This window comes from Mytilus californianus, unplaced genomic scaffold, assembly GCF_021869535.1.
Source record: "Mytilus californianus isolate M0D057914Y unplaced genomic scaffold, xbMytCali1.0.p SCAF_7, whole genome shotgun sequence".
Classification (NCBI taxonomy): Eukaryota; Metazoa; Mollusca; class Bivalvia; order Mytilida; family Mytilidae; genus Mytilus; species Mytilus californianus.
Window position 1 is genome coordinate 41,774,275 of NW_026262723.1, and position 262,768 is coordinate 42,037,042.

The 262,768-nt window shown below is 32.4% G+C and overlaps 8 protein-coding genes and 2 long non-coding RNA genes across 15 annotated transcripts; 5 read left to right on the forward strand and 5 right to left on the reverse strand.

Moving 5' to 3' along the window:
* Positions 1 to 720: 720 nt before the first annotated feature.
* On the forward strand, positions 721 to 35,829 carry LOC127709479 (E3 ubiquitin-protein ligase MARCHF8-like). Of its 3 annotated transcripts, none has more exons than XM_052215071.1 (4): positions 721 to 1,005; positions 11,272 to 11,446; positions 23,917 to 24,198; positions 33,157 to 35,829. In XM_052215071.1, exons 2-4 carry the CDS (start codon positions 11,330 to 11,332, stop codon positions 33,550 to 33,552), a joined length of 795 nt encoding a protein of 264 aa, XP_052071031.1. In that variant the 5' UTR covers positions 721 to 1,005; positions 11,272 to 11,329; the 3' UTR covers positions 33,553 to 35,829. The 3 variants fall into 3 exon arrangements, with proteins under 3 accessions (XP_052071031.1, XP_052071032.1, XP_052071030.1); XM_052215072.1 differs by having other exon boundaries at positions 734 to 752; XM_052215070.1 differs by lacking the exon at positions 721 to 1,005 and adding an exon at positions 3,483 to 3,534.
* A 13,670-nt stretch (positions 35,830 to 49,499) lies between these two features.
* On the reverse strand, positions 49,500 to 82,737 carry LOC127709464 (VPS35 endosomal protein-sorting factor-like). The gene is made up of 26 exons (XM_052215047.1): positions 82,705 to 82,737; positions 80,301 to 80,391; positions 79,744 to 79,947; positions 77,999 to 78,137; positions 77,280 to 77,359; positions 76,268 to 76,396; positions 75,396 to 75,480; positions 73,923 to 74,000; positions 73,458 to 73,602; positions 72,938 to 73,031; positions 71,662 to 71,739; positions 69,896 to 70,065; positions 68,524 to 68,635; positions 68,181 to 68,297; positions 67,457 to 67,510; positions 66,700 to 66,843; positions 66,339 to 66,424; positions 65,491 to 65,571; positions 64,238 to 64,400; positions 63,953 to 64,030; positions 61,028 to 61,142; positions 57,646 to 57,785; positions 55,794 to 55,953; positions 54,635 to 54,753; positions 51,516 to 51,662; positions 49,500 to 49,795 (listed from the first exon to the last, which is right to left on the reverse strand). The coding sequence occupies exons 1-26, from the start codon at positions 82,719 to 82,721 to the stop codon at positions 49,697 to 49,699; spliced, it is 2,925 nt and encodes a 974-aa protein (XP_052071007.1). The 5' UTR covers positions 82,722 to 82,737; the 3' UTR covers positions 49,500 to 49,696.
* Positions 82,738 to 89,353: 6,616 nt separating this feature from the next.
* Positions 89,354 to 90,150, forward strand: LOC127709484 (gem-associated protein 6-like). The gene has a single exon (XM_052215081.1). It carries the CDS (start codon positions 89,530 to 89,532, stop codon positions 90,061 to 90,063), a length of 534 nt encoding a protein of 177 aa, XP_052071041.1. The 5' UTR covers positions 89,354 to 89,529; the 3' UTR covers positions 90,064 to 90,150.
* A 4,101-nt stretch (positions 90,151 to 94,251) lies between these two features.
* Positions 94,252 to 140,898, reverse strand: LOC127709466 (DNA repair and recombination protein RAD54B-like). Its single transcript, XM_052215050.1, has 26 exons — positions 140,678 to 140,898; positions 139,564 to 139,760; positions 138,858 to 138,898; positions 138,286 to 138,446; positions 137,199 to 137,263; positions 132,238 to 132,259; positions 130,983 to 131,037; positions 128,695 to 128,782; positions 128,371 to 128,452; positions 127,327 to 127,409; positions 125,007 to 125,090; positions 123,878 to 124,032; positions 122,949 to 122,996; positions 121,925 to 122,006; positions 120,705 to 120,785; positions 119,246 to 119,395; positions 118,702 to 118,813; positions 116,994 to 117,173; positions 114,390 to 114,604; positions 111,566 to 111,730; positions 109,915 to 110,041; positions 109,373 to 109,545; positions 108,056 to 108,169; positions 106,796 to 106,936; positions 105,044 to 105,118; positions 94,252 to 94,441 (listed from the first exon to the last, which is right to left on the reverse strand). The coding sequence occupies exons 2-26, from the start codon at positions 139,675 to 139,677 to the stop codon at positions 94,376 to 94,378; spliced, it is 2,679 nt and encodes an 892-aa protein (XP_052071010.1). The 5' UTR covers positions 139,678 to 139,760; positions 140,678 to 140,898; the 3' UTR covers positions 94,252 to 94,375.
* A 5,054-nt stretch (positions 140,899 to 145,952) lies between these two features.
* Positions 145,953 to 155,418, forward strand: LOC127709485 (troponin C-like). 2 transcript variants are annotated; one of them, XM_052215083.1, is made up of 5 exons: positions 145,953 to 146,092; positions 146,442 to 146,475; positions 150,127 to 150,270; positions 151,445 to 151,687; positions 154,280 to 155,418. In XM_052215083.1, exons 1-5 carry the CDS (start codon positions 146,090 to 146,092, stop codon positions 154,303 to 154,305), a joined length of 450 nt encoding a protein of 149 aa, XP_052071043.1. In that variant the 5' UTR covers positions 145,953 to 146,089; the 3' UTR covers positions 154,306 to 155,418. The 2 variants fall into 2 exon arrangements, with proteins under 2 accessions (XP_052071043.1, XP_052071042.1); XM_052215082.1 differs by having other exon boundaries at positions 145,957 to 146,092; positions 153,673 to 155,418.
* Positions 155,419 to 163,949: 8,531 nt separating this feature from the next.
* LOC127709492 (uncharacterized) lies at positions 163,950 to 167,020 on the reverse strand. The gene is made up of 2 exons (XR_007985687.1): positions 166,988 to 167,020; positions 163,950 to 164,147 (listed from the first exon to the last, which is right to left on the reverse strand). It is a non-coding gene; the product is annotated as an uncharacterized LOC127709492 (long non-coding RNA).
* LOC127709483 (calmodulin-A-like) lies at positions 166,472 to 216,650 on the forward strand. Of its 3 annotated transcripts, none has more exons than XM_052215078.1 (5): positions 166,472 to 166,906; positions 197,714 to 197,756; positions 203,687 to 203,830; positions 210,683 to 210,925; positions 212,258 to 212,720. In XM_052215078.1, the coding sequence occupies exons 1-5, from the start codon at positions 166,904 to 166,906 to the stop codon at positions 212,305 to 212,307; spliced, it is 483 nt and encodes a 160-aa protein (XP_052071038.1). In that variant the 5' UTR covers positions 166,472 to 166,903; the 3' UTR covers positions 212,308 to 212,720. The 3 variants fall into 3 exon arrangements, with proteins under 3 accessions (XP_052071038.1, XP_052071036.1, XP_052071037.1); XM_052215076.1 differs by lacking the exon at positions 166,472 to 166,906 and adding an exon at positions 190,482 to 190,688; XM_052215077.1 differs by lacking the exons at positions 166,472 to 166,906; positions 212,258 to 212,720 and adding exons at positions 190,486 to 190,688; positions 216,442 to 216,650.
* LOC127709490 (uncharacterized) lies at positions 192,360 to 193,309 on the forward strand. The gene is made up of 2 exons (XR_007985685.1): positions 192,360 to 192,911; positions 193,059 to 193,309. It is a non-coding gene; the product is annotated as an uncharacterized LOC127709490 (long non-coding RNA).
* Positions 216,651 to 238,654: 22,004 nt separating the features above from the next.
* LOC127708425 (uncharacterized) lies at positions 238,655 to 240,388 on the reverse strand. The gene is made up of 2 exons (XM_052213295.1): positions 240,084 to 240,388; positions 238,655 to 238,953 (listed from the first exon to the last, which is right to left on the reverse strand). The coding sequence occupies exons 1-2, from the start codon at positions 240,334 to 240,336 to the stop codon at positions 238,655 to 238,657; spliced, it is 552 nt and encodes a 183-aa protein (XP_052069255.1). The 5' UTR covers positions 240,337 to 240,388.
* A 12,010-nt stretch (positions 240,389 to 252,398) lies between these two features.
* On the reverse strand, positions 252,399 to 259,732 carry LOC127708428 (QRFP-like peptide receptor). The gene is made up of 5 exons (XM_052213296.1): positions 259,519 to 259,732; positions 258,975 to 259,219; positions 257,634 to 257,741; positions 254,892 to 255,060; positions 252,399 to 253,008 (listed from the first exon to the last, which is right to left on the reverse strand). The coding sequence occupies exons 1-5, from the start codon at positions 259,730 to 259,732 to the stop codon at positions 252,815 to 252,817; spliced, it is 930 nt and encodes a 309-aa protein (XP_052069256.1). The 3' UTR covers positions 252,399 to 252,814.
* Between the last annotated feature and the right edge of the window lie 3,036 nt (positions 259,733 to 262,768).

Below are 262,768 nucleotides of genomic sequence, written 5' to 3' on the forward strand. Positions count from 1 at the left end.
AATAACAGAAGTCATAACAATAAGTATACGACATGTCCGTATTTTCTATATATTAAATTTCTATGAATAATGATGATAATATTTGTCATGAATAAAGTAATGTCCAGTTTCAAAGGAGGCATGGGAATGTCGATGTTCGTTTGATGAATCGCTTGAAAGCATCAGAAAATCTTTAGGTAAATAGAATTCTCACTGGTATTTAGTAACTTAGTATAATTCGACTATATATCAGTATAGTGAGTTTTATGTTAATTTTTAACATACATTTATAAACTAGTATTTTTTAACCTTATAACTCTGTTTAGACGTTTAGACATATTGTTTTGTGATGCCTACATATGAGGACATTCTGTGTCTGAAATAAATTAAGGTTTTCTTGAATATCACGAAGAATATTTTATTCAAATTAAGGGCTCCGGTATACAAGCTGACTTAATACAGACATTGGAATATTTATTTCACAAATGTTGATTTACACAATGTAAATTTTATTGATATCAGATTGGTTTAAATTTGTCATTATTTGAGAAAAATGGGTAGACTATCTTAATTATTGCTGATTATGCTATCCCCTGTAAATATCACTACTAGGGGGTTAAAGACCTTGACTATCCATGAGGATCATTGTTGCACATCAGGGTGCTCCATATAAAGGAAAATTGTCCATATACTGTCACACATCAGATGGCGCTGCAGACTTTCATGACCTTCACCTTTTGACAAACCACTTACCTGATTTCCAAAACAGACAGGTGCGAATTTCAAGAATTACATCACTACGTGAACTATAAGGGAACATATTATTCAAGAAAGTTTTCATATTATTATTCAGTATATTTGAAACGACTGACATATCGACTTTGTCCTATTCGCTTGCTAAGTGTGATGCATTGCTGTAAATTTTTACGTGCTGTAGTGTAGATCTATGAACAGATGAATATCATTATATTTCCCTGTCAAAACTGACCACAACACTAACACAGTGGATATTGAAACTCAAAACAGGTATAAATAAACTATCATTGAATGTATCCATTTTTCTTTGCTGTCTGAACATTATCCATACATATTTTTTATATAATTAATTGAGTTAATGAATCGTGGTAATTTGTCTCACAGTTCTGACATAATATTGTACAAAGAAGATCCTTTATGATACTAACAATTTTCAATTATGTTATATTAGGTTCCCATGAAAACTGGAAATGTACTGGAATTTATTGCAGGCCAAGAAAAATGTGGATCAACTGAACTTGGTGACCACAATACTTGTATACTAGTATTGTCAACAATACTCATATATAATTACTGTACAAGTATTGTACAAAAAATTTTAAAAACCAATAGGGTTTGTTATTATTCATTGATGTGTTTTATCAACAACTTGTTGGTGTTTTTTTGTTCTAATGCATTTAGGCAGATATAAAAATTGAGACTATGCAAAAAAAAGTATGTTGCTTTATGAATGTCTGACAATCAAAATATACGTGAATAACCTGTACAATAAAGACGGCTAAGGTCAGCAAAAAATCTGGGATTTGTTGACAATTGAAATTTTGTGAAATTCCTAGTTTTAAACAAAATTTTGACTAGCCCGTCAGACTACTGTGATGAAATCTTTACTAGCCCTCCCTAATTTTTACTAGCCTCTGGCTAGCGGACTAGCGTTAGTGTCTAACCCTGCCTCCCATTTCGTACCCTGGCAAAAACCATTCCTACCCTGACCATTTCGTTACAAAAAAATGAATAAATGTTTCTAATTTTCCATCCTGAAATACATATTTTTCAAATCATTACATTACTTTTGAATATTTTTGGGTAAAGGCAGTAATAATTACTCTACTTCAATGTATTTATATTTTATATAAACAATACTATGACAATACTTGTACATTAATTATATACGAGTATTGTTGACAATACTAGTATACAAGTATTGTGGTCGCCAAGTTCAGTTGATCCAAAAATGCCCTTGAAATTGAATAGAAAATGATGAAAATGACAGGAAAACCCTTTAATTTTTAACACACAATATTTTGTTTTGAAATAGAAGTTATTTCCCTTCAAGCAATTATGAAAATGATTCAGACTTTCTTGTCTTTGAAATACTTTTAGACAGGATTTTTTTAGCCAAAGCTGTACATGTACATTTGTATGACTAAGGTCCTTGGCTACTGACAATGACCAAAGTCCTTAGAGCATGTAGAGTGTTTATGAGTAGGGATCTAATTGATGGATCTTGTAAAAGTGCTTTTGTGTCACACATTGTACAAATGTACCTACAGACTTAATCCACAATTATATCTGAACCTAAACAAGACATTTTCCATCAAATATATAGGTAAACAAGTAAAAAAAGGTGGAATATTCACTCCAAGGCCAATTTCATACATATAGGTGAGAAATGCCTTTTATCTAAAATTCTGTTATTTTTCATAAACCATCCTTTCCTGTTAAAATCAACAAACTTGATCATACAATGTATTGACTCGAATTCCAAGTTCAGTCTGAGTAAGAATAAGACAGCAATTATTGATTTGGATATGACTACTGTGTCATTTGACAGCTTGCCTTTGGAAATTGGTGTCAAAACAGACTTCACATCTCTTTTCAAACTGATAATTATCGTCTGTAACGTTATACCATGGTATGATATGTTAATTAAACAGCAATAACCAATTCTTGTAGAGTTACAAATGTACTACCCTTATTGTAGGTGTCAGACCACCAATTCACCACTGCAATTAAGAACATATAAATATGTAAAAGTAGCCCTTCCTTGACAAAAAATAGTGCTTTTGATGTCATTGTTGACTAAAACTAACCAACAAAGTTGCAGAAATGAAACTTTTGGTGAAAGAGAAATATATTTAGACCATTTTGAACTAAAATTTACTTGTTCATGAGTTTGCATTATAAACTGAGGATTTAAATGCGCTCCATAGTATACTTAAATATTATTTAAGAATTAAGATTTCCAGAAAACCAGTGGTTATTTTTAGTAGTAGTTGCCTTCCAAACAGTCACGTTTCAGTACAAGACTTTAAACATTGGTTGAAAATTGGCATGAAGAAAGGTGATACATGTACAATTTAGGATATACCTGGTTTCTATGAAGTTAAAATTAAGGTAAAATATTTATAAAGATGTGGAAATTGAAAATATTAGTTGAATAGATAGGGATTTTGAATTGATGGTCTGGCACCTTTTAAGTATATTTTCAAGTTCTAGTCTAGAAAACTATGTCTTTTGATAAGCATATTATAATATATTCATAGAAAATTCTTCAAAACATATTATTTTTTTACACATATACATTTTAAGAATGATATTTATTAAAAATTAAATGAATTATTTTGACTGTTTGAAATGACAGGACTTTAAAACACTGAGTAGGATATTTTTTGAAACAGAAAATAAAAAATTTTATCAATGAGAACTGACAACTCTTGCATGTTTTCATAACAGTATCTTCAGTAAATATGATGGATCAAAAGGAAACAAAGTAATCAAAAGAAACTTTGAAATGGAGTGGTGAGAAAAAAATTATGTTCTAAATATCACTTTTCATATGATGCACCACTTTCCAGAGTACTAACACACAGTTATGCCCAGTGAACAATATAGTCACCTGAATTGTTTGTATGTATGTATGTATGTTTGTTTGTTTGTTTTTTTTAATTTTTTCTTTATATACCTGGTACATGTGATGTATATATTTTTAAATGGTGTAAGGAAACATGTTGTGATTATGCAAATGATTATCTAATTGTGTGGTACACATTGTTGACAATGAAATGAATGGGCACTTACAAATGTATTCTTTTGTAAATAAGTTAAACATTGATAAAAAATAGCTAAATAATTCCAAACCTGGTAAAAAGACCAATTGTTAGGTATACACTAATATCAGATGATCATGCCAAATGATTAATACATAATACTGCCATATTTATGTATTGTAAATATATTTGATTTCTCAAATTATCTCAATAGTAAGTAATTGATACCAGTAATTGTATCAACAATTTATTGTTATGTAATCTTAGGCCAACAAAAAATTTGTGTTGTAAGGGTTTCCTCTTTTAGTGTATTAGGTATGGTTGTTCGGTAAATTTGAAAAATCTTGTTCTTTTTTTTTACTTCTAGTATATCATACATATACAGGAACCACCTGCAATTTTGTTATAAATCGGTACTAAAAGTGCTGTTAAAAACTTTAGAGTAGCAAGTTTTTAGACAAAACATTTGGAGAACAAGTTACAGTAAGTACGGGAAATGTATTCTTATCACCAGTAGCTCCAGCAAAAGTTGACAAGTTTGGCAAAACTGCTCCAATTGCAGTGTCCAATGTCTTGCAGAAAAAAATATCTATCTGTGTCTCGATTTTTGTTTGTAACCAACTTTAGTTTACCATCTTAAATTCAAGAATTGACAAATAAAAGATCTTGGGTAAACCATGTAAACCATGTGACTATTGTGGTTAAATTTGAAGACATCACATACTAATAAATTCTGAACTTATATTTGTCACAAAATATCACAATGCATACTGAACAATTTCTGGAGTATATCTTTAAGTTCCTTTAAAAGGTTCAGCAACTATCTCTCAAGTGATGGAAATGTTCCAAGTATCAAAATTGTATTTTTTTAGCCTTTTAAATAAAAGTGGCCCACATTCACACATGTAGAATTGTAATGATTTTTACTAAGGAAAAAAATATTTCTTCAGGTAAAAAGATTACAATTTTCATTGTCAAGAGACACATGTACCAAAGGGACATTCAGACTCATAAGTAAAGCACAAACTGACAATGCCATGGCAAAAAACTAATTACTATCAGAAGAAAAAACAAATGTATACAAAACACAACAAATACTGAGCAAAACTAACCTCACCAAAAACTGTGGGTGATCTCAGGTGCTCCAGAAGGGTTAGCAGATCCTTCTCCACATGTGACACCTGTCTTGTTACTCCTATAAAATACATTGGTATGTGAAATCAAGTGGTAAGGCATCACAAAACAGCGGATTGGAAATCGGCTCTCATCTAACCCTAAGACATCACCAAATTCGTAAACCATGTAAATAGCAGTATACACTGTACATGTACCTCCTAACAGTTGTAAACCTTGCCCACATTTTCATTATTTTGTCACTTTGAAATATTTGATGCTATTTGAAGGAATACTAACAATTCTCTTTAACACAATTCAAGAAACTGCACTAATTTTCCTCATGGTTCTGATTTCTGTATGGAGAATGCAGCTTACGAGATTAAGGATATTTAATATGCTTTAAGATTCAAAAGACATTGCTATCAGTTTTTTTTTTAGAAGACTGTCTTATGACTTATACCACAGGCCTTAGTTTCTGTGTTCCAAGACTCGCACAGCAGAAAATCTGTGCTTATATTATTAAAAAGGGGATTCTTCAGATTAAATTGATATGAAAAGAATGTCCAATTGGCTTAAAACAATCTCAAGACACTTACATTTTCATGGTTCAATGTTCAGTGTTGTGCTTTTGTGGTTTGGTCTGTTTCTTTGATTCTATAAGCAATAGGTTAACTATATTTGGTGCATGAATGATTGTAAGGTATACAGGTCTCTCTGACATGTATCATCTGACCTTGAATTCATTTTCATGCTTCATTTGTTAATGTTTAGTTTCCTTGTTTGGTCCTCTTCTGAGGTACCAAAAGCAATACATGTAGGTCAACTATATTTGGGGCATGGAATGATAGTAAGGTGTACATGCATGTCTGTGAATGTCATGTATCATCTGACCTTGATTTCATTTTCATGGGTCAATGGTCAATGTTAGGTTTTTTTTTTTATACTACATCTATAAGCAATAGGTACATGATATTTGGTGTATGGAATGATTGTAATATGTACATGTCTGTCTGGAACAGTTCCTCTGACCTTGACCTCATTGTCATGATTCATTGATAATGTAAAGTTTATGTGATACTTGTAGTGAAACCTTTATCAAAGTAAAATCAATCAAGGTCAGTAAATCAGGTGAGACATCTCAGCATTGGCACTGTTTTTGTATTGTTGGATTGCTGTCACATTAATTCATATTTTTGGCTTGTTTGTATTCAACTTATTACAAATGTACCATAATGTTTCAATTTGCTGAATTATTGAATTTGTTGTCAAGTTAAATTGTCATGCCCTTAACAAGCTTTAATAAGTTGAAAATTCTCTTGATTTAAATCTTTTTAACAAGCAAACCTCATGAGGGTCAAATTTGAAGTATGATGAATCCTCTTTAAATACTCAAGGGAGTAAGCTTCATACAGATTTCATTAGAATGATTAGATGACATAACATTTTGGATATGGCCAACTACATGTAATGGAACAACCTGAAAAGTTTTGTGGAGCCACTTTTGACATTATGTCTTCTTTTGCCATTTCAGGCTGTACTAAAATGAGTTATAGTATTGGTTTTGCTTCTTACATGTCTTTAAAAGCAAAAGAATAAATATAAAAATCAATAATGCCTTGTATAGTAATTTAGTAAATGTTAACATGTAAAACTTTTCATTTTGATGTATCATACACAATGTACCAATATTTGTTTTCTTAACTTGTTATCGATATATTATTTATTTATTATCAATGAATCCACATTAGCTAGCTTAGCCAATGCAACTCTAAATAAAATGAAATATCAGGGAATTGTCGCTTAGTTTAATAGAACTCAGGGAATTGTCGCTTAGTTTTATAGAACTGATAAAATCATCTTAAATCCAATTATTTTAGAAATCTGTTTTACATTGTGTTGATAGAGATAAACATTCTTGCCAACTAATTGCAACAATCTTTGAGGAAAACATGCAATTTTATGTTTGTAACAGTTTGTAAATAAATGTGAAGTATAGTATCATCAAGGAAACAGATACCATTGGTAGTTCAGCCATTGAGTACAAATGTACTCTTTAAGTCTGGTACATGTTTGAGATAAGGGGGTGGGAACTTGGTGGCAGAGTAGTCTTATGAACATATAGTTCATCTACTGTATCACTAGCCTGTCAACACTGATGTAATGAGTGGCAGGTGTTTTCAACTTCATTCCTATATAATTAATTGAATAGAATTGGCAGTTTTCCTGATGAAGGTAATTGTTCTCTCCGGTCACTCAGGCTTCCTCCACCATTAAGAATTGGACGTCACAATATAGCCAATAGTTCTAAAAGTGTTCTCTCCGGTCACTCAGGCTTCCTCCACCAATAAGAATTGGACGTCACGATATAGCCAATAGTTCTAAAAGTGTTCTCTCCAGGCACTCAGGCTTCCTCCACCAATAAGAATTGGAAGTCACGATATAGCCAATAGTTCTAAAAGTGTTCTCTCCAGGCACTCAGGCTTCCTCCACTAATAAAAATTGGACGTCACGATATAGCCAATAGTTCTAAAAGTGTTCTCTCCCAGCACTCAGGCTTCCTCCACCAATAAGAATTGGAAGTCACAATATAGCCAATAGTTCTAAAAGTGTTCTCTCCAGGCACTCAGGCTTCCTCCACCAATAAAAATTGGACGTCACGATATAGCCAATAGTTCTAAAAGTGTTCTCTCTAGGCACTCAGGCTTCCTCCACCAATAAGAATTGGACGTCACGATATAGCCAATAGTTCTAAAAGTGTTCTCTCCAGGCACTCAGGCTTCCTCCACCAATAAGAATTGGACGTCACAATATAGCCAATAGTTCTAAAAGTGTTCTCTCCAGGCACTCAGGCTTCCTCCACCAATAAGAATTGGACGTCACAATATAGCCAATAGTTCTAAAAGTGTTCTCTCCAGGCACTCAGGCTTCCTCCACCAATAAGAATTGGACGTCACGATATAGCCAATAGTGCTAAAAGTGTTCTCTCTGGGCACTCAGGCTTCCTCCACCAATAAGAATTGGACGTCACAATATAGCCAATAGTTCTAAAAGTGTTCTCTCCGGGCACTCAGGCTTCCTCCACCAATAAGAATTGGACGTCACGATATAGCCAATAGTTCTAAAAGTGTTCTCTCCAGGCACTCAGGCTTCCTCCACCAATAAGAATTGGACGTCACAATATAGCCAATAGTTCTAAAAGTGTTCTCTCCCAGCACTCAGGCTTCCTCCACCAATAAGAATTGGACGTCACAATATAGCCAATAGTTCTAAAAGTGTTCTCTCCAGGCACTCAGGCTTCCTCCACCAATAAGAATTGGATGTCACAATATAGCCAATAGTTCTAAAAGTGTTCTCTCCCGGCACTCAGGCTTCCTCCACCAATAAGAATTGGACGTCACAATATAGCCAATAGTTCTAAAAGTGTTCTCTCCAGGCACTCAGGCTTCCTCCACCAATAAGAATTGGAAGTCACAATATAGCCAATAGTTCTAAAAGTGTTCTCTGCAGGCACTCAGGCTTCCTCCACCAATAAAAATTGGACGTCACGATATAGCCAATAGTTCTAAAAGTGTTCTCTCCAGGCACTCAGGCTTCCTCCACCAATAAGAATTGGACGTCACGATATAGCCAATAGTTCTAAAAGTGGTGTCAAACACTAAAAATCAATCAATTATGTTGGAGAGTACAGTTTAATTATGTTTATCTTTTAAAATTAAATAATGAATTTGCTATTTAAACACAATGAATGTTGTAACAAACTGTATATGTATCAGGGTTTTTTAGCAAATTAGCAGGGGCCCCTCAAATTTGGTGTGGGCTACTTAAATTTCTGCTTTTCTTATATAGGACTATATATGTGGGCTACAAAATTTAAGCTGTGGGCTACCATGCCAAAATTTTAACTTCAATCCCTGTGTATTTTACTTCTATATGTACTTTAACTTTATCTGCTGATCTGTATGACCACTGTACATATTTACATGTACATGGTGAAAAATAAAACATATGACCAATTACTTCTTTTGATTGTCAGTAGCCTTTTGAAGGACTAAGGTTACTACGTTGGTAAGGCATTCCAATTCCTGATGGTTCTTTAGTAGAACTATTCCTGATCTTGCACATCATCGTTAAGCTTGCAAATGTTCCATCTTTCCTGTAACAATGTTTAATTTAGTTGTTAAATCATATCACTTGGAACGGGGACCCAGTTATTTGCCCCATTGAAACGCATTGAAAATCATAGTAAATAGATGGGGTGCTATTCGATTAATAATTTTGATAGCCACCTTGGGACTTCTGGTTCATGTTAGGCATTTGTTTTGGAGTTTCTAAGTACAATCTCAGTGCCTCATGACCGGCATTCCGTTGGAAAATATTGTTTTGATTGACAACAGGGTCAGTCGGTCTACTTCCGGGGAAGAATAAAGGCTAGAATTTAGGCAATTTACTCTATGTACTGACGCCAGATTACAATTAAATCAATCAAATTTTTTTCAGAAATTCAAACTAGAAAGCCTACCCCTTCAAATAAATCTACATTCAGTTACCGAACTTGTGTAATAATAACACTACACCATTTTAAGTAAAAGTTATATTTTTTTTAAGAACTACATTCGTGGGTACCGGACTGGTTGCCGTAACTGGGATCCTATTCCACTTGCAGAGATTCTATTGGGGTACTTATCTTGCTGATCTTCATTGTACCATTTATAGTTTGTGTTTATCTTCTGAAGGTAGAGATCCTGATCTGAGTCTGCATACATAGCTGGTTGTATACAAAGGAAATATAGGCTTTTTCCTTAATATTGCTGTGTATCTAATTTTCCCACTTCAGGTCTGATGTTATTGTTATGACAAATTATTTGGTGGATGTCGCATGCTACAGAGTGTGTCCGTATAGAATGTTAAATTCTTTTTATGCCTCTGCCGTAGCCGAGGGGGCATTAAGTTTTACCCTTGTCCGTCTGTATGTAGGTACGTCCCAAAATTGGTTTCCATTCTCTAACTTGAGTTTGCCTCAACCAAATGTTATGAAACTTATACACAATGCTTATTACCACAAAACACAGATCAAGTTTGAATTTTGGTGGTGTATCTTTAACCGTTCTAAAGGTATGCCCCTTTATAAATGGAAAAATTGCAAAATTTTTAGTTTCCGTTCTCTAACTTAAGTTTGCCTCAACCAAATGTTATGAAACTTATACACAATGCTTATTACCACAAAATACAGATCATGTTTGAATTTTGGTGGGGTCTCTTTCACCATTCTCGAGTTATGCCCTTTTATAAATGGAAAACAATGCAAAATTTTTAGTTTCCGTTCTGTAACTTAAGTTTTTCCCAACCAAACATTATGATTCATATACACAATACTTATTACCACAAAACTCAGATCAAGTACAAATTTGGGTAGCGTCACTTTTATCGTTCTTGAGTTATGTCCCTTTATAATGTTGTATGCAAGCTGGGGTATCATCTGTGTCCAGGGGGACATATTCTCCATTTATTTTGGTATTTTTTTCTTAGCGGTGCAGAGTTCTTGGGCATTTTGTATGCAAATGGACACAAGAAAATGACAAAAAGTGTATACAAAAATGTTTATATGTGCACATATGCAGACCTGCAAACTCTATCAGTTGATTAGAGATTTCCCCCATGGGAGGTGTTGACCTGTCTGTGTATCAAAACAGGCATCCAAAGGAGATAAATTGGCATTTTAAATAAAAAAATAAGGAGATGTGGTATGATTGCCAATGAGACAACTATCCACCAAAGTTCAAATAAAGTGGATTTAAGCAATTATAGGCAACTCTACGACCTTCAACAATGAGAAAACCCCATACCGTATAGTCAGCTATAAAAGCCCGGACATGAAAAATATGAAACAATTCAATTGAGAAAAACTAATGACCTATTATTTACAACAAAACAATTTACGAAAAACAAATATGACAGACATGAAATATAATATTTGACCAATTATTCCTTTTGATTGTCAGTAGCCTCTTGAAGAACTAAGATTACAAAGTATGCATATATGTTAAAAACATTTAAAGAACACTGTGTGAGGTACACTACTGAATGAAAAGTTGTGTAAACAAGTCCATCAAAGTGTTAATTACCTCAGCTTTCTTGAAAAAGTTAAAACAATAACAAGTCTCGAAGGAAAATGTTTTATAACAAGCTAAGGAATGTGACATCAGTAAGAAGAAAAATATAGTGTTATTGTGAAAAAGGTGTGAATTTATAATAAGAACTGGCAAAAACTGGTAGTCTTTCTGTCATATAATAGCAAATTGTGTGGACCCATGCCTCATTCCGGCGATTTATATGTCGTATAGAATATGCGGTCATTTTCTACTTTTATTAATAGGTGTGGTGATGTAGTGATCGCAGTTTCAGATAATGTAACTGTGGAATCTAAAACAGCCATGCCATTCCAACAAATTGCTGTTCATCCCATTGGGGATGATGCTACATGTACGAAAGATTCTAAAAAGAAGGAAAAATCACAGTCATCGCCTGTCAAGAAAAAGGAATCTTCAAAGGTAAATTTACAGAGTTACATGAAATTCACTTTTAAGTAATAGAACTGGGACATCCATCTTTTTCGCCAGACGTCTAGTGTTAAAAATACTGTTGATTCATTTAATTTCGTGGATGAAGGAAAAAATGTACTTTGGTAGATATTTGATTTGGTGGTTTTACCAAGGTCTGCATACAAACCGATAGAAAAATTTGTTCTTCGTTGATCATTTGAATTTGTGGTTTACCTTTACCTACGAAATCAACGAAAATTGGTATTCCACCAATATTAACAATCCACAGTACGGAAGTTAAAAATATTTCAGTATCACTTCAGATTAATTATTATTGCAGATTTTGTCTGAAAAGAGTCATAGATTTTCATCGTAAAAGAAATAGCCCAAAAGCGGTGCTAAAATTGGTGTTAAAACACCAAAAATCAAAAATCATTGTGAACTTTGTTCAGTGTGATAACAACTATTGATCATTTTATGTTATGAAAATTTATAATATAACATTTTGAAATAAGGGAAATGATATAACAGACCAGATAGGGAAAAAAATGTCATGAAACTTATAATGTACACCACTGGAACTACTAGACCAAATGTACCTAAACTTTACCTGAATGTTCCTTATATAATTAGGGAATCTAGTTTAAAAAGTATATCAGGGGATCTTATCCATTATCAATCATGACTTCTGTTGCTGCAGTTAGAATTAAACTGGAAATGGTAAAAATTATCAGAGGGATCAAAGACAATTTACCTTGTAATTTTGAGAAAAATTGCATAACCCATTTGTGAGATGTTGCCCCTGAAATGTCCATTTTGATGTTGAATGTGTGTTAATGAAGTTATTCATAAACTGGTTAAATCAAGTTGATTTAAAGCTTGACACCTTATACCTTATTTTGTGTTTGGTTGCTGTTTCATTATCATTTATCAATGGTATGTGATTCCTTAGTAGACTGAACACTATTTTAATAGTCTTTCATGAACAAGAAAACTTTGTTTTTCCTATTTATAATGGAAAACATTCTGCATGTGCCTTTCACAAGTCAGGAGCCTGTTTTTCAGTGATTGTCGTTTGTTTCTGTTTTGCATATTTTGTTTTTCATTCATTGTTTTGTACATAAATCAGGCTATTAGTTTTCTCATTTGAATTGTTTTACATGTGTCATTTTCGTGGCCTTTTAAAGCTTACATGTGTCATTTTCGTGGTCTTTTAAAGCTTACTATGCAGTTTAGGTTTTGTTCATATTTGAAGGCCATATTGTGACCTATAGTTGTTAACTTCTACGTCATTAACTTCTACGTCATTTGGTCTCTTGTGGAGAGTTGTCTCATTGACAATCATATCACATCTTATTTTTATATGGGTTCTTATTTCAGTTTAAACTACCAAAGGTTGATGGTTCTCTCTGGGCACTCTGGGTTCCTCCACCAATAAAAACTGACCGCCATGGAATAGCAACATAGTGTTGAAAGTGGCATTAAACACCAATCAATCAATCAATCAATATTTCAGTTTAATATAGTTCATATTAAGAACGAAGAGTGATTTCAACAGAAACATTGAAAATGACCATCTTCAATTCCCATAGATAGCTATATAGATTATTAAGTGCATATATAATTACTTGCCTCCTGAAGGCATATTTTCTTATAAAATGAAGATAAACGGAATTGTATTGATTCAATATGACTGAACTATGATATCTGTCATTTCTTAATTTTGAGAAATAAGGACAATATGGAGAATTTCTGTGAATATATCATATATCACTATGAAACAATTAATAGATAATTTATGGTCACAGTTTGAGTGATTCTTCTTATCTGTAAATGATAGTTTATTCTGACAAACACCTGCCTTTGAAACTTTTACAAGGTGTTATGATTTATTGAAAGTTAAAAAAAGGGACAACATATAAATCATGAAAGGCAAAAAATGTGATTCTGAATTTAAGACCTTTGAAATATCTTTCATGAAAAAACCCACTTACAGATTCTATGGTCTTTGCAATTATGATATATCAGGGATTAAGACAGTTTTAAAAGACCTTTGAAATATCTTTCATGAAAAAACCCACTTACAGATTCTATGGTCTTTGCAATTATGATATATCAGGGATTAAGACAGGATTTTTCATTTATGATTAATTGTAATCGGCTACAGTGTATGGATTTTTACTAAATTTCATACAGTGTAAATGGATTTTTGTCACTTCTAGAAGCATGTTAAAGGGCTCGATCTTCCCATTTTCACAACTTTATTAGACTTGGAACAATTTACAAATGTTGTACATGTATTAAACATATGGTTTAGACAATTGTCAACAGTTCAAGACCTTTTTATACGACCGCAAAAATAATTTTTGTGGTCGTATATTGGTTTGACGTTGGCGTCGTCGTCAACCTGTGTCGTCGTCATCGTCCGAGGACACATTAGTTTTCGCACTCTAACTTTAGTTTAAGTGAATGGATCTCTATTAAATTTTACCATAAGGTTCAATACCACTAAAGGAAGGTGGGGATTGATTTTGGGGGTTATGGTACCAACAGTTAAGCAATTAGGGGCCAAAAATAAGCATTTTTGTAACTTCCAGACATAACTTGTGTGTAAGTGTATGGATCTCTCTGACATTGTACCACAAGGTTCCAAATCACAAAGGGAATGCTGGGATTGATTTTGGGGGTAATTGCCTCCAAATTTTAGGAATTGGGGGCAAAAAAGGGGCAAAAAACAAGCATTTTTCTAGTTTCATGACAATAACTTGTGTGTAAGTGTATGGATCTCTCTGACATTGTATCACAAGGTTCCATATCACAAAGGGAATGCTGGGATTGATTTTGGGGGTAATTGCCTCCAAATTTTAGGAATTAGGGGCCAAAAAGGGACAAAAAACAAGCATTTTTCTAGTTTCATGACAATAACTTGTGTGTAAGTGTATGGATCTTTATGAAATTGTACTACAAGGTTCCATATATATCACAAAGGGAAAGCTGGAATTGAGTTTAGGGGTAATTGCCTAAAAAGTTTAGGAATAAGGGGCCAAAAATAAGCATTTTTCTAGTTTCCAGACAATAACTTGTGTTCAAGTGTATGGATCTCTCTGAAATTGTACTGCAAGGTACCATACCACCAATGGAAGGCTGGGATTGATTTTGGGGGTAATTCCTCAAAATTTTAGGAATTAGGGGCCATAAAAGGGCAAAAAAACAAGCATTTTTCTTGTTTCAGGACAATAACTTGTGTTAGTGTATGGATCTTTATGAAATTGTACTGCAAGGTTCCATATCACAAAGGGAAAGCTGGGTTTGAGTTTGGGGTAATTGCCCTAAACGTTTAGGAATTTGGGAACAAAAAGGGGCCAAAAATCAAGCATTTTTCTAGTTACCAGACAATAACTTGTGTTCAAGTGTATGGATCTCTCTGAAATTGTACTGCAAGGTACCATACCACAAAGGGAAGCCTGGATTGAGTTTTGGGGTGATAAATCATAAGGAGGTTCAAAAAATTTGGGGGGGGGATTTTTTTTTCCTTTTTTAATTGGTTATTTCTGATTTATATATATAAGCAAATAATAATGATATGGTTTGAATAGGTAAATTAAAAAATTTTAAGTTCTTAGACCACTTTCATTCTGTGTCAGAAACCTATGCTGGGTCAAATATTTAATTACAATCCAAATTCATTGCTGTATCAAGCTTGAATGTTGTGTCCATACTTGCCCCAACTATTCAGGGTTTGACCTCTGCGGTCGTATCAAGCTGTGCCCCAGCGAAGCATTTTATTCTCCCTATGATGTCTTTTGTGGTTTTTATCTCCCCTCAAAGAATGCACATAAAGAGACATACTTAAAGAGTGCTGTTTCTACGACAGCAGCATCAATGGTTTTTATACGACCGCAAAAAAATTTATCTTTTGCGGTCGTTTATTGGTATGACGTAGGCGTCGTCGTCGTGACATCGTCCTAAGACACATTGGTTTTCACACAATAACTTAAGTTTAAGTGAATGGAATTTTACCATAAGGTTCAATACCACAAATGGAAGGTTGGGATTGATTTTTTTGGGTTATGGTACCAACAGTTACTGAATTAGGGGCCAAAAAGGGGCCAAAAAGTTAGCATTTTTGTAACTTCTAGACAACTTGTGTGTTAGTGTATGGATCTCTCTTGCATTGTACCACAAGGTTCCATACCGGTATCACAAAGGGAATGCTGGGATTGATTTTGGGGGTAATTGCCTCAAAATTTTAGGAATTAGGGGCCAAAAAAAGGGGCAAAAACAAGCATTTTTCTAGTTTCATGACAATAACTTGTGAGTAAGTGTATGGATCTTTATGAAAGTGTACTACAAGGTTCCATATCTCAAAGGGAAAGCTGCAATTGAGCTTGGGGGTAATTGCCCAAAACTTTTAGGAATAAGGGGCCAAAAATGGGCCAAAAATAAGCATTTTTCTAGTTTCCAGACAATAACTTGTTTTCAAGTGTATGGATCTCTCTGAAATTGTACTGCAAGGTACCATACCACAAAAGGAAGGCTGGGATTGAGTTTGGGGGTGATGAATCATAAGGGGGTTAAAAAAATTGGGGGAGGGATTTTTTTCCCCCTTTTTTTTACTTCCTTTTTTTCCTTTTTTTTTTTTCTTTAATTTTCCATTTTAAGTTGGTTATTTTTGATTTATATATAAAAGCAAATAGTAATGATATGGTTTGATTTAATAAAAAAATTGAAATATTGGGGTTCTTTGATATGCTGAATCTAACCGTGTATGTATTTAGATTTTGGATATTGGACCATAATAGGTAAATTAAAATTTTTTAAGTTCTTAGACCACATTCATTCTGTGTCAGAAACCTATGCTGTGTCAAATATTTAATCACAATCCAAATTCAGAGCTGTATCAAGCTTGAATGTTGTGTCCATACTTGCCCCACTTGTTCAGGGTTCGACCTCTGCGGTCGTATCAAGCTGCGCCCAGCGGAGCATTTTATTGAAAGTTTGGATTGAGTTTGGTTTTGGGGAACCACTAATGATAAGTCACTGATACTTTTTGGTAGGCACTTGAGCATTGGAAAATTAAACTTGCTTAAGGATGTACTTAATTGAAATTAAAAAAATCTAGAATTTAAAATTGATACTATAAGTCGGAAAAGCATTAGATAAGGAACAAAATAAGCTAAAAATATTGATAGGTTATCAAGCTCCTGTTTAAAATATTTAATTTTTAAAAAATGACTGGAAAAGACTGACTCTGACTTTTACCTTATATTTACATTGGTATTATTTGGGTCTCAAATCGAAAGAAAAGAAATCTAGAATCTGCCTAAATTTTGATCAATGACCTTTTATGAGCTATTGAAGTCTTATATGAAAAGAAAAATGGGTGTTATGGGGCAAAATATGTTACCCTGTATCAAAGTAAAAAAAACCAAGGAGTCCGAACATGAGGGATGACTTAATTCAAACTTTACCAAATTATTAGGAAAGTTAGAATTATGGTCTGAATAAGTTTTAACAATGTTCATTTTCTTTGTCTTTTCATAGTTATGGCATTTTAATTTGTAAAAACCTAGATTAATTGATTGATTGTTGGTTGCTTAATGTCCAGTGTTTAAAAACTAGACAATATTTCATACAAGTATGTCTTAAATTAATGTCAGAATCACAATGTTGTATTGAACATATGGTTTAGACTATATAGTTCAAGACCTTTTTTTTACTCCAAGATGTCTTTTGTGGTTTTTGTCTCGTCTAAACGAATAAACAGAGACATACTTACAAGTTCTGTTTCCTGCAGCAGCATCAATAATTTGTGAAACTTTGAGTTATGTTTAGTTTATGGGGAACCACTAATAATGAAATGATATTTGGTAGGCAGTTTTATTAACACATACATACCTCATGTATTAACAATGATTGATGTGCTTAACTCCAACTTTACAAAATTATTTGGAATGGTCATCTTAGAGTCTGAATTCAATTTAACTATGTTACTTTTATTTGTTATTGCAGTTATGGAATCTTAATTGTTAAAAACTAGGCATTATTTAATACAAAACAACTGAAGAATGTTTTCACGGTCATTTTGCAGAGTAGTTAGGTTGGTGTGTGGTCAGTTTTCTTATCAAATATTTATGGTTAGCCTATTATCCTTTGTAAGTATCTTCTTTTCCTCTCATAGCCATCAAACCCTTTGATTGGAATTTTGTATTTGTATGAGATTACTGGTATTAACAATGTATTGATAGAGAAATAAGGTAAGAACAAAGACTGTGGGCAGATCAATCACTATAAATATTTTTGTGTGATCAATTTAAGTACAACCTAATCATTATATAGAAATAGTTGTAGATGTCTGTGTAATTCTAAACATTCACAATCATTGACAGCCATAATGTCAAAGTTATCAGAAAAAGATTAGTAGCCAGATATACCTGAAAAGTTATTGATTACAATATCTGAATTAATCCTGGACACATAAAAAATGTTTCCCCCTTGTCAATTATATTTTTGCCTAAAATAATCAGTTGAATGCATACAGTTTTTAGTGCAAAATTAAAACAAAAAAGCCTTATAGTTTAAAAATAAGATCAGATGTGGTATGATTGCCAATCAAACAACTCTCTATCAGAGACCAAATGACGTAGAAGTAAACGACAATAAGGCCATCAACAATGATAAAAACCCATTGGTTTATCTGTACTTGAATTACTAGTCTTATGTAACTTTAAAAAAAGCAGGACTGTGAAAAATATGTAAAACCAAAATTACTCTTACTAAAAGTATTAGTAGATCATACAGAAATGACAGATGAATTAAAGGACAAAAAATGCTAAGGATTTCACTGTTACCTGTAGAATGGATTGCAATCCGTTTTTAACCGGATTTCCGAAGGAAAATATAGGTTAATAGTTTGGTGATGTATTGTGGTCGGGCCTGCGGCTGCCAAACAGTGTCTGTTCAATGACTTGAAAACGCTTTGATGAAATCTTTTCAAATTTAATTATGTTGTTTCCTGTGACTAAATGATGGTCAAGTTTGATTTTCACGATTTTAGCTTTTATCGTTGTTGAGTTGTAGACCTTTAAGTAGCGAAAAGTGATACTTTGAGTGTTGTCCGTGCAATAACTTGAAAATGCTTTGACGAAATCTTTTCAAATTTAAATATGTTGTTTCCTGTGACTAAATGCAGGTCAAGTTGAATTTTCACCATTTTGAATTTTATCTTTATTGAGTTGTAGACCTTTCAGTGTTATATATAGTCTGGCTATTTTTAATATATACCACCTTTGATAAGTGTTTAGTTCCCTATTGTTCTCGTACTAGGAACAAATAAATTATTTATTTTGTAAAAACTATTTCCGTACTCCATGTATACCTTACAACAAAATTATTTTTATTTACCTGTGTACATAATTTTATTTGGCAGCATTTTGTCCAAGGTTATGGTTGTCTTTCTGATATTGTTTTACAGCTAATCCCCTTGTCTTATTAATTTTGTATTTACATTGTGTCATAGATCAAATTTATTCGTTCAGTTTATGTTCACTTGTTTTGTTAATATGTCTTTTTGATTGAGTTCAGCCATTTCAATTGATATTTTATAATGTGTCTTTCTATGTTGTGATGTTACACTATTGTTTCAGATAGGGTGAAGGTTGGCACCTATTAAAACGTTTAAACCTGCTGCATTTGTTTGCACCTGTCCTAAGTCAGGAACCTGATGTTCAGTGGTTGTTGTTTGTTGATGTGGTTCATAAGTGTTTCTCGTTTCTCGTTTTTTATATAGATTAGGCCGTTGGTTTTTCTGTTTGAATGTTTTTACACTAGTCATTTTTGGGGCCATTTATAGCTTGCTGTTTGATGTGAGCCAAGGCTCCGTGTTGAAGGCTGTAATTTGACCTATAATGGTTTACTTTTACAAATTGTGACTTGGATGGAGAGTTGTCTCATTGGCTCTAGTTGTATGAACATCTTCTTATATCTACTTTAAGTAGAGAAAGTGATACTTAGATTGATTTTAGCCTTTCCATTTCTGAACCCTACAAAAGTTCATTTATTTTTTTTACTTGATCCTGTTTGGGGGTCCAGAATTGCAAACATCATTTTCATGCAGAAAATCCGGTTTGCTGTGAATCTGACAGCCTCTTGTTTAATTTTTTCCAAATGTTTTCCTTTTCATTTTATTATGTGTTCATCTTATGAAAAGCCTGCTGTTTTTCGATTAAAAAAAAATTGGGATGGGTAATACAATCCATAAGCTCCTGCAGTTGATCTCAATTTCGCTAAATGGAAAGGTGCTAGTTTGTCAAAAAATGATTATTTATTTTTAAAAAAAAGTTTTAACATGAAAGTACACCTTTCAGTACAATTTTGTTCACCAGCACAAATTTTGAAGACATACAATATGGTCACAAACCTCTCATTGAAGACCATATTGTGATCTCTTAATTTTTGTTTTTGTTATAACTTGTGTTTGTGGGTTGCTGTCTATGAATTTACAACTGCCAAACTTCTCTCTTAGAAAAGGGACAAAGTCATAATGATTACTGGTAAACATGTACTTACAAAACTTGAAGTAAACATTTTATAACAGAAAGCATTTCTAAAAGTCAATGTTTTTCTCCATATACATGTCTATGTCTGATGTGAAAAGCTTATACCTTGGTATTGAAAGTGCCATTTAACAAACAAAAGTCCACAGAATCAAATAAAGTGTAAATTTTATTGAAAAATTCTTTACCTGAATGATCAATTTTAACTTTAGTTTTTTTTTCCCAAAATGATATAAAACAGATATACTGTCATGTTAACTAATTCCACTTGACAAGATGCATTGATTTATTATATTAATGAAAATTCAAGTTGATTTTGTCTGAGGTTTATATATTTCCTAATTCAAATGTAAAAAAATTTTAATATGGACACTTGTAAAATTGTGTAAATAAAAATGTTTTTCAGTGAAATTAAAAAAAAAAAATTAAGTGAGGTTTTATGAAACAATTTTTCTTTTGAAATGTTAAGCTTGTTTTTATGTAGTGGTTTTACAATATGGAACAATTGATAAATTTGTTGTTTTTTTTCAAATGTTACAAAATAAATAAATCTATGTATTTGCATTTTTTTTTTAACATCTTTAATAAAAAGTACTTTGTTAATTTCTGTTTCATTTGGTCTCTTGTGGAGAGTTGTCTCATTGGCAATCATACCACATCTTCGTTTTTATATTTCCATAAAAGAACAGACTGATAGAATTATAATTTATAGTTGTATTTTTTGGCATTTAACTTTGTTTTTTTGTGTACTATTAAAGTAGACAAAGGTGCATTCTTTTCCAAATTCTATGGAATTAAATGTTAGAATGAAATAAACAAACAGATGTGTTAATTGTATTGGTCGTTTGCTTTATTGTGATTTTAATATAAGTGGGTGTGAAGTTGTGAACGAGTTTGCTCATGTAACTGAGATTTGTATTGAAATATGATACCAGAAATTATTTTCATGACAATAATCATATTCATTTTTGTCTGCTTTTAAAAGGAATTCCCAACATCCATAAACAGTCGTAATATACAGATTTTATTTGTATAATGATCTTTTTTGGGGTGATATAATAATTTTGGACTTATGAATTATAAGTAACTTATGGATTCTTCAGATAATATTCTTCAATCAAAGGTAAGCCGCTGTAACAGTGGTAAATATTAATTTGGATATACTTCAAATTGTAAGGGTCTGGATGGGGGTTTCTTCATTTCTGTATTCTTTAATATTTTAGTCCATTTTTATACGCCTGTTTACGGGACGTATTATGGTATACCGTTGTCGGTCCATCTGTCTGTCGTCAACATGTCGGACATTAACTCAAAAATGCTTTAACCAATTTGCATAAAACTTTGGTGAATTGTTTATATCTATTGACGTTAGCTCCCTTTCGTTTTTTATAAAATTTAGATTTTACGTTTCCGAGTTGTGGGGTTTTATTCATTAAAAAAAGGGGGATTTTCCAGTTTTTGGACAATAAGTCAAGAATGCTTTCACCAACTTAAAAGAAATTGTGGTGAATTGTTTATATCTATTGACATGAGCTCCCTTTCGATTTTTATAAATTTTAGAATTTACGTTTCCAAGTTACAGGGTTTTATTCATAAAAAAAGGGGGGATTTTCCAGTTTTCGGACAAAAACTCAAAAATGCTTTCAGCAATTCTTATGAAACTTTGGTGAATTGTTTGTATGTATTGATGTAAGCTCCCTTTAGAATTTTATAAATTTTACGTCCTACATTTTTGAGTTATGGGGTTTTATTCATTAAAAAAAGGGGTGATTTTCCAGTTTTCGGACAATAACTCAAAAATCCTTTCAGCAGTTCTTATAAAACTTTGGTGAATTGTTTATATCTATTGATGTAAGCTCCCTTTACATTTTCATAAATTTTTCATTTATCATTTCTGAGTTATTGGGTTTTATTCATTAAAAAAGGGGTGATTTTCCAGTTTTCGGACAAAAACTCAAAAATGCTTTCAGCAATTCTTATGAAACTTTGGTGAATTGTTTGTATGTATTGATGTAAGCTCCCTTTAGAATTTTATAAATTTTACATCCTACATTTTTGAGTTATGGGGTTTTATTCATTAAAAAAAGGGGTGATTTTCCAGTTTTCGGACAATAACTCAAAAATGCTGTCACCAGTTCTCATGAAACTTTGGTGAATTGTTTATATCTATTGATGTAAGCTCCCTTTTTATTTTCATAAATTTCTAATATGACATTGAGAATTAATTGAACTTTATTTGTTTATAGTCTGACAACAGATTTACTAAGTATTGCACAACAGCAAGAAATCTTTAATTGAATATAAATTCAATTCATATAACCAATTTCAAATTCTTTGACTACATTTATTCAGAAACCTATAATATGTCAAAAATTTAATTACAATCCAAATTCAGACCTGAATCAAGCTTGAATATTGTGTCCATTTTTGCCCCAACTGTTCAGGGTTGGACCTCTGCGTGCGTATCTAGCTGCGCTTAGCGAAGCAGTTTATTCTCTACTATTGTGTCCATTATTTTCTATTCTATATATTTTTGAACCCCATTATTCTCTATTCTTTATTTCTTTGGGCTAATTTTTTCTATTCTTTTTTTTCCCTTTTTTTCTGGACTTTTTGCCCATAAATTCTCTATTTTGTAAACCCTATCCAGAATCTCAATATGGTAAAAAGTATTCACCCAAATTAAATACCAGTCCTTTTTATACTGAGCCAATGCTCCGTGTTGAAGACACTTTGACTATAATGGTTTACTTTTATAAATTTTGACTTGGATGGAGAGTTGTCTCATTGGCACTCATACCACATCTTCTTATATCTATCTAGAATAATTTTGAGTTATTATTGCTTACAAGCAAAAATTCCTTTTTTCTGATGAGCAGTACAGATGGCTCGGTTATCTCGAAAGTTAATTGAAAGCATTTGGTTTAATTCATGGTCTGGTCAGATGTAATGCTGTTTATATTATTGTTTGCTGCTTCTGTGCAGCGTTCAGGAGTAAGACCATCTGAGTATTGCAGATTCATTATTTTTTTGGGGGAAAATATTCATGGAAATTGTGAACATGGCTTAAACATGAATTCAAGTGTTCAAAGAAGTTCAAATTTCCTATAGGCCTGAATGCAGAATTTGTTAAAACCACTAAATCAATTATCAAGGAAAATATAGTTATTTCTCAAACATCAAAAAAGGTATCCATGAAAATAAACACATTTTTTAAATAATTTTTTTTTTTTTTTTTTTTATGTCCAACAAAAATGATCAGCAAGACAAATATTTAGGGCTATACAATCTATTCAACCCAGATACTCTTGTTACATTCATATTTATTGTATCAATTTAAGGCGATTATGTCAGGTGACCATTTCCGGCTAATTGAAACCTCTTGTGTAAAGAAAAGTTCAGACATTTGTTTGAATTTTGTATTTTTATATATTGGACATTTTTATTACAGCAGAAAAGTGATCTTTATTTAATTTCTTTATACACTTTTTTTAACTATCAAAGAAACGGATTTTACCGTTAACATTATCCACTCCAGTTTTTATTATATTAGATGTTTATATTTCAAGAATTTAAATGCTTCTGTTATACAAATAAGATGTGGTATGATTGCCAATCAGACAACTCTCAGCCAGAGACTTAATGATATAAACGTTAGCAGCTATACTCACAATATGGGCTTCACTAATGAGCAAAACCCATACCACATAGCAAGCTTAAAAAGGCACCAAAACCACACTAATGTAAAACAAGAAAACTAAAAACCTACTAGTTTAACTACATTATCCTGTGTAAAACTTAATTATTCTTATTTTGTGTATATCAATTTTAATGACTTTTAATAGTAAGAAAGTTGTGGTTTGAGGATATTTGTTTTGTCAATCTCTGATCAAAGCTGAAACTGACATTATCTTTCTCTTTCAGGAGACACATCATGTAAATTCACCAACTCCAAAAGCTACAGAACGATGTGATACTAAACTATCTATGACATCCTCAACAGGAGATACATGTAGAATTTGTCATTGTGATGTGTCGGAATATGATATAACCTCACCAATGATATCACCATGCCTTTGTGCTGGGAGCATGAAATTTGTTCACCAAGCTTGTCTCCAGAAATGGTTGAAAAATTCAGACAAGAGATCTTGTGAACTATGTCATTTTCACTATAAAATGACAACAAAGCTAAAACCTTTTCCTAAAGTAAGTTTACATGTTTAAATAGAACAGTACCCATACAATTTAGAAAAAAAATCTACATAAAACTCTTTTATGATCCTCCTGTCGAGGACAGTTAATTTTTATGACGTATTTAGATGGTTAAATAAGGTACAAAATCTGATGCGATTTGTTAAAATTAAATTCAGTCCATTTAAACTTGCATTTAAAATTTGATTGGGTTATTGTTATATAAAGTAATTCTTGAAATGGTATTTATTGATGTAGCATTGTCCCTTTGTTGAACAATCACAGTCATAAATGCACACATTCCAATTGGCATCTAAAGAAATGATGCAAAATGATTGAACGGCTTACAATAGTTGCAAGCATTCAATGATTTTTATTATAAAGTATTGTTTTATCTAGTGGTGTTTTTGTAATTGGAATACCAATAAAACTGATTATTAAAATTGCTTTTCCAGGTTTGAATTAATTGTGAATTTTTAATATGTTCATCAACTGAGATGATATGGAACTTAAGGATTAAATCATTCAATAGTTTCAACACCACCACACTTTTATGTGTCTGTCTTAACTTACGAATCTCACCATTGGTTGTCACTGTCTCTTAAGGGAGTTCAAGAATAGTGGCCATTTCAATGTGGAGGTTGAAAAAATTTGCATCACATGGCATTTTTCAATTCATCTGCCTGACCTTTCTTATAGACGAATTAAGGAAATTTCATGATTTTAACAGTTTTCTCAACCACACTTTTCTATTTTTACTCTCTTAGCATGCTTTACCGATGCTAAGAAGACATTACCTATTAGTTGATATTTCATGGAGTGTTGATTCCATTAGTTAATTCCATTAGTTGATATTTCATGCAGTTGATGTATTGAAGTGATGATTCCATTAGTTGATATTTCATGCAGTGTTGATTCCATTAGTTAATTCCATTAGTTAATTCCATTAGTTAATTCCATTAGTTAATTCCATTACTTAGCTATAGTTGATATTTCATGGAGTGTTGATTCCATTAGTTGATATTTCATGCAGTTGATGTATTGAAGTGTTGATTCCATTTGCTGATCCAAAAATGCCTAACTTTTTGATGTTATCACATGACTGACATGTGTAAAACGAGATCTGAGACTTAAAATAAAAAGACTGGCCTTGAAACTTCTGTATTGCTTTTGTCTTCTAAGAATTTGTTATTGTCTGGTATTTAAATGTCACTGTTTGTAGTTATTCACATGTTTTCTTGGAGACTTCTTAACATGTACTTTCTTTTTTGTTGAACACTGGCTTATTGAAATTCTAATGGTCCTTGTTTAATTTTGATTGTTTGTTTCTGCATTAATACTCAGGGGCAGATCCAAGGGGCAGATCCAGCCATTTTTAAAAGGGAGGGGTTCTAACTATATGTCCCCATTCAAAAGCATTGATCACCCAAAAAAGGGGGGTTCCAACCCCTGGAATGGACCCCCCCCCCCCATTGATCTGCCACTGATAATGATAACTGATCAAACCTTGTCCTACTTTGGCATTTTTGCTATAATGCCACAACAGTTCAATGGTCAGTTCTTTGGAATAAACAGACATTCAGCTTGGTCAGTTCTTTGGAATAAACAGACATTCAGCTTGGTCGGTTCTTGGCAATAAACAGACATTCAGCTTGGTCAGGTCTTTGGAATAAACAGACATTCAGCTTGGTCAGGTCTTTGGAATAAACAGACATTCAGCTTGGTCGGTTCTTGGCAATAAACAGACATTCAGCTTGGTCGGTTCTTGGCAATAAACAGACATTCAGCTTGGTCAGGTCTTTGGAATAAACAGACATTCAGCTTGGTCAGGTCTTTGGAATAAACAGACATTCAGCTTGGTCGGTTCTTGGCGATAAACAGACATTCAGCTTGGTCGGTTCTTGGCAATAAACAGACATTCAGCTTGGTCGGTTCTTGGCAATAAACAGACATTCAGCTTGGTCAGGTCTTTGGAATAAACAGACATTCAGCTTGTGCAAAATGTTTTACTTTTTCCTCAAAATAATTGTGAAGAGATTTTAAAAAGTTAAAACATGATGCTGGATTTACAGTTTTAAATAAAAACTTTCTGTTCTTGAATCTAACAATAACAGGAGCTGGAAACTTAGTATTAACCTTTAAATTTACAGTTTTTTTCTCCTCAAGATTTCAGAAATCAAGAAGAAAATCCTTCAAATTTTTTTTTTTGTTTTGAAAAAGGGGGGAGGTCAATTTGCAACAGCATAGTGTATTGCACAAAAGCAAAAAATTAATTATAAATTCAAATCATATAACATATTCTAAGTTCTTTGACTACAGTTATTCTGTGTCAGAAACCTATTATGTGTCAAATATTTAATTACAATCCAAATTCAGACCTGTATCAAGTGCGAATATTGTGGCCATTTTTGCCCCAACTGTTCATGGTTGGACCTCTGAGGTCGTATCCAGCTGCGCTAGGCGAAGCAATTTATTACATATACACCCAATTTACAGATTTTTATTATTTTATTTTTTTTATATTTTAGTGAACACTATTTCACAATTTAACAGACATAATATTATACACAATGTAAAGCTACAATTACTTAAAAAGATCTAAATATGGCATTATTGTCTTAATGACAGTACATTTGTACAATTACGAGTATACCCACACAGTCATATTTATAGTATGAACGTCAATGGGTTTTAATGGGTATGATCTGACTATGATTATCCTTTAACTTGTTTTCCTTTTTTTTTCCTGAACACAAACTAATCTTGTCAAATTATAAATATTGCTTTACAGAAGAAATTAGTACATGGAAATATTAATTATGAACTCTCTGTAACCCTATAAAAAAACGAAGAATTATTTCTTGAAGTATCATGAATTTCCTCGAATGACATTTTAAGAATTTATTTCAATCTCTTGGTTTTAGTATCAGAGGTTATATAAATTTTTCATGGCCAGACTATTGATTTCAATTCAAAGGTTATATATTATATATTCTATTCGATTTGTTTACAGGTAGTTTCTTCTGTTTGAGGTATTGATTTCGGTTTTTATCATTAAAACGTATTGCAATATATGTTTAATATGGATATTCCTCAGAAGTTTCATTCAAACAATGATAGCTTCTGCATAGAAGGGATATTCTCAAAACATTGCTAGCCTACTGCACAGGAGGGATATTCTCAAAAGTTTCTATTAAACAAAGGCTTCCATTTGATAAGGCTTTGTAGGGATCAGTTAAGATGACACATTTATACAATAATAAAATGCTCTTATGAGCATTTTACATCAAAACCCTTGGAAATGTTCACCAATTACTTGTATATGACAACTGGTCACTTTAGAATTTAAAATTAAATATAGCTATTTTAACAAATGAAATAGAAAAGACTATTTGCTTGTCCCTTTCTTTTCTTTCATTTTTAACTGGATTTTTGAAGGAAAAAAATGGTTATTGATTTGGAGATGTACGGCTAGCGGGCGGGCGAGAGTTTTGGTCCTGACCACCCCAAATCAGGTCGATCCGCTAATTTTGAGTGTAGTGGCAGTCTTGATGTCCAGTTTGAGGTGGTTTTATAGGGCCCAGCCGAATGGCGGACACCCTATAGTGATCAGTCTGTCCGCCGTCCGTCCTTCAGTCCGTAACAAATTGTGTCCCCTCTATCTAGAGGACTGTTATGATTTCAAAGTTTATACTTGACATGTATATTAACCAACACCAGAGGGTGTGTCATAATGTATGTACAACTTCCTAGGTCAAAGGTCAAGGTCAAAAACTTTGGTTTTAGTTGACAACCTCATGTCCTATGGTAAAGATTGTGTCCGCTCTATATCTTGAGAACCGTTATGATTTCAAAGTTTATACTTGACATGTATATAAACCAACACCAGAGGGTGTGTCATAATTTTTGTACAACTTCCTAGGTCAAAGGTCAAGGTCATAAACTTGGGTTTCAGTTGACAACCCCATGTCCAATGATAAAGATACAAATTTTTTTACCACACATAATCCACAGCGGGGCCCACAGAGATGGCTCCCATCTCAATGATATCTAGTTCTATTAAGACTGCTGATTATACAATGCATTATTTAATATGAAATTGTATAATAATTGTACAAATTGTCCTAATCTTATTTATACCTACATGTATGAATTGATAGCAAAGATTTATTTTCTGCAAAAACAAGACCACAAGATTTGTAGCCGTGGTGGTCTTGATGGCCACGTCCAAGGCTAAAAATATTTGGAGAACTCTGTTTTATGTAAATGAGTGTACTTAAATGAGGGTTTATGTTTATCCCAAAAGCTGACCACATTTCTTTTTATACAACTGCAAAAAATTTGCGTTCGTATAATGCTATCACGTCGTTGTCGTCGTCCGAAGACATTTGGTTGCCAGACAATAACTTTAGTTTTAGTGTATGGATCTCAATGAAATTTAACCTAAAGGTTCAATACCACAAAAGGAAAGTTGGGATTGTTTTTGGGGGTGGTGGTCTCAATCGTTTAGGAATTAGGGGCCCAAAACAGCATTTTTCTAGTTTCAGGACAATAACTTGAGTATAAGTATTTTGATTGCTCTGAAATTGTACCACAAGGTTCATTACCACAAGTAGAAGATTGGGATTCATTTTGGGGGTAATTGCCCAAACTTTTCAGGGAATTTGGGGCCAAAAAGGGGCCAAAACAAGCAATTTTCTAGTTTTCAGGCAATAACTTGTGTTTAAGTGTATGGATGTCTCTTAAATTGTACCAGATTTTACAAAAAAGAAAATTTCTTCAAATATTATTTTATATGAAAAAGGGGGGGGGGGGGGGGGGGGGGGGGGGGTCAAATTTAAAGAAATTAACAATTTTTCAAAACAAACAATTGGGGGTCACAATTTATTTTGCTAATTCTTTGTATATAGTCTGAAAACAGATTTACTAAGTATTGTGCAACAGCACAGTATATTGAACAACAGCAAGAAATCTTCAATTGAATATAAATTCAAATCATATAACCAATTTCAAGTTCTCTGACTGTGTCAGAAACCTATAATGTGTCAAATATTTAATTACAATCCAAATTCAGACCTGTATCAAGCTTGAATATTTTGTCCATTTTTGCCCCAACTGTTCAGGGTTGGACCTCTGCGGTCGTATCCAGCTGCACTCAGTGAAGCAGTTTATTTTATATGTAATTATTATATAATATTGATTAGTAAACTGCAATTAATTATCTAGATTTATAAGTACATGTATATAGCTATAGTTCGTTTTTCAAGAAAGACCTACATTCTATATATGGAACTTTTAAAGTTTAATTGTACATATCTATGAATATGTATGTCTTTGGTTTTCAAGACAGACTTCTTTAACCCTTTTTTTAACCTTTCATGAATTTTTCTTTGCGATAATATATATATATATATACATGTATATGTTTACAGGAACTTTTAAATTACATTTGTTTAGATAAAAGGTAAACAATTGAAGATTCAATATAATTCTTTAGTCTATTCAGAAAAAAAATTATCGAACATTTTACAATTTGTAATCTTAATATTGTTTACTCATGTTTTTCATAACATTAAAGTCTTTTTACAGTCTAGTTGTTCTGACCTTATCTTCCATTGATTAATTCATATTATATAAAATTAAAGTGTAAAAAGTTATTATAGAGAGTGTGTGAGATTGTGATTTTGGCAATTTGAAAATTTTAAATGTTAAACATTGTCAATGATAACCTGTAAGTTTCTCCATGTTAAATTTTTGAGAGGTTTTTGTTTTCTGATGGTCTTTGGATTCAAATGTTGGATCACTTATACCTTTTAATATAGGAAAAACAGATGTTTCCTTCAACTTCTACTTGAAATACTATATAAAAGAAATGTACTGCTTAGGATATGCATGAAACAAAATAACAATAAAAAAACTTGTTAGTAAACAACAAACAAAATGACAGTACTTGTTAGTAAACTTGTTAATTAGTAAACAACAAACAAAATGACTACTTGTTAGTAAACTTGTTAATTAGTAAACTACAAACAAAATGACTAAGTATACTTGTCAGTAAACGTGTTTTAATTAGTAAACAACAAATAAAATGACTGCTTGTTAGTAAATTTGTTAATTAGTAAACTCCAAACAAGATGACAGTACTTGTTAGTAAACTTGTTAATTAGTAAACTACAAACAAGATGACAGTACTTGTTAGTAAACTTGTTAATTAGTAAACTACAAACAAGATGACAGTACTTGTTAGTAAACTTGTTAATTAGTAAACTACAAACAAGATGACAGTACTTGTTAGTAAACTTGTTAATTAGTAAACTACAAACAAGATGACTACTTGTTAGTAAACTTGTTAATTAGTAAACTACAAACAAGATGACTACTTGTTAGTAAACTTGTTAATTAGTAAACTACAAACAAAATGACTACTTGTTAGTAAACTATCAATTATTAAATATTATACTCAATTTCTTTTGTTTGATGTCACTTGACAAAGTTGTATGTGCACCCTGATTTTGCAAGGAATCTTGGAAATCAATCTTGCCCAAAGAATACTCTTATTATAAAGGCTCTTGTAATAACCTTAATGTATGATGCAATGATAAGAACTTTTACAAACAGCACCCATGAAACTTTTTTTTTGCGGTCGTATATTGGTATGACGTTGGCGTCGTCATCGTTGTCATCATCGTCTGGCGTCGTCCGAAGACACATTGGTTTTTGCACTCTAACTTTAGTTTAAGTGAATGGATCTCTATGAAATTTTACCATAAGGTTCAATACCACAAATGGAAGGTTGGGATTGATTTTGGGGGTTATGGTACCAACAGTTAAGGAATTAGGGGCCAAAAAGGGGCCAAAAATAAGCATTTTTGTAACTTCCAGACATAACTTGTGTGTTAGTGTATGGATCTCTCTGACATTGTACCTCAAGGTTCCATATCACACAGGGAATGCTGGGATTGATTTTGTGGGTAATTGCCTCAAAATATTAGGAATTAGGGGCCAAAAAGGGGCAAAAAACAAGCATTTTTCTAGTTTCATGACAATAACTTGTGTGTAAATGTATGGATTTTTCTGAAATTGTACTACAAGGTTCCATATCACAAAGGGAAAGCTGGAATTGAGTTTGGGGGTAATTGCCCAGAACGTTTAGGAATAAGGGGCCAAAAAGGGACCAAAAATAAGCATTTTTCTAGTTTCCAGACAATAACTTGTGTTCAAGTGTATGGATCTCTCTGAAATTGTACCACAAGGTTCCATATCACACAGGGAATGCTGGGATTGATTTTGGGGGTAATATGCCTCAAAATATTAGGAATTAGGGGCCAAAAAAGGGCAAAAAACAAGCATTTTTCTAGTTTCGTGATAATAACTTGTGTGTAAGTGTATGGATCTTTCTGAAATTGTACTACAAGGTTCCATATCACAAAGGGAAAGCTGGAATTGAGTTTAGGGGTAATTGCCCAAAACGTTTAGGAATAGGGGCCAAAAAGAGGCCAAAAATAAGCATTTTTCTAGTTTCCAGACAATAACTTGTGTTCAAGTGTATGGATCTCTGCGCAATAGCAAGAAATATTCAATTGTACAGTATTGTGCAAAAGAAGATACTTCGTATAAATTGCTTATTTCTTGACCAATTTCAATGGGGTTTTATTCTTGAATTCTTAGGGTTCTTTAATATGCTGATTCTAACCGTGTATTAAGTTTTTGGATTTTGGGCCCCGTTTTTAAATTGGTCCACATTGAGGTCCAAAGGGTCCAAAAATAAACTTTGTTTAATTTCATCAAAAATTGAATTATTGGGGTTCTTTGATATGCCGAATCTAACCGTGTATTTAGATTCTTAATTTTTGGTTCTGTTTTCAAATTGGTCTACATTAAGGTCCAAAGGGTCCAAAATTAAACTTAGTTTGATTTTAACAAAAATTGAATTCTTAGGGTTCTTTGATTTGCTGAATCTAAACATATATTTAGATTTTTGATTATGGGCCCAGTTTTCAAGTTGGTCCAAATCGGGGTCCAAAATTAAACTTTGTTTGATTTCAACAAAAATTGAATATATGGGGTTCTTTGATATGCTGAATCTAACCATGTATTTAGATTTTTGATTTTTGGGCCCCATTATCAACTTTGTCCACATTGAGGTCAAAAGGGTCCAAAATTAAACTTTGTTTGATTTCATCAAAAATTGAATTCTTGGGGTTCTTTGATATGCTGAATCTAACCATGTATTTATATTTTGGATATTGGACCATAATAGGTGAATGTCCAATTTAAAATTTTTAAGTTCTTAGACCACATTCATTCTGTGTCAGAAACCTATGCTGTGTCAAATATTTAATCACAATCCAAATTCAGAGCTGTATCAAGCTTGAATGTTGTGTCCATACTTGCCCCAACTGTCAGGGTTCAACCTCTGCGGTCGTATCAAGCTGCGCCCTGTGGAGCATTTTATTATATTTTTGAATAAGGTATAATATAAACTACATTTTGACAAATTATTAGAAAATTCTATGGATTTTAATTTAGACCCCCCATCTACCTTAAGGAAGAATTTCATTTTCATGGATATTTGATTTTATGGTTTTCCCAAAGTCTGTATAAAATCCTATAGAAAATTGACCAACTTGAACATTTATATTCATGGTTAACCTATTTTTACCCATGCAACCACGAATAATAAGGAATCCACAGTATCAAATACTGTAAATTCAGAAACTATTGCAAGGTTTTTATTAATGCGAATAATGCGATTAGGTGAGTATCGCAATAATATAAACTCCCATTTTGAAACATACATCTGCATGTAGATTTTTCTGAAATCGCAATAATTAAAATCGCATTCTTGTCATTTTAGAAAAATCCCAATACTAAATGCACGCAATAATTTCTAAATTTACAGTATATGATCTGTTAATATTGAATCGGGGACATTTCATCTTTACTAATTTGTACTCTTGTTGTTATTTTCAGTGGGAGAGATTACAGATGTCCCGTGTGGAGAAAAGGAAGATTACATGTTCTGTAACATTCCATGTAATAGCTATTACCTGTGTTATTTGGTCTCTTTATGTATTAATAGACAGAACAACGGAAGAAGTAGAAATGGGTGCATTAAACTGGCCATTCTGGACCAAGTTAATTGTTGTTGCAATTGGATTTTTTGGTGGCCTTGTGTTTATGTACGTTCAGTGTAAAATGTATTTACGGTACTGTCAAAAGTGGCGATCGTATAATAGAATTATTCATATTGAAAATTTGACAGATGAAGAGAGAATCAAATTCATCGAATTGGCTGTGATCAAGAGGAAAATCCCAGATGAAGATCATGGGGTCAGCAATTTGGGATTTGAAATAGATTCTTTGTGATAAATTTGAAAAAATCCATGTATTATTTATATTGCATACTTTAGTAGTTCAGGTATGAACCAAAAATGCCTTGAAAATTTGTTAATGCAATGCAGTAGCGCATCTCTAGTGTGACAGATTTATCTGTTAGGAATAATTTAAACTTGATAATGATGTAAAAATGTTATATTATTGTGAAACATTACTATGCGACACATAGGCATACCTTATGAGAAATTGCCTTTACTTATAGGTGATACCATTTTGTACAAGGATCCAGAATTTTTTTCACACAATTTCGTCATTTTGAGATGACTTGAAAGTTAGGGTCCTTTTTTCTAGCTATATTTGTATAACTATCAAAGGAGGGACTACTGTATTCTTTATATGGTCCGAATAACTACTCATTTATAGTGCTATTTGTACTAGTTATCATTTAAAACTAATTCACATGTATAAATATACATATACAGCTACTTGGCCTGAAGGTCCTTGTGATATGCTCATCAATATTAGCTTCATACATTTACAGCTATTTTAGAACCATTGGATCAAATTGAGTCAAACTAAACAATAGGGATTCTTTGTTTGTCCTCCGCTCACTTTCTGATTTTCTGTACAAACCAAAATTCAAGATGGCTAAAAATCATTTCTGAATGGCTGAAAGTGAGAAATATTATTGTCAGGAATCACTAAGTTAATTGAATATGTGTGATACTAATATACTCCTAACAAAGTTTATTTGGTGCCAAACTGAAATCCAAGATTGTGGCTGCCGTGGTATATAAATGGAAAGATATACATGTAAACAACTTAATCTTGGTAACTGTTTTACATATTGAAGTAATATGCATGGGTTACAGTTTTATGGTCAGTCTAAAAGTTTGTATATACACTTGTAATTTGATGTCAATCTGAAATCAAACTATATGCCCCCCAACTTAGAACTTGCAATTTGAAGTCAATCTGAAATCAAACTTTATGCCCCCAACTTAGAACTTAACCATTTTAGAAATACATGTAAATAGCTTGGGTATGTTGTACCACAGACCATATTCATATTATGTGATATTCTTTCCTTATATACTTGTGAATAATATTTACAAAATAACATTATCATGTGCTATCATGGATGAAAAATTTACACATTGCATTTTGAAAAATCATCTTATTCTAGTCTAAAAGTGCCTGTGATAGAATTTGTAGCTGTAATCCTTAATTGATGACATAACCTATACACAGATTTCTTTTTCTTTCAATATGTACAATATATGGTATAATTTATAGATATCAATTGTGTCAAAACTTGGTCCAAACAGTTATGAAATGACTCTGTTTTTTAGTTGGAAAAAGAAAGTTCCTCCTTTTTGATTGGTGGGTACTTTCATCTCTGTAATCAATAAATGATGCTTTCATATTAATTGTTTAATTCCTTATGATTTTTAATTTTCAACATCCTTCAAATATGAATTGCATACCTTTGTTGATGTGAAATTTCAAATGTTGAACAAAATCCAAAATTCATAAATGGGACAGGAAAAGATCTATTATTGAAATATGTGTTATTCTGTTGTTGAAAAAAATGTGAGCTTTAAATAATGTGACCAGAGTTTTGTCTCATTTTTGTCATAGATGAAAACATTGCATTAATTTTTGAATTTACAGTAACTGTATTGTTAAACTTATGACATTAAAAAATGAACTCATTATTAGTCTGTCTGATGTTTTAGGAATATGTTATTCTGAAGATCCATATACTTTATTGATATACTTTCAAACAAAAGATATTTACAATACTACAAAACCAGTCTAGAAACATTGAAATGGTCCCCATTATTGCCAACAATTTTGAAACAGCAAGAAAATGGTTGTATATAGAATTCTGTATGTATTTTATTGAACCATGAACAAATAATATGTGTTTGTAAAAAAAAATCTTCAAAGATGAGATAGATTGGCTTGGTTTTATAAAATAGGTGTATGTACATTAAACTCTAATATGGCACTTTTAGAACTTACTTACAAATGGATCTCATATATTATTCATATCAAATAAATTTAAAGTCATTAGACATTTACATTGATATATTATTTATAGGTGCTCTTCTATATAATTCATTTCAGATGACAGTTAATTTCCCTCACATTGAAAGTTGTGGATAATTGATTCTTGTATTTGATACAATTCAGAATTTATTTACTTTATTTGATGTTCCCAATCTTCAAAGTACTTTTTATACGACCGCAAAAAAATTTTTGCGATCGTATATTGGTATGACGTTGTCGTCGTCGTCTTCAAATATTGAAAAATTTCAAGAAGTAATCTTTAATTGCACAGTATGGCGCATTAGATTTGTAAAATCTTTGACCACATTTATTTATTTGTGATGCCAAATCTGACCGTGTATTTAGATTTTTAATTTTGTGTCCAGTTTTCAAATTGGTCTACATTAAGGTCCAAAGGGTCCAAAATTAAACTTAGTTTGATTTTAACAAAAATTGAATATATGGGGTTCTTTGATATGCTGAATCTAAATATGTTTTTAGATTTTTGATTTCGGGCCCAGTTTTCAAGTTGGTCCAAATTGGGGTCCAAAATTAAACTTTGTTTGATTGCAACAAAAATTGAATATATGGGGTTCTTTGATATGCTGAATCTAACCATGTATTTAGATTTTTTATTTGTGGGCTCTATCAAATTGGTTCATATTGAGGTCAAAAGGGTCCAAAATTAAACTTTGTTTTATTTCATCAAAAATTGAATTATTGGGGTTCTTTGATATGCTGAATCTAAACATGTGTTTAGATTTTTGATTATGGGTCCAGTTTTCAAGTTGGTCCAAGTTGGGGTCCAAAATTAAACTTTGTTTGATTTCAACAAAAATTGAATATATGGGGTTCTTTGATATGCTGAATCTAACCATGTATTTTGATTTTTGGGCCCCGTTATCAAATTGGTCCACATTGAGGTCAAAAGGGTCCAAAATTAAACTTTGTTTGATTTCATCAAAAATTGAATTCTTTGGATTCTTTGATATGCTGAATCTAACCATGTATTTAGATTTTGGATATTGGACCATAATAGGTAAATTAAAAAAATTTAAGTTCTTAGACCACATTCAGTCTGTGTCAGAAACCTTTGCTGTGTCAAATATTTAATCACAATCCAAATTCAGAACTGTATCAAGCTTGAATGTTGTGTCCATACTTGCCCCAACTGTTCAGGGTTGGACCTCTGCGGTCGTATCAAGCTGCGCCCAGCGGAGCATTTTATTTGGGGTTGGGATTATGTGGCTTATGGAAATGTCTGGATAAAAAAGCCTGACCTAAATAGTATCTTAGTCATAAATAAAGATTACTTTGGATAATTACTAGATGAGCCATTTTGGTTCTCTTGAGCCAGTAGTGTTGTTTACATAAGGCCAAATGGTCCAAACTTCTCTTAAAGGCATGCTTTAAAACATTTTTTTTGTGTGACAATCTTGAACAGTTTCATTTATGAATCTCATTAATGTCATTTTGATTTGAAAACATTCCAATATTTTTTAAACATATCAGTTATTTTTGTATTTATTTATGCTTATAGTTATTTTAAGATAGTACATATTAGAGCAACTTTTTTTTTGATTTATATTGACCAATGATATAAATATAATGTATAATCTTAATTTATTTATTGTTATAACAGTAGATATAGGTTGATGAACAAAGCCAGTTGTTATCAGTCCCATCCATGTACAGATATAACTTATTTTTATTGCAAACAAAAAGACGTTAAATTTGCTTCTCTGTTAGGTGAACTTTGACCTTTGTAAATACAGTAACTAATTAGTTAGGATGGTTTACTTTTACAAATTGTGACTTGGATGGAGAGTTGTCTCATTGGCACTCATACCACATCTTCTTATATCTATTGAAGTAGTTCTGACTGCCTTTATTTTTTTATGCCTCGCTTATGGTAGTAGAGGATGTTATGGTGTCAGTCTGTTTGTTTCTGATAGTTTCCTGTATCCAGTTAAATTTTTTTGGTTAAGGTATTTTACCATGAAGTTATGGTCACATCAGTTTGAATCTTAGTACACATGTTCATTGTGAGAAGAAGTTTTCAAGTTTTATGTCGGAGGCAAATCACATCTTCAGGGTGTTCAATAAAATGCAGATTACCTATAGGTTTTTATGCGAAATTTGCCAAAAAATCAAAAAATCAAAAAATCAATTTTTCCTAAATTAATTGGTACAGACAAAAACTAAACATTCACAGTATGCCATAATGAAGTTGCAAATCACCTAACAGTTAAACAAGTTTTTCTCTTTTATTTATTACAAACTGAAGTAATTTTCTGTAAATTGTCGTAAATATGTAATTGTCTAAATATTACTTAGTGCAAACTATAGTATTTATTTAGATAGAATATATAGCATACATATGCTTCCACGTTGTGAGAAAATATTTATTTTGGTGAATCAATGAGGGGAAATAACTGTTTTATTCTTTTATTTAATTGTTTTGTTAACATAAAATTCTATATGCATACTTCATGTGCTTTGTATATTTTATTTAAATTCAATGAATTAATTAGATTTTAAAGATGTTTAACTAAAAATCTATTTAAGTTTAGAACAAATGTTATACTTTTATTTGTATTTGTGCTTGGTCATCATATTTTAAAAAGATTTTCAACCATTTTAAAGTGTTATTGTATTTTTTATAATACCCAATGCAGTCACAGCAACCACATCTTATCAAAATGGACTTATCCAGGAAATATTGACATGGTTTTTATGTAGACTTACTACAAGTCCCATTCTTTTTTTTTTATATACCCCCGCTATAAAGGAGAAATATTATGCTGCCATTTGAGCTGAAAATTAACATTGGAATTTTATTTCATTCATATTTTTATATGTTTTCTTAATAGAAGGCTAGAAGTATGACTTGAACTTGTAGTCTTTAATGTAATGATAAAATATAATAGGGCAAATTTAGTCTAATCAAAACTTGAACTGAATTCAATCATTTTTAGATGAAGAATGATTTTTTTCAACAAGTAACAGTAACCCCAATATATGAGCGGACAACACAACTTTCATTTCCTTAAATATTTGTAATTGTGTGTTACAATTTTTGTTAAATTATGAAAGCTTTTGTGAGTGCAGTATCAATTATATTCATTGTATAAGCTTGCTGGCCAAGCTGTGCAGGTAGTTTTTCTCCACTATTACTCATGTGTAATATATTACATATGACATTCTATATAGATATGGAATATTATTTCAGATTATAAAAATAAACAGTGCTTTGCAATATAAAAATTAGCCCATCCTTTACATGATTACTAGTAAGTTTTGCTGAACTTGATTTGGGTCAGCAAGGAAACCTCCAACATGATTGCTAGTAAGCTTTGGTGGAACGTTATTTGGGTAGGCATGGAAACTTAAATTCCAAAACGTCTTTATTTCTTTTCTAATTGTAGGTGTAAAATAATTGTCATATTAATTGTCAATAAAAGAAATTTCATCTGTATATAGATATATATTGTAGTCAGATCAGTGCTAATTGAAAGAAAAAGTCTTCAAATTGAAAAAAAAAAAATAACAGTATGGGTAGATGATAAAAATGTATAACAGTATGGGTAGATGATACTTTTTAGCTGCCATGGAAAATGTATAAAGAGACTTCAACCGTGCACAATGTTTGTTAAAAAAAAAATCATTCTATAATATTAAGGATGTACTTAGGTGATCGAAGGTAAAATTGAATAAATCAAGAATTCAAAATTGATACTTTAAGCTGGAAGAGTATTAGTTAAGGATCAAAATAAGCTAAAAATAATGATAGGTCATGGAGCTCCTTTTCGAGATATTTGATTTATAAAATATGGCCCTTATATTTGTATTGGTACTATTTTGGTCTCAAATCAAAAAAAAGAAAATCAAGAATCTGCTTAAATTTTGTCAAATGACCATTTATGAGCTATTAAATCTTATGTTAAAAGATAAATAGGTGTTATGGGGCAAAATATTTTACCTTGTATCGTATGGAAAACCACTGAGGAGTCTGAACATTTGACACTTATTCCAAAACCTCACCTAAGTACATCCTTAAGCTTCTGCATTACTGCATTGATTAGTTTATTTTGTATTCCTGATTTCAAAACTGACACAAACGTTTATTCTTCAATGCTGTTGACATAATTAATACATGATAATATTGTTAGTTATAATTGCATTATTATTACTTATAGGTTTTTCTTTGTTCTTATGCATTAATCTATTTCTGTTTTGGAATTAAAAAGTTATAAATTGGCCTTATTATTTTGGACCAAATGTTGGAATATGATATTGTAATTTGTTTGTAAAAATAAAATTATTGATCACACAGTTATATTTTACTTAGTGTTAACCTGAAATCAGGTGATGTCTGTATCATCTACATAGTTAGTTGCCAGTGGCGGATCCAGAAATTTTCATAAGTGGGGGCCCACTGACTGCCTAAGAGGGGATCCGCTCCAGTCATGCTTCAGTGATTCCCTATATAATCAACCAAATTTTTCCCAAAAATGGGGGGGGGGGGGCACAGGTCCCCTGAAGACTCCATGCTTGCTGGTGAAACATGTCGACCTATTAAACCAGTACTAATTATATAAGCGATAAAAATTTGACTGTTGTTGTCTTTTGTGTCAACATATAACAAATTTAAATGTTCGATGAATTACAAATTTATTATAAGGTTGTATGCAGACTTTGGCAAACCCACGTAACCAAATATCCATGAAAATGCAAGTTTTTCTCAATCGATGAAAATTGGTACCACATCAATAAATGAATCCACAGTAGTAAAAAAAAAGACGAATGTTGATTGTTTTCTTATCATACAGTGGCAAATAAGTGCAAGAAAAAAATTTACAATAAATCCAATAGTTATAGGTGGTTTGACTGGGATGAGGTTGGAAAGTTAAAATTACCAAGTTGGAAATGATGGTTGGTATGTTGGACATTGACAGAAATTCTGCCATGCAACAGCCCACCTGTGTAATCCCGAGATTTGTTTCAAAGTTTCTTTAAAATGTTGAGAGCATGGTACAGTCCTTACACAAGGCATCAGATTAAACATCCCTATTCCAATTGGATATGGCTGCATATTGTACATATTAAATATAAAAAAGAAGATGTGGTATGATTGCCAATGAGACAACTCTCCACAAGAGACCAAATGACACAGAAATTAACAACTATAGGTCACTGTACGGCCTTCAACAATGAGCTAAGCCCATACCGCACAGTCAGCTATAAAAGGCCCCGAAATGACAATGTAAAACAATTCAAACAAGAAAACTAACGGCCTAATTTATGTACAGAAAATGAACGAAAAAACAAATATGTAACACATAAACAAACGACAACCACTGAATTACAGACTCCTGACTTGGGACAGGCACATACATACAGAATGTGGCGGGGTTAAACATGTTAGCGGGATCCCAACCCTCCCCTTAACCTGGGACAGTGGTGTAACAGTACAACATAAGAACGAACTATAAAAATCAGTTGAAAGAGGCTTTACTCATCAGATGGATAAAAATACAAATACTCTAAATACAAGTGGACGTGGCCGGGTACTTATCCATCCAAACAACAAAAAGACACTAAGTACAGATTTGAGAGTACATTGCACATTCAAACCAACACCCCTCTTTGGCATAGGTTTACTGATGATTGGGAGAAGTCTAGGTGACCATATTTCTATTTCTGTCAGGTGCTAAGGGTATCAAGTTTCCAGAATTGATTTGATTTAGTTTTAATAATCTATGCTATATCCACAATTGAGTGATTACCTGTATTTAAATATTACCTTTAACTTCAGGTCAAACGTGATGTTGAACAGGTCTTTTTAATTATTCATTAAAATATATTTTTCTTTTTTTTTCCTATATGTATTTAATAAATGATTAAAGCTAGATATGTATACTCAAGTGCCCCAGAGTGGTAAGCAGTTCGTGCTTCACTAGTAACATAGTAACACATGGGTTACTCTTTTAAAATCTGTTGATAAAAGACATTTGTTTATAATACATCACAGAATTTGGGATAAGTAGATGTTTTTGTCTAACCAACTAGGACATATCCAAATTCATAAACCAATGGTCTGTACATGTAAATACTTAAAGCTTAAAACTTGTTAGCATGTGATAGTTTGAAATGAAAACAGATTTTCAGGACAAAGGATAGATAAGACTGTTACTGTTAGAAATAACACAGATTTAAAAACTAAAAAAATATACAACACTGAAAAACTATTAAAAGCAAAAGCAACATAAACCCCTTTCAATTAATAATAAGGGTGAACACAGGTACTCCGGAAGAGTAAGGCACTTCCTGTTCCACTGAATGTTTCTGGATCTCATGGCAAGTGAAAAATTGGATAAGTGGTATTCAGATACACAGAGTTCGTCCATGTTCATACATTTGTGTAAATAGCTGTTTTTGTCATTTCATGATTGTGTGTTTATATCTCATAAATGACCTTGCATATGTCCGACCTGTATCATTCAGCAGAAGTCCGTAGCAATTTGGACTTCTACCTAAAACAACTCATTAGAGATGTTAAGAATATTTAAGAATTAACAGTATCGCCTGGCAGTCTTAATATAACAGATCGGTTTGGCTATTAGAACTTTAACCTCCTTAGACTAATAAACACTTTTTTTCTTAAACTATTTTATGTTATATTTTCCTCAGTGCCTAATTCATGACCATCAGAAATGGTGGTGCTAATTTAGATCTGCTTCCCCAGCCTGTTCCTTTTAAGGTTGCACTGTGTGTCATATTCCTAACAATGATGTAACTTAAATCCAAATAAAAGTATCCAAAAATGAAAACAAAACTAATAATACTTAGGTGGCAGGCCACACCAAAAAAAAATAAATAAAATATCTTGTCTTTTGTGCCTTACAATCACACAAACACACAAACTATAAAACAACAGTTGCTAAAATTTATGATACTGTAAAACACTTAATATACCTTTTTAGTCTTAATAAGAGCTAAACTAATGAATAATTTAGTTAAAAAAAAGAACTGGATTCCATCCTTAAAGACTTAGCAAATCTGACCATTATCACTTTAAATTGTCATAATTGGTATTGATGTCTTTTCAAAGCTACCACACCTATTTGCTAACCTGTTGTATAAGTTCTTGTGCAAATACCAAGAGTAGCATTGCTAGACAAAGAAAAAACAACACTAATGAAACAAAAAGAGGGGCTCCTATGAGCACGAATTGGTAGCCTGGCACCTATGCCTATTATTCTTAATATTTTGCAATCAGAAACAAATTACTTATATACAAATATCTGTTATCATTGCATTCAAAGTTAGGTAATTAATAAATCAAATGCTGTTTTTTTTCTCTCACAAAATCTTCCAAGTCCCCCCCCCTTCCACCACCACCACCACAACTTTGTTCCTTATTTACTTTACAGTAAATTCAATTCAACCAAAAACTACTAAAAATCTTCTTGATTGTAGATATTGAAAAATATACAGACATGTAAAGATGCCCCTTTTTTAACAAAAGTTCTTCAAGGCAATCGATAAATTGTATCAGATAAAGGTTATTCCAGATACATGGGTGTAAGTGTGGACATTATATCACATATTTTGTATTGTATAAACACCACACGCTGGTATCTGACGAAAGAGAAAACAAAACAAATAAATGTCAAAATGAAACTAATGTCATGATGAAAAACTTAATTGTCTAGACTTTTAATTTATTGTATAAGACAAAGTGCTGGTAACTGCTGGTAACACCCACCTGCTGCAAGAGAGAGAAAGAAAACAGATATGTTCTTATTATAATTATAAAAAGTCAAAGATGCAACTTATATCATGAATTAACTACCATTAAATATTTTGAAAAGGCGTAAGAGTAGTCAGTGACATCAGGTGCTAATTAGAAGTGCATCTTGTCAACATGTGTGACCTCAACATTGTTCATCAGTTAACACCAGTATGAGTCAAATCTGTTTATTAAAAAGTGAAAGTATTTAGGAAAAGTATTGAGTACAAATAACTGTGACGTCTTGGAAGGCTATTTTATTTTTTTGCTTTGAATCCTTCAATGAGGGATAAAAAAAAAATCAAATAAAAAAATACCCACAGCAGACAGATTACAATGATTACAAAAAAATATTTCATGCGTCTGAAGCACTTTTCTGGATTTACCTTCATCAGGAATGCTGCAGGGGAAATATTTGAAAGCCAAGGATGTATAAGAACTGAAACAGTTGAAGAGCTATATGACTAAAAAGATCCTTAAAAAATAGCCAAATCCATCTAAGGTCAACTTTGCCTATCAGTGGACTGGAAATGTATATAAATATCTCAATTTACTAAGGAGACCTTACAGACTGATCAGCTTATAACAGTGACCATTGAATTTCAAATAAGACGCAGATAAGGGTTCTCTTTATTTTATTTTCATAGACATAAATAACATAATTATAGTAAATCATATTTTAGCTTCGAAGTAATTCTGATTAAAAGGAGATGTGAGGTATATGTAACAGTAAATGAAACAGCATTTTAAAACACAAAAAAAATAAATTGCTTCACTGGGTGCAGCTGGATACGACCGCAGAGGTCAAACCCTGAACAGTTGGGGCAAAAATGGACACAATATTCGTGCTTGATACAGGTCTGAATTTGGATTGTAATTGAATATTTGACACATAATAGGTTTCTGACACAGAATAACTGTAGTCAAAGAACTTACAATTGGTTATATGATTTGAATTTATATTCAATTTTTTGCTTTTGTGCAATACACTGTGCCTGTGTGAATTAACCCCCCCCCAAAAAAAATAAAATAAAAATTATTCCATTTTAGTTTTTGCTTTTGTGCAATACACTATGCTGTTGCGTATTGAATCAACCACCCCCCCCCCCCCACCCTTTTTTGCAAAAAAAAAAAATATGTGAAGAAATTTAGAAATTTTGTTTAAATTTCTTTTTTACCCCCTCCCCTTTTTCCAAAAAAAATATTCTTTCCCTCAACATATGGTCATAATCTCAATTCAAATTACCAATGGAGTTTGCAACCATAATTACCCATTTAAATACATCAAAAAAGTCTTAAATAGATAATTTAAAAGCAGTGTAAGGGAGGTAATCCAACATTGTACAATTTTGTTTTTGGATTACCTCCCTTACACTGCTTTTAAATTGTCCATTAACCAGGAAACTCTTGTTTTCCCCCTTTGTTGCCCCTAATTCCTAAATGGTTTAAACCATAACCCTTTAGAGCCAATCCTTACCATCCCTTTGTGGTATGGAAACTTGTGGTATAATTTCAGAGAGATCCATACACTTAAACACAAGTTGTTGTCTGGAAACTAGAAAAATGCCTTTTTGGGCTTCTTTTTGGCCCCTTTCCTAAACTGTTAGGACCATAACCCCCAAAATCAATCCCAACCTTCCTTTTGTGGTATTGAACCTTATGGTAAAATTTCATAGAGATCCATTCACTTAAACTAAAGTTATTGTGCGAAAACCAATGTGTCTTCGGATACAAATATACGACCGCAAAATTTTTTTGTGGTCGCATAAAAATCAATCAATATTCTGAAATATACAATAGTTTAATATCGCCAAGTGTTCATGTGCCTGTCCCATACCAGGAGCCTTATTAGTTGTTGTCTTTTCATATATCTTATGTTTTTTTGTCATTTTGGGAAATTTTGCTTTTTTGGCATATTTTTTATAATCTTTGGTACATTTATTCCCTATTTTTCTAGACTCAAATCGACTAAGGAGGCTACCATTTGATTTTTATGGAGGGTTAAGATGAAAAAAATTGTCCTGCATGTTTTTTAGTTGTAATCTCTGTCCTGCCTTTTTATTTTTCACTCTATTAGGTCCTGCTTTTTTTTATTAGTTTATCCTGACTTTTTTTACATAAAGTGACATCCTGCCTTTTTTTTTTTGCCAAGTTGCTCATCACGCCTTTTTTTTTTACTCAAAACTCCTGTCCTGCCTTTTTTTCAAATTTCATCCTAGCCCCCCCCCCCCCCCCCCCCCCCCCCCCCCCTTAGAAGAAGGTCTGTGATTCTCTCTGGGCACTCTGGCTTCCTCCACCAATAAAATTGGACTGCCACGAAATAGCACAATAGTGCTGAAAGTGGCATTAAATCACCAATCAATCAATCAATTACTGTAAATTCAGAAATTATTGCGTGCATATATTATTGCGATTTTGTCATTTTAGCCTAAAATGCGATTTTAATTTTTGCGATATTGAGAAAAATCCTGTTTAATTCATTCAACAAGTTTCAAAATGCGAGTTTAAATTATTGCGATTATAACCCTGTCGCATTTTTCGCAATAATAAAAACATCGCAATAATTTCTGAATTTACAGTAATCTGTTTTTGGAATACCAATTGGCATCAACCAATTCTAAGTTCTAACCTTTCATCAGCAGTACTCTTAGATATTCACCACAAACTACAGCTTGATGGTACATATGGAAGAATAAACGTATTACTTCATGGTACATATGGAAGAATAAACATACTTCTTCATGGAACATATGGAAGAATAAACATACTTCTTCATGGAACATATGGAAGAATAAACATACTACTTCATGGTACATATGGAAGAATAAACATACTACTTCATGGTACATATGGAAGAATAAACATACTTCTTCATGATACATATGGAAGAATAAACATACTACTTCATGGTACATATGGATGAATATCAGTAAACATATGGAAGAATAAATATACCACTTTATGGTACATATACAAGAATAAAGGTGCCAATGTTAAATGAATGAAAAATCTTGAGAAAATCATTTCCCGCCAAATTTTCAATTATGGAAAAATAAACATACTACTTCATGGTACATATGTTTTAATTAACAGCCATGTAAAGAGTCCTCTTAAAAAATAAAAGTCAGTGACAATTAATAATGTGTACTTGTTGAAGAAAAACATGTTGTGCAGGTGTAATTTATATCATAGGTTTCATACTGTTTAAACACCACATGCTGGTATCATCTATTGAAAGAGAAAAAAAATGACTTTTTGTTTTCTTTAATGATCTAATGTAAGAAATAAAACAAATGACAATGTTTTTTCTTCTTCTCTTAAGTCATCTGATGTGATTCAAATAACTTTTTTTTTCAGAAAAGCTAATGCTAAAATCTTATTTTAGAAAAAAATATGCATAAAATTACCATTCTGCATAAAACCTGCATCAAACATATCTATGAGACAACTGTGACATCATAATTAACATTTTTTAATATTAAAGGTACCTTTACATCTTTCAAAACCTACATGTAACCATTTTTCAAAATTTCAAAATTTTCAAGTATTTTCTTTGTTTTTTTTTTTAATTAACTAACAGTATTCAGATAATTTTCATCCTGTTTGTGGCTGTAATGTGGACATTAAACCAACTTAATTTTTACTCCATCAAATGTGTCTATTCTATTAATATAAAATAAGGAGATATGGTAGAATTTCCAATGAGACAACTATCCAACTGAAACAAAATAGCAGAGATGTTAGCAACTATAGGTCACTGTACAGCCTTTAACAACAACAAAAACCCAAATATAATTAAATGCTCTGCGGGGTGCAGCTTGATACGACCACAGAGGTTGAACCCTGAACAGTTGGGGCAAGTATGGACACTACATTCAAGCTTGATACAGCTCTGAATTTGGATTGTGATTAAATATTTGACACATCATAGTTTCCTGACACAGAATGAATGTGGTCAAAGAACTGAAAATTTGAAATTGGACTTTTACCTATTATGGTCCAATATCCCAAACCTCAATACACAGTTAGATTCATTATATCAAAGAACCCCAACAATTTAATTTTTGATGAAATTAAACAGGGTTTAATTTTTAACCCTTCGGACCTCAATGTGGGACCAATTTGATAACAAGGGCCCAAAATCCAAAATCTTTTGATTCACTTGGTTTGCTTAACGTCCAGTGGCAAATATGTCATGCATGTTCAGGAGGAAAATCTAAATACAAGGTTAGATATCAAAGAACCCCATATATACAATTTTTGATGAAATCAAACAAAGTTTGATTTTGGACCCCAATTTGCACCAACTTGAAAACTGAGCCCAAAATCAAAAATCTAATTATAGGCTTAGATTCAGCATATCAAAGAACCCCAAGAATTCAATTTTTGTTAAAATCAAACTAAGTTTAATTTTGGATACTTTGGACCTTACTGTGGACCAGTTTGAAAACCAGGCCCAAAATCAAAAATCTAAATACACTGTTAGATGGGCATATCAAAGAACACCAATAATTCAATTCTTGATGAAATCAAACAAAGTTTAATTTTGACCCGAATTTGGACCAACTTGAATACTGTGCCCAAAATCAAAAATCTAAAAACACGCTTAGATTCAGCATATCAAAGAACCCCAAGAATTTTTAATACCAAACAAAGTTCAATTTTGGACCCTTTGGATCTTAATGTGGAAAAAATTTGATGACAGGCCCAAAAATTAAAAATCTAAATACATGGTTAGATTCAGCATTTCAAAGAACACCAATAATTCAATTTTTGATGAAATCAAACAGAGTTTATTATGGACCCTTTAGACCTTAATATGGACCATTCAAAAATAGGGCCCAAATCCAGATTCTAAATACACGGTTTGATTCAGAATATTAAAGAACCCAGAGAATAAAATACTTTGAATTAAACCCCATTGAAATTGGTCAAGAAATAACCAATTTAAGCAAAGTATTACATAAGTATTGTTTTTGGCTCTTTTTTCCTAAATCATTAGGGTCATAACCCCCAAAATCAATCCCAACCTTCCTTTTATGGTATGGATCCTTGTGGTACAATTTCATAGTGATCAATAAACTTATACTCAAGTTATTGTCTGGAAACATAAATGTCTTCGGATGACGACGACACAGAAATCGCCATAATAATACTAACGCATACAGGGCCTTGGTGGCAGAGTGGTCTAAGTAGTTCAACTACTGCATCACTAGCCTGTCAACACTGAGGTTGTGAGTTCGAATCCTGCACGTGGCAGGTGCATTTGACTCCAATCTTAAATGACTAAGATTGTTAGTTTTCCTACTGAAGGTCGGTTGTTGTTTACAGGCACTCCAGCATCCTTCACCAATACAAACTCACCGCTACAAAATAGCCCATTGTGTAGAGAACACGGATGCCCCACTCGCACTATCATTTTCTATGTTCAGTGGACTGTGAAATTGGGGTCAAAACTCTTAATTTTGCATTAAAATTAGAAAGATCATATCACAGGGAACATGTGTACTAAGTTTCAAGTTGATTGGACTTCAACTTCATCAAAAAACTACCTTGACCAAAAATTTAACCTGAAAAACTTTAACCTGAAGCGGGACAGACAGACGAACGATCAGACAGACAAACGAACGAACGAACGAACGAAAGGTCAAACAAACAGACAGACAAACGAACGAACAAACAAAAGGACAAAAGAACTGACGCACAGACCGAAAAACATAATGTCCATAAATGGAACATAAAAATAGAGAAAAATAGGCTAAAAAAAATAAAGAATAGTGAATAATTAGGTGAAGAAATATAAAGAATAGAGAATAATGAGGTGAAGAAATATAAAGAATAGAGAATAATTAGGTGAAGAAATATAAAGAATAGTGAATAATTAGGTGAAGAAAAATAAAGAATAGTGAATAATTAGGTGAAGAAATATAAAGAATAGAGAATAATTAGGTGAAGAAATATAAAGAATAGTGAATAATTAGGTGAAGAAATATAAAGAATAGTGAATAAGGGTCAGTATAGATAAAGATCAGAGAAAAGGGGTCTAAAAGGTTAAATAGTAAAAAATTGAAGGACCCTCTTAAATTCTGTAACAGAAAATTCCAAAAATATAGAGACTACTGCTAAGTAACATTATTGCACATCATTTATTAGTTTCATATTATAACTCCATATAAAAGTTTGACATTTCTTCTTTAAAAGTTTTCTATCAAGAATTTTTAGCACTTTGTTGAATCAATATCTTTATGAATAATAAACAATTTGAGTAAGGTATAGATATCACATGTTTTAAAATAAAATTCGCACAGTTGACAGTTTGACTATTTATGTCCTCGACTCTAAAGCCATTTTATTAACTAAGTCTGTATATTCTTTGATATTCAACACAGCTGCTTTTTTCTTGACTGCATCTAATGATCTTACCTGCAAAGAAAGTCATTAGAAAGACATTATTTAATGTGGTACATACCACTACAGGGAGATAACTCTGTAAGTATCAGCTGAACGTTTTAATCACGTTCTATTGTTAAGGAAATATTAAGCTTCTCAATGATCAAAATTAGTGTTTGTCAAAATGCTATATATCTAATGAAATTTTTCCGATAAAGTATGTGGTTCAAGTTTTCTGAAATTTTTATATTTTTGTGAAAGGGTCAAAGTAAATATTTTGTTAAAATTTTATGAAAATTAAACGAGCCAAATTAATTTTAGTCAAGGTGTTTGGTACCACCTTAAAGCAATATTTATAGTACATTTAATAATTAAAGTCAACACTAACAATTTCAATTAAGGGTTCCAACTTAGCACAATATGAAAGCACTATGGACATTTTCAGCTAAAATCTAGGGGTTCAGCCCAAAATTTAGTAGCCTGGGCTACTGGGCCTCTGTTAATCTTTTTCCTAACTTCATTGGAAGAAAAGAGGTGGAAAATGCTTTCGCTCTAACAAGCTAAGGCATTTTGACCACCCTTTTCTTTGAATGCAGTACTTAAACTATTACTGAAGTAGCTTTTCAAAAAACAACGATATCAAATATTCACAAAAATACAGTTTTTCCTCAATCCACGAAAATTGATAACCAGGAAAATAAATGAATCCACAGTATATGATAGTTTTAGGTTCAAAGTCTAATGATATAAAAATAGATATATTTGTATAATTTCCCATAAAGGAAAGACTGATAGGAAAAAATCAAAACAAAGACACATTATCTGAACTATAATGGACAAAAAAATCCAAGTAAATGTTGTTCACAATAGTTTTCCATTATTTCTATATCATTATAGTAAAGATATTAATTTTTACTGCATCCATGATTTGATGAGTCAATTCATGTTTGGAATTATTTTTCACAGTTTTGAATTTTTACAACATACTTGCTTTTATTTATGTAACTAAGATTCAATTTGCATGTGAACCATGTTACATTTTGTGTTCATGATATTAAGTACCTACAAATCCACTTACGCAGTAACGATTGTTATACATGTATAATATTTTCTATACAGTTTTTCCTCAATCCACTTGGATTGAGGAAAAACTGTATAATATATATATATTTGTGGTACCATACATCTATACTTTAACATGACTTTTGAACAACTGTGTTAACAATAACATTAATGGTACCAATTTTTCGGCACCAGATGTGCATTTTGACAATAAATTTCTCTTCAGTGATGCTCAAGGCCAAAATATTTGAAAATCCAAAACTTTATCAAAAAAATCAGAGATTTGCATGAGGGAGACATTATGTGACTATTTTGAGACTGGCTCCAGATGACAGTTTATTTTTTGTTTTCAACACAGCAATTTTCCTTCAAACCCAGTCAATGATGTTAAATTACCCCCACTATATTTCATCCCACCTAAACACAAAAGACTGATAACTCTTTACATCAAAATAAAATTTCATCTCAACCAAGATATAAAATAGGAAGTGCTCAAAACTATATAGAGCACTGAAAAATTCTTCATTACAATCCATTGAAGTATTTGAATAAAAGTTTTACATTGATACAAATCACTAAACCAGGTTTTAACAAGAATTGCTACATGTACATAAAAAAGTGCACATAAATAAGCATATTACATAAATATTTCTAAATGACATTGGAAAAGATTCTGTTTACATAAACTTACTGTTTGTTTAGTATCACACTCCCCATGTTTCTGAGCCAAGTTCCATAAGTTGAGAGCCAATGCAAACATTGATGGCTTTGTCACATCACCATGATGTACAATTGTATTAAACAGTTCTAAAGCAAGCTGACTTTGTCTTCTTAATGTCTGAAAAAAAATCATTCATATCATTTTTTTGGTACCATGCCACCAATTATAGGCTTTCATGTAAAGATAATACAAATTGAAAACTTAAGAAGTATTTTCCATATGTTTTCTTTACTAGCAATAATCAGACTTTTTCATGACCTTAATTTTGTCCTATTTGATTACAACAGTTTAACAGTAAACATTTCCAAATGTCTTTTTTTTTAAACAAGAGTGCACACCCTGATATGTCTTGCCTGTAATACCGGCCATTGATTTTATGTTGAAAGTCTTAAAGATAAAGGTTTTACTACAAGTATCACATAAATCCTGTCAGACAGACATGTTCAACTTACAATTATTCCATACACCAAATATAGTTGACCTATTGCTTATGGTAATTGAAAAAAAAATAAATGTGGATAGTGTCCACATGTGGACACAGATGATGCCCCCGCTTGCATATCATATAGTTATAAAGGGACATAACTGAAGAACAGTAAAAGTGACGCTACCCAAATTTGAACTTGATCTGAGTTTTGTGGTAATAAGCATTGTCTGTAAGTCTCATAACATTTGGTTGAGGCTAACTTAAGTAGAGAACAGAAACTAAAAATTCAGCAATTTTTCTATTTGCAAACACGCATAACTCTAGAACGATTGTGTATAAGTTTTATAACATTTGGTTGAGACAAACTAAAAAATTCAGCAATTTTTATGTTTATAAAGGGACATAACTGAAGAATGGTAAAAGTGTCGCCTACAAATTTCGTACTTAATCTGTATTATGTAGTAATAAGCATTGTGTATACGTTTCATTACATTTGGTTGAGGCAAACTAAAGTTAGAAAACGGAAACAAAAAATTTGTACTTGATCTTATTTTTGTGGTAATGAATATTGTGTATAGGTTTCATAATGTTTGGTTGGGGCAAACTTAAGTTACAGAATGGAAACTAAAAATTTTGCAATCTTTCGATTTATAAAGGGGCATACCTCAATAATGGTTAAAGTGACACTACCCAAATTCAACTAGATCTGTGTTTTATCAGTGGAAGTCAAAATTAAACATTGCATTGTATAAAGCATTGATTGTAGTTGATTCAACTACAATGTATAATCATGGACAAAGGAAGATAACTCCGATTCTAAAAATTACTAGATATTTAGAAGAAAATAAAAATTTTGTAATTTTTCCATTTATAAAGGGGCATTACTCTAAAACGGTTAAAATGACGCCACCAAAAATTCAAACTTGATCTGTGTTTTGTGGTAATAAGCATTGTGTTTAAGTTTCATAACATCTGGTTGAGGCAAACTTAAGTTAGAGAACAGAAACTAAACATTTTGCAATTTTTCCATTTATAAAGGGACATAACTCTAGAACGGTTAAAGTGATGCCACCAAAATTCAAACTTGATCTGTGTTTTGTGATAATTAGCATTGTGTATAAGTTTCATAACATTTGGTTGAGGCAAACTTAAGTTAGAGAACAGAAACTAAAAATTTAGCAATTTTTCCATTTATAAAGGGGCATAACTCTAGAACGGTTAAAGTGATGCCACCAAAATTCAATCTTGATCTGTGTTTTGTGGTAATTAGCATTGTGTATAAGTTTCATATCATTTGGTTGAAGCAAACTAAAATTAGAGAACGGAAACTAAAAATTTTGCAATTTTTCCATTTATAAAGGGGCATAACTCTAGAACGGTTAAAGTGACGCCACCAAAATTCAAACTTGATCTGTGTTTTGTGGTATTTATGGCGGGGGCATAAAAATAAACACAAAAACTTATCATTGACCAAAGAACCATAAAAATGAGGTCAAGGTTGGTTTATACCTGCCAGATAGACATGTTCACTTTACAATCATTCCATACACCAAATATAGTTGACCAACTGCTTATAGCATTTGAAAAACAGAGCAAAACACAAAAACTTAACATTGACTAATGAACCATGAAAATTAGGTCAAGGTCAGATGATACCTACCAGACAGACATGTTCACCTTACAATCATTCTATACACCAAATATAGTTGACCTACTGCTTATAGTATTCGAAAATCTGACCATAAACACAAAAACTTAACATTGACCAATGAACCATGAGGTCAAGGTCAGATGAAACCTGCCAGACTGACATGTACCCTTACAATCAATGAATCCATACATTACATGTAGTTGAGCTACTGCTTATAGTATCTGAAAAAAATGGACTCAATCACATATAACTTTAACCTTGATCACTGATCCAAGGTCAAGGTCAGGTGAACTCTGTCTGACGGACATGTATACATTGCAAGGAACCCATATACCAAGTATAGTTATCCTTTTACTCATAATAAGTGAGAAATTCAGATGACCAAAAAACTATAATTTATTTTCAAGCAGTGGCTGAACCATGAAAATGAGGTCAAGGACAATGGACATATAACAGACAAAAACTTCATAACATAAGGTATCTGCATACAAGGTATGAAGCATCTAGGTCTACTACCTTCTGAAATATAAATCTTTATACAAATAGTTTACATCGCCGCCGGATAGTAATCCCTATGTCTCGCATACTGCGACTTTCGTTGAAGGCGAGACAAAAAAAAAACCCCATAAAAATAAGCAAGAGAAACTGTCATTATTCATTAATTTTGTAACTGTTTCTATTATCTGTCACAAAGCAATTTTTTTGTAAAATTTTCAATCCTTTATACCACAAACTTTACAACTTTTTTTAAAAATCAAGGGCCATGACTTTGGAAGAGTAAAAGTGAAAGAGATAAAAATTAAGCATTGAACAAAATACACAAAATACATACATTTCTTGTTGGCTGGTATGCAGTATTTGTCTAAACTATAAAATTATGTATCCTTGAGATTACAATTTTTCCTAAATCCACAAAATTGGTACATGTACCATGAAAATAAATAAAGCAACCCCCTCCCCCCCCCCCCACCACCAAACAAAACCCCAAAAATTTCATTAATAACTCGTTACCTCTGCTGTGTGCAATGATTTCAGATGATTGAGTACTTCCTCCAGCAGTGTACTACAGATTCCCCGAACATCAGCTGTAAACTTAGGATCTGATCCATACATTGAGTCATTAGAATCCACTAAATAAATTAAAATCATAAGCATTACTAAGGGTCATAGATAGAGGTAAATTTTGATAAATATCCTACAATCAATCAATGAAAAGTTTTACTACATAATGACAGATTGAATGCATGGCATCACTTTTAATAATGGCTTGAACAAGACTGAAACACCTTCCATTAAAGTGTGGGGCTTCGGTGGCCGAGTGGTCTCAGTAGTCGAACTACTGTATCACTAGCCTGTCAACACTGAGGTTATGAGTTCGAATCCCGCACAAAGTAGGTGCACTCGACTCCAATCTTAATTGACTAGGATTGTCAGTTTTCCTACCGAAGGTCGTGGTTCCCTCAGGGGCACTCCGGCTTCCTCCACCAATAAAAACTGACTGCTTTGAAATAACACAATAGTGTTGAAAGTGGCGTTAAACACAAATCAATCAATCAATCCATTAAAGTGAAAGGCTAAACTGATCTTTACACAGTTAATTAGGTCAATTTTGGCAAAAGGTCCACATTATGAGGAAATCTTTTACATCCTTGTTACTACTGAATAGTCATACCTAAACAAAGATTTGAATTGTAATGTTTATGTTCTCGAGGCTTGATAATAGAACATAAAGTAGTTCACTTTGTACTCAACCACAAACTCAAATAAATGTGGAATGTGGATGATGCCCCCTCTTGCATATCATATAAAGTTATAAAAGGACATAACTGAAGAACGGTAAAAGTGACGCTACCCAAATTTGTTATTGATCTGAGTTTTGTAGTAATAAGTATTGTGTATAAGTTTCATAACATTTGGTTGAGGCAAACTTAAGTTAGAGAATGGAAACCAACTTTGGGGCGTACGGACAAGATATGTACAGACAGACAAGGGTAAAACTTAATGCCCCCTTCGCTACGGCAAGGGGCATAAAAATACTTTCAAAAGCCCACAAATTAAACTTCAAAAATGTTCATTGACTTAACATATACCCCACATCTCCTTTTACTCATACTCATTGGCCAATTCAGTATTATTTACATTCAATTTTTAACTACTTTAATCTAGTTACCTTTATCTACATGATAGGGATAACTCTCCTGACACACTGCTGACAACACCGCCAATACACGGACATAAATATTGGATTTAAAATCACTGTCACTGGTGTAGTTCTGTAGAATGTTTAATAAACCTCTCAACAAATATAGTACTCCAGAATCTGGGTTGTCCTGTAATGAGATGAAGAATAATATCTTTAACATTAATTTCAGACGCAGATCCAGGATTTTGAAAAAGAAGGGCCAGTTGGCCCCAAATTAAGACAAAGTTTGGAGTGGAACAGGCAAAAAGTCTGGATTAACCATAAATATAGCTCCATAAAGGGGGGGCACCGTGAAGGAATATAGGTTAGAGTGACTTAATTTTGGCAAGATGCTGTTATATTTTCAAGGATGCATTCTTTCATATATATAATTGTAGATCCCTCAGTATCAGAGAACTGAACTAAACCACAAAGTCATTGAAGCAAAAAAATTTTGTTCACATGCATCCTTACACTTATCTATATGACAATTGACAGCTTTTTCTTAAATGAGATTTATGTCTTAAAACTTTAAAAATTCAGTGAACCATGAAAAATGGGTCCTGTGAAATGTCAAATGCAGTCTCTCAAAGTTGCACCTGTACACAAACTTATAGGCTGAATACCAATCAATGATAAATGGCCATTTATTGACTCATGGACATTAATGTAAAGAGTAAAAGACTAGTCCTAAGTTTCGTTAAGAAAAACTAAAATGTTTCCAAAACAATTTCTTATCAATTCCATTAAAAATGAATGATCTTTTTGTTTAAAAACAATATACTCTTTTAATACTTCAGTGGCTATATCTGAAAAAGAATAACTTAACTATTTTTTAGAATGATTTACATTTTTTGGGCTGCAATATTTTTTAAATCTTCACACAAACATAGAACCTTTTGAATATCAGCAACATCATGCATACAGATAAAACAAACTAATAATTGTTGCAGTTTATCAATATTTTACATGCTAAGAGCTAATTTCCTAAAACTTATAGATGAAGATTTTTGTTGGCTTGCTTGCTTTGTTTGTGTAAATGTTTGCTCAATCATTGTAATTAAGATTGACATTTGCAAACAATATAAATAGGCGGGAGTTAAACCTGCATACATTATGCTTAAATTTGATCATTTGATAAACAGGTTTAACTCTGCCTATTTATATTGCTTGAGCAAACATTTATACAAACAAAGCAAGCAAGCCAACCAAAGTCTTAATCTACAAGCATAAGGAAATTAGCTCTAATGGTTGGGTTTGAATGTTCCTGATTTAAACAATCCTGAAATGTGCTTTGGACAATGTTCCTGATTTAAACAATCCTGAAATGTGCTTTGGACAATGTTCCTGATTTAAACAATCCTGAAATGTGCTTTGGACAATGTTCCTGATTTAAACAATCCTGAAATGTGCTTTGGACAATGTTCCTGATTAACAATCCTGAAATGTGCTTTGGACAATGTTCCTGATTTGAACAATCCTGAAATGTGCTTTGGACAATGTTCCTGATTTAAACAATCCTGAAATGTGCTTTGGACAATGTTCCTGATTTAAACAATCCTGAAATGTGCTTTGGAATGTTCCTGATTTAAACAATCCTGAAATGTGCTTTGGACAATGTTCCTGATTTAAACAATCCTGAAATGTGCTTTGGACAATGTTCCTGATTAAACAATCCTGAAATGTGCTTTGGACAATGTTCCTGATTAAATAATCCTGAAATGTGCTTTAGACAATGTTCCTGATTAAACAATCCTAGAATGTGCTTCGGATGCACACAATTTATAATGTGTTATTTTCATTTACACCTTTATTCTATATGTATGAACTGAATACTTACAGGTACAGTAAGTAAAGTGGATAGGAAATTACATATATACTCCTGTAAAACAGGCTCTGATTGTCTTTTCTTTCCATCTTGGGTTAAATCTTTAGGTACATCTGGTATTAATGATATGGCTGCTTTAAAGAAAGAATCAGCTACAAAACAAACATATATATATTTATAATATCAGTTTTATGCTTTGACTAAACTAGAGGCTCTAAAGAGCCTGTGTCGCTCACCTTGGTCTATGTGAATATTAAATAAAGGACGCAGATGGATTCATGACAAAATTGTGTTTTGGTGATGGTGATGTGTTTGTACATCTTAATTTACTAAACATTTTTCCTGCTTACAATTATCTCTATCTATAATTAACTTGGCCCAGTAGTTTCAGAGGAGAAGATTTTTGTAAAAGATTACTAAGATTTACAAAAATGGTTAAAAATTGACTATAAAGGGCAATAACTCCTAAAGGGGTCAACTGACAATTTCGGTCATGTTGACTTATTTGTAGATCTTACTTTGCCGACATTTATTGTTTTTTACAGTTTATCTCTATCTATAATAATATTCAAGATAATAACCAAAAACAGCAAAATTACCTTAAAATTACCAATTCAGGGGCAGCAACCCAACAACGGGTTGTCCGATTCATCTGAAAATTTCAGGGCAGATAGATCTTGACCTGATAAACAATTTTACTTCATGTCAGATTTGCTTTAAATGCTTTGGTTTTTGAGTTAAAAGCCAAAAACTGAATATTTTCCCTATGTTCTATTTTTAGCCGTGGCGGCCATCTTGGTTGGTTGACCAGGTCACGCCACACATTTTTAAAACTAGATAACCAAATGATGATTGTGGCCAAGTTTGGTTTAATTTGGCCACGTAGTTTCAGAGGAGAAGATTTGTGTAAAAGATTACTAAGATTTACGAAAAATTGTTAAAAATTGACTATAAAGGGCAATAACTCCTAAAGGGGTCAACTGACCATTTCAGTCATGTTGACTTATTTGTTAATCTTACTTTGCTGAACATTATTGCTGTTAACAGTTTATCTCTATCTATAATAATATTCAAGATAATAACCAAAAACAGCAAAATTTCCTTAAAATTACCAATTCAGGGGCAGCAACCCAACAACAGGTTGTTCGATTCATCTGAAAATTTCAGGGCAGATAGATCTTGACCTGATAAACAATTTTACTTCATGTCAGATTTGCTCTAAATGCTTTGGTTTTTGAGTTATAAGCCAAAAACTGCATTTTACCCCTATGTTTTATTTTTAGCTGTGGCCGCCATCTTGGTTGGTTGGCTGGGTCACGCCACACATTTTTTAAACTAGATACCCCAATGATGATTGTGGCCAAGTTTGGTTTAGTTTGGCCCAGTTGTTTCAGAGGAGAAGACTTTTGTAAAAGATAACTAAGATTTACGAAAAATGGTTAAAAATTGACTATAAAGGGCAATTACTCCTAAAGGGGTCAACTGACCATTTCGGTTATATTGACTTATTTGTAAATCTTACTTTGCTGAACATTATTGCTGTTTACAGTTTATCTCTATCTATAATAATATTCAAGATAATAACCAAAAACAGCAAAATTTCCTTAAAATTACCAATTCAGGGGCAGCAACCCAATAACGGGTTGTCCGATTCATCTGAAAATTTCAGGGCAGATAGATCTTGACCTGATGAACAATTTTACCCCATGTCAGATTTGCTCTTTATGCTTTGGTTTTTGAGTTATAAGCTAAAAACTGCATTTTACCCCTATGTTCTATTTTTAGCCGTGGCGGCCATCTTGGTTGGTTGACCAGGTCACGCCACACATTTTTAAAACTAGATAACCAAATGATGATTGTGGCCAAGTTTGGTTTAATTTGGCCACGTAGTTTCAGAGGAGAAGATTTTTGTAAAAGATTACTAAGATTTACGAAAAATTGTTAAAAATTGACTATAAAGGGCAATAACTCCTAAAGGGGTCAACTGACCATTTCAGTCATGTTGACTTATTTGTTAATCTTACTTTGCTGAACATTATTGCTGTTAACAGTTTATCTCTATCTACAATAATATTCAAGATAATAACCAAAAACAGCAAAATTTCCTTAAAATTACCAATTCAGGGGCAGCAACCCAACAACAGGTTGTTCAATTCATCTGAAAATTTCAGGGCAGATAGATCTTGACCTGATAAACAATTTTACTTCTTGTCAGATTTGCTCTAAATGCTTTGGTTTTTTGAGTTATAAGCCAAAAACTGCATTTTACCCCTATGTTTTATTTTTAGCTGTGGCCGCCATCTTGGTTGGTTGGCTGGGTCACGCCACACATTTTTTAAACTAAATACCCCAATGATGATTGTGGCCAAGTTTGGTTTAGTTTGGCCCAGTTGTTTCAGAGGAGAAGATTTTTGTAAAAGATAACTAAGATTTACGAAAAATGGTTAAAAATTGACTATAAAGGGCAATTACTCCTAAAGGGGTCAACTGACCATTTCGGTTATATTGACTTATTTGTAAATCTTACTTTGCTGAACATTATTGCTGTTTACAGTTTATCTCTATCTATAATAATATTCAAGATAATAACCAAAAACAGCAAAATTTCCTTAAAATTACCAATTCAGGGGCAGCAACCCAATAACGGGTTGTCCGATTCATCTGAAAATTTCAGGGCAGATAGATCTTGACCTGATGAACAATTTTACCCCCATGTCAGATTTGCTCTTTATGCTTTGGTTTTTGAGTTATAAGCTAAAAACTGCATTTTACCCCTATGTTCTATTTTTAGCCGTGGCGGCCATCTTGGTTGGTTGACCAGGTCACGCCACACATTTTTAAAACTACATACCCCAATGATGATTGTGGCCAAGTTTGGTTAAATTTGGCCCAGTAGTTTCAGAGGAGAAGATTTTTGTAAAAGTTTACGGACGACGGACGACGGACGACGGACGACGGACGCAGGACGACGGACGACGGACGCAAAGTGATGAGAAAAGCTCACTTGACCTTTCAGGTCAGATGAGCTAAAAATGACTTGTTACTTTGAAGATCAACACAACATCAACTAGAAAACTGAAAGTCACTTGCAAATTGTATATGAGGCAAAGAGACTGATGCATAAGAAGCACTTCATGTTGACGGGGTTCAATTTTCATACATTTTGACACCAGGATTTAATTCACCATGTGTTCTCAACAAAATAGACATGCTGACAGATGGACAGACAGATTGACAACCGAACAGACAGAGTAATTACTAGGGCACCCACTGACTTGTTGACATGTGTCTAATGAAAAACATCATTTAACTGATAGTACCATAACTGCAATAGAGTAAAGCACTGATTATTTTGACTATATCCATGATAAACATTACTTTAACAACTAATTACCTTGACTAAAACATTGATTAAGCAACGCCACCTGTCCTGACAGGAGATACAACTGTAATTGTGATGTCTGTGACTGTAACGATGGAACTGTAATAAAGCAATAAGCTGCACATGCCTGAAAATAAACCAATCAGAGACTCAGAAAGTTTCAAAAGCATGGCAGGAATTTAATAAAGAACTTGGTAAGCTGCACTTGAAATAAACAAAACAGAAGTTTTAAAGTGGCTATGAATAATCATGAGGTGCTCTTAATTATGTGTTTTGGCATAACCTACTATTTCTTTGTCAGAAATTCTTAAGAGCTTTATCAATCTTTTTTTTTATAAAAACAATTGTTTAAATTTCCTACCTGAAAAACTTACATTACCGTCTATAGGTGTGTATAGTACGCAGGTTTTTACCCTAGGAACTGTTTTCTGAAAAGGGGGGTGCATATTATGTTTTGCTACACTGTTTTTTTTCAGGCCGAATTCTGACCAAGAAACCTGGTGGTCTCAAGGAAAATATTTTCATAGCATAAACATGATTGTAATGTTTTACATAGATATAAGAAGATGTGGTATGAGTGCCAATGAGACAACTCTCCATCCAAGTCAAAATTTATAAAAGTAAACCATTATAGGTCAAAGTACGGTCTTCAACACTGAGCCTTGGCTCACACCGAACAGCAAGCTATAAAGGGCCCCAAAAATTACTAGTGTAAAACCATTCAAACAGGAAAACCAACGGTCTAATCTATATAAAAAATGAGAAACGAGAAACACTTATGAACCACATCAACAAACGACAACTACTGAACAGCAGATTCCTGACTTAGGACAGGTACAAACAATTGCAGCAGGTTTAAACGTTTTAATGGTACCAAACCTTCACCCTTATCTGAAACAATAGTGTAACATCACAACATAGAAAGACACACTATAAAATATCAATTGAAATGGCTTAACTCAATCAAAAGACATATTAACACCAGTGAACATACACTGAACAAATAAATTTGATCTATGATACAATGTAAATACAAAATAAATAAACTAAGGGAAGAATAATTAAAGTAACATGTTATACCGCTGTGAAATGTTAAACAATTTAAGAAAAACAATATGCTTGAACAAAAATATCAGCCATTTGCAATTACTTTAAACACAGGGAAATGAATGTCTATTTGTACCTTCTTGTATCTGATTTGCAATGTTATATGTAAATAAAAATCATTTAAATACGTCAGTAGTTGTTTTTTGCGTTTTCTGGTGGTCTCTGTTGACGCCCGGAAGCTGCATTTGATCATGTCCAAAGTAGAGATGATGGATTCTGTCAATGGCCATATTAGTGTAGGTGTTTCCCGAGTTTATTACGTTGTATATGTGTTCTAACAAGGAATACAGAAGGTTAATGTATGAAAATTGAATGAAACACGCTCATTTGATGATAGCGAACGCCATTGTTTTTTTACTTTCGTAGTATCAAGTGATGACATGTCATGAGACTTTTAACGGTTGTAAAGTTGAATAAAGTGATGATTTCAAACACGTTTTTCCTTTGTATCATTTTTTTAAAAACCTTCATACAAATCATAATTGCAGACATGTCAATGCCATCTTGTAAACTGTACGAATTTGACTAAGGAATAAAATTAATCTGTCAATTGATTTGTTTTGACAATGATTAGACTTCCTAATAGATATTCAATAAGAGTGTGATAATCCGGATTTAACAATTCAGTGAGTACCAACAAACAATAAATAAAATTAGCAGAGATTAATATTTATTTCAGCACTAATTTATCAACATAAATATTACAATTTATTTATTTATTGCGTAATTAAGAATATTCCGTTTTCCGTACAAGATTCACTAACTGCGATATTCATTTAAACAACTTCCTGTTGTTCTCAATCAAACACATCCGTTGAAACAATAAAGAATCAAACATTGTTTGCTAAATTATTTATTCTGCAACAATATTTTCATTATCCTGTAATCAACCAGGACTGAAGTTCAATTTGTTTTTGAAAAAGAAACAACTTTTCAATGGACGCATTTTACCAAGTTTCAAGTTGGGATTTTTCCAGTAAGTCCCTGTGAGTTAAGCATAAGAAGAACCTTTTTTCTCAAGTTTGAAGGGCGAAAAAAGGGGTGCATAATATGCATGAGTGCGTTTTATACACACCAAAAGACGGTAATCATTCTCATGGGAAAACATGTTAAATCATTATCAAATTATATTTGTATATTGACCTCTAGAAGGCTTTTGCTTGTGTCTGTCATTAGGTTGTCGTCTCATTGATGTATACCCAATATATCCTTTTATTCATATGCTTGTATACCACCATTTAGTTCAACCAGACGCTTGTTAAAAGTTAGCATGCACTTTATCCTCATTGGTCAATTAAAATATTTGTGGCCAATGATAATTAGTATTGACCCTGATCATGCCATGACCATGCTGACCTTGACTGCCTGTAATCAAAAACTTGCATAATTCCTAGACAAAGACCATGGAAATTTTTGGTTTCTTATTACAACATTGATAACAAATAAACCCTATACAAGTTGAAACAGTAGCCTATATAGCTAAAAATTAGTGTATAAAAATTTACTGCCAAAAATGTTTTTATTACAATAAAACTGATTTTGAATATTGACCTCTAGAAGGCTTTTGCTTGTGTCTGTCATTAGGTTGTCGTCTCATTGATGTATACCCAATATATCCTTTTATTCATATGCTTGTATACCACCATTTAGTTTCAACATTGAGAAGATATTACATTTCATATTATTTGCAATGGAAGCTTCTGAAAATGAAAATTCAGAATGATGGTTTCTGAAAATAAAAAATTCAGAATATGAAAATTCAGAATTAAATAATACCTATAACACAGCTTGTATGTATTGTTGAACTAGTATAAGTTTTGATGTACTTACCCGAACAAAATTGCCTGTTTTTCTGGAATGGTTGCCTTTCACAACTTTTCGTGTATCTATTGACAAATTATTTACATTCTGAAAATAAAACCATTAAAATGTAAAAGTATATAGTTAACTTTTAACATAGATTACTTGCAATATGTGAAACTGTTTAATAGAAAATACTATCCAGAACTATTTTCTAATTGCTTTTAAGAGATTGCTACCCTCACATTACTTAAGGTTTTTCTTTAATCTTAACCTGTTATTAGTATATTTCCACTTTAACATTAATACACATACCTGCACCAGCTCTATCAGAACCATATCTAGATTAGTGAAATTAGCTCTAGCTTCTACATAGAAACTCAATTGTTGTTCAAAGTCACGACCAAAAGATATTTTCCTAACGAAGCCAGAAATTAAGTTACTGATCATTTTCCTTTCATCCTCTAGAGTTAAAGCACTGAAATAGACAGATAAGTGCATGTTGAGTGTAAAGTTTATATAATCATCTAGAGTTAAAGCACAGAAACAAACAGATAAGGGCATCTTGAGTGTAAAGTTTATATAATCATCTAGACTTAAAGCACAGAAACAAACAGATAAGGGCATGTTGAGTGTAAAGTCAATAATTCATCTTTAAAATGCATGTACATGTAGCTTTTAATTTTTAAGATAACACTAATTAAAAATTCGTTTTTTTTTTATACTGTGGATTCATTTATTTCCATGGGTACCAATTTTCATGGACTCCGGAAAACTTGCATTTTCTAGGATGTTTGATTTCGTAGTTGTTTCCAATGTCTGCATTAAAGCCTTGGAAAAATTTATAATTTGTTGAACACTTAAATTCGTGGTTCACCTGTACCCAGGAATCCTACGAAAATTGGTATCCAATGAATACAAATGAATCCACAGTATAAGAGACAAAGTGGGTGTGCGTGATTCATTTTTCTTAATATATAATAATTCTTAAAGAGTTTGATGGGGAAATATGATGTAAATTTCAAAATGTTTAATATATCATAGTGACTTCACAACTGGAATTTCTGACCTGAAGCCTCTAGTTTACATCATATTATTCATCTATCTATAGAATTAATATAATTTTGAAGGGATTGAAGAATTTTACTTTATTTTTCAATTTGAAGGGCTAAATAATGGTTCTATCATACCTCCCCTTTTTGTTCCTTCTCAAGTGTAGAAAATGTGATGCATTGAAATAATTTTTTATGATTAATTCACCTGCTAAAAATTTGTGCAAATGAATCATAAGAACTAAAGTCATTTTGGTGAGGTATACATATGGAAGCATTTTTAAAATTTTTTGGGTTAAAAAACTAGTGTCTGCTATGTATAATCATTAAAAATTATGCAAATGAATCCTATAAACTGTAATCAGCCCCATTTTAATTTGAGACATAATAAACAAATTAAACATTGATAGTTAGGCTTTATTTTTATGGAGGATTTTAATGGTAAGGTAAAATTTTTGAAAAACAAATATAAGAGGAAGATTTCCATATAAGGATACATAATATAATAAAACTTACTTAACAGAATCATGCATAGTTTTACATATAAACATCAGGGCATTAACTATCACTGGATCATTGGTAGGTTCTAGTTGTGTTCTGAAAAGAAAAAAAATATTTGTCTGCATAATAAATAGTAAACTGCTCTTTTCATAAATTAGAATAATTTTTGGTCATAAGTTCTGTTTGTATGTTTGTTATTTTCTCCTAAGGTTGTATTTATTTGGAGGATGTGTAGATCTGAATTTTACATTTTTGAGAAAAGAAAGTGTTTGAAAGTGAGATCTGTGAGGGGGTAGGACCTTTATCGGGACTCCGGGATCGGGTGTTTTTAAGCTCGGGATTTAGGGATTGATCCTTTCGGGATCCGGGAATTCTTTTTTCGAATTTCGGGATGTCGGGATTTAAATTTTTTTAAATTCGGGACCTCGGGATTCCATGTTTTTAAGCCCGGGATTTCGGGATCAGGACCCCTCCTACCCCCCCTCATCTGTACAGTAAAGATCTGTTAAGTACAAACTGCAAAATTTGAAAGTCCAAAGTTAAACAATTAATATAGCTTACTATGTATGAAGCTGGGAAACATCATTAGGTTACACATTGATACATTCAGCTGATTAATAGTAAAACAAAAACTAATGTTTATGCTATACAAAAGCTACTAAAACCACACCATTAGAAGAAAAAGCAAAAGATGTAATCAAATGTATTATACAAGTTATCAACATAAACAGTTTCCATAGTTTGCTCAAGCAATTTAGCAAATAGATTTTGGCACAATACATGCAGTGCTAGTCAATAATTTGCTTTTATACTGTTAATGAAGAATACTTTCAGATATGAGATCTTCCATAAATAATACCTACTTATTAAAAGATTCCATAATGGTTTTACAAACATCCACTCGGACTGATTCCTTCTGGAACATATCTATGAATGGTAAAAATTTGTCCTACAATAAAATGAAAATATTCAGTAATTTTTCTTAACATTTTGTTAAACTTAAGTTTCATTAAATTTCAATTTTTGAGAATAATTTCATTTGAAAATTATCAAATTTTGTATAATTTTTATATTTGTTATGTGAATGCCTTATATAAAAATAACTTCAAATTGTGTTCCTTCTCACACAACCTTTAAACTTAGAAACAAAGTAAGAACATATATTAAAGTATTGCAGATATTAAGTTAACAAAATATTACATCTTCATCCATACATGTACTTACCAAAGAAAATAACATAGAGAAATTGGTAATATGACACATTATCTTAGTAACAACAGACTGTAACTGTGGATAATAGTCTTCATATACCCTGTCTGGTGTCATGTGCTTTATAATGTCCGCCAAAATTGTATTTATCTCCCTTTTCTGAAATAATTTATACTTTTTATACAATTGTCTAATATTCACGGATGAGATTACATACACAAAATTAAATGGACCAATTTACAAATGGTGATGTAGATACTGTAAATTCAGAAATTATTAAGTGCATTTATTATTGTGCTATGGAATGGATAAAAAAGCGAGATTAGTTATTGAAATTTCAGGAAAACCTGCATACAGATATATGTATCAAAAATCGGAATGTGAGTTCTTATTATTGTTATTATCACCAAGTCGCATTATTTGCATTAATAAAAACCTCACAATAATTTTTTGAATTTACAGTACTTTTGGTTTGACAAGGCATTAAAAATTAGTAAAATAATTTTTGAGGAATCAAGTCATTTCTGAATATATCATGAACTTATTTTAGATAAAAAGCTAATAATATAAACCAAAATGTTCATATAAACCAAGCTCTTAGTAATTTTTTTCTAATATTTATAACATACTTACCTATTTAACCACTGTAAAAGAAAACTTTCAAAAAATGAAATAGATATTTATTATAAACCATGGGAAATAATTAAAAATATGATTTCCACATTTGAAGAAAGAGGACCCCATCAAACTTAAGTGTTTATAAAATACTTACACCAAAATGTTTGACGACATATTCAGTCCACACCTCTGCACAGTCTATGTAATCCTAAAATAAAGAATGATCAATTTAATTCATAGACAATAAACTCTTGCTGAATAATTTTACATAGATACATCAAAGGTATGACAAAAAGTTAAAGACTTGGTTTTGTGCAAGTACTTTTAGTGTAAAAAAAAAATCAAAGTTTTCAAGTCAATTGTGGTTAAAGTCAGATAATATTTCCACAAAATAGAAAATCTTTCAGTGGTATAAAATACTACGTAATTATAGGCAATAAATACAGGGTAAAGTAGACAAACTGTTCAATGGGTTATTTACTCATACTGTCCTGCACTGCCATCATTTAAAAATTCTCAATATCCTTAGTAGTATCTTCTTAACTGCTTGAATGTTTAATGTTGATTTGTGTTTTCTAGACTTATTTCATGAGCATTAATCATTTAACTTTCTGGAGCACCTGAAATCACCTCAATTTTTTGGTGGGGTTGGTGCTGCTTAATCTTTAGTTTTCTATGTAGTGTTTTGTTAACTTACTTTTTTTTTTAAGTCACCTTTCCTTTTTTGCCATGGCATTATCAGTTTTTCTCAACTTGTGAGTTTAGAATACCCCCTTGGTACCTTAGAACTCTATTTTATTCCACTTTTGTAAGAGATAATAAATTTTTTACATGTTTATAAACAAAAAATATGGCAAAATACCAATGACTGTACTTACACTTGGATTTTTCAGTTTGATAATACTTTTCCAGACTTCATTTAATACAGGTAATCTTTGTTCTTCTGGTGGTGATGCCATCACTAAACATAGACCCAGAGTCCTATCTAGTAAATGCTACAACACAGAAAACATAAATAATCATTTTTTCTTTTCTTCTATGAATTTTTTTCAATATTTTTTTAGTTAAACTTTGGCATGCATGTAATTAAATTTTGTTCTGTATTAATGTACAAATTCTGATTAAAATAAATAATCTTTATAAAACATAAAATAATATATCTGAATATGGGTAGAGGTGTGCTGAATAAATATTTGTAAAATTTGGGCATGGTGTACTTACCTTAGGAAATCCTGCTTCCTCAGATTCTCTGATTAATTCTATAAACTGTGTGGATCTGGAAGCTATGTATTCTGGTTTAAATGCTGATATGATAGAATTCAGAAGTAAAGCACTGAAAAAAAAATTAAAGATGTGTTCACATTGAGATCACATTAAATCAAGGTAAAATCAAGAATGTGTTTTTAAAACCTAAATGGCATTCACATAACAAAGCATAGCAATTGATTCCAATCTTCTAATTTTAACCTAACTTAAAAAATATGAATTTAAATCATTGAACCTTTCAGTAACTGTGAGTACTCTTATTTCAGTGCTTTGTTTCTATGGTTTTTATGTCAGTTGTTTTTGTGCCTCATACCTATCATTTGAAATAGGCCAATTGCTACTGATTTTTACAATTTGTTCTTATGTTGTGCTGTTGCACCACTGTCCCAGGTTAGGGGAGGATTGAGGGCTCACAAACATGTTTAACCCAGCAACATTCTTTATGTGCCTATATAGTTTATTGGTTGTCGTTGGTTCAAGTCTGTCATATTTGTTTTTCGTAAATTGTTTTGTTGTAAATTAGGCCATTAGTTTTTTATCGTTTGAATTGTTTCACATTTTTCATGTCTAGGCTTTTTATAGCCGACTATACTTTATGTTTTTTTTTGTCATTGTTGAAGGCCATTCGGTTGCATATAATTGCTTACAACCACCTCATTTGAACTCAGGTGGATACCGGTAGTTGTCTCAATGGCAATCAAACCTCATCTCCTTAATTCTATATTGGTGACATAAATTTGTATATTGTAAATCTAGAAATTAATGTGTGCATTTATTATTGTGAATCCTTGACCACTGGCAAAAATGTGAATTCTAATTAATCTGATTGCAATTATTTATATTTTCACACACAACTTGAAACTTAAGTGTTTTGCTTACTGCATTGATTAAAATCGGTTAAGAACAGAAATATATGTTTCCTGTGCTATGCCTTCCTACCTACCCTATATAGACTATGTAAAATCAATATTTTACCTACCTACCTTCCAGGAGGCAGGAAACAAGTATTGTAAATTCAGAAATAATGGCAATGATTTCATGGATGTGAAAAAATTTTATAGTATCAGTTTCGCAATAAAAAAAAAACCGCATTCATAATCTCAGATTAGGGTAGGTAGGAAGGCATAGCACAGGAAACATATATTTCTGTTCTTAACCGATTTTAATCAATGCAGTAAGCAAAACACTTAAGTTTCAAGTTGTGTGTGAAAATATTTACTAAATCTTACCACTTTTTACAATCATAATTGTAACATGTTGACCTTGCACAGTTTCATTGCTAAAATTTTCCTGAACTTATACTCTCAAATCTTTAAAAATAACTTACTTATTGCATTGTTTCCTTGATTTCTCAAGGATATCCATTAGCGTTTTTTCTGTAGATTTATTGGCTATACACTGTAACAGCCAGTCCAAGGCAGGCGAAAACAATGTTAGATATCTTGGCATTTCTATTTTCTGCATGGCTAAGGTATTTTGAACAGCATCCTTTTGCACCTACAAGTGTTAAAATATTTGCAAATGCAATGTACTCATGCTATATATTTCACCCAGGTTGTATGTTCATAAGAAAATTTTTCATTAAAAATTATAAATAATTGGAAATGCTATGAGGTATTTTTTGCATTCTTTTCATTATTTGTCTTTAAGTTTTTATGGGTTGATAATAATCTGAATTTGGCAAACTGTTTGCTGTTTATTCGCCGCTTTTATATATACTGGTTAAAGGGGCATTAGCTAAGAGATATGAAAAAATTAGAATATGATTTTTTTTGTTCAATTATTAATTAAAGTGAAATAAGGAAATAATAATTCGCTTTTAGCAGCCAATTTGGTTCAATTTTGTCAAAATAAGCTAAGAAACATCGCTGATGAATTATTCACTTGCAAGTAATTAATTCGACCTCATTGAATCCGTATTCATGTGATCTTTAATTTAACCCATAAGCTAGAGATTAGTTATGCATGTATTAGTCGTGTTCAGCCATTAAAAGGAAAAGAATGTCAACACTGAAAGTGAAACAAAGGTGAACCATTTCGTTGACCGATTTGATCCACAAAAAATCATTCTTATACAGGTAAAAACGATGATTAACTTATTTTTTTAACCTATAACATGAAATCAAACAGACCTAGAAAAGTCAAATGGCACGAGGTCGCTATCTATTTATTTTTATGTTTATATCAGGTTATGTGACTGTCGGCAGTCTTCGTAGGTCATCTCAATGGTTAATAAGATGGCGCCTAGACTAAAATACACACTATATTGTCAAATTTCGCAAAAATCTCTATTTTTGACCTATTTGGAATGTAAAAATCAACGCTTTAAAATTAAACTTTGACAAAATTAATTCTGTTCAACTTTCTCGCATGTCTTTTAATTAACTTAAAATTTTTTTTATCTTTAAACATTGAACTTTATAATCTGGACCAAGTATGTTCCCTTTTGAACTTACTCTTTTCATAGGTAGGATGACCAATCACTGTCACTTTTTAATCTTGCCATTAAATGATAGAATTTACATTTTATCAGGACATTAATGTTATATTTTGCTTTTGGGTAGCAAGAAGAGAAGAACGTATGTCAATTAAACCAAACACATCGCCACTCTGACTGTTAATTTGGAAAGTCTCCTTCCTGCTCTGAAAGTTAAGTTTATGTCATTTGAAATCAACCATTTACACCGTATTGAAAGATGTATAGACTTTAATTTTGCAATTCAAAAATTTCTGGGGAGAACACGTGTGTCCCCACACATGTAACTTCCTAAGGCATGTTCAATTTACAGAAAATTCTGCATTTCGATATTTTGATAGGATTAAACATAACGGTCATTTTCAAATAAAGTAAAAATATTGGTCTGAAGTCATCAGCAGTTTGTTGTTTAACACAACACATCCATTTTTGAATAAAATGACCGGTGACGTTAACTGGTCCTTGACCAGTACACTGTACCTATTTTTTAATTGTAGGCACCATTTATAGTATTTACCAGCCTCATATAAAGTCCATTTGTTCTAATAGATGTTTGTGGTCTGTTTTTAATTATTTATAAACAATATTTTTTTTATAAAAAATCCTGCTTATAATACCTGTGAGTATGTGCACAGGAAATCTTCATAGCATGGTAGTATATGGTCTCTAGTTTTAGGTGCTATCAATATGCCAACCTGTAAAAACATATGATAAATTGTTGAAGTTTATCAAATATCATTTATTCATTCAATAATCAAATAAAACTTTTCATGTAAAAAATACATAACATGTCACAAAATATAACATTTACTTCTTACAAAGTTCTGAAACAGGTTGAATTGCAAAGAAGTATAAATATTACTTAAAAATAACTTTATTCATGTAATCAAAATCACTCAAAAAACATACCAATGTACTGAAATGCGAGATACTCTGTTAAACTTCTCACTTTTATAGTTCTTCTATAAAGTGCATATATCTTAATCCACAACTTGATATTTGTTAACATAGGATTTAGATTTTTCTATGCCAGGAATAGATTACCTTAACTGTATTTTGCAAAACTTTTCAAAATTATGGGTCCTCAAAGATCTTCAACTTCATACTTTATTTGGCTTTCAAACTTTTTTGATTCGAATGTCACTGATGAGATCATTGTAGACAAAACGTGTGTCTGGCATACAAATGAAGAATCCTACTTATGTTGATACTAGAGACCATAATAATCTAGCTAAAAAAGCATTAGCTCATGTTGAAGACCTTAACACAACTGACAAGATGCAATACAGTAATAAAAGTACATTTCCTTCGAAATTATAGTTATTCCTGAATCTCAAAGTTTAGATGTTTTCATGAGCAATCTGCCTGTATCTGTCATCTCTACACATTTTCTATTACTCTAAATAGGTATATTGCACATTGGCTGGAGGTATAGGGAAGGGTTGAGATCTCACAAAACATGTTTAACCTGCCACATTTTTGCGCCTGTCCCAAGTCAGGAACCTCTGGCCTTTGTTAGTCTTGTATGTTTAGTTTAGAGTTTAGTGTGACGTCCATTTTCCCTGAACTTTAATACATTATTGATTCAGGGCCAGCTGAAGCCCACCTCCGGGTGTGGGATTTTCTCGCTGTGTTGAAGACCCATTGGTGGCCTTGGGCTGTTTTCTGCTCTTTGGTCGGTTGTTTTCTTTTTGACACATTCCTAGTTTCCATTCTCAATTTTATAACACTTTAAATAAATATCTATTAGTGAACAACCTAGATACATCTAATTACCCAACTGAGGAAAATAAGCTACAAGTGGACATGCTATACTTCTTTTTAATTACCCAACAGAGGTAATACTTGGCATTTAAAGCTAAAACTGAACTACTTATACTTCTTCTAACTTACCCTACAGAGGTAACACTTGGCATAAATAGCTACCAGTGGATCGCCTATACCTCTGGTCATAACACATAATCTGTTTATGGCATCTGTATATTCCCTAACAACAAAGAAATTTTTTTAATATTCATCTTACATTCATAGCAGACGTTCAATAGAAATAAAGCTTTACATCTAAACAAAATTACTGTCTGACTGGCAGCAGCTGGATGCAATTTACTGATGTGCAGCCTTCTACAACTCTTTCATTCACACCCTTAAAGGGGAAAAGTTCTTTAAAATGGATAAATTAAAACTATGTGAAATAAATCAATAGAATTAATGTATAATTACAAAGTTACAAATTTGGTGAAAGAGTCACTCCTCATTTACCTCGTGACCACAATTACCTTAAATGACACAAAAAATTGTTTGGTATTCTATTGACAGCTATAAATACTGTTCTGCACAAAATATTTTGATATATTCCATGAAAAAAGTGTATGTAGTTCTGTAATTAAATATTTATTAATCTTCTCCTACTTACTGATTATTTAGGTAACTGTAACATTTTAATATGGCTGTTTCCACATAAAATCTGGGAATTAATTCTCTAATGGAAGCTATCTTAAAGAACCAGTTTCTACAGGTCTCCTTGGCAGACTCAGGCACTTGGTCAGGAGTAAAATTATCTGGAATGCAACATGTATAAATATCATGAATATGTAATTATTTTGCATGATAAAAATGATTTTCCTTAGACTAATATTAATTTCTGTGTATCAACTGGCAAAAATCATTTATGCATATATATTTTTTATCAAAAAAAAAAAACATAAAAAAATATATATTGATTATAAAGCTTATTTTCTTAATCTTCAAAAAGATGTATGTGCCTTGCACGTTTTACCTTAAACTTATCCAAGACAGAAGTAGCAAGATGCAATATTCCCTTCAATATTTCAGTTTATTAGAAAAATAGATCAAAATATATATCTAAAGGATATATTACCTGGAAGTTTAAGAGGAACTCCACTACCAGCAGGTATGTAGACTGCTTTCTCTTTTAGTCTGTCATATACAAGTCTTCCTGCAATACAAAAAATAGAACTACAGTCAAATTTTATCTGCACAGTAAAGAAAGCTACTCATGTTGTATCTAATAATTCAATTTCATTATATGAAGGGTTCCAGTAGATTTAAACTTTATAAAATTCACACCTTTGTAAGAATTTTTATTTGTTTGTAAAGTTTTATTAACACCCATGTCATGTAATATTGAACAGACATATCATGTTATGGAGGGGTATTTGCGAAAAATACCAGTCAACGGACTGTATAATTTCCCCAGCTGCTAGGCGAGGGAAATTCGGTCCCAAGACTGGTATTTTTCGCAAATACCCCTCCATAACATGATATATCTGTTTAATTACACCGAATAGATTTGGATTGAAACTAATTCATTAACATGTTTATACATAATTTTGAGGATAAGAGGATATTATCATAGAACCGCGGGAATTATACATGTACTAGTACGCGTTAGCTGTTTTTTTTATGTAACGTCATATCTGAAAAAATTTGGCGGGAAAATGCTGGAGAGGGTAAAAAAGGAATATCCAAAATGCCAAATACCATGGTATTTGAGGCAAATTCACCGGCAGTGGTGAAAAACAGGCCAATTCGTTTAAAATGAGGAAAAAATATTAGAATATATGAAAAATACACTGGCTATCAACCAATCAAAATCTGGCTTTCTTATATAAGGTGTAATTATAACAAAAATACACAACACAAGTAACAGAGCCACATGTTAATGTGACTGTGCCAAGTCAATATAGTCATTGTTTATATTTTACATCCTAATGCTTTTTATTAATTATAATTAAATAATTTGGTGCTGATGAAAGATCATAAGTATTGTCTGATGAATTGAATTCTAGACTCATGGCAATCTAGAGCTTCATATATTGTATGGTCACTTCTTCATTTTTGAAAGCAGTTAGGGTGACCTCTAACTTTTTTTGTTTTAAGTTTACATACACAGTACATCTCCTTTTATTCATATCCAAAATCCATTTTGTGATTATCAGGAAACAGGACTGAATGCATCTGAAACGTTTCACTTGATTGATTTATTGTTAGTGTTTAACTCCACTTTCAGCACTCTTGGCTGTATTATGGTGGCCAGATTTTTATTAATCGAAGAAGCCAGAGTGCACCAAGAAAACCACAGACCTTAGGTAGGAAAACTGGCAATCCAAGTCTATTAAGATCAGAGTCGGACCTGCCATGACAGGGGTTCAAACTGACCATCTCAGTGTTGACAATCTAGTGATTATTGTAGACAAAACAACTTAGACCACTCAGACACAAAAATAAAGTAACCTTTTCAACTTGATTGAAGATTTCTATATATATATATCTAAACATGAAATAAAAAGAGCACTTACCGGGTACTTTGATCTAAATTATTTGTTCTTACCAAATGTATCAAGGATGTCTGTAATCAGGACAAACTTGCTGGGATAAAATGGTAAAACTGATATATCTGCTAACAATTTAGAGCACTGAAAAATGAAGAAAACAGTTTTAAAATATAAACCTATGATATAAGTTTCATAAAAATCTGGCACGAATTGTACAAACGAGAGGGCTAACGATGCAATTTTCCAAATAATCAATTATTCCAAGGGGCAATACTCTAACCATGATCTTTGACCTGCCTGTGTCTTTACAAATTACTTTGGTGTTTAAGTCAATGCTGCTTAAATAAAATAGCTAGAAGTTATGCTCCCTATTATAGTTATTTTATGAGTCTGTTAGTCGTATAATGTTTTAATTCTTTTTCATCATTTAAAAATATTTCTTAGTTGTATTTCAGCTTTATATATTACAAGAAAAAAATGTTTATATTATGTATATATATTGTAAATTCAGAAATTATTGAGATTTTTTTTTAATGCAACTAATGGACTGACATGCTGAGCCAGAATTTTAGCATCCTCGTTTACAAGGTCTGCATGAAGACATGCAATCCTAAATTAGCCTGCTTAATGGAGAAGCAGTAAATACCAATTTTCAACTCTTTGGTTCCTAGTTCTACAATTGCATTAGTAAATACAACAATTTCCTGATAAACAGTATTTTTGTTTTTATTTCATTGGATTTTTCTTGTTCAAGAGGAAAAAGTTGGTAGAAACTTGTTTGATTTCAATGCTTCTTCATATATTTTGTATTGTTTTTAAATTGTGTTAAAATGCCTTTTTTATAATTCCTGTCAATCAAACAGACAATTATGGTACTGAGTTTTGGGAGTTTATATGATATTTTTTATTATAAGACAACAATATATACCTGTATTGCAATCTTGAGAGCTTTAACTCTTTGGTCATGTTGCCAAGCATCAATCAATGCTTGATTCAGTTCATCTATTCTGTTGACATAATCCTGCTGACTTAAATTCAACATTTCTTGAACTGAGCCCTGAAAAAATATTTCAAAATAACTATTTAATAAAATAAAATCAATAAATATATTTGAGTCAGAGTTCTGTTATACATCTACTGTCTTCAGTTGATTCTAAGTGTTACAGGTGATAAAACTTTCTTCCAGATGTAAATGTAAAGGTCTTAATAATGATTTAGGAATGATAATTTTTTAGATTGATTGATTTTTGGTGTTAACACCTTTTTCAGCATTATTGGCTATTTTGTGGCAGCCAGTTTTTATTGGTGGAGGAAGCTGGACTGAGAGAACCACAGCCTTCAGCAGAAAAACTAGTAATCCTAGTCAATTAAGATTATAGTCAATTGCATCTAAGCTAGAAGTCAAAACCTCAGTGTTTGACAGGCTAGTGATACAGTAGATAAACAAACCACTCAGTCACTGAGGCCCCATATAATCTTATGAAAATTTAAAGTAAATTTAAAAGCTTTATAAACAAAATTTACATATATGATACTTTGACTTTTCAATCAAGAAAAAAAAACAGATTAGGTACAAATTTCATTTCAGTTACATTCAAGTTGGTGTATTTAAGTGAGACAGCAACCCTACAATACAAGCAATCAGAAAAGACATCTATAGGTCAACATAGTCTTCAACAATAGATACAACATAGATAAAAAGTACAACAGGAATTCTGGGATGCAAACTTGTGACGTTGCAAAGTAGTATCTTTACCATATGTCAATGTTCAGACAAGTAAGCATCCTTAACTGTTTTATTTAAGAAATATGCTATTTTTTAATTCTAAAACATTTCTTCACATAACATCTTTCTTTACGAGAAAATTTAAGAACTTAGAGCCTACCTCCCCAACTCCTCCAGATCAATATAGATTAAAAACCTAATCTAAATTACCAACCTCTTCAAAATCATCAAGTTGCTCCAGTCTGTTTCTAACCTTGTCGGTAACAGTTGTGGTAGTTTGTGGTCTCATTGCAACTGTAAACATTAATAAAGAAATGGAGCAGTGGAAACAAAGCTTATCCCCCCCCCCCCCACTAGTTTGCTTCTATCATTATCTGAGTCATAATTATCTTATTTGTCCAGTGATAAAATCTTATGACTTCTCTAAGACATTGTAGTTGCTTTCTTCTATGACTTGCAATACATGTATAAGTTATTTTGTGAACAATCTTAAGATAAAAAGTGATAATTTATACTGAAATGTTCTTGATCGAGTTACAAGTATTTTTTCTAGTAAAATTTTTTGTGACTTTAGAGTAAAACCTATCCAAACTCATTCTTGAGAAAAGGCTAAGACGATGACCTTATTTTTGATTTGGACGTTCATTTCTATTTATCATGTGCTCATTGGTAATAATTCCTCTATGAATTGTAGTTACTAAGATCTTGTCCCTATCACACAAAAAGACAACATTCATTCATGCATGGAATACAGATCAAGATGACCAAATACTTGTATGAATCATCACTGCTAACAAAGGTTTGTCCACTTACAAAATTCCCTCCTACATGATTTGTTTTGTTGCATTTAGTCTGCCATTTTAGATGCATGGTATCTCACAAAAAGTACAGACTATAAACATAACTTAATATTTGTATTTTTAAGCATGTTACCTTTTTCTTTATCTGAGGATGATAGGAAGCTTGTGGTTATTGATAATTTTTCAGATGTAGAATATTTTGTAAGTATCGACGATTTCTTTACACTCCATGGTTCAAATGTTTCATCTAAACCATCTGTTTCTGCTGATTCCTGAAATATGTATTGGCAATTTATTAGCATAAATTGATAAATTTATATTTTTTGAACGAAAAAACGCTTAAAACTGAATAGCAAAAGTATAGATCCACAAAAGTGTAATACATATCAATACACAAGAAAACAGTAAATAACAATGAAAGACCCATAACAAAAAGTATTACACGTAATTTTTCATGGACTTACAAGATCCATGCAAATTGATTTTTTAATAAGGAAAACAAGTAGAAAAAAGTTGCTTTGAAATGTAATGCACACCAATGATATGCCAAGCAAACAACATAATAAAATCAAATAGAAATCCAGAATATATTGTCTTCAGTGTGAAGAAAAGTGTCTGAACCATAAGTTAAGCACTACTAAACTAATTATTATTAATTCAACATAGAATTAATTGTTATTTATTCCACAGAGCATGTCTGATTTTAAAATTAGTTGAAGAACAAAAATAATTTTTTGGTGAACCTTCAATAATTTTTCTCCTCTTGGTATAATTTTCATATGAAAGAAATTTCTATTTCAAATTAAGGGGTACAGACGACCTGTTAATGAGTTAACTCTTAAAAATGAGCTGAACGTTTTAATCAAATACTATTTATAAAGAGACCACTCAGTGATCAAACTTAGTGTTTATCAAACTGCTATGTATACCATGAAATAATTCCTGTAAATTGTGTGGTTCAAATTATATTTTTGTGAGCTGGTCAAAGTTAATATTTTGTCAAAATTCTATGAAAATTGAGACAAAAGTGTTTTAGTCAAAGTGTTGGATACCCCCTTAATATATCCTGTGGTTAAAATTCATGGTGGTTTTAAGATGTTCAAACATGAATGTTTATAAGTAAATAGAACAAAACACCTCACCACTGCCTTGAAATAATCACTGATCATTTCAACCATACGAAAAAAGCCATCAACATTATGAGCATCAAAATTATTACAATTCAAATTCATTTGATTACAACCAAATCAGCTACTATAATGATAACCAGAATTTATGCTAAGTAATTATAATCACAATGATATAATAAGGAAGTAGATAAATCATACTTTTATCTAATCAGAATCTAAATCTTAAGAATTTTTGAAATCTTTAGAAATTAATAAGAAACTACAATTTCAACTTCCTCAGGCAAAGTTGACCATTGATGAATTTAGCTATTATTTTTAGGTCCTTTTTAGTCATATAGCTCTTCAACTGTTTTCGGTTCTTATATAAACATCCTTGGCTATTGAATATTCAGCTTTGAGCGTTCCTGGTGCAGGTAAATCCAGAGAAGCCCTTCGGACGCATAAAATTTATAAAGAGTTTTTTTTTTTTTTAAATACTTTTGAAAGATTACAAAAGAAACATCTTACTATGATATAGTGTTTCTAACTACTGTGAATTCATTATTATTTGTTGGATGCCAATTTTCATTGATTTCGTGGGTTAACGTGAACCACAAATTTAAATGTTCAATGAAGTATTCATTTTCTATAGGCTTGTATATACAGACTCGCAAATCCACGAAAAACCAAATATCCACAAAAATACAATTTTTCCTCAATCCACTAAAATTGGTACCCACTAAATTAAATGAATCCACAAAACAGTTACCTTAAAACTAGATTTTCTTCCTGTAGTAGGCAATGAGGATGATGATAATGACATCTGTGATAAGGGATCTGATCCTTCTAATGAGGCACTAAGAGGGTCTAACATGGAACTCAGGGGATCCTTTATTACTGAACTGGAAACTGGTTTCTTTTCAGTTTTTGATTGTGTTGTGCCTTTCTTGTCTGTCTTTTTGACATCTACAACCTATAATGATAAGTCAAAATTAAGAAAATCCTTTAAAATTTTTCTCTGGACTTATTTTCAAAACCTATTTATATGCAAATCGTACATATACAACAACATGTATTCTTCAGTGATGAAGCCTTGTTGAAGAAGAAGAAGAAAACAAGTTGCATGGTTGTACTTTAATTTGTGATAAAATCATTTTTGTGATTTGTCCATACTAATGTGTACAAAGGAGTACTTATTTTCATGAAAGATAAGTGAAAATATTTACACCCTGAATAATCATATCAATTTTAGGACAGATTACATGATTATAACAGTGACAAAATATTGTTTACCACATATATATAACCTAAATATATATTTCTTACAGTTATTGCTTTCAATGGATGAGAAGAAGGTTCTTCACCATCAAGTCGTTCTCTGTTTCTTTCAATATCATAGTTTCTAGGCCTTGGAAACCTTTAAATAAAATTTATGTACAATCATATATATTTAAGTAAAACACATTTCGTTGTATATTTGTATATAAACTTTTAATATCAAGTACGCTTCATTAAAGCATTCGGGAACTAAATCATGATAAATGACTAGGGTTTTTTCACAGAAGAAGGATGCCACTGATCTTCATCATAGATACTACTATTGCATTTGGCTATTATCTTGGGTGCAAGACATTTGGGGTAAATTAATCGAAAGGGTGCCTATGGTATCATTTGGGCTAAATATTTTCAAATTGGGGTCAAGTTTACATTTGGGCTAATTAAATTTTTGTACCTGTACAGGTTTATTACAGATAAAATTTGTCTATATCAATACTAGTGTTTGTAAATTGATATAAAATATATCACATATCACTTAAAAATAATTTTTAAAATATAATCTGTATTAAAATTCTGTCATTTGAAAAGCGTGTTAGTTTGATAAAGAAAGAACTTGGTTTTACACCATTTACTGGAAATGAGTTTACAGTTGAGATCAGGCAGTATCGCATGCACAAGTTAACAGTTTTAACAAAGCTGGTAGCTTTAATTCAGGGCCACAACCAATCTAAGAGAACAATCATTTGAAAGCACTTTTTATATCTTGACCTAGCTGTTTTATACCTGCATGCTGCACATAGTTTAAAAAATTATTTAGTGCTATTTAGACTCATCTTGCTCAAAATCCCATTTCACCTCACCGTCATGAACAGGGAGCAGACACTGTATGGCCAATACATGTTATAAGCAGAATGCCATTTATTACATATGAATAAACACTAATTAACCCTGCCACATTCTGAAATGTGCCTGTCCCATTTCAGGAGCCCATATTTCAGTGGTTATCGTTTGTTGCTGTATATATATATCACATTTGTTTTTTGTATTTTGTTTTGTACATAAATCAGGCTGTCAGTTTTCTGGTTTGAATGGTTTTACATTTGTCATTTCTGAGACTTTTATAGCTTGCTATATGGTATGGGTTTTGTTAATTGTTGAAGGCTGTACAGTGACCTATAGTAACTAACTTCTAGGTCATTTGGTTTCTGTTGTAGAGTTGTCTCATTGGCAATCATACCACCAGGCTATAATCTTGCCGGTGAAATGACGATTTAAGTTGCCAAGGAATTTTGAAAATGATATCGCTAAAACTCGCTGGCCGACTGACTTCATAGCGAAGTAAAATCGCTATCAAAATAGGTATAAGGGAGAAAAGTCGCACAGGTAAACAAAAATGGCGACTGACAAGGAAAATCAAGATTTTTGAAACGACCCAGGACTAATACTGTCGACCTTTAAATGAAATATATACAACAGCGACTTTGAACATCCTCGGATTAAATATTCAAAACTATTGAAACGAGAAACGTCTCCCTCTTCAAAATCCTAGATTAGACCTTGTACCACATCTTCTTATTTTTATAGATATTAAAATATACAAATGATATTAAAAAGATGGTATTTTTTTATCAGTTGACATTTTAAACTGTCCACCTCTGTATATGAAAATTGAACCTGACACCTGTCAACTTATGTACAAATAAACTGATTAAACCCTCTAATCTTCGATGGAACTACAATCTCATACATTTGTATATCCTACTTGACCTAAAAAAATATACCTGAAATTTGCTATAAATGGGAGGATTAGCCCAAATTTTGACTACATTAGCCCAAATGATGACTTGCCATTTATTCCTTATGTTACACCAATTAAAAGATTGATGTTTGTTTAACGTCCAGTGGTAAATATTTCATGCATGTCTGGGACAAGAACAGATTAACAACAAATACAATAGGTAGGTCCTGTAAAAGAGACCGTTCGGGATGATGGGAAATTTAGACTGCCTCTGGAAAATGAGGGTATATATCAGAAAGAAATAGAAATTCTTTATAAACGTATTTTCATTTTTGGTATTTAGCTATATTTTGCCTCGGAATGACCTTAGATCTACTCCGAATCACCCTTTGACGTCAGGCAACAATCACTTTTTAATTGTGACGTCAAATGTTTTGAATTATGATGTCAAAGTTTACGGGAACCTGTGTGATTTAACGTAATGGCGGACAAATTTGCATACAAGTGTAAATACGTCTATTCAAATCCTGATAGGGACAAAAATTTTGCCCCAAACAAAAACTGTAGAAGTGGGGTATTCTGAATGTTTATTGATTCATACAGTTTTTGGATAGAAGCAAGTATGAATTAAATATTTTTAATATGTGCCTGCATCCCCGCTAAATGATAGTTTTTATGTTTTAACCGGTTTGGAAGTTGTGGGAGGAAACAAACCATTCATAGGTCGCCATTTTGTCTATTTTGGTAAGTCACATGACACCGTCTAAGTTTTAAAGTAATAAAAATAGACTGTTTTTAATGTTAATGTAAAAATATGATTTAAATAATTATGAAAAAGTGATAAAAATTAATTAAAAATTAATAGTAATCCCTTGGCTTTTCAGACCACATCTGATTTGTACGAAAACACGACTAAGAAATTACTTCTGCCACCCCTGGAAATGGGGGATACCGGCGAACAAGAACTAAATTTTTTACCTTTAATTTCTGATTTGTTAAAGAGGTATTATTTTATTTTAAAAAAATCACAAAATGAGGGTTAACTACAGAAGCAACATTTCTATGCTAGTTCATTTCAAGACGATGAAAACGCAATTCGAAAGCGCACGTTCTACGTTTGGTAGATCTAAATACCACAAATTTTACTAAATTCTTAAGACGTTAAGTTACCAAAATAGCCAGTAAAGCATTAGGAAAAGATTTCTTAATGCTTATGTTTATCAGATGTCTCTTTGTTTGTCATATTTACTGAATATTCATACTTTGAAACTATTTGCAGCTTTGCTGTAAAGACTTTTCCAATACACCTTATCGCTATTTGTCATATTTGATAGTATTTCAGTATTTGTCTGCCATAACTAGACATCACAAAGGTTCTCGTAAAATTTTGACAACACAATAGAAAATATCTGACGCCACAATGGAAAAGTGATTGTTGTATGACGTCAATAGTTAAAGAGGCGCATATTCCTGTGTCAAGCCGCACAGATTTCCAATAGTGAAAAGGTCTATTTGTGCACTTTCCTGTACATTTCCTTCGTAACAGTGCTTATGTTATTACACCACAGTAAGAAGTACTATAAATCCATTGTTCTATGACATAATTTATGCTGATTGACCCAACTCATTCATAAAAAACAACTCAAGATTGGTGTATTATCTTGGGAGGTAACCCTATAGACTAATGAGTATAGACGTATTTACACCTGTATGCAAATTTGTCCACCATTACTTAAAATCACACAAGTTTCCATAAAATTTGACATTACAATTTAAAAATTTGATGTCTTAATTAAAAAGTGATTGTTGCTTGATGTCAGGAGGTTATTAGGAGCAGATCTAAGACAAAATTCAGCTAAATACCAAAAGTTTAAATATGTTTATTTTATGCCTCCCGCCATAGATGAAGAGGGCATTAAGTGTTATCCTTGACCCTTGCCTCTATCTGTAGTTCCATCAGTCCCATTTTCATTTCCACAGTCTTAACTTGCGTTTGCTTCATATAAATTTTATGAAATTCAAACGCAATGCTCAGAACCAAAATTCTCAGACAGACTTCGAATTTGGGCAGTGAGTAGCTTACTGTTATAGAGTTATGCCCTTTATTACTTGAAAAATTGCAAATTTTTTCACTCTGCACTCTAACTTAAGTTTGCCTCATGCAAATTTATGAAACTCATGCATAATGCTTAGAACGAAAACTTTGAATTTGGGCATTAAGTCACTAACCTTTTTAGAGTTATACCCTATATAACTTGGAAAATTGCAATTTTTTTCGTTTCTGAACTCTATCAAGCAGTGATATCGGTCATATATTGGTATCACGTCGTCGTCCGAAGACACTTGGTTTCCGGACAGTAACTTTAGTATTAGTTAAATAGAAATCTATAAAATTTAAACACAAGGTTTTTAACTACAAAACAGGCCTCTACAATAACTTTTTTTTCAACTTGTCCAGTAGGACAAGTACATACCAAAACTTACTTGTCCGAATGAAATTGTATCTTGTCCAAAAAAAACATCTTAATAATAACCTTTTTTGCATTTTAAGTTGATTGAATTAAAACAAAAGAACAGAATTTGATTTTAACATATATTTTGCAATACTTTTAAAAAATATGAGTCGAGAACAACTGAATCTAGTAATGTCACAGGACTCAGGTTCTAGTTTTCATCAATCCCAAAGTCTCATCAGACTCTGCACATGAGATACCGTCTGATAGGATTGCCAATGTATTGGATTTGTATCCTGTTTTTTTAAGTTGAAAAAAAGTTGATTCAAAGGCAATCAATAAAAAAAAGAAGATGAGGTATGATTGCCAATGACACAATTCTCTGCAAGAGATCAAATGACACAGAAATTAACAACTATAGGTCACCGTATTGCAAGTACTAGTATTGTTTTTTTTCTACATATGATCAAATATGATTTTGTTAATTTTATGGTAAATAATTTCTTTATTTTTATTTAAAAAATATTTTTGCTAAAAAAATTACCGGTATGGTATTTATTATGAAGCAACAGAATAAGGTAGGAAAACGAGGTACTGATTTGTCTTGGTCCCAAAATGTCTCCTGCGTTACCAAACTGTCTATTAATTATGTCTATTAAATATGTCTCCTACGGTGCCAAACTGTCTATTAAACTTGGAGCCGAATCGCTTCCGAGCTGGTGAGAAACTGTCTTGTAAAGTTACCTTATCTACAAAGTGCAGCATATTCGGATCAGTAAGACTGGTTTCCGAGAACCTGTTAAAAAGTAACTGACAAAGAACCAGTTTTAAATTATCGATTGCAAGTAAACATGTCAAATTAATACTTGTTTTTATCTTCTTTTCTTGTTTTTTGTTTATAATTACTTTGTTCATCAAAGTTGGATTAAATTTATTTTCTGCAGAATAATTTTACTTGTCCCGTCGGACAAGCTTGATATAGCTTTTACTTGTCCGACCTTTTTTTCCTCTGGTACCGGACAATTGGACAAGCGTTATTGTCGAGCCCTGCAAAAGGAAGGTTGGGATTGATTTTGGGGGTTATGGTTCTAACAGTTTAGGAATTAGGGGCCCAAATAAGAATGTTTCTAGTTTTCAGACAATAACTTGTGGAACGGTGTATGGATTGTACAACAAGTTTCCATACCACATAGGGATGGTTAGAATTGGCTTTTGGAGGGGGGGGGGGGGGTAATGGCTCAAACCGTTTAGGAATTAAGGGCAAAAAAGGGGGAAAAAACAATGGTTTCCTTGTTAATGGACAATCACTTAAAAGTACAATGTTATGTTTGGATTACCTCACTTACACTGCTTTTAAATTATGTATAAAGAAATTTTGTATTGACTTGAGGTGATTAGCTGTCAATTTATTTTTAGAAGTTACTATTTAAAATGCTGATTAAGGTGGTACATAACACTACAGGGAGAAAAATCAGCTGAACGTTTTAATCATGTTCTATTGTTAAGGAAATATTAAGCTTCTCAATGATCAAAATTAGTGTTTGTCAAACTGCTATATATCCAATGAAATATTTCCGATAAAGTGTGTGGTTCAAGTTTTTTGAAATTTTTATACGACCCAAAAAAATTTTGTGGTCGTATATTGGTATGACGTTGGCGTCGTAGTCGTCCGAAGACACATTAGTTTTCGCACTCTAACTTTAGTTTAAGTGTATGGATCTCTATTAAATTTTACCATATGGTTCAATACCACAAAAGGAAGGTTGGGATTGATTTTAGGGGTTATGGTACCAACAGTTAAGGAATTAGGGGCCAAAAAGGGGCCAAATTTAAGCATTTTTTGTAACTTCCAGACATAACTTGTCTGTTAGTGTATGGATCTCTCTGACATTGTACCACAAGGTTCCATATCACAAAGGGAATGCTGGGATTGATTTTGGGGGTAATTGCCTCAAAATTTTAGGAATTAGGGGCCAAAAAAGGGGCAAAAAACAAGCATTTTTCTAGTTTCATGATACTAACTTGTGTGGAAGTGTATGGATCTTTCTGAAATTGTACTTCGAGGTTCCATATCACAAAGGGAAAGCTGGAATTGAGTTTGGGTGTAATTGCCCAAAACGTTTAGGAATAAGGGGCCAAAAATAAGCATTTTTCTAGTTTCCAGACAATAACTTGTGTTCAAGTGTATGGATCTCTCTGAAATTGTACTGCAAGGTACCATACCACAAAGGAAAGGCTGGGATTGATTTTGGGGGTAATTGCCTCAAAAGTTTAGGAATTAGGGGACAAAAAAGGGGCAAAAAACAAGCATTTTTCTAGTTTCAGGACACTAACTTGTGTGTAAGTGTATAGATCTTTATGAAATTGTACTACAAGGTTCTACATGTATATCACAAAGAGAAAGCTGGGTTTGAGTTTGGGGGTAATTGCCCAAAACGTTTAGGAATAAGGGGCCAAAAATAAGCATTTTTCTAGTTTCCAGACAATAACTTGTGTTCAAGTGTATGGATCTCTCTGAAATTGTACTGCAAGGTACCATACCACAAAGGGAAGGCTGGGATTGATTTTGGGGGTAATTGCCTCAAAATTTTAGGAATTAGGGGACAAAAGGGGGCAAAAACAAGCATTTTTCTAGTTTCAGGACACTAACTTGTGTGTAAGTGTATGGATCTCTCTGAAATTGTACTGCAAGGTACCATACCACAAAGGGAAGGCTGGGATTGAGTTTGGGGGTGATGAATCATAAGGGGGTTCAAAAAATTTGGGGGAGGGATTTTTTTTTTCTTTAAAATAATTTTCCATTTTAAATTGGTTATTTCTGATTTATATATAAAAGCAAATAATAATGATATGGTTTGAATAGGTAAATTAAAAAAATTTAAGTTCTTAGACCACATTCATTCTGTGTCAGAAACGTATGCTGTGTCAAATATTTAATCACAATCCAAATTCAGTGCTGTATCAAGCTTGAATGTTGTGTCCATACTTGCCCCAACTGTTCAGGGTTCGACCTCTGCAGTCGTATCAAGCTGCGCCCAGCGGAGCATTTTATTATATTTTTGTCAAAGGGTCAAAGTAAATATTTTGTCAAAATTTTAAGAAAATTAAATGAGCCAAATTAATTTTAGTCAAGTTGTTTGGTACCACCTTAAGGAATATTAATTTTAGCCATGATTATGTATGTCATTTTCTATTTTAAGACATTTATGATGTATTTAAATGGGTAATTATGGTTGCAAACTCCATTGGAAATTTGAATTGAGATTATGACAATATCTTGAGGGAAAGATTTTTTTTTTTGAAAAGGTGGGAGGGGAGGGGTTGAATAAAATTGGGGGGGGGGGGGGGGGGGGGGGGGACAATTTTTTCTCATTTCAGACTTTAATTATTTTGTTTGTTTGAGGGGGGTCAATTCGCAACAGCATAGTGTATTGCACAAAAGCAAAAAATTTAATATGAATTCAAATCATATAAACAATACTAAGTTCTTTGACTACAGTTATTCTGTGTCAGAAACCTGTTATGCGTCACATATTTAATTACAATCCAAATTCAGACCTGTATCAAGTGCGAATTTTGTGTCCATTTTTGCCCCAACTGTTCAGGGTTGGACCTCTACGGTCGTATTCAACTGCGCTCGGCAAAGCAATTTATTGGCTTATATCTCTGAAACTAAAGCATTTAGAGCAAATCTGATATGTGGGTAAAATTGTTCAGCAAGTTAAGATCTATCTGCCCTGAAATTTTCAGACAAATCAGAAAACCCGTTGTGGGGTTGCTGCCCCTGAATTGGTAATTTTAAGGAAATTTTGCAGTTTTTGGTTATTATCTTGAATATTATTCTAGATAGAGATAAACTGTAAACAGCAATAATGTTCAGCAAAGTAAGATCGTGTCCGATGACCCCGCCTGCCAACCAACATGGCTGACATGGCTAAAAATTGAACATAGGGGTAAAATGCAGTTTTTGGCTTATATCTCTGAAACTATAAGTATAATGGTTGCATTATTTCACGCATCAATTGTAAGCAAAAATATCAGGTGAGCGACACAGGCTCCTTGGAGCCTCTAGTTTATGCATTGCTTTCAGTTAACGTAAGACATGTACATGATGTAAAAGAAATGAAAACAAATGATGTAAATGATCAATTGGTTGGCTAATGCTAATGCCTTTAAACCAAATGAAATTTATTTAGGATGTGTGTTAACCAGCAATAAAAGCCAATTAATTATATGCAATTATCAAAAAAATGTATTTAAATAGATAATTATATGCCCCCTCCCCCTTAGGGAGCTGCATACATGTATGTTTTATGTATATACTTTTTACTTGTCCCACTCCTAAGTTGAGTAACATTGCCTAGTTTGGTGGCCCAGTATGATTGCCAATGAGACAACTCTCCACCAGAAACCAAATGACATTTAAGGATAGCAACTATACATGTAGGTCACTTTATTGCCTTCAACAATGAGCAAAATCTATACTGCAAAGCATGCTATAGAAGGCCCCGAAATGACAATTTAGAATAAATTAAACAAGAAACTAAAGGTCAAATTTATTTATATAAAGCAATAAATGAAAAACATAAAGCAAAAAAGTATGTTTTTAAAAAAAACTTAGAATTGGATAAAATTGTAGTCGAGGCCATAAAGATAAGTTTTAATATTTATTTATTTCAGTGTAGAAAAAGAATCTGGAGATGTAAACACTAAGATGACAGAGCTGAAAACAAAATTGGACAAAGCTAGAGAATTTGTAGAAAAAATGCCAGGAATTCAACAAAGCCAATCCGAACAAATTAAACAGATCGATATTCTGAGGAATCAGTTAACAGTGAAAACAGCATTATTAGAAAAATATAAAAGTATGGACAAGTTCGATTTGTCAAGCTAACTTTTCTATTTTGTAGACTTAAACTTGTGTCCGTTGTAAAGGAAATTTTGATAGACTTGAGCAAATAAATACTAGCTAAAGTTAGCTTTTTACATTTTGCCTTTTTTGGTTGAAACCAAGAAGAAAGTGAATAGATTACTTACCTGAAAATCAAATATAAGTTTAATTACATTCTTTAACTAAGACGTTGTAATGTCGGATGAAACTGAAATAGACCCACATAACATTTTCATCAAAGATCCAGATGAATGGATGCAGTATGTATATAAACAAGTAAACGTGTTAGTAGAAGATGGATCTGAATACACAGGTTGGGTGTATACTATAGATCCTGTGTCTGAATGTATTGTATTGATGACATTCAATGATGATAAAACCAAAATGGACATAATTAATGGTAGCTCTGTGTCTTCAATATCTATCATTGACGAGGATACTGAATTACATGTAAAAGCGAAGCTAGATGCTATGTTTAGACCAAAGGAAACAAGTCTACTCACCGAGGAGGAACTTGAAAGTCTTAAGAAACGACTTAAATTGTGGTTGATAAAGAACAGGCTTCCAGTGCAACTTACAGGAAATAATGACGAAATATTGTCTATTTCTGATGCACTGTTTATTGAGCCACCTTATGGTGCAGATAACTGTCGTAGTACCAATGAAATTATTCTTGGCCGTATTCAGGGTCTTATAAAAAATATGCCTGCAGACCACGAAGATTGGTAGAGAATGTTCGAATGAAATCTATTCATTTAATAAATTTCATGAAATTGAAATCATTGTAACATATCATTAAATTGTAATCGAAAGAAATCAGTATTTGGGTCCTTCTTCATTTTTCATGAAGCATTATAGTTTGTTATGTGAGGGTTAAAGCAATATGATGTATTCTACTTGCCAAATGAGTAATAGGTCCACTTTAGGATAATTAAATGCACAAATGATAGACCATTGCAGATATGCCATGATGCATCATTAGCAAGCAAAATACAAGGCCCCCTCTACTCACTTGTGTATTGTTGTACTTGTAAATATTTGGACTATTTCATTATTCAGTTTACAAAAAACTTCATATGATAGACTATTGGTAATTTGCAATTCAGCTAAATAAGCATCTATGTTTTAAAAATGAAATTTGAAGCTTTGTTCACTCAGTCTAACATGTCTAATGCTGTTTCATGAACATCTGAAAAAAGTAAAATAACAAAAATACCGAACTTCAAGGAAAATTCAAAATGGAAAGTCCCTTATTGAATGGCAAAATCAAAAGCTCAAATACATCAAACGAATCAATATACTTGGATGCAATATGCACTCCTTTATAAATGATATGATAGCAGTCAATCAAAATGCTGTTGATTTCAGTGGCACCCAGTGTTGCTATGACAAGTACAATCTTGTGATAAATCATATTTGGTGATAAAAGAAGTTCATATATGTACATGTACATTTGTAATTTTAATATTTTAGTTAACAGCACAATATGTTTTTTCATGAAAATACCTTGGTTAACTAGGTAGATTTTAAGAGTAATCAACCATGTCAAATGTATAGAGGACATTACAAATGAAAAAAAATGAGATGTGAATTGACTGCCAATGAGAAAACTATCCACCATAATAGGTAGAAAGGAAATTATCCTATAAACCTGCTGGCATGAACTTCAACATGAAACATAGAACTTACATAACAAGCATGTGCAGGTGGATACCCAGTTGAAATTAAACAAAAGAAATGGAACTCTTCATTAGAGAAGGTTAAAAAGGTCAAGTTGGTATATTTTAAATGTTTACATCGTTTCTATGGGCATTAAAAGTTCAATAAAGTGCATAATTTTGGATTTTATGCATCTTATAAATTTGTTATAAATAATATAAATTATATACCTATAAATCATAGTATAAAGCATCGAGATATTTGTAAACTTTTAAATTATAGACAAATTTTCACAAAACAGTCAATTGTGGCAGATGCATATACATGTGGATCTTTTTTTTGCATAAGCATTAATTCTGCCTAAGAAAATTCCACAGAAAGATAATAGATTGATCTTTTTAAAGCATTAATTTGCATCTCTGCCCCGGTGACAGTGTTTTGAGAAAAAATCCTAAAAATGGGCAAATTTTCATCGAAAAGAGAAAGTCGAGGACACCTTTTTTGTTCAGTCGTTAAACTGACGTGCTGATAGTAAACTTAACAATTGTTGAAGCAGACGCTGCCGGAAAAGCAATACCTATGTCTTGGTTCTGCTACAAAAATAAGACCCTAGGATTTATAATTGTGCAGGTCTTGTTATGGAATTAAGGCCCTTTTGACTAAAAAAACATTATTCATAAAAATATGTAAGGGGTTCCATGGAACCCTGTGTCTTGCCCATCTATTGGAAAAATACCGAAAATGAAAAAAATATATTTTCAAAAGTTTGCTTTAGACATTATCTCTTAATCATAATAAAACTTATGCAAAAGTTTCATAAAATTCTACATGTATGAAGGTTTGACTAAGTAATTGGTGACTAAAAAACTTTGACCTCCGACTGAGCCTGAATGTTAACCTTTAGTCCATTTATTAGTATAATATGGAAAAATAAAAATGAAGATTTTCAAAATTTTGCTCTGGATACTGTCTTTTGGTCATAAACAAGTTTCTATATAAATTTCATAAAATTCAATGAAGGTTTAAAAAATTTATTGATGACTAAAAAACTTTAACTTCAGACTAAATCTGAATGTTAACTATAGATAAACTGTTATCACAGAGATATGTCTCGCCTTTTTGTAATTTTGATAATGCAAATGTTGAAATTAAAATAGCAGTTAACTTTAACATGTAAGTTATGCAAATATTCAAAGTCGATGAACCATGACTGAAGGTACATGGCTTAACAATCTCCATGGAATGAGATGTGCCAATGCTAATACAACTGCATACCAAATACCATTGACTTATTATAAGTCGTTCCCTTTAAACAAACCTAAACACAAACATTAACTTGTAAACTATGTACAAGTTTCAAAGTCAATGAACCATGATCAGGGGTGGGGCTATATAATCTCCATGGAAACGATACTTGCAAATGCCAATAAATTTGCACACCAAATATCATTGACTTAACATTAGCAGTTCATCTTAAACTGATCTAATCACAAAGTAATACATGTAAACTAAGCAAAAGTTTCAAAGTAAATAGACCATGACTGAGGGGGCGGGGCCAAATATTCTCCATGGAAATGAGATGTGCTAATGCTTATACAACTGAACACCAATTAACATTGGCCTACCACTAATGGTTCCCCTTGAACTGACCTAATCACAAACTAATACATGTTAACTTAGCAAAATTTTCAAAGTTTTTAGACCATGACTAAGGGGGCGGAGCCAAATAATCTCCATGGAAATGAGATATGCCAATGCTTATACAACTGCATACCAAATATCATTGGCCTACCACTAATGGTTCCCCATAAATTGACCTAATCACAAACTTATACATGTTAACTTAGCAAAATTTTCAAAGTTTTTAGACCATGACTAAGGGGGCGGAGCCAAATAATCTCCATGGTAATGAGAGATGCCAATGCTAATACAACTGCATACCAAATATCATTGACCTACCACTAGTGGTTCACCATGAACTAGACCTAATCACAAACTAATACATTGTTGACGCCGCCGCCGGAAACAGTATACCTATGTCTCGCTTTTTGACTCCGTCAAGGCGAGACAAAAAAACTAAGTCCATTTATTAGTAAAATATGGAAAAATGAAAATAAATATTTTCTAAATTTTGCTCTGGATATTATTTTTTGGTCAAGCTTCTATCTAAATTTCATAAAATTCCATGAAGGTTGACCAAGTTATTGATGTCCAAAAAAACTTGAGCCAAAGACTGAACCTAAATGTTGACGCTGACAAAGATGGAATCTGGAATTGCTATGTCTCACTTTTGCGACATAAATGTTGCAGGCTCGACAAAAATTGTCTGGAGTTTGGTTTGTGATGCCTGCAGACCTGAAGCTTATTTATTATGCATTAGTGTAGAATGATAACTTCCAGACCCGTTTGGGTTTTGTTCTGGTTGACTGAATTTTTGTGGAATTTAAGTATGAATTTTATTTCTGGTGATCAACATGTGGTTTCAGATGACTGACATTCCCATTCAACAAATACATAATGAATATTACATGTATCAAGTTTCGTCATATAAGTCACACTTTAAACCAATAAACAGAGTGTTTGCAGGTGTGTCTCTTGTACACCTCATCTTTTATGAGTTCACAGCAATGTACATTTAACAATAGGGCTCCAGACAGTTGCTTCCTGTTGTATTATTACCTTATGCTCCCGAAATTTCAGGGAACATAATAATAGGACACAACACAGAAAGTCTGGCTGTGAGGAACTGCCTAGGTCAAGCCATATTTAAATAGTCACTTAAAGCCATTTTTGATCAAATCCAGTATGAGCATTCAATCTTAGTAGTGACAATTTAGGATGCAGGAGGGAATTTATTGTTGTTTTCAGTATAAGGAATCTACAAAATTTAACTGATGTCACATGTAGCTTTTAAAAAATAACTCTCTTTTGAAAATATTGCAGAAGAAGTGTTCAAAAGAATGTGCCAACTACTTCCATTATGTGAGATAAACACCATCAATACACCTTTATATATCAACTTTCTGAAAAGAAATTCAAGGCTTTAGGTTGAAATATTAAGAAAGGTGTTGATTACACCAAATACAGGTACACCTCCAATCACAATAATAACACCTTTTTGCCCTTCCTGTAATAATAAGATTTGTGAAGCTTTTTGAAGTTTAAAAATATTTGCAGTATTGGAAAATTTTCAAATACCTCATACAAATAGAAAGTATGGAGTACTTTGTGTATATGCAAGAATATTCATGAGGAAACTTGTTCTTAAATATCGTCATTTTATTGCTGATTTTTTTTTACATACAATCCAAACAAAATAAAAAGTTAATATTTGGCACTTTATAATGGATGTCAATGTTCAGTATATAAATAAGTATATATTTTATGATTTAGATTCATGCCAGAATACATAGGATATTTCTTCTGAAGCTCCTGGTAGATGCCAATCCTGAAAAAAAAAGAAAACAAATTGCTTCAATTATTACTTCAAATAGTATAAGAATAAAATAATAAACAACTAAATGTGCTGGTTTGACTTGAATGCTAAATCTAATGCAATAAAATTAAAATAAAGTGAATGTCTACAGGAACAAAATCATTTGTAATGTATGATTACATAGTTTGCCTCTTAGTAAAATGCAGGTTGCACAGTATTAAAGAAATTAACTTGGAACTTAAACCTAACATAAATCAGTGAAGCATAAAATATAGGTCAGAGTGAACCTATTTGTGTAGGAGGTTGTCATACACCCCTAGATCCACCAAGTTCGACAATTTAAAGTCCTATAGAATCTAAGAAATGATGTAAAACATTATGCCATTGAAAAGTACAATGTGGGTTAAATTCACTGTCCCATTAATGCATGTATATGTATAAAAGGTTATATAACAGTATGTAACTTATCATTGTGGATTCATTTTTTAAATTGGACACCATTTTATTTTGGATTTCGTGGGTTCATGTGAAACACAATTTAAATGTTCAATGAATTACCATTTTTCTATGGGCCTGTATGCAGACTTTGGCAAAACCATGAAATTAAATATTCATGAAAATGTAAGTTTTCCTCAATCCACAAATATGGTACCCACGCAAATAAATGAATCCATTTAAAACCTTTTAAATGTCCAGATGTTTGTTATCATATTGTGAGCTATTTACAGCTCTTTTCATAATGCTAGCAAGACAAAGGTTTGTTGGTGTCATCCTGGTTTGCCCACTTTTAATTACAAGCATATGTCAACATAAGGGGGATTGTTGTTTTAACAATTATAGTTTATTTCTGAATTATAGTAATATTTTTTACCTTTTATTTTACCTGTAAAATTTTATAAATGATACAATATTCTGCTATTAAATCAAGGAAAATGTGCAAAAATATTTTATATTTGTTATAGTTTATAATAGGGAAATGTATTGAATTGGATAAATATACCTATTATTTAACCTGTAAAATCTTTATAAAATACTTATTCTGCTATTAAATAAAGGTAAATGTGCAACAATATTTTTGATTTGATATAAGTTAAGTAGGAAAAACTAGAGGCTCTATAAACAAAGGACACAGATGGATTCATGACAAAATTGTGTTTTGGTGATGGTGATGTGTTTGTAGATCTTACTTTACTGAACATTCTTGCTCCTTACTATTATCTCTATCTATAATGAACTTGGCCCGGTAGTTACAGTGGAAAATACTTTGTAAAAATTTACAAAAATTTACAAAATTTATGAAAATTGTAAAAAATTGACTATAAAGGGCAATAACTCCTTAAGGGGTCAATTGACAATTTTGGTCATGTTGCCTTATTTGTAGATCTAACTTTGCTGTACATTATTGCTGTTAACAGTTTATCTCTATCTATAACAATATTCAAGATAATAACCAAAAGCTGCAAAATTTTCTTAAAATTACCAATTCAGGGGCAGCAACCCAACAACGGGTTGCCTGATTGGTCTGAAAATTTCAGGGCAGATAGATCTTGACCTAATGAACAATTTTATCCTCATCAGATTTGCTCTAAATGCTTTGGTTTCAGAGATATGAGCCAAAAACTGCATTTTACCCTATGTACTATTTTTTAGCCATGTCGGCCATCTTGGTTCGCGGGCGGGGTCATCGGACACATTTTTTAAACTAGATACCCTAATGATGATTGTGGACAAGTTTGGTTAAATTTGTTCTAGTAGTTTCAGAGGAGAAGATTTTTGTAAAAAATTACAAAAAATTACGAAAAATGGTTAAAAATTGACTATAAAGGGCAATAACTCCTTAAGGGGTCAACTGACCATTTTGGTCAAGTTGACGTATTTGTAGATCTTACTTTGCTGAACATTCTTGCTGTTTACAGTTTATCTCTTATCTATAATAATGTTCAAGATAATAACCAAAAACTGCAAAATTTCCTTAAAATTACCAATTCAGGGGCAGCAACCCAACAACGGGTTGCCTGATTGGTCTGAAAATTTCAGGGCAGATGGATCTTGACCTAATGAACAATTTTATCCTCATCAGATTTGCTCTAAATGCTTTGGTTTCAGAGATATGAGCCAAAAACTGCATTTTACCCTATGTACTATTTTTTAGCCATGTCGGCCATCTTGGTTTGCGAGCGGGGTCATCGGACACATTTTTTAAACTATATACCCTAATGATGATTGTGGACAAGTTTGGGTAAATTTGTCTTAGTAGTTTCAGAGGAGAAGATTTTTGTAAAAGATTACAAAAATTTACGAAAAATGGTTAAAAATTGACTATAAAGGGCAATAACTCCTTAAGGGGTCAAATGACCATTTTGGTCAAGTTGACTTATTTGTAGATCTTACTTAGCTGAACATTATTGCTGTTTACAGTTTATCTCTATCTATAATAATGTTCAAGATAATAACCAAAAACGGCAAAATTTCCTTAAAATTACCAATTCAGGGGCAGCAACCCAACAACGGGTTGTCCGATTCATCTGAAAATTTCAGGGCAGATAGATCTTGACCTGATAAACAATTTTACCACTTGTCAGATTTGCTCTAAATGCTTTGGTTTCAGAGATATAAGCCAAAATCTACATTTTACCCCTATGTTCTATTTTTAGCCATGGCGGGCATCTTGGTTGGTTGGCCGGGTCACCGGACACATTTTTTAAACTAGATACCCCAATGATGATTGTGGCCAAGTTTGGTCAAATTTGGCCCAGTAGTTTCAGAGGAGAAGATTTTTGTAAAAGTTTACGGACGACGGACGCAGGACGACGGAAGACAGACGCCAAGTGATGAGAAAAGCTCACTTGACCTTTCAGGTCAGGTGAGCTAAAAAGTAATGAATTTGACAAAAATATAAAAAAAAAAAAATAGACAAAAATGTGTACAAAAATGTTTATTATTTTTACAACTTATCAATGGATATTTTTAATTGTTGGTACATTCTGAAAAAAAGTAAAAAGTAAAATAATGAATTAAAGATTAGTAATTATATATGTTTTTAAATTTTAATAAATACACTGTTCTGAAATTTAATATAAAAAATACCCAATTAATCCTAACAAATATAATATACATGCAACAAATTTTAGGAGCCAAGCTTTACAAAAGACACAATTTGAACAGTAATCGGCATCCAAGTTACATGTAGCATTTTCTTCTTTAAAAAAAAAGTTAAATAACGATACATCGCTCAACAACTTCAGTACCAACTTCACCCAGAAACAGTATTTATTGATTACGAGACAGCAACCAACAACGTAGCACAGACAGTGTTCCTAGGGATAACCGTGAAAGGCTGCTTACCACTTTACCCAGTGTATTTGGCGAAAGGCACAGAAATGTTGAATACAATCGTATTTCAAAAAAAATAAAGACATCGCTCGATTTTAACGACAAACCGCAGTATTACCTCTACGAGATCATTGAGTTACTTAAAAGACCCAGGCACTAACAGAATTTTTTAAATATCTAGTATGCAGCAGGAGAAGCCCGCCCATCAAAAAAACGAATATACAGAGTACATGTAATAGACACCAGACTCCAACTACTGGAAAACAGATACATGTACCAACAAGGATTGATCAGCGTGCTAGACAACTCTGGTATAGCATCCCATCGTCTCCATTTGAATTGAACAATTAAGTGAAATATTGTAATTTGTGACTTTTTTGAAATATATATTAAATATTCTATTTCCAATATTATACATACAGCATGTACAGTGCCCCATATTACTTATTTTACCATAGTGCTTTATTTATTTCCTTATGCAATGCATTTATAAACTTAATTCATATACTATATAAATTATGTTTGCAATAAAATAGAACTTGTATTGGAGTATTTATATCATAAAAATCATTCAGAAACTATTGAATTGTTAAGACACTTTTATAAATGAATGAATGTCATTGGTTTGTCTTTAGTTGTACATGTATGTTAAATGAATACATTGAATTGATATAAAATTATTGAGAGTAAAATATTTGATTTATTTATTATTTTTTTTTACAAATCAAAATGGAATTACAAAATCAACTAGAGGCTCTAAAGAGCCTGTGTCGCTCACCTTGGTCTATGTGAATATTAAACAAAGGACGCAGATGGATTCATGACAAAATTGTGTTTTGGTGATGGTGATGTGTTTGTACATCTTAATTTACTGAACATTTTTCCTGCTTACAATTATCTCTATCTATAATTAACTTGGCCCAGTAGTTTCAGAGGAGAAGATTTTTGTAAAAGATGACTAAGATTTACGAAAAAATTGTTAAAAATTGACTATAAAGGGCAATAACTCCTAAAGGGGTCAACTGACAATTTCGGTCATGTTGACTTATTTGTAGATCTTACTTTGCCGACATTTATTGTTTTTTACAGTTTATCTCTATCTATAATAATATTCAAGATAATAACCAAAAACAGCAAAATTACCTTAAAATTACCAATTCAGGGGCAGCAACCCAACAACGGGTTGTCCGATTCATCTGAAAATTTCAGGGCAGATAGATCTTGACCTGATAAACAATTTTACTTCATGTCAGATTTGCTTTAAATGCTTTGGTTTTTGAATTAAAAGCCAAAAACTGAATTTTACCCCTATGTTCTATTTTTAGCCGTGGCGGCCATCTTGGTTGGTTGACCAGGTCACGCCACACATTTTTAAAACTAGATAACCAAATGATGATTGTGGCCAAGTTTGGTTTAATTTGGCCCAGTTGTTTCAGAGGAGAAGATTTTTGTAAAAGATGACTAAGATTTACGAAAAATGGTTAAAAATTGACTATAAAGGGCAATTACTCCTAAAGGGGTCAACTGACCATTTCAGTCATGTTGACTTATTTGTTAATCTTACTTTGCTGAACATTATTGCTGTTTACAGTTTATCTCTATCTATAATAATATTCAAGATAATAACCAAAAACAGCAAAATTTCCTTAAAATTACCAATTCAGGGGCAGCAACCCAACAACAGGTTGTTCGATTCATCTGAAAATTTCAGGGCAGATAGATCTTGACCTGATAAACAATTTTACTTCATGTCAGATTTGCTTTAAATGCTTTGGTTTTTGAATTAAAAGCCAAAAACTGCATTTTACCCCTATGTTCTATTTTTAGCCGTGGCGGCCATCTTGGTTGGTTGACCAGGTCACGCCACACATTTTTAAAACTAGATAACCAAATGATGATTGTGGCCAAGTTTGGTTTAATTTGGCCCAGTTGTTTCAGAGGAGAAGATTTTTGTAAAAGATGACTAAGATTTACGAAAAATGGTTAAAAATTGACTATAAAGGGCAATTACTCCTAAAGGGGTCAACTGACCATTTCAGTCATGTTGACTTATTTGTTAATCTTACTTTGCTGAACATTATTGCTGTTTACAGTTTATCTCTATCTATAATAATATTCAAGATAATAACCAAAAACAGCAAAATTTCCTTAAAATTACCAATTCAGGGGCAGCAACCCAACAACAGGTTGTTCGATTCATCTGAAAATTTCAGGGCAGATAGATCTTGACCTGATAAACAATTTTACTTCGTGTCAGATTTGCTCTAAATGCTTTGGTTTTTGAGTTACAAGCCAAAATCTGCATTTTACCCCATGTTTTATTTTTAGCTGTGGCGGCCATCTTGGTTGGTTGGCCGGGTCACGCCACACATTTTTTAAACTAGATACCCCAATGATGATTGTGACCAAGTTTGGTTTAATTTGGCCCAGTTGTTTCAGAGGAGAAGATTTTTGTAAAAGATGACTAAGATTTACGAAAAATGGTTAAAAATTGACTATAAAGGGCAATTACTCCTAAAGGGGTCAACTGACCATTTCGGTTATATTGACTTATTTGTAAATCTTACTTTGCTGAACATTATTGCTGTTTACAGTTTATCTCTATCTATAATAATATTCAAGATAATAACCAAAAACAGCAAAATTTCCTTAAAATTACCAATTCAGGGGCAGCAACCCAATAACAGGTTGTCCGATTCATCTGAAAATTTCAGGGCAGATAGATCTTGACCTGATGAACAATTTTACCCCATGTCAGATTTGCTCTTAATGCTTTGGTTTTTGAGTTATAAGCTAAAAACTGCATTTTACCCCTATGTTCTATTTTTAGCCGTGGCGGCCATCTTGGTTGGTTGACCGGGTCACGCCACACATTTTTAAAACTAGATACCCCAATGATGATTGTGGCCAAGTTTGGTTAAATTTGGCCCAGTAGTTTCAGAGGAGAAGATTTTTGTAAAAGTTTACGGACGACGGACGACGGACGACGGACGCAGGACGACGGACGACGGACGCAAAGTGATGAGAAAAGCTCACTTGACCTTTCAGGTCAGGTGAGCTAAAAATACCTGAATATGGTAAGAACACACTGACAAACTATATACCTAAGTTGGAACAGACTATACAAGTGTATGCTCATTAAACCTTTTGTCTTTTTTGTTTTCTTTACTAATAGATAATTGATATAATTAAAAGTGGGCAAACCAGGAGTAAACCTGTTTGTTTGGCTTGCTTGCTTTGTTTGTATCAATGTTTGCTCAAGCATTGTAATTAAGACTGACATCTAAAAACAACACAACACAAAAAGGCGGATTTAAACTTGTATACATTATATTTAAATTTGATTGGACATTATCAAATAATTAAATTTACCTATACACAGGTTTAACTCCACCTACTTATATTGTTTGCAGATATCAATCTTAATTACAATGCTTGAGCAAACATTGATACAAACAAAGCAAGCAAGTCAAACAAACATTTGTCTTGCTAGCATTATGAAAAGAGCTGTAACAACAACTAGTAGTCATTACATGTAATTACTAACCAACTAAGTACATTATTGCCAAAAATGACTGTTTATTAAAAACCCTAACTGGGCTTAATACAGACAAACTGGGCATTAATACAGGGCCATTACAGAAAAACAGTGTTAATATCAAATATAATAAATTTAACATGGCCACCGATTTTCAAAACGATCGCCTCGAAAAAAAAAAGTCATCATAAATTTATTCTGTAAAATACGGTAATGCAATGGTTTTCGTAAAATCAATATTTCTGAAAGTTGACCTAGTTGCATTGACCTTAAACCGGAAGTTGACATTTTGCAGACGATCATGGCAGGAGTAGGAAATTCGTCTGCTCTCCAATCTAAGTTACCTACAATTACGCCTAGAAAATCGGACAGAGGGGTAAAATCAGGTGCAGAAATGATGGATATTTTAGTTGATGACATTATGCGATATGAAAGTCTAGCCAAAATGGATGAAATGATGGTATTGGACGCCTTGATTCATGGCGACAAAGTCGAAAACACTGATAATGTCGTAGAACTAGTAGAACTAGAAGTCATGCCTATCACAGAAGTTCCTGTTAGCAATGCACAGGGGGTGGTAGCTACAGAAGAGGAAGAAGTCCTACCACAAGTGTCAGATACAGAAACTAATTCACGCTATAAACCAGTAACTTTGGAGGATACTGACAAATTCCTCATGGACAACAGAAACAAAAATACCACCTACAAAACAAACTCTGACTTGAGGATGTTTTATGACTGGTGTAGATCAAATGGAGATTTAAGATTGGTTGATGTTCCAGCAGAGGAGCTTGATGCGTTGCTATCTCGTTTTTATATAGGTATTTATTGAATTTTAATGTTTTATTCAAACGTACACATGTAATAAACATTATTATATGTCATTAAACAGTAAAATGCATGATATTTTTCAGCCCGGCAGTCGTGGCAGTCAAAAATAATAATCCCTATTTCTCTTTTAATTTATAACTTGTACTCCTCTTGAATTTACCTGAAATTTGTTCACTGGATTTAACATCCATTTATCAATCAACGGGCAAAAAAAATAACAAATGACTAAATGTGTTGAACCCAAATTGTATGTAACTACATGTACATGTATCTCTTTTTTATGTAAGCATGATTGTACAATAAAAAGATCCCTGTGATTTTTTTATTTTAGGCGTTCGAAGAAAAGATGGAGAGGAGTATGAGCCTGGGACTCTAATTGGTGTCCAAAATAGTATAGATCGGGATCAAAAAGACAATAAGAGCAAGATCGACATTAAGAAAGACAAATTATTTGACCACTCAAGAAAAATATTGGAAACTAAACGTAAGGAATTAAAAGGCCAGGGTAAAGGCAACAAAAAGAACAGAGCAGAAGCAGTTGAGCCTGAAGAAGTGAAATTGTTGTACAATAAACAGATACTTGGAGCTGGTATGTCTATAATGTCATCCTAGATTTTGTATTGTTTTAGTTTGGATGTTAGATATACATTTTGTATGATGAACTTTCCTATTTTACCCCTAACTGAATCTTAAGTTCCCTCATGGATGGATAAAAATTTGAATTAAATGTGATCTCGCCACATTTATATACAAATGTAGTTGAAATATTGCTGAAGTTGGCCTAAAAAAATCAATCATTATCATGTATGGTTCTTTTGCTGCAACATTTATAAAGTCAGAAAAGTACATGGAATAACATTTGTTTTTTACTGATTTATTTGAATTGAATTTCCATTTAAAAAAAAAGCTGAGATATGATATTTTTTATATTCTACACACATTTAAAAATGTCTCTCAAACTGTTGATTAAATTTTGTAATCATAACATGTTTATTACACACTCTTAAAATTTACATATTTGTACTATTTTTCTATTTTTTAGCTAATCCAACATCTTTGTTGAATACTGTCTGGTTTAATAATGGAATTTTCTTCGCATTCCATGGACGACAATAGCATTCAACCTTACTACTAGGTGATCTTGAGAAAAAAATGCAAAAGGCTTAGAATTTGTTGAATTTAATGGTAAGATATTATATTGATATTTATATTAGGCCAAACAAAAAAGTATGTGTGTTTACTGTTACATGCTGAAAAAAATAGAGTATGTAGGTATGGATTTTTTTTATTTTTATTTTTTTTACATTGAGTCTATGGGAGCAACATTGTGAGTTTAACAGTGCTTAATCAAAAATGGTCAAAAAAAATTTAGGGTAGGGGATAAAAATTAGGGTAGGTAGGGGTACAGTAAACACATTCTTTTTTTTTGTCTTATGGTTGAGAAACTATAATCTGTAATTGCCACAAAATCGAAACATACACAAGACAAAAATTACAGAAAAGGATCATTGCTTTTATTGCAGTTCCATATATTGAAAGTTGAGGTTAGATGTTATACCGAAGATAGATTTCTCACCGTAATGTTTATGCAATTTTAAAACGGACCCTATTACCGGTCTATTTGATTATTAGGTTATTGAAGACAAATTGAAACTGATTGCTGGTATATTTATATTTATATTTTTTGTTTTATTAGGTGTGCATAACTTCAACATTGTTTTGGGGTAATTTAAATCTGCATATTATGATGTGAACAAATTATAAAAGCAATATTACAACTATCAATAACTTTTATGCATTGACATTTATTTTATTTCAGAAAGAACAACAAAAACCCGCACTGGAGCAAAGGCTGGGGATGAAAGACCTGTGGCCCAAAAAAAGTTTGCACAAGAAGATAATGACAATTGCCCTGTAAGGTTATTAAAACTGTACTTGTCAAAGCGTCCATCAGATTTGAAAAATGACCCAAAATCAAGATTCTATTTACGACTACTGGTCAATGTTAACGTAGATACTGAAGTTAGGAAAAAACAAGTTGGGGGAAATGATGAAAATGATGGCTAATCAGGCTCAATTATCTGGTAGAAAAGTAAACCACTCAGCAAGGAAAACATTTGCCTCTTCGTTACTGCAGTCGGAACGGCCAATTACAGAAGTGGCACAGTTAGGATGATGAAAAAGTGTTTCTACCCTCACTCATTACAACACTCCTTCTATTAAACAACAAAATATAGCTTCCAAAATCATAGCACAAACTGCTATCCTCGGTCAGTAATAATGGACTCGGAAGTCTGTATTGGCCCTCGGCGTTGCCTCGGGCCATTGCAGACTTCCTCGACCATTATTACAGACCTTGGACATATAACAGGGCCATTATAAAAACACCCATTCATTAATACTATATTATTATCAGTCTTCAGTTTTTGATAACACTTTCTCTGATTTTTTCTATGGAAGCATGACTTTAAAAATAGAAGCATTAATAAGAGAAAGTGTACTATTCAAGCCTTCTACCCATAATGCCATACCATCTGCACTGAAGGCAAGGTTAAGTGTAGTGTTTTTTTGTTGTACACATGTACCTTTCAATTAAATTCAAAGTTGCACTAAGGTGTTCTCCTAAGTCTATATAAGCATACCTGCCAACTTTTCAAAATCTCCATGGAAGATTTTAAGCGCAAGAGGATATAATGCTTCTCTTATATTGTCATAAGTGTTTTTAATCTACTACTATATTGTTTGAATGATTATGTATGTGCTTAAATACCCTTCCTACTCATTTGAATGCCTGTTTTGAGGTGTTCAGTTTATAAAATAATTTCAAAATTCAGGTCAACACATCTCATGGGGGATATCCCCCATAAATTGGGTTAGTTGGCAGGTCTGATATCAGGCAGAATGATTCCTACCTGATCAAAGCTTGAACTATGTTTTACATGTTTCCAATCCATCAACTCATCCATACCAAGATTTTTTGTTTGCTTCTAAAATAGGTAAATATTCTAATGAGATCAAAATATTGCATTAGATAAGATGTTTTGAATCAAGTAAAAGAAGTGCTTCAGTTGTCACAGGCAGAAAATATTTTGTATGGAAACAGAAATTACTTTCCGTCTGCAGAAATAAGAAATAAGTTTTTTTATAAATTTTTTGTGGACTACTGCTTGTATTTTTCTTTTGATCATGTTTGTTAGTCTTATGTTAATTCTATTGCCCCCTTGGTAACTTCCTAATTTTTTTCATTTGTATGTTACAAATAATTAAATATCAATGAGGCAAGTTCTTGTTCAATTAAAAAACCTTTGTGAGCACACTCACATACCCCATGGCCCCACATTGTCACTTGGCAAACAAAATATCACCAGATTCGTGCCTTCAAAAACTCATAACTTCTACAAAAGTTAACTGATAAAAATCATGCTTATTATGTCCTTATTATCTACAAAGTTTCATGAAATTCTGGTGTGTGGATTAGAGGAGTTACGATTAACAAACTAGTACAGTAGTATATATAGGCCAAAATTCTAAGTTCAAATGGGCATAAATCCTAGAAAAAAAAATGAATCATAATTTCCAGTGGATATGCACATCTGCATAGTATGTCCTAAATATCTACAAAGTTCCATGAAATTCTGGTGTGTGGATTCAGAGGAGTTGCAATGACAAACTGTTGTAGAAGTATATTTAGGCAGAATTCTATGTTCAAAGGGGCATTTCTTCTAGGAAAAAAACTGAATCATAATTTCCTGTCGATATGCACATCTGCATACTATGTCCTAATTATCTACAAAGTTTCATGAAATTCTGGTGTGTGGTTTCAGAAGAGTTGTGATGACAAACTGTTGCAGTAGTATATTTAGGCCAAAATTCCTAAGTTAAAAGGGGCATAACTCCTAGAAAAAAAATTGAATCATAATTTCCTTTTGATATGCAAATCTACATACTGTAAATTCAGAAATTATTGCTTGCATTTATTATTGCGATTTTGTCATTTAAGACTTAAATGCGATTTTAATTTTTACAATTTTGAGAAAAATCCTGTTTAGTTCATATAAAATATTTCAAAATGCGAGTTTAAATTATTGCGTTTACAACTCTGTTGCATTTGTCGCAATAATAAAAACCTCGCAATAATTTCTGAATTTACAGTAGTATTTCCTTGTTATCTACAAAGTTTCATGAAATTCTGTTGTGTGGTTTCAGAGAAGTTGCAATGACAAGAACAGGACTGACGGACGGGTCAAAATCATTTTACCCTACGGAACTTTGTTCCGTGGGGTATAAAAACACAATTGTTAAAATTTTTTTAATAAAAGGTGTCAAAAGCTAAGTGAAGGCAATATCATATACGGCACCTTTTGGCAAGATGAGCTAAAGAAGAAAGTACAAATCTTCTCATCATCATAAAGATTTAAGAGGTGTTTCAGATAAAGCATTGTGTATCCTTGCTTTAGGAGCATACATAATTCCAAATATGGAGAAATTTCATAATTCAATGTAGTCAACAGCTAGGGCACTACTACAATTGCTAATAAATATTACGTTTAAGTTTGAACGGTTTTTGTAGAGCAGTTTAAGATGAGTTTGGGATAAGAAAAGGGGTTATATTGATGTGAACAGTACAAGACAAGTTTGTCAAATTTGCTATATCATAAACTAACAGTATGTTTTACTCCAACACCAAGCTGACAAGATCTAATTACTTGTGCCTCTTCTCTCACTGTATCCCTGTTCTCCTGACAATCACAACTCAATAATTCATGTGTATCACAGTCTGTTCTGTCATTTAAAGAAAACAAGTCCTGTACATACAAAAAAAATATATCATTTTAATTTCAACGTTACTGATGACAATATTTATTTATATGTAGCACTAATGGGACCCTACACTATATTTAGACTTTATAAATGTCAATAATGTAAACTACTTTCGAGTAGAAAAATAACGCGAATATATATTGTCACGAATATGTAAAACTTAGATCGTTCCTTATTCAACTACTTGAAGTAAATTTGAAAATCACGAAATTAAATCGCCGCGAAATGGGATAGAAAGGGCTTAAGGCGTAAAAAGTATCCGTGAAAATAAGTTAGTTTACAGTATATTGTTTAAAATGATGAAGCATGATTATAACATTTGGTTTGAATATCATCTCAAACAGAATTCTAGTGCTTTAAATCTCTCAACTTTTGACATAAAACCAAAAAGGATTCCAAGACTATACATATCGTTCTCAATATACAAACCTTGTTTTTTTGTTGTTGATCATGAAATGACAGATTAACAAGGTTACTATAAATCTGTTTACAGCTGTGGGAAATATATAAAAGTATGATGTATTCAGTGAAAGACACTGCAAAAAAATATGTGTCCATAGGGAGACCATTTTCAGTGAGCTGTCAATTATGACTCCAAACTCTAATTTGGCATACATTTTTAAAAAGTTCACATCATAAAGAATATGTACAATGTTCCAAGTTGATGTGAGCAAAACTTCATGGTGAACTACCAAAACTTTAAATTGATATGGGACAGATGATCAGATGAATGGAATGACAGACTGGAAAGCATAATGCCCCCTATTACTGTAGGCAAGGCATAAAAAAGATATGACTTATAATATTGAGCTTATATTCATTTTCCATATCAATACACTGAAAAACTTCATACTGGAAATACCTTAGAACATCATAGAGGAATTACCTTTAGAACATCATACTGAAACTACCTTAATATCATTCAATGAAAACATCATACTGGCATTACCTTTAGATCATCCAATGAAAACATCATACTTGAATTACCTTTAGATCATCCAATGAAAACATCATACTGGAATTACCTTTAGATCATCCAATGAAAAACATCACACTGGAATTACTTTTAGACTATCCAATGAAAAACATCAAAATGGAATTACCTTTAGATCATCCAATGAAAACTGGACATCTTTTTTATTTTTAGAATCCATAACAGCACCACTTAAACTCTGTTTACTAATTTGTCTTTGATAGATTTTCTCCTCTATTGTACCCTTAAAATAGAACAGTGCATATTATTGAAGTTTCTTGCATACATTAATAAATTATTTCACAATTTCATATTTTTTTTCTCATTTTTTAATCCCTGAGGACTACCAAATGAATAAAAGAACAGAGTTCCAAAGTCCCCCGCATTGCGCGTATTTGATCTGTTCAAGGGTAATAATTAAAAAATACTTTTTTTTTGTTCTTTAATTTTTTTTATAAATATCTTAAGAGAAATGAAGGCTTGAGAGCAAATGCAATGCAATTTCCAATATAATTAATATTTCCAAGGGCATAACTCTTTTAAAAATATTTGATCGAAATTGTGCAAGACATTGCTGATATAAACCTTTGATATACATTTGATAATATCTGGCAAAAATTGTACACATGAGAGTGCTTACAATGTAATTTTTCATCTAATTAATATTTCCAAGGGGCATAACTCTTTAAAATTGGTGATCATAACACTTTCAAACTTGTCTAAAACCTATGATACAATTTTCATAAAAATCTGGCAATAATCATACACATGAGAGTGCTTACAATGCAATTTTCCATGTAATTAATATCTTCAAGGGGCATAACTCTTTAAATAAATGGTGAATGCGACCATGAGGCACAGATGATGCCCAGGCTTGCATATAATGTTATAAAGGGGCATAACTCGAGAAAAAAAAAAGTAACACCCAAATTTGATTTTGATCTGAGTTTTGTGGTAATAAGCATTGTGTATAAGTTTCATAACATTTGGTTGAGGCAAACTAAAGTCAGAGAACAGTAACGAAAAATTCAGCAAATTTTCCATATATAAAAGGGCATAACTCCAGAACGGTAAAAGTTACACCACCAAAATTCGAACTTGATCTGTGTTTTGTGGTAACAAGCATTGTGTATAAGTTTCATACATTTGATTGAGGCAAAATAAAGTTAGAGAACTGAAACTTATTTTGGGACGGACGTACAGACAGACAAGGGTAACCCTGCCTCAGCCTTGGCGGGGGCATACAAATTGTTGATTGGCACTGATTTTCAAACAAGTTTGAGACAATGCTGATCTAAACTTATGATATAAAACTAAACTCTGCCAAGAATTGTACACGTGAGAGCGCAAACAATACCAGATGGACAGACAGACAGACACCCGGTATTTTAAGTCCCCTTAGCTATCTAAAATGGAATAAATTAGAATTGATGTTATCAAATCTTACAGTTGATAATAATCTGTAGATATAAACTTTTTTCTTTTGTCCATCTCTCCACACTCTGGCCATGGCTTGTAGATCATTGGCAGGGTTCCAGTCTATGTCATACAGAACCAGTCTAGAAGCTCCAATTAAATTTAATCCAACACCACCAGCCTTGGAACTCAAAAGGAAAACAACTAGAAATAAAAAAAAAATAGACACTATTAAGTAAATAGACAAAAATTGACACAAATCTTGTAACCTTAAATGTATTCCACTCATGTTCCTAGATTCATTTATTCAGTTGATCTTTTTCATGCTGTTTCCATTTGTAGCTGTTTTTGTTTTCTGTTTAATTTTTGCTTTTATATTAATGATAGTTTTTCACACATATACGAAGTCTTTGGAAGCAAACGGATAAGTGAAATTAAATATTAGAAAATGAAAGGATATGGAGTAAATGTATTCTATTGCCTTTTTTGTCTATTTCTTTAAGAAGTCATTTATTACTTATTATGCCTAACATACTATTTCCCTCAAATTCATCTTTTGAACTAGCTACTTACAATGTTTAGAATATGAACTATTAAACTGTGAAACAATATCTTGTCTTTTGGCTGTAGGAGTCTGCCCATCCAATCGACAGTATTCAAAATTGCAAGCTTCACAGAATTTCTGTAGGATATCAAGTGTCTAAAATAAAACAATTAATAACAAATATGACTTTTATATGAAAGTTCTGTATTTAAGGCCAAAAGAAAAATGCAACTGTCATGTTATTTAATCCAATTTGCCCTCTTAAATCCCTTTACCTGAAATTTAACCTTGCCTATCCTGAAATTTAAAAAAAATTCTACGGTGGATTCATTATTTTTCATGGGATACCAATTTTTGATGGTTTTGTTAGTAAAGATAAACCATGAATATTGATGTTAAAGTACACATTTTTCTTATGCTTGAATGCAGATTTTAACTAAACCACGAAAATCAATATCCATGAAAATATGATTTTTCTTCATTCCACAAAAATTGGTATCCATGAAAAATAAATTACTTTCTTAAAATCAGATCAATCCTTTGTCACCATCTTATGGTGTTTATATATCTCAACTTGTTCGATTCGCTCGTTTATGTAACAATGTATTTGATTTCAACGAAAGAAATCTCTGTATTACTGAAAAATTATTACACCAGGGTTTTCGATATCACAAACTAGTCAAAACATTTACTAAATTTTATCATCGGTACAAGGACATCATTCGTAAATATAAATCAACATGCAGACATCTTATATGTTCGGGTATTTCACATCCAATATTTTATGGTAATATTCTTTACAAAGCACAAAAATGTCAGCATTTACCTCAAAAGCTAACCAAACCTTTAAACAGACTTATTTGGAAAGGATATAGTTACAATACTGTTGTCAAGTCATTAAGGATTGCATATTTTGGTATTAATATTGATTCACTCATAGGGTCTTTGCATCGGAAATAAACACATTTATTCTAAAACCAGTCTTTGGCATGATACGGGTTATGTTCTTCTCATATATTTTATGATGGTATGATACAAAACCCCTTACGGGAGGGATTGTACTTGATTTTCATATGATGAAGACATAATCTTTCAATCAGTTTAATTGAGGTCTGGAGCTGGCATGTCAGTAACTACTGGTAGTCCTTTGATCATTTTTGTATCATTGTCATTTTGCTTAGTTTCTTTTGTTACCTATTCTGACATGGGACTAGGAATTCTTTTGAGTTGAGTTTTACTGTGCGTATTGCTATGTGTTCCTTTATTCTACATGGGCTAGAGGTAAAGGGGAGGGTTGAGATCTCACGAAACATGTTTAACCCCGCCGCATTTTTGCGCCTGTCCCAAGTCAGGAGCCTCTGGCCTTTGTTAGTCTTGTATGTTTTTTCTCCCTGTGTTGAAGACCCATTGGTGGCCTTCGGCTGTTGTCTGCTCTTTGGTCGGGTTGTTGTCTCTTTGACATATTCCCCATTTCCATTCTCAATTTTACAAAAAAGTCATTACCTATGGGGAGGGACTCACCTTATCAATTGACAGGTTTGCAAGTGCAAACACAACATATTTTTATATGCCAAATAAAAAAATCTGACAACAATATTAAATTCATGTTTAGTTTCGCAGTGTCATAGTCATTCAACAAAATGGATGGTTACCTTAATTTCTGGATCCCTGTTCACTTACCTTGGTATGATTAGAAACCAGAACAATTTTCTCCTTTGGAGAGTGTTGATGCAGATCATTTAGCAAGTTACTCAGTACTTTCAGTTTACTAGAATGTTCAGGGTCATTGTTGTCTGGTAAAAAGTTATCTGGGTACAATGATGACAAGCCAGCATATACTGAATCCTGAAAAAAAACCAATGTATTCTAATTTCATCATTTTATAATTAAAGAATATTTACATTTTGGTCAATCCTAGATTTTTTCAACAAGTAAAACTGTGAGCTACTGCTCACTGATGATAACCCTGCTGAAAAATTTCGGTAAACAGGAAGTTGTTGAGTGATGAATCTGAAAACACATCACACGGTATAGCTGACTTATATAAACCCTGAAACCAAATTTCAGAAATCCTTGTCAAGTAGTTCCTGAGAAAAATGTGACGAAAATTTTCAACTTGGCTATCATGTGTAAAATAATACAAGTGTTCGGTAAACAGGAAGTTGTTGAGTGATGAATCTGAAAACACATCACACAGTGTAACTTACTTATATAAACCCTGAAACCAAATTTCAGAAATCCTTGTCAAGTAGTTCCTGAGAAAAATGTGACGAAAATCTTCAACTTGGCTATCATGTGTAAAATAATACAAGTGTTCAGTAAACAGGAAGTTGTTGAGTGATGAATCTGAAAAGGCATCACACGGTGTAACTTACTTATATAAACCCTGAAACCAAATTTCAGAAATCCTTGTCTAGTAGTTCCTGAGAAAAATGCGACGAAAATATTCATGGGACGGACGGACTGACGGATGGATGGTCTGACTGAGGGACAGACAGAGGTAAAACAGTATACCCCACTTTTTTAAAGCGGGGGTATAATAAACATATATATAAAAATAAGAAGATGAGGTATGATTGCCAATGAGACAACTATTCACCAAAGTTCAAATGAAGTGGACGCAAGCAGTTATAGGCAACCGTACAGCCTTCAACAATGAGAAAAACCCATACCGTATATTCGGCTATAAAAGGCCCTGACATGAAAAATATGAAACAATTCAATTGAGAAAACTAACGGCCTAATTCATAACAAACTATAACATTGTCTTTAATTGTATTTCATTTCACAAGAAAACTGGTCATTTTGTAATAATTGTCAGAAGTCATTTTGTGATAATTGTCAGAAGTTATTTTGTTATAATTGGCACATATATAATATAGTCTGTAACTGTATTTCATTTCATATGAAAACAAGTTATTATTAAAATTTCGCACCATTGGCAATACTGATAATTATGTCAAAATAAATTCATTAATCTATCTATAATTATTCTATCCTTAACTCCTGCACAGTAAATCTACCGCATATAATGACTGTGGACCTGTTCATTTGTTTGTTAGTGTACCTGTTCATTGGTCAAAATGTTTGTCTATACACAGTTTTATCGCTATTTTACGAATTTTTCCTTTGATCTTGCTGACTGATAATTTCCGTTCTCAGCGGAGTCAAGTGATATGAAAATTATCTCTAGAAACTAAGTGAACATGTGTCCTTGTCAAGGAAATTAACAATGTCTTCATAGGTAAAATACCGATAAACAAATTATCATTGGTCATCTCAACTTGATTGCTTTTCTTGCTTGAGCCGGTACGGCAAAATCAACCAACGATAATCTATAATTATATACAATTCCTTTGAAAATATTTTATATATATTTTTGTTATCTAAATGATTTTTAGGTTTCTTTAGACAAAAAACATAATGAACTTAATAGTCATCTATACAAAATAGGGTAGATCTGTTGTTTATGTAACTCTCCTAACATCTCTTGTATCTGTAACTCCCTTTACAACACTGATTGAATATCAGTAAACTTTCACAAATTTCTTATTTTACAGAATGCCATTGTGCACCTCTTAGTATTTTTACAACTGATTTTTTTAATAGCTTAAAATAAAACTTATATTGTTGTAACTATCCAATCAGTATTCTTAGAAAAAAATCCAGATATCAATATCATATTTCTCCAATCTGTAATTTAACTGATCAATTATTATGATTTTCCATAGTACAAGTTTTATATATTATTAAAAAGAGAATGTGTCCATAGTACACAGATGCCCCACTCGCACTATCATTTTCTATGTTCAGTGGACCGTGAAATGGGGTCAAAACTCTAATTTGGCATTAAAATTAGAAAGATCATATCATAGGGAACATGTGTACTAAGTTTCAAGTTGATTGGATTTCAACTTCATTAAAAACTACCTTGACCAAAAACTTAAACCTAAAGCGGGACAGACAAATGAACGGACGAACGAACGGACGCACAGACCAAAAAATATAATGCTCATAGGTGGGGTATAATAACCTACTTAAGTTCAGAAATTATTGCAATGTTTTTATTAATTTATAAATGTGACAGTATCAGGTTTGCAATAATAAAAACTTACATTCATAATTAAGGTTGTCATTTTCCTTCACAAAATTTTTGCAATCGTATAAATAACAAGTGAAACTGTGAGCTACTGCTCACTGATGATACCCCCAGCCCAAATAAGCATTTGTTGTTGAGTGATGAATCTGAAAACACATCACACGGTATAGCTGACTTATATAAACCCTGAAACCAAATTTCAGAAATCCTTATGATTTAGTTCCATAGAAAGATGCTACGAAAAATATTCATGGGACAGACGGATGGACGGACTGATGGATGGATGGATGGATGGACGGATGGATGGACGGACGGACGGACAGACAGAGGTAAAACAGTATACATCCACTTTTTTAAAGCGGGGGTATAAATACACACATTAATTTTTGATTTTACAAAGTATACCTGGTCAAGGTCATCAACACATTCATCAGCCTCCTGAGCCTTAAGAAGAAGTAAACTAGGATGGTTGCACAATTTCTTCAGAGCTCCTATACAAATGAGATGTGGAGCTCCAGACAGTTTTCCCATGAGACATGATCTGAATATTCTACTGCTGAGTAGATGGCTGTACAGTCTAAGCTGTAATGGTGTAGGTCGACAAAATACCACTATCTCACCTACAAGCATAATAATAAATCAACCTCTTAACCTTACATGTATATGTATTGTACTTGTGGAAATTATAATATAGCTTTTTATGCCCCCACCATAGTGGAGGTGGCATTAAGTTTTCCCCTTTTCCGTCTGTACGTCCGTCCGTCCGTCCCAAAATTGGTTTCCTTTCTCTAACTTTAGTAAATCCTTATGATGTAGTTCCTGAGAAATATGCGACGAAAAATATTCATGGGAAGGACGGATGGACGGACGGACGGATGGACGGATGGACAGAGGTAAAACAGTATACCCCTACTTTTTTAAAGCGGGGGTATAATTAATGTTGTTTTAAAAGATAATTCAACATGACCTATAATAAGCTTTACCAATAGAATCAGTACATCTGGATAAAAATTAAACAGAAATCAATAAGATTTCTATTTTACCATCTTTTTCCAAATTTCCTAAACCATTATGACTTTTGCAAGGTAACAGCTATATTGTAATTCTTAAAAATTGTGTGAAAAAGTACACCAAACATTCATTAAGTTATCCCAAAAAAAGAAGAGTTTTAGCGATTGTATATGTTACCTTATGACAGTCAAAGTGTTGAGTGTTTTCCATTTCAATAAGTCATAGGTGGTTATTTTGTAATTTGTTTCAGATTTTGGGTCCATTTCATTGAAAGTATTAGTAAAACCTTTGAAAATCAGCACTCTTTATAATTGGAAAGTGATTGTTTTAAAACTAAACGTGTAAAGTCTAAATGTGTCAAGATAACATGAATGCCAAATCTGATGCCAAATGCCAATGATCTCATTATGTGAAGAGCATGTTAACCAAAATGTTGTATGTTACATAAACAAACAAAAATAACTCAATATAAACAACCATAATGAAAAATGGTTCAAGGAACATAGCTATAACACTATATTCCCAGACAACTGAGAAGAACAGGATCATCAAAAAGGTGGACACAATAACCAACTTTATGAAGGAATAATTACATTACATGTATGTTTCATTTTATTAATTAACTACACTGTTATTGGACTTAATATGATGAAAACTGCCTATGCAATATAAAGGTGTCAACTCGGCCAATACAGAATAACTCGGCCAATATAGATTTTTTTTCTGTATTGGCCGAGTTCTGATCCGGCCAATACAGGATTTCGGAACGTCTCCAGTTTTTAGATCGAAAGTCACGATAAACACAAACTGAAAGTAAACAGTTGTTTGGAAGACGCAGTTTTCATTTAGTCACCATAAACATGCTGAAACGTTCAGTATGGCTTATATTTCAGGCTAAAGAAGGTCACATTCATTTAAAAAGCATTTTGAAAGCAGACGATGGAATTATTTCAGGTTTGGGGAACGAGTAGATTATCACAAAGTTCATTTCTTGTCGACCTCATAATTTCACGATGGTACAAATCGATTTACTGTTTACTTTCGCTTCTCATGTTTTGTAAACTGTCATTTATTTTTAAACCCGAACCAGGCATATGAATTCTGGAAGGGTGACCTGTAATTGTGCAAATCTTCGTTCTTTGGTCAGTTGGCTTATGGATAGTTGTATCATTTTCAACTCCTACATTATTTTTTTTTTTAGATATATTCAATTTGTTTCTGCATAACACATGCAATGGCAGTACCTTTCCAATTACTATTTATGTGTTGTGTCTAAATTTAAATTATAACACTTTATGGTGACTGGAAAGGGTAGAAAAATTCATCAGATGAGAAAATGCTGAAGACACCTGGAAACGGCACCAGATCATTAGATATTGCATCTTATAAAAAGAAACTGAGATTTTGATAGTTCCACTTCAAGGTAAAATGTTTATCTCTTGTGAAATGAAATTAAAAAAATATTGTAACACTGTAGTTAATTAATAAAGATACTATTACTTGTATTTCTGTATTGGCCTTGTTATTGGTCCTCGGCCAGCTGTATTGGCCTTCGGCTTCGCCTCAGGCCAATACAGCAAGCCTCGGACCAATAACAAGGCCAATACAGAAATACTCACGTAATAATATCATAATAATACGTTATTTTGATTGGCTAACAGCAATCTCGCGTCATTCTGAAATTAACCTTCATGTCGACACGAGCTTCCACAATAAAGTGCACAGGTAAATAGGTGATAGAAATCGTGTTTTCATGATCATAGCATAAAATGTAATTATAAGTATTGAATGCTTCTTTCAGCAATTTTATAGGGTTGTAAAAGCGTTTACCGTGCACACATTTTTAGAATGAAGCGCTTCTGCGCTTCATACAAAATGTACTTCGGTCAACACTTTTACACCCCAATAAATTTACAAAAAGAAGCATTCAATTCTTAAATATAGGCACAAATGTCACAATAATTTTGTAAAATGAGACTTGGTTTTTTAAGAACTCACATTTCGGAGGAAGGTACTTGTTATTTATTTCTTGGGTTCTACGCAGAAGAAACAACTTTGTAAGTCGTGACAGTTCAGCTCCTCTCTCCTCACCAAGTTCAATCTCAGCTGGAGTAGCTTCAGGCTGACGAGATGCTACAATTGGTCCTTCATAAACTCTTCTAAATGCTCCACTTGAACCTGAAAAAAAGAATGAAAGATGAATTATTAAGGTGCTGCAAATATATCTTCACCACTATGATCTATCAATATGAACCTTGTTTTTTATAAAGAAAAACATGGGTACATTGTAGTACTCAATCTTAATTTTAAGCTACAATTATAGACACCCAAATTATTTGAAAGTTTGCTATCACTATATGTCTAGAGGTTCAATACATAACACTAGAACTTTCTAATTCCCACTTCATTGAATGTCAATCAGAAAGGTAAAAAATCCAGTAATTTATCTTATTTTCACTGTATATCATTCATGCTCTGACATCTATTCTTTCTAAAAATTACCATCTTGCTATAAAGGATTTTAGTAAAAAGATAAACAAAAAGAGTGACCAAACAAGACGTCAAAAGTTGAATATTTTCGATATTTTCTATATTTGATTTCTTGGATTAATTTTTCTTTTTATAACATTGACTTGTAATGTGAATAAAGTAGAAAATGCAAGGAACCACATCTTTTTCTATATGTTCTAACTTTGTTTTGATGCAACTTCCTGACAATATTTTGACAACAGTATGAAAATACAATTTATTTCAAATGACATATATCAGTTTTTACTTGACTGGAAAATCATGGGATTTCATTGCAACCAATGTAATAAGAAAATAAAAATTACAGCTCATGGACTTGAGTGTGTAGGTAAAGGTAGTATCTTTGGTTAGATTGCTTGCTAGGTGAACCATGAAATCATTATTGCCTAAGGAACTTCCTTCCTTTGAGCGGAGTCCATAAAAGTAGGAAAAGTATATAGACATTGTGAAACCAGTTTTACAAGTCAGTAAAAAAAATAATATATGTTTTCAATCTAAATATAAAATCTAGTGTCCATTATAGCATACTGTAGGTGTGTTTGTTTTGTCCATTTCATTTCAAAAAAATTTGCATTTTGATTTTGAAAAACACGTTCCCGGAATTCGATGTGCATTTTTTTCATCATTGATTCATGAGCATGATGAACCGATCTCCAAGATTTTACACCTTCTGTAGCACTCCTCTGAAAAATACAAATAAAAAACCACGATAATGATATCCTTATATATATAAACATATATAATAAGGATATGAAAAGTGTGTGGTTTTCAAGTTTTTAAATCGATAATTAATAAATCATTGTAATCTGCTGCTTACAGTATAGAAATACACATGTAAGTAATCTAGGTATAAATGAACAGAGGTTATTGATTGAAATGAAATTGACAAATCAAACACACCTACAACAAGCTTGTGAATCAGCTTTTAACTTTGACTGACACTAGATTCTAAATTTAGAGAGCAAACATATTTTTTCAACCAACTTGTACAACTGGTTTCACAATGTTTATATACTGTCCCTACTTTTGATTGGTTCTCTGCTAACTATTGACTCCGTCCAACTTGGCTAATAATGATTTCATGGTTCAGCTAGCAAGCAAGCTAACCAAAGATACAATCTTTAACTACACACTCAAGTCCATCTGCTGTAAAAGTACAACTATCTATATTACAAACCGAGCACCCCAGGATTACAAAACTCCACAATGGAAAAGAATTCTTGCAGATCATTCTGTATAGGTGTTCCTGATAGTATTACTCTCCTCCTGACAGGTAAACTCATTATCAGCTAAAAAAAACCCACCAAATCACTTTTTATCATTTCCTGTAACCAATACACTAGTGAATCACAAATCTGTGGAGGAGTAAAAAGAACTTTGGTCAAACAGATTAAATTCCTGGTGTTTTTTTAATAAATGATAAAAGGGAAAGTTTTGAAAATTTACCTTTTAACTGTACTTAATATGAGATTAAACTAGGGCAATACCAATAAAATGTATGTGGGAAGGTAGTTTCATTTTTGGAGATTGGTCTAGGGTCATTTACATTTGTATGTCCCTTTAACGAGTGCAAAATTACTCCTATCAAGTGTGTTAGTTGTAAGGGGACTTTGGAAGTCCCTTCCTATCCTTCCACAATCATTTTAATGGAACAGCCCTATGTCAAATTATTGTTCTGTCTTAATTTGTTTTAAATTATACAATACATTGATCATACTTACTGAAGTAGTTTTTATAGCTGTGTTTTTAAGTCTATGACCTTCATCACAGATGACAAGGTCAAAGTTGATTTGTTTGACAATATCATAGGCTCTCACAAACATCTCATAAGATATAATCAGTACAGGATAAATGGAGGTATTTACAAAATCCTGAAATGATAAAAAATATTTCAACAAACTATGTCTCAACTACATAAAAGAGTGTTATCTTAATATACATAGTTTTCTCGTTTGAATTGTTTTACATTTGTCGTTTCAGGGCCTTTTATAGCTGACTTTGCAGAATGGGTTTTGCTCATTATTGAAGGCTGTACTGTGAACTAAAGTTATCAACTTTTACTTTATTTGGTCTCTTTTGGGTTGTTTTCTCATTGGCAATTATACCACATCTTCTTATTTTTATATTCTGCTTGATACTGAGATTGATAGTTGTTATGGCAACAGCATATCAATATCAATGGTCTAATACTGTGAATTCATAATTCACGGTGGGGTACCAATTTTGGTGGATTTTTTGGGTATAAGTAAACCACAAATTTAAATGTTCAATGAAGTAAAATATTTTTATAGACATATATGCAGACATTGGCAAAACCAACCAATCATATACCCACAAAAAATTAAATCCTCCTCAATCCATGAAAATTGATATCCACTAAAAAATAAGAGTCCACAGTATTATAAATATGAACCTATCAGAAACTTTACTTCAAAGAAGTTGCCACTGGAAAAATAATTATCTATTCTCACATCTGTGATACTGCATTTTGGTTTGTGTAATTCCATATCTGTCTGTGGGACTGGATTGTAGGGTAATTTCAATGGATATCAAGTTGTATGATGCAGTTTTTCCAATCTAATTAATAATGTCTTTTATTAATTAATTCATCTCTGAAACTGTCAACCAACTTATCTTTGTGGATACTTTTTTTCCCCATTTTGCCCTTTCAAGCCAACTTCAAAGTGATTTATTTTCACAATTTTATGACTTTATTAATGTATTTGACATATTTGCAACAATTTATATCCTTGTTATTTTTCTTCTGGCCATTTATTTACATATTGAAAGTCATATAAATAAATCACTTGTGAAAACAAATTGGTTAACAGTTGTATATATTAAACAGCAAATACCACATTTAAACCAAACTTAGTTTGGAATAGTGGTTAATCTACGGTGATTCAATAGAAACAACTATTTTATTACTTAGAAATCTCTTTTTTATAATAACTTTACAAAGATTTATGGAGGCAAAGACCATACATGTAGACATACTGTATATTTAGAAATATTTTGGAATATGGACGTTTAACTGTTCCTCAATTTGATACTTACTAAGTAGATGGATTTAAACATAACCTTTACTGTTTGTTCTAAAATATGTATGTTTTCTCTTAAAATTATTGTAATAATACAATAAAATGAAATATATCTGATATAAACTATATATAATGTTACCTCTACTCGTTTCTCTGAGCTGACACAATAAACTGAAAGTCTTTCTGTTCCTAGCCATTTCTTAAATTCCTGATTCCAGTTCTGAATGAAGAAAAATATATGCTATGCAAAATCAGTGAATTGTCTGTGGTTTATTAGAAAAACAAAGGATATGGGGTATCCATCCATGACACAAAATCTGTACATGCACAACAAAAATCACACAAAAAGCAAAGGAACACCGCTTTTGATGCTGTTCTTCATCTCAAAGTCACAGTGAGGCCTTCAACAAGAAGGAAATCATGATAAGGCATACAAGCCCAGGAATATAGTATCAACTGGGAGATATATACTCCCTGTGCAGGCACTGCTGGAATGTTGCTACATAGAAATGGAAAGTTTACAATTGAGAAGTTGAAATCCTCTCTTTTGTCGTAAAGTTTTGTTTTCAACCGATCATCATTGTCAATTTCTAGATGTCAGTCAAGATATGAGGCAGACTTAACTGTATCTGTTGTATCCTTTATATCAAGTTAGATGGGATAGATGGGTTCAACATAGTCACCAAATTTTGAATTATTTAGTGAGGGAACATCATCTATATAGCGGAAAGTGAAGTTAAAGGCTACTGCTAACTTCTTTTCTTTCTTCCTAAGAAGTTCCTGTATGAAGTCAGCCTTATATCATATATGAATAAAGGAACAAGTCGACAAGAAGAGGAGCACAGTTGTAATTAAGGTATCAGATATAAGGTGAACCTTGTAGAACACATATTGACTGATAATTTGAATAATACAAAAATGTATGAATGATTCTAAAATTGAGGGCATATATTGCCTGTTTCTCAGATATGAAGTACCTGGTTTTGTGTATCCAAAATTCCAGTAACCAATACAGTATGATGTATAAATAAGGGTATATTGATCCTGCCCCCTAAGTGATAAATTTAACGTGGATAGAAATGAGGGCCAAGAATAGGTGGTGTGTATCTTATTAAAATTTTAGCACACAAACTGGCCTAAAGAGAGAATGATGTGGCACACTTAAGAGAAGTTATCTCAAGTTATTTGACTATTAGTGAGAAAATTATTAACTCCGAATCTCCAATAGATGGTAAAAAAAATTGTTTATTTTTTGTTTGATTTGATTTTTAGTATATCTTTCACTAATTGTTTGATTCAGTTTGGATCCTACCACTGTATTGTAAAATCACATGATAATGTTATAACAGCACAACTAACCTTTACTAAGCTACCAGGAGTAATAATCAATGCTTGTTTAACTACAGATTTTCCACCATAAGGACCTTGTTTGTATAATGTCCTAAAATAAAGAGATAAAACAAAATCTTTTTAATTTCATATTATTCATATTTATACTGTAAAATTGAGAATGGAGATGGGGAATGTGTCAAAGAGACAACAACCCGACCATAGAGCAGACAACAGGAGTACACAATTTATTGGTTGATTTCGTGGTTATTTGTAAACCACAAATTTAAATGTTCAACAAATTACAAATTTCTATAGGTTTTGTATGCAGACTTTGGCAAAACCATGAACTTAAATATCCATGAAAATACAATTTTGCCTCAATCCATGAAAATTGATACCCACAAAAATAAATGAATCCACAATAACTGACAAATGTGCATCTGGTGCATAAAATTTTGTTTTGTTTGATGCTATTTTGAGCACTTAGGCAATAATTCTTCTGGAAGACTGTTAATCTCCAAGCATAAAAACAGCCCAGTATCATAATACTATTGAACTCAGGCTGTGATAACAAAACAAATTTTTGGTGTGATCTATGTTTACAGAGCAAAAATTTCAAGATCATTATTAATAGGATATATTTCCAGAAATCCCAGTTAACAAGAAAACGTGTCCCATGCCTTGCTGGCATTATCAAATTTTCGGTTTATTGGACCATTTAATCTGTGTCTAAATCCTAATTGACAAATTGAAAATGAAAATGTGTACTAAGTTTCGAATTGATGTAACTAGAAGTTTATTGTAACTTCCTTAAACCAAAACTGTAAACTGATACGGGACAGATGAACAGAACATGCAGAGGGACAAAAGACACGCATATCTGAAAACATAATGCTTCCTTATCATAGCCAGGTCGTAAAAAGCTCATTTTTTTGTCTGTCTATTAGCAAATATAATAATTAATGTTAACAATATTGTTAACAATAATTTCTGAATTTACAGTACAGCTTTTATTTTGTAATTTATAAAATAAACTATCAATGATACATACCATAGCAGAGAAATACACTGCAATGTTTTCCCAAGGCCCATATCATCTCTGTAATTAGAATATACAATTCATAGTATTTCTGTTCAAAGACAATCTTCATCAAGCTATCATAGTCTGATTTGCACACCTTTCACTCTAGTCTTAAGGTCAATGTATATTAAGAAGAAACTACATATCAAGCAAACATTAGATATATTTAATTTCATGGTAGTGAGACTGAATATCTTTAAAAATTGACTTTAATATTCTTACATTCTTGAATAAAATAGATTAAATGTTGGTGAATAATCAAGTGAAATAGTTGCTTTAGTAGATGAAAATATTTGTGGGTTGTGCCAAAGCTGCTAATTTATAAGATTTTCTAAATACTATTTTATGCAATTTTGGACTTGGCAAATAATAAAGACGACCATGAACTACACAAAAACTAGCTGTGGAATCGTAGAGATTCAAAATGGCTGAACAAAATAGGCCGAGACGTATAAAAAGCAAATAATTAATTAATAGTGTCAAGGAAATGAATATTCAAACATAAATAGGTACGTCATATCATAGAAAAATATCTAACAAAATGAACTGTATATATTGACAAGCTATGTATGCACTGGTGATAATCAATAAAAATTTAAGAAATAAGTGCGACTTGAACCTAGGTTGCAATTCCGAAAGTTTTGAAGCAGGAAAATTCTGTAGCTCTATGGTCCGCAAATTGTCAAAAAATATCATGAGGACCTAAGAGCTACGGTTCCACAGCAACACAAAAACCTGATAATTCATCACTATTTTTTTGGCCACTAATTTCTATAGAATGCTTTACAATGGCTATAAAAATAAGGTAAACACATTTATCTGAAAATTCTTACAGTAACAAATACTCTTCAAAAATATTAAAGTAAAACATATCATACAATTTTCAATTATCGACTTACGCCAATATGGCCCCAAGTCCACCATAGTCTCTGTAACCCATGACACACTCATACAGAAAAGTAACTCCTTCTCTCTGATGTGGCCGTAAATGTGTACTGAGATATGGATCAACAACTACATCTATCACTGGCAGATTTTTCTTGTTACTCTGCCACTGTACAAAAGATTTAAAGTAAAAATTAAAATATGTCTCTTTTTACATAAAAAACTTTTTTCATGTTTGAAATTGATAATAAGATTGTTTCATGATTCTTAGATACACGTTTTTTTTTTGTTGCTATAAAATCAATTTCAATATTGTTTTTTTTTCCCTTTTCTATGGTTTAAAACAAAGGTGTATTGTTTGGTTTTAAACTTTTGGTGAACAATAAGATCTACTTATATTGGTACTAAACAAACAGTTGTATTTTGACTTTACATGTTTCATAGTGAAACATGTAGGTAATCAGTATGCAAAAGCCTAGCAATATCCTGAAAACACACATGACAAACTTAAACAATTGTTGATTCTGTCTCCAGATACAGAATGTTTCAGTCTATCATCCACAACTTTTATCACATGCAAGAAAAAATCTCTATAAAAGTTTGTTTCTTTGAAAACTGACATTTCATATGTACAATATGATATGGTATACATTCCAAAATGGCTGAAAAGGTTTCAAGATTGCAAAATTGTCCATTAAAAGAAATGATGATAATTATTTCCTATCCAATTCAATGGTATTTTGGTATGTGAAGTAAATGTCAACTTTGCTATAAAATTAACGGGTGAAATACATTAATTTTATGAATTCCTGTCAAACTTGAATCAATATAAATTTTCAGCTAAGTTCTGATGAAAATTAACTTGAATCAAAATTTTAAGGAAATTGTACAAGAAATGAAAACATTATCTATTACAGCCACAAGGCTTACATTCCCCAATAGCACTTTTATATTCACTGTAAAAAAAAATTAAAAACATTTTGTTCGGGCCATTTGTTTTTCTAAGTAAGCAGACGTGATCACTGATGTTTTGTACTTTATTCAGGGGAAATTTGTTTATCCTAAAGAGCAAATTTCAACAACTGTCTCTAGAATTCAAGGTTTACCTCACAATAAACAGAAATTAATCTATTTCATTATTACCTGATGCGATTGACTAGGTCTTGGCATAACAATTGCACCAGGCATACTTGGATCATATCTTGGTTTTACTGGCATGAATGTGGTCTACATGAAAATAAAAATAATACAGTTAACAAAGTAGAGGCTTTCAGGAGCCAGTACCTATATCCTAGCATCCATTATAATATTTTTTTCTCTATATTAACAGAAACTGCAGTTTTACTTGGTGGAATAACTAAACAAAATATGACACTCAGATGGGAAGGTTCTTGGCAAAGTGCTTTTATTTTTAAAGTGCTTCTAATTTGTGCTGACAATTCTTAATCAATATAAAAATGGGGCTATCAAATAGTTACCTAATGGATGTTAGTCATGCATTCTTGTTTTTTAATGCATGTTGCTATCTTTTCTTCCTAAAGCAAGATAATTGATTGGTAATTGTTTAACACCGCACTCGCTGTGGTGAGAGCTATTTCAAATAATATAACAAAAGACAGTTTTAAAAAGCAGAAAAAATTCTTTCAATTTATCAAAACTTTAGTTTAAATTACTTGCTTATAAATAAAATTCAACAATAAGATGATGTGATAAAAATTAAAATCATTTTAAACTAATACACCTTTTTATATTTTGGAATATATTCCTATTTCTTTGAAAATGAAACAACTGTTTGAACTGGAGTAGTATCAAATAAGTCATACAAACCATACATGTGATTCTTCCGGCGGGAGTCAAAATCTCCCCCTTTTCAGACCCTCTTCCGTCCCTCCCGTTAAAATTTGAAATCTTCCGCTTTTTGAAAATGTCAACCTCGTAAAATTTTTATTAGACATTTTTGTTTACAAAATCGATACGGACAGAGAAAAAGTCTGAGAAACTCGAAATTGATATGGGAAAAGTCCGAGAAAAACAGAAGTTTCCTGTAATGGATTTTGTGTCAAAAGTTAAAATAGGTAAAATTAGCCTGAGGTGTTTAGGATTAAACTGTATATACAACAATAAATAAAAGATAATAGGCAATTACCTAGTGATCAACTAGCTAGTTTAAGACACAAGCCAGGTTGATTAAAAGTGAAATACTGACAAAGGATTAAATTGTACAAGTTGTATAAACAACGATTTAATTTGATGCTGTTGAAAACATGGAACATTTACTGAACCTCAAAGACAAATGAAATCAACTCAAATATGATATTTATGGCTTGTTTTCTATCCAAGCCAATGGAATACCTATATAAGTACAGTTGTCATGGACTATTCTAAAATTTTAGAATTTGACAAAATGCAAACCGTATTTTTATATCACCAAATACCCCAGCAGCAAATAAAAGAAGACCAAGTATCTAGCCAAATTCAACTCTGCCTGGAGATCTGATTTCAAATGATGCAGATCCAGTACCAAGGGTCAAGATCATGCTTACTACACTTCATGCAAAGCTGACTGGTGGCCCTAATGATTTGACCAAACTTATGGGGACAGCTACCCACCAGCAAGCCTACAACTCTATTAATTTAACACCTTCTGTTACAAGCATGATCAGTAGTGGTACCAAAGTTGACAATGTAGCTTAATCAGGGGTACTTTTTGCCAACTCTGTATGATGGCTGATCGCTTTATCTTGAATTATATATAATGAATAAATATTTGAAAACCCCTTATCTTCTATTTTTATCAAGTAAAAATGGATATGGAGTTGTTGAAAGGTATGGAATTATTGTTCTTTTAACAAACAAAAAAAGAAGATATGCAGTTTAAACACACAAAAAAAACCATTGCGTACGTCGATAAATAGGTCGATAAAAAATCTCCAGTTATGAAGCCCAAACTCCAGCTGAAAATTTCCAAATCTCCAGTTGTGGCTTGACAACTCTGTCACATGACTGACAAACTATTTACATCAAAATGTTTTTTCCAAGGATCAAAAAATGGTATACTTGCAATCACAAGGTATACATTTTTTAGTTCATTTATATGTTTTGGAGTTTAGTGTGACGTCCATTTTCACTGAACTAGTACACATTTTTATTAAGGGGCCAGCTAAAGCCTGCCTCCGCGTGCGGGATTTTCTTGCTGTGTTGAAGACCCATTGGTGGCCTTGGGCTGTTTTCTGCTCTTAGGTCGGGTTGTTGTCTCTTTGACACATTCCCCATTTCTATTCTCAATTTTATCGTGGTTGAATATCATTTTTTAAAAGATACTTACTTGTGTGTTTTTCTGCTATGACCAATACAGCATCTAGAAATAACATACTGATCGTCCTACATACAACATAGCAATTCTGATCCCATGGTAAAACAGCAATTCATGTTCATAAGAATCATTAGTTATACAGTTACAAACCTGAACAACATGACAAGCCTGTCCATCATGTAGTGGGTTGACAAACTTTTTGCTAGTGTTCTTTTCTGGAACAGGTATTCTACCTAAGGCAAATTCATACAATTGTAAGATCTATTGTACTTTCTTGTGCATTAAATTCCGGTGATCAGTAGTTTTTTAATCTTGTATTTGGTCTAATACTTTTATACCTTTTCAGAAATTTTGATTTGTCAAACCATGCAATGTTATGCAAAGTATACTTAAAATATTTTAATTTTAATTTTATATTTCAAAAATATCCTATACTAACATTAGAATAAATAGATTATTGTCACAAAGAAAATAAACCAAAAGGTGCAATCTTTACCTATCAAAAATTTAGTCCTGCAACTTTTGGAAATGTTTAATTTGAGTTTTGTATTTAGAATATATGTTGCTTAACATTTTTTCCCTGTATATATATCCCACTAATTGTAAGGCATGGTCAGCGAGTATAAAAAAATTCTATTTATTGTCAAAAAGGTAGTGACTGCAAGGGAGTTATTGCTTACATGATACAACTAAACATTATAAATTTCCAAAACAAATATCATATCATTCCTTACTATAGAAACTGAATAAAAATTTCATGCTCGATGAGTATACCCGGTAATAAATATTTAAAGCAAGTAGCAACTATAAGGCAGATCTAATATGACTTACATTGTACAGCTCAACATTATAAAGTTCCAGATCAAATATAACATCATTCCATTTTACAGAAGCTGAGAAATACGTTTTTAAAAAATTTGGGATATATGTTCAAATGAACAGATGGACATACATAAGGACAAGGTCGCTGAAATACAACACCCTTCTGTGATTAATATTGGTACTATTTTCTAACATTAAATGGTAGGTATGGAAAAAACTTATTCTTTCTACCAACTTCTCTGTGCAATTTTCATAAATGAAAATGATATTTATTTATCATCTTTCTTTTAAGGTAAATTGTCAAAAAGTGATGAACAATACATACAGATTGATGCAATGATATTTTTACATGTGTTTTAGGAAAAAACCCACCTGTATTATCTGAAGCTTGACTTCCAGCTGCAGAGAAACATTTTCCAGATTTAAACTGTTCTTCTGTTAATATACCCATAACCTAGAAATAATAACTTTTATCATTTAGAACATACTAAGGATTCATTATTATTTGTTGAATACCAATATTTCATTTATTTTGTGGGTAAAAGAGAACCATGAATTTTAAATATTCAACAAAGTACTAGTTTTTTGTAGTCTTGTATACAGACTTTAACAAAATCACGAAATCAAATATCCACAATAATATTGAGTCATAATTTGAGGTATACACGTATCTTAGTAACAAGAAGTCTTTAATACCTGTATGAGCTTTCCTCCGACAGACAGTGTTTCGTCATCATTTAGAGCCAATAGGTCTGAAGACTTGTATCCAGTACCTTTACCAATTCTGTTAAAAAATTAAGTTAAATAGAATACATGTATATTTAACTAAAAATGTCTCTCAAGATAACTTCCTTCCTAAAAAGATAAGTGATTTTTCCCCTTAATGATTTGGTGATCTTGCAGTGATCTCTAGGATGTTTAGCGATATATTTTGAGCTGCTAATTTAATGTTTAGTTCCTTTGTGTACGTTTGGTATAAATGTCAGCATTCCAAACACTCAATTTCATTTTCTCACAAGCATACCTGTCAACCTATTTATTGTACAATATCAATTGAAGCTATCACCCCTTGTATTGTTTCATTCACACTGTTGTAATTAAAACCTATATAAATGATATATTTTATGATTTGGTATAGCTACTTAACACTACAGACCGTTACTGACTATTCTGTGGGGTGTTTAACAAACTAGCCCATTAGGTTAGCCCGATCGGCTGAGTTCCAAACTTCCAATGTGATGTAGTTTATATTAGATGACAAAATTTAAACATTTAAAAGAAGTAGAGATGAAAAAAATTATTTTCAATATTAATTTTCTAATTGTCCCAAGAAAATTAAAATCATTTAAGTAATATTCTTATATGTCTTTGCATTTAATTTGCCTTAAATTTAATCTTTTTACACTGAAACATCAATCAAAGGAGTATACTGTCAAAAGTGGCAAAAAAGGGGGAATAATTCGAATTGTTTGTGAAACATCTTGAAAAAACTCAAATTATTTATAATCTTAGGCTATTAAAGATAACAGTGTGTTTAACACCAAACCTGTCAAGTGAAGTTATGCACTTAATGAGTCACTTAATTTGACAGTTAACAAAGCTAGTTGAAAACAGGTCAAATGCTGAAATTACAGGTTATTTGATGACCCCAAAATCCGGGTCAGTTGACAGGTATAAATTTCTTAATATCATTATGCTGTAAAAATTCAAAAAGTGCTGATTGGTCCAATTTGAGTGCATTTTCTTGAATCAAAATATGATTTGTTTTGGCATTTGGTAAATTGATATACATTACAATTACATAGATCATCCCAGGTCAATCCCAATATCAATAGGACAAATCCTATTAGAGCTATTTTCCTAATGCTTGTGGTAGGCTTGCTTGCTTTGTTTATATAAATGTTTGCTGAAGCATTGTAATTAAGATTCACATCTGCAATCAATAAATAGGCGGGGCTTCAGCTTGTATACATTATACTTAACATATGCAGATATCAGTCTTAACTAGACATCATTGAGATTGGAGTCATCTCTGTAGGCCTGCTGTAAATAATGTGTGGTAAAAAATTTGTATTGATAAGCTGATATGAAGCACTTTTTTAAGTTATTACATAGTCTTGTTATGTGCTGAGAGTGATTTTATTCTAAATTTTTTAGTTAAAGTGTTATATTTGGCCTAGGAAGTTGTACATACATTATGACACACCCTCTAGTGTTGGTTAATATACATGTCAAGTATAAACTTTAAAATCATAACGGTTCTCAAGATATAGAGCGGACATGATTTTTACCATAGAACATGGGGTTGTCAACTGAAACCAAAGTTTTTGACCTTGAACTTTGACCTAGGAAGTTGTACAAACATTATGACACACCCTCTGGTGTTTGTTGATATACATGTCAAGAATAAAGTATGAAATTATAACGGTTCTCAAGATATAGAGCAGACACAGTTTGTTACAGACAGATGGATGGACGGACTGATCACTTTAGGGCACCTGCCACCAGGCAAGGCCCTAATTACAATGCTTGAGCAAACATTTATACTAACATTAAAGCAAGCAACCAACCAAACCTTTAAACTACAAGCATTAGGAAAATAGCTCTAACTTCATACAGCGATGATACAAGATTTTCTGAATACCATAAGTGAGGATAGTGATAAAGATGAATCTAAATATAAGTGTTTTACATATTGCGATATATTTCATGAATGTGTATCAGCACAATAACTGATACCTCTTATTTCATTTTTCACAATGTTATTACAAAGATTGACAGAGAAGGAACAGCGGCAGATTGAGGTTCTGAGAAAAGAGAGGACATTGTCAAAAATGATTAATATACAGTTGAGTGTTGCAAAGCAATTTTTTTTTGAAGATTTGAAGCAAAAAAGAAAAAGTTTTTTTTAACCAAGGGGAAGGGGGTAAGCTATCTTTGTCCCCTGCCCCTCTGAAGTATACAATGTTCATTAATAAACTTACTCTTTTCCTTCCATGTCAAGCAAGGAGACACTTCTTCCTGATGTTATCAATATTGCTTAAAATAGAAATATTTAAATGTCTCTTTTTATTCCCAATCAAACACATCCGTGGAAATAATAAAGAATCAAATATTGTTTGCTAAATTATTTATTCTGCAACAATATTTTCATTATCCTATAATCAACCAGGACTGGAGTTCAATTTGTTTTCTGGGGCCTCGGTGGCCGAGTGGTCTAAGTAGTTACTACTGTAACTACTAGCCAGTCAACACTGAGGTTGTGAGTTCGAACCACACTCGTGCAGGTGCACTCGACTCCAATCTTAATTGACTAGGATTGTCAGTTTTCCTATCGAAGGTCGGTGGTTTTCTCCGGGCACTCCGGCTTCCTCCACCAATAAAAACTGGCCGCCACAAAATAGCCCAAAAGCGGTGCTTAAAAGTGGCGTTAAAACACCCCAAAAAAAATCAAATCAAAATCAATTTGTTTCCGAAAAAGAAATCACTTTTCAATGGACGCATTTTACCGTGTTTCAAGTTGGGATTTTTCCAGAAAGTCACTTCGTGTTAAGCATAAGATTTTTTTTTCTCAAGTTTGAAGGGCGAAGAAGGGGGTGCATACTATGCATGAGTACGTTTTATACACACCAAAAGACGGTAGTTTAAATTCACTGTTCTAAATATTCTTTTAGCATTTCATTAGGCTTAAGCAAAATATAAAGATGTTTATAAATACCATAAGGTTCATTTGATAAACTGTTACTTTGTAATTGATTATCCCATGCATCAATAAAACTGACAACCAATAATTCACATGACTTCATAAAAAGTGGTATTACATCTGATTAAACAAAACAAAAAACATTTTTCTGAAGAAGATCAACTGTAATAGACCTGTCTGGTTTACACTAAAGGGCAAATACAAAATTATATATGATGGTGTCAATTTTGAATCTTATGTTTTTATTTGTTCAATTGGATCTCAACTTTCCTAACTTTCCATACAGTGCGGTTGTATGTCCCTTATTAAAACCTTTATGGTGACCTTTAGATGTTTACATTTGATGATCTTTGAACTTGTGTTGTTTGGCTGCTGTTGATGTTTACTCAAATATATGTTTTCGTTAAAAATATTTCACTTTTTCATTTCTGTAAATTGTCTTAAAGAAGTCTTTCGCCTAATTTTAAGCTGTCATGTATTTATTCATATTTACTTTATTTTTCATTTTATGTTAAAATATCACAAAACATGCTTACCATCACCTTCCCACTTTTTATGCTGAAAAATTAATAATAAAAATTTCAAATAGATACCAACACATTCACATCCTGTACATAACATATTTATAATAACTTGTTTATCTGGTCCCCGCAGAACCATGGCTTGTTATGTCTGTGTCAGCCAAGTTCCAATAGTGGTTGTTGTTTTTTGCTGTATATCAAATTTGTTTTTTATATTAATTAAAGAACCTTAGTGAGCGCGCTCACATACCCCACGTCCCCACATTGTCATTGGAGAAATAAAATAAGTGTAAGAAAAAAAAATTGTATCAGAAAAAAAAATTGAATCATAATTTCCTGTCAATATGCACATCTACATAGTATGTCCTTATTATCTACACAGTTTCATGAAATTCTGTTGTGTGGTTTGAGAGGAGTTGCGATGACAAAAGGTTGCAGTAGTATATTGGGCAAATAAGTTCAAAGGGGCGTAACTCCTGGGAAAAAAATTTAATCGTAATTTCCTGTCGATATGCACATCTACGTTGTATGTCCTTATTATCTGAAAAGGTTTCATGAAATTCTGTTGTGTGGTTTGAGAGGTGTTGCGATGACAAAAGGTTGCAGTAGTATATTGGGCAAATAAGTTCAATGGGGCGTAACTCCTGGAAAAAAAATTGAATCGTAATTTCCTGTCGATATGCACATCTACCTAGTATGTCCGTATTATCTGAAAAGGTTTCATGAAATTCTGTTGAGTGGTTTGAGAGGAGTTGCGATGACAAAAGGTTGCAGTAGTATATTGGGCAAATAAGTTCAAAGGGGTGTAACTCCTGGAAAAAAAATTTAATCGTAATTTTCTGTCGATATGCACATCTACATTGTATGTCCTTATTATCTGAAAAGGTTTCAGGAAATTCTGTTGTGTGGTTTGAGAGTAGTTGGGATGACAAAAGGTTGCAGTAGTACATTAAAGTAAATAAGTTCAAAGGGGCGTAACTCCTAGAAAAACAAGAGTGCACACGCTGAAATGTCTCGCCTTCTTTACTAATCATTGATATTATGTTGATAGTCCTAAATATAAAGCTTTATTACAACTGTCACATAAACTTAACATTAACCAAGTAAACTAAACATTGACCAATGAACCATGAAAATGAGGTCAAGGTCAGATGAACCATGCTAGGCAGGCATGTACAGCTAACAATTCTTCCATACAACAAATAGAGTTGACCTATTGCTTATAGTTTAAGAAAAACAGACCAAAACACAAAAACTTAACACTGAGCAATGAACCTTGAAAATGAGGTCAAGGTCAAATAAAACCTGCGTGACTGCAAAATAGATCATAAAATATTTCCATACACCAAATATAGTTGAACTATTGCATATAGTATAAGAAAAACAGACCAAAACACAAAAACTTAACTATAACCACTGAACAATGAAAATGAGGTCAAGGTCAGATGACACCTGCCAGTTGGACATGTACACCTTACAGTCCTTCCATACACCGAATATACTAGACCTATTGCTTATAGTATCTGAGATATGGACTTGACCACCAAAACTTAACCTTGTTCATTGATCCATGAAATGAGGTCGAGGTCAAGTGAAAACTGTCTGACGGGCATGAGGACCTTGCAAGGTACGCACATACCAAATATAGTTGAACTATTGCACATAGTATTAGAAAAAAAGACCAAAACTCAAAAACTTAACTTTGACCACTGAACCATGAAAATGAGGTCAAGGTCAAATGACACCTGCCCGCTAGACATGTACACCTTACAATCATTCCATACACCAAATATAGTAGACCTATGGCATACAGTATAAGAATAAAATGCTCCGCAGGGCGCAGCTTGATACGACCGCAGAGGTCGAACCCTGAACAGTTGGGGCAAGTATGGACACAACATTCAAGCTTGATACAGCTCTGAATTTGGATTGTGATTAAATATTTGACACAGCATAGGTTTCTGACACAGAATGAATGTGGTCTAAGAACTTAAAATTTTTAAATTGGACATTCACCTATCATGGTCCAATATCCAAAATCTAAATACATGGTTAGATTCAGCATATCAAAGAACCCCAAGAATTCAATTTTTGATGAAATCAAACAAAGTTTAATTTTGGACCCTTTTGACCTCAATGTGGACAAAGTTGATAACGGGGCCCAAAAATCTAAATACTTGGTTAGATTCAGCATATCAAAGAACCCCATATATTCAATTTTTGTTGAAATCAAACAAAGTTTAATTTTGGACCCCGATTTGGACCAACTTGAAAACTGGGCCCATAATCAAAAATCTAAATACATGTTTAGATTCAGCATATCAAAGAACACTAAAAATTCAATTTTTGTTAAAATCAAACTAAGTTTAATTTTGGACCTTAATGTAGACCAATTTGAAAACGGAACCAAAAATTAAGAATCTAAATACACGGTTAGATTCGGCATATCAAAGAACCCCAATAATTCAATTTTTGATGAAATCAAACAAAGTTAAATTTTGGACCCTTTGGACCTCAATGTGGACCAATTTAAAAACAGGGCCCAAAATCCAAAAACTTAATACATGGTTATATTCAGCATATTAAAGAACCCCAAGAATTCAAGAATAAAACCCCATTGAAATTGATCAAGAAATAAGCAATTTATAAGAAGTATCTTCTTTTGCACAATACTGTGCAATTGAATATTTCTTGCTATTGCGCAATACTGTACAATTGACAATTTCTTGCTATTGCACAATATTGTGCTATTGGATATTTCTTGCTATTGCGCAATAACGTGCAATTGAAGATTTCTTGCTATTGCGCAATACTGTGCAATTGAAGATTTCTTGCTATTGTGCAATACTGTGCAATTGAAAATTTCTTGCTATTGCACAATACTTATTATATAAAAATTTACACATCCTGTTTGGTGTGTATCTCCTACAATATCATTATTATTTGCTTTTAAATATAAATCAGAAATAACCAACTTAAAATGGAAAATTTTAAAAGAAAAAAAAAAGGAAAAAAAGAAAAAAAAAAATCCCCCCCCCCAAATTTTTTGAACCCCCTTATGATTCATCACCCCCAAACTCAATCCCAGCCTTCCCTTTGTGGTATGGTACCTTGCAGTACAATTTCAGAAAGATCCATACACTTGAACACAAGTTATTGTCTTGAAACTAGAAAAATGCTTATTTTTGGCCCCTTTTTGGCCCCCAATTCCTAAACGTTTCAGGCAATTACCCCCGAACTCAATTCCAGCTTTCCCTTTGTGATATGAAACCTTGTAGTACAATTTCAGAAATATCCAAACACTTACACACAAGTTATTGTCCTGAAAGTAGAAAAATGCTTGTTTTTTGCCCCTTTTTTGGCCCCTAATTCCTAAAATTTTGAGGCAATTACCCCCAAAATTAATTACAGCCTTCCCTTTGTGATATGGAACCTTGTGGAACAATGTCAGAGAGATCCATACACTTACACACAAGTTATTGTCTGAAAGTTACAAAAATGCTTATTTTTGGCCCCTTTTTGGCCCTTAATTCCTTAACTGTTAATACCATAACCCCCAAAATCAATCCCAACCTTCCTTTCGTGGTATTGAACCTTATGGTAAAATTTCATGGAGATCCATTCACTGAAACTAAAGTTAGAGTGCGAAAACCAATGTGTCTTCGGACGACGCCGGACGACGCCAGACGACGACGACGACAACGCCAACGTCATACCAATATACGACCAAAAATTTTTTAATTTTTGCGGTCGTATAAAAACAGACCAAAACACAAAAACTTAACTATAACCACTGAACCATGAAAATGAGGTCAAGGTCAGATGACACCTGCCAGTTGGACATGTACACCTTACAGTCCTTCCATACACCGAATATACTAGACCTATTGCTTATAGTATCTGAGATATGGACTTGACCACCAAAACTTAACCTTGTTCACTGATCCATGAAATGAGGTCGAGGTCAAGTGAAAACTGCCTGACGGGCATGAGGACCTTGCAAGGTACGCACATACCAAATATAGTTATCCTATTACTTATAATAAGAGAGAATCTAACATTACAAAAAATCTTAACTTTTTTTTCAAGTAGTCACTGAACCATGAAAATGAGGTCAAGGACATTGGACATGTGACTGACGGAAACTTCGTAACATGAGGCAACCATATACAAAGTATGAAGCATCCAGACCTTCCACCTTCTAAAATATAAAGCTTTTAAGAAGTTAGCTAACGCCGCCGCCGCCGGATCACTATCCCTATGTCGAGCTTTCTGCGACAAAAGTCGCAGGCTCGACAAAAATTGAATCATAATTTCCTGTCGATATGCACAACTACATAGTATGTCCTTATTATCTAAAAAGGTTTCGTGAAATTCTGTTGTGTGGTTTGAGAGGAGTTGCGATGACAAGAAATAGGACTGACGGACTGACGGACGGACGGGTAAAAAAACATTATACCCTCCGCAACTCGTTGCGTGGGGTATAATTAGGCTGTTAATTTGACGTCATGTGAGTTTTTTTATATCTTGCTATGCGGTATTGGTTTTGCTCATTGTTGAAGGCCCCAGTGACCTATAATTTCTAACTTCTACTTCATTTTGTCTCTGGTGGAAAGTTGTCTCATTGGCATTGTCTCTTCTTTTTTTATATTGTTAGTAAAAAAATAATCTATACCATCTAGTGGGCCACAATACTCAAATGAACTTTATCAATATTTGTTTTTGTCAACATGTGTTTCTGAAATCAATCTGCTTCATTATGACCAGGTACAAAGAAATGAGATTCCTGTTGTACAGGGTTATGGTTTTAAATTTTAAAGTCATAATGAGTTGTATTCATTCAATAAATATGCACATTCCAGGGCTTGTTTTACTATCATTTTTCCTCGAAAGAGGGTTGCTGTTCATAAGGGAGCTTTTGAATCAAGGTTTCCAAATGGTAAAGTTGAAGTCATCACATCATTATCATACTATACCTTTTTGCTTGAATTTTTACACCACATCACACTGAGATACCTCCGATTATCATCTGAACTGTCACCTGAAGTTTTAGAATTTGTTTGAAATCAAATCATGAGATCTTTCATTGTTAAATAAGATGTTTTCATGGAAAGTAATAAATATGTACATCTTTCTAATTTTAAGGTCAACACAAATTTTGTTAATTGATAAAATGGCTTATTTTATGTCAAGGTGTTAGACCGTATTGCAGGGGTGTCTTAAAGATGGAAACATTATGTAAAATTTTCAAGGAAACATGGTAAATGTGGCTTCCTTCAAATTATATAATAAAGGAAGTGTTTGTGACAACATTGTACAATAGAAAATGAAAATAAAAGTTAAATCTATTTTCAATAATGTGCCTATGTAAATTTGTTAGTGAAACCAAATTTGTATAGTGTATTGTCAGTCCTGTGATGTAAGGGATATATTTATACTACTAGGGTGGGGCGGGTTGGGATTGTAGCCTGTTTTGGTTTTGCTATCTGCAGGATGGTCTCCCATTCAATGATGTGTAAATAGTGTTATTTTAGATTTATAAGTATTAGCTAGATTCTAGATTCTTTCAACTTTGGCCTCCACATATCCATGAAAAATAATCCATCAGAAAACACTCAATTTCTCTGGGTTCAATACCAATTTAATTGGCTTTGCTATACCAAAGATACTGTTGCAAAGCATGTCAGAAGTGCTGCGAAGAAATTGCTGTTTTTTTAATGATGTAGTCTGCAGATACATTAAATATTCCAGGAGATTTGTGTTGTGGACAAGTTAAATGCTGATTTATTTACTTTGTCCTTAATAATATTTAATTCAGGTATTGTTTCTACTTTTTTGTAATTGTGGTGTAGAGTCTGGTAATTGTGGCTCTAAGGTTTACATGCTACTAAGGTTCTTTGGCATATTTTTCATCTATCAACATCTTGCCTGTAGGACCTCTTGGGTTCAACTTTGTGGTGTTAGAATACCATTATTGTTGAATATGTTATAGTGACTTCAGATGCTCATCAAACTGCTTTCTTTTTTTACAAATTTATATCCTAAACAACATTGAAAACATACCATCAGCATTTCCACCAGTTGGTGCTGCTTTCACTTCTAAATCAGTTATACTTTTGGTCTTTTGTTGTGGTGTAGTAACTGATTGAAGAGGTGTCCGAAATGTTTTAGCCAAATTTGATACTGGTATTGTTGGTGTTTGAATATCATTGTTTTCTGTCACACTGTTAAGATTAAAAATATTGAAACTTAAATTTCATTGTCAAGTTCTAACCATAAGTTTTATCTAATCACTGTGTAAATCATGATTATCATTGTTATCAATTTTCAGGTTAAAGAAAAACTGCTTTAAATGTAAGTTTGTTCTCGACACAGTCTATGTAAAAAAAATAGTTATTCTAAAACATGTTTTGAAGACATGTTTTACTTAGTTCATTCCAATACAGAAATTAAGACAAAATTAAAATCACCTTTTTTTATAATTTGTGAAACTAAGAACACACAATAAACAACAAATTTAAAAAAAAAATAATTGGGAGTAACTTTGCTTCACCAACAGCTGGAAATTGTAACAAATAGATGGTCAAACTGACTATAAATGGAAAATATGGTCTGGTAATATATTATTTTTATACCTTGTGTCTTTCACTCCTGTAATACAGTCTGCTATTACATCCTAAAGTATATAAAGGCATAATATATAATGAAAAATGACAGATTTCTCTTTTCAATCAGGATCTTCAAATATGCACATAGCAAATACATATATACCTTTTATCATCTACAAGATAAAAAAAAAGATGTACAACATGTACATGTAAATAAGGAGCTGTGGCAATAAGCCATCTAGATGATTTTTTTTTTTAATTCAAAATTTAAATGTAAAAAATTAAGAAGTCAGTCATTTCCTTTGTATTTTTTTAAAGGGGGAATATAGATCTAAGCCCATTTTTGGAGCATGTATGGTACAGATGTTTGTCTTATCAAATTTTGACTGCTGCTGGAAAAAGAAGGTATGTTGGATAGAGGCAAAGTTAGAAATTAAGCTTTGCAACAGGCCACTTCTAGACCCCTAAAATATGTTCCAAGGATTGTGTAACATTAGACTGATAGGGCAGTGCTAAAAAATTAAATAAATTATAGGACTGCGGGTCCATGGTGCTTTCAGAGCCAGGGGAGAACACTGTAAAAAGGTCTTTTCGTGTTTGTCCATGTTAAAAATCTGTACTGAAAAGTTAAAATTAATTGTAAGAGAGTGCCACTTTTTTATATTAAATTGGTCTGTACCTCTCTGTCCTCAAAGCCTTACTAGAAAATATGTGTATATCTTAATAAATGTACCGAAACATTTCTGCTTTGATGAGTGACTGAACTAGCTCTAGCGTCTTTAAATGGTGCTGTAAACTTAGGACGTTTAGCTGGATTGAATTGACTTGGGGCTGCCGATCTCCTCATTCTTGTTATAAAAATATCATGAACATATGATACAGTACCAATCTATATACAATCCACCTTTATATGGTCTGTTTCACTTTATACTGCAAAAGAATAATAATGTATTGTTAATTTATCAAACTTGTGTCTTCTCTGGATTTTTTGTTATGAAGAATTTGTTCATCATGTTCATGGAGTAATATTTCATGGTTGTACTACTTCTTCAAAATACATTACAAGAAGTGTTTCAGGTTATAAAATCAATTAGTTAGCAAATCCTTATAATTGTTAAGTACTCTAGAATACATATATATATATATATTGATGCTGCATTTTGATGTCTGAAAGTGAAAGTTCATTTTGTAATACATCTGTAAAAATATTGGATTGTTGAAATTGGCAACGACAGCATTTGTACTAGGTGTTTCAATAAAAAGTCATATATCTCAATTCCTAATGATGAACGTGATTGATTGATTGTTAGTTCAACTGTTGCTTAACGTCCATTGGCAAATATGTCATACATGTTCAAGACAATGAAAGTGACATAGAACTTCAGAGCGACATGATTGCCTCCCTTGATTAGTAGATACTTACAACAAGCCGTGATCGTTTGTGCTAGGGAGGTTACTTTTTTAGTTCAGTGGGTTAAAGCAGGGACTTCTAAAACAGAGGTTCAGTATCGATATAAATTATAATTTCCTGTCCCAGGTGACAATACACTTTTCGCTATTTAGTCTAATCTGGAAAAAACAGTATCTTAGACAACTTCCTGTTTGGGTCATCGGGTGCCAAAACAAAGGTCATCAGTAACGAGCTGAGGGAGGAAAAAATTTAGAAAGCAAACACTTTGAAACTTTGATAGATTATGATCTACTTTTTCGAACTCAAATTAAAGTAAAAATATATTACGTTTGAAGTGTTTACGATGGTTTAAACAGGCCTCTTTAAATGGTATTATGCATGATACAGTGTTTAAACAGGGCCCCAGATAGCTTCAACTGGATGAAAAAGAACTTACCCGGAATGGAATATATAGCGATAAGGTGTATGGGTTTTCTACTGAGAATCATGCTCCCCGGTTACAGAAGTTCACACAAAAGTGCTCCTCTCATTAAAGGCACAAATATGCATAATGCTGTGTCTGCAATAGCAGAGGATTGTGAATCAATCCGGAAACTATTGTGTGTTATGTTTTTGTCTGCTATGTAATTTTTGTTTTTACCGCCGAATCGCTCAAGATTATCTCCCTTGGTAATTCTAAACTCTTGAACTTGAACGGTAATTATCTTCCGGAAAAACCCACAAACTGTTCTTCTCAGTGTATAATCTATAAAAAAATACACCTTTTCCCACTTATTTAATGTGTTCTTGCCATACGATGTTACAATGACATAATTTCAATATACGTTCAGTCCCTTTATTCGTACCATAGATATAAATAAAGCCTTTATTTATATCTATGCTCGGCGGACCAAGGGCCACTCCTAATTAATTCATAATCGCTCCAAATTTTTTGAAAATGAAAAGAACCAAAAAATTTACCGCCATTTCGTGAATACTTTCTGAATTATAACACTATCTAAATAAAATTAATAATTTCATTTTTAAAATGTAATCACTCGCCCCACATTTTATTTTAAAAAATGCAATCATTTTTGCAACTGAGGTATTAAAAAAACTGTCTCTAGCTACAGGCAAGGACGTATAACTAAAGTCCTTGCTACAGGCAAAAAATTGAATATTTGCCATTCTCTTAACAAATTTCAGCTATCGATTGCTAAATAAAATTGAGAATGGAAATGGGGAATGTGTCAAAGAGACAACAACCCGACGGCCATAGAGCAGACAACAGCCGAAGGCCACCAATGGGTCTTCAACACAGCGAGAAAATCCCGCACCCGGAGGCGTCCTTCAGCTGGCCCCTAAACAAATATGTATACTAATCAGTGATAATAGACGTCATACTAAACTTCAAATTATACACAAGAAACTAAAATTAAAAATGATACAAGACTAACAATGGTCAGAGGCTCCTGACTTGGGACAGGCGCAAAAATGCGGCGGGGTTAAACATGTTTTTTGAGATCTCAACCCTCCCCCTATACCTCTAGCCAATGTAGAAAACAAACGTACAACAGTACGCACAGTAAAACTCAGATTAAGAGAAGTCCGAGTCCGATGTCAGAATAGGAAACAAAAGAAAATAAACCGTGAAAATGACAATAATACATAAATGGGCGTTTTTCAATAAAAACGTGATTTCTTGTCCCAGCCACTTTTTAAAAAATGTGTTTGATCTTTACAAGTAATTTTTTGTGCAGCCAGTACATTTAATTAGATATAACATTTTTAAGCAAAGAAAAATACTATTTTTTAGAGGGATTAATAAGATATTGATTCCTGAATGGTTCAAAATAATCAAAATGGCATGTCCTTAGACCTCCTAATCAACATTCATACTCTAAAATATTGTAATAAAAGGTAGAAATAAATGTTATTTTTACTTAATATAAGTTCTTTAATTATTCAAAAGTATGTTTAGAGCCAACATATTTTAATAAACAGTTTTTGACAAAGGAATTTTTAATTTTAGAAGGTGTGTCCCTGAGATTCCTGACAAAAAGTCCACTACGAAACGAAGTCATTAAATTTTGCTAATAAACAGTTTTATAAAATTAATGTTTGCAAGATATATAAACATTAGGGTCTTACAATAGAAGTGATGCTTTTACAACGGCAGTTAAATTATTGGCAAAAAAAATTGAGCACATCAAATGGACCAGAGTGATACCGTATTTTTTTTAATGTCCACTACGAAACGTGTCAAATCTCCTTCAGTATCTGGTTTTAAAATTATGACAAAAATATCAGTGTACAGCTTTGTATGTGCTTTGATGAATAGAATCATTTTTGTTACTATTACAATATAGGGATTGTGGGGAAAAAATAAAACATGTGAATATGTCCACTACGTAATGGTCAACTACGAAACAAGTATGAGAGAAAAACGTTTCGTAGTGGACACTACCACTACCATGCAGTCGTTTTTTACTTTTTTTTTCAATTATATTCGTGCAAAACAAATAACAAGGGTTAATTTCATGTAATTTTCAGTATGTTTTTATCAACATAGAATATGGTTGATGTCAACTACGAAACTTTTTGTCCACTACGAAACGGTTTTGTCAACTACGAAACTCATCAAAATGTCCACTTCGTAACATGAGTTGATCCTTCATATGTGAAGTACTGTCTAATCTTTATCGATAGAAAAATGGTTCTCCCATTCAGAAAAAAATGAGATCTTTCTAGTATATAACGTAAAACAAACTGGTTTAAAAGCAGTTTCGTAGTGGACAAATGTCCCCTACGAAACAGTACATAAATTATGAAAAAAATATCATTTTGAAGAGTATTTAAGATTGTACTTTTTATTTACAAACAGGTCTGTAATAGAGGTATTCAAAATAACTCTTGAAATAAAATTTTAGACAAGTTGATTTTCCATTTTTTTTAGGTCTGAAATTCACACTTTTATTGAAAAACGCCCAAATAACAACAGACTACTAGCAGTTACTGACATGCTATATATTTTGAAAAACAATTAAAAATAAAAATTTCGCTTGCTCGTTCCATCTCAAGTTTTAACATAAAAGTCCGAAGAACAAAAATTTAATATGGAGTGGAAGTTTTTATACGCCCGTCAAATTTTTGACGGGACGTATTATGTTATACAAATGTCCGGCGTCCGTCCGTCCGTCTGTCTGTCTGTCCGTCTGTCTGTCCGGCGTAAACATGTCGCACCGTAACTTGAGAATGACTTATCCAAATTTCATGAAACTTAACATAGTTGTTTCTTATGATGGTCAAACGATCTGTATACTTTTTGGTGAAAATAAGATAAAAACTTTTTGAGTTACGGGACTTAGTAACTAAAACAGGTGTGTGTTTTTTTTCACATGTCGCGCCGTATCTCAAAAACAATTTATGATTATTGCTTAAAACTTTACACACTTCTTAGTTATATTAATCTTAAGATCTGTATAATTTTTGGTGATGACTCAAAATTTTATTTTAGAGATATTGAGTATTTTGTTAAAAAAGGGGGAGGGGTTTTTCACATGTCGCGCCGTATCTCAAAAACAGTTTATGATTATTGCTTAAAACTTTACACACTTCTTAGTTATATTAACCTTAAGATCTGTATACTTTTTGGTGATGATTCAAAATTTTATTTTTGAGTTATTGAGCATTTTGTAAAAAAAAAAGGGGGAGGGGTTTTTCACATGTCGCGCCGTATCTCTAAAACGATTTATGATTATTGCTCAAAATTTTACACACTTCTTAGTTATATTAATCTAAAGATCTGTATACTTTTTTGGTTTTGATTCAAAATTTTATTTTAGAGATATTGAGTTTTTTGTAAAAAAAAAAGGGAGTTTTCGCATGTCACGCCGTATGTCAGAAACTATTTATGCTTATTGCATAAAAATTCACACACAAGACGACGGGCGTATCATGCGCTCATGGCGCAGCTGTTTATTGTTTTATGTAATTGACATTTCTCAATGACGATCAGAAACGTGGACAGCTTATGCTTGCAAATGGTGATTGTTTAGTGGTCCCTTAAAACGATAAGAAATCAAAATATATACATGGCAATAGATTTAAATGTTTGTTACATCGAAAGAAATTATCTAAAGCAAAACTAATTCAGCTAGTAAAAGTCCAAAGCATCATATAAAAGGTACCATCTTCACTAGTCAAAGGTTACGATTCGTCCCACTTCATGGTTTAAACTTTACAGTGAAGAGTAAGAGACTGGATCGTAACAATTAGCTAGCGAAGAGGAAAATGTACCGTGGAATTTTAGAAATTTTGTTTCTCCTCTCTTTTTTATTAAAGGTGGGGGTGGGGGCAGAAATATCTACTCACTCACATGTTATTGCATCAAATTAAGTTAAAGACTCTGTTATTTGAAAAAAAATAATGTATTGGATTATTCCTAGATCACGGTAAGTTACTAGACATCTTCGCGGGTGGAGAAGAGGGTGACTGATCGTAACCCTTGGCTAGCCGAAGTTGGTTAACAGGGTGCGAAGGTCTCATACAACCTCCTTGGTTACATAAAGGAAAATATATGGTGCCTGTTTGTCTTTATGAGGTGCCGAACTGTCTAACGGTGCTGATTTGTGTTGGTGCCTAAATGTCTTTCACATGCTGTTGTCGAATATCTTATACGGATTTGTCCTGATGCCGAAGAACTGTGAATTTTTTATCCTGGAAATGTAGAAAGGATGCCGTTAATATCGAGCATGGTGAATTTAAATAGAAGCGAGCGTAGCGATGCGCCAATAATTTTTACGATTGTATGCCCCTCCCCAAAAAAATGTTTCCGATCAAAGGGGGCATACGCATTATACATCCCACTTGAGTCCGATACTTAAGGGAGTACAATAACCCTTAGGGGTTGAATTTATAAACTACATTTATTGTAAGATAGTAAAATAAAAGAAAATAAAAGAAAACAAGTTGAAATATTAAAGCAAATGAAATAAAAATATCTAATACACAAAAAGAGGTAGTCCATTCCCTAAGTTCCTGTGCAAAGCAATTAATTGACCTAGATGACAGGCTATAATATTTGAAATGAGGATTGCAAATTTTTGTGTTTTTTGTTTTGTTTTTTTTTTATTTTGTATTGCCCGACACTACAATTATATTTTTAGAATGGTTTGAAAGTGTGTCGGATAAGGGTTTTTCATTGTTCCAATAAGCCAGTAAATCTTCTATTTGCTTTAAGAGTTTTTAAAAGCATACCATTCTGTTTGAACAGTTTAAAAATAGAATCCATATTCTCAATACCTTGAAAACTTTGGATATTCAAATACAAAACACAAATAATTGTAAAACAAGCGCCCGATATCTTATATTGTTAAACCAAACAATAAAACTATATAAAAACTACGAAAACATGTAAAGTAATAAAAAGGGTAATTATGTTTTTAAGATTATAGAGTGTACGTGTGAGAGGTGGAGTTGAATATAAGTATATTGGGCAAATATGGTAATAAATCATTTCTTCTAAAATCACAGTGCCGTGATTGATAATTATAAGTTGAATATATTAATATTTAATAAAGATATTTTTCTCAAGATATTTCTTATGGAGATTTAATACGATATTTCCATAATCAGTCTATCTAATTAATCACATATTGAACAAACAATATATATACATGATGTGCCTTAAATGGAGCCGGGTGATAGATAACTTACACAGCTGCTTAGCGAACGTGGATCAGATTGCACGGTGCTATCTCGCGCATGAGCAACGGATGTTGATTGCTCTTCCTCGCAAACAAGATAATATTGAAATACCGTCAAATATTTGATCATATCAAAAAGTGGGAATTAAAGTCATATCAAAATGGTAAGTTATATTTCTGTTATTTTTTTGTTTGTTTCCGAAAATTGATAACATCACATATATGTCTATTGACAAATGGCTGTCTAAGCAATACAGAAACATTTTTTTTCACAATAATTTAAGGATGATAAGGGTTATAGATTTGATTATGTGGGTGTTAATGACTGCAGAATAGAAAGTTCATCATCAAGTAGTAGTTACTTAAAACCTTTATGTCCAGGTACACAAATTTCATTCATTTACACAGTCGTGGATAAGTTTTAATTCAAATTGTTTCAGGTTGTTGCTATATAATTTTCAGTTGTCCCTATAATTTCTCCTTTATTGGTATGTTATTAATTTTATTTTTCAGTCAGACTTCAAGGTTACGGAAAAACAGTTTAATGGTAAGTTTTCTTAAATCACCAGACTTCACGTTAACTTATGTCCCCCAATGAATGATGTCCCCTGCGTGCTGAATACCTTTGATGTTCGACCTTGTTGTGGTTATCATGACGATAACGAATATCGAAATTGAGTTTTATAGACTTTTGGTTATTCGTGGAAACAAAAACTGGCGAATCGGCACTTCACACATTCATATTTACTACAAGATAAGCAAACATACGTGTGTTATTCATCTATATTATTGGCATAATGCCAAAAAAAAATGGGTATGTTGCATGAAAATATTCCTGACAAAATTTTTCTCGTATTACTTGTTTCGAGTAAGAAGCTGATTAAACTATCTATTAACAAGAATAAGAAATTTCGTTTATTGAAAGTCAGTATTAATGTTTTTAATTATAAAACATTTATCCGTCTGCAAACGATACATATGTTGCTGCCAAATTTGGGAGGTCACGTGTCAAGACTTGGAATGCGCGTGTTGTAATAATGAATAATAAATTGCAACATGGAACTATTTTTAAACTTTTTTATATGTTTTTGAAGATGATGAAGTGATAAACTTGAAAAAGGATTCACCAAGGACTATCGCATTTATATATATAGTCGCGGAATGTTCTTTTTCATTTAACAGTCTTTCTCGGTGATGAGAAAAATCGCGTAAATTTTCTAATTGTAGTACGTATAGTTGTAAATAAATATATTTATCGATAGAGGCATGCTGTGTGTTTTCTGCATCAGAGATAAGAAGAAACCGAAAAGTAATACACAATATGCACGATAAGCTTCCGTTTGCTGATAAAAACCAGACGTAAACTACTACATGTTTACAGTACCTAATAATGTTTAGATTATTAGCAATTAATGCAGTCGGAGGCCATTAATTATTACTGTACATAATCAATTACACAGTATATAGTTGATTACAGTCGCTGATTTTCTGTATTAGCTAATCCCCAAGTGCGTTAAGATCATAAGGAGCGTATGAGCCGTGGGAGGGAGCAAGTGGGTTGTCCCCCCCCCCCAACTTTTTTGCAAAAAGAAAAATTGACGCATTGTAAATGAAAGAGGACACTGACTAATTTCTAAACTATAATATCGTAGAAAAAATTCGAAGAGTCCTCCATGCTAGTTTAAGTTTTTGTATGTCCATAAAAAAAGACTTTGTGCTGACTCTCGGCCGACTCCAACTTTTCTAATTTATCAAGTTCACCCTACATTAAAACGACACAATCACCATACATACTCATAAACCATATACAACTGAGCAAGCACATCAGCATTTAAAAAAATATTATGAAACAATTGAAAAGGATTATCCTGTATAAGTACACTAATAATACACGAAAGGGTGCGTTTAAACAGGAAAGTGACGAACACGAAATACTCGACTTTATTTATCTAAAAGCATAAAAGCTTTGGAATGTTAACGGAGTTGGAATATTTGGTATTTTCAGAATTTGAATATTATAATACATTTATCGCCTGGTCAGTTTTAAAGATATTGCACATTTGAAATGTTTCAGGTTCAAAATCGTAAATATCCCTTAGATTCATTAAAATCTTAAAATCATATTATAACAACTAACTTGTGCATCCTTGCTCATTAGACCTGTTAAGTTGCAGATGTCTTTGAAAAACGGATAAGATATCGATTTTAATTTTACGGCAAAGTTTGTTAACTTTTTTCATGTTACCAAACTACCCAAGAATTCAAGTCAATCTCCCCTGTCCTCCCCACCAATTTGTTTAATTTATTCGCAAAACAGACTTAGTTTTGCCATTAAAATTAAAAGCGACGTATTAAAATAAAATTTAATGGCTAAAAACTAACCTCTTGACCAGCAATCGCTGCGGTATACAGGCTACGCAATTATGGAATTTATACCGAGATGATGTAATATTACCACGAATGCAGAGATACATAGATAGATATAAAACAGATGTTGAAGTATCATGATCTCTCTATGATAACAAAATATTCATATTTTCTAATCCACCAGACAGGAGAAGCTGTATATAGAAAAGTTCACATTGACAAAATAGATTACAATTTTTATGAATGAATGGGGTATACTAGTATCAATGGTATCATGAAATCGAAAAGAATATGTATTAAACTGATATATACAATTCTTGAAATAATCCCTTATCTTACACAAACTAAAATCTTGTAATTGTAATTTTTCTGTGAGTGTATATACAGCACATATTAAAATATAGAATGGGTGACCTTCAAACCTCTATATATGGGTGACCTTCAAACCTCCATGTACAGTGTATCTACGTATTGCAAAAGCATAAGAGAACCAACTTGGAATGGTATAACACATTTTTTAATGAATAAATGAGTAATAAAAAAGGGTAATTAGCGTCGGTCCGATGAAATTGATGTTGACAACGGAGGAATTCGCTTCCGCAATTCCAGAGAAAAAAATCCTAAACCCCGAACTTTTTAGTGGAAATGAACCTTTTTCTCTACACTGGACAAATGCAAAACTTGCGTGAAATGAACGGCTCAATATCAATTCTTTTATGATAATTGAGTTGAATCTAATGAATCTAAACATGTGTTTAGAGATTATTTTATCAAATTGGTCCACATTGAGGTCCAAAGGGTCCTAAATTAAACTTTTTGTTTGATTTTCATCAAAAATTGAATTCTTGGGGTTCTTTGATATGCTGATTCTAACAATGTACTTAGATTTTGGATATTGGACCATAATAGGTAAATGTCCGATTTCAAATTTTTCAGTTCTTTGACCAGATTCATTTTGTGTCAAAAACCTATGCTATGTCAATTAGCGTCGGTCCGATGAAATTGATGTTGACAACGGAGGAATTCGCTTCCGCAATTCCAGAGAAAAAAATCCTAAACCCCGAACTTTTTAGTGGAAATGAACCTTTTTCTCTACACTGGACAAATGCAAAACTTGCGTGAAATGAACGGCTCAATATCAATTCTTTTATGATAATTACCCTATGTCAAATATTCAATCACAATCCAAATTCAGAGCTGTTTTAAGCTTAAATGTTGTGTCCATACTTGCTCAGCAGTTCAGGGTTCGACCTCTGCAGGAAAATCCGGTTTGCTGTCACTCTTGAAAGCCTCTTGTTTAGCAATAAAATGCAGACAGAGATTTAAACATAACTTTAGAAACAGTTGCATATATTCCCTTACACCGAATATTTCTATTAACTAGCAATAATTGGATTATTCACTCTAATAGACGACACAACACTGTACTGCATCTTGCTGTGGTGTACCGTATTTTGACCATCTGGACAATTCGGCTGTGTAATACAGATTAATGCACCAAGTTACAACAAACAGCAATATCCGGGGTACAAAAATCAAATTGAGTCTCGGAAAATAGCAGGTGAAAATCTTTATTCATAAAAAACATGTGTTATACCAAGCCAAGTTGGTTCTCTCGTGCTTTTGCAGTACATAGATACACTGTACATGGAGCTTGAAAGGTCACCAATACATTGAGGTTTGAAGGTCACCCATTCTATAATTTGAAGTGGTGTTATATATCATTTTGAAAGTTATCCATAACACCTACCGTGAATATGTTACAGAGATTGTTTTTTCTTGTATCAGTTCAAAGCATTAAATAAATATGTTTTTTTGTGTATCATTTCAGATGCTCATAATACATTCAATTTATTCGACAAAAAAGGAAATGGACATGTATCAACAAAAGAATTAGCAAACATCTTTAAAAGTTTAGCTTTACAAATTTCTGCAGACAAATTAAAAGAATGGGCGGATGAAGTTGACGAGGAAGGTATGTATTTATAGTTTAACAAAAAAAAAGGAGCCCAGTATCGCACACCTGGCTCACTGTGTATCATGACTAACTGAAATCTCGAGCTGTCAGATGGTATTACTCAAATTGCAAAATAAATTTCAGATTTCTACTGTTAGAAATGTATATATTTAATATTTAGTTCTCACGTTCCATCATGTTCTCCTTTAGCCTTACTCAGCAAAAAAGTAAAAATAAAAAAAAAAAAACGATAATAAATGTTTTTCTGGAAGGGGCGGTTTACAGAATAGAGAATAATGGGCAAATATTGCAGAATAAGGTGCAAAAAAAAAATAAGCAAAACAAGTAAAGAATGGAGAATAATGGGGTGCTTAATTATAATGAATAGAGAATATTAGACAAAATAAATCAAGAATAATAAAAAAAGGTCTAAAACTTAAAGAATAAAAGAAATGAAGATACAATTGAGAATGGAAATGAGGAATGTGTCAAAGAGACAACAACCCGACCAAAAAAAAAGAAAACAGCCCAAGGCCACCAATGGGTCTTCAACACAGCGAGAAAATCCCGCACCCGAAGGCGGGCTTCAGCTGACCCCTTAACAAAAATGTGTAATAGTTCAGTGAAAATGGACGTCACACTAAAATCCGAAACATATAAATGAACTAAAATTAAAAAAAAACATACAAGACTAACAAAGGCCATAGGCTCCTGACTTGGGACAGGCGCAAAAATGCGGCGGGATTAAACACAGCAATACGAACAGTAAAACTCAGTTTAAAAGAAGTCCGAGTCCGATGACAGAATAGGTAACAGAAGAAGCAAAATGATAATGATACATAAATTAACAAAGGACTACTAGCAGTTACTGACATGCCAGCTCCAGACCTCAATTAAACTGATTGAAAGATTATGTCTTCATCATATGAAAATCAAGCACAATCCCTCCTGTTAGGTGTTTAGTACCATACCATCATAAAATATATAAGAAGAACATAACCCGTATCATGCCAACAACTTGTTTTAGAATAAATGTGTTTCTGATGTAAAGACCCGCTATCCAGACCCTCATTTGTGTATCTGATAATATAAAATGTTTTCTGAAGCGAATGTTCACAATAAAACGATGACATTAATAACTAAGACACATATAACAACTTTTTAAGTAACACCCGAATTTTTATAATTACAGCACTTGGTTATATGGAATGGGAAAATTTTAAAATACTTTTTGAACGTAAATTGAAAGAAGATGAAGATGAACGAGAATTAAGAGATGCCTTCCGAGTATTAGATAAACAAAATAAAGGAACAATTCCAGTTGATGATTTACGGTGGATTTTGAAAAGTTTAGGAGACGATATAACGGAAGAAGAATTAGATGATATGATTGCTGAAACTGATACGGATGGAAGTGGAACAGTTGATTACGAAGGTAAATCTTAATGTAGTCATTCAAAACAAAACAAAATCGAAAAGTGAAAGTTAGAGTTACTATCTATATTTCGAGAAAAAAATTGCCTGAAAGAACAAGCGGCCATTAACCTATATAGGTATTTTGTTATAGTAGTTTTGTATTAGCCTAAATGCTACTGTATGATTAGTACAGACATTTGCGGTGACGAGTCATTTTTTTTATGAATTTTAGTATATTTTTTTTATTTGTATCTTCGATATTAAATAAACATGATTTTCATAGAGGTTCTGGACGGATACAATAGCCTATGATGAAAATATGAATACGTCTTTGTATACATATAATGCTAAATCCAAAACACATAATGACAATGTTGCTTAAACAAAAACACATAATGACAATGTTGCTTAAACAAAAACACATAATAACAATGTGAATAATTTAACATTAATGTATAATATATTTATATACATTAAGGTATAATGCTTAAACATTATGACAATGTGAATACGTTTATACATGATCATATAATTATGAAATCAAAAACATATAACAACAATGTGAATACGTTTATACATATACATATAATGCTAAAACATAAATAAATACGACAATATGAATACGTAATTGCTACATTTATAACACGTAACCCATTATCACATTGTGTTTACACCGAAAACATTAAACTATAATGGCAACATGAATGCATTAAAACATAAAAATAATGACAATATGAATTCACAGGTCAAGTCACTGTATCCCTCCCTTCTTGGCTTATCGAGCAATCTGATTTGCATAATTGACAAAAGCCCTATGTGTTGCTCTTTCTAGAATTTTCAGTAAAGGACAAAACAAGTTTTTTTCGAATATGACCATAGCTGGGAAGGGGCCTTCATGCTTTCCATTGAGAAAAAAAACCAACAAAGAAACCCAATCAACAACAGTTAATACATATTTAATCCTAGCTGTTATGAAGCTGAGGTTTATCCCAGAACCAGAGCAGGAATGACATTTAGTAGTACATTGAACAAACGCGTCAAGTTATACAGAAATTTTGTTATTAAAAATAGACATAATCCATAATTCTTACATTGGTAGATAATTGTTCAAAATCTGCAGGCGTAGGACAGTTTAGAAATCGGAAAACTACCACGTTAATTGCTAGAGTTAACCCGAATTAAATTATTGAATTATACGTACCTACAAAAACACTATCAGTAAACCTCTGGGTGCAAAGGAATTGCTTGCTTGCTTGAAGTAGCCCCAAACTGACCGAACTGCTTCTATCTAGGCTTCAATTGAAGGTTCAAAAATGTACGATGACCTTAATTTTGACAACCATGCAATTGGAATCGACAACATTTTTTCCCGAATAAGAACTAAGATTGACAGATTAGAAACTTCAAGACATACCAAATATAAGTTGTTGTTAGCAAATGGTTCTAGAAGCTGCAGTACAGGAGAATGCTTATAATTGAGTCTCATCCAATCAAAACATTGAACTTTTATTAATGCGGGTAATAAAGCTTTTTTTTTTAGTTCCGGTTCCCGAGAAAATACCTCGTCTGAAACCTGACTTAGTTTTTAATTCCATCAACTTCACATCTTATTCTTTTTGTGCTCTTGCTATGTTAGCAGAAGTAGAAATTATATTTTATTTTATATCCTAGAAGTTCTATAGAGTTTCAGTTTGGTTTGTTTTATAGAACAGTTGTAGTGTTATATAGACAAATGTTATTAGAAATTTGATTTCACAAAGTCAAAGTTCTCTTGGTCTTATTAAGGCTTATTATAGCAAACTCTAAATATAGTATTTAAGAGCCAATGTAAACTTCAAAGATTTTTTTATATTTTTTGGTATTTGAATTTTAAGTAAAAGAGAACCTTGACGTTTTTTATTAGTTCTATTTTCAAACTATAGAATATCTAATTAGAAAATATCACTTTATAATTAGTTGTGCATTTGCATGATTATTTAGTATATTCATTTTTGTTTTTTACAGAATTCAAAAGTCTGATGACCTCTGATTGAATGATTGTCACATGAGGGAGGGTACAAGTTCCGGTTGTTTGCTACACATGCACGCATGCGTGATTCCAACTGGTCGCCATATATCAATATTTCGTAGAAGGAAGTCATCCTGATCAGTAAAAATATCCCACGTCATATTTGAGCAATTGTCAGCTAGAGACACTGCTGCGTGCCCCATCCTCATGTATTTCAAACAATCTACCTTTTGTATGAGAAAAAGTCGATGTTTATATCTTTAAGATGATTGTGTCTTCCCATCATTCCATATTTAACATGCGCACTAACTGCCTGCTTCATTTCTTGCTCTATATGTCTGTTAGAAAGTCTACTATTGCTTTTTGCATTTTAAGCTAACACGTTAATAATTGCTTGACACTGACTAGTGTAATATAAACAAAATACATTAACCTGTATGATACTCGTCGGCAGATTCCGTATCGTAGCAAAACGAATTCAGCCGAGGTTTTCCCGAATAATTATTTCAACACCGCAATACATTGCCAAGCTAGTCTATCAAGCGTTATCTGCAGCTTGTCTTTGGCGCTGCTGAAATATATTATTTCTTCTATTAATTCCAGAGTTTTGTAAACTGATGTTGGGTTGAGCCGGACGATGGAGAAAAAAATCCTTGCAACTTAATTCGACGTTCCATGGAAACGGAATATTTCGAATTGATTTAAATTGGTTCTCTGAGATTGATGTCTATTTTGAAAACATTTAACGTCAATTAGATCAAATTAAATGGGATTGTTTCTTTGCCTTTTCTAAAAAAAAATAAATGAAAATTTGCATATAAATGTTTTGAACATCATGAATGATTTAAATTTAGTTATATACAGAACAATTTACAGGGCAAGGACTTATCTAGAATATTTACTAACACGAAACAAAATTGGTAGACTTAAAATATAGATTTAACAACCGATATATGTATATGAATTAAGAATAGCATAAATAAACATCATTCTCGAAGGCCAGTTTTTTGTAAATGTTTGTTAAAAACGATTAAGTGTGTTTAATTGTTGTTTTATATTAAAATTTATATTACTTGATTGTTTATATATTTTAAAAAAACCCATCTACTTGTACATCAACCATTTTCACTTGTATGTATTAAAAGTCTTCATGTTCCAATAAAAATTGCATTTTGTATATCCATTTTAAGCTGACTTAACCATGTCATTTGATGCTTGGCGTTTAATTATCAGTGATAGAAGTCTTTTTACTTTATAATTGCACCAAATAATTTCAAATCTTAAACACAGAAGGATGCACTTTGCATGAACAATTACTGCAGAAAATTCGCACGAAATCTTTTACTAATGCTTTTTAATATATATGAAAATTACTTCATGTCCGTGTTAGTCTTTCAGGGTCTCTGGAAATCTGGAGAAATATCAGTGCATCTTATTGGTCAAAATATCTTTTTAATTTATAACTTTGACCAATCAAGATGCATTATGAGTTAAATTTTGACTGGTTAAATATTTAACTTGACCATATTTGACCAATCAAAATGCTTGTAATTAGACCTTAGAATTCCAGAGACTCATTGCAGATAATTGGTGATGTTTCTTAACGTAGTTGTTTTTTGTTAATTTGGGAAGACCACAATAAATTCTCAGAGCAAATGTTGTATAACAATGATAATTTATTAAGTGTTCCAAATATATATGTCATGTTCTCCTGTGACATTATAATAAAATTACCATGATGATACTAGTGTTGTCTTTCTATTTGAAGAACATTGCCAAATACGACAGGGAGTATTATGAACAGCATTTTCATGAAATTGGTATATTTGCACATAGCTCAGTTTAATTAGTGGACGAGATACCCGAAATCAATAGGGCAGTTTCTTGTATTTAAACTTAAAATATTACAAAATATATGATGGATCCAATTCATCCTTCGTTTTCGCAATAGATGTAGGAGCCAATCAGAAAGCTAAGAGATGATGGTATAGATTTATTTTGTAACTACCAATTGCTTATATTTCAACCACTGTCAAGACGAGATCATTGTGTGGTATAAATATCAACCATGTTTTGTGCTATAGCTCTAAGGCTCATTTTGAATGTGCTAGCCCAAAGAGTGAGTTGTCAATAAGACGTGTCATTCTAAACAAACATTGTGATTCCGAATCAGTAAATGTTATCTCTCCAAAATGACACGTGCTTGGTATAAAAGCAGCCAAAACCAATTTTAAAGTCTTTGGTTTGATCCCGCAGGGGATTTTTCCTACTCAAGGCTAGCCCTCTACTTTGCGACCACCAAAGGCAGTCTAAAAGCAATGGGCTGCTTTATTGATCTGTGTATTAGTACTCTCTCTTGATAACTGAGTTTCTTGTTCGAATTTTTTTGTTTTGTTTGAGTTTCTCTGGGATTCATTGATCATGCTGATGTACAATAAGCAAAAGCAAAATGAAATTGTAGTTTCGATAGGTATTGAACAGTAATTTCTGCTTTCATGTTTATAGATATGTCATAATATTGGGTTATTAAACACCAATGAAACCGTTCTCAAATACTAGTAAACTTTTTGGAAATGGTTGTATATTTATACATTATGCAAATCAAAACAGACGCTCTCTCAGCACGGGTTTTACTGCAAAATGAATCTAATACAATATCTCAGTCAACGAATCGGGTTTTGATAAAAGGAAACAAATGTGTGGTATATGTCAATGACACAGCAACATAACAATACAATACAAACCTAAATCTTCCAGCTTAAACATTTATTTAATGCTTTTAAATAAGAGAAGTTTACTTTAAAGTTTTTATGTTAGTCCGAGTATTTTTGTTGTTTCTGTTTAAACTTTATATGTGAACTCCTGTCCATGCTTCTACCTGAGTGAAATGGTAAATTACAGCTAGTAATTGATTTTTGATTGATTGATTGGTTATTAAGTTATTTCCTTTTGCCGCAGCAGCGGCGATGATCGATTTTGGAAACTAAAGGATTCTCACAATATTGAAATTGATACACCCTTTTCTGGACAAATAAAGTTAAGATACAGCAATGTCTTCACACAGTGTGAATTTTACGATAAAGCTCTCACTTTCGGAATGATTAAGCTAATAAATTGTACATTGAGACGGTGCTTTTGATCTTGTTGAAATAAAGAAGTCAGAAAAGAAGTTGAATCTTAAAACAATTTAAAAAATTTCCTTCCGATAAATTTAATTATGCTTGAAATCAATTTATACTTGATAGATAAGTTTTTCCAGACAATTAAGTATTTATCATTTAGCATAGCCGATATAGCACTCTGAGAAAACACTGAACAGACCTTAGTTGGCTTCAAGCGAGATGACACTTTCAGATAATCTATCATTTAGCATAGCTAAAATACAGCAACTGAACACTTTGAAAATACACTGCACAGACCTTAGTTGGCTGCAAGCGAGGTGACATTTCAACCAAACGTACTAATTTTATAGAAACGGCTATATCGGAACATTATTTCACTGGTTTCTTAATTTCCTTCATGTATTTTTTTACCACGACTCGGTCTATAGGAGTTTGTTCCGGAGACGTTAGTTACATTTGGCTCTAGAACTAGGCATGAGGCTAAGTGGTGGTATAATGGGTGCGACTTCATATTGGTTGGTGGTTTATTTAGAAAATGGTTTATCAGAGTTGGACTAAGGCATTGCATCTTTAAATTCAACAGATGTAATAGGCTTTAAGTATCAACAGAATAAAAAGAGGTAGAAAATATCAAGGAGACATAAAAAATACCAAATATAAGTGCATGAAGACAACAGACAGTACCTCGGCCCAAAAGAAAAATGACAAAAAAGACCATCAACAGTCCACAATAAACTACACAGAACACTTAAGATTCAACAACAATCACCTATACAAAAAACGGGGTTAAACCAAGATGCTCCGAAGGATTGGCCTTTCTAGCTTCATCAGTTGCACACTTCGGGATTGTGGCTGCGATAAGTCGAACGCACGGTATCCATGATAATATGTGATACAGATAATCCATAAATGTCAAAAAAATCGTTCGTATACTTTCGACGGGATAACTTCAACATGATCATTTGGGACCCTTTGTTAATAGCTTACGTGTTTTTGTTGTTGTCAAAGAAATCATGATAGGACAATTACGCTTCCTGGAATATCGTATCAACCGGGCAATATATATTCCATATGCAAGTGCTGCTTGAATTTTGCTACGCAGAAATAGAAAGATCACAATGGGAAAATTGAAATCCTCTCTTTTGTCGTATATTATTAATAAATAGATGATATATTATAGGGTGCAGGGCAAACTTTTACAAATGACATAGGAACATACGGCTTGCGGTATATGAATGTAATTTCGAGGATTTGTCTCAACATTGGTATTTTTATAAGGCAACTTGTAAAACGTCATTTTTTGGTACTTTTTGAACAAATAATTTAGTTTTCTGTATATATGTTCAGTATAAAACAAGGAGATTTGGCATGATTACCAATGAGGCAAATATCCAACAAACTAGATCAAAGGACGACAAAAAAAAATCACCTTTAACAATGAGCTAAGCCCGTTCTGTATTGTAAGTAAAAAGGACACAGAATAACAAAATGTGAAACGATTCAAAGGAGAAAATCAAAGGCCTAATTTATGCTTAAAACAATAAATGATAAAAAAAAAAACATTTCTTGAAGACAGCAACCAACGACAACCAATGCATTACAGCCTCCTGGTTTGGAACAGGCACCTACAGAATGTTGCGGGGTTTAACATCCCTATAAGCAATCAAACCTCCCCTAACATGACAATGGTGTTATAAGTGACAAAAGACACAAAATACCGATATAAGAGTATTCGCAGTTACTGAAAGCTATGCTGATTCAAAGTCCAATTTTAACTAATAGAATACTAGTAACAAAGTTTTCCCAAACTAAAAAATCAATCGGTACATATCCAATCGATTTAGTATAAGTTGCATAAGCAGTCCGAGAAAAAATTATTGTAGGGAAAAGTATTGACAGGATGTTTGACCGTTTTAAGTGTTAATTTCTGGATAGCGATATATCATGTTTAGTTATGTATTTTTAGAATTTAAAAAAAATTGAATCGATGTTAGTACCGATAAAGACACTATTCAAAGGTATTATTATCTGTTAAATTGAGAACATATAAGAATACGTGTATTCAAAGGATCATTCATTCTACATGGATCGTATCCAAATTTAAGAGCTCTATTAACAACCTCGCCGTAAACATAACGATGTGATATCCGGTTTTGAATTATATTTCTACAAGCACAGGCTAGTTTTCAAACCAAATTTTTGTATCTTTGAAAGGATTTAATTTTTTTTAATTTATTTATGGCAACAAAATCCCCGACATAGGAAATTCCAATCATACATAGATTACGTTCAATGAAATCTTGAACGTCACTACCGAAACGAGCATAAACCAAAGTATTTAAGCATATTTTGAGGTGAAACTAGCTTGACCATCCGATTCAAGTCCTTCAATGTTAAAATATGTTTCAGTGACTCTACAGAGTATGGTATGGTAGCTATCTTGGCGTATCTTTGAACAGTATAGGTTCACATAAGTTTCATATAATCTCAGTCTTCACTCAACATTGTATAAATATTCAGTGAAAAACATTTTATTGCGGACATATACTTGTTTCTTCTTGAATTGTCGAGTTTTTGTGCTTTTGGAAACCTCATAAAAACTATTCCATGATCTACAATATAAATATTAGGCAGACGATACCAAAGGGACAGTCGCAGAAACATCATGGCAAAAAAACGACGAAAAACGAACAACAGTCTATAAAACACTAAATAGAAAACTAGATTGAGCAACACGAAATCACCAAAAATCGGGGTGATCCCAGGAGCTCCGAAATGGTAAAGGCAGATCCTGCTCCACATGACTTCCACAGTATTTATTTTAATCTTAAAACAATTATTAAGATCCTCCTAAAAAGTAAAATAACAAAAATACAGAACTCCATTGAGAATTCAAATCGGAAAGTCCTTATCAAATGGCAAAAAATCAAAAGCTCAAACACATCAAACGAATGGAAGACAACTATCATATTCCTGACTTAATTGGCACTAAATTACAGTCTGAAGAAAGTAGCTATCGTTACATGATCAGGACCCCGGTAGTAAAATACGCCATCACAAATCAGCACATTCCTTGTTCATAATTTCTCAGTCTGGTAACTTACGTTCATGTTAACAGTTGATTTTCTCGAAAACGAATATAAGCTGCCTCAACAACTTCATTCAAATATATAAACGACAGAGTTATCTCTCTTGAGGTTGTAGACTGGCTCTCTGCTTTGTTAGTTTGAAGAACATAATAGTTAATCATTGATTAAGAATATTGATATATATGTAGCTTATTCAGAAACCAATCTTAGATACTTACATCTTTCAGCACAGTATTTTTTTGCATCTATTCCGAATAACCCAAATTATACAGGAACAACGCCATTCTTTCTATAAACGTTTTGAAATCTTGATGTGATTTTAGGTTGAGAATGGTCAACTTGAAATTGTTTCGTATTTTCTTGCACTAACGATTCAGATTTCAAAAGTCAGTCAATATACGATCAGACTAATTTAGTAGTCAAAAGTTTCAACATTCTAATCACTACTAAAAGAAACTACTGAGAGTTTACATCCAAATAAACATTGACATTATTCTACATTTATCACTGAAGAAACTAAATTGAATTGTCGAAATGTGCTTCTGGTGCATCAAAATTTGTACCGTTTATGCTATTGCTACTATTGGGTCGAAACTTGATTAAAATTTGCTGTTATAATTTTTTTTCTATATATTATTCAAATTAATGAATATATCTTCATCATGCAAAGCTCTGATTCCTGGTCCGGACTTGGCTATACTGTAGGTCCTTTTCGGTTTGATGAGCTCTTCAACATTTGTATTAGATTTTGGATATTCAAATATGTTTGCCTCGAGAATCACTGAAGTGATAGTAATAGACGAAATGCGCATCTGGTGCACTAAAACTGGGTACCGTTTATGTTATTATCCTTCCATTCTTCTCTTTTAGTAAAAGTAATTCGAAATCAATTGTTCATGACTTGCGATCAACTTTAGTCGTAAGATTTTTTTGTGAAACTGATCACAGGCTTTTCTAACTATAGTTGCAGTTTCCCCCGTCTTTTGCTATTTAATTGACATATTTATTTAAAATGAAGATTTAGATATCCACGCTCAAGTTCCTGACTTGAGTAGAAAATATAGAGTTCGACTTCTTTCATCCTTTTTTTCATTGTTCGGTGTCCAAAGAGCTCCATCCAAACAAACTTCTTGTTTATGCATATGCATTGAAAGATATCATGTTGGTCAACTCTCAGTACCGGCCGGGAGAGCTCAATTTAATAAAAAGGTATGAAACATTTTTTCTAAGAAATACTTATGTTTCCAAATAACATTCATCATGCAGTTACGTCCATGACCGCGTTCGGAAGAAATAGTCCCGTATCCATTAGATATTTGAAGGCATACTTTATATCAACCGAGAAAACGTAGGAAATTACGTTTATTTCAGAAGCATCATCTGCCCGGGAAAAAGATCGTAATAAAAATCCATATAAAGATAGCTATGTTTCATAACGTTGCAATTTTATAGTTCAAGTACAGTTTCACTATTCATGGCCTGAAAATTACAATTAGACCCAAATCACTGGCTATTGACCAAATGGTACCCTCGGGAAATGACAATTTAACAGCAATTCGGTGGTATAGTAATATAAACGAATTTATGAAACCGATTTCAGTAATGGCATCATTTTTTACTATGTACGATCAACACTATCCAAATGCGAAGAAAAAAATGAAAACAACACGTTATAAATTTCATGCGTCCGAAGTGCTTTTCTGGATTAACCTTCACCAGGAACGTTCAAAACCGAATACTGGTATTTGAAAGTCAAGAATATATAAGAACCGAAACAATGGTCATTGGAAGAGCTAAATGACTAAAAAGGACCTAAACAAAATCCAATTCCATCTAAGGTCAACTTTGCCTGAGGTAATTAAACCTAAGTTTCTTAATAATTCATAAATTTATAAATGGACACTTTCGCAACAGTTTGTTATAAATCATGTCACTACCGAAGTACTGACTACTGACCTGATGATAACCTCGAGGTCTAATAATCCACTATCAGAGTAGAGTGTTAGAAAACATCGATACAAAAACCCGCTAAACAAAACAAACAAATCTGAGTGATACATTTTGGTGTATTTTCAAAAGTTAACCGAAAAATACAAGTTTAAAATTTAAAGGCAAGTGTTTCTTGGAAAATAATTACATATTAATATTGGAATCATTGATTGATTGATTGTTGCTTAACTATCGTCCAGTTGCAATTATTTTAAATATATGTTAAGTCTCAGTAGCTCAGTACTTCGGTACTGGCATGACAATATTGTTTGTTGACATTTTGCTGTAGTAAAACCTAGATAATCATTTGAAATTGAGAAACGTATCTCTTTGGGAGTTTATTAGTTTTTTTTGCAAGAGTTTCTAATAATCAGGAAGGTTCATTTAGCTGTACGGGATGTAGAAATACAGTGACACGTCCGTTCTGTATTAAGAGAAGTAAACTCCAATCCACTGATAAATCAGATATGTAGTTGATTGTAATACAAGTGGGGGTTCAATCAATCGCTTTCCTTTGAGAAGTGTTTTACTAAGTCAAGAACAATATAGCCAATCATCCAATAATACTGGTTTAAAGATATATATTTTTGTTATTCCATATTCGGATTTTACCCAGTCAAGAACAATATAGGTAATCATTCAATAATAATGGTTTGAAGATATATATTTTTGTTATTCCATATTCGGATTGGGAACCAAATGAGTTAAATCTTGGTTGTCACCAGTTCGAGGCTGTAAATGATATTGATCAACCAAAGTGGATTAATTGAAGTTTTTTTTCTGCTTCGCTGGATATGACGACAAAACGTTAAGGAACTGTAGACAATTAGTGCGAACATACATGGCAGGCTGACTGTGTTAACAAGTAAAATGTTTAAGAGAAAATTGAAAATTTATAGTAAAAAAAACAGGTCAATCATGGATTTTTTTATCACGTACAAATGATATTGATTCCTGCTTCTCTGTTCACCAGAGAGGAATGCATTGATTTCAACCGTTAGAAAATTTATACCCTGTGGTTTTAATCTTTGTCTAAATAACCATTTTCTTTCAATTTAGCTTTCTTGAAGGGAAAAAGCAATTTGCTGGAGATTTTATTTAACAGGTGTGTTCCTTTTAGATTTTAAGCTTTCTCGTTAATTTTGCCACAAGACACCTGTAAAGTCAATATGGTGTAATAATGTGTAATGTGATTGCATATTCGTTGTTATATGCTAAGAATAATTAGTCCCTAAATGGTTTCCAATAACATGAATATAAAAAAAACAATGCGGGCAATGACACTTGTTGATCGGTACGAAAATAATACGGGAAAGATGAAATTGGTTTTTTATATGGAGGAAAGAAATTATTACAGCAAAATTAATATGAGGTTATTTATAAGAGTATAAATAAGTTCGTGAAATTAGGGTCAATCATTTTTGTATAAGTAAAAGGAGATCTGCGGTAATAACCGTAATTGCCAGGCATTTATCAATTCGAATTTTATCATGGTGTCAGCTGCTGGAGCCAAATAAGATTAAGACAAAAACCAAAGAGGTTAATAAGCCGAAGCTAAAACATGAAGTACAATTCAAAATAATTACAATAAATAAGGTGATCTCTTGAAATCAAAATCTCGGAGTTGCTATGGTATTTGACTATTCTATTTTATATTTAGAAGAAACGTTACGTTAAAAAAATTGTATTTTTACGTTAGACAACTTGATGAAAATGAATAAGAATAATCGAGGAGAAACTTGAAAAGTTCCGGTTTAGTTGCATAGCAGAATAACCTTAATAGATAGTAAGCAAGGGCGGATCATGGAATTTTGAAAAGGGAGGGGCGTAAATCCTGAAAAAAAAACATGCTAAAATATCATATAAATCTTGAGAACAGGATTTTTTTTAATTGTTTTTGCGACCAAAGAGGGGACATACGCCATCTAGCCCTATCCCGGATCCGCCATTGGTAAGGCTTGGCAAGAAAGTTTGTCGATTGGTACATTTCCTGTTTAAATATTATAAATATTGGTTAGAAAAATCTACAACTAGTTTTGAATATGTCATGTCACAGCAAACTTAAAGCCTAGATTGGTGAAATATTTATGTAGATGCATTACATTTGCGCGCATGCATTACATTACAAAGATGTCACAAACAGGTTCAAACAATGGACAGGTACCCATATGTTATGATCAGCTCCAAATCGTCCCAATCGTAGTAATGGACTCGATTTTGTTTTCGTCTCTGTTGCATTTAGTCGGGAAGCACATGTCCAATAATATATTCCTGAAAAATAAAAGCCATCGTTAACAGATTTCTATCCAGAAACCAACATTTTGAAGTGTTTCTCATCATGTATAGCTGTCTATCATTTTGTAACTATGACATTGACCTAATTGACATATCGATAATTTTGTTTACAATTCTTTTACTATCTAATATTTATTCAAATAAGGGTACCTCAAGTAATTACCAAGGAACAATAAACCGAACGTCTTATTTATCATATTTTCATTTTATTCTAAGCATATTTGACATTGACCACGACCTTCCATTATTGTCCTCTTCAATTCATTCAAACTTATCAATCCGGAATTCAATTCCCAACAAAATTGTTTTTTTTTTTATATAAGTGACATTTACTGACTTACTGAAACAAAAACATCAATAGGCTGCTTCCGTTCCTTTACTTTACCTTCCACCTAGATATATTTCACTCCAATCCACCAAAAGGGGACCATTTGTTTAGGACGGACGGACAAACGGACGGAAGAAAAGAAAAATCGGGAGCATAATGAACAGAATGATTTAAAGATAAAAGATAAATGAATGGTTTCCAGTTATATTCATTAAGAAGACAATTGTTGCTGCTTTTTTTTCGATCAATCGTGTCCGACCATATCTGCAGTTTCATAAATAAATATTTTCATTTCAATTTTTTATTTTTCCGTATCATATCGATAAAGGAACAGTTTTTAGCTGTCAACATTACACCTTTTCACTGACAGCAACATTCGAAGGCGACACATGGTTTTATGAATTCTATTTAAACAAGCTATTTTAGTCTATTTGTGTTCTATAAAATGCGCCACTCTCACTATTACGCAACAGTAATACATGTGCATCGCATACACAAATAATAATTAATCTAAGGTTTATTCGCCACCAATATTATATTTGTTAATAGAATGTTGATGTTATACTTCAGTAACTCCACACATTGATGAAGATAGATCAAATGGAAACCAGCCGACATTAGTAAATATGAACTTGTTTTTACACTTCTTAGTGTAATGGTCAATACCTTGTTAAACATGGTCTTTCATATAACTTAATGAGAAAAACCGAGTAAAACTTATTTTTACATCCAAGTGAAAATATTTTGTACCAAAAGAAAATGTGTATCTGCAAAAAAAAATATCTAAAAATACTTATCTTGTACTAATGCTACATCTGTCATGAAGCTATGCATATGTGACAGGTACTGTCGAGTATTTCACAGTACGATATATTTTTTTTGTGTATGTACTTGATGTGGTATTAGTGGATAGACACGATATTCTTAAAATAATAATGCAGTGAGATAAAATGACGGAAGAATTTAAAAAAAAAAAAAAAAAAAAAAAAAAAAACAGCAACCTTAAAATACAAAACAAGCAAACAAAGAGACATCTAGAATTTTTGGATGCAACAGTTGCATTATTGCAGATTTCAAATTATAAAATCACCTAGTATAGCCACAATTGATCATCTTTTCTTGTCGACCTTTTCGGAATAGACCAAATTTTGCTCAAGCCTCTTTTATTACACTGACAGACAGCAGTAAGATACGAACTTTAGCTGTTAGTCTGAACGTAGTAGTTGAGGAAATACTAGAACAATTGCAGCAGCAAAAGGAATGGGAGCTAACACCTGAACGAAAAGCATTCTTAAAAATTAACTCTAGGTATATCTAACCGGTTAAAAATTGATTCTCTATAACTGGTTACCAAGCAAGCGAAATTATCTGCAATATAGTTCGATCAACCTGTTTCAGCGTAAATTTCAGTTTTGCTTTTTCCTGTTATTATAACTTTAAATGTATGCCGTGTTCTTAGAACTATATTTGTTTTTAGCTGTATAATTTTACATTTTTTATAGCTAAAAGCTTGCATTGAATGCCATTAATATTGAGTTAGCAAATATACTAATAAATCCTCCTATTTTTTTTCCAAGCTCCCAAGACTACTAAGCACGGAATCGAAGATCAAACAAGATAAACAAGCCGAGGTGGAGTATCGCGAATATTAACAGACGACTAAAGCCTAACGACTTGTTTGCATGCTATACGTACCAGGCTAGGTTTAAAGTCATTATAATTTAGCATTTGTCAACTTAACACTTGTTCTTCGATCATATCAATATAAGTCATAACTTAGAAAATTGATAGTATTTCTTTGTCAACGCTAACCTTAAAGACATTCATTAAAACCGCAAAAAAATAATTTCTCTTAGACAGTTTATCTCAATAACGGAGTATGAAGAGGAATTTTAAATAAGAACGAAACTAATCGAGTTGGGTGTGTATGGGGAAAATGGATATTGATCCATTCCTTGATTGACAAAAAACCGATGCAATGTCGCGATAAAGTAAGGACAACGTTAAAGGTGTTTCTTCGAGTAAGACATTGTTAACAATTACAAGAAGAAAATTGTTCCGTAAATCGTTACATCAATAGAGAACAGTGATTAAGGGGAAATGTTATGATTGGATGATGTCAGTTTGGAAACATGATACAATTGCAGACGAACCCTCAATCAAATATACGGCTGCTCTAAATCAGAGACGAATAAAGGTGATGCACTGAAATAGATAACCGAATGTCAATCGTACAAAATAAAATTGATTGGATTTACATAAAATAATGATGTTTTATCGCTAAATATACAATTTTAATTGATGGTTGAGAGAAAAATTAACATAGAGACTATCATATCATTCCAAAATCGTGAATTTATTATACATAGCATAATTTTTCACTGGATCAGAAAACGTAGTAGCTATGGTAAGTTAATTTATGATTTTAATTGATATGCATATCTTGTGTCAAAATTGATTAACATGATTAAATTATTACAATGCTTACTAATTTCTGTCACCCTGCATCCTATTATGATCACTAGTAAAGCTATTTTAAGAATATATTTATATCTACTATTTTAAGCGATGCTATTTGTGAATAGCAATCAGAAAAAAAAAACAATTCTTTCTGTTTGATTTCAGGGTCTTTGTTTATTTTTTTGCAATGTTTTTGTGTCTTTTTGTAGTAAAGTAGTTAGTATCACGGAGATGCAAACTATTAAAGTATTTTATGGTTTATTGAGGGTCTTTACCTCTTTTTTATTTTGCTGTTAGGCGTTGGAAAAATCCCGATAACAATATAGGAAATAAGTATCCTTAAAACTATAATTTTAACAATTCCCTCGAAAATTGGTATTTTTGTATTCTTTGTGAAAAAAGGGTGGTGGTGGTGGTAGATGTTTATGAAATGAAACAGCATTCCCAAATATATTTGGAACCACTGATTTCTTACATAATTCCTTAGGTATTTTTATATTTTTGTATTCTTTGAGAAACAGGTAGTGTGATTGGTAGATGTATATGAGACGGCATTCCCATGTAAATTTGGAACCACATATCAAAGAAACAGAGCTTTTATTGATGTTCTTCATCATGCCTGTTAATTCAGTGAGGGTCTTTAGCGGTGAGCTAAAGGTACCACACATTGACTGGCCATGCATGAACATACGTGTAAGCGATTACCTTTGTTTTACCGATAACCTCTGTTAATGTTGAAGTAGTTTGGACTACTACTAGGAGATGTTTAACGACCTTGACTACCCACGAGGATCTCGCACGGTCGGTATAATTTGATCGTGTATAATCTTCAAAAGTTAAAATTAATTCTTGTCTACTCTGTGTTAGTACCTGTCAATGAACTTTTCAGGTAAAACAGTTTTTGGACAAACCACTGACTCATTAACCTAGTTGCTAGTAAAACTTCAAAATGATAACGTATCACAATTCTCAATCTGAGTATATTAACTGCAAGATGTTGCATGCATATCGTATCAGCTGAGAAATATACACTTAATAAACAAGAATAGAAGTATTTATTTACAAAGATGAAAAAATTAATGATTCGAAAGTTGAAACAATCTAGTGTGTCATATATTCCTTTATTTAAATGACAAAATTAAAAAAATATCGACGTATAGGTCTCTAATTGTGGCATGGTAGCTGTAACTGTTGTTTCCTTAATTTCGAGAATGTGGGATTTTTGATTGGCCGGGAGAACATTATGTTAATCATTTAACGAAGATGTGCGTGAAATTTAAAGCACTAAACTTTTTTCTCTCTTCTTTTCCTTTCTCAAACCTCTTATAAATTTGAAACAAATAGCCGAATCCCTTGCACATGCATGCTGCAAATCTGCTTCAAACGTGGCAAAATATTATCGAGGAGAAAGCCCTTTTACTTCCATTTTCAAAATCGAATAGAAAGTGACTCTATATGTGCGAACTCAAAATCAGACTCGTGCCCTTACTCGATATATAGGGTGAGAACATTAATAACCCGAGACTGGAACTTTGACTTGAGAAAAACATGGTATCAAACTCGAATTTCAACAAGAACTAAACATTGAGATAAAGTATCTTAATCTAGACTTTAACCTGATGTTCAGACGCAATTTAAAGAATGAACCCTACGGATATTCTGTTACGCTCTCTTCATTATACATGAAGAAAAGAAGAAAGCAAATGCTAATTTTTAGACTACTAGTAAATGGACAATATTGGTGCCCATGACTCCTTTTTAGAATTTTGTCGTAAATATATTAGTCAAAACAAATTGTTCATTCACTTTGAAGATGCCAAGAAGAAGAGATGGATGAGGGTACCCCTACGAGTTGCGCATGAAACTGGAATTATGCGGGTTGTCAATCATCCAAAGATCACTTCTTGACACTTAAGCTCTTGTATGCAATTAGATACAATATATCAAATGTATCTATTTTGAGTTCTATATTTCAAACACGATTATGGCTTGTTGGCGATAGTTTATATTCTTTCTTTCCACTTTTGGGGACCAATGAATACGACGAATTTTTGGGTTGCATGATTCTTTTCAGTATATTAAGTTAATAGATTGAATGGAGTCCCGTTTTGTAAAAGATTCATTGTCATTTGAAAGAAAATGACTGGATATAGATTCATCTTGCATTTGTTTCGCTATTTACTTGTTGTTGTCAATAAATCTTACAATAATACTAGTTTAAGTCGTCATGTATATACAAATTCTTTAAGCAGATTTTTATCAAAGAAACATACAGACGTCTGAGTGATAGTTTAAAAGAACGGACGAAAACAAAAATTTTGACCAGTTTACAACCATTTCCATCAGCCTGGTAATAGTGTGATATCCTCTATACAGACGATATTTTGAAGCACAGATAGCTAACAGTTTTGTTTTTTTTTTGTTCATTTTGGACTCTGTAAGACCTCGCTGCATGAACGTTAAAAAATCGTGATTTTTCTTTTACTATTCATGAAGCGTGCGGCTTGTGATAGATAATACATTACCCATATCTTTGATTGATATCACTTACTTATTCACGTCTATATTATACATACAATATGTGTTAATAGCTGATTAGAATCCGTATAGTATTTCAACTGATTTCGGCCAATTAATGCATTACCCTATTTCTTTCCGGGGTGATAATTATTTGGCTACTGAATTGTTTACATATTATGCATCCAATAACGATCCAGATCTTTGTTTTACCCATGGGCATTACGTTAGCTAAAGCGTTGATGAGCTTCAGGTGAAGAGTACAAGAAGGGCAATTCCTTTGATATCTGTGTTTTTCCCCAAAAGCGTATATATATACTCAGCTTATTCATATACATTTGTAGTTGGGAAATAAAAAAAACATATATATTTTTTTCAAAATTTGTAAATATATACGAAGACTATTTTAGAATTAATATTGCAATTATGAAATGGTTGAAATTGGTCGTACCAGTAATTATCCGAATAAAATGCAAATTAAGCGCAAATAAAAAGGTGAACACATTGAATAAATATGAAATTTTAGTATAGTATTTCTCATGACAAAATTTTTATATTTTAAATTCATGTAACCTCAAAGAACTTACATATTGATAATCATACTGTGGCATAAATAATTAATTCAAGTTCAATGATTCTTGTATTCAGATATCAAAGGTTTGTTTCTTAATTTCATTTGAATCGTACACAAGAAATGAATGTCAATTCATTTTTTAAAGATTTGTATGTCAAGGTTTAAATTATTATCAACTGAGTGCATCACGTCTAGCATGCATAAACATGAAATATGTCAAATAAATTTCATAGTTAATTCAAAGTTATCGAACTTTTGAATGAGAAAATGAAATGCCTCGAAGCAATGTAGTTAAACATGGTAAAAGAGAAAAAGAAAAACAAATTTGCATGTGGAAATATTATCCCCAGTAATTTACATACCCTATCGATATTCGAAATATCTATGTTTTGATGCGGGAACCTTAAAATTCATTATAACTACAAAAGTGTACAACAGTCACATGCTGAAGATTATCAAATTTTCATTGAAATCCTGTCAACGGTCAAAGAGGAGTAGTGGATAACAGATGCTATGTCTTAATTGTTATGGAAACCGTAAAATCATTTGGACCGCAAAAGAAATAGTTCATAAGTAGTGCTGATAGATTGTGTACATAAGTACTGATAGATCGTATACATAAGTACTGTACATAAGTACTGTACATAAGTACTGATAGATCGTGTATATGCAATGTAAGTACTGATAGATCGTGTACATAAGTACTGTACATAAGTAATGATAGATTGTGTACATACGTACTGATAGATCGTGTACATACTATGTAAGTACTGATAGATCGTATACATACTGCATATATGTAAGTACTTGATTGTGTACATAAATATTGATAGATTGTATACATACGTACGGAACGGTTTGTGTACACATGTACTTATAGATTGTGTACACATGTACTGATAGATTGTGTACATACGTACTATAAGATTGTGTACACAAGTACTGATAGATTGTGTACATAAGTACTGTACATAATAACTGATTGATAGTGTACATAAGTACTGGTAGATCGTGTACATACGTGCTAACAGATAATGTACATAAGTACTGTACATAATAACTGTTTGATAGTGTACATAAGTACTGACAGATCGTTTACATACGTATTGATAGATCGTGTTATTATGTACTGATAGATCATGTACACAAATACTGATAAATTGTGTGAAAATTTAAAGAAATCTACTCACCGGTTTAGGGAGAGTTTTAGAATCGCCGACGAAGATTGAACTTGAAAACCAAAGGATGAACAATAATTGTATACTCCGCTTCAAGTTCAATACGACAAGGGTGCAAATATCGTCATCAATTAAATAGATATGAAAAAGACGAGACTTGTATTATCACTCAGCAGGCTTTCGTATAACGTATGGCTAGTGAGTGCTTTGATATATATTGAATACAACTCATCCTGCACTTACAATCCTGTGCTGTTTGGTACATATATATGTTTACTTATACACATTTGAAATTTAAGATTGGTTACAATTTGGGACAAATTTCGTACGGAACAATAAAGTTTATAAGCAGAGGTATTGCAGTTGATATGAGTCGCGGATTTAATCAAAATGTTTGTATCTTAGGAGCTCTTTAAATAGTTCAGGATCTCCATAATTCGAATTCAAAGTATCCATAGATCAGTGGGGCCCTCCCGAAATTTTTCAGGATCTTTATAATTCAATTTTGTAGACATAATCTTACAGTTTATCATTTTGTGTTGAAATCTTTATAAGATGACGTATTTTTTCTTTGAAATTCTGAAAAGAAATGAAAATGGGCAGCTGAAAAAAATGCCCCCCCCCCACTACAATAATAAAGTTTACATATTATCATGCATTCCTATTTTGAATTTTTATGGATTTTGATTTTGTTAAGAATGTCCTTCTTATTCATTTTTCGAAACATACTCAAAATTTACCGAAATCTTTTAACTTGCATTTTTTAAGCCGTGTTTAAACATTTATATTTTAGTAACATAGTCAGTAATACGACATAACTTGCTACAACCCCTTAGTACACACATGCATTCGAAGTTATGATACTGCTATAAAAATTATAGTAAGGATTTATCGACTGAAACAAAAGTCCTAGCGTGAAATGAATTCAAAGGAATTTGGCACTTACTCGTTTTAAAAGACTGTCGTGATTTCTGGGCGGCAAGATTCTAAATATACTACAAGAAGTTTACTAATAGAATAATACTTAACTTGATATATCTACAAGCAGGAAAACTGTATTTATTAACATAAACATTCCATTCTTAATTCGATGTAGGTAATGCAACATATAATTACGCAGTACTCTTTTTTAATCAGATGAATCACAATTCTAGTTGTATATAGAACTGTTATTGATATAAACTGTTTGGTTTTACGTTCGTCAAAATCGTGTATATGAAATGAAGGATATGCGGAATATATATGTAAATGAAACAGCAACTCAACAACACAACAAAACATATACACACATTCTGCATGTGCCTGTCCCAAGTCCGGTTTATCACTGAGTGGCTGTCATTGGTTCATGTCTGTCATATTTGTTTTTCTTTAATATTTTTGTTATAAATTAGGCCGTTTAATAGTTTTCTCAATTGAATTAGTTCATATTTTTCATGTCGGGGCCTTTTATAGCCGACTATACGGTATGGGTTTTTCTCATTGTTGAAGGCCGTACGATTGCCTATAATTGCTTACATCCACTTTATTTGAACTTTGATGGATAGTTGTCGCATTGGCAATCATACCTCATCTCCTTATTTTTATATATAGAGTCAATGATCTCAATATCGTATCAAGCTCTAAATATCCAAGAGTTTTAACGAATACTTCCTATGGCGACCGATACCATATTCTTTAATTTGAAAACCGCAGACAAATATATTTGGTGATTCTCTCCCCTTTTTTAAAATCTTGACCAGCGGAATAACAACAAAGAGAAGAAGGTAAAAAAAAAGCCGAATACTAAACACAATAGAATATAGGTACTTGTTGAAATATATTATTAGCGAAGAGTATGTAACCTGCTGATGTAGATATTTTGCATTTTAGGAATCTAATATCGGCAGCTTCATTTCAAAATAGATCATATAGCAACGTTATGAACGATGAAAAAAAACATGACATATCCTGAGAAATGTCATAAGAAAATTTGATCTGTCGATTGTTGAAATCTGTAGTTTGCCCTCTTAACGTCTTATAGATTTTTGTGTCGTTGGGTTGATGACCCAATGACTTGTACCCCACATATTCTGTATTCGTATTTATGTTTAAAACAGTGTAAAATATGCCATTTGCTTCCTAGAGGTTATAACATAAATTTGGGTTTCAATAATAAAAAGGTGTCTATACACCCTATCAAGCCTATTCGTCCCAAGTTAAGCAGAGCTCTATATAAACTTACTATACCCAAGATGCCATCAATAGCAAATTTCCCAAAAGATAAAATGTAACACGAGAGACCCAAGAAGTTCATAGAAAAGACCATATAATATACAAAGTTAAAGGGCATTGAGGACCTAAAATTCCGACAAGTTTTGCCAAATACAGCTACGGTAATCTATTCCTGGGCAGAAAACCCTTAGTATTTCGAAAATAGAATATTTGTAAACAGTTTAAAACCCTATATACCACTTTGCCTCATAATATCATTAAGGAAAAAATAAACACATACCTAATTAAATGGGCATTTAACAAAAGTTCAAACTCTTTAAGGTCTTTTTTTAGTAACAACAAACAAAAGAACTATGTCAATTGGACCTGCTCTGATACGATAACTGCACTTGAATTTTTACTACATAACATTTTTGTTCGCTATGGAAATTCCGTATATCGTCAAATTATCGGAATTCCAATGGGTACTAACTGTGCACCACTTATTGCGGACCTGTTTCTGTATTGTTACGAGATACAATTTATGACTAAAATCAGCAAAGACCAATCGAAACAATATCTGAAACAAAAATTTAATAGCACTTTTAGATATTTGGATGATATATTGGCTCTCAATAATGACGACTTCAGTATGTACACTAACTAAAAGAGATGTATCCTGCTGAACTGACTTTAAATAAAGTTAATACTAGCAATGAACACTGCCATTTCCTGGATCTTGATATTTATATCTTTAACGGAAAGCTTAATACTAAAATTTACGATACAAGAGATGATTATCCATTTTTAGATGGTGACGTTCCCTTGGTACCATCTAATAGTGTTTATATATCTCAACGTGTTCGATACGCTCGTGTTTGTAACAACGTATTTGATTTTAACGAAAGAAATTTCTGTATTACTAAAAAATTATTACTCCAGGATTATCGATATCACAAACTTGTCAAAACATTTACTAAATTTTATCATCGGTACAAGGACATCATTCGTAAATATTAATCAACGTGCAGACATCTTATACGTTCAGGTATTTCACATCCAATCTTTTATGGTTATATTCTATACAAAGCACAACAATGTCGTCATTAACCTCAAAAGCTAACCAAACCTTTCAACAGACTTATTCAGAAGGGATATAGTTACGATACTGTTGTCAGGTCATCAAAGATGGCATTTTTAAAAATTAATATTGATTCACTCATAGGGTCTCTGCATCGGAAATAAACACAATTATTCTAAAACCAGTTGTTGGCATGATACGGGTTATGTTCTTCTTGCATATTTTATGATGGTATGATACTAAACCCCTAACGGGAGGGATTGTGCTTGATTTTCATATGATGAAGACATAATCTTTCAATCAGTTTAATTGAGGTCTAGAGCTGGAATGTCAGTAACTGCTAGTAGTCCTTTGTTCATTTATGTTGATTATTGTCATTTTGCTTAGTTTCTTCTGTTACCTATTCTAACATCGGACTCGGACTTCTTTTAAACTGAATTTTACTGTGCGTTTTGCTGTGTGTTTGTTTATTCCCCATTGGCTAGAGGTATACGGGGATGGTTGAGATCTCACAAAACATGTTTAACCCCGCCACATTCTTGCGTCTGTCCCAAGTCAGGAACTTCTTGTCTTTGTCAATCTTGTATGTTTTTTTTTTTTAAATTTTGGTTCATTTATATGTTTCGGAATTTTAGTATGACGTCCATTTTCACTGAACAAGTATACATTATTGTTTAGGGGCCAGCCGAAGCCCGCCTCCAGGTGCGGGATTTTCTCGCTGTGTTGAAGACCCATTGGTGGCCTTGGGTTGTTTTCTTCTCTTCGGTCAGGTTGTTGTCTCTTTGACGCATTCCCCATACCAGATATAGGTCTGTTTCAGGTCCATTCTAGAATAGTTTTATTTTCCTCTCTATAAAGCAGGGAAGATATATCCAGGGGCTTAATGAAAAAAAAAATCCCAGTGATTTGAAAAAAAAAAAAAAACAAACAACACCATGACCAAAGAAAAATCAACAAAAGATAATGAATAGTTAACATACATGTTTTAGTTCAAGTGTACCAAATGAAGGCCTGTTTTTTTCAAACTTAATCATTTGTTTATAACCTTGTAATGTTTTGTCTTCTTTATGGTCGGTTTTCCGTGCAATTTTGAAATATGATACAATTACATAACCAATGATTACTGCCAAATGGAAACAGATAGATTGATTATTTTCCTTCACGTAAACTCTTTTGAACGCCATATTTCGCAAAATTGTATTATATTGTAGGACTAATGTAATAGAATAACTGTAACGTAATACTGAAAAAAACATGTCACAGAATATTATCATAACTCTGATTAATACTGAAAACAATAGTGTCACAGAATATTATCATAATTCTGATTAATACTGAAAAAAATAATATTACAGCCTGTACCAAGTCAGGAATATGACCGTTGTCTTCCATTCGTTTTGATGTGTTTGTGCTTTTGATTTTGCATTTGATAAGGGACTTTCCGTTTTTAATTTTCCTTTGAGTTCGGTATTTTTGTTATTTTACTTTTTATCAAAATTCTGATTAATACTGAAACAAGTTGCTTTCTTTAAGAAAAGAAAAGCAATACGTGAACACGAGCAAGTTGACTGGTCATCAAACAATTGTTGTTGATTTTTTTTTTTGCTTTTGATTTGAAATAATTGACTGTGAATAGAATGAGGTAATGATCTGGTTAAAACAACTTTATTGAAACTATGTAATTGTGTATAGATTCTTGCACAAGTCAATAGAAAGCAATGTTGGATTTTAGTTGTGAATAGAAAAGTGTATATATACAGCTTATATTTGAATTTACCTTTTAAGGCATCATTTTTTTCTTAATCCTATTGCAAATCCTAGTTTCTGCAAATCGGATGTCTAATTCAAATTGCACAAACCAATCGCAATATAGATTTAAGCACTCGGTTTGCTTCATAATCTGGATGCATTTTATTTTATCTATCATATCTTCTTATTTTGTTTCCTGGATGCCTTCAATTATTCTTATACTCGTTATTGAAGCTGGCTGTACTCATGGTATATGTTGTATAGATAAATTTAAAGTTCAATTTCCATGTGAAGTGAAACCATGTGGCATCTTATAAGAAGGTTTCGACTATTTTTCTTGCGAGTTATATACCAGCTTCATTGGGACCTCTTATATACTGACAAGTATTTTGGTCTTATAAAACATCTCAAATTTTAAGGATTTTCTGAAGTTACTTAAATCAATCCAAATATTCTACATGAAAACTAGTTTTGAAGAATATCTTATTTTCAGAAGTTTTATGAATACCTGAACATACTCTCAAAAGAAACCAATTTATATAAAAAAAATATGTAGACATATACAGATACCAGGATTAAAATGTTGTACGCCAGACGCGAGTTTAGTTTACAAAAGATAAGGACGTTCGAATAAAAAAGTTAAAAAGGCCAAATATGTACGAAGTTGAAGACCAAAAATTTTTAAACAAAGGTTTTGTCGAATAAATCTAAGGAATCTATTCCTGGCGTAGAAAATCCTTAGCATTTCGAAAATGTCAAAGTTTATAAAAGGACAGTGACTAAAAAAAAAAAGAAACAGCTAGAGGTCAGAATACCTTAATTAATGATGACCATGCTTGAACGTCACATGTGAAGCTCTTACTGCCGTGTCCGGAATATAGATAAGAAAATTTACATTCGCGAGTGAAATTAATATTTATGCACGCATGTGGTTTTCTTGCGAAAGAAATAGTAAATAGAAAGTATACGCACTGATACTCTCGATAAGAATACGCATTTGCGTCAACACATATATTAGTCTAGGCTCAAATATAATGTTTAATAGTTGAATTCGGATTGCCCTTTAATCCAGAATATGGTTGAACGCAAACCGATAGTGTGTCGTGTGAACAGTGAGATATGTATCAAGACGTGTGTAGGATAGCTGGTCAACATAATGCATACAATTTTCAAAATCGTACCATATTGCAAAGATTTAGAAGCCTTAAGGTTGAACTATTTAAAACAAAACAAAAAAAAAGAATCGAAATTTGATTAACATACATTCTTGTTAATGAATCTATTTCGAAAATTAAGAATATAATATCAATAAACACAAAGCAATCACTGTATCAAATCAATCTCTTCTTAAAGTCTTACGTTTCACTATATGAATATATTGCCGTACAAAATATAAGCAGAGACTTATAAAACCATACTAAAACAGTATAAAATAATTAACGTAGACAAGTTATTAATTTTTTTTTTGATTATTGTAAAATATTAATGACGTTTTTATGAGATGAAAGGATTTAGACCATGCAAGTACTTTTCATTCACTACCGTTTAAACTTTAGATAGTAAATTATGTGTTCGCATTCCTGCTCATTGCCAATTTGATGCTCATATGTTGCATATAATTTTCATAAACACTGATAAATGTGTTCACTGTTCAAACTTTTGGGAAATAATACACGTATAACATTTTCAATAATATTCTATTGAGGATAAATTTAGTCTCAGTTTACTTTGATAATTTTAATGAATATTCTCTTGGTCTGGCAGTATTCCGATCTACAAATGAAATTTGATTGTTGAAATACACAATGTCACGTGGTAGCCTGTCCATAGAGGGACCGTATCAAAGACATAGACAACTACCTGTATAAATGATCGAAAAATTTTGAGCGGTTCCGAGAATCTTGTTTCCGAAGATTTCCGAATTGCCCATAGAAACTACCAAAACTCATCAACATATAGGCGTGAACCCCTCAGGGGGTTCACGCTAAAAGCAATGTCACAGAATATTATCATAATTCTGAGTACAAATACTTGTATTACATCACTTATATTGAGAGATGTTTTAGTTCCTCATACTTTTATGCACAGACTGTAGTGATTGTGAGATATTAATTATACACTAGGGTATAAGCAGCACTTCTGTGTTGACATCATTTATAAAAAAAAAATGTTTACAAAACTTTGAATTTTTCGAAATACAATGGATTTTCTACCTCAGAAATAGATTACCTTAGCTATAAAACCATTTTCTACATAAGGAAATGCCTGTACCAAGTCAGGAATATGACAGTTGTATTCCATTCGTTTGATGTGTTTGAGCTTTTGATTTACCATTTGATAAGGGACTTTCCGTTTTGAATTTCCTAGGAGTTCGGAATTTTTTATATTTTACTTTTTGTTAGCTGTATTGTGTAAAAAACCATTCGGAATTTTGGTTTCTCAAATATTGTATTTGGAATAATTTTTAAATTCGCGCTCAAACCTTTGTTGCTGTTCTGTTAATGCCTTTTGGTTTTATGTGTTTGGCCTCTGAAATATTTGGTCACGAGATGATACAATTGTTCCAGAAAAACTTGTTGTAAAATGAATTCTTTTTCATACGTTTATATCGAAATAAATTTCCACAGCTTCAAGATCTTTTACGGAAGTGCTCTACAATGAGTAATTTCACTGAATGTCACGATGTCATAACATTCAAAGTTTAGCATGCAACATGTCGCGAGCAGTGCAATCGATTTCAAACATTTAAAAATTGATATCAATTTTCACAGCTTCAAGATCTTTTACAGCAGTGCTCTACCAGGAGTAATTTCACTGAATGTCACGGTGTCATAACATTCAAAGTTTAGCATGCTCTTCTAGGATTGTTCTACTTCGACCTAAAATTTTCCTCGTGTTTAAACATGTGTATCAGCCTGAAATAATGATGGGAATCTTAAAATGTCCCAGGAGAATCTGGTAGATAAAAAAATCAAAACATATTAAACAATGGCTGAGTAAATACTGCATTTAAGTTAGACAATTTCTGACCAACAGTTACGTGATACATCTGTCAGCTTGACCGACTAATGTCGTGTGATGACTCTACAAGCCTTCAATTTACTGATACTTAATATATGTATTCATATTATTAGCACTGTTTATTCTTGCGTTGAAGATGTTTGATGAAATCCGCATTCGATAAAATAACACGAACATATGCCATTAAGATATATTTGCCATAGGTCGTCTTCAACTGAAACATTATCGAAACTTAGTTCAAGGCTTTTAGTTTTTTATCAAACTTAATGCATTTGTATTTTTTTTTCAAGAAAGAAAGATAATATTTCCTGCTTGATAATTAAACACTAGAATCTACAATGGGAAGCATATCCCAGATGCATAGTCTGACATAATGATTTGCAAGATGTCAGAATAGTATACAGATTGATATGCAATCCAAATTGTTTTGACAGTTATATTTCAGACCTACCTTGGATGAACATTTAGATAATAGTACAACAAATTTTAAAGCTAGAACAGTATATACTTATTGAAGTTAATTCCAGGCAACTTTCGTGGTTAATTCTTATTATTTGTATCACTGAAATGCAACTGGTTTCGAAAGCGATAAATGTTAATTTTATGAAATTAAGGAATTTCCAGATTAACAATCATCTTAATCCTTTAGTGCATATACCCATCTTAAAAGTGATCCCAAATATTTGCCGATAATCGGTTTGACTTTTCGTCGATATGTTCGATCATCTGGGAATACGATAATCGGAATAGAATATTTTGTACCGTCATGGTCTTGGTAATTTGCTTTAACATAAGATTCTGATGAATGACCGAATTACCTAAATATTGATTTGGTAATTGCATTCAAAGATTTTGGACACTGAGACTGAATTTTAAGTTCACATGGAACTCTCAAAGGCAATCATGCACTGTCTGTGTAGACGCTGCTCTGTACACGAATTACTTTTTAGTTCATAAGCATTCTGATTTATATCTTGTTCGGTTTATATTGAAAAAAGTTTAAGTTATTTTATAAACCCAAAGTATTTTAAAAATTCGCCATGGAGGCATCGACTGATTTTCATATTAGAAAGAGATTTGATGCCTTTAATCATAGTGCATCTAGTTCAACCCTAGATTCAGGAGACTCTTATCCTGTCGGCACATCCGGTCTCGTTCAGTTTTGTTCACGACATTCGCCTCACGTTTAATTCATGGTTTGTATGTTACCAAAATGGATTTATGTATTTTGAATGTCTGTTAAGTGCAGTTGCCTCAAATTCATCACTAATTTTTTTGAATTTTTGTTTTCACTGCTCCTCAACTTCGTTATTGATTTGGCCTTCCAACTGTTATGATTCAATTGTGACTGATGAGCTTTATGCAGACGACACGCTCCTAATCTTGTGTATTTAATTAATAGCCAGGTATCTTTCAAAAGTTTTTACTAGCACTAACATACATTTTCGGTATTATGATTTGCAATCACCAGTTGTCCCAAGGATTGATAAAGAAGATATCATGGTGGATTGCAATCTAAAACATGAGCAGAAGAAACAGCTACAACACGATGGTTAAACGAAAAGAAGGTGAAAGACAAATAGCAGTATACAAACACTTCACGAAGAAACTATAAGATTTCCCATAAAGAAGTGTGTAAAGATGAACTATGATATGATCATCTTATACGACGGGTGCCACATGTGGAGCAGGATCTGCTTACCCTTCCGGAGCACCTGAGATCACCTCCAGTTTTTGGTGGGGTTCGTGTTGCTTAGTCTTTGGTTTTCTATGTTGTGTCATCTGTACTATTATTTGTCTATTTGTCTTTTTATTTTTGGCCATGGCGTTGTCAGTTTGTTTTTGATCTATGAGTTTGACTGTCCTTCTGGTATCTTTCTTCCCTCTTTTATAGCGCTTATATCGTTTTCGTTCAAATCTCTATCTCTATGTGATAAAACATGCGATCAGGTCAATTAACTACTAATTCGTAATTATAATAGTTTTTTACGTGACAACCCATCTTATTTTGAATACTATACATGTTTTGAGTAACAAAGAAGCACAATTTCCTTGTATTTAACCATTAAATTCAGTGTTTGTTATTGTCCGGGCTTTTTCGGAAGGAACTGTGAAACCGTCCGGGTTTTTTAACAAATGGTCCGGGTTTTTTAACGAAAATTTTAAGAAAAAAGTTATTTCTGACTTTAAAAAATGACTTTTCTAGTATATAAATGTAATTTAATGAATGAAAATATCATGTATTCTCAATAAATCACCAAAACATATTACTACGTTGTTCAAAATTAACCTTTTTTTAATTTAATGCAAGTTTTCTGTTCGGAAAACGTTCTACCACAACTTTCCAGTATTAAATTAGAAATTATTGGATCCTTTATAAAAAGGTCTTAAGAACATAGTGCAGGAGACTCATAATCTTTTCAACTTCATTTTATGGTATTTTTGTTGTCACAGTTAATAATATTTTTCGTGGTGAACCCCGGAGTTTATATACGGTACGTATTATGGTATACCGTTGTCCGTTCGTCGTCAGCATGTCGGACAAAACTCAAAAAGGCTGTAACCAATTTACATGAAACTTCATTGAATTTTTTTTATTGACTGAGGTATCCTCCCTTTCGAATTTTATAAATTTTAGATTTTACGTTTTCGAGTTTTGGATTTTATTAAACAAAGTAGAGGCTCTAAAGAGCATGTGTCGCTCACCTTGGTCTATGTGCTGCAGTGCATATTAAACAATGGACACTCTTCTACATTAAAGACAAGAATATAATTCATGACAAAATTCTCTGTTTTGGTGATGGTGACTTGTTTGTAGATCTTACTTTACTGAACATTCTTGCTGTTTACAGTTATCTCTATCTATGATGAACTTGTTCTATAAATATTAGAGGAGAAGATTTCTGTTAATAATGTTTGCGTTGCACATGATCCGCTATCCTTAACATTAAAATACAGTTATTAAGCTGCTCAGATTGTGATCTGTTCAACAGCAATTAAAACTCTAGACGTATATATCTGATCATCACGGGACGACACAATGTAAAAGTTAACGGACGACGACGGACAACGACGGACGCCAAGTGATGAGAAAAGTTCACTTGACCCTTTAGGGCCAGGTGAGCTAAAAAGGGGTGATTTTACAGTTTTCGGACAATATTTTTAAAGTGCTTTGAGGAGTTTTCATGAAACTTTGGTGACTGCTTTATATAGATTAAGGTTACCTCCCTTTTATTTTTTTTTATAAATTTTTGATATGACATTGAGAAATTATTTATAGGTTTCATAACGAGTGATAATGGACATCGCTTGATATCAACTCGAGTTATTTAATTTCAATAAAATATTAAACGATGCTCCGGCGAGTTTGATATCAAGCGTATCATGCTCCCATGGCGCAGCTGTTTATTAAAAAACGGAGTAAGAAACCTACTGGACAGCAGAGAAGAATCAGAAAAAATGGGATCCCGCTAACATGTTTAACCCCGCCACAGTCTGTATGTATGTGCCTGTCCCAAGTCAGGAGCCTGTTATACAGTGGTTGTCGTTTGTTGGTGTGTACATATTTGTTTTTCGTTTTTGTTTTTTACATAAATTAGGCCGTTAGCTTTCTCGTTTGAATTGTTTTACATTTGTCATTTCGAGGCCTTTTATAGCTGACTATGCGGTATGGGCTTTGCTCATTGTTGAAGGCCGTACGGTGAGCTATAGTTGTTAATTTTTGTGTCATTTGGTCTCTTGTGGAGAGTTGTCTCATTATCTTCTTTTTTTATATGTAATAAAAAATATTCTACTAAAAGACACTTTATCCGACCAGTTTTTATTACCATTGACAATAACATCTGAATTAAATTTCATATATATATAGTTAACAATGAAATGAATAATTCATCAGCTTAATTCACTCTTTGTACGTACGTCTCAATCCAAATTGTCTATGCTTACATTAGATTGTTGACATCATGAATATATACTGTACATGTAATTTATTAGATGTGACAAACAACAATATATACAGATGGCTGATATTTGTTTATAAAGTCTAAGTGTTAGTACACCTTTATTAAACTGATGAATGCATTGGTTTCGTGCCTTAAAAAGTACATAATTTGAACCCTTTTTTTTATTGTTTTTAAACGTAAATACACTGACACACAACATTCTACGCTATAGGAAATTTGTATAATCACTCGATAAAACACGGACGCACTCGAAAAAGCCCGGACTGCTCTCGAAAAAACCCGAACACATAGAAATGAATTTAGTCTCAAAATATCGTATTTCAATGCAACAACAAGAATTTTTGTAAAGTGTCTGTATATCTAAGGATATATGGATTCCATGTATGCATTTCCATCGACGTTTGCATTGGTATTTGTATAAAAATGGCTTTATTCTGTTTTTTGGAATAAAAGCATTGTAAGGCTAAATTAAACTTTTTGAACGAAAAATAATGTCGGATTGATAATATCTTTTTATCTCAAATACTAACACACTTTGTATATCCTTGTATATTAAACTCAAGCTTCTATATCACGTCTTTTCAGAAAGTAAGTCTGTTTGTTTACATTTTTAATCATATTCACTCGAAAAAAAGTGGTCATACTCGAAAAAACCCGATCAAATCACTCGAAAAACCACGATCCTAGCCGGACACTATACCTACCGTGTACATTACAGTTTAGAACTCATAATCACAGACGATGTGGCCTAAAATAGCAGGTCACGTAAATGTTCAATTGCCTGTTAGTTTCGGCGCTAAACAATAATACTTAATTATCGAAAGTGACAGATCATATATAGTAACAAAATAATTTGAAAACTTTGATAAAACTCCATTTCAGATCTAATGAAACCATAAAAGATAACGTTACATTCTAGAAGTCATTTCATTTTAACAACTGGTCAGAAGATGAAGGTAAAATTGTTGGACTAGATGGTTATATAACTAAATAATGAAAAAAAAAAAATCCATCCAACTTATATTTCGTAAACTGAACCCTCATCGAGGTTACTGACACTAACTTTTGGACGGAAAAGGGGAGGGTTATGTACAACATAACTATAGTGTGCTTATACTAATTTAGTAGTCTTGTCAGTTAAGTCTTTGAGCATTTTGTTTAGTGAGAGTTTGGTGTTTTTAATTGTTTGTTGAATATATTGGCAATTTTGTGAAGACTTGTGTTGATTTCTAATTAGTCCACTGAGATTATTCCAAGTTAAAATGATAAAAACGAAATGCATAAATACTGTAAATATGTTTGAAATAAATATCCAAAAGAACAGAGCTGTTCTGAATAAAATGACTAGTGGATGGCTTTGATTTAAAGCAGAAGTCGATGACGCGAGTTAATCAATCATTTTGTGAAGGGACAGTGAAAAAAAAAAGAAAAAAGAAAATCATTAAAAGGAAAATTTATGGAATGAACCTTTCATAAAAGTTCTCAATCAATACCTGGAGTAATTTCATTCAATGTCGCGGAGTTATAACATTAAAAGTTTAGAATGCTCATCTAGAACTGTTCTTCGTCGAACTAAATCTTTCCTTATTCATAAACACCTGTTTTAGCTTGAAAGAATGACAGGAACCGTAAAATATCCAAAAAAAAAACTGGTAGATCAACAGGTTTTATTTAATAAAGATAGAGTATATATGACATTCATGTTAAGCAATGCCTAACCAACAGTTCTATGACTGGTCTGTCAGCTTGACCGACTGACCACTAACCTACTATTTACTGAGACTTTTTCTATAGGATTTTATCATTAGCAGTGATAATTCTTGCGTTGAAGATGTTTGATGAAATCCATGTTCGATAAAAAAGACCACGAACATATACCACTAAGATATATTTGCTAAAGGTCGTCTTTAACTGAAACATAATTTTAACTTAGTTCAAGGGTTTTGGTTTTATCAAACTTAACGCGTTTGTATTCTCTGCAAGAAAGGAAGATAATCTTTCTTGTATGATAATTAAAGACTGAAATCTATCGTAGGAAGCATATCCAAGATGCTTCGTCTGTCATAATGATTTGCATGATGTCTGAATAATATACAGATAGATATGTAATCAAAATTGTTTTGACAGTTATATTTCAGACCAGGGAAGCATATCCCAGATGCTTCGTCTGTCATAATGATTTGCAAGATGCCTGAATAATATACAGATAGATATGTAATCCAAATTGTTTTGACAGATATATTTCAGACCTACTTTGGATAGACATTAAGATAATAGTACAAAACAACTATCAGAGCTAGAATAGTATATAATAATAAAGCCACCTATAATGAAACATGGAATACTATCCGAAAACTTGACAAAGACTATCATGCAATACAAGATCTAAAGACAACATCTAATAAAACCATTACATGAAACTAGTAAATATCAGCGGTAGTTTTTATACAAATTACCCAATAAGACAAATGTTAAATTTTGGTTTAGTCTAGCAGTTTTAGTCAGATGTCGGTTGATTTAACACAACAATAGCCCTTACGCTGTCGACGCAACTGGTCCTGTTCCGTTTTGCGTTCATGGGATTTCCCTCAGGTTTACACCGGTTTTGCATATTATCAAAATGGAGTTACGGGTTTTATACATCTGTAAACTACTGTAAACCGTTGCCTCTTTTTCATCATCTACAGTTTTATACAAAATACCGAACTTAACTATTGTTAGGTTTTTATGAAGTCTAAGCTGCTTTTATTTTATAGAATAAATGTTGTGTCACTGTTAATCTAATTGCAGGAAACCTTCGTGGTAAATTTTTATCATTTATACCACTGACCTAAACTGCCACTGGTTTCGAAAGCGATTTATGTTAGATATTATGGAATTTCAAGATTACTAATGTAATATTTTTTTAAGACACAATCAATAAAAAAATATCAGCATTCACCTTACTCCTTCGGTGCACCCATTTAAAAAAGTGCTCCAAAATCTGTGTAGTTTACATCGGGTTTAATTTTTCATCGATATGGTCGACCACTTGGGAGATGATAATCGAGACAGAATTTGTTTACTGTCATATGGTCATTGCTATAATATTAGTTTCTCGTGGATAATCGAATTACCTAAGCTTGATTTCTGTTGTTTGCATTCAAAGATTTTTGGATACTGATACTGATTTTTTTTGATAAAGTTCACATAGAATTGTTATAGGCAAACTATGCATGTGTAGTCGCTGCTCTGTGCTACAGTTACTTTTTAGTTTATAAGAATTCTTATTGATATCTTAGTCTGTCTTTTTGTGCAAAGTATAAGCTATTCTTTAAAACCAAAAATGATTTAAGGTTTCGACATGATGGAAACATCGATTTATTGTCATACAAGACATGTATTTGTCAATGTAAACCATAGTCCATATTTCATCGAATTCTAGTTTAAACCTAGATTCGGATGGTGGTTAATGCAAGCATAATAGGCAACGCCTACAATGTCAACATACCCAGTCTCACTCCGCTTGGAGTTTATGTGATTCCGCTTTGTTTGTATGTTATCAAAATGGATTGATGAGTTTTGAACGTAAACTACTCTTGCTTTTTATTCATATCTGCACTTTTGCTTTTATTTTGGGATTTAGGTCTTCAATGCTCTTCAATTTATCCATTGATTTTGGCCTTCCAACAGTTATGACTTAAATGCCACTGATGAGCCGTAAGCAGACGTACACCGTCTGGTGTATTAAATTAAAAGCCAGATATCTTTAGTAGGTTTTTACCTAGCCTTACATCGAAATGCACCTTTACATGTTCGAGACAATGATTTGCTTTCACCAGTTTTCCCAAGGTTTGTTTTAAAAGAAAATATAATGGTGGACGTCAATCTAAAACCATTAACGGACGAAAGACCGACATATATGGTTTCCGTACCAATCTCTATCTCCCATATAGGTTGAGATCTCAAAAAACATGTTTAACCCCGCCGCATTTTTGCGCCTGTCCCAAGTCAGGAGCCTCTGGCCTTTGTTAGTCTTGTATCATTTTAATTTTAGTTTCTTGTGTATAATTTGGAGTTAAGTATGACGTCCATTATCAATGAACTAGTATGCATATTTGTTTAGGGGCCAGCTGAAGGACGCCTCCGGGTGCGGGAGTTTCTCGCTGCATTGAAGACCCATTGGTGGCCTTCGGCTGTTGTCTGCTCTATGGTCGGGTTGTTGTCTCTTTGACACATTCCCCATTTCCATTCTCAATTTTATTAGAAGGCATTGGACATCGTTTATCACATGTGTCAGCACTTTCTGAAAATCAAATTTAGATTAATTATTGATTTCATGTCATTCAACTTTGAGAAATATTCATGTACTTGAAAAGTTTTGAAATTCAAAGAAAACAAACGGAAGTTTTAATCCATAAAATGATTTTACTTTAATTTGCTTGCAAAAACAGCAAAAAATTGTCCATAATTTGATTTGGGAACGAATTATAAATTATAGAGAATTTAGGTAAGTGCAAATGTTACATGATTGCAATGTTGCATTTCGTAGGCATATAGCCATGGCGTTGTCAGTTTATTTTCTACTTATGAGTTTGAATGTCCCCTTGGTACCTTTATGAGGCTGACTTCATACGGGAACTTCTTAGGAAGAAAGATAAGAAGTTAGCAATATCCTTTTACTCTACGTTCCGCTATATAGATGATGTTCTCTCACTAAATAATACAAAATTTGGTGACTATGTTGAACGAATCTATCCCATCGAACTAGAGATAAAGGATAATACAGATACAGTTAAGTCTGCCTCATATCTTGACTTACATCTAGAAATTGACAATGAATGTCGGTTGAAAACAAAACTTTACGACAAAAGAGATGATTTCAGCTTCCCAATTGTGAACTTTCCATTTCTATGTAGCAACATTCCAGCAGCGCCTGCATACGGAGTATATATCTCCCAATTGATACGATATTCCCGGGCTTGTGTTTCCTATCATGATTTCCTTGATAGAGGATTGCTGCTCACAAGGAAGCTATTAAGCCAAGAGTTCCAAGGAGTGAAGTTGAAATCATCCCTTCGTCAATTTTACGGACGCCATCACGAGTTGGTTGACGTTATGGAATAACCGTTTCACAGATGATATCGGATATGTTCCTTATGTCGTAACTACAATACCCTTCCCTTTTCACGAATGTGACTTACCGAATTAGACTATTTACCGGATTTGAAATAACATAAGCAACACGACGGGTGCCACATGTGAAGCAGGATCTGCTTACCCTTCCGGAGCACCTGAGATCACCCCCAGTTTTTGGTGGGGTTCGTGTTGCTTAGTCTTTAGTTTTCTATGTTGTGTCATCTGTACTATTATTTGTCTGTTTGTCTTTTTATTTTTTGCCATGGCGTTGTCAGTTTGTTTTCGATCTATGAGTTTGACTGTCCCTCTGGTATCTTTCGTCCCTCTTTTACACTTTATAAGCATAATCACAGATCAATTTTCCTTAAAGTAACAGATTACATAAACGTTGAGTTGGCCGATATTTTCCGTGCTAAACAAAAAATTATTAATTGTCGAAATTGAAATAAAAACATGGATAGATTAACTAAGAGCTGAATGTTGCAACACGTTTGAATTTACTGCAAGGACAATATTTGAAAATAATTTGACAACCTTAATAATGCATAGGTGTTTTACTAACACTAACATTTGAATATGTCTGTACATTTTCGAGACTATGACCACCAGTTGTATCAAGTATTTTTTTAAGAAGATACCATGGTGGACGGCAATCTAAAACCATGAGCTGTAAAAAGACAGACAACATAATGGACAAAAGAAAAGAAGTCAAAAGACAAACAGCTGTTTACAAAACACTTCACGAAAAAAAAACCCCAAAAGATTGAGCAACACGATCAATATAATTATTTCCTATAAATGTTGGTAAAGAAGGACAATGATAAGATCATCTTATAGCGAATATATCGTTTTCGTTTCATCTCTATCTTCCACAGGCTTAAAAAACATTGTACTTTGTTTATCACACGTGTCAGCAATGTTCTGAAAATCAAATTTAATTTGATTTATAAATTTAGTTTTTAAACTTTGAGAAATATTTATGTACTTCAAAAATGTTATTTTTGATGTAAAAAAGTTTTGAAATTCAAAGAAACAAAACGGAAGTTTTAATACATAAAATGATTTACTTTAATTGTTTGCAAAGACAGCAAAAAATTATTCATAACTAGATTTGCAAATGAATAATAAATTATAGAGAAATTAAGTAAAAGTGCATATGTTACATGATTGAACTGTTGTATTACGTAAGATTACGTTGCACTGTACGCATTGCTTATTTTCGCGCTAAACAAAAAATTGTCTATTGAGAGTTTAGTGTTTTAGTGTTTTTAAGTGTTTGGTGAATTCATTTGCAGTTTTTGTGTAGACTCATGACTCGGGAATTATAATATTTACTATATAAATTGTTTAAGAGAGAAAATGCAGAGGCGGATTTGTGGGGATGGCAGGGTGCCCGGGCCCCCCTTTTGTGGAAAAAATGACTAAGCGGGACCCCTCTTATGGCAGTCAGTGCCCCCCCCCCCCCCCCCTTTATGAAAATTTCTGGATCCGCTTCTGAAATGGTTGTCAGGTATATAGTTATATTCAATTACAAAGTTTTTATACGATATATATATACTTGAAATAGTTGCAAATGTCTTTTGTAATGTGATATATGTTTCAAGTATTAGCATGTAAGCATGTGCGTGTCTTCTGTTTAGTTATCGTACACAGCATTTCCTTTTAACTAAAATGGTATGTCGAAATATAATTTGATTTTTGCATTTAGAAAATTTCGTTCTTGTCAATATTTCTAGGACCAAATATTGGAAAAGACCTATTTCAGTCAGAAGAAATGATTGTTGAATTATTAGAAAATAACAAACAAACAAATTAGATATTATTGTTTAAACTGAAACTCCCGCCGTTCTAGCGGTTAGATTGCGACTTTTCCACACTCAAACGAGTTCAGAATGATTAATAATATTCTTGTACTTTTCTTTATTTCTTTTTTATTGTGTTGTTTTGTTCGTGTCTCATCGACGTACTGTCCACACCTTCTTTTATTCATATTTTAAGTAGTCTCACGTAGACTTGCATGTTTTGTCAGTACTTTGATGAGTATGTAAGGTAGATTCTCATGTTTTGTACTGAGTGCCAGTATTCGTGTTTAATGTAATACTTATCGATAAGAATCACACCTTAATCATGTCTAGTGCAATTTACTTCCTAGTTCATCTTTGGCTCCTAAAAACAGACTCACATGAATCATTATCTTCTACGACAGACACACATTCCTTTTTATCAAGATTGTCATAAACACTATAGTATTAGTATAGAACTTCATCTACGATACAGCCATGAAGAAAGCTAAACAGAAAAACAAAGCTCATATGGACGATATAGTCTACCTTAAAATTGTAAGTTAGTTTGTTATATTTGCACGGATTAGCATGCTGTGATATATTTTTGTTTTTTAAATTTGTAAGTTTTATCTAAGTATAACATAAATGATTATGGACGTTTGAGACTATCTATATTACCGTAGACATACAACATCTTATCCTAGTTCTTTTGTATAAGTACTTTAAGACAAAAGATATGAAGTGCTACTTCACTGTCTTGTATATGAATCTTTATAATCGATGTTATGTAGAATAAATGACACGCAAATATTGAAAGAGATTTTACCATTTGGCTAAATCATCATTTTGGCTTTGTAAATTGTTGTGAATGTTTTAAACTTTTTTTTATACTTTAACACCATTAAATGTAATGTCTCTTTTTCCGTGTGCTTGGTTCGCGAGTTTGTTGACTTTTTTACAAATTCATTTGGAAAACTGGACATGCTTTATACAAAAATTTAAGCCATACCTGTTTCTGTTTTAAACCTATAGAATTCATTTCTAAATACATATTTCATAAGTATTCTTATTTGTCTAAAAATAAAAACAATTTAGTTCAAAACGTTTACATGGTCTCTGCGGGACTGATCTTTACGCACGCACTATAGTTCTCTCAGAGCATGACCCGTGAGCGCAAATGCACGTGTAGGATTAAAATGAGTAAATTGACATCCCAAGTAAAATTTGTAGAAGATCGTGGATATTAATCTTTTTTATATATATAAAAGCTGATGTCCTGTTGGACTAAAAGATATTTTTTTTTATGTTTTGTCACATTTTCTGGTAAGCTGTAGGAAATTCCTCTTCTTCTCGACTTCAATTGTCCAACAGCAAATGTAGAGGACAATTTTTATGGGAAAATTTACCGAAATACTTGTATGCTATCCAATCTACAGTTAAAACATTAACGGTACCAATTTGACTTTACCAGATGCGCAATTCGACAATTAATGTATCTTCAGTGATGTCCGATTCCAAAATATTTGAATGTCCAAAATATAATACAAACGTTGACAAGCTAAACAAAAAACCAAAAAAGAATGAAAAACCCGAACAAGGAATAAGAGCTCTGCATGAGGGAAATACATTCCTTAAGGATGTACTTAGGTGAAATTTAAAAAATCTAGAATTCAAAATTGATACTATAAGTCAGAAGAGTATTAGTTAAGGAACAAAATAAGCTAAGAATATTGATAGGTTATGGAGCTCCTTTTCGAGATATATAATATTTAGAATATGGCGGGAAAAGGCTGACTCGGACTTTTACCTTATATTTGCATTGGTATTATTTGGGTTTCAATTCGAAAGAAACGAAATCTAGAATCTGCTTAACTTTTGGTAAATGACCTTTTATGAGCTATTGAAGTCTTATATGAAAAGAAAAATGGGTGTTATGGGGCAAAATATTTTACCCTGTATCGTACGAAAAAACCAAGGAGTCCGAACATCTGACAAAAATTCCTAAACCTGACCTAAGTACATCCTTAATTCAAAAGTATTACACAAATTTTATAACAGCAAATATAAACACAAGAGTGCACACGCTGAAATGTCTCGCCTTCTTTACTAACCATTGATATTATGTTGATAGTCCTAAATGAAAGCTTTACTACAACTATTACATAAACTTAACATGATCCAAGAAAATAAAGTCAAGGTCATATAAACCAAACGATTAATACATGTACACCTTACAATCATTCAATACACTAAATATAGTTGACCTATTGCTTATAGTTTCTAAGAAACAGACTTAACCAAGAAAACTAAACATTGACCAATGAATCGTGAAAATGAGGTCAAGGTTAGATGAACCATGCCAGGCAGACATGAACAGCTTACAATCCTTCCATACAACAAATATAGCTGACCTATTGCTTATAGTTAAAGAAAAACAGACTGAAACACATAAACTTAACACTGAGCAATGAACCGTGAAAATGAGGCCGAGGTCAAATAAAACCTGCGAGACTGACATGTACATCGTAGAATATTTCCATACACCAAATATAGTTGACTTATTGCATATAGTATAAGAAAAAAGACCAAAACTCAAAAACTTAACTTTGACCACTGAACCATGAAAATGAGGTCAAAGTCAGATGACACCTGCCAGTTGGACATGTACACCTTACAATCATTCCATACACCAAATATAGTAGACCTATTGCATAAAGTATAAGAAAAACAGACCAAAACACAAAAACTTAACTATAACCACTGAACCATGAAAATGAGGTCAAGGTCAGATGACACCTGCCAGCTAGACATGTACACCTTACAATCATTCCATGCACCAAATATAGTAGACCTATTGCATACAGTATAAGAAAAACAGACCAAACCACAAAAACTTGACTATAACCACTGAACCATGAAAATGAGGTCAAGGTCAGATGACACCTGCCAGTTGGACATGTACACCTTACAGTCCTTCCATACACCGAATATACTAGACCTATTGCTTATAGTATCTGAGATATGGACTTGACCACCAAAACTTAACCTTGTTCACTGATCCATGAAATGAGGTCGAGGTCAAGTGAAAACTGTCTTGACAGGCATGAGGACCTTGCAAGGTACGCACACACCAAATATAGTTATCCTATTACTTATAATAAGAGAGAATTTAACATTACAAAAAATCTGAACTTTTTTTCAAGTAGTCACTGAACCATGAAAATGAGGTCAAGGACATTGGACATGTGACTGACGGAAACTTCGTAACATGAGGCATCCATATACAAAGTATGAAGCATACAGGTCTTCCACCTTCTTAAATATAAAGCTTTTAAAAAGTTAGCTAACGCCGCCGCCGCCGCCGCCGCCGCCGGATCACTATCCCTATGTCGAGCTTTCTGCGACAAAAGTCGCAGGCTCGACAAAAACAATATTCGTATTTCCATGTCAGTAACGAAGTACTGGCTATCGAGCTGATGATACCTTCGGGGACTAACAGTACACCAGTTAAAATTCCCTTTCTACATGCAATTACTATTGCGTCCGCCATTACGTCCCATTTGTTAAAATATTTTTTTACCATTTATGTTTGAAACATGGTAATTAATCAACACTTGTACATGTTTCTCATTTATTATCTTTTTTGCAACCTATAATATTAACGAAATATTAACGAAAAAATCAGATGGACTCTAGAACTTTACAGCTTAGTTTTAGAAGTCAAGACCAGTTCCCTTTTTGCTTAGTTGTCGCTTTGAGCAATTGTTTAATGATACATTTTTTTTTTATTTTTTGCAGTTCATAAATAGGTTAATTGTTCCAAAACTCCAGACAAAGTTGACCTAAGATAGTTTCAGCTGTTGGTTTTTGACCTTTTACGTTTATTCTTTAAATGTTTGGCTACCAATATTTTTATTTTCAGACAGAAGGTCGGTGGTTCTCTCCGGGCACTCAGGTTTCCTCCACCAACACAAACTGACCACCACGAAATAGCACAATAGTGCTGAAAGTGACATTAAACACCAATCAAAAATCAATTAATCAATCAATCCAAAACTGTTATTTTCGAGTATTAATGAAGAAACACGCGTTATGCGCAATAAAATTGTTATCGTGCGTTGATATTGCATCATGCTTGTGAATAATTTTCTAGACCTTTTGTAATATGTCTATGTCTTTGACAAATTCCATTCTCCACATTGCAGTTATTAATTAATGTATATTATGTTAAAAGGCACGCATGGGCGACGACTAGGAGAAACCTTTACTTTGGTTTACACCGAATACAGAAATATATAGCAGATTGAGAACTTTCGCCGACTTAATTATCTATATATAACTCTTCAAGCCATTGTTCCACTACTAAACTGTCGATTCTACTTACTAGTACACTTGGTACAATAAAAAACCTGGTAATAAATTGTTCAAATAAGGCCTTTGAAAATAGTGACTTTAATTACTTTTGGAGTGTCAAAAATTCGTTGGAAGTACTTGATAAATTGCATGCTTATATTCGTGATTTCGAATCTGTTCAAAGTTTTGATTTTCTACCCTATATACCACTTTGCCTCATAATCTCATTAAGAAAAATTCACACATCTAATTAAATGGGCAATTAAAAAGTCAGATTGCGAATGTATATGTTCAAACTCTTTTAGGTATTTTTTTAGTAACAACAAACAAAAGAACTATGTCAATTGGACCAACTTTGATACGATGACTGCACTTGAATTTTTACTAGAAAACATTTTGTTCGCTATGGAGATTCCGTCTATCGTAAAGTTATCGGAATTCCAGTGGGGACTAACTGTGCACCATTTATTGCGGACCTGTTTCTGTATTGTTGTGAGTTACAATTTATGACTAAAATCAGCAAATACCCATCAAAACAACAACATCTGATACAAAAATTTAATAACACTTTTAGACATTTGGATGATATAAAGACGACTTCAGTATGTACATTTAAGAGATTTATCCTGCTGAACTGACTTTAAATATAGCTAATACTGACAATGAACACTGCCCTTTCCTGGAAATTGATATCAATATCTTTAATAAATTTAATCATCGGTACAAGGACATCATTCGTAAATATAAATCAACATGCAGACATAATATACGTTCAGGTATTTCGCTTCCAATCTTTTATGGTAATATTCTATACAAAGCACAAACATGTCGTCATTCACCTTAAAAGCCAACCAAACCTTTAAACAGACTTATTCAGAAGGGATACAGTTACGATACTGTTGTCAGGTCATTAAAGATGGCATTTTTGGAATTAATATTGATTCACTCATAGGGTCTTTGCATCGGAAATAAACACATTCATTCTAAAACCAGTTGTTGTCATGTTCTTCTCATATATTTTATGATGGTATGATACTAAACCCCTAACGGGAGGGATTGTCCTTGATTTTCATATGATGAAGATATAATCTTTCAATCAGTTTGAGGTCTGGAGCTGGCATGTCAGTAACTGCTAGTAGTCCTTTGTTAATTTATGTATCATTGTCATTTTGCTTAGTTTCTTCTGTTACCTATTCTGACATCGGACTCGGACTTCTTTTAAACTGAGTTTTACTGTGCGTATTGCTGTGTGTTTGTTTATTCTACATTAGCTAGAGGTATAGGGGGAGGGTTGAGAGCTCACAAAACATGTTTAACCCTGCCGCATTTTTGCGCCTCGCCTGTCCCAAGTCAGGAGCCTCTGGCCTTCGCTAGTCTTGTATGTTTTTTTAATTTAAGTTCTAGTATATGTTTCGGAGTTTAGTGTTACGTCCATTTTCATTGAACTAGTACACATTTTTGTTTAGGGGCCAGCTGAAACCCGCCTCCGGATGCTGGATTTCTCGCTGTGTTGAAGACCCATTGGTGGCCTTGGGCTGTTTCCTGCTCTTTGGTCGGGTTGTTGTCTCTTTGACACATTCCCCATTTCCATTCTCAATTTTATCATATAATTAATGAAATTGCTAAATATCAAACGAGTATATGATATGAACAAAATGAACAGGTAATTATTTGTGTAAGCAGATTTTGTTCTTTCCTTAGTGGTATTTGAATATATGTTGCTCTTAAATCCTGGAAACTCCTCCTGCACTGTGTCAAGTGCACTAGACCACTCGACCAACTAGGATGTGTAAAATATATAGTTAATGGAGTCGTGCCTTTTCTCGTCGGCTACATCTAGAGTTGTTATACAGTGATACTTGTATATGGTTTCATTTAGATGAAAAAATATCTTGCAGATCAGCTGTTTTGTCTGATGTAAAGGATCGTGATACTTACACTGCAGTCACCTCGTTCCTTTAAGACGATTTTTGAGTTATTATATTAGTAATATTTAGAAAAATGTTCTTGATGATTTGTTATCTTAATTCTGTTGCAGAATGAACTTTTTATTGTCGACTTTACAAAGAGATATGGTTATAACAAATATGTCATCAGAAGTCATTATAACCCATTACATATTGGTTTCAAATTTACTTTTACATGATATTACGATAGTTGATATTAAACGAAAGCACAAAGAGTTTTGTAATTGTCGTTTGAAATCATATTTCTATGGAATGTAATTATCATGACCTAATGGATTTCGAAAGCATTCTCGGTTTTTACGATTGAAGCTATCGTCCTAATTTCAAAAATAGAACAGTCAGACAGGCATGAGTATCTGTACTTTAAATTTTACATTGAATGTTTATCGGTCATGTCAACGAAGATGGCGTGTGTCATACTATTATCCCAGAATTACACTTATAAGCAACCCAAGAATATATCCAAGGAAGAACTGTTAACCTGAGCATTTCTATTTTATCCAGCAAAAATGTATATCTGCAGTTCTTCAGTGATAAGAAACATTGCCCCATTAATTGAAATCGAGAATTAGATGGAATAATTATTATTTGAATTTTTAATTGAACTATCACTGTAATAAAAAATTCAATGGTGAGATCTGAAACAATGTCTCCCAAATATCTGTTATACCCACTAAAAAATATGAAGATAGGACCAGCTTAGATAGATATCCAGGATAAGGATAATTCTTGGAAAAATGTATTATATATATATTTCGTCTAAATTGTGCATGAAAATCATATTGTATGACTCTTATATGCATTTACAAGTATTCGACAATTCCAATCAGATATCTTACATCTTCTTACACTAGCCATGTTGTAAGTATTAGATGTACGCTGCTCCTGTGGGTCGTAGGCCCCGAAGATGTTAGACGATTACATCTGATTTACAATAGAAGTGATAAATAGATATTTTATCTTTTCTCTTGTTCTGAAAAGAGCATTTAGTTTTGATAAAACAGGAAATTCATCAGGGTCATTATGTCAAATTTTCCAGATACAGTAACACTTTCAGAAGATGTTTTGTAGTTATGGATTTGGAATGAAACCTTAATTGTATTGATTTTTCTGTCATCAAATTGATACCTTATCACTTTTTTCTATGGTAATATGAATCGCTGTACTATCTCGTCTTTTTCTGGATTAATTGCCAAAATCTGAACATTTTGCTGATAAATGACAACACTTCTATGTAAATAATTATATATATCTTTTCAGAACGCAGACCAGGTGATAGCATTAACAGAAGAACAAGTAGCAGGTTAGCTTTGTTACATAATTAACTAATAGTACATAGATATAAGAAGATGTGGTATGAGTGCCAATGAGACAACTCTCCATCCAAGTCACAATTTGTAAAAGTAAACCAGTATAAGTCAAAGTACGGCCTTCAACACGGAGCCTTGCCTCACAATGAACAGCAAGCTATAAAGGGCTCCAAAAATGACTAGTGTAAAACCATTCAAACAGGAAAACCAACAGTCTAATCTATATAAAAAACGAGAAACGGGAAACACTTATGAATCACATCAACAAACGACAACCACTGAACATCAGGTTCCTGACTTAGGACAGGTGCAAACAAATGCAGCGGGTTTAAACGTTTTAATAGGCGCCAACCTTCACCCTACCTGAAACAATAGTGTAACATCACAACATAGATATTCAATAACACATCCGCAGATCCATAATTAGTAGGCTTTAGTTCATTGCATAACAAAACATGCAAGAAATGAATATTATTTCGTCACAAGCATTCATGTGTTATCCTTGATGGTATGATGTTGTGACTATAATTACTCCAAGACGGTGGACAGGGTTTTGGAATACTGAGATGCGACTATCAGTTCATGCTAATCGTATCAATGTATTGCGTTTGGCTGCCTCGTATTATTACATATTGATACATTTTTAAAATCAAGTCTAAAATTATTTTTGTTTGCGGTCCGTATAATGAAACTGTGTTGTATTCGTTTTGGTGGCTGTCAACATAAAATTGTTATGCAAATATCTTTTTATCTAGTCGACCAACTATATTTGATTTTAAAACAAGTATTTGTGCTGCTTGAAGACATATGATATTGTAAATGATGATATTTTCCAAACTGGGAAGATGTCAAACACTTTAACAGGTCTTAAACAGTATATTCACTCATTTAAATACGAGCTTTCATTTGATTATTTGTAAAAAGTTTATCTGTTTTTTTAACAATTTTTAGATTTGGTCGTCTCTATTTTTGCAAATATATGTTTGGTTTTTCCGATTTATTCGCATTGAATGTTTACGTGTTTGAATTTGCAAAGAGTTTTAATTTCATGAGTGTTATTATTTGCTGTATATCTTTTGATTTTGTTAGTATTTTTTTTATTACCTAGAACTATCATACGGAATCGTATTAAGGGACAGCAACAATTTAAAGCAGTTTACCCAAAACTCCCAAGAGCTTACTGAATATGTTTTCACGCATTTTTTGCTATATTTTAAGAACAATGATAATTTTTATTTGATTACTCGGATTTTAGTACAAGTTGGTTTCATTTGCTACCAACCAATTTGTTTACTTGCAATCAAAAGCGTTCTTACGGAAAATGTGCTTAACGTTTGAGAATTGCATTTGCAAAGGGCAACAAATTTTTGTCTAGGTTCCAATTACGTAAGGGTATATGCTATTAGATTGAAGTCCCTTTGGCTTGAATGTGTTAATGGTTTTGACATGATTTTCTATCGTTGCTTCAGAGTCTTTTTGTATAATCTTGAACTGACGTCAGAATATGGTTTGCAAGTATCAAGACGAAATATTGTACAACTGACGTCTTTCAAAGGACTTTACATTTTGTAGTGTTGTAGTATTGGTCATTCAATCAACAATTAAAAGTTTTGATACTTATGACAAAGAACAAAATGTGCATCTGACATAAGAAAGATAGACACGGTTCAACTACGTATTCAACTGTGCTTGTACGGAGGTCGACAAAACGAATAATACATACACCACACAACATATCATAATTTAACGCCATATATAAAAATAAGGAGAGTTTTAGATTTTTGAACCAGATTTCGCGATTCACTGGCATGTTGTCTTATGGACACATATTCTTGATTAGAGTAAACTTAAGTAAAGATTAAAAAATCCGGTCTGTGTTTTTGTTAGATGTTTTTCTTCTTTGTATCGATCTGATGAGTTAAGCCCTTTTCATAAGATTGTTATAGTTTGTTCTCATGTTGTGCTGTAACACCATTATCCAAGGTTAGGGGAGGCCTTGAGCGCTCACAAACATCTTTAACCCCGCCACAGTCTTTATGTGCATGTCCCAAGTCAGGAGCCTGTAGTTCTGTGGATGTCGTTGGTTCATGTCTGTCAAACTTGTTTTTTTCGTATATTGTTTTGTTATAAATTAGGCCGTTAGTTTTCTCCATTGAATTGTTTCATATTTTTCATGTCGGGGCCTTTTATAGTTGACTTTATGGTATGGTTTTTTCTCATTGTTGAAGACCTTACGGTTGCCTATAATTGTTTACATTCACTTTATTTGAACTTTGGTAGATAGTTGTCTCATTGGCAATCATACCACATCTCCTTATTTTTATATTAACTCTTATTTGTTAATGACATGTTAATTCGTTACAAAGTTCCGATGCCATAATAAAAAGTACACAGTTCACTTATGCAGTACACAGCTGCTTTCAAGTAATAATATGATATACTTAAGCTCCAAAATATAATACCTAATACCCTAAACTATTTCTGTTAGTATTTCGAAATAATACAGACTATATAGGATCTGCAAGCCAAAGACCAGATATATTTACCTTTCAAGGATCAAATGCAGTAAAGGTCGCATTTACTGTACCAACATCAACCTCCAGATGTATCCGGTAGACAAGAATTATACACCTTTGATTTACACTTTATCATTCGAATGGTATCTGAAAGTAAATATAATTAATTTCCGTAAATACTTGATTAATGACGTCGATATAAAAGTAATAGCAGATAATCAAATAAAAGCAAGTGAATTCTCTGAAAAAAATCGTAATTGTAGAAAATGCCACGTCTCTTGAGTACGCGTTCGCTTGCAAATTAGCATTCCCATGAGCGGCTTTTTAATCTTGATCTACATTATTGTATATCATTACTATACAATTACTTTTCTAGATTGTACAGAGCTAGCAGTGTTTTGTTGGAGTAGAATTCAAAAGTAGACTTTGATTCATTTAATCTCATATGTTGTGAAATTGAATTTTAATCAGTTTTATTTTGGTAAATTTTAGAAGACCGAATAACATATCTCTTTCAAAGGGCTTTGGATTCCAAAAAAATGTTAATTTCAAAATAATAAAATGGAATCAAAAAACGATATATAGGTAAAAGTCAACTCTTTGTAAACCCTTAAATCTATGTTCGGTGACGTCATGACACTCAAATCTGTGGTCCTTTGTTCATTGGAATGCGTGCCCTTTTAATAAGGTACTCATTTATGTGACATGACTTATACCGACTACTCTTCACGATATATAACCCTTGCCGGATTGCCCTCGTATAAAAAAGGTTACGAACAAAGTACTGCATCCCAGATGTTTGATAAAACTTTTTTTTAAAGTGTATTGAATTTGAAAATCCTAAATTTTAAATTCACTTTTTACGTTTCGAAACATTTCCATTGTTCTATTTTAAGTTTTAATTCAATTCAGAAATAACCCCAGAAAAACAAATAAATTTAATGTTTATGAATGCATATACGGAATATCAATTACGTTCTCTCGGAACATAAAAGTATTTGTACTAGGCTTAGAAACAGGTAAAAATGCGAGGTTTGTGGCGAGTATATACGAGAAAAAAGAATGGTAATAATCTTTATATTACAACTCTTAAAACTAAATATTTTGTTTTCAACTCGTGAATTTTGGTCATGAGGCGGACGATGTCAAACGTATTCTGTCTAACAATGCTTTTTGTGAGGTCAAAGTTATGACTGGTATGTATACATATTTGTGAAATACAGTCACTGACCGCATAAAGTTGTGTGGTTATTCCGAATAACAGCTTTGAATGAATCCCAAATGGGTTATATTTCATATTGGGCTGAATGTAGGCTTTTTAAACAAACAAAAATAATGAGATATATCTTTGACATAAAATGTCAAATAAATATAGGAATATGTGAAAGTACATTTACACTTGAGTAACACGATGTCTGCCGATGGAATTTTAAGACAAATTAAAAAGGCTATAACTCATATTTACCAGATTAATACATTTTACATACAAACAGGCTATTAAATATGGAAATATGATTTTTTTTATATATATATAAGACACAATACCACACTGAGAGAGATCATTCAAATAATAATCCCCGTGACTTTTGCAACTTTCGTTTCAACCAAGCTATGTAACAATTTGGACAAAATTTAAACTAAATTTGGTATAATTTATGATGTTATATGCAAAAATGTGTTCATGTGTCTAAGATCACTGAACACTAATACAGGAGTAATAATTTCTATATTACAGACCACTTCGTGATAAATTTGAAAGCACGTTTTCCAGTAAGTGCTTCTGTGACGTATACCCAACATCACTTTTTATTCATGTAAAGAGAGTGCCACGCTCATTGCAAGTTAAGAACCCTTGCAACAACTCTTTGAAGGGTCCATAGGTGGCTTGTTGCAAGGCTAAATTTCTGTCCCTACCCAATATACCCTCATTTTCTCGTGGTAGTTCAGATGTCCCGATCTTCATCCCGGACGGTCTCTTTTACAGGACCTACCTATTGTATTTATTGTTAACTTTCTCTCGTCCTGCACATACATGAAATATTTGCCACTGGACGTTAAGCATCGAATAATCAATCAATCTTTTTATTCATATTTATCATATATTCCCGTAATATTTACAAAATGAACAATGTTAAAATACACTCCGGAAAACTTTGAAATACATAGAAGTTCTTACAACACAAGTTCATAAGATTACAAAAAGTCTTTTGAAATAATAAACGCCCAAATAATTGGACATGAAGCGACTACATCACTATCATGATCACGGGCTGTTCAAAGATTGAAATGGCGTAACAATATAAGTTCTGACTAGGGACTGTTTATGTCTGATTGTAGATTATCTGATTATTTGAATATATTTTCATTTTTTGATTATCTAATCATAAACGGGACATGCTAGACAGATTCATACTTGCACCATCCTCATTTTTGAAGGTACAGTCAAACCTGAATATAAAGGTCACCATTTGAACCAAATTAAACTGACCTTGCAAGACAGTTGACCTTTGAAATGAGGTTCAAAATGTATAGGTATTTCTGCATCAGGTCAAGAAAAGGGCAACCGGACAAGACAGGTGTTTGCCTAAAAAAGGTGTGACTGTAATTGCAACCAAAAGATGTTTTTGTTAGAACTTATCAGAAAAGACATTGAGATCAAGATGAACGTTTCCTAATTGTTACCTTTAAAGAAATTCTAGATATATATTTAACAAGCATCTTCTAAATGTTGTTCTGGATCAAATTACTAGCATTAACATGTTTCCAACACATTTCTGGAAGGAAAATTTAATTTAAGTATTCCAAATAGTCTAATAATTAGTGCTAACAAAAATAAATCTTTTTTAAACAATTTTTTTTATCCCGTTTATGTTTCCCTCAACTTGTTGCCTGTCAGGAAATGCATTTGTAGTTAAAACATAATAATTAGATAAAAAGCATACAAATGAAAAGATGAAGGAAATTCTTGTCAAAATTGCATTAATTACATCCGTCTTTACCATTTCTACAGTGCTGAATATTGTCATACATCAAAGCGAGGCTCTTACAAAAAGTCTTTTTGCGTGACACTCAAATAGACATCACTAATCGCCTGCAAAAGTAAAATTGAAAATATATAGATGATTGATTATTGGTTTCTTAACGTCCAGTGGAAAATATTTCATGCATGTTTAGAACTGGAACAAATCAACAATAAAAACAAAAGGTATGTCCTGTAATGGGGGTCGTCCGGGATGAAGGTCTGGCAATTTTGACTTCCACTGGAAAATGAGGGTATATCAACAAAAATGATATAGATAAAATAACGCAAACAAACAGAAAATGTAGAATCGACGATTATCTTACTGACCATGTTTTTCTGTTTCGTTTTATTGTATATATTCTTTTAAAAAATGTTTTTTTCGCAGAATTTAAAGAAGCATTCTCATTATTTGACAAAGATGGCGATGGAACCATCACGACAAGTGAACTGGGTACAGTTATGCGCTCTTTAGGTCAAAATCCAACGGAAGCGGAACTTCAAGATATGATTAACGAAGTTGATGCTGACGGTAAGTTCCTTCTTGAAATATAGAGAAAAAAAACTATAAATGCACGGTCTGTGCTCTTGCTTAAGATAGCCTTGGTTAAATATTTTGTTAGTCGGTCTTAGAAACAGCCCTAAAAGCATGGCTACAGATGAAAATGCCGCGAAATAACAGTATCATTTATTTCAACAAAGATGTTCCGTAGTAAACTAGGGGTATACAATATACTAGAATTAGAAATGCCATATTTCTCACAATGAACGATCGTATTCATTTCTGTTACTTTCCATAAAATACGCCATACTTTTTTAAAACAGGTTTATTTTCTTTCTAAATAAACAATAGCATTTTTAGTATGAAGAGTAAAATACTGTTTCTCAAGCGGTTTCATATTAATTGCTTTGCGTTTTCTGCATGTTATTGACAACTCGACTGATTAACTCAGTATCAAATTAAAATCGTTCCATCATTTATTTTCTTTAATATGAATTTTCTTATAAAGAGAACATTTTTCAATGATTCCTGACACATTGTTAAAATACTAAGATATTTAAACGACTGCAAAGATTTCTGGAGTGCAGAACTTAAACTTTTATGTCCACATTTTTTCTCTCAATAACTAAGCCTCAAATCTCAAGTAAAAGGTGATGATAGACAATCAGATAATTGAGTGAGTATAGTAACATCTTTTTTATCGGCAACATAATTTTAGTGGATTGATATTCCAAGTGACAGTCGGTATTCCAATGGGAACTAATTGTAGCTTTATATGTATAAATAGATATTTTCATCGCGTTAAATATGGAAAGTTACGTGTTTTTCTGAACTGATTTTTCTTGTATGTTTTACTATGTAACTTTGTTATTTATCTGGTCGACTTTAAGGGATTAAAAAACATTTCAACCCAGCCACATAGTTTAACACGATAAATATAAATTGTTCGGTAATAATAATAACAACATACTAGGTACGCATATACAAGCTGTTATGAATTTCATCCTATTTGCCTGTTCCGATCAACACAGACCTTGTTAGAGATTGTCTTTAGTAAAACCTTTAAAAAATACCCTGTGCTTAAATTTTTGAGTCTGTGTAAAATTTCTTCACAATTTTCTAGACTAGAGAGATTTAGAGCGTGACATTATTTTATAGACATTTTTTTCTATTGCTAAGGACGTATGTTATCCTTGAAAGATATCTGTCCATTTGTTTGCGTTAGATTACCACACATCTGAATGCAAACGTCATTTAGTTTGGATTGAAACAAACAAAAAGAGAATATTAATCAGTTTTAATTTATCTAAAGAAAATTTTGTTGAGGTGAAGAATTAATTTTTCAATTTAAAATTCCTAATTAATGGGTTATTGTAGTGTTTCAAATAAATAATTGCCTCCATCATTTCTTCAATATGTCTCTATGTATACTTCTTAATTCTTGGCAGTCTCTTGTGTTAATTTTAAGCCTGGTTTCTGTTATGAGTGTTTTTTTTTTATATAAGTTGATGTATAGCGGTCTTGAACTTTGTTGGAGTTTTTAATTTCTATTTTAGTTATCTATACGATATTTGCATCCGTAAGCTTTTAATCGCATTTTCTCATTTTCCCTTTAACATAAAGACGTTGAATCCTTAACTATATATAGTTAGCTACACGACCATGTAGTAAACATTTTATGCTATACTTTAGAGAGAAGAGGGTCGGAATGACAAAAACCTTAAAAAACAAGAACAGTTACGTTTCAAAAAAATCTGCAATTCTTTGATGTGAAATTTGATTTGGCATTGCACCTCTAAAATATGTAGGTCACATCAAAAGGTCATCGCAACTTTACCTTTTCAATGAAAATACACACATTTATACATTTCGTGCGTCCTTTTGTCGAGCAGCATTATACTCTCGGCATCATCTGCGTATTGTGTTTACATGTTATACAACTATAGCCAAAAACTAATGTCTAGACAGACACTCCTTCGTTCTGATTTGAATACATTTGTGAAATATGAGAAAGACAGCGACCATATTAAAAAATCTTATAATCATGTGTTCGCTATGTATATGTATATCAATGTATGCAAAAGCTATACGTCAAGAATTTTTTATTTTGGAAGAATAATTCATTTCAACCTGTTGCTTGACCGGGGGGTATTTTCACTTTTATTTTTCATCAAGTCCTGGGCAAGATTATAATTTCAGCTTTTACCAGTCCAGGATATTTATTTTCTTAATATTTTCACCCTTCCCACTCCTGCCACCACGACAATACAATGGTCGATCCCTTATGTATAAATACTATAGAAATCGAAATGATAATACTTTATTAAAAATTACATCCGTCATTAAGGTGTAATTTCAAGCCAGGTTGTATTGCAATAGTTTTATTTCTAGTGATAATCCAATATAGGATGGCATCAAAAAAATTAACAAATTGCAAAAAGAAAGTTTTCAAAATAAATTAATATATAACAGCACAACAATTATTCAATTGTTTGTTGCATACTTTATACAAGCATTTATAGATTCAAATTAATCTGACGCCAGGGGCGGATCCAGGATTTTAGGTTTAGGGGGGGGGGGGGGGGGGGCGCAAACTTAAATTTTCGCCGATCGGAGCGAGGCGAAATTTTTTTTTAGGTAAAAGAATCGAAATATTCTTTATTAAGCTGAGGATAACCCATGCTTTGCAAATTTTAGGGGGCGCACGCCCTCCACGCCCCCGCCTGAATCCGCCCAGGGCTGGAGCTTTATATATTTTGTGCGTCCGAAGATATTTTCTGGAATTACCTTCATCAGGAACGCTCAAACCAAAACATTTAAAATCCGGGGTTGTATAAATAAAATCCGGGGATGTATAAATAAAATCCGGGGATGTATAAATAAAATCCGGGGTTGTATAAAAAATCCGGGGTTGTATAAATAAAATCCGGGGTTGTATAAATAAAATCCGGGGATGTATAAATAAAATCCGGGGTTGTATAAATAAAATCCGGGGTTGTATAAATACATCTTTGATGAATTATTACGTAGAAACGTTAGGAGCTGTAGGACCAGAAGGGACATAAAAAGAAATATGTCATCTTTGTCTGAGGGAGTCGTCAAGTTATATAAACATAAAAAACAACACAGCGGACCATATGTCTTGCACTAATTTATAACCTCTTTGTTATAAGCTGTAGCATTTTATGGAGCAATGCAGATAAACTGTTGTGGAATTGGTAAGTGAGAATCGCTGTATGAGAGTGAAATAATAGCTCTAGCAGTTAATTGTCTATAGCAGTTTAGTCTTTCTGATGCATTTGAGGTGTTTGGAATGGAGTGCTGCATGAAACTTTTCAACAATTAATGGCCGCTGTGTTGTGAAAAGACGTAAATAATAATGACAGTTCACTGAAGTACCGAAACATGAAAAAAAAATGTAATAATCAAGTATTATGTTAATAGTACTTTAGATGCAAAGAGGTTTCTCTAGAAAAAAACAACCACGACCTTAAGATAAAAATCTGTATTATTTTCCTTAAAAACTTTATGATTTGTCCTGTATTTATGTCATTTTTCATAGAAGATAATTTCATTTGATATATTTTCTGATAATGAATTTTTTAAACTCATTTTATCATAAAAGAAAGCAAGAGTAACGACACACAAAACAGAGTCAAATCATTACTGCACAATTGATTTCAGAAGATTTTGTTTTTTGTTTTTTTTTTAATTTTTGTTTTTTTTTTCTTCATACATTGACAGGCATTTACATATATTCATCTAATATAATATAATTAAGCAAGCGAGATAAATAAGCATATTCAAGCAAATGAAAGGAAAATGAAAAAAATAATAATACCGTACGATATAACAGAATAAATATATGGACGAAGTATAACATTTTCACTAATATAAAGATAATTGTAATTACAGTACAAGCACATTTATACATTAATAATTTATTGTTAAATCTAATCAGTGACTTTAAACCAGGGGTTCCAGTACATATTATATTCTTTCACACTCATATTTTTGTGGAAATATGCTTTTCTAAAGTTGAATTTTCTATGATTTAATTTTTAAGTCCCTCTATGTGAGGTTTTTCATCTTGCATCTTTGATCTGTAGATGAAGTAATTTGCTAGTAAAATGACTTTATTCTTTATAAAATTTAGTTTATAGTTTTCATAGAAGCCAAAAATGACATCTATCCACATTTAGTGGAATTTCAATATGTGTTGCTTCAAAAATCCAAGCATTCAGATGGTGCCAGATGTCTGCTACAATATGACAGCCCCACAGTAAGTGTTCTACAGTGTCTGGTTCTTCCTTGCAAAATGTACATAAATTACACTGTACAAGGTTCATTTTTAAAAGTAAAGTATTTAAACCAACAGAGCTTGGTATTTTTTGAAAACTTAGAAACAATTATGTATTTGTTTTTCCAATCTCCAACAACTTTATTTAATATAATCTCCGATTTTCGCTCCTGACTTGAAGAAAATGTTAATATTAAAAGGTAAAAACAGCTTGTTTTATCCTTTTCAGTGTTGATTCCTTTAGATTGTAACCGTTTTTTTAATGCTATTTTAATCCCATAAAATTGTAAAAATGTGGGTTTAAAATTATATAGCATTATATATATAGATATAAGAAGATGTGGTATGAGTGCCAATGAGACAACTCTCCATCCAAGTCAAAATTTATAAAAGTAAACCATTATAGGTCACAGTACGGTCTATAGCCTTTCAAAATTATGATAAGATAATATATTTCCTTGCTCATCTTAAAGGTTATTTACAGTCCATACCCTATTTTGTGCCCAATTTCTATAATAAACACAGACTCATCAATTTTAATGTTCTCATTATTCCATATAGACGAAGGGATTACTTTCTCAAAATAACAAGGATGTCTTGACATATTTATCCAGGCATAAAAAAATTCTTTCCAAAATTGCTTATCTAATTTTTTAGTTGTTCCAAAATAAGCCCACTCTGTTAAATTTTATGTAGTGTAGCAGTAAATATTATTATACTTCATGTCAAAATGCCAGACTTTGATTGGTTTGATACGAGGGAGACAATTTACTCTATTACCCTTCACGGAGACGCTTGGTCAAATGTGCGCTTTATTGAATGCGGATGGTTGTTATGTACAAGACGTCATAGTGTATTTCGTTTAATTTGAAACTCAATAGACAGTAATAACAGAACATTCAGTATAATAAATTAAATAAAATATACCTGAGAGGGTGATAGAGCAGATTGTTACCCCTCGAAAAGACATTGTCAACCTTGGCTTCGCCTCAGTTGACAATGTTTTCTCAGGGTAACAATCTGCTCTATCACCCTCTCAGCTATGTGTTATTTATATAATGTTATCCACTTTGAATTTGAATTAAATAATCTTCTAACCCAATTCAATTTTAGCACTTATATAAAATTTCTCAAATTAATGATTTTTAAACCCCCTCGGCAGTATTCTTGACACAAAAGCTCCCGATTTACCTTGTCAGGTTTACCATCCCAAACAAATGCATACATTTTATTATTGAATTGACGTAGTACATTGTCATCTGGACTAGGGATGGATAGGAACAGATGATTCAATTTTGATATAATCAAAGACTTTATAATAGTTTTTTTACCAAATGGGGCAAGCGACAGTTTTGACCATTTTTTGTATAATATTTTGTTTTGTCTCATAGACTTGACACGTGCCAGATGTAGAGCAGGATCTGCTTAATCTCCCGGAACACACGTGTTTAACCCGTTTTCGGTGGGGTTCGTGGTGCTCAGTCTTTAGATTTTTCTGTTGTGTTTGAATACTATTTTTGGTCGTTTTTTGTTTTTTGCCCTGCCATTTTTTATTCGTTTTCGACTTATGAGTTTGAGATTCCCTTTTGTATCTTCCGCATCTCATTTCTATCAACTTCACTGTAGTTTTACATACAGACAATCACTTAAAAAGTGTACTCAATGGTTTACCGTGGATATACACATGATAAGCAAAAACGGTTTCCACTTTAAAGATTGTTTTAACTGTCTTATGTATGTCTTGCTCATTGTTGATGGCCTATAGTTGTTTGAATCTGCTTTATTTGGACTCTATGGGATACTTGTCTCATTATCAATCATACCACATCTCCTCTCTTTATTTCATACCTATAAACGTTTTGTAATGCGGTATTTATTTTATGACTGTAAAGAAGTTACTACGGATAGGGAAGAGCGAGGTTTTGATTGGTTAAAGATAAAGACAGAGATCTGCAGGGGGCACAAAAAGAAAATCAATGAATTTCAAAATACATGAAACAATATTAATATCTTAATTCAACTTTAGGTACCAGAGTCAATTAACTCAATAAAAAGGAGAAAATTAAGTACTTATATTTCTTAACTGAGAAGCATGAAAAGAACAGACATTATTTTGAGACCACTAGCTTCAAATCGAGATGAACCATACCGTCTAAATAAGCTGATTATACTGGTTGAATTATTTTTCATATTTTAGGAGATAAGGGTTAGAGGGAGTTGTAATGGTCCAGACGTTTTCATGATCTTCTTTCTCCCAGTCAGTAAAGGTCAGCAGAGATAACTGCGTTTACAACATTTTGCTTTGAGGTCAAAGGTCTGGGAAACGAGCACTGTCATATCGTATCAGACCTCATATTACTTGATACACGACTTTATATTTTTTTTAGGAACGTAAATACGAAATTCTTTTCTGGTTATTTTATTGAATTATCTATTCTCCGTTTTCTTTTCCTTGGTTGTTGTATGCCTTGTTGGGTTGTCAATGTTTTGGTTGTGATTGTAAAGATAACTTGTGTTTATATAAAGAAATATTTACTGAGAAGAGGAGAATAATCTTCTTGCAATCTATTTCCTAACTTCAGGTAATGGAACAATCGATTTTGAAGAATTTTTGCTTATGATGGCAAGGAAAATGAAAGACACTGATAGTGAAGAAGAACTTCGGGAGGCATTCAGAGTGTTCGATAAGGATGGGAATGGATTTATAAGTGCGGCAGAATTAAGGCATGTTATGACAAATTTAGGTGAAAAATTAACGGACGAAGAAGTAGATGAAATGATAAAAGAAGCAGATTTGGATGGTGATGGATTAGTTAACTATGAAGGTATATTTCGAATTCCTATTTAACATAATGGTGGCTATATATTATCTCCCTTAGCTTCATTTCCCGCTGTGAAAATGCATGTCAATCTAATACTGCTTTAATTGCATGAAATCATCGATTTTTCTACCACTAACATCGGAAAGCATTCTTTGCATATGCAAGGTTTACTTAATTGATAACCAGAATTAAAAAAAACCCTTTCCAGAGTTGATTAATCAGTAAACAATTATTTCAAACACTTGCTTTTATGACGGAATGAAGGTGCTACCTGGCTCGTCTCCATTTTGATTCATAATTATTTTATAGGGAACTTCACTTAAAACATTTCTTTAACTTGACAATTTGAAAAAAAATCCCGGAGGATGGTAACACATGTTGTTTTCAAGATTAAGGCTTTCTGATGCATTCAGTAATTTAAAATATATGCGCTATAGAAAACATGTTCTGTTTGTTTTTTAATACTCATTCATTTAACAATCAAGTCTCATATTAGTGACGCAAAATTTAATGTCGTCAGTGTTACCAGAACAGAATCCCTATGAAACTGCTTCAATGAAAAGTTTTACAGCCAAATATTTCAGATATGTCACTGAAATTTTAGCTTTTCCATTTTTTCGAATAAAACAATTTTAGATTTAAAAACAATTTATCTATAATTGTTTTTAAACAGCTATTGAATGCTTTTTGCATAATTAAACACAAGAATGCTTTCAAGTAATTTGCATTTGTATGAAAACTTAATTTTTAGTGTGATGCTTTAAATGGTTTGACATGGTCTTGCATTCAAAAGATAAGGGACAATTATCTTAGATGCGTTTAAGGTTGAAATACCTTTTAACAGGTGACATTATACCGCATTTTTTTCAAGGTTCGTCATAAAAAGAAACTAAAATATTCAATTGATTTCCTATTATTGTTGTTCTATGAGTTTCGACTTATTATTAATATTTTGATATATCCTGGTTTAACCAAATGGCTCATGTTTTTATTGCCCCTTGGTTTCTTCTCTGCTTAAAAAAGACTATATTCCAATAGGATTAACGAGTTTGGAAAATCGATAAACAGTTACGTCATTTATTTGTATGGATATGTAAGAGCAAAATTTTTAAACTACAAGTATAAAAATCAGCACGTCGCGATATAGAGAATGAATATAAGTTCAAATTTATTTATACTTTTATATCATGTATGCTATCATTCTTTTGAATAAATTGAATGTTTTTGAAATACTTTTATTTAAATTGAGTGTTTTAAAAGTTTTCTTTATTTCTGATGTCTTTCGTTGTTTTAATTATTATAAAAGTAGGCTGAAACTTTTCAGTTTACTTTCAGATTTTATGGAATATGCAAGAACAATTCTTTCTCGAAAGACAAAAAGATGAAGACCTTCGCCTACCAACATGCTTCTTTACCATTCCATCTCCCTGTGTACGCCTTGTGACCTTGTGACGTCACCTCCTGTTTGGTGCCATGTCATTTCAAGTCTCTGACTATTAATGAAGACGTGCACGTATTGTTTGCTTTGCGCATGTTTGACTAACTGAATTGCTGTACAAGCCATGCATTAATTCCAAGACTGTACTTGGTGTTTGATATTGTACTTTTCATAATTCAAAAAACTTTTTATAGATACCAATACACATATCTATGCGTTCTCTTTAGACATATGAAAGCGCTCACTTGTTTTCACTTAAAAAGTGAAAGTGTTTAACAATTTTTATACTACATTGTACTTTTGTAAACAAAAAAGATATAATTTATCAATTTATGATCAAAATAAAATAAAATATATTGATTTGTTTGCTTGAAGACGAGGGCGAATATATATTCTTATCTTTTCAGTGGAAATCTATTAAAATTAATCAGTAGACAAGCAAATGGACACCAGATATACTACTTTTAAAGGATACACTTTTCTTCAGTTGATAAACTTTCGCAACAAAGTCATCATTTATCCTAAAGATTCCGGTGAACACTCGTTTGGATCGAAAACTTGTTATATTTAATCATGAGTTTTTCTCATTAGAACGGTTAAACATTTTGTCATGTTGTGGCATTTTATAGCTTTCAACACCGTATAGGTTTTGTTCATTGTTGAAGGCGGTACAGTGACCCGTAGTTTCTTACATCCACATCACTGTTTTGTGGATAGTTGCCTCATTGACAAGCATAACACATCTCCAAAATAATGGTTGTTACACAATTTTCTTTCACTGAAATATATCTATCAAATTGGAAACTAAATCATCACTGACCACAAACAAAGTGCAATCTTTCAGAAGTTCCAGGAACAAAAAAAAACACAACCGTACAAACCTGATATACCTAATTAGCAACGCAAAAGAACTTTCATCTGTGAAGCTTTTTCAAGATTACTGGACGATACAAAATTAAAATCGTAAAATCAGAAACATTTAAAGTTATTACCATGTTTACAAGCAAAAGACCATCCAAAACATTTTAGATATCTATGACTGTGGAAGATACGACTTACTAGTATCGTCTTTTCAATTGACATGATTGCCGTATTATGTGAAATAAAAGTTAATATTGACGACTTTCAAATTCGTGCACCTTCCCGCAGATTCCTTATGTTTTTATGTCACAGTAAGAACCGATTGTTCAATAACATCGTTTACTACGATTGACCAAAAATATGAGCTACAGGAAATCTATCTGTTAATATTTTATTTCTCATCATATAGTTTGAAAACAATCGTGATGATCATGAATAGATGCGAAATTACAATTTCTACCCCCCCCCCCCCGCTACCCTACAAAATGCTGTTTAACTCATAATTTGTAAAGTTGTTTCATTTGAACATACAAAGAGGCTAACTTTAATTTCATATTTGAAAATCTTAATTAAAATGACTATTTTTTTCTTTTCATATATAGATTTCATGTTACTATATCACACAAAAAGTACAAAACTTTACATTGAATATTGAGATTTAAATAGTGCCTTATAATAGTATGATTGATTGTGTCGTCCGTCTTGACTTTCTATTGTCTCCGGTTACTTTGAAGAATCTCCACCGAGTTCATTTAGAACAGTATTAGCGTAATAATTCAGTATTAACCGAATTCTTCGTGTTACTTAATAAAAGCATGATAATAAGTTAATGGACGTGTTACTGGTTATTTATTACGTCTAAGCTATAGGCATCGTTAACACAAATTCAATCGTCAACAGAAAAGAAACGATCATGCAAATTGATTCTTTTATCAATAGGGGAATTATCTTGATTCAATTTGTAAAGCTATTAGACACAAACTTCTTACTTTGCTGGAAATTTAACAAGTACGTACAAAAATACATATTGCTTCATCCCAAAAACATAATTGGTAGATAATTGGAATGGCCTACTTTAAAAACGTAGAGAAGCAAAATTTTAGTGAGTTATATACATGTGATGAAAAAGCAGGTATGTTCAAATGTTATACCTATGTCAACAACTGATTCGCTTTTATAATATGTATACAATTTTGTTTTGAGATGCTCTGTGGGTTGTGTCGTTGTTCTCCTCTTATATTTGACGTGTTTCCCTCAGTTTTAGTTTGTAACCCGGATTTGTTTTTCTCTCAATCGATTTACGAATTTCGAATAGCGGTATACTACTGTTGCCTTTATTTATTCATAATAGTTCGTACGTACCGGTTTTGGAGTTCCTTCGATTGCCTGAGTTGTTTTCTTCGAAAATGCCTCTTCCAAGTCAAGAATATGACAGTTGTTTTCCATTCGCTCCGTTAATTGGTTAATAAAGTCGAGCGTTTGATTTCGTCAGGTTTTATGGACTTCTCCCTTTTTTAATTTACCTGTTCGGTATTTTTGTTACTAATTTTTTTCAGTGATTTGAATATTCAAAATGAATTTACTAGACTTGAACATCGGTAAACTACTGTTTCCTTAGTTGTGCAATATTATTGTAAAAATTACACGAAGATCAACCTGTTGCCTGTATTAAGCATATCTAATATTAATTTACTTTAATTACTCGTTTAGTTATAAATCCGTGAAAGAAAAATCACGTTTTGAAGTGATCTCTTGGATTGGTATTAGACTGGATGATATAACTGCACCTTCAAAAACGAAAGAGGCTATTATGTGGATACAATTATGTGAATAGCAATTATTCATCACTTTACTAGTCTATCTTAATTAAAGGTACCGTCCATACGTGCCAAACATAACATCGTCTTAATAAATGCTGGCATCTTTTATCTAATATGTTGTCTGTATGCTAATTATTGTTATTAGAGGAATGCAGTCCGCATTGCGACATAGTACTAAATTCTTTGATGCAATATGACATTTTCTATTATTAGAACACAAATAAACAAAATCGGCAAAACACACGGTTTTTTTTTAACAAATCATGGAACGGAAAATGCCGAGTTACGACGAGTGATTGGCGCAATGCGACAGAATATCAAAAATAGCTTAATTGCTAACAATAAGGTGGTGCTTCAACTGCATTCCTAAATGATGTAAACTCAAGGCTTCATAAACAAAACTCTTGTATGAGTAAACAAATACTATGATGTCCCACCCAAAGTGTCAGTCATTAGTAATAGCAAATATAATTAACAAATCACGATCATCAAAAAATTAAGATTAAAAAGGGAACTATGACAAGAAGACAATTTTAAATATACGCAGTACTTGTATTTTCCTTGTAAACTGATTACATGTAACACATGCCAATTATACAATTGTGGTAGGTCTTAGTTGATTATTTCAGGTATTTTATTCCATTAGCTAACATATCTTAGCCTTTGTGGGGTAACGAACAATAGAGCATGTATAACTTCAGCATGTTTCTTTTCAAAACGCATATTAAACGAAAATAATCAACGCCAGGGGCCGCCTCGATATTGCCGTAAAGTGTTACTATGATCTTGTCGTAAGAATTTTCTTGTTTAGTTCGTCATTAAATTTGAAGTCCATCCAGCAATTTTTAAAACGATGAAAGGCAAAGAATGCGATGTTCCTATGATGAATAAGTTATTTCGTCGGACTAGACATATTTATACCGCATGTACATCCGCTCCAAATCTCTTATTTTTCAATTTCGAATTGATAGAAACGATTTCATAATGATCAAATATGACAATGGTAACTGGATTTGTTTCTCAATTTAAAATCTATATAGTATATCTCTAACTGAGACTAAAGTCTTACATGGATACGACTCTCGAACAGACCCAATACAGACAGTTTATGATGCACTGGTAGATCTTCAGATAATAGTAAAAAATATTTTTTATTCGGTGTATTATTCATCTAACAGTCATTTGCACTGCGGAGAGTGGGGACCCACACCTGCATAAATAATAATATACATTTTTGTACTACCGTTATAAATATAATAGTTTTAAATATTTTATAATTGTTTGCAATGTGTATATATTTTTATTGTTCATATGCATTCAGCCCCGCAGGGTATACATTTGCATTTTTTTAACTACTAAATAGTAATTAATATTAATTAAATACTCATTTTGTATTTCAGAATTCGTTACAATGATGACGGCCAAATGAAGTTACAATTTTACTGTTTACAAAACTTTGTATACCTTTATTTGTTTCGAATGTTCTGACAGTATGAGGAATAAGAAGAGTGAATGCGGCATCTGGTTAAACTTTTTTTATATTATTTATTTACTTTAAAACATTTTTGTAATCCATGACACATATTCATTAAATTCTTGTTCAATGTTATTTTGTTTCTCAATATATCAAACGAATCGAAAAACGGTGAACAACAGGTGTGTATTCTATAAAAAGGTAGTGAAAAACCTTTGTTGTTTATTACGCACAAGCTAACTCGTACCAATCTACGAGTTATTTCCATTTTGATTGAATGTACAAAAATAGATGATGGTTATAATTACACAATGTATTGTTGTTTTTTTTTTTTGTCACCGACGTCCGTGTATGACCTTGTTTATTGTATGGAAAGCTTTCCTTAGCCAATAAATTAAGCAACTTGAATTGGTTGTCATTAAAAAAAAAATGACTAAAAGATGTGCAGAATACACCAAAAAAGAGACAGCAATTCAACTACCATAAAAAGAAATCTAGTGGATAGGAATTCTCAAAATTTGCTTTGTTTGTTTGTTCTTTAAGGAATGACTGTAATATTTTTTCTGCCTATGAAGAAATAACATAAAAAATGTGGTGCACACTGAATAACCCGCGTAGCGGGTTATTTTAAAGTGTGCACCACATTTTTTATGTTATTTCGAATAGACAGAAAAAATATTACAGTCATTTCTTATAATTTAATTCTAAATTCAATTTTAAACCTGAGTAAACCATGAAAAAACGTTGATGACGTCACGGTCACATGACAAAATTATGTCTATAAGCTGATAAACAAAACAACGTCAGCCAATCAGAAGACGCGTTACATCCAAAATTAAATTATGTAAGCATCTAATGCACATGCAGCTTCAGACTGTATTCGAATGTTTGTTGTTTTCCTTTGTTCTAACACTTACAGATTACAGTGTAATTGAGACAATACTGGGTATTCATAGAACTATTTAAGTGTGCAACTTTGCCAATATCTTCTATGAAATGAATAGACTTATTGTTTCTATTCTATTTGTCCAAAAACATTTATCAATATTGATGTTTAAATTTTTTTGGGGTTGGCACTACCTTGGTTCAAATATAGATTCAGCTACCAAGGATTACTTTCTAGGATTGTTTTTGTTGAATTGGAATCATTTTTATGTTCAAATGACCATGTACACGGTAACCAACAATCATTATAATTAGTTGCTCTTGGTCAAATTCTAATAGCATATTATACCATATTTCATATAGACATGAAGATTGTTGATATATAGTTGACATGTATACAATTTATGTAATCAATTATTTTCAATAGTACTCAAAGTGTTTCGCTAGTATTTGCTACTTATTATTTAGTCTTTGTCCGTTTATTTACTATCGAAGAACTATTTCATTATAATAATTTAGGTCGACGGGGACATATAGTTCGCAAATCGCGAAACTGGATCCCAGATGCAGTTCGAGTAAAGTTCAAATGATTTCTATTTTGCCTTTCCAGAGTTATTGCCTCTTGATAAAGCGGGAAAATAGCTAAATGTTTGGTTTCTGTAACTTGAGAAGGCCTCTGTTGAATCTGAAATTTGATAATGTTGCTATGTACCACCAAACATGCGACCCATACCACTATTTAATTTGTGTTTGACCGATTTCAATTTTTCCGTTCCCCTTGATGAATAAGTAAATCATTATTTTACTATTGTCATAATTTAATATATATGTATTTATATATATTGTATCTAGACGATTACTTAGTAAGAACGATTCAAATTATATGAATTAAGGAATATTTAAGGGTGTATTGAACAACTTTGATTGATATCATATTTATCGTCCTGGAGTATATATACTTTCCCTTGATACAGTGAAAAAAGCCTAAACTGGTTGTTTCCATGTTACTAAGATGGAGTTGCGATATCATGCATAACAGCTTACTGAGGATGGTGCCTGCATGAGGATTTTTTTATGCATCCATAGTCCTAACCCTAGCTACATTAAGTTTGAACCCATTTTTTTAACGATGCAGGTGCGTTCTATTCAATCTTAATTGTCATTTTTTCTGCCGCAGATCTGTGGTTCTCTCCGGGAACTCTAGCTTCATCCACCAATAAAAACTGATCGCCACGCAGCAAGCCAATAGTGCTTAAATTGGCATACAACTGACTGCCCTTAACCAAAAGTGCCGAAAGGGGAGTAAAACTCCAATAATCAATCAATCAATCAATCATTTCCTTAATGAATAACTGATGCTATCTAAGCCTAAATCATACAGAAGGTGCAATGCATCTATGTCCCATATTTTATCTCAATATTTCCATGTTGGAAAATATCGGACGTTAATATAAAAGCCACAGAGACTCAGAAGGGTATTTGATCAGCCGACGTCTGTATCATTACTATTTGTTCTTATTTACCAAAAAAATCACTACCTCAAATATAATAAACTGCCGTTCCCGAATCCAATGCACACGGCACGTGTCTCTTGAATATCAAATATTGTGTAGGCTGGAAAAAGAAGTTGAAAAGAAATACATTAACTGCCCGTGACTTAAAAATTACTTTACAAAATGATAGTAATGCCAACAAATATTCCTTGTTAACTAAGTAGTGACCATTAAAACTTTTTATGACGGTCTTAAAGCTGTCCGAAGCACTTTCTGAATTTACCTTCATCAGGAACGCTCAAACCTAAATATTTGAAAACCAGGGATACATAAATACCCATAAACGTTTTGAGCTATATGACTGAAAGAAATAAAAAGAAAACAGCCAAATTCCTCTAAGGTCAACCTTGTCCGAGGGAGTGGGAACCTTTGTTTCATAATTATACTTATTTATCTCCTTTTTATATATTCTTTGAATAATAGTAATTTTCAAGAGTAAAAATAGTTTCCAAACTTAATTTCAAACTGTACAAAGGGATACAATTCAATCTAATAGATATCAAAATCTATATCTCTCATGTTACAGGTAGAATAGTTGTTATAAACCATGTTAGTGCCGAAGCACAGACTTCTTAGTTGATTATACCCTCGAAGACTAACAGTCCACCAATTGCGGTCTACTGATCATGAATGATGATAACACTTCAAAATTTTCGTGCGTCCGATGCGCTTTTTTTGTGTTTGACCTTTATCATGAATATTCAAACCTAAACAGTACAGCCATGGATATATAATTTAAAAAAGTTAAATGCTTAATTTATAAACGGAAAAAAAGTTGTTATAAACCATGTCAGTGCAGACGCATTAACTTCTGAGATGATGATACCCTCGTAGACTAGCAGTGGATCCAGTGCTAATAATTGAAAATAGATTTCGTGAGTCCCGCAGTCCTAAACGCTTTTCTGGATTTACCGTCGTCAAACGTAAACATCTGAAAGCCAGTGATATGATAAATACATAGACAAGTTCGGAGAATTTTTCCCAAAAAGGACGTAAACAGTATAGCCAAATTCATCTGAGGTCAATTTTAATTGAGGAGAAATTTTAATACAGACTTTTTTGATAGCCTTACTTTTAAATGCGACCAACAAACTTATAGCTTAATACATTTCCACTGTCTATACTGTACTGATATTGTCAAATAACAGGTTAAAAGATAACCAAATACAAAATCGTAGCAAAGATACCAGCTAGGTTTCTAGTTTGGTATTCTAGACGGACTACATACAGCTCATCAGTGGTATGAAAGTGAATTGTCAAAACTTTCGAAAAATCAAATTTGCTGCAATAGAACTTCACAATGTTTATTCGTTAAGCTCAGGAGCCACATGAAGGCAAAGCGATTTTTTCAAGCTTGTTATATTTAGTTTGAATACAAAAATCACTGCATATATGTTACAACTCATTTGTACAAATACACATTGTAATGCAGATTGTATCGAGTAAAAAAGCAGGTAAAAAAATACCACCAGAGTTATCTTTCGTTCGACACCGATTTTAACGTTGAACCTTTTTCATACTTGTGGAAATGTTAAAGTTATTTTATCCGTTGATGTGTTTGAGTAATCAAGCTAATCTTACATTTCTTAAATATCAAGGACACTTAACAAATTTCCACATTCTTTACTGTACTGCTATGGTTCAAAATAACAGACTAAAAGATTACCAAACAAAAGTTAAAACTCAAAAATACCATCTAGGATTCTAATTAGATACTCTAGACGGGCCGGTCTACATAAAACCCTTAAGTGACAGTGAATTGTTAAAACTCACGAAAAAGCGAAAAAATTAAATCTGCTGCATTAAAAATTTCCAATACAAAACAAATCAACAGACGAAAAGTTAAGCCAGTTTAAATTAAAGACATGCGTATATTTAGCAGAAAAAAATAGAGAATGTGTCCATTGGACACAGATGATTCCCCTGCTTGCATATAATGTTATAGAGGGACATATTTCAAGAAAGGTAAAATTCGATCTTGATATGTGTTTTGTGGTAATAAGCATTGTTCAAAGTTTCATAACATTTGGTTGAGGCAAACTAAACTTAGTGAACGGAAACCAATTTTGGGACGTTCGTACAGAAGGTACCACTTAACGACCATTCCGGTGACGGCGGGTGCATTAAAAGAATGACCTTCATTTTTGGCTCAAGGTGATCATTTTGAAATACAGATCCTGTGTCCACACTTCGTTTAAAAGGATCTGACAAAGCTCCGTTCTATTTTCAGTTTTAAAGACATTTCAGGATCCTCTGTGTCTATTTTTGTGGTAATGATTCACGCCTTCCAAAATTAGAAGGCTGGAATTTCATGGACTTATTTAATAATTACCAGAACAGAAAGTTGAACGGAGTGTTGTCAGAGCCTTGTAAGCAAAGAGTGGACATAGAATCTATATGTCAATCAAATTGATAACATACTACGATGTTTAAACTGACCCTTTCCCTTTTCATTTCTTTTGTCGAAAAACATAATGAGTTCAACAAAAATCATTATTATTTTTATGGTTCTTCCTCAAGTAAACACTATATAATTTTGTATTAAAACTACATGCAATGATAAAACCGATGTAAATCACTGCTAAAACGGTTCTTCCCAACCTCTATAATAATTTATCATCATAAACAATGTCCTACCGAAAAGATAATCGCCATGTCCGGGAGATCACAATACTTATTGGAAGAGAGTACTATTGCAGTCTAATATTTCCTGCTTACTTCGTAACACTAATCTATAACCGTCCTGTTTCCTGGTTTTTTGTATTATATGCTTACCAGTACTTCTATCCAAACGTATTGTATAATTTGAATACATTATATATACTTACATGATAATTTGTAATACTTTATTTAATGACATAAAAGTGAATTGTATTGTTTCACTGGTTGTTGTGGTATAGTAAATACACTATCTGACTTACTATTGCATAACCTTAACATAGCGTTATTTAGAAATAACAAAATTTCAAATATACATGTAAAAATAAAATGTGGCATGATTGCCAATGAGACAACACTCAATCAGAGATCAAATGACATAGAATTTAACAACACAATTAAATTCTATTCATATTATTTAATTTATAAAGTTAAGGAAAATCTTTAATGATGTTATTCTTATGGTTGTCATGGTAGTTAATACTATGGCATTCCATAAACCTAACACAATGTCAAACCGCATTTTGAATCTATTCATACTATTCCACACTATTATGTGTCTCAGATTGTTTTCATGTATATTTAAGGTCTTTCCACTCCGTTAGGAAAGACCTTATTGTTTTTCTAATGTTTTTTTTTTTTTTCGTTTTCTTTCTTTTTTTTTTTTTTCTTTTTTTTCTTCCAACATTTTTTTGACATGCCCTCCCCTCGTTTCTATTGGAGTTATCAAGACCAAATATTGACCATCGATAGACCTCATCATGAAGTATTACCAGAAGTCCCTGTTAATGATTTCATCATCTCCTTTAGAAGTTATCTCCCTTTTATTGGGTTTTTTCAACATGTCCCCCTCGTTGTTTTTGAAGATATCATGACCTAATTTGTACAATAGGTAGATCTCATCATGATGTATTACCATATGAGGCTGTGTAGGATTACATCATCCCCTTTGGGAGTTATATCCCCTTGACGCAATTTCTTTAAATTGCATTTTTCTTAAAAAGAATTACAGATAGAATCAAATTGAAAACGGCAGCATGTACAAGAACAGATGGCAATGTTGATATACATAAACAAATAATTTGTTATCAAACCTTATAAGGAGTTATTCCCCTTGAAAAATTATACACAATTTTTGAAAAATTGTATTTCGAGAACCGGAAGTCGTAGAGACTTGGGACCTTCATCAATAATCTTTAATTCATGTGACCTTTAATTTGCATTCAAGGTCAAAGGTCACTGAGTGCAAAAAAAATTTACGCTGCAATTTCAAGCTTACATATTAAGAAAACGATAAGAGTTTGCTGCATACATACTGTGTATAAAATGTTCCTCTCGACGAGCTCTACATTTTATACAAAAGCTCAAAACTGTCCGACCGTCTGTTCAAAAGTTACGACGAGATAATTCTTAAAAGTATAGTATTGTTTGTATATCTTTTTAAAGGTAACAGATATCAACCTACTACAAATTGGAAAAATGATCAGTATTTTAAGACCTTCAACTTGAGGTCAATGTCAGGTCATGATGAAATTTTACCATGACCTTCAAAGTGTTCTATGACCTTGACCTTGTGATATTTTTTTATTATGTAATTGTATAATGTACAATCAATATGTGACACAATAATAAAATAAAATTCATACTACAACATGTATTCAAAATATAATGTAATTGAATTATTGCCTGGATTTTGTTTTTTTTTTTTTTTTGGGGGGGGGGGGGGGGGATAACGATAACAATCAGCATAAACTCTCAGGGGATTTTAAACCGACTAAAATAATAAAAGGAAATCATCATTTTGAAATGTTCTAGTAAAGGTGTACTGGCAAACTGTTATCCTAATTATAATAAAAAGTGCCAAATTTAGACCTTATGAAAACAGGTTATCGGAACTCGCCTTTCATTCAAAAATCAAATAGATACCCAGTATGATGGTCTGTTCCTCCTTTTCCTCATCAGCAGGTACGCTGCTTTAGAAAATCATGACTTACCTGTATAGATCTGACGCAATCAACAAAAACCACAAAACATTACCAATGCCAACAACCTTACCAGATACATCGACGGACATTAGTCCCGCATTGTGGTCTTTGGGTATCCGCACCTACCCCTTAGCCCATTTCTGGGTTTGCGAGGTCGCTGTGGTGTTGGCTCAAAAACCGAGAACGGTACCTAGGTTAGAAAACCTAAGATGTTACGAAGTAAGGCCAAGGGCTGATCCGAAGTAAGCATCCATTTGTCAGCACGATCTTGTGCGAAAACATTTGTGCTTGGACAGCACTCTCTTCCAATCAGTCACAACAAACATGGCCGATCAGAAGAGGAGTTTCACAAGTTCCAACTTGTTAACGACCGCTAAACAGTATATATACTTGTTTTTGACGTCATACCGGAAATATAAATAAACCTTGTCAAATCTATTTTCAGATAAATGCTGACAGAATCGGATTTTTACTTCGTGTTATTTTAATGCTGACGATGTGTTAAACCGGATATCTATTAGGAAATGTCTGATTGAAGTTTCAATCTAGTCAGATAGTCATTACCATGAAATTTTCTCATTAATCAAACTCTTCTGTAAAGCAACCGTAACTACAGTTTTTGTTTTTGTTTTTTATTTTTTTTTTACCAAATATACAAATTGTCTGTTGGTCGAAATTGGTGACTGCCTTCTTTTACAAATTTTATCTTGTTTGGATGATATTACAATACAATACAATACAACATTTTATTAGCACAAAAGCAAATATAATATTTAGTTATATTCTGACAGCAACTTATGAAGGATAGGTACACGTAAATTCGGATGAATAAACCTACCCCATATGCATATTAAGACCATATGTCGTTGAACTTTCAAATCACAATGATAAAGTGACACAATGATAAAGATAAACCCTGCAGAGTACAGATAACAACAGGTTGAACACTAATGTAAACAAGGCATTAACAAAACGGAAAGCAGGGTCGAAATGTGTTTGCTACTACAAAAAACTAGCGAACGTAGCTACAGCTATTGGTACTGTATAATAAAGAAGTCTTATAATAAAACTTAATTGAAATCATCAACATTTGTTAGAGGCCAGTTACTGTTTAACAAAGTCTGACCATCGGAAGAAAAAATATTTTTTAACTGAATTAGTGAGTCAACATGCCTTTAACTCTTCCTGTTAAAAGATTTGTTATCCTCCTGTTACAACTTATGATAAAAAAAAAACAACAACTAAGCTTAAGAAAATGGAAATTATTAATTATTAACTCTGGTAATATTATTTGGAGAATAGTACATACTGTACGCTAATTAGTTATTCAAATTTTAAGTAATTTAAAAGATAATGTTTTTATTCTTACTATGCGAAGACCTGTTATTGTCAAAACATTAAATTTTGAGATCATTTAAATATTTAATGAATAGGTTGTCGTTATTTCTATGCATTTAAGGCATTTACAGTAGAAAAACTGATGACACAAGAATAGTAGAAAAAGTAACCTTTCTTATGAAAAGTCATAAAACGAAAAGGATTAAAAGTTCTTTCTAAAAAAGAATTGTATATGATGATTTATTTTCATTATCTATCGCGATAATTGCATAAGAAACTTTTTAAAATGAAACTTGAAAAATGATTATGGATAAAAATAATTGTAAAAAATCATATACATAGAAAATTTTAAATTATTTCAAGTACATTGTAACCAAGTATTCAAAACAGCCCGTTACATGACTGAAATTGAATTTGCCTAGGAACTAAATTTTTGTTAAAGAGTGAGTCTTTGTTGCATATCAGTCGATCTGTTAGTAAGTTTTCCCTAAACTTCTATGATATAGCTGCATGCATATACAAATAATTAGCATGTTCCAGAAAGGTATGCAGCCAGTAGAAAAAAATAAATTGAAGTTGGTACTCGAAAAATTTATTCGCATAGCAACAGTTTAAACCAATTTTACACAAAACTCTTAAAACTTGCTTTATCTATGATGAGATTATTTGCATCCACTTGGTAGATGCCACTGCTTGTGGAGGTTTCCACCCCGAGGGTATCACAAGCCCAGTAGTCAGCACTTCTGTGTTGACCTGAATCATCATAGATATTGCCTTAATTAGAAATAAACTGTTTACAAAACTATGATTTTTTCGAAATACTAAGAATTCTCTAATAGATTACCTCAGCTGTATTCGAAAAAAAAACTTTGGGAATTTTGGGATACCAATGCTCTTCAGCTTCTTACATTATTTGACCTTTTTTATTTTTTATTCGATCGTCGCTGATGAATATTTTGTAGACGAAACGCGCGTCTGGTGTTCAAAATTTATGTTGTCTACGATGAGTTTATTTACTTATCGTTTTCTATATTAGGACGTAAATGATAACATTATTTGGAAATAAGTTTTTATTTCAAATAATTGTTGATCTAATACTGAACAGATTACATTTTAACTGAGGCAATACTGAGTTTTCCTAGGAAAAGTTAATTGCGCAATTTGCCATACTCTTCTTAGGAATGAATAGAGGAAGTGTTTTCTATTTTATTTGTCAAAACACCTTTAGGAATGTTGGTGTTTAAAATTTTAGTTAACACTTTGATTGGTTTCATTTGTCATAGTGAAGCAAGTGTTGATCTCAGCTGGGCCAAAATGTTGATTTTCGCTTCCATGCAGGTTTTTACTTTCGAGGATTGCTCATTATTGAATTGGAACCATTTTTTTTTTGTCAAAAGGCCTCGCACCCGGTAACCTGCAATCATTTTAATTATTGATCTTCTTTTTTTTATTCATTATAGAATTTTATACCATATTTTATTTTAATTATTTATTTATTTAGGTTATCCCGCAATGGTGGTAAGTCGTGCACTTAAGGCCATTTTTTATTTTATTTTTCTGTAGACTTAGTTTTGTTTTTTTATTACTGTGTATTGTCAAGCTTGGTTACTCATAATTGTTTCTCAGTTACTGAATGTACGATGTTGTTCCATACTGGAGCAGCTGACCCGGTTTGTTTACATTCAAATTCTAATGGCTTCAAAACCACGTGACACATTGAATCGTTATATCCAATCAAATTGCTCTACCCGTCAATTAGGTGATTTTTTAGTACAAGGCAATTATATTATTTGTTTGTATGATATTGCTTTGAAATAGTTTGCAATAAATTGGGGGATTATTCAATAGGAAAACTCATTATTAGCCATGAAATTTGACATCAATGGAATTTTATATGAAAAGTTACTTATGGTCAGAATATCGATCTCTTTATATTAAACCAAATTTTTTTTTTATGAAAAATATATGTATATTGTTTTTTCTTAACCTACTCTATATTCCTGAACAAAAACATGGCATGATTATCGTTTGTTTCCCAAAGTTTTTCTTTCAATTTGGATGTTTTTTTTCGCGGGAAAATCGCGGAAGACGTAAGGTGCTTGCCATTTTGAAATTCTTAAAAATACGATTTGCTTGGCCTGTTTGGTCTGCCATTAAGATTGATGACGCTAAATGGAATGTAAACAAAGCAATGGAGGCCGGAAGAGGGGATTTCTTAAGTTCTGAAATGCTTTTAGGCATTCGGAAGTCAGGTTTGAAATGGCCATTAGAAAATCTGCATTTTTGTACAATACTTAAGAATAATAATGAAAACATATCTTTAGAAATATCATTTTATTTAGAAGTGTAGAAAAAATGTATTCTGCACTAATTTTATACGCTGGTATTAGCGTAGTGACGTCAATGCGGAGTTTTCCCGTATGACAAGTACAATAACAAAATCCGAACGAACCAACGTTATGACCGATTATAGACTACGGTAGGATATAATAAAAGTAGTTCCAAATGAAATATTGAATATACAGTTCAATTGTCAGTTTTCTGTGAAAAGTAAAATCACAAAAATACTGAACTCCGAGGAGAATTTCAAAAAGGAAAGTCCCTAATCAAATGGAAAAATCAAAAGCTCAAACACATCGAACGAATGGATAACAACTGTCATATTCCTGACTTGGAACAGGCATTTTGTTACGTAGAAAATGGTGGATTGAACCTGGTTTTAAAGCTAGCTAAACCTCTCACTTGTATGACAGTCGCATATAATTCCATTATATTGACAACGATGTGTGAACAAAACAAACAAAAACAAGTGAAATTTTATGTTGTATGTTGTTTGTATTTTCGATTTTTTAAAAAAACTTTAGATCCTGGTATTGGCGGTCTTTATTCAACTTTTGGTATTGATTGTCCCTTTGGTATCAACATAATTTTTTGACATTGATTCAGTGAACCTAAAACATTTAAAGACAGGCTTCCACAGTGAATCAAACATTCAAATCTTTCAAAAAAATGGTCTATTAATTAAAGGAATATACATTAACTGTATGTGACTTCAAAAAATACTTTACAGTTGCTTGTCTTTTCGGTCGTTTTTTTTTATCATGGCGTTGTCAGTTTGTTTTCGACTTATGAGTTTGAATATCCCTTTAGTATCTTTCGTCACTCTTTTACAACGCGTTAGTAACGCGGTAAAAATATGCTTTATTGACTCAGTAGGGGCCATTAAACATTTTATGTCTGTTTTAAAAGATTCCACCAACGAGAAACATTGTGTATAAATATATTTATTCAACAGTATTGCATCAATTATGTACCGATTATCAGGTTGTCTGCATATTGATACTGTAAAAAATCAGCTGCTAGTCACAATATGACGCTTTTTGTCGAGTGGGCGCAGTGAACCAGTTCAAAAAGGCTTCATATTGTATCAAGCAGCTGATATTTAAAATATAGATATGTACAAATAAGTGTTTTCATTGTTTCACCAGCAAACCGGAAGATGATTTAATAAGTTCTGGTCAAACTGATCAACGCCGGTTCATTCATTATGACGTCGATGATATGGCCGGGTCTATGTTATAAAAGTCGGGTCAACGTATTTGACGTCACAAAGCCGTGATCTGCAATTCTATTAAAAGCTGATAGAGAATGTGACGACCGATAAAAAATTATTCATACAAAAGTATTGGATCACCTGTAACACGAAGTGTGTCACATGAGGATCAAGACCTGCTTACCCATCCGGAGCAACTGAGATCGCCGTCGGTTATTTTGTTGGGGTTTGTGTTGCTCAGTCTTTAGTTTTTTATGTTGAATTTTGTATACTTTTGTTCGTGATTTGGTTTTCCGTCATGCGGTTGTCAGTTTATTTTAGACTTGAGCTTAAATTCCCTTTGGTATCTATCGCCTCTCTCCTATGAATTTATACTAAATCTTATTTGTATTTCAATCAAAATATAACACATAAAAAAAACGAACAAATAAATATTTATAATTTCACAAGGATCGCTCAATAGAAATAAGAAGATGTGGTATGAGTGCCAATGAGACAATTCTCCATCCGAGTCACAATGTGTAAAAAGTAAACAATTATAGGTCAAAGTACGGCCTTCAACACGGAGCCTTAGCTCACACCGAACAGCAAGCTATAAAGGGCCCCAAAATGACTAGTGTAAAACAATTCAAACAGGAAATCCAACGGTCTAATCTATATAAAAAACGAGAAACGAGAAACACTTAAGAACCATATAAACAAACGACAACCACAGAAACAGGTTCCTGACTTAGGACAGGTGCAAACAAATGCAGCGGGTTTAAACGTTTTAACAGGCGCCAACCTTCACCCTAACCTGAAATAGTAGTATAACATTCCAACATAAAAAGACACATATAAAATATCAATTGAAATGGCTTAACTCAATCAAAAAGACAAACAAAAACAAGTAAACATACACTGAACGAATAAATTTGATCTATGACATAATGTCAAAAAGACAGCTATTCCCTTGGACAAAATGGCGTTAAATAAAATAACGTACACAGGTAAATTTAAATATTTTAATTTTGTTGTTTTTTTTACAAAATAAATAAATTTGTTGTTCATGGTACGAGAACAGCAGTAAAAATTTATCGTCATACTAAATACTTATCAAAGGTGGTACATATTAAAAATAGTGAGACGAGATATAACACAAAATTAGTAAACATTGAATAACAAAAAAGCATTACAAATTGTGTAACAGGTCAAATTATCACGAAAGTACAATTTGAGAGTACTCGCAGTTACTGAAAGCTAGTTAAAAGCCAAAAACAATTTATAATAAAAATCATGCATCAGAGACTAAACCTATTAACATTAATGTATTAATACGAAGAAACGTTAGGAACAAAAGAGACGTAAAAAGAATAGCTTCATTCATCTGAGACCGACTTGTCTGAGGGAGTAGGAACCTTAATTTCTTCATAATTTCTTAATTTTTCATCGAGGAATTTTGAAATAGTTATCAGTGCCAAATCACTCACTACTGGGCTTATGATACTCTCTGAAACTAATAGTCTATCAGCAGCGGTATCGACCCACTGCTTGTATATGAATATACTACTTAATAAATTTCGTGCGTTCGAAGCACTTTTCTTGATTATCTTTCATCTGGAGCGCTCAAATCAAAACATTTGAAAGCCAAGGATGTATAAAAACATAGAAACGTCACGAGCTATAGGTGTCAGACCACCAATTACTCCCTCCAATTTAGAACGTATGTAAAAGTAGCCCTACTCTGACAAAAAATAGTGCTTTTGATGTCATTTTTTACTTAAACTAACCAACAAATTTGCAGAAATGAAACTTTTGGTGAAAGAGAAATATATTTAGACCATTTTGAGCCAACATTTACTTGTCTATGAGTTTGCATTAAAAAATTCAGGATTAATGCGCTCCATAGTATACTAATTTAAGATTTCCAGAAAACCAAGGGTTATTTTGGTAGTACCTGTGTTCCGAAGGTCAGATTTTTCTTATAAGACTTTAAAGGTAGGTTGAAAATTGGCATGTAGAAAGGTGATACATGTATGATTCAGGACATACCTGGTTTCTATGAAGTTAAACTTAAGGTAAAATATTAAGAAAGCTGTGAAAATTGCAAAATTTGGTTGTTGAACAGATAGGGATTTTTAATTGGTGGTCTGACACCTATATGACCGAAATGGACCTGAAAAGAATAGCCAAATTCATCTAAGGTCAACTTTGTCTGAAGGAGTTACAACCTTAGTTTCTTGATAATTTCTTAAGTTATCAACGGAGACTTTTAAAAAATATTGTTATAAACCAGGTTAGTCCCGAACCATTGACTACTGAGCTGATGACTGATGGACTAGCAGTCCACCAGCAGTACTATCTACCCAGTACTAGACATTGAAAATATAACACAATATAAATGTCTGCTTTTCTGGATCTATCTTCATCAAACCTAAACATCTGAAAGCCAGGGGTGTTTAAATATGTAGATACGTTAGGTGCATTTCCATACTAAAAAGTATAAGGTCAATTTAGCCTGAGGCAAATTTAAAATACAAATCTCTTTCGATAACCTTACTTTTGGATGCGACCAACAAAGTATTTTAACTTCAAGCTTAACAAATTTCCACTGCTAACTTATAAATCATCGTAAATAGAAGAGGGTCTGGGTGGGGTTTACAGAATAGAGAATAATGGACCAATTATACAGAAAAATGGACAAAGAAAAATAAAGCATAGATTATAATTGGCCGAAAAACAGACGACAATAATGGGTTGTTTTAATATGAAGAAAAGAGAATAATGGGCAAAATAAATATAAAGAATATAGAAAAATGGCCATAAACTAAAGAATACAGAAATGAAATCCCCAATTCAAACCCTCCTAGAACACCAATATCATTTTACAAATATTCTGATTGATGATTTTTATTGAATGGCACAATATTCATGTGTCGTTTCTTGGATATAAAAAATGATTCAATATTTGTTCTTACTTAATTACCGTTCAATTTTCGATTAACATTTTTCAAATGCTAAAACTTTTTCCGGCTACAAATGCCTTTAATGCATAGTAATAACGACAACATATTCATAAATTTGTCATTAAAACAAAACATGTACTTTGAATTTAAATACATGAAAAATCATAGAAGCTTTAACTGCTAGTTCTTTTTCTATTAACTGGTAGTTAACCGCAGCTTATTTTAATAGTTTAGCATTGAAACAACTTTTGCATACCATTTTGTTAAATGAAGTCAATTGTGTTTCTTAAATATCTCTATTAAAATACAAGGTAAAAAATCAGTTCTACCAAATAATCCAAATACTATGTTGTGTTTAGTATGTACTATTCTCCCAAACAATACATAGATGGATCGGAGTTTTCTTGAGTGGCACTACCAACAGCTGTAGCTTTTTGTAGTAGTCAGTACATTTTGACCCTGCTTTCCGTTTTCATATTTCCATGTTCATCTTAGTGATCATCTTGTTGGTAGATGCACTCTGAAGGGTTTGTTTTATCATTGTGTCTTAGTGATCATCTTGTTGGTAGATGCACTCTGAAGGGTTTGTTTTATCATTGTGTCTTATGGTCAAATATGCAAATATTGGGGGTCTGGATGGGGAGTCCTTCATTTCTGTATTCTTTGATTTTTGGGGTATTTTTCTGTATCTTAAAAAATAACGCACATTTTGTAAAATTTTCATGGAAATCATTTTACTTTTAGCACAGTGTAGATACTATTCTGTACGCTATCCGGAAGTCGCGATTTTCGAAGCGAAAACTTTTCGGAACACATTTTAAATTTGATGGATATACTGAATTAAACGGTAAGTTGATCATCTGTACATTGCTTAATGATTAATTCAGCTGACATCCATATTCTCAAATGGTTTAGAATTAAATTCAGCACATTCATTATTCGTATCTTTGCCTTAATCAAGAGATTTTCAAGTGCATCACTAAGGAAAATCAGTCGGTGAACCTAAAAACAATCTTTTTACCCTCTTAGTGTACAAATTAACGTAAAAACCAGACGTAATTAACTAAATGAAGTATATTTCAAGTGGTGGTAAAAGTTTCAGCCAGATCTTTGAAGCCAGAAATAAGAAAATTACACTTGTTTGAATTTCTCACTGTACGATCAGTCTCGCTTGTATATTTTGAAGCTGTATGATCAGTCTTTATTTCACTGTATTCTAGTGGTGATTTCAAAGTTATTTACGATACATTAGAAGGTGGCATTTTTCTAAATAACACAAATATATTTCAATAAATTCACATCCTGAAAACTTATGAAACATGTTTTAGCTTGATGGGGTGTACTGGACTTACTACATTAAGTATAAGGATGTTTAAATGTTGCTAAAATAAGAGGAAGGTTTGTTGTATATATAAGTTTCAGAAATGTCCTCCGTTATACTTAAAATTGTACAAACACACATATTTAATTGTTATATAAAAATGCATGTATTTACACACATTCGAGGCCGTACTGTAGCCTATAATTGATCACAGTTCCTTCACTTTGTTTTGGATGTAGAGCTGTCTCTTTGACACTCAATTGTACACCACTTTGTAAAGCGGGGGTTTATAGTGATAATGAAGTCCGTCTTTCCGTTGGACCGGTACAATATGTTTCGTCGGTTTTGTAAGTGCATCTCCTCATAAACCACTTAATATACATTGTGGGTTCCAGTCATTTTTGAATGGAGAGGGGGTCCAATCCAGGAGAAAAGGGATTCCAAATATATGTTCCCATACAAATGCCGTCTACAAAAATCATCAGAAATATATTTGTATTGTCTGATGAAAGAAATTACACGTTATAGTTCTCTGGACAGTTCATAATATCACATAGACACATATATACCTTCAAATTGCCGTTGTTTCTTTTTCAAAATCACGACTGGTCATACAGTCAAAAAATCTGAAATCGCTTGTAGAATACAGTCAGTTCTAGACTGATCGTACAGTAATTTATTTTGGGATCCTCAAGGAAAACATATTATTTTATGGGAAATACGAATATTCTACTTAAATACGAAAAGAATATTGAAACAGTATATATTTAACTGTAAACTGATGCAAATATTTGCATAAAAAGATTATTTGCTTTGTACTACGAGAGCAAAATTGTCCATCGATTTCACTTTTTTCTATCAAGTTGGTGTGATGCACACGTATATTTTATATTCTTATGCAAGTTTTTGTTACAGTTACTCATATTTATGATGCTATACATACCTTGAAGATGTTCAAAGCACTTTATAGATATAGGAGTAAACAAATGATGAGAAAAGTCACCGTAGGCAAAACCGTCCTGTTAGTCAGTTGGAAATCATCGCTTCGAAAATCGCGACTTCCAGATAGCGTACAGAATCACCCGATCCTATTATGTTAGCTGCTACTATTAGGATTCTATTAGTGATGTTAGCCTGCTAGTAGCACTAACAAAGTCAGACTTTCATACTGTACAGTACAGATGTTACCACTAGTAGCGGCTAACAAAAGATGTTTGGTTCCGCTAATCTTCCGGAATTGTTTTAGGATATTCAGCATCAATAGCCATCCAATGAAAGCATTCCTTACAATCATGACAATATTTTCAAAAACATTCTAAATAATACCGTTTATCAGCAAGTTTATAGAGCATCACACATAATTATTTTTCGACATTTGTTACAGTTTCAGATCTACAGTAAATATGATGGTAATGACCTTTAATACACCAGTTACTAGATAACACAATATATCATTCACAAATGATCACGCAAAGTAAAACAATGATGCAACTTGTAGTGCAGTTCAAATAATATGAAGTCTTGTTGGCTATTTTCAGGAACGTCCTTGCTGTTTTTATGTTTCTTGTCGCGACGTTCTGTGAAAGTATTAGCCGCCAGACCGTCCTGACGATAGTAATTTTAGTATAGATCTACCCTGTTTGTTTAGAACCGCTAAGAAATGAGTTCCTAGTATGAATCTCCTTTAATGATTTATAAGGCTATTAATAATTAGAACCTAGAGCATTCTTTTTTGTTTAATATAAAGTATAATGGTAAAAACTTGTTTAAATTCTTTTTTCTTTATGCACGTAATTTTAGTCCGTTGTTGATTGTTGGCATTTAATGACTTCATTTGACGTTTAAATCATTTATGCGTTTTTATGTATGGACAATTACATATATCTTAAAGACAATATTAGCTGATTAGTGGAACTCTGTTTGATGAGCTATTGTGAGCCACACTACACTAACTTGCTACAACTAATTATTGACCATGTTGACTGCTCAAAGTTTCATTTCTTGTCAACTCAACAACATGTACACATTGAGAAAATTAGTGCTGGACTATGCTTTAGCTTGCAAGCATCAAAAGCGTGCATCAATGTTATGATACTGAAGTGAAACAGCTATGAGAAGGAAATATGTATGTGATTACATTTTAGTTGCAGTCTAATCATTGTTGGTGGGATATGTACAGTGTACAGAGTATTGGTTCAATATTTTTTATTTAACTGGTTCTATTAGTGCACCCTTATTGTGACCGTGGATATGTATATAGTGACAATTCATATGATTCAAAATCAAGTTAAATCTACACTGACAAAAGACAACAGTGCCAGCTAGTGGTTCATCTGACAGAGTTGGCAAAGACAGGATAGATAGATCATAGATACATGTAGATAGCAACACCCAAAATCGATTATGAAATGGAAACGAGTAGAAAGATCACTAGAATAAACTTGATAAATATTAAGATCAGTTCAAAACGAAAACTTTTGAAATACCTTCAAATACAGGAACACACATACAATGTACACTATGCCTCATTCAATATAGATATGGCAGTGCGTATGGAACAACTTAATCTGTGAAAGCAGGAAAAATAAAGAGCATATGCTTAAATCAATTATTCATACACATGAAAGAGCCAGTTCGATCAAGAGACAAGACATAATAATATGAGTATATCTATCCCCAATATAAATGTGAAGAAGAATATCTGTTATACTTTATAGATCCATGTACTAAACATTCACATGAAAGACACCTCCAGAAAATAAGGTTATTTCTGCCTAAAAAACTTGAAGGATGGTCTCTATCAGATAATGGTTGACTGACACATGCTTATACAAATTTTAACAGACTTTTTGCATTTCATTATGTTCATACAACGTTACACAGCTGTTTTGCTATGATACGCATACAAGTATAATGAAACAGATGGTGGACAAGTTACTAGGGGTTGATTTTTTGTACATTGTTTAGTAGTATTAATGATTTGGATTTCCGTACCTATTATATTATTATAATATATCAGCATGACCAGTAGTAATTCAGATATGGAGCAGTTTTAGAGGGTTTCTTCGGGGGCCCAGCCCTCCTTTTCTGGGAAAAATTTGGTTGATTATATAGGGAATCATTGAAGCATGACTTGAGTGGCCCCTCTTAGGCAGTCAGTGGGCCCCCACTTATCATGCTTATGAAAAATTTTAGATCCGCCACTGAACAGCAAACTTACAGATATAAACAATATCAAATATTCACATTATTTTTTTTCAAAATGGTTATACAAAGCCATAAATTTGCAATTTCTTTAACGAAAAATATGCAAAAAGAATTAAAATACCCATAAAACTTTGGTTTTGTTCATTTCATGAGCAGAATATTATATAATATAGTCAAATACGAACTTATAACCCCATTGAATTATTATATTTCACATGAATTTTAAGAAAATCAACCCAAAAACTGACAAAAAAGACTCATTTTTGCGGAGTTATCTCCCTTTCCAATGTTAATTTCTATAAGTAATAACAAAAATAAAAAAATTTAGTTTTCCTCAAGTTCGATTTTATGGGACTTTTTTGTGTTTATTTGGGGCAAAATGCTATAGATTAGAACTTAAACATTTTATGTTGCAATTAGTTTGAGGTTCAAAAAGAGGGACGTAAGATACCAGAGGGACAGTCGAACTTAGTTACATGTAGACTGGACTATGGGTTCCAAATAACAGCTTATGCCAATGCATAGTGTTTTTATATTTTATTTTGTATTTAATTTGGCCATGTTTTAAGATATACTTTATTTTGCTTTATACTATGCTTTTAACTTTTATATATGTCATTATTGGTATCTTAAATACTACAAAATGTATGTTTAAATGTGTTGATTTTATGACTTTTGTATGTGTGTATGCACATATTTTGCTTAATTAGTTGATTTGAAAATCTTGCTAGAGCTGACTAGAGCTTTTGTTTATGTATGGTTCCAAATAACAGCTTATGCCAATGCATAGTGTTTTTATATATTATTTTGTGTTTAATTTGGCCATGTTTTAAGATATACTTCATTTTGCTTTATACTATGCTTTTAACTTTTATATATGTCATTGATGGTATCTTAAATACTACAAAATGTATGTTTAAATGTGTTGATTTTATGACTTTTGTATGTGTGTATGCACATATTTTGCTTAATTAGTTGATTTGAAAATCTTGCTAGAGCTGACTAGAGCTTTTGTTTATGTATATTATTGACTTTAGATATAACTTTTTATTGATTGAAATTGAAAAAAAAGACCTGTAGTTAAGGTACTGGCTCAGATTTCTTCCTCAATCTTTTTTTTCCATCTGGTCCGGGAACACAGTTATTGTCCTTTGATTTTTTGTCCACAAATATAGTCCCTAGTACTAGTGTGTACGGGGTGTTACTCTTTTTTATACCCCTTCCAAATTTATTTCTTCATGTTTATGCCTTAAATTGCAAGTATGGGTATGGAATTACACTAAACAAATTTGGGTCATGAATTTTAAAAGTAAAGTAGTGATTTTGGTCCAGCTGTAAAAGGTTAAAAATTAGCATTTCAGAAATTGTCAAAAGTTTTGAAGACTCCCTTAACAATAATTGGTCATTATTTTAGTGTTCTTTGACTTACTTTGCTTAATAAGAGGAGATAACTCAGATAGTATGGGAGATAACTCAGATAATTATATGAAAAAATGCGTTGTGAACTTACTTATTTTTATATGTAACAAGAAAACAAGTCTGGTGACCCCATGTTTTACTTTTTTTTTTTAAATTTGAAGGCATGTTTATAATAGCTACATTTTATCTTTAAATTTTATGGTGTAGTCCCTAAGCCTATATATTCTCGGACATTAAAATTTCTTCTTTTTGAAATATTTGTTTTCCCTGCTTGTTAAAGGGCATATCTTTATATGCTTTTAGAAAATCCCTTTGCCAAAAGTAACTTAACAAGTCCTTGAAAATTACTAAATTTGTTCAAATAAATAAAGGTGTACAAAATGAAAAAAACCCTCTGTGGTGGTATTTCCATTTACAAGGATCAATGATGGTGAATCCATTTAAAATGTGTTAACTTTTGTAAAAATATATGTACATGATCATTGAATCAATTTGATGTATATGATATGTCTTATAGAAATAAAAACTTTAAACTGTAAACTTTGTATTTTTTTTAGAATCAAATTACTGTTACTTGAAATAGTTGATATGACTGAATATAAAAAGGTTATTCATGTTATTAGGTGACATACATGTATCATCAATTAATAAAACACAATCCATACATAAAAACATGCAAAGGAGGAGTGTTTTTATTGCTGTTTTTCACCTCCAGTAAATTGAGGCCTTCAATGCAGAAAAAAATTACACTCCCAATTTAGGACCAAAGCACTAGTTAACTGTTTGACTGAAATTGAAGGTCATGCCACCACTGTATAAATTTAACCGAAGTAGGTCATGTTCAGTGAAATTTAGTCAAAACCCTATCATGGCATACATGTATAATTCAAAAAGATAACATCATAAGAAACATGTGAACTAAGTTTCAAGTTAATGTGTTTTTATTTCATTGAACAATTAATTCAACCTAAAAAGTATAGACAGTACATGTAGGTTGGGCATAAAATTTAGTTTTCAATATAATATATCACACTGACAACAACATAGCAATAAACATACTCATTTCAAGACAAAAGTATACGCTATTGTTCTATTGGAAATAAAATGTGCACATCATGCACATCTTGGGTACTATCAGATGTTATAGAACAATATGTTCCACACGTCATCACGTTCATTGAAATTTAACAAGTAATTTCATAACGGGACATAAAAAGTGTGCACATTTTATGTCTAATCAGAACTTTTAGAACAATTAATATGCTCCACACTTCATTAAAATTTAACAAGTAATTTCATAAGTTTTTCTAACAATAAGAATTGCTGTTTGCTTACCCTCCATGCTTCAAACATGTGCAGATGAGGATACTGGTGTCTCCTCTCTAAACAGTCTTCACATACCATTTCCCATGGTGTGCAATCAATGCATTTGAAGAGCTGGGACTTTTTTTCACATTCATGGCAGGTATCAGTTGATGGAGCCTCTGAACTGATAAAGGCCTCATACATTTCATCTCTAATGTCACTCCAATCCTGTAAGCGTTGATCCTTTAATGAAACATACGTAAGTTTTCCTGTAGAAAAAATCAAATACATAAAGATCAGTTTAAGAGGTGTTAGTATGGTATTGCACATGAATATAATTTACACAATCAAGTAAATTAGGATTCAAATTAGGTTTATTAGTTCATCAAACTGTAAAAATACCTGTACAAATGTAGGAAAGAAACACCATTGAGCATACCAAGCCCATTCAATTTATATTAAACTGTGTCAGAAAGTACTTTTTTCATGGTTAATGCAAAACGTACAAATGAACATGTTCCTGGGTTGGTAAATTCAATAATGTCACTCCTTCATTGTATATATGTTATTGTAGTTTGTCTTTAATTTGTTGCCATAACAATTTATTGTTAATGCGTTAGTGCTAATAAAGTTATCTTATCTTATTCATGGATTTTTAGTTTTCTGAAGACATAAAGAACATTTCAAAGTCGACTTGTTCGTTGGAATATTTTTGTTGTTTATTTATGTGGTTCACAAGTGTTTCTTTTTTGGTTAATAAAGATTAGACTGGTAGTTTTCCTGTTTTAGACTAGTCACTCATTAGTTTTTGGGCCCTTTAATAAGTTTATAGCTTGCTGTTCCATGTGAGCTAGGACTCTGTAATTGTAAACAATATCGATACTTTAACCTATAATTATTTACTTTTTACATGTTGTGACTTGGATAGAGAGTTGTCTCTTTTGCTGCTGCATCTGCCAGATAAAAGCAACATTCAACGACTTGAAAAAACTAGTTATACTGCAATGCATTTGGAGGGCATACTGGCCCCCCCCCCAAAAAAAAAGCATTGTTAAATGGGAAATATCGCATGAATCTCAAGACAAATGTGAGTGTGATAAAAATAAATCCCAGGGATAACTTTGAAAATAGGTCTAAAGGATTAAGATAAAAGGGAAAGAAAAGGCCTAGGGCAAATTTAGCCATTTGTAAAAAAAGGGGGGCAGTCATACATATTAAAATCATACATACAAAGGGTGTTCCAAACCTATGTCTCAATACAAATGTATGAGTTGTCAAACAAAATAGGGTGTTCTAAACCGCAAGACCTTTCAACCGAATACCCTTGAATCCGCCATTATACATAATGAAAACAGTTTTTAAGTTGATAAATCAAATTATGATTACCCTTTTTACTTACCAGATTCAGCATCAGGTTTAATTTCATTCGTAGTTTCTTCCATTGCCGAAGAGCAAGTCAGGGTTAGAGAAGAATCAGAAGTCGAAGTTTTACCAAACGGCAATGACTTTGCATAATGCTGAAGGTCAGAAACTTCTCCATCAGCAGCTTTCACACCACGAAATTGGCGAGAAAAGACAACCTTTCTAGAACGTTTCCCAGCCGAATGCAATCTAGCAGACACAAACACTTTTCTTTTACGAATCAAAACCATAGCGATCGAAATAGAAGTTAAAAGTTAATAACTAAAATAGAAGTATGGTGGCTGTAACGTTTAAACACGTGTAAGAGTAAGTTTTGAGACGGCTACGTGTGAGTTTTGCATCTCCGGAACTGGTCTCTGTCTTTTGTTAGTGCTACCAGTGGTAACATCTGTACTGTACAGTATGAAAGTCTGACTTTGTTAGTGCTACTAGCAGGCTAACATCACTAATAGAATCCTTATAGTAGCAGCTAATATAATAGGATCGGGTGACAGAATAGTATCTATACTGTGATTAGATTTATTTATTATTACACGATTTCTTTATTCTGTACATGGTTAATTTTTGTAAATACATTTTATTACCTAGTTCTTTCATTTTTCACTCTTATTCTTTATTCTTTTGTACCAATTTTTTCTCTATTCTTTATTTTTTTTGCTCATTTTGCTCTGTTCATTATTTTTTATGGCCATTATTCTCTATTCTGTTAACCCCATCCAGACCATCATGGTTTGTGTGCCGATTTTCATGAACAAATCACCGATGAAATTTTGTTAAATTAGATAAATATACGGCAAAAAATGCCGTTTTTATCTAAAATATGGATAATTTGATAAAAAATAACTATATCGATAGAATTGTTACACAGATTCTAAGCATACTTATGTAAAGAAGATATCCCAAATATTTTTACAATAATCCGCTTGTGTTTATCTTTTGAAACCAAAAAGTTGGGTATGTTTTTCTAAATGATAGAAATGTCCAGGAAACCGAAATTATGAGTAAATGTAAAAAATGTTGACCCCAATTATCTCTAAAAGTAGCAGATGAAGGTATATTTTTGATTACATATTTGAATTGTTCAGGTAAAAAATAGCTTGTATGCAAATTTTCGTCAAAAATTCACCGTGGGATCAAAACTGTATCGTATGCCCTTAATGACTCCTCTGCTGCGCGGGGGCATACAAATACAACTGAAGTCAGTCAACAATTTTGATCAACTGATAATTTGTATATTTGATAAGAAAAATAAAATAAAATAAAAAAATGGGTTACGGTTGCTTTACAGTAGTTTATTTAATAAGAAAGCTTCTTGGTATTAACCAATATCCGATTGATCTATAATTACATAAAAATAATATTAAACACCGTCGGCAATTAAACACCATGTTGTAAGTAAAATCAGTTTCTGTCAGCATTTTTATCTAAATATAAATATGACAAGGGATATTTATATATCCGGTATGACGTCAACAACATGTATATATGTAGTGTATAGGTCGTTTCTAAGTCGGAACTGGTGAAACTCCCCTATTGATCGGCCATGTTTGTGACTGATTGGAAGAGAGTGCTGTCCAAGCACCAATTTTTCTCATAAAGATCATGCTTACTTCGTAACCTCTTAGGTTTTTCAACCTAGGAACCGTTCCCGGTTTTTGGGCCCACACCACAGCGACCTCGCAAACCCAGAAATGGGCTAAGGGGTAGGTGCGGATACCCAAAGACCACAATGCGGGACTGGTGTTCGTCGATGTATCTTTTAGAATTGTCGGCATTGGTATTGTTTTGTGGTTTTTGTGGATTGCTACAAATTAATACAGGTAAGTCAAGATTTTTGTTAAAGCAGCACACCTGCTGATGAGAAAAAGGAGGGACGGGCAATCATAATGGTATGTATTAACTTTTTGAATGGAATGCGAGTTCAGATACTTAGGTTTACATAAGCACTTTTTATTATAAAGAAAAGCGACAACTGCTTGGCAGTACATATTAACTAAAACATTTTAGCTTGGTGTTTTCCTTTTATTCCTTTTTAGTTTGTTTAAAATCTGAGAACTTATCTATGCTGATTGTTATCGTAATGAAAAACCCAACTTTGAATAAAGGATACCTACTTTACTTTATATATGAAATACTATGAATAAATCTAAATTGCGGATAAAAAAAGTTATGTAAATGTTATTTGATAGTAATAACTACCATGACACCCATAACATATAGAGATTTTACTTTATTTTATATATATCAAATTGTATGAAAAGATTTGTAATTGCGGTTTTAAATTTTGTTATTCATATAATAACGCGATGTTAAGATTATTTAATAATAAATTAAATAATTGATTTATTTAACCACGACAGTCAGGGTTACAATACAATACAATATCATCATGTAAGTATATATATAGAGTATTAGTATTCCAAGGACACAGTTCATTTGGACAGATTTACTGGTAAGTATATAAAACAAAAAACCAGGAACGGTTAGGGAGCTACCATTTGATTTTTATGGGGGGGGGGGGGGGGGACTAGGATGAAAATTTTTGTACTGCATTTTTTTTAGTCGTAATCTCTGTCCTGCCTTTTTATTTTTTACTCTATTCGGTCCTGCCTTTTTTTTAACGTTTATCCTGACTTTTTTTTACCCTAATTGTCATCCTGACTTTTTTTGCAAGAGTCGTATCCTGCCTTGTTTTTTACTCAAAACTCCTGTCCTGCCTATTTTTTTCAAATTTCATCCTAGCCCCCCCTCCCCATAAAAATCAAATGGTAGCTCCCTTATGAATTAGTACGAGTGTTACGAAGTAAGCAGGAAAAATTAGGCTACGATAGTACTCTCTTCCAATCAGTCATGTGATCTTCCGGACATGGTGATTATCTTGTCAAAAGATAACAAGACGTTTGTACATGATAATTAAATATGATAGAGGTTAGGAAGAACCGTTATAAAAGACGATTATCATAGGCTTCATCATCAGTTTTAATATGGTGTTTACTTGACGTGAACCAGAAATATAATATTGACTTTTGTTAAATTCATTATATTTATGTTCGAAAAAAGAAAAGAAAGAAAAATGGTCAGTGAAAACATATCATATGTCATCCCCACCCGGCCGAGACAAAAAAGGCATGATAAACGTCTTTTTTTTGTCTAAATATTCGCATGTGTTTTGTTGTAAAACTGGTTTTATATTTTGTTTCGCTTGATGTGTTTTGTATTGGAAAGTTCTAAAGCATCAGATTTAATTTTGCACTTTTCGTGAGTTTTGATAATTCACTTTCTTGCCACTGATTAGATTTATGTAGTCGACTGGTGCGTCTAGAGTACCAAATTAGAAGCCTAGCTGGTATATTTTTTTTTGTCATTTATTTAACCTTTTATTTAACCATAGCGATACAGTTAAGAGTGTGAACATTTTGTAAAGTGACCTTGTTAGAAATGTAAGATTGTGTTGATTACACAAACAGAAAAACGGATATAAGAATTGAACGTTTCCAAATATGGAAAAGGTTCAACGTTAAAATTATTGTAGAAAGAGAGACAACTCTGGTGCGTTAATCGGTATTTTTACCGGCTGTCTTTACAAAATCTGCATCAAAATGTACTTGTAAAATTGAATAGCAACATGTATGCAGTGATTTTTGTTTTCAAACTCACAAGCTTGAAAAAATCACTCTGCCTACATGTTGCTCCTCTTTTTACAAATATACATTTTAATGCAGATTGTAAAGTTGTAATGCAGTCGATTAGATTTTTTTGCTTTTTCGTTATTTTGATAATTCACTTTCTTGCCACTGATGAGCTGTATGCAGACCGTCTAGAATACTGTATTAGAAATATAGCTGGTTTAGCAGTCTGACAGATATTTAACATGACAAAACATAGTATAAAGAACGAAATGGCTGTATTAGTATGTAAAAAATAATGTAAAAAGTTTTAAAATATCCTCATATCGGGTTACTTTTTTTGAAAGATACTGTAACTTATCTGAAAAGACCTACAAATCATTTACATATAGCAACGATGGGCTATAGAGATGTAGGTAATATTTAATTAATTATGATAATAAATAACTTCTAGACGCCGTAGTAGGAGTCACGAGTCTCGGAAATATACAAATCCTAATGTTCATAATATTTCTACAAACAGGCTGTTGCTTTCAATTCAAAAATAATTGAAGGCATTTATCACGTTAGCACTAAACTATTCTCAAAACCAAATTCACTCAAATTCTCAAAAAATGCTCAACTTCCATTTCACCTAATATAGACTTGTGGCCATACCTTTGGATATTGTTAAACATACACTAGTCAAATACGTGTCATTTATGGACGAATTCACAATTGCAAGATTTGATGAGCACCAACATCTTCCAGGTAACCCGGAGTTTGTGAGTTTTCTAATCACCCTACATAATGAATAAGTTGTTGCGCTAGTTAACAAAGCCTCTAACAATAGTTTGATTTATATACAAAAATATCCGTATCAAAGAACTGAAAATCAACTAAGCGTCTGCTCATTTTGATTGAAATATAGACCCTGTGTCCATGCTTCGTTAACAAGGATCAGCCAACACTGTTTTATGTTTTCAGTCTGATAATCATATCAATGTCTACCAATGAAATAGTATGTATCAAAGTCCATGAGTTCCCAGAATGTATTCAGAACAGTCTGTGAAACAAAGCATTGTCAGATCCTTAAAAATAAAACATGGATACAGGAATTGTATTTTAGTGTAAATAGATATGGGAAGATGTGGTATGAGTGCCAATGAGACAACTCTCCATCCAAGTTACAATTTATAAAAGTAAACCATTATAGGTCAAGGTACGGCCTTCAACACGGAGCATTGGCTCACACCGAACAGCAAGCTATTAAGGGCCCCAAAAAATTACTAGTGTAAAACCATTCAATTGGAAAAACCAACGGTCTAATCTATATAAAAACGAGAAACGAGAAACACGTATGAACTACATATACAGACGACAACTACTGTAATCAAATTCCTGACTTAGGACAGGTGCAAACATTTGCAGCGGGATTAAACGTTTTAATGGTACCAAACCTTCTCCCTTTTCTGAAACAATAGTATACCATCACAACATTGAAAAACACACTATAAAATATCAATTGGAAGGCTTAACTCAATCAAAAAACGTAAATTAACACACAATGAACGAATAAATTTGACCCGCTGTGACACCTGAATGCAAATACACAGTTAATAAAAAATTACAAGGGATAAATAATTAAAGTCAAAAGTAAATAAACAGGTTTAAACAAAGTTAAAGTATGACATCACTGTGAAATTTCAAACAATTTATAGAAAATCATCATTTTTGAAGAAACCTGCGTCATATTATACACAGGTAAATGAAAATAATTTTGTTGTTAAGTATACTTCTTCTGTGTGTATAAAATCTTCCGTTTAGGAATACCAAGAAATGTCTTTAATATCAATAAACATATTTTATTAATTAAATTCAGGTTAAGTAATGTACACAAATTGGCATTTACATATTAATACAAGTGAATAATTAATAGGATCCAGAAACAAGCTGTTAGCTTATATTAATCCGTTTCCTAATTCAAATAAGAACATTTCATATTGTAATACTCAAGGAGTAGAATGTAAAAAAAAATAACAATGTTACACTAGAAGGAAAACAAACAAAACATATACATGTAATAAGGTTGTGAACACAAAAGAGAATTTTTTTACATCAGAAATACAATAATAAAGTGTATGTTTCTGAACGGACGGACACAATTATTTAAGATATAAGTATTACTTGTTGAACAAGATGTTTGAAATCATATGACAAATCTTTTGCTACTGAGTATGAATGTTTGAACTGCCAAGAATATTTCAATGTTTTGTTCGTAGCTGAAATCCGTTGAACCGAATAGCAAAATTTCTTCCGACAAAAATGTATGATATTGATGTTATAAAAATGCTGTTAACGCATGATGTGAAATCGGGGGCAGTGCAACAAGTAATGCGCTGTTGTTTCTATAGCACCACATAAACAAAGTGGTGAGGCCAATATATTTTTTACAAAGAGATGTTGATTTAGAGAACTGCATTGCATTCGAAGTCTTGAGTGTTAAATTTGACTTAATCGCTTACCAATGTAATAATAATTTAGAGGCCTAGTCACCGGAGACTGGACACAATTCCTGAATGCCACCACCGAGGTACTGGTCTTAGCATTCTCAGGGAGGAGATTCCATGAACGTACCAATGAAGGTTTCTGCCAATGTTGTTCTTAAAACCATTGTATATACAGTCAAAGAGATTGTTCGTAGGGGCATTAAGGTCTGATTTTGGGCCCAAGAAAATAAAGATTTTGGGAACTATTTCAAATTTCACATAATGTTTGGAAATGCATAAAATCAAGAAATGTAAATGAATAGCATCAGATTTTTGATGTTATGACGTCACAATTACGTCATAATATGCACCATTTTCATTAAAACAAAGAAAACTACTAGCTGTATGCAGTGGAAACATCGTAAGCAGACAAGAAACAACAAAATAATTTAAGAGAAGCTGTATTATAACCATTCAGTCAGAATTCTACTACGTTAAAATTATCTCCCCATTACGCCACCTAGTTTTTATAATCGTAAAAATGGAAGCCATTGTAGTGTTGTAGTGATGACGCGCTGTCAATTTAGCTCTTGAAAACAGATAAATTTATCCACATAGCATCATTACGATCCTTGTATGCCAGTTGTATTTTAAAAGACAAATGTATCTACTAGCTATTTATCATCATTTGATGTATTTTTATGCATTTGGTCAACTTAAAACTATTGTCTGAATGGTTGTCAGGGGGAATTTTCGAAAGTTCAAAAGTATAAAAAAAAAAAATCCAATTGAATATTTCGTGGAAGGGCAGACAAAACATTTTCAGAGGTTGAAGACTAATAACTGGATAACACATAAAAAAAATTGAAGTTCTTTGAAAGTTATGCATTTTTAAGATCCACTTTTTAGTAAAAATTTGTTATTCGAACACACCTATTCTGTTATGACTCATTATGCCGCGCCATAGCGGAGGGGGCATTTAGTTTTACCCTTGTCCGTCTGTACGTCCGTACGTCCGTCCGTACGTCCCATAGTTGGTTTCCGCTCTCTAACTTTAGTTTGCCTCAACCAAATGTTATGAAACTTATACACAATGCTTATTACCACAAAACACAGATCCTTTTGAATTTTGGTGGCGTCACTATAACCGTTCAAGAGTTATGCCCTTTACAAATGGAAAAATTGCTGAATTTTTCGTTTCCATTCTCTAACTTTAGTATGCATGAACCAAATGTTATGAAACTTATACACAATGCTTATTACCACATACTACAGATCAAGTTTGCAATTGGGTGGCGTCACTTTTACCGTTCTTGAGTTATGCTCCTTTATAAACATAAAAATTGCTGAAATTTTCGTATCTATTTTCTAACTTTAGTTTGCCTCGACCAAATGTTATGAAACTTATACACAATGCTTATTACCACAAAAATCAGATCAAGTTCAAATTTGGGTAGCGTCACTTTTACCGTTCTTCAGTTATGTCCCTTTATAACTTTATATGATATGCAAGCGGGGGCATCATCTGTGTCCCATGGACACATTCCCCATTTATTAGAAAGATATTTCACTTGACCCATATATTTCATTTTTAGTACTGTAAATGTTTAATGTTATTATATTAACCTAGAGTCTAAATATATAAAAATAATAGAATCTGAAGCGAGATGATGTATCAAATATTTTTCTTTTATACGTTTTCCAGACATAATAGTCAACTCAAACACGCCTAAACATAAAAAGGTTTACTTGACTTTCTCTTTTCGATGAAATTATTGCCCATTTTGGGGATTTTTTCCCAAAAAACTGTCGCCGGGGGCAGAGATGCAAATTACATCTTTAAAAAAGATCAATTAATTATCTTTCTGTGGATTTTTTTTGGCGGAATTTATGCTTATGCACAAAAAAGATCTTCATGTATTTGCACCTACCACAATCGACGGTTTTGTAAAATTTTTTTTATAATTTAAAAGTTCACAAATATCTTGACGCTCCATACCATAATTTAAGTAAAACACTTACATAAGATGCATACAATCCTAAATTAGGCACTTTCATTAAACTTTAAAGCCCATAGAAACAGATGTAAACAATTAAAATTTACCAACTTGGCCTTTTTAACCTTCTCTAACAAAGAGTTCCATTTCTTTTGTTTAATTTCAACTAGGTTTCCGCCTGGTCTAGTACAATTTTGCAACAATATCAAAACGTTTGAATTCTCTACGCTATTACGCTCTAGTCTACTTCTTATTCCAATCGCTTTCATAATTTTTCATATTACTTCTTTGTTCATAACTACATATTTTTTTAACACACAGCTGGTTTTCTATGGCTTCTAATTATGCATCCTGGCTAACATTCTTGTTTCTGTACTCTTGTTTTTTTTTTATATGCGTAGTGTTGCTCAATCTTTATTATTATGTGTGGTGTTTTAGGACATTGTGTTTGTGTTATAGTCCCGTTGCCAGTGTGTTATTGTAATTATCTTTTTTTATTTCCTTCTTGCGATGATATCATTTAACTTTTTTTTGCAATCCTCGTGTAATCGCATACCAATTCCTATGTCTAGAACATGATTGTATATCAGATGATTTGAAATACCAGAAAAGGTTATTATTATGGCAATTTCGCGGATAGATGATTTCTCTTTACGCATATAGAAAACTATTACGAAAACTATTACGCATAAAGAAAACTACTCTAACAAGATTATTGGGAATCATTATGAATGAAATTATCATTTCAAAAACCTCTCTGGTCCAAACCCCGAATTTGTTGATTTTTGTCATTTTGCAATTTCTTGACTTACGACATGAAATTTATATTCTTTATTGTTTTTTAACCTAAGACATTTAACCTATGTAATAGATTCCACTTGTTCGCTACCGTTCGTCTTACTGGTTTGTCATATTCTTGATATTGACACTTTCTACTAGAGGTGGTGCATTTATAGCAGATCATCCTGATCTCGCTAAGTTTTAATATCACGAGACTCTGATGGCATCCACTCTAGTCAGTGTTTTTCTTTAATTTTAATTTTTGTTTTTTTACTTTGGTATACAACTTTGATATCAGTTACCAAGTAAAACTAAAGCATCGAGAGAAAATAGTTTTACCATTCAGCCTTGTAAAAAGGTTTTTCAAATATATCAAAAAGAACAGAACCAAAGCAACTGATTTGCAAAAACATGAAAATTTATATTGCGAAATACCAGATTGTTTGTTGTTTGCTTAACGTCCAGTAGCAAATATTTCATGCACATTCAGGATTTGAACACATTAACAATAAATATAACAGGTTTGCAAAGTTGGTCAAATGGGATGAAGGGAGTGAAATTTAGATTACCACGGTAAAAAAAGAAAGCAGTTGACTATATGTGGGTCGAGAATCCATGACAAATCGCCCCACACATAATCGCCCCACTTTTTCACCAACTCGCCCCACTTTCTTAAAAATCGCCCCACTTTTGTTTACCAACTCGCCCCACTTATGAAAAGGATAAAATCCCATTGAAAATAGGTTGGATATATTGCTCCATTTATGAAAAGGGAAAAAAATCCCTCTGATATAAGGTCTGCCAACTCGCCCCACTTGTGAAAAATAGATAAATTCTGATGAATTTAGTAATGCCAACTCGCCCCACTTATGAAAAAAGATGCAATCCCGTTGTATATCTAAGTAAAATCAATACCTATTAAAACCTTAGATACACATGTTTTTTCCCGTTTGAATGGTTTTAAACTAGTCATTTTTGGGGCCCTTTATAGCTTCCTGTTTGACCTATACATAATGGTTTTTCTTTTATAAATTTTGACTTGGATGGAGAGTTGTCTCATTGGCACTCATACCACATCTTCTTATATCTATTTTGTAGTTCTTTTCTTTTTGTTGAAATAAGGCATATAGAAGTGAGTATCAGTATTTTCTGTGACGTGAATGTCAACTAGCCCAACCAGTGAAAAATAGAAAAATCCCGATGAATTGAGTAATGCCAACTAGCCTAACCAGTGGAAAATAGAAAAATCCTGATGAATTGAGTAATGCCAACTAGCCCAACCAGTGGAAAATAGAAAAATCCCGATGAATTGAGTAATGCCAACTAGCCCAACCAGTGGAAAATAGAAAAATCCTGATGAATTGAGTAATGCCAACTAGCCCAACCAGTGGAAAATAGAAAAATCCCCATGAATTGAGTAATGCCAACTAGCCCAATCAGTGGAAAATAGAAAAATCCCCATGAATTGAGTAATGCCAACTAGCCCAACCAGTGGAAAATAGAAAAATCCCCATGAATTGAGCAATGCCAACTAGCCCAACCAGTGGAAAATAGAAAAATCCTCATGAATTGAGTAATGCCAACTAGCCCAACCAGTGGAAAATAGAAAAATCCTCATGAATTGAGTAATGCCAACTAGCCCAACCAGTGGAAAATAGAAAAATCCTCATGAATTGAGTAATGCCAACTAGCCCAACCAGTGGAAAATAGAAAAATCCTCATGAATTGAGTAATGCCAACTAGCCCAATCAGTGAAAAATAGAAAAATCCCAATGAATTGAGTAATGCCAACTAGCCCAACCAGTGAAAAATAGAAAAAATCCCGATGAATTGAGTAATGCCAACTAGCCCAACCTGTGAAAAATAGAAAAATCCTAATGAATTGAGTAATGCCAACTAGCCCAACCAGTGAAAAATAGAAAAAATCCTGAGGAATTGAGTAATGCCAACTAGCCCAACCAGTGAAAAATAGAAAAAATCCTGATGAATTGAGTAATGCCAACTAGCCCAACCAGTGAAAAATAGAAAAAATCCTGAGGAATTGAGTAATGCCAACTAGCCCAACCAGTGAAAAATAGAAAAAATCCTGAGGAATTGAGTAATGCCAACTAGCCCAACCAGTGAAAAATAGAAAAAATCCTGATGAATTGAGTAATGCTAACTAGCCCAACCAGTGAAAAATAGAAAAATCCTAATGAATTGAGTAATGCTAACTAGCCCAACCAGTGAAAAATAGAAAAATCCTGATGAATTGAGTAATGTCAACTAGCCCAACCAGTGAAAAATAGAAAAATCCCGATGAATTGAGTAATGCCAACTAGCCCAACCTGTAAAAATAGAAAAATCCTCATGAATTGAGAAATGCCAACTCGACCCACTTATGAAAAATAGAAAATACCTGATGAATCAAGTTGAGTCATGCAAACTCAATGTCAATAATAATGATTTAGTCAATTTTCGTTTTTTTTGTATTCTGTGTATAAGATTTTTTTAGTTAAGTGGGGCGAATTGGCAGACCTGAAATTGTATATTCATCTAGGTTTACATTATTTCATTAAGTGGGGCGGAGTTGGCAGGAGAAAAATTAACGGGATTTAACCCTTTTCACAAGTGAGGCGATTTTTCTAAAAGTGGGGCGAGTTGGTAAACCAGTTTGGGGCGAGTTGGTGAAAAAGTGGGGCGGTTTGGTGTGGGGCGATTTGCCAGTGGGGCGATTTGTCCTGCTTCCGTGGGTCGACATTTTGCCTTGCAACTGGTCGCCTATGGACCCTTAATCCGTCCAGACGTGGTTACGTATTTATGCATCCCGCAAACCCAAATGCACGTCCCTCTCTTAAATTGATTTTATTTTTTAAAATTGACAGTGAACATCGAACTAAAGTTTACGATCAAAAGAAAGAATTCTTAATACCAATCGTGATCTTCCCGTTTTAGTTTAGGAACGTCCGAGTAGCATCTGAATATGAAGGATATTTCCCCCAGTTGATACAATATTTTCAAGCAATGCGTTTCATACCATAATTGGGGAAAGTACCATATAATCTAATGGTTTATCATGCAAAGAGTATTTTTACTGCTTTCATATAGGGTGATTTGTATCTCAGAAACAATCTTTTTTAATTCCTGAAATGTCCCTCCTGTTTTGCTGTTGAACCAAGGAATCTTAATGAAACTGTAGTCATCTCATTAAAATGTTCAGTTTCACGAACATAGTCTTAATTTATTATTTCGGTCACAGATTATCACGAATATGTTTCACTTGTCGTATTCAAATTGCCAATTGAAACATTTTTTTTATATCAAACTGTGCTTAAAATAACAAAATTTCAGAACAACTTGTATTAAATTTAATAGAATAAATTAAAAGATTCTTAATAACCAAACTACCAAAATTCTACAAAGTAACAGTTTTGTTCGGAAATTTCTGATTACATATTTACATAAGGCAATAGGCCTTTTCTTATTTCGCCAAGAAAAAGGCATTTTACATTTTGTTTAGATCACCCAGACATTTAGTTTGAGTATTGTCATATCACATAACAAATAGGTTATCTCATTAAAATCGATCGTTTTGGTGTTTATGACGTAATTCGGAAACACAACTGGCACAGATCTAATTCTCTACAAGCTTATCTTTCTTTCAGCTGTATACACCTACAACTATTGTTCTCAATATAAAAATATGAAAATAATGTTCAAGCACAACTTGCGTCCTCCTGTTTTGGTTTCGAAACCACGGCATTTATATAAAGAAGATACAATGGATAAGCGTTGGTGCGTTAAAAAGATACCACGCACCCGGAGGGTAAATGAATAGGCTGACGTCACGGCAATGGTTTATTCATTTTGTTGGACTTCCTGTGTTTGGTCTTGGTAACAGCTATGTACTAATTGTATATCACTGAAAGAATAGCGATGATTACTATTATGGTTTGGTTGCTGGACATTGCTAGGTCCTTGAAGTTCTATACTATTGGAGTCTTCTTGTTCTTCTGAATAAGAATTTTCTAGTGGAGCCTGTGATCCTAAACCTGCAACGTAAAATTTGTTATAGTGATTTATTTGATATAATAAATTACCAAAAGAATTATAGATCTTTAATTCTTATAGAGGTTATACATAAATTAATTCTATTTTTAAAATTTTAACTTCATTCTCTCGCAATATTCATGGTTTTTCTTCTAATTTTAAACAATTGACAGCAAAAACCAGCTTCAATCTGATTATGAGGATACATGTCCAAATGACCTAATGACACATTATTGTGAAAGTTTGTAAATTTGTGGAATTACAATTATGGCCGCCATTAATTATACTATATACAATATATTATGCAAGATAAAACTTGAAAACGCAGACTGTTAAAAAAGCAACAAAGAACAATAAAAAAGAAGACATGTTAACACTATTTTTTTTATTTTTGAAAGCTTTGTTTTGGTCTCGACCTTACCTGTAGACAGCTGTCCATGAACAATGGTCGTGTACTTAAAAATCAGTATAATAAGTTTATTCTAAATGCTTATCTTCCTACGCAATCATCATAACTATGTCTATACGAGATTGCAGTGCTTGCACTTCAAAGTTTTCACATCAAACATAGCAAGAGCAAAAGAAGTAACAATACAAATATAAAAAATAACATAATGTCAATTTGAAAAATGAAGAACTGAAAATCAGAAATGATATGAAAACGGAAATATTTTGAGATAAATTGTTCAGCCACAAAATTGATCTGGACCCGTATGCATAAAACATCGTAACTAAAGAGTTCCTTAAACTTAGATTTCACTAAGAATTAACTTAGTTAAGTAATTTTGTTAAAGTCGTATGCATAAAATTACTTAATTTTCCAATTAAATTTACCAGTAAAATGTGTATTTCGCGTATTATTTTCTCTGTTCAGGGCTACTACGCAAGCAAGGATGGAAACGTTCTTTCATCAAATTAAAAAAAAAAATGGTGGTAAAATTCTATAAAAAACTCAACTTGAAAGCTCAAATAAAAGAGTATTTAAAAATAATTTGCGTTTCCAACTTCGATAAAATTCATCACTTTAAAGTGGTCTTACAGTGTAGTATTCATGACTTGAAAGCTATTGTTTGGCTTAATATGAGTGTGCACTGTTGATTGTAGTTATCTGTACATTTTTTAACAAAGAAAATCCCCTAATGCTAGAAATGTGCGTTTGGAAAAAAAGTAAAATAACGAAAATACCGAACTCGAAGGAAAATTCAAAACGGAAAGTTCTTTATCAAATGGCAAAATCAAAAGCTCAAACACATCAAACGAATGGAAAACAACTGTCATATTTTTGACTTGGTCCAGGCATTTCCTTATATAGAAAATGGTGGATTAAAACTGGTTTTTAAACCAGCTAAACCTCTCACTTGAAATTAGCGTATAAGCTACAACCAATTTTCGAAATTTGATCATATTAATAAATTAAGAAATTACTAAAAAACTAAGATTCAAACTCCCTCAGGTTTAATTTAATATAACTGAATTTGGCTATTCTTTTAATGTCCTTTTGGTTATTCAGCTCCTAACGTTACTACGTATTTATTCATCCCTGGCTTTCAATTGTTTTTGTTTGAGCGTTCCCGATGAAGTAAAATCCAGAAGTTAACAACTATAGGTCACCGTACGGCCATCAACAATGAGCAAAATCAATACCGCATAGTAAGCTATAAAAAGCCCCCGAAATGACAAATGTAAAACAATTCAAACGAGAAAACTAATGGCCTGATTTATGTAAAAAACAATAAACGAGATACCAAAACGATATACAGCAACTAACGACAACCACTGAATTACAGGCTTCTGACTTTGGATACGCTCATACGGAATGTGGCAGGGTTAGGCCTTTTTTTATTGGCGCCAAATGTCGTTGGTATATCTTAATAAATAAACGTACCTGGATACACAGTGGTTGGACTGAATTTGTCTCTTTTACATTTTATGATTGCTACTGCAGCATGCCGGAAGCATTTGTTGAAGCCAATGTAAATCAATGGATGACAACATGTACTAAAATATGCCATGTAATATGCAGCAAAAACATAAGAATCTATCCATGGCGGTAGCTGTAATAGATGAATATGCCATGTAAAATGCAGCAAAAATATAGGAATCTATCCATGGCGGTAGCTTTAATAGATAAATATGCCATGTAAAATGTAGCAAAAACATAGGAATCTATCCATGGCGGTAGCTTTAATAGATAAATATGCCATGTAAAATGCAGCAAAAACATAGGAATCTATCCATGGCGGTATCTGTAATAGTTAAATATGTCATGAAAAATGCAGAAAAAACATAGGAATCTATCCATGGTGGTAGCTGTAATAGAAAAATAGGCCATGTAAAATGCAGCAAAAACATAGGAATCTATCCATGGTGGTAGCTGTAATAGATAGATATGCCATGTAAAATGCAGCAAAATCATAGGAATCTATCCATGGTGGAAGCTGTAATAAATACATATGCCATGTAATATGCAGCAAAAACATAGGAATCTATCCATGGCGGTAGCTGTAATAAATAAATATACAGTGGTTTAATCAACATGTATTAAAATATGCCATGTAAAATGCAGCAAAAACATAGGAATCTATCCCTGGCGGCAGCTGTTATAGATAAATATACAATTATTGCTCATTGTTGAAGGCCGTACGGTGCCCTATAGTTGTTAATATCTGTGCCATTTGGTCTCTTGTTGAGAGTTGTCTCATTGGCAATCATACCACATCTTATTATTTTATAATAGCTGAATCAACATTTTACTAATTTTTATAAAGCAAATTATAAATTAATTAAAAGAAAAGAGAGTTTTTCGTAACGGAAAATTATTATATTCTGTAACCATATCAACCAATACCTGCATTATAACCTTTGAAATTATAAACAGGTATGGAGGCTGTTTTTATTGGCAAAATAAAATAAGGACTAATAGTTTATATTTTAAATTTGTTAAGAATCAATTTATGAATAAGAAAATGTGGTTATTGCACAAAAAAATATATAAAAGACACAAAGTACAGATCTGAGAGTACTCGCAGTTACTGAAAGCTAGTTCAAGACAATAACGACCAATAAAACATCATTTATTTAGCACTAAATATCAATCAGTACACATCCATCTTGGTTTTTGAAGTATTGAATTTAGTAAGCTATTTTTTACAGTAGAAGGCAATTCTCAATTTTTAGTGTCTAAGCTAGATATAAAAATTTATAAGGGTTTCCGCGGAACCCTGTGTCTCGCCTGCGATTGCTGCTGTCAGTGTTAAAGTGTAATGTTGACTTATCAAGTGAGTCCATTTATCAGTAAAATACAGAATTTAAAAAACGATTCAAAGTTTTTCTTTAGATGCTATTTTTTGGTCTTGAAGATGAGCTAATGTACAAGTTTCATAACAATCCATGAAGGTTTACAAATTTATTATGTAAAATTATTTTTATCCCAGACTGTCTTTAAATGTTAACTCTAAAAAATGAAATCCATTTTTCAGTAAAATAAGGAAAAATGAAAATAAATATTTCCGAAATTTTGCTGTGGATACTATATTTTGTTCATAAACAAGCTTCTGTCCAAATTTCATAAATGTCCATGAAGCTTTGACAAACTTATTGATGACTGAAAAACTTAAACTTCAGACTGAGCTTGAGTGTTAACTGTAAAAAAAAAACTAAGTCCATTTATCAGTAAAATATGGAAAAATGAAAATAAGTATTGGCAAAATTTTGCTCTGGATACTGTCTTTTGGTCATAAACAAGCTTCTGTTCCAATTTCATAAAATTCCATGTATGTTTGACAAAATTATGATGTCCAAAAACACTTTAACCCCAGACTGAACCTAAATGTTGACGCCGCCGACGGAATCTAGGATTGCTATGTCCCGCTTTCGCGAAATAAATTTTGCAAGCTCGACAAAAACCAGCATATATATGATTACAAGTATATGGTGTACGTGTACTGCTTTTGCTTTTATTAACGGACAGCTATCTTTGCTCTAGACACAATTTTACCATTATACAATATAAAAAAAACAACAATAAGCAAAAACAACAATGTGAATTCAATTATTATGTAATATTGTACTTAGTTTAATTGTTTTGCTTTGCAATCGAATTAAAAAAAAAATGTTGAGTACATGTACACGTCAAGAAACAGACATTGGGAGGTCAACATTCGGCCTTCAACAATATATGAGGATAGGATACCCTTTACCGTCAGACGTCAAGCGGTAATTTTCGGCTACCGTTAGCGTCAAATTGGTTAAAATTTTATCGTGATTCGTCAAAATATCCTTATCGTGATTCGTCAGAGGTCTCAAATAATTCTCCGTTACCGTTATTTTTGGACAAAATTTAACGTGTTTCGTCAAAATCAGTCGATTCTTTTGTCGTCTTAAAGAAAGTGTACATTTTATCGTCATGCACCAAAAATTACCGTTAACGACATTTGGCAAGATTTTTTTTACCGTTATTCGTCTTGAAGTTACCATCCCCCCCCCCTCCCATTACAACCCTCATATATTTATACACCTCTCTATTTTCTACAGGACGTTAAAAATAAAATAAAAACAATCAATTATACACTTAACTTCTCTGCTTAAGTTGACTTATTTTCAAATATAATAAAAAACATTATCTTACCTTTGAATGTGCGTTTCTCGTTCTAAAAACATCCCAAAGTTTAAGACATTGCTGCGGTGTCCAACATATAAAAAATACTAGCAATACTGATAATAGCATGTTCAGAGCCTAAAAAAAATATTCATAATTAATGTTATGCAGATTTTATATTAACCTCAATTCTGTGTTGACTGATACCCGAAATAATTAAAATTTTTAATAAATCATACATTCATTTTTTACATTTTTATAAAATATTTTTCTTTTCTGGTCAATCATTAGCGATTTTGTTCTTCTCAAAATAATGATTTTAAGTGTGGATTATTTTTTTAGATACAATTGTGTTAGAATCGGACTAATATCCGAAATGATTTAAACTTGACTATTAAGAAGTCATATATAAATTTCTACAGTTTCATAATTCATTTCTCTATTCTTGTCAATCCTTAGCGACTTTTTTCCTCTTCGCAAAATACTGTCCTCTTGGAACTACCCATTTTGTTTGTACAAAACTATGTGTTAATTGTAGATGGAAGTTCATATATGAAAGGATACATTTCATTTAACCCACACGTTACATTTTATTTTACATTCAGTTGCATGAATATTTTGGTGTGTTATGCAAAAAATTGTAGAGTGGTCGTATAAGAAACATTCTCATTGGTCGATATAATTCTGTTTTAAAGAGGATTGCGCATTGCTTCTTTTTTCAATATTGGTCGGAAATTTTCTTTATATTTTGCATATATTTTTTTTGTTGCTACAAATCCATTAAAATTCGCCACCTATTTGATACTTCATAATGAATTATTGATGAAAAAATGTATGGACAATAACTGGAACAGGACCCAACCGCCTTTGTTCCACAGTAAACCATGTGCATCATGGGATAATTCATACATCTGTAAACGAAGTTGTGCTTATATGCAATGACCAGAAAAAAGAAAATTGTTTTTTAATAAGATATTAAATCATGAAATAATTAGGTAATCTATAGAAAATGTCCTGTTAAGTTGAAATTTTTCATAAAACGGGCATTTCTGAGATTTTGTAGAATGAAAACTTAATTGCCAAATTATGTAAATAAAAATGCTCATATAATTCATCTGAATTTTCTATTTAACTCCTAAACTTTGTCCAATTATAATACATAAATTTTGAACAACAAACTTGCAGCAAAACCCGAAAATTGGTGTTTTCTAATTAGTATTTACATTACGAACAAATATTTGCAGATATGAATATGAAAAACAAGTACTAAAATATAGTTACCTTCCTCTTCATGTCGAGGGAGGAAGAATGTAAAAATGTAATGGGGATGTCCGACTTTTTACGCTTCCCCATAGAAAGTACTATACAAACACACATTATCCACAACGGTATAGCATAACCAATTACGAAAAATACTGTTGTATATGCCTTCCGAGAATCCTTGGAAGGAAACTTTGCTTGACATAGCACTTCGTGTTTTCCAAGAAAGTCGAGCTCAATGAGATGTGTATAAAATAGCCATGGCAACGCAATAGCTGCACCACAGACCCACGTCAGTATAATTACGATAATCTGGTGCCCTTGGGTGAGCCACAATAAAGAAGGGTGTTCCGCAGCTAAGAATCTGTCCAAAATGGTAACCAGCAATGTGAATATTCCGACGGATACCACGAATACTAAAAAAGACGGAAAATAAAACCTGAATTTCTGTTTGAGCAACTATTGTTTCTTGTAAATTTTAAAAAGATAACATTGACAAGTTGAAAATTAAGCTGCGTTTAATAATATACATAGAGTAAAAAAAATAAATGTCTTGATTATTTTTCATTTAGATAATATTCACAGCTTTTCGTATTTAAAATAATCGCTTAAATTTACGATGCAAAAATAATAAAAATATATTATATTTTCTTACCTTGTGAAAACGTGTTAATTTTACAGAAAAAGGAGCCAAGAATCCATTTTGACGGATTAAAATCAGTCACTAAGTGAAGCCACATGCAGGTCAACGGCACTAATATGTCCGCCACAGCAAGATTAAGAATGTAATAATTGAATTTTGTTCGAAGGCTTTTGGTAGACAAAATCACAACTATCAACGTAAGGTTCCCGAAAAATGAAATAAACATGGCAACAACATAGGCAAATATTTTGATCGCTTTTTCATCGTCTGGCATTTCATGTTTCTTCACTTTGCCAAACAAGTCCTTCAAACTTAAATTGCCTAAGTCGAAATCAAATGTAAAATTGCCAAAGCCAAAATCCAAAGGCGAATTTAAGTTTTCCATAATTCTTGTATTTTCTTATTCAAAGATCCTCTAATTTGCTTAAAGTGTTCATGATGAAATAATCTATTGACTATAGAAGAACCTATACAATGTTTCTAAAAGTAGAAAAGATAAGGTCTGCGAACCAACTCAAAATCAAAATGACATATAACTTCTTATCTTAAATACTGAAATCTTATTTAATCCTTTGCTATACAAATACATCAATTTAAATATCAATGTAAACAATCAAGTCTGGAAATCTTTGTTTTACGGGAGTTGTTGACATACTTGACAACTTTTCGGATTTCGTTTCCTCCCTTCATGTTAATATCCGTTTAATAGAATCTAAAGTAAATACTTTTGCTGTAACACTCATTTGATCTGGTTCATGGTCTTGCAAGATCGATATCAGCCAATCCACTTCAAGCAGTCGCGTACTGTTCCCAGCTTAGCTCTTGAAGTGTTTTGTTCCGTTTTGTATTTTCTGTCTTTGCGGTGGTCTTCGTTTTAAGTTATTTTGTATTTCATCTCTGTTTTACGAACGCTCTAGAGCCTCGTTGATTTCCATAGCAAAGGATTCTGCCTTGCTACTGATAATTTGAAATCATGTTGCAGAATGGTGATGGACCTTCTGAATTACAACTTCAATAACATTAAAGGTACTAATGTTACTGTGTCAGATGTGCATTTCGACAACTAATGTTTCCCCAGTGATGCTCGAGGCCAAATTATTTGAAAATCAAAACCTAATTAAAAAGTTGAAGGCTGATAAAACCAAAAAGATTAAACTATAGGTATACTGTAGGAATCAGAGCTATGTAAGAAGGATATACATCCCTTAATTTAAACCAAAATTTTTCAAAGCAAATTATATTAAAAAAAACGGATACAGGCAGAAACAGTTAAAAGTAAACTTCCGGGTAAAACTCGTGCCTGTAGTTTTAATTATAAAGTCATAACATTAGAGCTAAATGCGTTACTAATGATTGTGGCCTTGGTAACCAACTGGTATAAGAAGATGGCTAAGATGGTCACCTATTCTGGTGCTTTCCAAGAAATAAACAAAGATTTCAAATTAGGAAGTCCGGAATGTAACATAAAATGGAAGTACATTAACTGATAAAACACAGAAATGTAAAATGAACTTCACCATACAAAAGATAGTCTAGATGGACGCAATACACGCAAAGTATAGTTTATCATTTAAAATTAGCAAAAAGTTATGATGCAACCCAACGAAAAATTTCTAGAAACTTCATCATTTTGCAGAGAAGATAATTATTAGAATGATGTTTCATTTTTTTATATATTGGTCAATCTGTATGCAACGTATACACTGACGATGTAAAATGTCTATCATTACTAGTTTTAAACTTTGGACTGCCTTTTCTTGACACGGTGGTACATTTATTAAATATAGACATTTATAATCATAAAGTAGTTTGTAATTGATATAAATTGGAATAAGGTTATATATTTAGTATATTAAAATCTGTGTTGTCATTGTATTTACGTCATCACTACGTATGTACTCTAGTAAATTATGTTACAGATAGAAAAGGGTGTAACCTTGTTCGCCCAAGTTAAGAGTTAGATATTTAATTTAAAATTTGGTATGATAAAATGTACTTTTGTCACAAATATTAAATGAATGAATTTCATTTGCATGGTTTGTTCGTGCAAATGTTGTAGATAAATTCATCCCAGGTACATTGTACCAGGCTTAAAAATTTGTACTCAAGACGCGCGTTTCGTCTAAGAAATCCCGTACGGTTTTGCCAAATACAGCTAAGGTAATCTATAACTGGAGTAGAAAATCCTTAGTATTTAAAAAAAATCTAATTTTTGTAAGCTACTGGGCTGGTGTAGCAGACACACACGAGTCGCCATCGTAGTCAATTGTCGGTGTCATACTAATGTAAATTATGTAACAGAGGATTGTCTATCACTCACTATATACACGTTTCCCATATTCTGTTTATTTTTTTAACTGTTTTGTACAATACAATGAAATTCCAATTTTCGCGAAACGACTTTGTTACGCAGTAGATATTATGAAACCTAGATATTTAAAGAAGATGCTTCTCGATTGTAAAAGTTCGTATGTTAGTATATAGATGTCTTTTCTGGTATTATTGAGTCTTGATGAACTATACCCCAAGTCTCGCTTTAATCTTATATACTTCTAAACAATTTATCCCATAGAATTTTAAAGTTGATTAATGTATACCACAATGAAAAACCAGAAGGGTTTTGCTTGCGTATGTTATCCATCTTAAATAACTAGACTTTAAAACAATATTTTTGTTTGTTTTGGGCAAATTTATTAATTAAGTTGCCAAGTCTTTGATTTAATTCGTGTAAATGGTTTTGAGAGTTTTGAAAATTTGGCGTTCACTCGCCCAATCGGTACTTGAAATATTCAAACTATTTTACTAATGTGATCAAATGAGTGCCATAACTATTCTTAGTAATGAAACGTGATGTCCACATCTATATTATTATATCTTCTTAATTTCATTTCTTATTTTCATACATAAATAGATTTTTATCTAGCCAAATTTAGAATTCCTTTCCTTCAAATCAAAGTGAAAATTGTCATCTGTCAATGATAAAGTTTTGGGTAAATCGTATTTATAAAACATTTTACTATGAATTTCGATTAATCTTTTGAGAAAGATCATTATTTGAAAACTTATTACATATCACATACTCTAATAGATGAATTATAATAATCAGATTCCAGAACTAAGTAATTTAGATAAAAAAAAACATGTTTAATCATGCCGCATTTTTGCGCCTGTTCCAACTCAGGAATCTTTGGCCTTTGTTAGTCTTGTATGTCCTTTTTAATTTGGGTTTGTTTTATGTTTCGGAATTTAGTGCGACGTTCAT

What these genes read in the sequence shown, in the direction of transcription:
- LOC127709464 (XM_052215047.1), bottom strand. An exon ending in ATCCATTGAAAGCAATAACT is followed by an intron (nt 79,948 to 80,300) that starts GTAAGAAATATA and finishes TTATCATTATAG; the next exon opens with GTTGTAGATGTCAAAAAGAC. An exon ending in CTCTCAAGATTGCAATACAG is followed by an intron (nt 75,481 to 76,267) that starts GTATATATTGTT and finishes TTCATTTTTCAG; the next exon opens with TGCTCTAAATTGTTAGCAGA.
- LOC127709466 (XM_052215050.1), bottom strand. Translation starts at nt 139,677, where the DNA reads ATGAGGAGATCGGCAGCCCCAAGTCAATTCAATCCAGCTAAACGTCCT. An exon ending in CTTGACATGGAAGGAAAAGA is followed by an intron (nt 128,783 to 130,982) that starts GTAAGTTTATTA and finishes ATTTTTTAACAG; the next exon opens with AATTGGTAAAGGTACTGGAT. An exon ending in GCTCAGAGAAACGAGTAGAG is followed by an intron (nt 119,396 to 120,704) that starts GTAACATTATAT and finishes TTATCATTTCAG; the next exon opens with GATTTTGTAAATACCTCCAT.
- LOC127709485 (XM_052215082.1), top strand. An exon ending in GGATGAAGTTGACGAGGAAG is followed by an intron (nt 150,271 to 151,444) that starts GTATGTATTTAT and finishes TTATAATTACAG; the next exon opens with CACTTGGTTATATGGAATGG. An exon ending in TGGAACAGTTGATTACGAAG is followed by an intron (nt 151,688 to 153,672) that starts GTAAATCTTAAT and finishes TGTTTTTTACAG; the next exon opens with AATTCAAAAGTCTGATGACC.
- LOC127709484 (XM_052215081.1), top strand. Translation starts at nt 89,530, where the DNA reads ATGTCGGATGAAACTGAAATAGACCCACATAACATTTTCATCAAAGAT.
- LOC127709479 (XM_052215070.1), top strand. An exon ending in AGAAAAAGGAATCTTCAAAG is followed by an intron (nt 11,447 to 23,916) that starts GTAAATTTACAG and finishes TTTCTCTTTCAG; the next exon opens with GAGACACATCATGTAAATTC. An exon ending in AGCTAAAACCTTTTCCTAAA is followed by an intron (nt 24,199 to 33,156) that starts GTAAGTTTACAT and finishes TGTTATTTTCAG; the next exon opens with TGGGAGAGATTACAGATGTC.
- LOC127708425 (XM_052213295.1), bottom strand. Translation starts at nt 240,336, where the DNA reads ATGGTTTTGATTCGTAAAAGAAAAGTGTTTGTGTCTGCTAGATTGCAT. An exon ending in TAAACCTGATGCTGAATCTG is followed by an intron (nt 238,954 to 240,083) that starts GTAAGTAAAAAG and finishes TTTTTTCTACAG; the next exon opens with GAAAACTTACGTATGTTTCA.
- LOC127708428 (XM_052213296.1), bottom strand. Translation starts at nt 259,732, where the DNA reads ATGTTTATTTCATTTTTCGGGAACCTTACGTTGATAGTTGTGATTTTG. An exon ending in CGAGAAACGCACATTCAAAG is followed by an intron (nt 255,061 to 257,633) that starts GTAAGATAATGT and finishes CATCTATTACAG; the next exon opens with CTACCGCCATGGATAGATTC. An exon ending in TCCAACCACTGTGTATCCAG is followed by an intron (nt 253,009 to 254,891) that starts GTACGTTTATTT and finishes TTTACGTTGCAG; the next exon opens with GTTTAGGATCACAGGCTCCA.
- LOC127709483 (XM_052215076.1), top strand. Translation starts at nt 190,629, where the DNA reads ATGAAGAAAGCTAAACAGAAAAACAAAGCTCATATGGACGATATAGTC. An exon ending in ATATAGTCTACCTTAAAATT is followed by an intron (nt 190,689 to 197,713) that starts GTAAGTTAGTTT and finishes ATATCTTTTCAG; the next exon opens with AACGCAGACCAGGTGATAGC. An exon ending in AACAGAAGAACAAGTAGCAG is followed by an intron (nt 197,757 to 203,686) that starts GTTAGCTTTGTT and finishes TTTTTTTCGCAG; the next exon opens with AATTTAAAGAAGCATTCTCA.